We start from the raw sequence: 288,358 nt of genomic DNA, 5'->3' as shown, positions 1-288,358 counted from the left end.
CAAAACCACAATGAGGTATCACCTCACTCTAGTCAGAATGGCCATCATCAAGAGTCTCCAAATAATAAATGCTGGAGAGGGCATGGAGAAAAGAGAGCCCTCCTACACTATTGGTGGAAATGTAAATTGGTATAGCCACTATGGAGAATAGTAGAAAGGTCCCTTGAAAAACTAAAAACAGAGTCACCATATGATCCTGCAACTCTACTCCTGGGCATATAGCCAGAGAAAACTAAACTATAATTTGAAAACATACATGCACCCCAACGTTCATTGCAACACTATTTACAATAACCAAGATGTGGAAGCAACCTAAATGTCTATCAACAGATGAATGGATAAAGAAGATGTGGTACATATATACAGTGGAATAATACTCAGCCATGAAAAGGAATGAAATAATACCATTTGCAGCAACATGGATGAACCTAGAGATTATCATACTAAGTGAAATAAGTCAGAGACCAATTCACATAATGGGGTCATGTAGGAGAATGCCCCACCAGATTCTTATATGGAATCTTGGGGAAAAAAATGAATTTATTTACAAAACAGAAATAGACCTGCAAACATAGAAAACAAACTTATGATTACCAGAGGGGAATGGGGAGTGGGGGAAGGGATAAATTAGGAGGTTGGGGTTAACATATACACACTATTGTTATATATAAAATAGATAACCAACAAGGACCTACTATATAGCACAAGGAGCTATACTTAGTATTTTGTAATAACCTATAAGGAAAAAGAATCTGAAAAAGAATGTGTGTGTGTATATACACATATATATACATGTTGCTGTTGTTGTTGTTGTTGTTTAGTCACTAAGCTGTGTCTGACTATGTGAGGCCCCATGGATTTTATGTAACCTCTCAGGCTCCTCTGTCCATGGGATTTCCCAGGCAAGAATATTGGAGTGGGTTGCCATTTCTCTCTCCTGGGGATCTTTCCAACCCAGGGATTGAACCCATGTCTTCTGCATCGTGGGCAGATTTTTTACCATTTTACCACTGAACTACCTCAGATTTCCCCATATACATGCATATATACACATATTTATGACTATATACACACACACACACACACACACACACACACATATGAATCAGTGTGCGGTACACCTGAACATAAGACAACACTGTAAATGAACTATGCTTACTTATGTTGAACACACATACACACAGAGTGGACCTAGAGCATTTGAACCAAAAACTACCAGACTCCAGCAACACTGTCTTAGGTTCATGCAGCTTCCAACAGCACAGTCTGTCTGCATCTTGTTTAAAGAGGCCACTTAGATGTCACAACAATTCTTAATTCAAAGGCATCAGGATAAGTCATTTCACTTTTCCACACAGGGTGAGCTGCAAACGATATATGCATAGCTGTGTAGGAGTAAAGGAACGGAAGAAAATCATTTACATTTGTTGTCCAATACTTCCGAATTCAGTTTCATATGCCAAGTTCTTATGGTAAGCACAGCCTATACTACTTCAGCCAAATCAGAACACTGTAACTCTCCAACTCAATCAGGAAGTCAGAATTTCATCAGCATTGTGAAAAATCATTGTATAATTGTAAATTACAACTGTAATCAACCCTGTGGCCCCTGAGCCGTCTTCATCACTACGCTGTGAACCAAAAGGCTTCAGGGTGAATGGATCTGCAGGAGGCAAGCTGCCAGCCATAGGACAAAAGGAACGGACTCATTCACAGAGAATAGAGGGAAGCAATGTTCATGGAAAAGAAGGAGGCTTGTTACCCAGCAGTAGGGTTCTAGAAGCATTAGTATTCTCTAACTAGTTTGTTTTAAAATAGGGAAAAGAGGAAATCTCCTGGCAGTCTAGAAGTTAGGACTCCATGCTCTCACCGCCGAGGGCCTGAGTTCGATCCTTGGTTGTGGAACTAAGACTCTGAAAGTCACACAGTTAAAAAAAAAAATAAAGAAAAACAAAGTTGGAAACATCTCTTTGATTCCAGTGCCTAAATATGAAAGTGATACATCCCCACAGTTGTTATTTTTTAAAGTTCAATCATCAAAAGGATATAACAGGAATTGGGTTCAAAACATTTTACAACTGCAAGAAGGGTGCAGACCCATCAGAACAGATTCCAGTCACTGTACAGAGGAGGGTCCACTGAAGAGCAGGCTGGATGTACAAAAGAAGAGTCTGAATATCCAGCACCCCAGAATCCCACATGCATACCCCACAGGAAACCCCTGTCCATTTCTTAGGACTTGTTCCAGAAATGTTTCATGCCTCTATGAGCATATCTGTGTGCCTCTTTGTTGATGTTCAAGTCGCTAAGTTGTGTCTGACTCTTTGCAACCCAACAGACTGCAGCACGCCAGGCTTCCCTGTCCTTCACTATGTCCAGAGTTTGCTCAAATTCATGTCCACTGAGTCAAGTGTCATTCAATGGATGAGAAAGCTGACTGGGATGGTGGCCATGGTTAGAGGTGAATCCAGAGATGACTAGTCCAACTCATGCATTTCATTGGGGAGAAAATCAAAACTGGAAAGGAGAAAGTGAGCTCCAAAGTCAGATAGGTCAGTGGCAGAAGGAAGAATGGCCCCGACTCCTCTGAAAGGCCCTGGCTATCAGTGGAGCAATAAACTGAACATAAGGTCTTAGCATCTGAGCTAAGAGAACGGATGGGAAACATACCCTGAGAAGTGACTGTCTCTGATACCTGTATAATGTGGGACAGTGAAGTGTGTCTCAGGGTCCCGCTGGGGCCTGATTGACAGGAAACCCAGGTCCTGTTTTCATGGGTGTTGCTAGGCCCCTTAGGAACACCAGGGAAGAAGACTTTGGAGCACGTTGCTTGGGCCTGATTGAAGTGGTCTCATGGAAGGATGAAGGAAGACATTCAGGATTCCCTAAGAAGGTAGATCATTCACCTGTGATGGTGGGTTCTGGTCAGGGGAAGGAAAGGAACAGTGAAAGGAATTCAAGGCAAATGAAGGATTCAAAGGCAGAGAACAAAGCTGTGTAAGACAAGGATGCAAGGAGAGTTTCAGCAAAGGCTAGAGGAAGTGATCACAGATTTAGAAAAAGGAAAAGAGCCATGGAGTCCTGGAAGCCAAGAGAGCCAAGTTCCTGGAAGGAATAAGGAGACAGCTAGGACAGTTGCTGCAGGGGTTCAAGGCAGGAGAAGACTTTAAAATAACCAGGGGCTCACAGTGTATAGTTAAAATATGGCCCATTGTGGTGACATGACAAACAAGGGATGAAGTCACAATGGCCACATTGCCCTAGTGGGCATCCTGTTTTTTTTTCCCTTCAGGCGAGATCCTGTTTTTCCCCTGCTGGTGCCAATTTCTCAAGACTATGTGACCACCCGACCATGAGACCCCTTTGACTATGTGACCACAAGACCCCAGTTGCAGGTTAAAGATGAACTAAGGCCCCCTCCCTTCAGGGCACAATTTCCCATCGATAGCGTGCAAGAAGGGTTGGCTGTAAAGGGAGGGCACTGGTTTTTCTCTAAAGCCAGTCACTTTCTTTCTTCCTATAATAAATCTTTTCTCTGCCTGAATGCCCAGATCACTCTCTTTTTCTCCGCACTCACCTTACAGAGGGGACATCCCTGGTGGTTCAGTGGCTAAGACTCTACATTCCCAATGCAGGAGAGCTAGGTTCAATCCCTGGTCAGAGAACCAGATCCTACATGTGTGTGTGTGTGTGCACGCGTGCTCAGTCACTCAGTCGTGTCCAACTTTTTGCGACCCCATGGCCTGTAGCCACCAGGCTCCTCTGTCCATGGAATTCTCCAGGCAAGAATACTGGAGTAGGTTGCCATTCCTTCCTCCAGGGGATCTTCCTGACCCAGGGATCAAACCCGTATCTCCTGCATTGCAGGCAGACTCTTTATTGTCTGAGCCACAGGGAAGCCCTAGATCCTACATGCTGCAACAAAAATTGAAGATCATGTGTGTTGCAACGAAGACCTGGGGCAGTCAAATAAATAAATTAAAATAACTGTTGGATGTGACAGTCTAGAAGCCACTGGTGACCTGCCTGAAAGTCACTTCAGTAAAGCAGTGACAGCATAATCCAGATTGCAGTGATTCCAGAGGGAATGGGAAGTGAGAAAACAGGGCCGTTGAGTGCAGACATGTCGGTGACTGGCAGACTGGTCGGAAAGGGGAAGGTGGGGACGTGGCCTCTGGGGGAACCTAGGAGCAGGGCTCAGAGGACCTTCGCTCCACTTCTGCCTCTGCACAGGCAGTTTACTCATGCTCAAGGCCAGAAGAGAGAGAAAGCGGGAGTCCAGCGTCCTATACCAGCCTCAGCAGAATCATGGTTCCCTAGGGATTTGTATAAATTATCCATAGTGACAGAACTCTGTGCTCATCCTGTTTGCAAGACCTATGCATGAAGTATGATAATAACAACAGTCACCATTTACCGAGAGCTTATTTATGCAGAGCTAAGAGCTTTACATAAATTACCTCGTTTAATCCTCACAACAACTCGGTGAGGTAGGCCTTATTATGTTCTCCAGTTTGAAAATGATGAAACCTGAGATGCGCAGAGCTTCATCAACCTGCTACAGGGCATCCAGCCAGTAAATGGCAGCGTCAGGATTCAAACCCAGGTCTGCCCTCTCCCAGCAGTGCTCTGAACCATGAAGCCGGGGTCCCTCATGCCGGACTCCGGGAATCACAGGCATCAGTCTCACCTGGGAGCATTTGAAACATGCAAATCCCCAGGTTCCACAGAAGATCTATTGACTCCAAATCTATGAAAGTGGAGCCTAGAATCTGCGCTTCTGTCTAGCTCCCCCACACGACTCTCATGCTCACATAAGTCTTCTTTAAAAAAAAAAAAAAAAAAGATCTGTTTATTTATTTATTTTTTTTTTTTTGGTTGCACTGGGTTTTCATTGCTGCACTTAGGCTTTCTCTAGTTGCAGCGAGTGGGGGCTACTCTCTTGGTTTGGAACACAGACTCGAGGGTGCATGGGCTTCAGTAGTTGTGGCACCCAGACTTAGCTGCCTAGAGGCACGTGGAATCTTCCCGGACCAGGGATCCAACCCGTGTCTTCTGCATTGACTGGCTGATTCTTTAACCACTGAACCACCAAGGAAGCCCAGAAATCTTATGTGAAGAATTACATCTCCTTCCTAGTCAAGGTGCCTATCATTGGTCGTCATCCACATTGGGATTTACAATCTTCCTCAAGTATAAAGACACCCTGGACTGCTTGTTTGAGATAAAACAAGTTCTCAGGCCTTAATATGAGCCTATTGAATGAGGATTTCCAGGGAGAGGAGTGTGGCCATCTGTGTATTTAGCAAGTTTCCCAGGCAATTCGTTTGTTCTGTTATTTGCAGCTGAAAGTATTATAAGCACCACCCTGGACTCTAAATTAGGTTCTAACACTTAATCATGCTATGATTCCTCTTCCTTGGTTGTAAAATGGGCAGAAGTAGGCCCACCTGGTAGAGTTGTGGTAATGATGAGAAACTGTACCAATTAAGATTAGATTTACCTATTTATAACATAAACAAAGTAATAATGGCTTATACAAAATGAGTTTATCTTCCTCTCAGGTTGAAGTTGGAGCTAAGAAATCCAGAACTGGTATGAGGTCTCTAATCATCAGGGACACAGACTCTTGCTGTCTGTCTTCTGGTATGCCGTGTCATTATTAACATATTGCCTCTTGGCACAAAATGGCTGCTAAGGCTACAGTCATTTTGTCTATAGTCCCTGAAAGAAGGAAGGGGAAAAGGGATGCACCTGCTAGTCAAGTCAGATACCCTTAAGACACATTTCTGCCAGGTCTTCATAACATTCCTGTTTATGCTGCATGACCAGGAGTCTTGCAATATTGTTACAGAGTCACACCTAGTTGCAAGGAAGGCTAGGAACTAAAATCCTTTCATTCAGAATCAGGACTTTGCCATCCCCAAATAAATCAGGCTTCTGCTATATGAAAAGAAAGATTAACAAAAACTGGCTGTCACAAAAAATGTTCTTTCTGCTGCAGGGAGCTGAAGACACCAGCTCCTGTGCTTTGAAATCCATTGGCCATGCTTCCCAAGGGCTGCCCCAACCCATGGCTGAGTTCAATGGCGTACAAAGTCAGACCCAGTCCTGGGACAAGGGACTGCTTTATTGGCTAACTTTGACTCAAGGAGGCCCTACAGCTTTGCCGAACCTTTGTTAGGCTGAATCTTCCTGAAACTGCAGGGCAGTCTGGGACACTTGCCCCACCTTCTCTTCTTCACTTGGGGTCTGATGGCCCTTCTGGCCTTCTCTAGCTCCCACCCAGGTGCTCCTTCCAGTAAAACCCTTGCACAGTTAACTCCAGCTTGGTGTCTGCTTCTTGATGGACCTGGACTAACAAAATTAGCAAGGCAATTCTCAGGCTGTCGCATAGATTTAAATAATGCATGTAGCAGCTGCATAACTCGGGGATGAGCATGTAGTAGGCCCTCAATAAATAATGGCTGTGTGGTGATAATGCTGGTCTAGGCGGAGAAGGGTGAAGAAGTGGGGGAGGAGGAAGAGGAGAACTGCTGCTGCTGCTAAGGCGCTTCAGTCGTGTCCGACCCTGTGAGACCCCATAGGCGGCAGCCGGGAGCTAATTATGGAGAAAGGAGGGTTTACAAATTGGCGGGACAAGAATCTGAAGCAAATTACTCTGCTTCAATCTTCTCCACCCCCAGAAAATTTCTATTATAGTACAATCTGGTTAAAATCAGCACCAAACAGACTTCCCTGGTGGCTCAGTGGTTAAGGATCTGCCTTACAATTGGGGGACACAAGTTCAATCCCTGGTCCAGAAAGACCCCACATGCCATGGGGCAACTAAGCCCATGCATCACCACTACTGGTCCCACAAGCTCTAGGGCCCGCGCTCCACCAAAAGAGAAGCTACCACAATGAAAAGCCTGTGCACCACAACTGGAGAGGAGCGTTGGCTCACCGAAACTAGAGAAAGACCTTGACCAGCAACAAAGACCCAGCACAGCCACAAAAAAAGATGGTCAGCACCAAAGTCAGTGTGAAAGGGACAAAACAGACCCTAGATAGTGGTCATCTTAGGGGGACTGAACTGTTATTACTGAGCATCTGCCAATTCAAGTCATTTTTCTACAAAAAAGAAAGGGCGGGGGGGGGGGGTGGAGAGAAACAGGGCAGGCCCTAAAACAAAATTATACAAAATAAACCCAATGCCCTGGGCAACTCTGGTTCTCACAGAAAAATTGTGACCAGAATAACCTAAGAGGTCATTTTTCTTATAATGACCTAAGAGGGCTTCCCAGGTGGTGCTAGTGGTAAAGAACCTGCTTGCCAATGCAGTAGACAAGAGACAAGGGTTCAATCCCTGGGTTGAAGAGACCCCCCCCCCCCCCGGAAGAGGGCATGGCAACCCACTCCAGTATTTTTACCTGGAGAATCTTATGGACAGAGGAGCCTGGGGGGCTACAGTCCATAAGGTCGCAAAGAGTCAGATACAACTGAAGCAGCTTGGCAAAGCACAGCACAAGGATCTAGGAACACTATTCCAGTGAGAAAGTTTTCAGCATAAAAGTTAAAGCACATGCAAGTCTCTACAAAAATAATAAAGAATTTCAAGGCGATAAGATAGTGAGGAGGGACGTCCCCAGAGGTCCAGCGGTTAAGAATCTGCCTGCCAATGCAGAGGACACAGGTTCAATTCCTGGGCCGGCAAGATTCCACATGCCGCAGAGCAAACTATGGCTGTGGACCACTACTACTAAGTCTGAGTTCTAGAGCCCTGGAGCTGCAAAAAGAGAAGCAGCAATGAGAAGCCTGTGCACCACAGGCTAGAATATGCACCACAACTAGAAAGCCACCCCCACCCCCGACAACTGGAGAAAAGCCCTCGAACAGCAATGAAGACCCTGCGCAGCCAAAAATAAAACTAATTAATTAAAAACAAGTGGGGGGAAAAAAAAAAGACAGGGAAAGCACAATGAGGGGGAAAGGTGGATGTAACCTGTATAGGACACAAAAGTTCCAGAGACCTTAATCAACATTGTAAACTCGGCACATGGTAGAACCTCAGTTAATGATGGTTGCCAGGATAACTGAATGGCTCACCCAAGGTTATAGTTCATCATTCATTCATACATTGAAGAAAGATGTGTAGAAATCCTACCATGTGCCAGGCCCTGTGCTAGGCCCTGAGAGTGCCACAGTGAACCGGACAGTTGAGGCCCTTGTCTTTACCATCCTCTTGCAGGGAAATCTCCTTTGTAGACATTTTATGTGAGTCCTTCTACCTCTGTCTTTCCACAAACACAGCTTGAATTGGTGCCCATGTCTATCAGATTTGAAGCCTATTCATTTCTCCTAAAATATTTTCATTGTCTCTGAAACCAAGCTGAACCACCCATGTAAAATGATCCATGATGCCACCCTGGGTTTCCATTAAATAACTCTGCATTAGTTATCTACTGCTGTGTAACCAGTTAACTCCCCAAATTAGCAACTTAAAATAACATTAATTTTCTCACAGAGCTAAGGACTGACTTAGCTTGCTGATCTGACTCTCCCCAAACTCCACCCAAATCCCAGTGGGGGAGAGGGAGTGTGTGCAAATTCCACAGTTTGAAAATACAAAGGCACACAGAAGTAAATTCACTCTGTCCTGGAAACCCAGTGTTTGAACCCCAGAGAACTAACTGCCTGTCCTCAACCCTACTTCAGCATCACACCGTAGGCCTGCAAAGAAGGACATCACAGAAGCATTAGGGGAACCACTGACCGAAACCACCTGCCCTGGCCAGGCACCACTGTAGCAACTTGCATGAGTTATAATACAACAAGAGGTCCTCATAAGGAATACGGAACTAGCTACCATCAACCAGAAGAATTCAGGAAAGGGCAAAAGGAGAGAGGAGCTGTCAGTCCTAATGTCCTACCAACCTCCCAGAATCCTTCTCACTGGAATCCATCTTGGCTAAGTGGTACAGGCACCATCAGAAAGGACCATGAGTCAGATGATTGGCCAGAGACAACCCAAAACTAACCCTGTCACCATAAAACCTGAAACTTCGAGTCACACGGCAGAGCAGTTCTGGGCTCCCTTAACCTGGTGCTCTCCACCCGGCGTCCCTTCCCAATAAAGTGTCTTGCTTTGTCATTACATGTGTCTCCTTGGACAATTCATTTCCGAGTGTTAGACAAGAGCCCACTCTTGGGACCTGGAAGGGGGTTCCCTTTCCTGCAACAGAAACAGCTCCAGTTAAGTCGTAAGTGTTTGTTCCACAGTTAATCGGTGTCTTCTATACTTTAGTCAGTGTCTTCTCTTCTATAACCACTATATTTTTCTCATGTAAAATTCGGAATTTTATTACCACACATGTTTCCCTCTTTACTTTGGCTGTGGGGAAGCTCAGAGTCAACCTCATAAACCTCAGCTGGCATCCACCTCCTTGAGCTAATGTCACCCTGAAGTTATCGCTTCTACTTATTCTATATCCCCTCCAATCTTCATTTTACTCTTTTGTGTATTTTGTGCTTTTATAATTGCTCTCAAAGCTTTTGTGAATTGGAGTATAAATACATAAAATTAAAAGTTTGTGTCTAAAGGCTGATTACTTGCACACATGTGCCATCTAGTGGCAAGAATGATAACTGTCAGATCAGAAACCTCCCTGTTTTTTCAGGGAAGTGCGAAGGGCTGCCAGGAGGGATGGGAGAAGATGGAGACTAGAGCCATTCTCTGTGCTTTGTCAGGGAAGTGAGACCGCTGGGGAGTAAAGAGACTCCAGGCAGGGTAAAAGGAGCAGGTGATTCACTGGCTGGTATCCGACACGGTTTACTTGAATATGAAGAAGCCAAAAAATTGCGAAGATCCAGCAAATGAGTAAGGCATTGGAAGGTGGAAGGGTTAAGTGAAAGGGGTTAGAAAAACTAAACCATGATAAAAATACTGATTCAGGCAGAAGATCACTTGAAAGGTACTTAATGTGAGTTGACCGCAAACGTGACCAGCCATTTTTTAAGCATTCACATTAACCACAGGAAGAAGCTTAGAGTCTACAATGTTTTCATTTTACTCAGGAGAAAACTGGGGCCCAGAGACCCTGAACACCTTGTCCAGTCATACAGCTTTTCACTGACAGCTCCAGCATGACTCCAAACCTAGTCCTCTTTCTCCAGAATGACATTGCCCTTAATCATATGTAGCAGGTGCTCATTTGGGCTTTTATTTTGCACACAGGGTCTCAAAATAGAAAATCAGATTCTCACCCCAAATTCTGGATCCAGCATGTTTCCAAGGAATTATTACTCACTGGTTTTGCAGCGGCCCCTTGACACACCCACAAAGGGTCAGGATGGAAGAGGTGGTTTATGAAACACTGGTGTCACTAACCTCCACTGGATGCCAAAGCCCATTAGTCCGCGATGATGGTGAGGGATCCTAGAAGCCAATTGCAGTAGCTGAGAGAGCTCCAGTCTGGGGAAGAGAAGATAGGTTCATCCATCCACAGTGTTGACCAGCATCTGCTCTGGGCAGGATGCTGAAGTGGCAAGATTGCAAAGCACCAGCCATATCTGGATGCCATATACATTCCATCTGTCTGTACCCTATGTGTGTTCTTGCACATGGCTCGAGCTGCTGACAAAGGAATAGCATAGTTACAGCTAAGGATCTGGAGAGCCCCATGAAGACTTAGCCCACTGAGGCTGAACTGTTTTTGAAACAGCCTAGAGTCAAGGCCCACCTGGGAAAACTAGAACTACTGTCTGAGCAGAATTTGAGACACTATTTTATCAGACAGGGCCTATACAGAAGAATTTAATCATCACAGAGAGTTCTACCAGACAGCACCAGCCCTCTCCTGGATTTTCTGCATCTTGCCAGTTCTTCCAGGCCCTTCAGATACAGACATAAGCAGAGAGTGATATGAGTCACTTGTTTCTGGAAGGGGCAGAACCCCACTGGCTGTGCCATACCTTATATTGCAGAGGTACAAATGACCCACCAGAGATAGACGGCACTTAAGAAGTCAACTCCTTAAACTTTTCAGAAGTCTATACCAGTTTAAGGTACCAGAATAGGGGCATGAAGGAAGTATTAGGGGCCCTCAACTGTTTGTTTTTTTTTAATGTGAACCACTTTTCAAGTCTTTATTGAATTTGTTACAATAGTACTTCTGCTTTATATTTTTGGGTGTTTTCTTTTTTGTTTGGGTTTTTTCTTTGGGGGGGTGTCGGGGTGGGGGGGACTTCTTGTTTTGTTTTGGCCGTGAGGCATCTCAGCTCCCCAGACCAGGGATTGAACCCACACCCCCTACATTAGAAGGTGACGTGTTAACCACTGGACCACCAGGGAAGTCCCCTGGCCTCAACTATTAAGGTCAGAAAGATGTAGGTTCCATTCCTCTCAGGTTTGAGACAAGAATCAGAATTAGTTCCAACTGTACTGAGTTCTTACTACACTACAGAACTCAGCTGTGTAGTCTGGTCAACAACCTTTCTCCGCCACACCCTCAGTTTTCCCTTCCAATAAGATGAGAACAGTACCCCAGCAAGCTGGGCGGCAGGAACATCCTCCAAAGCACAAACAAGAAGGCTAGAGGAGGGTCGTGGTCGCCCAGAACAGGGGCAGCTATCCGCTGAGGAAAGTGGGAAACCCCGCGGGCGCCCCCTGAGGGTGAAAAGTCATAGCCCGCGGCAAGTCCCAACATAAAATAGATCCCCCACACTCCGGACGCCATGACTCTTTGCACCACTTAAAAGTGTCCGATGAGAAGCAAGAGTTGGGGAAATAATGTAGGGCCGTCATCATGTTTCTTTTGAAACAGCGCCCCCAGCTTCTCAGATCTCTCAAAGATTTGCTCGATCGAAACCTAAGCTTGGAAAACTCTCAGGACTACACTGTAGAAGGGACATTCCCGCTGGGGATAACCCGGAGGTAGAGGCATTGACGCTCGGGCGCGGCGCCGCCGGGAGGTGGGGCAGGGCAGGTGTGGAAGGCCCACCTGGTCCCTCCGCTTCCCTCTAGAATTTCCACCGCACCCGCGACCCCCGAGGGCCGGGGAGGCTCGAGCTCCCGCAAGTTGAACTTGGAGGGGCTCGACTTCGAGTTACTGCACTTCCCAGGGGCCTCTGTGTAAAGAGGGCGGCCCGGCGGCGGCTCGCTGCCCCCGCCTCCACAGCGCGGGATATTTTCTTTCACACCCGGAGGTCTCGCCCTCCCGGGGCAGAGCCTGCCGAGGCGCCCCCCAAGGACAGAGAGCGAGCTCGGTACCTCACCTCCCCTCCCTCCCCCCGCCGTAGGAATATAGCAGAAAGAAATCAGCGTCGCAAGACCCTCTGGGAAACGTAGTTTCCAAAATATTTCTGGGAAACAGTCGGAGGGAGGCCGCGAGGATTTGGCAGCCAACTAGCGCCGGGCTTGGGGCTTGTCACGTGGCCCGCGTGGTCAGCTGCTCTGGAGTCTGGGCGGGGCTGCGGGAGGGGGCGTCGCGAGCTGTGGGCCGAGCTGCTGCGGCCGTCTGGACTTCGGGACTGGCGTCCTCAGCACTCCCCGAGCCGTCCCTGCTGGCCAATGACAGCGCTCATTTGCATATATTTGAACTTGGCTCTAGGGGACCTTGCAGTGTTCATCTCCTATCTTGGCCACTGCAGCTGCCAAACTGAGACAGTGGAGTTGCTGCTTCAAAGCTTTTCTGAATAAAGCATTCATCAGTGATTGGATGATGAATCAGTTATCGCCTCATCTTTTCTACGCGCTGTTCTCATTCGGCCACTTTTGTCTTCACCCATGACCTTGTCTCCTTGGAAACTTAAGTCGCAGGACCCGTCTCTTTCTCATTATCGGGCCCCCTCCCATTTCATTTCTTTCCCTACCCAGCTTAGATCCTGCCCTACTGTTGCGTGCTTCTGTAACAACCCCAGACCGTCAGTTAATACAATCGCCCGCTTTGGGTTTGCTAGGTGCTCCTGGAGTAGGGAAAAGATACATTACTAACTTAACAGGTTGGTGCCACTGGAATCAAGATCTCAGACGTCATCCAGGGCCTAAACCTCGTGCATCGGGACCGCGCCGGGAGGCCAGAAAAAACAGAGGCCGATAATTTGCTGCTGAAACCTCTGGTGGGAGTACAAGGTTTTAGAACGTCTAGCTCTGTTGCATCCACCTCGTGTTTGTCCTATTACAATCTGAGAATGAACTGTAGAGCAAAGCAACATATTAGTGATGAGAATATTCTAGAATAGTGCGTTGGTGAAAAAGAAGACACTAAAAGTCTCCAGCAAATGTTAAGTAACATAAGAAATGAAATGAGAAATGGCAGGAAAGCGTGACCAAGACGCTAAGTTGGTATAAATCAGAAATTTTAAATGAACCCAGAGAGCAAGACAAAGTTCTTTAGAAACCATTATGATGGAAAGAGATTGCATGTTTCTGATGGAAAAGCAGGCATTGGCCCTGTTTTTGCCAGCCTTCCAGAAAGATTAAAAGATTATACCCAAAAATACTCCCTTGAGAAGTGGCAGGTGTAAGAGGATCCTCAAAATCTGTAATTGGGCTTCAAAAATACAAATTTTAAAAAAGGAGTTTTTTTCCTGAGGGGAAGGGAGATCCAAAGCAGGTATGTTTGGACTTATTAGAGGCCCCTACCGTGTTGTTTCTTAGAGGCAGAATCCCAAGTAGCCTGGGTCCCTGCTGGCACAAAGGCCATTAAGCAGGCTTTGAAGCCCCAGGTGAAGACCACACACAGCCTGAAACTTCTCAGGACCTGTGCTACCAAAGCTATGGAGAGGAGATGTGGTTTGGTTTTGTTCTCTTACAATGATTACGTTTTATTAATTTGTATCTTTCCATTCCTCTATGGCATATGGTCCATTTGTTATATAAAAAAAAAATCCGTGAAATACTTAAAACCCTTTCTAGTGTTTTCACATACTACATGATAATTTGATTAAGAAGAGCAGCAAACTTGTCAGTTAACTGGAAAGGATATTGCTTTGAAAGCAACACAATGTATTACACATCTATATATCAACCTTGCCACTTGATTCTAAATTTAAAGACTTGCTGTTTACCAACAGGATATTACAAGTACATTTACATGTGTCTCTGGGGGAAATGCCTGCAGAAAATAACCACGTATTTATATGCAAGGCAAATATCCGGAACCAAACAAAACAATTTGTAGAATCCCAGGCTGGACATTAATATTTTAGGGGTAAAGCACAAGTTCTCCAATGAACAAGGAAACCTACACAGTGTGGAGTAAGAAATCATGTAGGTATCAATTTTCTTAAAGGTAAAGCAACACATCTCAGACTGTCTGTTCAGGAGCGATTTGGTTGGTTGGTTGATTGGTTGTTTTCAATTCATTATACACCAATACTTTTCTAAGTAAGAGTTTATTTCTAGAAAAAAAAAGAAATTATAATGAATTATAAAATACAAAACACTTTTTAAATGGTTAGAATCAGCATACATAAAATCACCTTCAAATTGCTATAAAAGTCTCCAAACACTCAGACTCAATTCTGTATTTCATTCATGGAATACCAGATAATCAACCCACCTTGTCCAAGGACTATATTTTTATATAGCACTGAGATAAAGCATCTAAAATGGAGATCTTTCAAAAGTAAATCACTCCCTGGCTCAAAATCTCATTGTGTTCATAGTACTGACTTTTATTGTCAATATATGAATATACCACATTTTATTTACCCACTGTCCTGTTGACAGACATTTGGATTGCTTCCTACTTTTCATTAGTACAAAACAATGCTGCAATGAACATTCTTGTAAATGTTTCCTCATGCACAAGTCCAAGAACCTAGGGTATGTACTCATGCCATTCTATGTGATTCATTTACCCATGAGTGAAACTGCTGGGTTGAAGAATGTATGGGTTTTCACTTTTAGATATTGCCTGCTTGGTCTCCAAAGTACCTGTACCAATTTACACTTAACTTCAGCAGTGTGGAAGAGTTCTCAATTCTCCGTTTTACCACAAACATTCAAAATTGTCAGACTTTTTAATTTTCTCAAACTGCTGGATATGAAATGGTACTTCATTATGGTCTAGTTTGCATTTCCCTAGTTAATAATGAGATTGAACATCTTCTCATACATTTATTAGCCATTTTGGCTTCTTATTCTCTGATTTATCTCTTTATCTTTTGCTCATTTTTCTATTGAGTGCTTTTAATTTTTGATTTATAAGTTATTTATATCAATATAGTCTGGATTTGGTCAATGATGTATGTTACAAATATTTTTTCCCCATTTGCAGTTTGTTCTTTCATTTTTTAGTGGTGTCTTTTGATATTTGGGCATTTTTAATTTTAATGATGTTGACTTTATCAGTTTTTTTCTTTATGGATTGTGCTTTTTGTCATTTATTAAAGCTTTGCTCTAAACAGAGTAAGACATGCTCTCATATTTTCATCTAAAAGTTTTCTTCCTTCATTCTTGAATTCCTTTTGGATTTTTGTATTTGGTCCAAGAAAGAGTTTCAGTTTAATTTTATTATATTCTGCCAGTATGAGTAACGAATTACTCATCATCAGTTTTGGAAAAATCTGTCCTTTCTCCACTACTCTGCAATGCCACTTTGTCAAAGATATCAGACGTTCATCTGTGGCTGTGTTTCTACGCTCTGTATTCTGTTCCAGTGGCGTAGCTATCTAACCCTGTTCCAATGTTAACAATGTCTTAATTACCATACTTTATAATAAGTTTTGTTGTGAGCTAGGATGAGTCCTCCATCCTCTTCGTCTTTCTCGTGCGTGTCTTACATGTTTTTGTACATTAACATTTTCATTTTAGAATCAACTTGTTGAGTTGCCAAAGAACCATGTCAGGATTTTTATCGTAATTGCGATAAAATTGGGGAACTGACATCTTCATGACCCTTACATTTTTCTGTACGTGTTCATAATGCTTTTCTCTTTATTTAGGTCATCTTTAAGATTTTTCTTTTTTAAAATAATTCTTCATGAAGACTAAGCATCTTTTGTTAGATTTATTGAAAAGTACCTTACCACTTCTTAATGCCATAAATAACATCTTTTAAAAAATCATATTTTCTAACTCATTGTGTCTGAACTATAGGAAACAATTGAGTCACTTTGCCAAACTCTCATATTATTTCTAATAATCTGTTTGTAAATTATCTTGTCTTTTTCTATGTAGACAATCAGTATTCTTGCTTGGAGAATTCCAGGGACAGAGGAGCCTGGCTGGCTACAGTCTATGGGGTTGCAAAGAGTCGGACACAACTGAGTGACTAACACACACACACAGTGTAGACAATCACATAACCTTTCTCTTTATTTAGGTCATCTTTCTTTTTAAAAAATCTTCATAAAGGCTTTAAACAACTTTGGTTAGATTTATTGAAAAGTACCTTACCATTTCTTCATGCCATAAATAACACCTTTTTTAAAATTATATTTTCCACCTCTTTGTATCTGAACTATAGGAAAACAATTGAATCATTTTGCCAAGCTCATGTTATTTCTAATATTCTGTTTGTAAATTGTCTTGTCTTTTTCTATGTAAACAGTCATATAACCTGTGAATGATCGAGTGGGAATGATGTGCAGCAGACTGAATATCCACATCCCAGTCCCCTAAACCTGTGAATGTGTTACCTGACATGACAAAATAGGCTTTGTAGATGTCATAAAATTAAGGGTCTTGAGATGGAGAGGTTTCTCTGGATTATCCTGGATGGGCCCAATGGAGTCACAAGGGTCCTTTTAAGAGGCAGATGGAAGTGTAATACACAGTGAAGGCTATGTGATGACAGAGGCAGAGGGAGATGGTGTGATGATGGAAGCAAAGTGATATGCTTTGTTGATGGCAGAAGGGGCCACAAGACAAGGAATGTGGACCTCTTTAGAAGCTGGAAGAGGCAAGAACACAGATCCTTCCCCTAGAGCCTTTTCAATTCAGTTCAGCTCAGTCACTTAGTCGTGTCCCATGGGAAAAAAAATAAAACCAAGCATTAGGGCCTTTTCCAGTGAATCAGTTGTTCGCATCAGGTAGCCAAAGTATTGGAGTTTCAGCTTCAGAATCAGTCCTTCCAATGAATATTTGGGACTGATTTCCTTTAGGATAGACTGGTTTGTTCTCCTTGCTGTCCAAGGGACTCTCAAGAGTCTTCTCCAACACCACAGTTCAAAAGCATCAATTCTCCAGTGCTCAACTTTCTTTATAGGCCAACTCTCACATCCATACATGACTACTAGAAAAACCATAGCCTTGACTAGATGGACCTTTGTTGGCAAAGTAATGCCTCTGCTTTTTAATTGCTGTCTAGGATGGTCATAGCTTTTCTTCCAAGGAGTAAACGTCTTTAAATTTCATGACTGCAGTCACCATCTGCAGTGATTTTGGAGCCCAGAAAAATAAAGTCTCTCACTGTTTTCATTGTTTCCCCATCTATTTGCCATGAAGTGATGGGACCAGATGCCATGATCTTAGTTTTCTTAATGTTGAGCTTTAAGCGAACTTTTTCACTACCCTCTTTCACTTTCATCAAGAGGCTCTTCAGTTCTTCTTCACTTTCTGCCATAAGTGTGGTGTCATCTGCATATCTGAGGTTATTGACATTTCTCCCAGACATCTTAATTCCAGCTTGTGCTTCATCCAGCCTGGCATTTCACTTGATGTACCCTGCATGTAAGTTAAATAAGCAGGGTGAAATTACACAGACTTGATGTAATCCTTTCCCAGTTGGAACCAGTCCTTTGCTTCATATCCAGTTCTAACTGTTGCTTCTTGATCTGCATACAGATTTCTCAGGAGGCAGGTCAGGTGGTCTGTTATTCCCATCTCTTGAAGAATTTTCCACAGTTTGTTGTGATCCACATTGTCAAAGGCTTTGGCATAGTCAATAAAGCAGAAATAGATGTTTTTCTGGAACTCTCTTGCTTTTTTGATGATCTGACAGATGTTGGCAATTTGGTCTCTGGTTCCTCTACCTTTTCTAAATCCAGCTTGAATACCTGGAAGTTCACAGTTCACGTACTGTTGAAGCCTTGCTTGGAGAATTTTGAGCATTGCTTTGCTAGCGGGTGAGATGAGTGCAATTGTGCAGTAGTTTGAACATTCTTTGGCATTGCCTTTCTTTGGGATTGGAATGAAAACTGACCTTTTCCAGTCTTGTGGCCACTGCTGAGTTTTCCAAATTTGCTAGCATGTTGAGTGCAACACTTAAACAGCATCATCTTTTAGGATTTGATTAGAATTAGAGCCTCTAGAACACGTTAATCCCATCAGACTAATTTCATACTTCCAGAAATGTAAGAGAATAAATGTGTATTGTATTGTTTTGGGAGCCATACTGCACTGCTTGTGGGATTTTAGTTTCCCAGGCAGCAATTGAACCCTTGCTCTCAGCAGTGAGGGCATGGAGTCCTATCCACTGGACTGTCAGGGAATTCCCAAATTCGTGTTGTTTTAAACCACTAAATTTGTGGTAATTCGTTCTAGCAGCAATAAGAAACTAACCCAGGATGCATGGAAGGTATATTTTTTTGAGACCTGTCTTGTCTGAACTTGCCTTAATTCTTCTCTCAAATTTGAGAGTTTGGCTCCAGAATTCTAGACTGGAATCCTGTTCCCTTAGAACAAGGTTTTTTCCCTAGGATATAAATTATATAAATCTTTATATCATTTCTTTCAACTATCTTACTGTCCTGACCAGACTGTCCAAATATGATGTTGAATAGAAAGATTTTAGAGGATACGCTTGTTATCTTCCTGATGTTTTTTTTAAGATTATATGCTGATTTTTTTCGAATTGAAATGTATTTGACATATAGCATTGTGTAAGTTTCAGATGTATACCATGTTGAGCTTCCCTGGTGGCCCAGACAGTAGAAACGTCTGCTTGCAATTCGGGAGACCCAGGTTCAATCCCTGGGTGGGGAAGATCCCCTGGAGAAGGAAATGGCAACCCACTCCAGTACTCTTGCCTGGAAAATTCCATGGATGGAGGAAGCTCGTAGGCTACAATCCATGGGGTCACAAAGAGTCAGACACGACTGAGTGACTTCACTTTCATGTTGATTTGATTATCTGTCACTGTCCTGATTTTCAAGGGAATGTGTCTAATACTTCAACACTTAAGTATTCTATAGGCTATAAATTATCAGTAGAAAGTTTTCATCAAGTTAAGACATTTTTTCCTTCTCCTAGCAGGGATCTTCCCTGGTAGCTCAGCTAGTAAAGAACTTGCCTGCAATACAGGAGACCCTGGTTTGATTCCTGGGTTGGGAAGATCCCCTGGGGAAGGGAATGGCTACTGAATGATTTCACTAATTGGTTAAGATTATTTTTAGCATAAATGGGTGCTGAATTTTATAAAAAATCTTTCTGTGCCTATTAAAATAATCATGTAGATTTTTCTCCTTTAAGCTATTATTGTGATGATTTATAGTGATATTTTTTACAAGTTGAACAAGCTTTGCATTAATGAGGTAAAAACCAGCTTGCTTCTCCACCTTTCACGTTGCTAAATACTAATGAAACTTCCATCTATGTTCACGATCAACTGGCTGTAAATTCCTGTGTTCTACTATCCTAGTCTGGTTCAGGTTCAGGGTTTGACAGCCTCACAAAATGAGTTGGGAGGTGTTCTCTCCCTTGCTATTTTGGTTGATTCTTTTCGAAAATAAGCATTTACTTACAACTACTGAAGGTACAGATTTGATCCTCTTAAATTCCACACACTCTTACCCACAACCATACTTTCACTGCCCTCATTCTTCTTATACAGCTGTGCTGTAATTTTTGGTTCCATCAATATTCAGCATGTTCAGGATTATATAAATTTTATATACTCATGAGCTACATTGTATGTTATAGTTACATTTCCTTTCCTGCACAGCCTTTGATTTTCCCTGGGGTAAATAAATGGAATCTTGGTTGGTTGGTTGGTTGGTTGACTGGCTGGTTTGAGCTTAGTTTTCTGTGTGCCAATCAGTAATTCTTCTTGAAACTGTTGCACAGAACTCAATCTCATCTCCATTCACTTAAATATTAGGCAATGGTTAGTTTTATGTTTTTCATGGAGAAATCTCTCCTGGAGCTTTCTTGTTCTCCTGCTCCAAACTGGATTGTGCAGTGCCTGCTTCCTGCTGTTTGGGGGAATTTCCTTCAACTAGCATCATTTTTATTCCTTTTGTCTCTTTTATGTTTTGGAATCCCTGTATCCTGGTTTCCATGGTTCCCTCTTTCTTGATTTACCGGCTCATTTTTGGTGGAGCACGATTCTCTCATTTTGAGAAGGGATGCAGAGAAGATAAATTTTTTGAGGCCTGGCTTGTTTGAGTTTGTCTTAATTCTGCTCTCCCATTTGCTACTTTATTGGGCCTCGAATTCTAGATAGGAATCTTGTTCCTTTAGAATCTAGGTTTCTTGTCCTCTAATTTCAGTCTTGCCAGTGAAACGACCAACACCTTTCTGATTCTCAGTTTTTGAGTATGAATTGTTTCTCCTCCCTTATTGCTTTTATGATATTCTCTTTATCACTGATGTTCTGAAATTTCATAAAGATGTACTTTGGCATAGGGTTTTTTTTCCCCCTCGTTGCCCTGGACTCTAAGCTCATACCCCTAGTTCAGGGAAATTTTCTTATAGTGTTTGTGTGTGTGACATAGAGACAGACAGAGATGAACCCACCACCCAATTTAGGAAATAGGATATTATCAATACCTAGAACTTCCCTATGCACTTTTTTCTGACCCCATATTCTGCCTTCTGGGGCCATGCCACATGCACTCACCGTCCATCAACCACATAACCACCCTCATAACTTTTCTCCTAATTTCCTTGCTTCTCTTTATGGTTTTACTATTCATTGTTGTTGTTCAGTCACTCATTCGTGTCCGACTCTTTGCAACCCCATGGACCACAGCATGCCAGGCTTCCCTGTCCTTCACCATTATTACTATTCATTACGTGTAGCTAAACTATACTTTGTTTACTTCTGCTTGCTTCTGAACATCATAGAAATGGCATCACAGGGACTTCTCTGATGGTCTAGTGGTAAAGAATCTGCCTTCCAGTGCAGGGGATGTGGGTTCGATCCCTTTCAGGAAACTAAGCCCCTTGAAGCAACTAGAGAAAGCCTACATGCCACAACAAGGATGCAGCGCAGCCAAAAGTAAGAAATAAATGTCATCACACACAGAAATGGCATTCTTCTGTGGCTTGAATCTCCTTCCACATTGTTCCTAGGAGTCATCTATGCATGTAGCTAGAGTTTATTAACGTTGCATTATAGTGCAGCATTCTGTTGTATGGAGATACTAAAATTTATTTATCTATTCTGCCAAGGACAGGCATTAAGTCCTAATGTGGTCATTTCTTTCCTCATTTCTTTCTCTTATTTCCTCTCTTCTCTGAAACTTCAGTCAGTCAATTGTCGAATCTTCTTGGCTGAGCCTGAAATCTTCTTACCTCTTGTCTCCTGTTGCTGTTTCTTTGTAGTTTTCTTCCACTCTGAGAATGTCTCAAATTATACTCTAAATCATCTATTGACTTGTTTTATTTCTGCTATCATGTTTTGAGTTTCTCAAAGCTCTTATTATCTGGATGTGCCTTTTCATCGTTCACTGTTCTATTTTCGTAATTTTCATAGACACAAACAGGGAAGGGGAAATTTCCCCCTTTCTCCTCTTGAGTTCTTTTGGCTCCTCTAATAGTTAAATTGACATGAGACAGATTAACAGGAGAAAAAAAAATTAATAATTGAAAACAGAGGTCTCATAGACCTCTGATTGACCTTTAGTCCCTCTCGTAGACCTTTGGTCCCAACAAGGGACCAAGGCAAACTGTGAAGACCTCACAAATCAGAGGGGCTTGTGCTTTTTAAGGTAACAGGCTAAAGAATAAGTAACAAAGTGTGTTTATAGCTTTCTTAGCCTTGAATACCTTAATTCTGGTGATAAGGATGCTTTCTTTCCTTCTTGTATAGAAAGGGTACTTTCACATGGAAAATTTATTTCCTGCATTCACAAGGAAAAAGAAAGTCAGACTGGATTTTATATATATATATATATATATATATATATATATATAATTTTCTTACCAGCTGTTTCTCAAGGAACCTTAATTCAAAATAATAAGTATGCCATGAAGGCCTATTTTGGGGCAGCCTTCCCTGGGCCCCAACGGAAACAAGGTTTAGGATGTTCTTGCAATTTTCTTTGGCTTGCTGCATTACCTCTTTTCCCCTAGGATACTTAGTTGGGTAACTGATGGATTTATATCTCTATATTTTGTATTAGGAACTCCCCTTTCAGGACTTTCCTGGCAGTCCAGTGGCTAAGACACTGCACTGTCAATGCAGGGGGCCTGGGTTCAATCCCTGGTCAGGAAATTAGATCCTGCATGCTGTAACTAAGACCCAGGGCAGCCAAATATACGTACAAACATAAGTTATACATACAATTTCCTCTCATGTCAAGGAATGCTTAGCTGTAGGCTCTGACATAACAGTCAAGGCACCAAAATGCTCATTTTGAGTCCTGGGTGCATGGATGGGGCTTGTCTGCAGGGGGGCTTCACAGTGTCTGCAGGGTGATCAGGTGGGGATGCAGCTGTTTCACGGAGGGAAACACCAAATACCAGGAGGTCATTTCTCTTGACCTAGTCAACTTCCCTAGAGAGAAATCTTCCAATCTTCCTCCCAGAGGATATAAGCTGGTCTACCATCGTTCTGGCTGCCAGGCCAGTAACATGAGTGAGGCATTTGCCTCTTCCAGGTGGACGTTCACTTAATGCCCATTTTCAGTACAGTCCCCTGTTCTCAGCTGTGTTTGGTGTCTCTGAATCCAGAGCCTCTTGGTTTGACCTCCCCACCATCTTCCACTGCAGGGGAGGCAGTCGTCTGGGAGTGGAGGTCTCCGGGGGGTCTCACCACCCCTCAAACAAGAGGCACAGCCGAGAACACCTCCTATTTTCTGTCCCACTCATCTCCATCTTCAGGGATACTCCAGTTGGGGTCCTGCAACAAAAAATCCACCTGCTGCTTCTTATTCTGCTGACCTCCCTTCTCAGTTTAAATTTCAGCCTTTCAACTCTTCTAAATCAATTACCACTAACTTTTTTACAGATTCCAAAATTTTCTTGGCATCTGTCCTCTGTTCCTGCCTCCTCTCCTTTTCTCTTTGTCCTTGTGGATGTTTGCGTCTTCTGTTGTAATGTCTCTGTCATTTTGAGACTCTGGGGACAAGGTGGAAATAAATGTACGTGCTTTCAGCGTCACCACCCCTATGACACAGAGGTGTTGGGGTGTGGAAGTTACCGGAGGGGAGGAGCAGAGGAAACTGCAGGAAGTCTGCAGGGCCTTGCTTGGATGTCTGCAGCAGGCTTGGGTTTCAGAGCCTCCCTGAGGCTGGCCAGATGCCTGACATGGTATCCAGTTCTGTGATGAGCAGAGAGGAGTTCTCTGCGTGTGTGTTCAGACCAGTGACACTTGTGGGAAGAGCAACAGAGGAAGGTGCTGTTAATGAAGAGAGAGAGTCAGGCTCTGCTGGAACAAGCAAAAGTCTACTGGAAAATCCTCGATGGCCAAGATCCAGCTGCATCTCACCCACCCCACACTGTCCTCCCCCTGTTAGGAGAGTTAATCCCAGGGGAGGCAACATCGGAACATTGGATGTTCTTGAGAAACCATTCAGAGTTGCAGAGGTCACCAGTTGCCTCTCAGATTCAGGGGACTGGGTGAAGGGAGGTTAATGTGGCTGATTCCAACCCCTGAGGGTGACTTCATGAAGTGGGGAAAACAGCAGATTTCTCATCCTCTGTCAGAGGGCCATCACCACATGCCAGGACTTGGATAACAACAATACCAAGTATCTTGCTGCCATCCTTGGGAAGATTGCCACAGACAGAAGAGCTGTGTCTCAAACACAAGGCTAGCTTGCCCCTGACATCTAGCAAACCAAAGTCAGGTGGGGCATATCTGAAAGAGCATGGAGCCCTAGCCACCTCTGCAGCCAGGGCTCTGTGACCTGGGTGGGAACTTTATTCCCTCATCTAGAAGGGGAGCCGAGTAGTTTCATGTGATGGTTCTGAGGGGCTGATCCCAGGACTTGGTGTGAATGCTCATCCTTCCTTTCTGACCATGAGCACCCTGAAGTCTTCCTGAGAAACTACCGTGTACCTGAGAGTGGCCAGAAAATGGGAAAAGGAAATATGCTCCGGGTTATTTTCAACACCACCAAGCAAGTCTGCAACTCTCAGCAGACACTGACTGGGTGTCCCACAGCGGAATTCTCACACTGTCTGCCTAGACATAGCAACAGATCTCATAGACTAAGGATTCAGTCCCTCAAGACTGCCCCCAATTCAGAGGTAAGTTCAGGTTGTGACGTCTGCTTCTGGCCGACCAGTTGAAGAACAGCTCTCAAAGCTCAGGGAAACATTACTTACATTTACCCGTTTATTAAAAAGAATATCATAGGGACCTCCCTGGTGGTCCAGTGGTTAGGGGTCCTTACTTCCATTTCAGAGGGCGTTGATTCCATTCTTGGTAAGGGAACTAATATCCCACATGCCTCAAGAGATAGTCAAAAATAAATAAATAAAAATAAAAAGGATATGACAAAGGATACAGATGAGCAGCCCGATGAAGGGTTCCATGGGATGATGTCAGGAAGAGTTCTGAGCTCAAGAGCTTCTATTCCCGTGGGTTTAGGGTGCACTGCCCTCCCTGCAGTGAAATGTTCACCAGCTCATCAAATCTTGTCTGAGAGTTTTTATGAAACTTATTCTGCAGCCCCCAACCCCTTCCCTTAAATTGGGGGATGGAGATAAAAGTTCCAATCCTATAAATCACCTGGTCTTTCTTTTTTTCAGTATTTATTCATTTGGCTACGTCGTGTCTTGGTTGTGTCATGCAGGATCTTCTTTGTGGTGGGCACTTCTCTCTAGTTGCAGTGCGCCAGTTTAGTTGCTCAGCAACATGTGGGATCCTAGTCCCCCGACGAGGGGTCAAGCCTGCATTGGAGGGTGGACTCTCAACCTCTGGACCACCAGGGCAGTACCCACTTGGTCTTTCTAGTGACCAGCCCCCTCCTGAGGTTGTGCAGGGACCCTCTCTCTAAGTCACCTCATTGAAGTAAACTCAGATGTAAATAGAAAGGGCTTGTGAATAACAAAAGATACTCCCCATCACCCAGCAAGGTATAGGGGTTTTAGGAGCTCAGCGCCAGGAACCAGGGATGGAAACCAAATACATTTCTCATCATGTCACACATGCTGACATCACATCCTCAGTGACAGATACTTCTGCTTTCTAAGGGGTGGCGTGGCTCCTACCAGTGAGGACATTATCCTCCATGAGGCAGCCTTTCCCTCTCAGTGATGGGGAAGGGAGGGGAAGAGAAAGTTTAAGGGCAGATACTGTTGGTGCCATGCCCAAAGCCTCCAGGACCCCTGGACTGCTTGCATGCAAATTAGGTCTCCTTGAGACATCACTCCCAGCAGCCTGCCCCTGCATCTGTTGGTAGACAGCCCAGGAACACGTGTCCCTCTAGGGAGTGTGTGTTAGTTGCTCAGTCGTGTCCGACATTTTACAATCCCATGAACTGTAGCCCGCCAGCCTCCTCTATCCATGGAGTTCTCCAGGCAAGACGCAAGAATACTGGAGTGAGTAGCCATTTCTTTCTCCAGGGGATCTTCGCAATTCAGGGATTGAACCGGGGTCTCCTGCAGTAGGCAAATTCTTTACTGTCTGAACCACCAGGGAAACCCATGTCCCCCTAGGACTGATGCCAAATCTGGCCTCTCTACCCTGACACCAACTTAAATCTCAGAGACACAGTTTTAGGTGAAGTAGAAAAGAACAGCTTTATTGCTTTGCCAGGCAAAGGGGGCTAATGCCCTCATACCTATGTGTCCCACCCACGGTGTGGGGCATGAGGAGTTTTAAAGTCAAGGGGTCGGGTTGCTGATGAGGATTAGGGCGTGTGCAGGGCCTACATTCCTTCGATCTAGAGACCTTCCAGCATCAGGAAGTCTCGAGATCTGTGGTTCTCAAGGTTATTGATCTGTGACCCTCTCTCTGGAACATCTTTCATTTGGTAGGGGTTTTAGTTTGGCAGAAGAGAGTTCAAAGATACTATGTCTATCCCTTAAGAGGGGACCAGGGCTCTGCCCCAAGACTGCACTGTTTCATTTTAAAATTTTTATTTATTTATTTTTGGCTGCGCTGGATCTTCATTGCTGCATGCAGGCTTTCTCTAGTTGAGCTGGGGCTACTCTTCATTGCAGTGCAGCTCTAGAGCATTCTGGGTCAGTACTTGAGATGCGTAGGTTGCCCCACAAAATGTGGGCTCTTCCGGGACCTGGGATCAAACCCATGTCCCCTGCATTGTCAGGAGGATTCTTAACCACCGGACCACCAGGGAAGTCCTACACCGTTGTTTCTTCACTGCTCCTCCCTTGTCTCTGCATCCCCTCCTTTCCCTGATTAGCAATGGTTTGAACCTGCACTTTGGAACTCAGCAAAGGAGACACAGAAAGGCTTTTGTGCCCAGGAGCCCTACAGGGCCCACAGGGTCCTGCTGAGTTTCAGGACTAGCAAACAAGCAACTTAACAAATGACTGAAAACAGGGCATATAGCCCTCCAGCTCTCTTGCTCCTTTGTGGGGGCAACTTTAAGGTGTCTCCAGTGTTCCCATGAGAGACTGCACCAGAGCTGCCCATCTTAGGACGCTGCTGGCTCCCATGTGTTTCCTTAGCCTCCTTTCTTTCCAATTCTCACTTCCCTACTCACCACCCAACAACCAGTTTTTGGTTTTTTTTTTCCTGGGAACACTTCTTAAATAAATAATTTTTATATGAATCCTCTTCTAGTCTCGGTTTCTGGAAACTCAATCTAAGACAGCCTCATCTTTCAGAGTCCTTGCTTGTGCTTTGCTACTACTAACTGGAAAGAGCGGTCAGCCTTTTGTTTATAAAGCACAATAAGATGGCTGCAGGCGTGAAAGCTAGACCCTGAGATGAGGAAAGGGTGGAGACTTAAATTGTTTCTTCAGATCAAAGGGAGAAGAATTGGGCTTCTGAAGGGAAACTGGAGGGGGCTAAGAAGAGGCAGAAGCTGGAAGTTTGAGGCAGAGAAGGTTTTGAGCAGTAAAAAAAAGTCTCTTATTGCACAAAACCTTCAATAAGGACTGCTACTCACTCAGACACTGGGTAGGCACGGGGTGTTTGGGGTAAGGCTGCTTGGAATGCGATGCTTCAGTGCAGACCAGAAGGTCAGGATGAGAAGGCAAGACAGTCCTGAAAATGAGTTTGTTCAGTGGAAGCAGGAATTCTGAGCCAGAGAAGACTAGAGAAAACATAATCCGCCACACGTGCAGCCCACACATACACATACACACACACACACACACACACACACACACACACACACACACACACACACACACACACACACACACACACACACCAGTCCACCAAAAGGTGGAGAGAAATAAGATTCCTCCTCTGAGATCTGAGTTATACGTGAAAGGACAAACTTGAAATAAATGAATGGTAAGTTCTAAAATCATCCCAAATATACAAAGGCAGCGAGAGCATTATAGCAGCATCTGCCAATTAAAATCAATAAGTTGACCCCCACAACAAACAGGAGTTCATGGAAGGTGGAGGAGGCAATGCCATCCAAACCCACAGTGAGGGTCTTACAACACGGCACCCCCACCCCTTATGATCTGAGCTCCTTCCCTAGAACCCCAACCCAAGACAGAGCCAGGCAGCCCTCCTCCTTCCTCTGCCCCTCTCGCCCAGGGGCTCAGCTGCCGGCTGGCAGCACTGCCTCTCCCCTGCCTCCCTCTCCTCCACCCTGCTGCCAGCTTCCCTCCCTTCGCGCCAGGGTCTCAGTTGTGGGTGTCCTAGAGTGAACAAGATCTAATGTGGTCAGGGAGCTGGGGACCCGCCTTTCAATCCACTCCCATCTCTGACTCTTAAACCCCTTTAAAGTCTTTACTCCACAAACATTTATTCACCACATGCCACTCACCAGGAATTGCTATCTTTATTCTGTCTCCACCCCTGTTTCTGTTTCTTTTTTTTTTTCTCTCTCTCTCGGACTCCATCTCTGCCTCTTTTTCAATTCCTTTCCCCTCTTTCTCTCTCCACTTTTCTCCCTTTTCCTTTCTCTCCCCCTCCTCCCTGTTCTGGTCTGTTTGAATTAAACTGGCCTATATCTCTGAAGACAGATAATATAGCAAATTAGACGGTGCCCACAGTAAAGAATCTGCCTGCAATGTGGGAGAATCATTGACCAGGTTCAATCCCTGGGTCAGGAAGATCTCCTAGAAATGGAAATGTCAACCCACTCCAATATTCTTGCCTGGAGAACTCCTTGGACAGAGGAGCCTGGTGGATTGCAGTCCATGGGATCACAAAGAGTCGGACACAACTGAGTGACTAACACTTTCACTTTCATAGTTTGTGCAGTTTGTGCTAGCAAATCTTTTACTTTCTATTAGAAACAACCATGTACTGAGTGTGATTTTAGATTTTTATCTATGTCTCTGAGTAGTTCCTTCAAAAGTGCTCTCTAGAGTATTTTCAAGTCAAAGGGTATAGTTATTTTTAAGATTTGTGATATAATTGGAAAATTGCTTTTTCAGCAATATTGCACATGTAATCGGATTTCCTTAACCTCATACCAACTTCAGATTTAAGATAAGATCACACATGTTTCTCCAGGGTCTCTGAGGACTCTCATATTCTGGAATATCTCTGTAGATTGGTTGGTTTGTAAAGGACATGCTTAATCCTCTTAATCACACATAGATATTTTTTTCTTGATTTGTTCAATACGCATTTATATTAAGCATGTGCCAAGTGCTAGTAATGACCTTGAACTAGACTTTGGTGGTTTAAAGCTTTGCCAAAATTATAGGTGACTCCTTCCTTCAGACTAGACTTAATTCTGGCCTTTGGTATTGTAAAAATCAGCAATGGGAATTTTCTCACAATATGAGACAGAGTGATCCAAGATCATTTGACCACCCATTATTTCCCTACCCAGACTCTCACCCACATTGACTTCAGACTCTCTTGGCTGAGACTTATTTTTTCAAATAGCTTTGGATGTCCTATATTTTAATCGCTGCTTGCTATAGACTGAATGTGTCCCTCCCCAGATGCATTTGTTGAAGCCCAATCCCCAATGCGATGGTATGAGGAGTTGGGGGTTTTGGGGGTGGCTCTGTCAGGAAGGTGGAGTCCTTATCAATGCGACTGGTGCCCTTATGAAAGAGACCCCACAGTATTCCCCAGGATCCAGTGGTGAGGACTCCGCACTCCCTCTGCAAAGGGCCTGGGTTCAATCCCTGGTTGGGGAACTTAGGTCCCACAAGCTGTGCAGCATGGCCAAAGTAAATAAATAATAAGTGAATAACTAAATAAATGTAAAAGAGACCCCAGAGAGTTCCCTCAACCCTTCCTCCCTGTGAGGACATAATGAAAAGAAAGTCATCTATGAACCTGGAAACAGGCCCTCACTGAACACCAAATCTGCGAAGTGCCTTGATCTTGGACTTCCCAGCCTTCTGGACTGTGAGAAATAAATTCATGGTGTTTGTGAGCCACGTCCTCTATGGCAGTTTCTTTTCGCAGCCTGCACAGAGTAAGGCTCTGCTTCAAAGAATGGAGGTGGGGCTTGCCTGGTGACTCGGTGGTAAAGAATCCACCTACGGATGCAGGAGACATAAATTCAATCCCTAATCCAGGAAGACAGCACACGCCTCGGAGCCATTAAGCCCGTGCACCACAGCTATTGAGCCATCGCTCTAGAGCCCGGGAGCTACTAACTACTGAGCCCTAGTGCTGCAGCTACGGCACCCTCATGCCCTACAGGGCTCCCCAGCAAAAGAAGCCACTGTGATGGGAAGCCCAAGCACCGCAACTGGACGGTAGCCCCCGAAAGCTGCAAGTAGAGCAAAGCCCTCGCAGCAACCAAGACCCAGCACAGCCAAAAATGATAAATAAATGCATTTTTTTTTTTTAAAGAAGAAGGAAGGTGTTTCAACTCCTTTTATTTCCTCTCTTAGGGCAGAATGCATGGGCCATGATTTCATAGGTTTATTCTTTTCTTTTATTCAAAGCAGGTTTAATGGTTGGCCTCTCTCTGCTATCCAATGGGTACATGAAAATACCAAACATTGCGTATTCAACTTGTTGCAGTACATGCTCACAGATTCACAGATCTTGGTACAACTTGCTCATTAAATACAATTTTTAGCTATTAGGTGAGTGTCAAGGGGTGTTTTCAGGTCCTCAAATGCAAGTTTGACTGAAGGTCTCCCAGAACATTTAGATGCATTTAGAAACTTACCAATACAGTTACCATTCATTTAGAAGATTAGCAGTGCGTGTTAAGCAGATAATCACAACGTGTGTGTGTATGTTCAATTGCTCAGTTGTGTCTGACTCTTTTGTGACCCCCTGGACTGTAGCCCATCTGGTTCCGCTGTCCATGGAATTTTCCAGGCAAGAATACCAGAGTGGGTTGCCATTTCCACCCAAGGGGATGGATCCAATTGGATCTTCCCAACCCAGGGGTCGAACCCGAGTCTCTCACGTCTCCCACCTTGGCAGGCAGATTCTTTACCACTGCACCATCTGGAAAGCTCCAATAATCACAATACAGCATAATAAAGGCTTTTCCAAAGTTGTACTATAGGGGACATAGGATTTGAGAGCATACTTAGAGGGTAAGTCCAAAATACAACAAGCAAGGGCAAAAGACCTCATTAACTGTGTAGCAGTCAACTACTGCTGCATAACAAACACTGCAATAATCTCAGGGTCAAACAACAATACATAGAGCATTTGTAAATTTCTCATGCAGATGACTGGAAGTTTGCTGGGCATTGATCTTGATTTTGTCTGGGCTTACATGGGCTTCGCGCCAATCTATGGATTTGATTTGTCTCTTCCATGCATTTTGGCCCTCCTTCACTAGTGGTTACCTGGTTATCATGGCAAAATAGAGGCATTCAAGAGACTAAGCTGAACATGAAAGCACATTTTAAGCCTCTGCTCACACCACTATTATCCCATTGGCCAAAGTAGGTCATATGGCAAAGCTGACAATAGAAGTGCAAGGAAATAGATTCCTCCTCTGGTGATGTGGTGAGAAGCAATGAATATTTGCTGAATAATCACCCACCACAAGTGGGATCTTATAGAACCAAAGGATGTTTTTCTAGGGAAAACTAACAGGAAAAAGTATTCTAAAGAGAGCAACATCAGGAAAAGCAGGGAGACACAAGGATGTGTGAGACAGTTGGGAAATTGTGGGTGTTTTGACAGACAGAAGCCCAAGACACTTGTGTGAGATGTTGGGTATGTGTAGGAAGCTGAATCGGGAGGAGCAGACAGGAGCCAATATTTCAGGGTTGGAGGAAACCTAAAAGATCTGGATAGACTGGGGCAAAATATTGAGGCCAACCCTCCATTTTGGATTTTCAGGGGCTCCTGTCCTGCCTCCTAAACTCTCTGTTTCCAGATTATATGCAAAGCAATTACATAGATACCACCATACGTTCTGCTATCTTTAACCAGATTCTTTATTAAAAATTTTTTTAGTATTTATTTATTTAAATTGCTGTGCCAGGCCTTAGTTGCAGTACATGGGATCTTCGATCTTTGTTGCTACATGTGAAATCTTTAGTTACAGCATGTGGAATCTTTAGTTGTGGCATTTCAACTCTTAGCTGCAGCACATGGGATCTAGTTCCCAGACCAAGAATCAAACCCAGACCCCTGCATAGTCTTAGGGAGTCTTGGGAGTGCAGAGTCTTAGGCACTGGACCACCAAGGAAGTCCCTACTGAGTTTTCTTACATCAACTCAAAACGTAACCTATCACAACCTTTTTAATGGCTGCAGTGTATTTTATTGTATGACTATATCATCATTTATCCAATCTTTTTAATTTTTACTGCTAGAAATAATACTCTGAAGAATATCCTTTTAAATATTTTTCTACCTACTGGTCTAGTTATTTGTCTAAGCATAAATTGCCAGAAGTGGAATAGTTTGTTCAAATACATACTGACTTACACTTTTCATACATATTGCCAAATTGCATGCCAGAATGTTGTATCAATATGCATTTCTATCAGTGATGTCTGAAAGTGGCTTTTCCCCACACACTTGATGTCATTGGGTAATATACACATTGCTAGTGTGAAAAATTTTATCTAATTGTTATTGTAATGAAACAGTAGCTTTTTTTGTGACTTTGTGAATTTTTTTTAATTAATTAATTAATTTAATTTGACTGCTCCAGGCCTTAGTTGCAGCATGTGGGATCTAGTTCCCAGGGTTTAGACTCAGGAGCATGGAGTCTTAGCCCCTGATCCACCCTGAAAGTCCCTGAAAAATAATACATTGTGAACTGAAATTCTCCTAGCAGGGCCATCAGCAAATGTTAAAGTAGACACAGATATTTTAGGAGGATTGATTATTAAAGATAGAAACAGAAATTAATAAATTAGAAAGCAAAAAATGTAGACAATAAATAAAATGAAGAGCTTGTTCTTTAAAAAAGGAGGAGGTTAAACAGAAGAGGAAAATTTTAAAGTATCAAGCAAGGGGAAAAAATAAGAGGTAAAACACAATGCCAAGTATAAGGAATAGGGTCTTTATCTCCACATATAAATAACTAAAAATTATTAGAAAATTTTATGTTAATATACCTAAAAATTCATCTGAAGTGATTTTCCTTGAAAATGTTAAGTTCTTGAAATTGATTCTAAAGAAGCAAAACGCACTGATAAAATGGAAAAAGTTGCAAATAATCTACACCCACCAGCAACAGCATCCCAGATGGTTTTATGAATGAGTTCTAGGAAATCTTATTTTGAAATATCATTTCTATGTTATTTTAACTACATTCTTAAACTAGCATAGGAAAAGATGTAATTTATAATACAAAAAAATGCAGTGTGTTTTATAATACAAAAGTCTAATGAGGCATTTATAGACTTGAAAGTCTTAAATAAAATATTTGTAAGTTATACCCAGCAGTATATGTGCACCAGGATCATGTAGTGTTTATTCCAGGAAGAATGATTTGTTCAGCATTAAATAGTGTGTGTTGGATCAAGCATTCTGTAATACATCAGATGGTGAAAGAAAAAGAGCATATGATCATCACAATATATGCCAAAAATACATTAATTAAAATGTGACATCTATTTCAGATAATGATGAAAATGACAGTAATGACAACAATGACAACAATGATGGTAAATACCTTAGTAAGAAAGAAAAGGAGAGCCAAGGATACTGTTTTAAAATCAGAAGCCATAGCAGCAATCTTAATAGCAAAATATTAAACATATTTCCATTAAATGAGATGCTCACTATTATTGCTGCTAGTCAAAATGTTTTTGAAGTCTCAGAACAATGCCATTACTTAAGAAAAAGAAATCAGTTCAGTTCAGTCGCTCAGTGGTGTCCATCTCTTTGTGACCCCATGCACTGCAGCACGCCAGGCTTCCCTGTCCATCACCAACTCCTGGAGCTTGCTCAAACTTATGTTCATCAAGTCGGTGATGCCATCCAACCATCTCATCCTCTGTCATCCCCTTCTCCTCCTGCCTTCAATCTTTCCCAGCACCAGGGTCTTTGCCAATGAGTCAGCTCTTCGCATCAGGTGGCCAAAGTACTGCAGTTTCAGCTTCAGCATCAGTCCTTCCAATAAATTTTCAAGACTAATTTCCTTTAGGACTGACAGGTTGAATCTCCTTGCAGTCCAAGAGATTCTCAAGAGTCTTTTCCAACACAGTTCAAAAGCATCAATTCTTCAGTGCTCAGCTTTCTTTATAGTCCAATTCTCACATCCATACATGACTACTGGAAAAACCATAGCTTTGACTAGGAGGAACTTTGTTGGCAAAGTAGTGTCTCTGCTTTTTAATATGCTGTCTAGGTTGGTCATAGCTTTTCTCCCAAGGAGCAAGCATCTTTTAATTTCATGAAAAAAATTTTTTTAATCAGTTTTAAAACATTTTTTAAGAAATTAATTTAAAGAAATTTAAACTTTAAAAAAGAAAAAGAAATAAAAAGATCAGTATTTAAATAATAGTAAATTACCTTTATATCCAGACTGTACTCTTTTCTTTCTAGGAAATTCATGAAAACCAACTGAAAATATTATTGAAACTAATAACAGAAGTCAATAAAGTGCTTCAGTAAAGAAACACACACAGAAAAGAAATACATGGAGAAATTTATGACTTTCTTCTATACTACCAATAACCAGCGAGTAAATGGAATGAAAAAAAATCTATTCATAATTGCAATAATAATTGTAGAATACTTGTACCTAAGACTATGACCAAAAGTATATGGTTTACGTGAGAAAAATGATAAAATATTTCTAAAGGAAAAAAAACTAAAAAGGTTTGAGATACCACATTTCATTATAAAATGATACTAACTTTCACTGAATTACTTTATGAGGATCCAGTGACCATTCTTTGAGGTTTTGAGTGTGAAGATCTTCTTAAAAACTTTTTATTCTTCCATCCCAGAGCCAGTTCAAATTGTGCTAAAAGCTGTTAATTGTGCTTACCCCTTTCCTCTACTGACTGTTTCTTATAAGAGGTCTTGATGCCTTTATGTCTGCTGGGATGGGAGAATGAGTTTTCTGGAAACACTCTGGTCTATAGATCTGTGTCTAAGAAGAGAACGAAGAAGAATTGGACAGGGTTTGGGAAAGAGTTTTTGGAAGAATCCACAATCAAAGGAGTTCAAGGCTATGATTCAGTAATAGATGATGCTGACAGTGATGTGGCAAGACTGTTTCCCTTCTCATCAAAGCTTGGCACCTCCTGAGGCCAAGATAGCGCAGGTGGCGAAACAGATTCTGAATATATTTTGAAGATATAGTTGATAGGATTTGCTGACAAATTGAACATAGGGTGAGAGAAAAAGAGATGGATCCAAGATGACTCCAAGATTTTTGGCCTGAGCCATTGGAAGCATGGAGTTGCTGTTTCCTAACATGGCAGAAGCTATAGGATGAGCAAGACTCGAAGAGGTCTGAAATTTGATTTTGGACATGTTATATCTGAGATGCTACTGGATAACTAAAAGAGGATATCAAGCAGGTAGCTATTTACATAAGCCAAGAGTTCTTGGGAGAATCCAGGGTTGGAAATATAAATCTAGGGGTGTTTAGAGTCGTGAGAGGGATGCCCAGGTGTCTCAGTTGTCAAGAACCCACCTGCCATTGCAGGAGATTCGGGTTCAATCCCTGGGTCAGGGAGATCTCCAGGAGTAGGAAACGGCAACCCACTCCAGTACTCTTGCCTTGCCTGGTTAATCCCATGGACAGAGGAGCCTGGTGGGCTACAGTCCTTGCGGTCACAAAAGAATTGAACACAACTTAGTAACTAAACAATCACAGAGCCGTGAGAGTGGATGAGGTCACCAGAAAGTAAATGGAGATAAAGAAAAGGATCCAGGACTGAGTCTGGAAAAGTCCAACATTTAGACTGGGGAGAGGATGAAGAAGCAATAGAGAAGATTTGAAGTAGATGGGAAACTATTAATAGAAGAATGCAGCGTCATGGAAGGTAAGCACAGGAAGTGTTTCCAGGAGCAGAGAATCGTCAGCTGTGCCAAACACTGCAGGTTGATTGTATTAGTCCCAGAAGAACCAGCTGCTGTGACAGAGATATTTCCCAGATCTCAGTGGTATAGGCAATATGTTTATTTCTCGCTCATGTATAGTATTTTCAGCAGCAGAGGGGAAGGATAAAAGGAAAAGAGAAGCGGTTCTCTGCTCCATGATGATAATCAGGGTCCCGTGCTGATGGATTCTGAGTCATCTTCAACATGTGGTTTTCATGGTCAGTTAGGGTGTGATGTCAGCCAGTGAATGGGGGTGGGAGATGAGGATGGCACATGGGAAGTAAATTGGTAAGAGTCTGGTGGGAACAGAGGGCACTTTCAAGTTGGGTAACTGGGGGAAAATGTAACAAAGAGATTATGTATAAAGATGTGAGCAGGGGCAGGAATACTGTTACGGGATTCCTGTAACTCTGATACGGTTGGTCATGGGAGCTATTACCACCCAGGTCTGACGAGACAGGAGAAATTAACGGTCAGTGGAAATGGGGGAGAGAAAGAACTATGTGGGGAAAGATGATGGACTGAAGCTTTGGTAGAGGAAAGCAGCCAACCCAACCCCATGGGAGGGAGCCAGGGGAACAAATACTCTGACCTCACTCTCCTCCTGCCCTCCTGTCTCCTCGAGGTATCTTCCATTGACTCAACCCAACCAGAAACCAGAAGGCTCATTGATAAAGTCCCTAGTGGTTAGGCTCCCAAGGCACATAACAGCGTGGAGAATGGTGAGGCATGGATCTGGAGGAGTAAATATCCCGCACAAGATGTTTCTATGAGTCAGGCTTGGAAGTCACATAACTTCCTCCCACTCATCTTCCATTGGCTGGAACCGAGTCATATGGTCCCATGTAACCACCAAGAAGTTTAGGAAATATGGTCCCACTGGTGCCTAGGAGGAAGAAAGAGAGATTTGGTGACCTGATAATCTGTCTCTAACTCATGGTCAAGTAAGATGATAACCATCCATTGACCATCGGATTTAACAACATAGAGGCCATTGGTGATTACTATAGTCCAGTCTTGGAGTGGTGGGTGTGAAAGCCTAAGTGGAGTGGATCTAAGAGAGAGTTGGAGGAGTAAGCACAGCAGTTATTAGCAACAACAACAACTTTCAATAAGTTCTGTTGTACAGGGAAGCAAAGCAATAAGATGATAGCTAGAAGCATTGTGGGATCAAGAGAGTTTTGCTTTATTATTTTTTTGCCATGCCAAGCATCTTGCAGGATCTCAGTTCTCTGACCAGAGATTGAATCTTGGCCTTGGCAGTGACAGTGCCAAATCCTAACTACTAGTTGTTGTTATTATTTAGTCGCTAAGTCTTTTCTGACTCTTTTGCAATCCCACATACTGTAGCCCACTAGGCTCCTCTGTGCATGGGATTTTCCAGGCAAGAAAACTTGAGTGGGTTTCTTTTTCTTTCTTCAGGGGATCTTCCTGACCCAGGAATCGAACCCACATCTCTTGCATTGCAGGTGAGTTCTTTACTGCTGTGGAGAAGGAAATGGCAACCCACTCCAGTTCTCTTGCCTGGAAAAATCCCATGGACTGAGGAGCCTGGTAGGCTACAGTCCATGGGGTCACAAAGAGTTGGACACGACTGAGCGACTTCACTTCTTTACTGCTGAGCCCCTGGGGAAGCCCCCTAATCACTAGACTGCCAGGGAACTCCCTTGCTTTGTTTTTTTACAATGAAGAACTAAAAGCATATTTTTATGCTGATAGGAGTTTTCCAGTAGAGAAAAAAAAAAATGTGTTGCAGGAAGCAGAGGCTAAATGGCTGTAGTGATGTCCTTGAGTAAGCAAGCAAGGATGGGGGCCAGTGATAAGGCAAAGGTTGGCCTTGGAAGGAACACAAGCAGTTCATCTCCAGTGACAGTGATATATGGACAAAGTCCAGGTGGGGAGTAAAAGTGTGCTTGTTGAAGTTCCTTTTCCAATCACTTGTATGGTCTCAACGAAATAAAAGGCAAGATTAGGGCACATCCTTGGTGGTCCAGTGGCTAAGACTTCGCTTCCAGTACAGGGCGCCCAGGTTCCATCCCCGGTTAGGGAACTAGATCCCACATGCAACAACTAAGACCCGGGTCTGCCAAGTAAATAAATAAATAAAAATTTTTTAAAAGAAGTAAAATTATTACAGTCTGATGAGAGTGAGTCTGGAGGATGAACTGTCAGGGGCTTGAGCAGAAACAAGACAGGACGACACAGTCACCTAAGAGGATGTGAGACATTATTTCAGAAGTTAATCGTCCCAGTGGACATGGTCCACTGTCTCTAAGATATTCTACTCTGAGCCCATGCCTAGGTGAAGGCGTCTGGCCCACTCTATCTGTAGAGCTCTGCTTGCCCTAATGCAGTGTAAGAACTAGATGATACGAATAGCACATTTCGAGCACTTACAAGTTCCAAGCTCTGCTCTAATCACTGCGCATCTGTTTAACCATCATAAGTACATAACATGGGTACTACTGTTATCAATCCCATCTTATAAGGGCACAAATTAAGGAATACAAAATGTGAAGTAAAGTGAAAGTGTTTAACGCTCAGTCTCGTGTCCGACTCTTTGCAACCCCATGGACTGTAGCCTGCCAGACTCCTCTGTCCGTGAGATTTCCCAGGCAAGAATACTGGAGTGGGTAGCCATTCCCTTCTCCAGGGGATCTTTCTGACCAACAGATGCCCAAACTGAATTCAATCTCAGGCCATCTGCCTTCAGGTCTCTTGCTCTTGACCTTCTACATGTAGATCTATACATACTGGCAGTGTCAGAGACTGGTAAACACTAGAGGTGGCTGGGCTTGAGTGGAGAAAATGAAATTTTACAATTAAAAAAATAGATATAAATTTGGCTGTACTGACTCTTAGTTGCAACATTTATGATCTAGTTCCCCAACCAGGGATGGAACCGGGGACCCCTGCATGGGGAGCATGGAATTGTAACCATTGGACCACCAGGGAAGTCCCAAGAGGAGTAAATGAAACTTTAAAAGGTCAAGGGGCTGGGGCTTGTAGGTGGGGATGAGATGCTCTGCATAGGAGGGAGTTTCTGGGGACTTGCTGTGAGAGATGATTGACCAGGTGATGACTCAGAAAGCCTAGGAGCAAAAGGCAGAGCCAATATCAGGAGGGCAGGGACGAGCCGAATAGATTGAAAGAGACCCTCCCACCTCCCTCATCGTGTGTCATCGCTGCATCTATCAGCATATAATGCTGGACAGGGAGGCCTGGCACGCTGCAGTCCATGGGGTCGCCAAGAGTCGGACTCAACTTAGCGACTGAACAACAGTCCCATGGTTTCCATGTGTCTATCACTGGCTGAGAATCTGTTCTGTCTCCATGGTAGGGAGGCATGGTGCTGTGGTGGTAACCGTAATGACAATACTGTGGGAAAAACAGCTCCCAGTCAATGAACACTTCATCAACAACAATGAACTTCGTGAAGAACTTAATCAATGAAAGATTCATCAATCCAAGGAAAAGGGGATATGTGTATGCATACAGCTGACTCACTTTACTGTACAGCAGAAACATAACGTTGCAAAGCAACTATACTTCAATACAAATAAATAAATTCATCCATGAGTGAAGAGGCTTCCCGAGTAGCTCAGTGGTAAAGAATCCACCTGTCAATGCAGGAGACCTGGGTTCGATCCCTGGGTTGGGAAGATCCCCTGGAGGAGGCAATGGCAACCTACTCCAGTATTCTGGCCTGTAAAACCCCACGGACAGAGGAGCCTGGCAGGCTACAGTCCATGGGGTCACAGAGAGTTGGAAACAACTTAGTGATGAAACGACAACAACAAATAAATGAAGAACTAAGTATTTTTTCTTTTTTATTTTATCATTCGGTGCTTATAATACCACTGTGAAGTACACACCACTCTTCCCATTTTCAGATGAGGAAAGTGAGGCTCGGAGAGGTTGTATCCCTTGTCCAAGCTCACACAGGTAGAGAGTGGCAGAGCTGGGATTTCAATCCCTGCCTGTTAGAGTCAGAAGCCTATACTTGCTACATGGTACCATCTGCCTCTCTATTTGGGGGATGAAAAACCAGGAACCCTACAGGGCCTCAGGGGGGCAGGGCTCCTGTGTGAAAGGGACTCCCTTTAATGAAGGCAATTGAGAAACAAGCCTCCTCTTTATTTGCCTGTAACAGGGGCTCAGCAAAGCTAATTATCTTCCTGTGAACCAGTTAACTATTCAATTTTCTCCATTTGGATAATTCATTATCAGAGTCAAATGCAGGATCCAGCTAATTTTAGAAAGATGCAGCTGTAGGGTCAGCTGGGGAACAAGCCCAGCTGAGAAAGAAGGAAAAGCAGGCACCAGGCTCCGCTTTGAAGGGAGAGAGGGAGGCTTGAGGGGCCCCACGGCCGGCTGGAATAGAGCAAAGGCTGAGGCGAGTGGGCTGGGATTCTCCCAGCAGCAGAAAGCAGGGAAGTCAGGGAGGGTCTGGAGCCCCAGGACCGCAAAGCTGCAATCAAGGCTGCCAGCACCTACTCAAGTAGAGATGGGGCACTTCAACCACTAGCTGCTTTAACTGTCTCCTCCCTCACTTTTAGGGAACCGAGGGCATCAGTCATCCCTTCATCCTTACAGTTTCACTGGGAGTCAGCTTATGAAGATGTCAGGCCACAGGAAGAGAGAGACATTGGGTCCTGCCTCTGACTATCCACATGGGTCAACATTGCTAACATTTATCAAAAGTCAATCCTGTCTCATACCGAGGAAGTTACATGCTGTCATTTCCTGGGCTATAGATGGGAAAGCTGAGGCTCGGACAGGTAATGTCACTTGCTCAAAATCTCAGAATTATGGCAGAAGTTGGGATTTAAGCTTAATGCCCAACTTCATGCTCTCATTGTCTTTTTTTTTTTTTTTTTAACATACTCTTTATCATTTTTTCCCCAAGAATCTTTCTGCTTATAGGTTATTACAAAGTATTGAGTATGGTTCCCTGTGCTATATAGTAGGTCCTTGTTGGTTATCTATTTTATATGTAATAGTGTGTACATGTTAACTTCAAATTCCTAATTTCTCTCCCTGCCTTTCCCCTTTGGTAACCATAAATTTGGGTTTCTCAGGTGCCTCACTGTTAAAGGTTTGGCTGCTAATGAATGAGACGCAAAAGACAAGGGTTTGATCCCTGAGTCAGGAAGATCCCCTGGAGGAGGAAATGGCAACCCACTCCATTATTCTTGCCTGTAACATCCCATGGACAGAGGAGCCTGGAGGGCCACGGTCCATGGGGTCGCAAAGAATCGGACACACCTGAGTGCCTGAGCATAGCACAGCAACCATAAGTTTATTTTCCATGTCTGTGGGTATATTTCTGTTTTGCATTGATACATAAGTTCATTTGTACCCTTTTTTTTTTTTTAAAGATGTCACAAATAAGCGGTATCATGATATTTGTCATTGTCTGTCTGGCTTACTTCACTTAGTGTGATAACCTCTCTATGTCCCGCCATGTTGCTGCAATGGCGTTATTCCATTCTTTTTATGGCTGAGTAGTATTCCATTTTGTACATGTACCACATCTTCTTTATCCATTTATCTGTTGGTGGACATTTAGGTGGCTTCCGGTCTTGGCTGTTGTAAACAGTACTGCTGTGAACATAAGGGTGCATATATATTTTTAAATTATGGTTTTGTCCAGATAAATGCCCAGGAGTGTGATTGCTGCATCATGTAAAATTTGGAAAACTCATCAGTGGCCACAGGACTGGAAAAGGTCAGTTTTCATTCCAATTCCAAAGAAAGGCAATGCCAAAGAATGTTCAAAGTGAAGTGAAGTGAAGTGAAAGTCGCTCACTCACGTCTGACTCTTTGTGGCCCCGTTGACTATACAGTCCATGGAATTCTCTAGACCAGAATACTGGAGTGGGTAGCCTTTCCCTTCTCCAGGGGATTTTCCCAACCTGCGGTTCGAACTGAGGTCTCCCTCATTGTAGGCAGATTCTTTACCAGCTGAACCACAAGGGAAGCAATGTTCAAACATTTGAAAGAATGTTCAAACTACTGTACAATTGCATTCATCTCACACGCTAGTAAAGTAATGCTCAAAATTCTCCAAGCCAGGCTTCAACAGTACATGAACCGAGAACTTCCAGATGTTCAAGCTGGATTTAGAAAAGACAGAGGAACCAGAGATCAAATTGCCAACATCTGTTGGATCATAGAAAAAGCAAGAGACTTCCAGAAAAACATCTGCTCTATTGACTATGCCAAAGCCTTTGACTCTGTGGATCACAACAAACTGTGGAAAATTCTTCAAGAGGTGGGAGTACCAGGCCACCTTACCTTTCTCCTGACAAACATATATGTGGGTCAAGAAGCAACAATAAGAACCAGACATGGAACAACGGACTGGTTCCAAACTGGGAAAGGAGTACGTCAAGGCTGTATATAGTCACCCTGTTTATTTTACTTCCATGCAGAGTACATCATGCAAAATGCTGGGCTGGATGAAGCACAAGCTGGAATCAAGATTTATGGGAGAAATACCAATAACCTCAGATATGCCGATGACACCACCCTTATGGCAGAAAGTAAAGAGGAACTGAAGAGCCTCTTGATAAAAGTGAAAGAGGAAAGTAGAAAAGCTGGCTTAAAACTCAACATTCAAAAAACAAAGAACATGGCATTTGGTCCCATCACTTCTTGGCAAATAAATGGGGAAACAATGGAAACAGTGACAGACTTTATTTTCTTGGGCTCCAAAATCACTGCAGATGGTGGCTGCAGCCAGGAAATTAAAAGACACTTGCTCCTTGAAAGAAAAATTATCACCAGCCTAGACAACATATTAAAAAGCAGAGACACTACTTTGCCAACAAAGGTCCGTCTAGTCAAAGTTATGGCTTTTCCAGTAGTCATGTATGGACGTGAGAGTTGGACTATAAAGAAAGCTGAGCGCCAAAGAATTGATGCTTTTGAACTATGGTGTTGGAAAAGACTCTTGAGAGTCCCCTGAACTGCAAGGAGATCCAACCAGTCCATCCTAAAGGAGACCAGTCCTGAGTGTTCATTGGAAGGACTGATGCTGAAGCTGAAACTCCAATACTTTGGCCACCTGATGTGAAGAACTGACTCATTTGAAAAGACCCTGATGCTGGGAGAGATTGAAGGCAGGAGGAGAAGGGGACGACAGAGGATCAGATGGTTGGATGGCATCACCGACTCAATGGACATGAGTTTGAGCAAGCTCCAGGAGTTGGCAGTGGACAGGGAAGCCTGGCATGCTGCAGTCCATGGGTTAACAAAGAATAGGATAGGACTGAGTGATTGAAATGAACTGACTGATGGTAGTTCTATTGTAGTTTTGTTTTTTGTTTTTTGTTTTTTGTTTTTTTTTTGGAACCTCCGTACTATTTTCTATTCTGGCTGAAGCAATTTACATACCCATGTATAGTGTGGAAGAATAACCTTCTCTCCATACCCTCTCCTCTCCAGCATTTGTTATTTGTAGACGGTTTGATGATGGCCATTCTGACCAGTGTGAGGTGATACCTCATTGTAGTTTTGATAAGAAATTCTGTAATAATTAGCACTTAAAGCCACACGCTATGGTTGCAATTTCTAGAAGCAGCAGGGTAAAGAAAGGGGGTGTTGGGACTTCCCTGGTGATCCAGTGGTTAAGAATCCGCCTTGAAGGGCAGGGAACTCAAATTCAGTCCCTGGTCAGGGAAATAAGATCCCACATGCCTCAGAGCAACTAAGCTCATGTGCTGCTTTTACTGAGCCCATACACTCTGGAGCCCACATGCCACAACTAGAATCTCTGTGCCACAACTGGTGGAGCCCACATACCCTGGAGCCCATGTGCTGCAAATAGAGAGTCCTAGCGTTGTAACAAAGGAGCCCGCATGCCGCAACTAAGACCCAATGCAGCCAAATAAATAAATACACAGTTTTTTTAAGAAAAAAAAAAGAATGGGGGTGTTCGGGCAGCAAGATTTGGAGGGGCACTTGGTTCAGTAAATAAAGTGAACTGATCAAGGATATTCAAACCCTTAGCAAGCTCCTCAGGGGAAAGAGGAACATTCCTTCTGTCTGCAAAAAGCAAAGGGTCTACAATTTTTGCCACTATCTATTCCCATGTGCTTTGGGATCATCAAGAGAGATCAGAAAAAACCTGGTGAGTCTGTCTCCTGGGCCAGTTGCTGGGGGCCAGGGTTGGGGTGGGAGTATACTGATGATAGTTTTACTGAGCACTATGCCAACAAGTATGATAATCACTTTTTTCAAGGTTTAACTTATTTAATCCTCACAATGCTCCTTGAGGCAGTCATTCATATCATTGTCATTGTAGATAGAGAAACTGAAACACCAAACACAGTTCCTCACCCTTGGGAGAGGAAGCCGAATTCAAAATCTGAGGAGTTTTACTACACAGCCTCCCTCTGGCCAACTGGGCCCTGGCAGAGGGTCAGAGGGCTTCCCTGGTGGCTCAGATGGTTAAAAAAATCCTTCTGCAATGCAGGAGACCTGGGTTTGATCCCTGGGTGAGTAAGATCCCCTGAAGAAGGAAATGACAATCCACTCCAGTATTCTTGCCTGGAAAATTCCATGAACAGAGAAGCCTGGCAGGCTACAGACCGTGGGGTTGCAGAGAGTTGGACACGACTGAGCAACTAACACTAGAGGCTCAGAAGGAGAGCAGGTAGGAAGACCACCCAAACCATGGAGAGCTCCCCGAGGCCCTGTGCTTGAATATAGCCAGGTTCCTGAGGCTGGTTCTTTGTGACTCCTGACCACCACCAATGTCCTCCCTTTGTGGAGAGCTCTGATTTCTTGCAGAGAGAAATTCTCCTTGGGCCAACGCAGAGGGCCCAGATGCTCTGACTTGATTCAACTTCCTGAAAAGCCCTTTGGAGTGGAGTCCTGAGCCAGACACGTTCATCCTCGGGGTTCTGGAAACCCATCCTCTGAGATGTCAGAGTTTTTTCCAGGGTGAGCAGACAGAGAATTGCTCCCCACCTCAGCCCAACAGTCATTTCCCCTGTCCAGCCCTGCCCTTTCCACATCTGCCACCACTTCCCACATCCCATTACTATGGGAAAGCCAAGCCCCTCTGTCTCAGCTTCTCCATTTTTACCTCTGCCAACCCTGCAAAAGCCCAGGGCCAAAACTGGATCTGCCCAAATTAGGTCTTCCACCTTTTGCCAGCCCTGATGGGAGTTTCCAAGTTCAAAGCCAAGCTCCCCAGCCCAAGCTGTCGGCCCAGAGCCCCAGCAGGTGCAGTCTAGTTGCTAAGCAACATCTTTGGAGCTCTGTGTTTTCCTGTCACATGACTATTGTTGCTAAGGAAACAAGTCCTCTGGCATCCCGGGACACAGCAAGGCTTAGGCAGCGGTGTGTTACCTGAGGTCTAACAAAAACCTTCCTGTCCCTGGCTCCTGATGAGTTGTGAATCCCTAAACTGCTCTAGGGGACTATCAGATTGATCCTGTCTTTTCCTCAGGCATTGACTTATCAGAGGGAGTACCTAAGCTGGAGTCTTGGGCACTCACTGGGCACTCATAGCATCCAGTTCTTTGGGATGGTCAGTAGCAAGAATGGCTTCCAGGAGATGTACTAATATGCCAGGGTTCAGAAGACGATCTTGCAGTCCCAGTTCTCCCACTTCTATCTATAGATTCTGCTGTAGGGGCAGAATGAAAATGATTTGGATTGGAGAGTGGGAAAATAGGAGAGGCGATGGAGAAGAAGGCTATAGCAGGGTCTCAGTAATACAATGGCAAGAGAGCCAGACAGGGGTCTGCTCCCAGTACCAGCCCCCACACCTAAAGCTCAAACAGCAGGAAGATGGATGCCACATTGAGGATGTCACAGTCTTCCTGAGGGCTTGCTCCCTGGATTCTCCAGTCCAGACTTCCTGGGGTTCCCTAGGCAGGAGTGGCCCCAAAATGAGGTAGAAATGGGGAAGTCTCTCTAAAAGACAAAATGATATAGAGGTGGACAATAAGAAAGGAAATATGAGGGAGTTCCCTGGCAGTCCAGTGAAGGTTTCACACTTCTAATGAAGGGGGCACGAGTTTGAGCCTTGGCCGGCGAACTAAGATTCCCACATGCTGCGAGGCACAGTCAAAAAAATAAATAAATAAACTTTAAAAATAAATAAATACAATTCATCCATTAAAAATTTTTTTCTAAAAAAAGTAAAAAGAAAGAAACGAAATAGAGAATTGGGGTATCAATGAGGAGTTGCAACAATTGAATAGCATATAGAAATTAGAAAAAAGAACAGAGAGAACAAATGGGAGGAGATTATTCAATCAATAGTAGAAAAATGTTGAAAATAATTGAAATATCCCCAAAAATATGAGTTTCCAGATACAAAGATTCTAAGGAATAGATCCAAACCAAACACTGCAAATATTTCTATCTCCAAGTCACATCTTTGAGGAATATCAGATCACTGGTGACAGAAGATCCTAAAAGCTTCTAGAGAATTAAAACAATTTTCCTAGAAAATATCAAAATCATAACAACATCAGACTTCACAAGTAGAAGATGGAATACCACACAGTCATATCTTCTAAATGTCCAAGGAAAATGAGTTCACCCTTTCCATGAGAGCTGCTTTCATTTCCAAGACTTCCTTTTTAAAAAATATTTATTTATTTGGCTTTGCCAGATCTCAGTTGAGGCATGTGGGATCTTTCAGTTGCAGCATATGGGATCAAATTCTCCGATGAAGGATCGAATTCAGCCCCCTGCTTTGGAACACAGAATCTTAGCCACTGGATCACCAGGGAATTTCCAAGACTTCTTTGTTTATGTGATTGATACCCCCCTCTTTTTTTTAAGAGAAAGGGAGATCTTCTCTTCTCCAACTTTGTAAAAACAGCTTTATTTATTTATGGCTGTGCTGGGTCCTTCATTGCTGTGCCGGTTTTTCTCTAGTTGCGGGGAGTGGGGGCTACTCTCTAGTTGCAGTGTGTGGGCTTCACGCACGGCCTCTCTCGCAGACCACGGTCTAGAGTACAGGCTCGGTAGTTGTGGAGCACTGGCTTTAGTTGCTCCAAGGCACGTGGGATCTTCCCGCATCGGGGATCAAACCCACATCTCCTGCGTTGGCAGGTGGGTTCTTTGCCTCTGAGCCACTAGGGGAGACTTGATCCCGCTTTTATAACACCCTGTTCGTTTTTCATGGATGCACCATCTAATCTTATCTCCTGTCTATTGTCTTGAATTCCTTCAAATTGAACCTATTTGGGTCTCTACCTTTCACACTGGAGTTTTCCTCAAATGTTTGGTGATATTTAATGGGTTGTTTGGAAGACTGGATTAAGCTTAGAAGTTTAGGTTGCCTGATCATACATAAGAGGAAAGCACCAAAAAACTAACCAGCAGCTCTTTGCACTTGGCATGGACGTGTGGTTTGAGAATTGCATGGTGAGGTGATCCCCCAGGATCCATTTGCTAGATCCTTCTTAGGCTGGGCAGATTCCCCAGAGAGACCAGTTGGCCACACTCCTGCCTTGAGGATGTGATCTGGCATTCTAGCAACTTTGAGAGGAGAAATGCGTGGGGGTTTTCACATTCAGTCTTCAGTTTCCACATTCAGAAAATGGTGTTTTCAGCAGAGGACACCCCTCGCCTCAATTGTACCTGGCACCCCCAAATCTAGAAGCCCAATTTTACCTTCTTCAAAAAATAATATGCTGAGGAAGAAAACCAGGAATTTTAGACTTTAATCTTGCTGGTTTTGGTTCTTTTTTTAAAAAAAAATATTAATTTATTTGGCTGTGCTGGGTCTCCGTTGAGGCATGTGAGATCTCGATCTTCATTGCGGCATGTAGGATCTTTTTTTATTAATAGGTGAGACATTTAGAGATCTAGTTGCCTGACCAAGAATCAAACCTGCTCCCCCTGCATTGGGAGCTTGGAGTCTTAACCACTGGACTGTGGGGAAGTCCTTTAATCAGTCTTCAAGGTTTAGCCCCATCGGGCGGTGCTACCAATCCCTGAGCCTTTTCTTTGGTGCAGGGGGAGGGGTGGGGGAGGTTCTACTGTAAAAGCAGGTTGCATTTCTTGGCTTTTCCCACAGCCAGTTTAGGATCAGGTTTCTGGGTCTCCTAAATAAGCCCCCATTCATTCATGTGCTTTCCAGCTTCTAAAATTTTATTCCTGCATGGGGAGATTCGTCTTTGAAGATGTAAACCTCTTTAAAACCCCCGCAGTATTATGTGAATGGGGAACAAGGTTTGTTATCAGTTGCACTAGTTCAGTCTGCCACCTTGCACCCAAAGTCTTGAATAATAACCGGAACTAAAACGAGCATCGCCTGGATTCGAATGTTAGCTTTAGCATCCTCACCGTAGTGTATACTGGCTACTTAACCATAGGCAAGTTTCAGAAACTGTCTCGGTTGTCTTTTCTGTAAAATGGGGATGATAATGGTACTGAGACAGGCCTGGGACCTGGGACCCTTTGCTGCAGCATTGCAGAACCTGCACCTGGACAAGTCTCTCTGAGCTACAAAATACAAACTGTAAGGGACTAAGGGGTCACGTGCATGGCTGCAGTTGGGGCAAATTATGAGCAAAAAAGATACAAAATGATAAAAAAAAAAAAACCCAACTACCACTTCTGAAGACTCAAGAGCCAAAAGAGAGTGTCAGGAGCAGAAGCAGGGTGCTCTGCATGTCCCCTCCACACACCACCACCATAAAGGTGGGCAAAATACCTAAGCCACCCCTCTGGCCGGATCCCTGGACACATCCCTGCCTTCACCTCAGATAAAGAACTGAGGGAGTGAGCAAGGAAACCTGCTACTTGTTTTTGCAAAAGTCTTGCCTGAATTTTTTGTCTGGCATCTGGTCAATATCTATGGATTGGAGAAGGCCAAGAGCCCTGGCTGCTAACAGTATATACTTCCTTTGAATGTTGTGAGCTCTTAGACCAGTGCCTAGCACATAGGCAACCATTCTATCAGAGATGATGAGAGGATGGTGGTGGTGATGACCCAGTTTACCACGTGGCAGCCCCTGTGGCAAAGGCAGTGAGTCTGGGGAAGCCAAGATGAACATTTCATTTCACTTTTTCCAGTCCCAAACTGGTGTGACTAGTTTTCCCACTCTAATCTATACCATGTAAATACAGTATGTGCCCTAGGTAAACTCCAAGCAGGTGGAAGTTCTCCTTGTGCAAATATGACTGGTGACTGGTAAAAATGTAAACAGAGTATTCAAATAAACTGGAGGCTAGCATTGCAGGGCAGTTGTTTTCAAACATGGTTGAATCTCTTCTGTTTAAGTACAATGGCCACAGGCATCATTTCCCAAATGACTTACTCACGCATTTATTTCTGAGAGAGCATCCAAGTCTTGTAGTCTGGTACTTGTTTCACCGGGCAAATGACACCATCTGGACAAGGGAAACAGCATATGCTTGGGGGCACTGTCCCCTTCTTACCCCAGTGGCTTAAGCAAAGTCTCCTCCCCCTTCCAAGAGCTTTCTTCATGTTTTCCTTGGTCGGCTTGGCTTTCATCTTTCAAGCTCTGCTCTCTTTATCCTGCTGAGCAGGCAGCAAAACCTGCAGGTTCTGTGATCCTGCTGCTCAGCTTTAAAAAAAAAAAGAAAAAAGAAAAACAAAACAAAACACCAAAAAAAAAAAAAGCTACTCTGTTGCAATTTGTGAACTTCCCCTCCTGGAAGGCATGAGCCATCAGGTTTTGTGAAAGCCTCTGCTGCAAGGCCTTGAAATTGATGAGGAAAAGATGGAAGAGAGAAAGAAAGAAAGAGACAGAGGGAAAGAGGCATGGAGAGAGGGAGAGAAAGGAGAGAGGTAGGCGGGAAAGCAAGAAGAGGGGAGAGAGACGGGGAGGGTATCCCCCACCCCCAGCTCGCAATCTGAACCCTGCTTTTAGAAACAAGGCTTTTCTATCATGAATGCCAGGCAAGTGTTTTCCACTGAAGATTCACTACCGAGCTGAAGATGACTAGACATATTTTTTAAAAGATAGCAACTGGGCTAGTCTTGGAAGATGCAGCTATTCATGCTATCAGCGTCATCATGCCCTGTTTGGAGTGTTCTTCAACCAGTAACCTGTATTTGGATGGTTCTTCCTCCTAGCTTCAAACACAAAACCTCCCCTTCCAGGCAAGAATCTCAGACCAGGTCATTCAGGGGCCCAGGCGTGTCTCACATACGTTCACAAGTCTGGGCGGTTACCCTGAGACATCTGCAGATGTATTCTTTGGTTCCAGCCACCCTCCAGTTGGGGCACCTACATCTCTGGACAATGCTCTCTTCCTCCAGACTTGGTCACATGGGGAGGCCAAGGGGCTCTGTCCTTGGGACCAACAGAAGACCAGCAGCTGGGCTGTGACTGGGGACAGAGCTGCACAAAGTCTCTGGGTTAGCACCTCTTTTAGTTTTCCCGTTTACATTCTGTTTTCAGTTCAGTCTCTCTCTCCCTCCCAAGTCCAACTTAAAATTCAGATATGATACTTATTGGGCACAAATCTAAGTGGAACCCCCGTCTCTGAGCTCAGAATTGCCTGGGATGAAGGCCTCACTCACTAGGTCTTGTTCTCTGGCTCCCTTTTTGTTTAGGGTGAACTTTCTCCCACAAAGCCCCTGATAGCCCAATGCCAATAGACATCTGGTTGGCAAGCTCATCAGTTCTACAGAGACAAAACCAGACAGGTTACACCCCATATGTGGACACAGCTTAGACTAGGCTGGCGACCCTGCTGCCCTCTTGACACTTGTAAATCTTTCCCAGTCTCTGGCATGAGCCTCTGCCTTCCTTCAATGGTTCTGTCTTAAAGAGTGAAGATATGATTCTTCCATTAAACCTTTTCGGAGCTTGGCTTCCAGTAACAAGGATTTGACATGCTGAATAATTCTGTCCTAATGAGCTCTCAAGCACAAACAAAAACTGTTCTCACATACCCCAGCAACAAAGTAAGTAAGTGTATTGCTGCCCTATGCTTTGACCTCTGATCTGGGAATCTATTCCCCAACCCCTCAGTCTCGCCCCCCCACCCCCTGCCAAATTGATTGGTTTGAGGATTCCCCAGTCAGACCCCAAGTTACATGGAAGCAGGCAGCTGTCTTTGACCTCACAGGTGGAAGCAAGTCCATATGGATCATCTGATCCCTGAGCCCATGTCTCCAGCCGCAGTCAGGTCTTCCTCAGATTGGCCTTCACTTTGGTTCTTGGTCAGCTTCTTAAGGGCTTCCCATGTGGCTCTAGTGGTAAAGAACCCGCAGGTTTGATCCCTGGCTCAGGAAGATCCCCTGGAGGAGGGCATGGCAACCCACTTCTGTATTCTTGCCTGGAGAATCCCATGGACAGAGGGACCTGGCAGGCTAGAGCCCATAGGGTCACAAAGAGCTGGACATGACTGAAGTGACTTAGCAGACTCACTAAGAGCCTAGAGAAGGGAACACTCCAGTTTACTTTTGGGAGCATTTCCACTTACTCTTTATTTTTACTGTGGAGCCATGATGCAAACAGCACCGCTTTCCACTCTCTCTGTCTCTTTTTTTGGGGGGTGGGGGGTGCCTCACTGTGAGGCATCTAGGATCTTAGTTACCCAACCAGGGGTCAAACCTGTTCCCTCTGCAGTGGAAGATTGGAGTCTTAACCACTGGGCCACCAGGGAAGTCCCTTCACCTGCTCTCTTTGGTGGGGAAGAGAAATTCCCTGCCTACATTGCACTTGGCGTTGAGGTCCTGCTCTGCCTGGACCATCATAAGCCGTTGTTATTTAGTCACTCAGTTGTGTCCCACTCTTTGAGACCCCATGGACTGTAGCCTGCCAGGCTCCTCAGTCCACTGAATTTTCCAGGAAAGAAAACTGGAGTGGGTTTCCCTTTCCTTCTCCAGGGATCTTCCCAACCCAGGGATCAAACCCATGTCTCCTCTCAGCAGGCAGATTCTTTACCACTGAGCCGCCAGAGAAGCCCAATCAAAATGCTTGCCCAATGCTAAGTGGACCCTTGCCCCTCCTACCTGGATTTTGAATCTGGAACAGAATGGTGTTGCTCAGTTGCTAAGTCGTGTCCGACTCTTTGCAACTCCATGGACTGCAGTACGCCAGGCTTCCCTATCCTTCACTATCTTCCTGAGTTTGCTCAAACTTGTCCATTGAGTCAGTGATGCCATCCAATCATCCCATCCTCTATTTTTCCCTTCTCTTCCTGCCCTCAATCTTTTCCAGTATCAGGGTCTTTTCCAATGAGTCGGCTCTTCACATCAGGTGGACAAAGTATTGGAGCTTCAGTTTTAGTATCAGTCCTTCCCGTTAATATTCAGGGTCAATTTCCTTTAGGACTGACTGGTTTGATCTCCTTGAAGTCCAAGGGACATTCAGGAGTCTTCTCCAGCGAAACAATTTGAAAGCATCAGTTCTTCGGCACTCAGTCTTCTTTATGGTCCAGCTCTCATATCTGTACATGACTACTGGAAAAACCATAGCTTTCCCTATACAGACCTTTGTCAGCAAACTGATGTCTCTTCTTGGAGCAGAATGAGTCAAGGACACAAGTGATTTCTATGTAGTAGAGATACTCCAAGCAAACTTCCTAAAGAGACTGCTAATTCTGGCTCCCTAGATTCTGGAGCTAACCTTATTCCTGATCTTTCTAAAAGTTGACTATTCAGCTTTCCTTACAATCCCGTGATTTTTCCTATAGTCTGCGAGTATGTCTCTTTCACCCCTAAATTAGCCCGAGTCTGTATCTGTTGCTTGCCACTCCGAGCCTTCCCTGATTTCACGGGGATGGTCCATTCTCCAACACCCTCTGCCACCTGGGTTCATTTCAGAGCCAGGAACGTTCCGGCTCACCACTCACCACATGCCCACAGTTCCCAGGCAAACTGAAGGTTCGGATTGATTGTTACCATCTTTCAGAAAGTGGCCATCTTCAGTTTAAAAAACAAAGTTTTCATCTGTGATCCCTCTGCACTGATGTTACTCATATCGGACGGAGCTTAACAAGGAAAAGAGATCACTCTAAGTATTTAAACGAGAGGGAATTTGGGGCTTCCCTGGTGGTTCAGTAGTTAAGAATCCCGCCTGCCAATGCAGGGGACACAGGTTTGGTCTCTGGTCCCACATGCCTTGAAGCAAACTGAGCCCGTGTGCCCTAAAGCCCCTGCTCTGCCACGAGAGGAGCCGCTGCAATGAGAAGCCTGTGCACCACAGCTAGAGACAGCCCGAGCATAGCAACGATGACCTAGCATAGTCAAAAATAAATAAATAATTTTATAAAATGAAGAGGAGGAAATTCAAGGCAGAGATTTGGTTATGTAAGTGATGGGGGCACTGATAAGCTAACCTGAGGATGGTGAAGTGACTCAGAGCCTAACATGCCCAGGGAGTCACTGCTACACCTAGGATGGAGGGACGAAGAAGACAGCCACTCCTGAGAGCGCCTCCCACGACAGGGCGGGGGGAGAAACACCCTGGGTATTCCTTTCCTCTGGTTCGCCAGTCTTCTGCCAGCGCCTCCCGACTGTCACCCAGCTGACAGAGCAGCCTGGGAAAGGAAACTCCAGGCTCAGCCCCGCTGTGACAGAGCAAAGTAAGAGGGAGACAGTGATGCGGTCTGAGAGCAAGCCGACCTTGGACAGCACATGCTTCATTATTTCAGTGACTTTTTTGAGAGTATGATTTAATTTCCAATTGAAATGAATTTAGCATTTAAGTAGCATTTAATAAGTGTTTGTCAAGGTTCAAAACGCAAGCCTTATTTTCATTCCTTAAGTACAGATCTTATCACACCAATAAAAGTAGAAAAGTGTTCTCTACTGGCAGCAGCTCTGTCTCTTGATCACGGGCTCAACGTAATTAACAAACCCCTTCCTTTCTTTCCTGTTCTCTTTGAACCCACCACCACCACCAAGAGCAGTTTCTGGTGCGGCATCCTCACACCTCCAGACCCCAAAGAAGCCAACGACCAGGGCAGTTACTATTTGGCAGCTTAGTAACACAAATGATTCAGTTCCTCCCCCACCCTCCTGCCTTCTCCTGGCTGATTTCCCCGGCTGCCAACTACAAGGCAGGGCTGGCCTCACATCAGAGGACAGAGAAATGGGAGTGACCACAGCCCAGTGACAAAACAGGGCTTTCTTTTCTTACATCAGGAGTTGTTAAAATGTGTATGAGTAAACATTTGGTTAAGCGATTTATTTTTGTTTAACAATTTTTAAATCTAAGAGCAGCACAAGCATGCGATCTGAGCCCTCCGTTTTATCAGTCTGTGTTGTATTACAACGAGGCTCCAGCTTTCTGTCCAAGCTTACATAACTCGGAGAAAGAAGTTGTGCTGCAGTGTTTGGGCTCAGTCTCCCAATAAAAGCCAGCTGCCCATCCTCTCTGCATCTGTAAGAGAATGGTGAGCCACGGAATGAGAGAGGGAAGAGAAGACATCAGGACCAAGCACAGAGTAAGCCCTCAACATTTATTTAAGCATACATAAATGTTTAATGGCAGAGTCAAGGGCAGACACAATGCTGGGGTCTGAGATGTAGAACTTCCCAGGGTTTCTGTCCTGGGCTCACGTGTGGCAGCCGGAACAAACACTAGCCCTGCTCTCCAAACGAATTGCTACATCTCCACCTGTAGTCCATCTGGCTGTAGGAGTGCTTTCCCAGGGACCTCTGTTGTAATGAACTTCCCAAGGGAGGTCACCACCTAGAAATCCCGTAGACACCTAAAACAACATGCTGACTCATGAAGCTGTTCATCTCCACCCCAGTCTTTCTTATCTTAGGGAATGGTACCCCTGCCATTCCTGTGTCTAAGTTAGAAGCAAGGATATCATCCTGGATAACTTGTTCCCCCTACCAGCATTATTATACCCCTACCAGCATCTAATGTATTCTATCTCCCAAACATTGCCTGAATCTGACTACTTCTCTCCATCACTATAGATCAGAATACCTGTTATTTCATATTTCGACTCAATGTCACCTTTTAATTGATGATCTGGCTACATTTTCATACAGTGGTTATTCATTCATTCATTGCACAATTGTTTAATGAGCACCTACTGTGTGTTAGGTGTTGGCGATATGTGTGTGCATGCTCAGTTCGCTGTTATGTCCGACTCTTTGCAACCCCATGGGCTGTAGCCCACCAGACTCCTCTGTCCTTGAGATTTTCCAGGCACGAATACTAGAGTGGGTTGCCATTTCCTTCTCCAGGGGATTTTGCTGACCCAGGGATCAAACCCGTGTCTCCTGCGTCTCCTGCACTGTCAGGTGGATTATTTTCCACTGAACCACTGGTGACGCCGTTGGTGATACAGTGGTAAGCAAAACAGAGTCCTTATCCTTATGGAACTAACATCCTTATAGGAGTCAGCTGCCTTTCCTAAAGCATGAATATCATCACATCTGCCCCCTCAACTTCAAATATATCAATGGCATCCCATTGCCATCAGCATAAAATCCAAATTCTCTACTATGCTCTTCTTCTGTAACTCATCTCATTCCCCCCAACTCCTTTGCTTATCTTCCCAGTCATGTGGGATGAATTTCAGTGACTTAAATGCACCAAGTCTAGGGACCTTGCTGGTAGTCCATTGGTTAAGATTTCACCTTCCAAATGCAGGGCTTCCCTGATAGCTCAGTTGGTAAAGAATCTGCCTGCAATGCAGGAACCCCGGTTCGATTTTTGGGTCGGGAAGATCCTCTGGAGAAGGGATAGGCTACCCACTCCAGTATTCTTGGGCTTCCCTTGTAACTCAGCTGGTAAAGAATCCACCTGCAATGCAGGAGACCTGGGTCCCTTCAAATGCAGGAGGTACAGGTTCGATCCCTGATCAGGGAGCTTGGCCAAAAAAACAAAACATAGAACAGAGACAATATTGTAACAAATTCAATGAAGATTTTTAAAATGGTCTGCATCAAAAAGAATCTTTAAAAAGATCACACCAAGCTTTTACATATCTTGGAAGATCTCTCCCCGCTTCTCTTTGCCTTGCTAATAGTTACTCACTGCTCAGGCCTCAGCTTAGAGCTCTCTTGGTCAGTGTTAAGTTAGGTTGGTGATGATGGAATTTGGAGAAGGTGAAGGATTCTTTGAGACTTGATGCCCATCCTGTCCCAACCACTTCTGCTCATTCTTTCTCTCCAAGTCTTTAAAAGAAATATGCACCCAGAGAACAAGACCAGGTAAATGTGCAATATTGTGTACGTTTTTCTGAGGTTCTGGCCTCTTGTGCTGGATTGACCAATGTGGAGGGTTTCTTTGATCTGAGCTAGAGGGAAACCAAACTGATCTCAGAAGGGTACATTCAACTTTGGAGCATCTGAACACCCATTATAAGAAGTCAGAGCCTAGCATATTGGAGGAATTTGTCTAGAGGCATCAGCTGTGGCAGAAATGACCTAACTGAACTGTCTCTGGAGTAGGATGCTAGCTTGCTTTTCTGTGGCCAGTTTTCAAGCCCTTTTTGTCAGTTTTATGATCTACTTCCAATAAATCACTTTCTCTCTTTAGGATTACCATGTCAACAGAAATAATCTATAAATAAATTGGGCTGGAAAAGTTTTAGTTGAGTCAAACTGGAGACTAGAGCCCAGGAGACTCAGACTCAAGAAGGGCTTCAATTGTGTTTCTCCAGACTCCACAATGAAAGCAGCTTATACCGGCGAAACCTGCAATGTCACGTACAGTTGTTGGTCAAGAATTAGAATGGAAGGGTCTTCCCTGATGGTCCAGTGGTTAAGAATCTACCCACCAATGCAAGGGATGCAGGTCTGATCCTTGGTCCAGGAAGATTCCACGTGCCCTGGGGTAGCTAAGCTGGTGCGCCCACAACTGCTGAGCCCATGCTCCACAACAAGAGAAACCACTAAAATGAGAAGCCTGCACACCACAACACAGAGTGGCCCCCGACCGCTGCAACTAGAGAAAGTTTGCACACAGCAGTGAAGATCCAGCATAGCCATAAACAAACAAATAAAATTTTTTTTAAAGAATTAGGATTAGAACTGGCAAGTAAGGATGCTTGTTAAGCAAGAATTGGTTGGGAACCAAAATGATTATATAGTTACGAAGGGGGAAGACTTGGAGACCTGAAGTTGGAGCTGGTAGCTGCCAGGAGACATTGTTTTGAGAATGACTGGTGGTGTCCTTGAGCTTGATACAGGTCAGAAAACTCTAGTGCTTGGTGATGCAGGAGTGTGCCTGAGATCACATCCACAGTGGCCACCCAGTTCCATTTTGGATGCCTGAACTGTGGCCATTTTTATTTTTAAATGCCTTCTTTAATAGTTAAAGCAGATGTACAATGCATATTTGACAAGCCATAAGACAGGCTGTTCAAGTCATCGTGAAGTTCAAGCCAAATCACATATAAGCCAGAATGACTTCCCCATACCTCATATGGGAAAATGTCTTCCATCAACTGGATGTGGTTTCTATTGTTGCAAACCAGAAACCCTGAATGGTTTCATATCCTTTCTATCTTATCCCCACCATGGAGTCAATTCCCACTCCCCACCCCAATGGTACAAAATGGCAACCCCCCCCCCAAAAAAAGAAAATAGCAACCCCAAGGGTGAATATACTGAGCAGGATAATTGCCCAGCAGGTCTTGACTTACCCACCCACCCCAGGCTTTCACCGATGGGTTGGAAACACAGATTTTAAATGGAAACAAATCCAGGCCATTTATCTTCTCAGCCACCTCAGAGGATCAGAGGTAGTATTTCAAAAAAAGAGCTAATTATAAAGGAGGAAGATTCACCCTTGGCCCTGTGGCCCAGTTAGTATCCTGGCCTATGGCCCATGCATATTGGCATGCCTCCTATTTGGAGGCAAAGCCAGGGAGAGAGAGAGGAGCTGGACCTCTCCCTGGACTCCAGTAGTTGTGGATGAACAGAAAATGTTTGTTGTCTTTCCAGACATTCCACGGTTCCATGATAAATGGGCACCACTGCTCCCTGCCTTTGTTACTTCACCATGCTCGTGATCTATCGCCTTTCTGTCTCCATCTCCATCTCCTGGCTTCTCCTTCTGGTGCATATTGATTTTTCTTACCCCTACTATTTGCTCTCACTGTGTCATTGCTTCTCTCCAGGCTCTTTCTGCCTACCCCACAGCCTCTTCTGCCTGGAGACGTTGCTGCCTCATGGCTTCTGCCGGCCATGCTGCTACTTAAGTTGATCTCTCAGATCCAAACTTCCCCAAGGAGAGTGTGATTAGATCTGTGATCCCTATTCACCCAGAGAGTCCTGCACAAGTCCTATGGCTTGTGGCCACTTTGCTCATAAAGACTAAAGAAATGTCCAACACGCAGAGATCATGGATTTCGTTCTAATCCAGTATTTCAGACTCAATGTGCACAAACCTAAGCCTGTCATCTTCACTCCCAGATCTGCTCTTTCTCCTGTGCTCCTGAACACAGTGAATGTTCTTCTGTAGAGATGTGGTCTTCAAAATGAAGTCCTCGCCTACACCTTACCTCTCCAGCATCATGTCTCTCTGCTCCGTCTGTCCCACAGCCATCCGAACTTCTCATGTGCTGTGCTGTCCTTAGTTGCTCAGTTGTGTCCAACTCTTTGAGACCCCCGTGGACTATAGCTCGCCAGGCTCCTCTGTCCATGGGATTCTCTGGGCAAGAATACTGGAGGGGGTTAGCTATGCCCTTCTCCAGGAGATCTTCCCAACCCAGGAATCGAACCGGTGTCTCCTGCATTGCAGGCGGGTTCTTTACCAGCTGAACTACCTGGGAAGCCCGAACTTCTCATACGTAATTTTTAATATGAAATCAGCTCTTGCCACCCTCTAACCAACGCTTTCCTTTTAACCACACTCCACACAAGGGGTTTGTTTGGGTTTCTCCATTTTAACTGGTATTTCCCTTTCTCCACACAAGAGCCCAGTCTGGAGTGTTCAAACATCTCCATCTGCTGAACCACAAACCCTTCAGGGCAAGAATGATGATTTAGTGACCTTTGGAGCTGATCTGGAGAGGATGCCAGCAGCTAAAGGCCAACTTGGCAGTGACCCTCAAAGATTCTTCTCTTAGAGTTCAGTGTACCTGACCACCACCCCCATCCCCTGGTTAAACAGCTCGTCTTGAAGAGGTGTGGAAAAATGAGGGTCCTGGAGATGGCCGAGTAGGATCGCACGGTCCTTTCCTTGTGCCGGAGAAGACTCAGGTGTGAACGTGTTTGCAGGCTCAGTCCCAAGAGCACCTCTCTCTGTAGAGAGGCAACAGTCAAGAGGACGCAGTTACAATCTAGCTGGTCCTTTGCCTGACCTGCCTGGGGCAGTGGGGCTGTCTGGCTGCTCTAAGCACCTCTCTGTGGAATGAGCGAATTTTCTCTCGCTCTGATGATTTCACTTGTGATGTTGCAGGACTTCTGGCTCAGGAGTGACTCAGCTGATTTGCCTTCTGACATGCTTCAAGTGGAGTAGGAGGGGGGAAGAATGGTAGGGGATCAAGTTGCAACCAAAGTTTGAGTCTTATGATCATGAAGAGGCCTGGACTCACACCCATAAGACTGTGGAGAAGGCCTAAAGGGTTAGGGTCTGGTCCTGAATTTAACCCCAGGGAGGACAGCTGGGCCTGGGGAACTCTGCCGGCTCAGGAAGGATTTAAAGGGCTGCAGGGTTCACGGGAGAGCCCAGATTCTAGGACTCTCCCAACGAGCCGCCAGACTTAGTGGTGGGAGTCCAGATGATAGGTAATACCAAACAAGAGGTATATCAAGGTTGAGAAAGAAAGCAGTCTTCCTGAAAGTTGGGAGAAGGAGGTAAATTATTTAAAGAAACAAATCAGAGTGAGATCTATTATCAGGTACAGAAACAGTGGGACGTCCCTGGTCATTCAGTCATCAAGACTGCGCGTCAAACGCAGGGGGCCCAGGTTTCATCCCTGGTCCGGGAAATAAGATTTCACATGCTGGGCAGCATGGCCAAAAAAAAAAAAAAAAAAGCCTCTCCTCTGAAAACAGAAGCCAGCCCCATGAGTCTAGGCACAGGCTGGGTGGGGAGGATAGACCTCAGAAGATCCATCCTCCATTTATCACTCTGTGCTGGGCGCTAGGGGCGCAGAGATGAGTGATGCCCTGAGGGGAGTGGGGGGAATCCCTGTTTGAGTTTAGTGTTGAACACAGACACAGTAAAACTTGGTCAGGGCTAGGGCAGAGGTAGCACCAGGCCTGCAGAGCACAGAAGATGAGGCTTTGACTCTGCCTTTTTGGAAAGAGGGACTGGGTCCTTCCTCTTGGGGGGACTTGGGGGTCCCTTATAGTAGAGGGGAAGGTCTGAGGGTCCTTTACAGTAGAGGTGAGTTGGTAATTAAAGGATGTAAGAGCGATTACTAGGTGGAAAAGTGAGGCACAGAGGTATGTTACAGCAAAGCCTGCTTGGGGCCCTGCCAATACTGAGATGAGGCTGATGCGCTGGGTGCCTATGAAAATTAGCAGCAAATGCTGCAGATGTGGATGGAGGAAGAGGAAAGGGATGTACTCCTGGTTATCTTACCTACTAATAAGGGCTTCCTAGGTGACCCAGCAATAATGAATCTGCCTGCCAATGCAGGACACACAGTTTTGATCCCTGGGTTGGGAAGATCCCCAGGAGAATGAAATGGCTACCCACTCCAGTATTTTTGCTTAGGAGATCCCAGGGACAGAGGAGCCTGGTGGGCTACAGTCCATGGAGTCACAAAAGAGTTGGATACAACTTAGCAGCTAAACAACAACAAAAAGAAGACCTACAAATAAATACATCACAACCCTAGCATCTGACACGATCAAATTACAACTCTTTCTCTTAAGGAGGGAAGATGAATGTTAGCTTTCTCCTCATTAGTATGAGTTCCTTTTTTCCTTTAAATGTAGCAGGCTCATTGGCCTGGCCTCAAGGCAGAAGGGAAACTGAGGCAAGAGGGGGAGGAATTGCAACTCAGAATGCACTCAGGTGTGCCAAACTCAAACCCAAACTCAAATTGTGCTGAAACAAGGATGCTATGATAGTTAGCCTACCCACCACTTCTGCTGGTTCAGGAATGGGCTGGGGCCCTGGGTGTTGTAGCAGGGTAGAGATTAGGTGATGGTCAGAAATGCCGGGAGCCTCCCAGGAGGGCACTTGCATGACTGAGGAGGAGGAGTACAGCTTTCGGGTCAGGATTCAGGTAGACTTTGCTAGCTGTGTGTCCTTGGGCAAGTGACCCAGCCTCTCTGAGCCGCCAGCTATGAGATGCAGATTACAGCACCTGTATCCTAGGATTGTTTTGAGGATAAATGAGATAATTTTATGTGAAAGAATCTGGCACACAATGGATGTTTGGTTAAAGGGGATTCTCTTCTGCTTTTTCCTCATGATTTTATTCAATGTGTATAAAGGGTTAATTCCTGAAAATATATATATATAAAATATATAAAGAGTTTTTTTAATCAATAAGAGAAAAAACACCTCAATAGAAAAACAGGCAAAAGATAGAAGCAATTAGTAGAATACATTTTAATGGCTATTGATCATATATAAATATAATATCAGAGATATACAAATATACATCTACATATACATATGTACTTCATTAACAAAAAGGCGGCAGGGGATGAGATGTTTAGATAGCTTACCAGCTCAATGGATGTGAATTCGAGTAAACTCCAAGAGATAGTGAAGGACAGGAAAGCCTGGCATACTGCAGTTCATGGGGTTGCACAGAGTCGGACAAAACTTAGCAACTGAACAACAAGAAGACAAGTTAAAACAATAATAAAATATCAACTTGACGAAATTATAAAACATTTACTCATAAGCACAGTGTGTTTTCCTTCACAATTTATAAATGATTTGTATTCTTTTTCTGTGAACTACCTATTCATATATTTGCCTGTTTTAGTGATGCGGTGTTGCTCTTTTCCTTATTGATTCATAAGAACACTTTATATTGGTTAGATTTTAGCCTTTCCCTTCTCCAGGGGATCTTCCCAATCCAGGTAACCATATGTGTTAGCCATACGTGTTAACAAATATTTTTCCAGTTTATCATTTGTCTTTTGACTTCATTTCTGGTATTTTCATTGTACAGAAGTTTAAAATTTTTTTATGCGCTCCAAATCACCAGTGAATGTTTATCTTTTTGGCTTGACAAGAGGATAAAGTTTCACAATACCCAGCAAAGGAAAGGCTCTCCCTAACATGAAATTGCTGGCTTGGGCTAGCATGGATTGAGATTACTTGTATAGCGCTTCCTAGCCTCTCTCCTAGTCACTGACTATAAATGTTTCTTATGATGTAATCTTCTTATGAAGACTTGGCTTTCCATGTAAGTGTGAGCCCGGGAGGACCTAGTCCCCTCAAAAAGCTGTTTCTTTCATTGAAAATTAATTGTCTATGATCTGGTTTATACATTGGTCTAAAGAGTTTGGTTATTGTGAGTCTGAACTAGAGGTGAAGCTGTTCTCCGTACTGACAAATTAGGTTCTTGAGCTGTACATCTGAGAATCAGAGTCCAATTTAAGTTAATTCATCCAGAACTTTTTGAGAAAGGTCAGTCTTACCATGTTTTCTTGGAGATAATCCCCAACATTTCCAGTGCTATGCAAATACCTTTCTTAATAATAGGTAACTTTCTTAATCGTAGGAGGCAAATCTGCCAGAAACCCTATAACTAATAATAAATAATAATCACACTTAGCTCCTTATTAAGCACTTTTGAGCTGCCTGGCACTGTTCTTGGCACATTTAATGGACTAGTTAATAGCCAGAACATTTCTATCATATCAACAATATTAGTTTCTAATTTACAGATGAAGAAAATAGGACCTAGAGAAATGGAGTAACTTGACCAATGTTTCAGTTCAGTTCAGTTCCGTCGCTCAGTCGTGTCCGACTCTTTGCGACCCCATGAATCGCAGCACGCCAGGCCTCCCTGTCCATCACAAACTCCCGGAGTTTACTCAAACTCATCCCCATCAAGTCGGTGATGCCATCCAGCCATTTCATCCTCTGTTATCCCCTTCTCTTCCTGCCCCCAATCCCTCCAAGCATCAGGGTCTTTTCCAAGACTAGAGATTTCTTCAAGAAAATTAGAGATACCAAGGGAACATTTCATGCAAAAATGGGCTCAATAAAGGACAGAAATGGTATGGACCTAACAGAAGCAGAAGATATTAAGAAGAGGTGGCAAGAATACACAGAAGAACTGTACAAAAAAGATCTTCATGACCCAGATAATCACAATGGTGTGATCACTCACCTAGAGCCAGACATCCTGGAATGTGAAGTGGGCCTTAGAAAGCATCACTACGAACAAAGCTAGTGGAGGTGATGGAATTCCAGTTGAGCTATTTCAAATCCTGAAAGATGATGCTGTGAAAGTGCTGCACTCAATATGCCAACAAATTTGGAAAACTCGACAGTGGCCACAGGACTGGAAAAGGTCCGTTTTCATTCCAATCCCTAAGAAAGGCAATCCCAAAGAATACTCAAACCACCGCACAATTGCACTCATCTCACATGCTAGTAAAGTAATGCTCAAAATTCTCCAACCCAGACTTCAGCAATACGTGAACCATGAACTTCCAGATGTTCAAGCTGGTTTTAGAAAAGGCAGAGGAACCAGAGATCAAATTGCCAATGTCTGCTGGATCATCGAAAAAGCAAGAGAGTTCCAGAAAAACATCATTTCTGCTTTATTGACTATGCCAAAGTCTTTGACTGTGTGGATCACAATAAACTGTGGAAAATTCTGAAGGAGATGCGAATACCAGACCACCTGACCTGCCTCTTGAGAAACCTGTATGAAGGTCAGGAAGCAACAGTTAGAACTGGACTTGGAACAACAGACTGGCTCCAAATAGGAAAAGGAGTACGTCAAGGCTGTATATTGTCACCCTGCTTATTTAACTTATATGCAGAGGACATCATGAGAAACGCTTGGCTGGAAGAAGCACAAGCGAGAATCAAGATTGCCGGGAGAAATATCAATAACCTCAGATATGCAGATGACACCACCCTTGTGGCAGAAAGTGAAGAGGAACTAAAGAGCCTCTTGATGAAAGTGAAAGAGGAGAGTGAAAAAGTTGGCTTAAAGCTCAACATTCAGAAAACTAAGATCATGGCATCTGGTCCCATCACCTCATGGGAAAGAGATGGGGAGACAGTGGAAACAGTGGCTGACTTTATTTTGGGGGTCTCTAAAATCACTGCAGATGGTGACTGCAGCCATGAAATTAAAAGACGCTTACTCCTTGGAAGGAAAGTTATGACCAACCTAGATAGCATATTAAAAAGCAGAGACATTACTTTGCCAACAAAGGTCTGTCTGGTCAAGGCTATGGTTTTTTCAGTGGTCATGTATGGATGTGAGAGTTGAACTGTGAAGAAAGTTGAGCACCGAAAAATTGATGCTTTTGAACTATGGTGTTGGAGAAGACTCTTGCGAGTCCCTTGGACTGAAAGGAGATCCAACCAGTCCATCCTGAAGGAGATCAGTCCTGGGTGTTCATTGGAAGGACTGATGCTGAAGCTGAAACTCCAATACTTTGGCCACCTCATGGGAAGAGCTGACTCATTGGAAAAGACCAAAGTTTACTAAGTCAAAAAGTGGTCCTGTCAGGATTTGAACCCTGGACCATCTGCTTTCCTCTGTGCTTATGTTGGTTGTAGTTGATTACGACCCTGTCTTGAATTCTCCCTTTAGCTTGAAATTGAAAAGTAAAAGTCGTTCAGTCGTGTCCGACTCTTTGAGACCTCATGGACTATACAGTTCATGGAATTCTCCAGGCCAGTATACTGGGGTGGGTAGCCTTTCCATTCTCCAGGGGATCTTCCCAACCCAGGGATAGAACCCAGGTCTCCTGCATTGCAGGAGGACTCTTTACCTGCTGAGCCACACGAGAAGCCCAAGAATACTAAGGTGTGTGGCCTATCCCTTCTCTAGGGGATCTTCCCGACCCAGGAATCGAACCAGGGTCTCATGCACTGCAGGCAGATTCTTTACCAACTGAACTATCAGGGAAGCAGCTTAGGGATCTTTACTATAATCTATAGTCTATATTTACTATAATCTTTACTATATTCAAAAAACAAACTGATAACTCCTTCCCCACTAATTTCTTACTTTCCTTCTGATTTTCAAGTCTCCAGCACTAAATCACATATGTGGGCACCTTGGGAGTAACACACAGGGACTATCAGCAAAATTATTCTTTTTAAAAAAAATATTTATTTATTTGGCTGCACCGGGTCTTAGTTGCGGCATGTGGGATCTTTAGTTGTGGCATGTAGGATCTAGTTCCCCAACCAGGGATCAAACCCAGACCACCCTGAATTGGGAGTATGGAATCTTAGCCACTGGCCCACTAGGAAGAGGGGACAGAGGGTGTTCTCAGTAGTGCCAAACTCTTTGTGACCCCGTGGACTGTAGCCTGCCAAGTTCCTTGGTCCGTAGATTTTTTTCCAGGCAAGAATACTGGAGCGGGTTGCCATTTCCTACTCTAGGGGATCTTCCCCAGCTAGGAATCGAACCCCCATCTCCTACATCTCCTGCATTGGCAGGAGTACTCTTTTACCTCTGAGCCACCTGAGAAGAACCAGCAGGAAAGTCCCTGCAAAATCCTTCTTCCCAGAAAATGTGGGCTTCCATTCTTCCACTAGCTTTGTGGCTGCTGTGTCAGATTTAAAATACAGAGTTTCTTGTGCATTGCCTCTGAGCCAGAAGACGTATCAAAAGGCTGACACATTCCATATGAGATCTTAGGCCTTAAGGAAAGTGTCTGTCCCTTACTGTTTTCCAAAGTACTGCTTTAGCTCTTTATTTTCTGAATGTGAATAAAGACCTTTATTTACCAGCTTCAGATGGTTTTTAGTAATGCTCAAACAACTAAAATTGACCAGTCTATAATTGAGTTGAGTTATTTGGAAGATATAAAAATACTTGGCAATTTTGTTTTATGTAGTGCTATTTTTATGAAGGCTAGACAACATTTTGTAGACAGAAACGTGGAAAATAGAAAAGGAGAGCACATTGTACTGTGGGAAGAAACAAGAGAGAAAAAGCTGGGGAAAAAAGAAGGGAAATTAATAATTGATCATCACTTACAGTTGCCAGTCATTGTGCTAGATGCTCCATTTATATTGTCTTATTTAACCTCCACAACCACCCCAGGACACAGATTCATTGCATCCATTCTGTGGATTAGGAAATAGGCTCAGAAAGGTTAAGTAACTTGTCCAGTTCATGCAGCATGGGAGTTCGAGGGCCCTGGACACAGCAAGGAAGCAAAGACGACAAAATTCAAACTGAAGCCTAGCAGATACCTGAAAAGATCAAAGTGCAACTAATAAGAGGTGAAGTAAGGGATGAACAGAGGTTATTCTAGTCACTAGAAGAGGTATGGCTTCTGCCTCTGCCAGCCTAAAGCAGGGCAGGGGCCAATGGCTGGAACTGTTGCTGATGGAGGTCGAGATGGAAGATGGCTAGAGGGTCTCATCAAGTCAGAGAGGCTGCTGTTTCCAGGAAAACTGAGTGAGGAGGACCTGAGTTAAGGCCTCTGTGTTGGACCTGGCACAGAGAAAGGGGCCCTATTCCTCTCTAGGACTTGAGAAGTCCTCAAGAAGACTTGAACTCAGTGTGTGACTTCTCTTTTGGAGGAACATTCTTTGTCAAAATCTTCCATCAGGAAAGCAGACATGGGATTTCCCTGATGGTCTAGTGGTTAAGAATCCGCTTTCCAACGCAGGGGGCTTGAGTTCATCCCTGGCCAGGGAACTAAAATCCTACATGCCACGAGGCAACTAAGTCCATGCCACAACTACTGAGCTCACACCTGCTCTAGAGACTGTGCTCTGCAATTAAGAGAAGCCTGCAGGCCACAACTAGAGAAGCTTGCATGCCACAACCAGAGAAAGCCCATGAATTGCAATGAAGACCCAACACAGCCAAAATGACTTTGTCACCATGGTATCAGTAATGCTTCAGCAAACCAACAAGATCTTCTCTGGTCATATGATTAAGAATGATGCAAGAAGGTTTCAGACCATTCAAAAAGGTACTTACTAAAAAAAGCCCCACATTTTCTATGTGCCAGGCATGACTTAAGAGATGGAGATAAAATGGTTAAGTCCAAATACCATTTGATCCTTGCCCTTTGGAACTGCAGTTTAGTGGAGGAGATAGATACTAATCACATGATCATACAAATAAATGTAAAATTAAAATTTTATAAGTACTCCAAAGGAAGGATACGCAATACTATAAGAGCTTATAATCAGTAAGGCATCCTCGAGAAAGCAATGCTTGTACTGTGATGAAAGGAATGAGTAGGAGTTAATTACCTGAAGAAAAAATGTGTGTGCTTGTGCTAAGTCACTTCAGTCGTGTCCAACACTACAAATTTATGGACCTAGCCCACCAGGCTTCTCTGTCCATGGGGATTCCCCAGGCAAGAATACTGAAGTGGGTTGCCCTGCCCTCCTCCAGGGCTCAAAACCACATCTCTTACAACTCCTGTGTTGGTAGGCAGGTTCTTTACCACTGCGCTATCTGGGAAGCCCCAAAAGAAAACTATTAAGAATATTACATTCCAAATGGAAAATCAATTCCAAGCCATCAAGTGCAAAAGTCTCTTGTTTTAAATGGTTCATCCTGAAGATGGAGGGTTAGGGCAAGATCAGGACTTTGTACACTTTTTACAGGCTATCTAGATTGCTCCTCTTCCAGCTGGAAACTTTGCTAATGGCCACAAAGTCCACATTTCAGGTCGATGATAGTGCTTCTGTCTTTAAGCATAAGATGCTTTCAATTTATGCATGCATCCCACACACAGGTACTCACCCATCCTATCAGATCTCCAACCAAGCATCTATTCATTTATCACCCATTCGTATATCCATTTAATCACCCATCATACTGATCATGAGTCCATGCATCTACCCATTCACCAGACAACCATCCATCTATCCAAGTATCTACACACCCACCCACATTTTGTCTTGCCATTTATTTGTATATCCACTGTCTGTTCACCCACCCACCCATCTATTCTCCATTCATTTTCCCATGTGTCCATCAATTCATTTATCCATTCATGTAGCCATATATTTATTTATCTCTCTGTAACATAATAAATATGTTTGATCTCTACCCCTGATTCCTGACACAGAGCTCCTAAATCCCTTGGAATTTCCTGGATGATTGAAAAATATTTTGTTCTCATAAGGCAATCCTGAATAGCTTCAGAATGGGGCTTCTTACCAGGAAGATCAAGCCATGGTTAGAAGCTTGGACCTTTCAGCCCGACCCTCCATCCTCTGGGGAGTAGAGAAGGACTGGAGATTGAGTTAATCAATCATGCCTATGTGCTAAGTTGCTTCATTCATGTCCAACTCTTTGCAATCCTGTGGACTGTAGCCTGCCAGGCTCCTCTGTCCAGGGGATTGTACAGGCAAGAATACTGGAGTGGGTTGCCATGCCCTCCTCCAGGGTATCTTCCTGACTCAAGGATAGAATCTGTGTCACTGGCATCTTCTGCATTGACAGGCAGATTATTTACCACTGAGCCACGTGGGAAGCCCAATCAATCATACCTACAGTGATGAAAGTTTCATAAACATCCCTAAGGTATGGGGTTCAGAGAGGTTCCAAGTTGGTGAATGTACCTGTGTTCTGGGAGGGTGGCACACCCAAAACTTGACCTGGACAGAAAATCCTGTGCTTAGGAGCCTTCTAAACCTTCCCCTACATACCTCTTCATTTGGTTGTTCATTTTATCCTTTACAATATCCTCATAATAAACAGGTAAACAGAATGAAAGCATTTCCCTGAGTTCTGTGATCCTTTATAGCCAATTATCAAACCTGAGGAGAGAGTCTTGGGAAATCATGATTTGTAGCCAAGTTGGGTAAAAGTGTGAGTAACCTGGTTCCCCTCTATTTGTGATTAGCATTGAAGGTGAGGGGAGCAGTCTTGTGGGGATGAATCTTTAACCTGTGGGGGATCCAAGCAGTTAGTGTCAGAACTGCTTAATGTGAGGGGAAAACCCACATGCTTGATGTCAGAAGTGTTATGAACGGAGAGACAAGTTTCCTTTTATCCTCTTCTCCAACCAACCAACCAACCATTTATTCATGTATGTATTCACTGACGGCTCAGACTATAAAGAATCTGCTTGCAATGCAAAAGACTCGGATTCGATCCCGGGTTGGGAAGATCCCTTGGAGAAGAGAATTGCTATCCACTCCAGTATTCTTGCCTGGAGAATTCCATGGACAGAGGAGCCTGGTGGGCTACAGTCCATGGAGTTGCAAAGAGTCAGACATGACTGAGCACCTAACACTATGCATTCACCCACCCTACCATCCATCCATTCATCCACCCATCTATCTGTATACTCATCCATTTCTATTGGTGCTGTGACAAACCACCACAGAGTTAGTGGCTTAAAACAACACAGAAGGATTTCTCTGGTGGTCCAGTGGCTAAGACTCAGTGCTCCCAATGCAAGGGACTCTAGGTTCGATCCCTGGTCAGGGAACTAAATCTTATATGCTGCAATGAAGATTCCACATGCCACAACTAAGACCTGGTGCAGCCAAATAAATAGATATTTAAAACAATAATAGCAACACAGATTGATTATTTTATAGTTTTAGAGTTCAGCAGTCCAAAATGGGTCTTAAGGGGTTAAAATAAAAATGTGGGTTGGAACTTCCCTGGAAGTCCAGGGGTTAAGACTCTGTGCTTGCGATGCAGTGGGCACGGGTTCCACCCTGCTCAGGGTACTAAGATCCCACATGTTTCATGGTCCAGCCAAAGAAAAATGTGGGTAAAATAGCAATACTTCTGGAGGCCCTAGGGAAGAATGTGTTTCCTTGCCTTTTCCAGCTCCTAAAGACCACCTGCATTCCTGGTCTTGTGTCTCCTTCCTTAAACTTTAAAACCAGAAGCCTACCATCTTCAAATCTCTAACTCCGTCCCTTCTGCCTTCTTCTAAGGGTACTTGTGATTACATTGGGCCAACCCAGATAATCAAGGATAATCTCTCCATCTCAAGGTCAGTTGATTAGTAAGCTTAATTCCCCTTTGCCATGTAATCTAACATATTCACAAATTCAGGAATGTTAAAATATCTTTGGGAGAGCCATCATTTTGCCTACTACATAATCTGTTCACTTATGCATTCATTTATCCATCTGTTCACTAGCCCATCTTTGTGTTCATCCACCAATCCATCAGTTTGGTTACCCATTCAATCATCTAGTATCTATGCAGCCACATGCCTACCTATCTAACTATTCATCCATCCATCGTACATTTATTTATCCATTTATCCAACTAAATCACTCACTTGCCCACCACCCATTCATCTGTCATATCAGTCATCCATCCTAATTTCATTATATCCATTTATCCCTTCAACCATCCATTCCTCCACCGATCACTCATGCATCATTTTTTTATTTTATCATGCTCTGCTTTACTGTGCTTCACAGATATTTCATTTTTTCATGATCATTTCATGATCATTTTAACTATCCAGCCACCCATCTAATCATTCATGAACTACCCCTATCTACTATCTACACTGTCTTTTCAAATTAATTAAATATTACCCTTCCAAGACTACATACACTCACACACACACACACACACACACACACACACACACACACACAAACACCATGTTTGAACCTACTTACCAAAACAGACCATCCTACCTGAATCTTTGCCATTTGCTCTCAACCACTCACTTTTTTCTGATCCTAACTCCCAGTGACTTGGAGCCCCGGCTCCTAATCCTGACTCAGTTTTGCCTGTCTTTCGTACTTGCTCAATGTCAATGGGTCTTCCAGGAATTTTACTTCGTTTACAGAGCCTTGCCTGTGTTGACTCTGATCTGCCCTTGTCCTTGTTATGCCCAGAAGGAGTAAAGAAAGTAAGTGGTCTTGCAATATGTGAGCCTTTGTGCAGGGAAGGCATTGGATCAAATCTGTGTTTCAGTGTCTTCTCTGCTGCGCTCCCCTGTGATTCCAATGAGAAGGTCTGGATGAAACCTACACTCCTCACCATCTAGATTGATTTTTTCACCCTAGGGGAGCAAGACAAATAGTATTGAAAATATTTATGGTGTAATGGTTATAAAAGTGTTTTGAAAAAAAAAAAAAGGCTATTTAAAAATTTCAAGAATTGTCATTATATAAGGAAAAACTAAATAAATTTGGCTAGTTTTACATTTTAATATTTATTTTTAAAATAATTTTTGACATGTACACACTGTTCTATTTATTTATTTATATTTAATTTACTTAATTTATGGCTCTCCTGGGTCTTCATTGCTGCATGCATATTTTCTCTAGTTGCAGAGAGCTGGGGCTACTCTCTAGCTTCTGTATGTGGGCTTCTCATTAAAGTGTCTTCTTGTTGCAGCACAGGCTATGGGCATACAGGCTTCAGTAGTTGCAGCAAGGCTCAGCAGTTGTGACTTGCTGGGTCTAGGGCACATGGGCTTCACTGGTTGTGGCACAGGGGCTCAGCAGTTATAGTTCATGGGCTCTAGAACATGGGTTCAATAGTTGTGGTGCATGGGTCTAGTTGTTCCAAGGCAGGTGGGATCTTCTCGGACCCCTGGGTCCGAGACACTGGGATCAAACCTGTGTCCCCTGCACTGGCAGGCCATTCTTATCCACTGCACCATCAGGAAAGTCCTGGCTAACTTTATTTTTAATGTTTTGCTTTCTGCCCAGACTTTTGCCCCATAAATACTAGTAATACATTGAGAAAGCTTATGCTACTGAAGCAAAAGCATTAATAGCGATGATAACTATAAATCATCACTCCTTCACCAACACCATCATGATTTATAGTTGTCAGAACTGGTAATGGTCTTTGCACCTCAAGTGGAACCATAGATAAGGTACCCCAGTGCTCAGCTAAAATGCCACCCCTGCTCTGCTGCTCAGGACAGCATATCAGAATACAAATGAGTATGAATGACATTATTATAAGAATATATGCTCCCATTTATTTATTTTTTAAAAGGTAAATCATTTAGATTGTGTTCCTTTATGTATGAGCAGTGACAGATTACTTGCCATATACTGCATAACTGGCCATGTCAAGACATGACACTGAGAACCAGGGCTAAATGAATGCTAGATTCCTGTATAGTTTTAAGGTCAACAGTCCATCATGGGTACATGTTTAAACTGGAATGAAATTATCTGAGCAAGTCTTGGTAGCCCAGCTCTTCTTGTGCAAATGTTATTTACTTGTTGGGTAAGCAGAAGGCAGAAGACCAGGTACTTCTTCATGGAACTCAACAGTAGCTCTTTATTTATTTATTTTTTTTTTAAATATTATTTTATTAGTTGGAGGCCAATCACGTCACAACATTTCAGTGGGTTTTGTCATACATTGACATGAATCAGCCATATAGTTACACGTAATCCCCATCCCGATCCCCCCTCCCACCTCCCTCTCCACCCGACTCCTCAGGGTCCTCCCAGTGCACCAGGCCCGAGCACTTGACTCATACATCCCACCTGGGCTGGTGGTCTGTTTTACCATAGATAATATACATGCTGTTCTTTCAAAACATCCCACCCTCACGTTCTCCCCCAGAGTTCAAAAGTCTGTTCTGTACTTCTGTGTCTCTTTTTCTGTTTTGCATATAGGGTTATCGCTACCATCTATCTAAACAGTAGCTCTTTAGAGGACAATTTTTTACACTTCTTCAAAACTGTTCAAGAAAATTTAATGAAAAATGTGCTGCTATTCAAAAGAGTATTTCAGAAATGCATGAAGAGAGGCAGTGTCCTGACAATTCTCTATGACTGATGGGCAGTCTGGTCTGGGAAGATGTCACACCCCAGCAGCTGGAAGAGTCTATGGCCCTAACTCAAAAGACTTTGGAGGCACTAACATTGCAACAACATGAGGACGCTGGTTTATAAATATGAGCTCTGGTCATCGCTAAGACACATGCAAATTATACATAATGGGTTTATACTCGATGTCTTGTGTAGAAAATGCTATACCTGGAATCTTCAGCAATGATTCTTGGTTTTATGCCAAAGCTCTTTCAGATGCTGCATCTCACTTGACCCTGATGACACCTTGAGAGACTGCCTAGACAGAGCATTATCCCCATTTTACAGATGAAATGACTACCTCATTGTGGTCACTGTCAAAGTCAAAATCTGGAGTTGGCAAACAGGTTTCACACTGCAAATCCTTCCTACTTTGGTGCTTGTCAAGTCACTTCAGTAATGTTTGACTCTTTGTGACCCTACGGACCGCAGCCTGCCAGGCTCCTCTGTCCATGGGATTCTCCAGGCAAGAATACTGGAGTGGGTTGCCATGTTCTTCTCCAGGGGAATCTTCCCAATCCAGGGATCAAACCCTTGACTCTTATGTCTCCTGCATTGGCAAGTGAGTTCTTTACCACTAGAACCACTTGGGAAGCCCATCCTTCTTCCTACTTTGCCCTACCAAGTAGTGGGGACAGTATAACAGTTTGAATTCTTGCATGTGGGATCATTGAAGGACATCTTGGAGGATGTCTACCATGCAACATGGAAACTAATTAATTTTAAAAAACTGTAGTGCTTTATTCCCAGGGAGAAAATAGCAATTTGTTTATTGTCAGTTTGCAAATAGTCCTCTCTCTAAATTAGTAATGCTTATGGTAGAATTTTGTACATACGGGAAAGGATTCCGAAGCAACCTGAGGCTTGGTAAAAAGCTTCAACTTGAGCATGTTTTTATGGTTAAAATGGTCTAACTGTCACTGCAGGAAAGTACACTGCTGAGCGAGAATGAAGGATTTATGGAACTATTTCAGGGTAGGGTGACCAGTGTTTTCAAAAATCCTACCCAAGAACATTTGAGGTGTGACTTTCTATAAATCATGGTTATTGAAAGTGAGCACAGTCATTTATATGTATAGACTCAGATTAAAAAAAGTAAATATAGTAGCAGTGTCATACCTGGGTGAAAGAGCTCTACAGCACTTTAAGAGTTAAATCAGCCCTATTAATACGTGAGGGACGGAGGCCATATGTCAGCAGAAGTCACTCGAAAAGACAGAGAGTCCCTCAGGCCAAAAGCAAGAAGGACAGAGACTGACTTGGGTCGAATCAATAGAATTAATATGTTTCAAAAAAACAAGTCAACAGAACGGGGAAGGTCTATACAGAACTTAGGAAAATGGGGGTCAGAGGAAGGGATGTAATTAACAATTAGTTGAGCAGTTACCATGTGCTGAGTAGTTTGTATGAATAATTTAATTCATGCATGCATGTGTTCTCAAGTCGCTTCAGTCGTGTCGGACTCTTTGTGAACCCACGGACTGTAGCCCGCTAGGCTCCTCTGTCCGTGGGATTTTCTAGGCAAGTATACTGGAGTGGGTTGCCATGCCGTCCTCCAGGGAATCTTCCCAACCCAGGGATCAAACCCAGGTCTCCTATATTGGCAGGTAGATTCTTCACCACTGAGCCACTGGGGGAAGCCGTTTAATTTATACAACCTATTATTTATACAACAACCCTATAATCGAAATTAAGAAACTCTAAGTAATTTTCCTAAGGTCACCAGTGGTAGAGCTGGAGTTGGAATCAGATCTTTTGGTCTCCAAATCCTGTGGACTTAACTATTCTTATCCAGCTTCGTCCTGGGGAAAGTGCTTTTGTCAGGCCAGGACACTGCCACTGGCTATACATTTTTTTTTTTAATATTTACTTTTATTTATTTACTTGGTTGGACTGGGTCTTAGTTGCAGCATGTGAAACTGTTAGTTGCAGCATGTGGGATCTAGTTCTCCAACCAGAGATGGAACCTGGGCCCCCTGCATGGGGAGTGTGGCATCTTAGCCACTGGGCCCCCAGGGAAGTACCTATATGTGTATGTGGTGTATGCTTAGTCGCTCAGGTGTTGACTCTGTACAGTCTTTTAATTCTTCTTTGGTTATTACATCCACACACCATGGGTCACTGGCATTTTCTCAGTGGTAGATCATAGGCACATGATTTTGAGCTGTAAGGAAGAACAGAGCTGATGCTGCCCACTCTCCTCCCTTAATAGATGATATCTGTGAGTTTATTTTTGCAAACTGCCACGAACCCCTCTCCACCAGCTCTGGGGAATAAGAGCCATGATTTAGCAGGGGAATTCCATTTTTGGCAATTGGTGAGAGTGACTCTAAAGAGATGCTGTTGATTTTCTTAGGTGGTTTGTTGTATTCGCCATGGTCTAATCAGAAAACAAAACATTCTGAGAGGTTATGAGGACTTACATCAGAGGACAAAGAGGTCTGGGACCAGCATTGCTTATACATTGGCTTAGAATTTTTGCAAGGGCAGCACTATTGGAAATAAGTGTATGGCCTCATAAGATATTACTTTGAAGGACAAAATTCACTGGGAGTCATCATCCTGGTAGACTGTGTGTGTTAGTCGCCCAGTTTTGTCCAACTCTTCGTGACCTCATGGACTGTAGTTAGGCTAGGCTCCTCTGTCCATGGGATTCTCCAGGCAAGAATACTGGAGTGGGTTGCCATGCCCTCCTCCAGGAGATCTTCCAGACCCAGGGGTCAAACCTTGGTCTTCTGCATTGCAGGCATATTCTTTACCGTCTAAGCTACCAGGGAAGCCTGATGGTATACTTTAGATCTCAGCTGATGGGCAGCTTTACTGACCTCCTTAGTCAAGGCACATCCTTCCAGCCTGGGCTCTCATGGCACCACATGCCCTTTCTTTGTGGCACTTACTACTGCTGCTATGTTTTACATTTGTTTGCACGATTAGCTGACTAACAACTGTCTGCAGACTCCACAAAGGCTGAGTTTTTGCTGCATTTTAAAAAATTAATTTTATTATTTATTTATGTTTGGCTATGCTAGGTCTTTGTTGCGGTCTGTGGGTTTTCTCTAGCTGTGGCAAGAGGGGGCTACACTTCATTGGGGTGCACGGGCTTCTCATTGGCTTCTCCTATTGTGGAGCTGTGGCCCTAGCACACACAGGCTCAGCAGTTGAAGTGCTGGGTCTATGTCGCCTTGCGTGGGCTTTCTTTAGTTGCAGCGAGAAGGGGCTAGCTACTCTTCGTTGGGGTGCTCAGGCTTCTCACTGCAGTGGCTTCTCCTGTTGCAGCTTGTGAGTTCTAGAGCATGGACTCACTCATTGTGGTACAGGGGCTTAGCTGCTCTGAGGCATGTGAGATCCTCCCGGACCAGGAATCAAACCTGTGTCCCCTGCACTGGCAGGACGATTCTGAAACACTGGACCATCGGGGAAGGCCCTGTGCTGCATTTTATTCACCCCTGTATCCCCGGGACCCATGTACAGCGCTTGTCAGTTGCAGGCCATCAGTGAACGTCTTTTCAATGTATGCGTTCAGTCGTAAGCATCGATCTCCTTAGATATCTACCCAAGATAAATGAAAACATATGTCCGCACAAACACTTGTAGGTAATGTTCATAGCAGTGTTATTCATAATAGCTCCAAAATGGAAACCATCCAGATATCCATTAGTTCGTGAGTGGGTAAGTAAAAGATGGCATATCCGTACAAAGGAAGACTCTGCAGTGATAAAAAGGAAGAAACTGACAATATATTCTACAACATGGATGAAGCACAAAGACATTGTGTTAAGAGAAATAAGCCAGACACAAATGACAGCCTAGTGCACTATTCCATAAATATGAAATTCTAGAAAAGGCATGACTGTAGAGACGAAAGCAGATCAATGGTTGCCTGGGCCTGGGAGTGGGAGTGGGGAGTGACTGCAAACAGGAAGAAGGGAACTCCTGGAGGTGACGGAAATGTTCTAAAACTGGATTGTGGTAAAGGTTGCACAACTGTATACATTTACTAAAAATCATTAAACCGTACCCCTACAGTAGGTGAGTTATATGGTATGAGAATTATCCTGAATAAAGCTGTTACAAATGTTTAAAAACAGTCTCCTTATTTAGTCATTTTATCTTAACTTATGTTCTGGGAATATTATTTCTTCAGGACACTGTGTCAGAGACTGCTAATTGAGTCAACTGTTTAATGACAGAACCTCAATTTTTTATTAAACTATAGCTGATTTACAACATTGTGTTTGTTTCAGATGTACAGAAAAGGGATGCAGTCATATATATACATATATATATATATATATGTATATATATATATATACTTTTCAGATTCTTTTCCATTATAGATTATTATAATACATTGAATATGGTCCCATGTACTGTATGGCAGGTCCTTGTTGTTTATCTATTTTATATATAGTAGTGTGTATCTGTTCGTTCCATACTGCTAATGTATCCCACTCCCACTCCCCTTTTCCTCTTTGGTTTGTTTTCTATGTCTGTGAGTCTATTCCTGTTTTGTAAATAAGTTCTTTTGTGATATGTTTTAGATTCCACATAAGTGATATGACATGATGTTTGTCTTTCTCTGTCTGACTTACTTCAGTTAGTATGATCATCTCCAGGTCCATCAATGTTGTTACAAATGACAATATTTTGTTCTTTTTTTTTAATGGCTGAGTAATATTCTGTCATATATATAGTGCACATCTTTTTTATCCATTCATCTGTTGATGGACATTTAAGGACCTCGATTTTTAACTTGACATGTGGCCAAGTGAATTAAAAAAAAAATACCATGTTTCCCAGCCTCTTCTGCAGCTTGGTGTGACCATGTGACTGAGTTTTGGCCAATGAGATGTAAGCATAAGTGATGTGTAGTGTTTCCAGGAAGGCTGTTTAAGGGCCATGACTCAGCTTTAATTTTTTCCAATCTGTCTTTCCTTTTTCCATCCAAAAAAAAAAAAAAAAAAACCACCACGGACTGGTGTTCCAGAAGCTAGGACCATGAAGTTACCTGAGGAATGAAAGCTAAAGATGGTGGAGCAAAAATGCTGAATCCTGGGTTGCTGATGACACCATAGAACTCCAGGCCTCTCTTGAAATGGCTGCTTCCTAGATTTCTTATAAGAAAGACAAAAATAGGGACTTCCCTGCTGGCCCGGTGGTTAAGACTCTGAGCTCCCAATGCAGGGGGCCCAGGTTAGATCCCTGGTCAGGGAACTAGATCCCACATGCTGCAACTAAGACCTGGTGCAGCCCAATAAATGAATAAATATTAAAAATTAAAAAAAAAGAAAGAAAGAAAGACAAAAATAAGCTTCAATCTTTAAAAAACAAACAAACATTTATTTATTTGGGTGCCCTGGGTCTTAATTGGGGCATGTGAATTCTTGGTTGAGGCATGTGGGATCTAGTTCCCTGACCAGGGATCAAACCCATGTCCCCTGCATTGGGAATACGGAGTCTTAGCCCCTGGACTGGCAGGGAAGTCCGCTCCACTGAATAGTTTTGCATCTGGCCAGCAGATGAGGATAGAAGAGTTTGGAGGTTCACATAGGAAGTTTTAGAGGATGCTTAGAAATGAGATATACTTTTATTACTTCTATCCTGATTCCATTAGAGCTCAGTCACAAGGACCTATCTGATTACTAAACAATGTAGTTTTGCTGTGAGCCTAAGAGGAAAATGCACTGGGCTGGGGAAAGCAGCCATTTCACAAATATATAAGCAAGAACAATAGAGAAGCTCACCATCTAGAGGACTTCCCTGATGGTCCAGTGGTTAAGAATCCACATGCCAATGCAGGGGACATGGGTTCGATCCCTGGTTTGGGAAGATTTCACATGCTGCAGAGCAACCAAGCCCGCAGGCCACAACGACTGAGCCAATGAGCTGCAACCACTGAAGCTCCTGCACCTCGAGCCTGTGCCCCTCGACGAGAGAAGCCACCACACTGAGAAGCCCTCGTGCGGCAACTAGAGAGTAGTCTGCGTGCAGCAACGAAGACCCAGCGCAGCCAAAAATAAATAAACACAATTTTTAAAAAAGAAGCTCACAGTCTAAAAACAGACAAGTGAACGGAGGCAGAAAGACAAGAGAGAATGTGGTCAGGCAGGATGCAGCTTGTGTTTGTGGAGCTGCTGTCACAAAGTTCCAAAACTGTCGGAAGCCCTCATGCAGCTCCCCTTCAGAGCTCCTCAGGCTTGCTTTCTCTGTAAACAAGGAACATGCATCACTGGTGTCACCCCGGCATCAGAACTCCAGGGCCTCTTAGGGCAGTCTGTCCCTGCCAGCTTCTGTAGCATCCAGCTCTGCAAGGGCTACACCTGACTCCACGTAACTGTACCCCAATCATTCTTTGCCCCGTGGTTCTGCTGCACACTCCTTGACACCGGGTTTCGGGGCCAACCCAGAACCCCTCTTGGCACCTAAGCACGAACAACCGGAGTGCATAAGAAATCATTCAAGATGAACAGGTAGATAAGTTTCCTTCCATTCCACCTCCCACAGGCTGTACCGAGTCTCATTTTATATGGCTTCTGAGAGGACGATCCCTTGAGTGGGAGCCATCAGCAGCACTTAGAGGAGGAGATGGACAATTATCCTGGCACTGGCTCTTCCCTTTTCCCTGCCTTCCTCTTTTTGCCTCTCATTCCTGCCCTACAGAGTCAGGCTCTGCATTCTGGAAAACCCAGGCTAAGACGTCCCCATGGATGGATACAGCCAGAAGACACTTAGCTGTCTAGGCTTCCTCGCCAGCCTCTGGATACTGCGGAAGTGTTTTAAGGGTCTGATTCCATTCACCTTTCTCAGTTTTACAGACCAGATTCTTCAAAGGTCAGGACTGCTGCTTCTCCTGAGTACACCGACCAGATCTTTCCTTTGCTTGTACCTGTACCATTCATTTGTGAATCAATCATGCACTCCTATTGATTTCTTGTTTAGTGGTACAACATTTGTGTCTTTGCCTGTGTTTAAGTTCTTACGTGCTACTGACTCTTCTCAAGTTTAAGAAGAGGAATTACTGACACATCTACCTCCCCCCTTCTTCTCCCTCCCACACCTCCCAATACTGTCCGTGCTTCTATTGCTTAGGCACATACACTCTCTTCCCTCTTCCTGGAGTCCCATTCCTCCCCCACCTCATTTATGCTGTCATCATTTGTGGGCAAGAGATTTGAGTGAGTGAAAGGAGGACTGCTTGACTCCCATGTTGGACTCACAAACTCTGCCTTTAATACAGTTCTGCTCCCAGCCCCTTCTCAGAAGTTAAAGTTCAGAGACCCAAGTCCCATGAGCAGTTTTAAACCCTTGATCCTGGAGTCAGACTGGAGAGGCTGTGGCTACCAGCTGCCTGGTCCTGCTTCAGCCCCTGCAGCAGCTGGTTCAGAGGGGCAAGTCCACTGTCCAGCTGGGCAGGACTGGAGCTCTTCAGGATCTATGCGTCAACCTTCCCCTTGTCCTCAGCTAGACTATAAGCTCCCTGAAGACACAGATATCATCTGCTTCATTTAATGCTGTCTTTCGTGTCTAGAACAATACCTGGAACATAGCTGGTGCTCAATAAATAGTTAAGGAAGGAAGAAAGAGAGGGGAGGAGGGAAGGACCATGATACATCGTGGCCAGTCTTGAGTCAAATGAGAGACATGTGCACAGGTGAGGTCAACAGGTGGCAGGGGGGCTGCTATCTGTATTTTCAAACTGATGAAATCTCTGGGTCTGCCAAGAAGTTGAAGAATTGGTCCTCAAAAGAGAGTTGGGGCCACAGGCTGAAATCCATAGGAATGCTGGGGTTTCAAAGACACTAAAAATATCCTCTCTCTGGGGGTGCAGTAAGACTCCTCTAAATCATTACAAAGTCAAACCGTGTTCATCCTGAATGTATCAGACAAACGGCTCTTGGAATCATTGGGACTCAGATCATTCCTACTTTAAATAAGGTGAAATAAGCCTCTACAGTCAGAATCCAACCTTGTTGTGGTTTTTTTTGTGGCTGCTAAGGAAACACCTGTGATGGAAGCAAACGGGGTAAAGTGGTGAGGTGACTTGCATCTGGGAAGCGGCAGTAATGGGATGGAATACAGAGTAATCAGCCTGACAGGGCCAACTTCCCAATCCTCTCTGCCTCCGTCTATTTTCTTCCCAGCACTTATCCCTACCTCTCCCCTGGTATTTACTTACTGTCCTTCTTTCTCCTTAGCATGTCCATCCCACCAGAGCAAGGCCATTGTCTTACTAACCCCTGTATCTCCTGTCTCAGATCAATGTCTGGCATTTAGTGGGCATTCAAAAATTAACTACTAACGAATGAATGGAAGAATATGAAAACAATTAGTTGAATCCCTGCCATATGCTGGGCCCTGTCCTTGAGGATGCTACAAGGATAGTGAGGGAGACAGGGCTGAAAATAAACCTGCCATAGCTCGACCCCTGATTTTAGAAAGGTGCATATCCAAGGCATTGCAAGACTCCCCCGAAGCGGAAACCTCCCGGGGTGTGCGGGGCGGGGGCGGGGAGGGGGGTGGTCCTTGGGAAGAAGCCCGTGTGCCAGGAGTGCCAGGGAGCCAGGGGTACTGGCAGGGATGCGGCTGGAGACAGAGCTCCAGGCTCCTTTACTCTTCGCCTGGCTCCTCGGCATTTTTTCCTGACCTACGGAACCTCGGCTCCAGAGGAATCTCTCTGTCGCGCGGGACCCCAGTCACATCATCTCCCGGCCCCGGAGACGCCAGACCCGGGTGTTCCAGTTGTCCTGCCCAATACCTCAGAGACCTCCACCTGCGGGAGGAAACCCCTCCCCGGCCCCGCCGGAGCGCGCTCCAGGTCCCCGCCCCCTGCCAGCCGTCTGCGGCGGGCAGCACCCCGCCCCGCCCTCTCGGCCCGCAGGACCCCGGCCCCGCCCCGCCCCCGTAGCCCCGCCGCTCCGTCCCGGGGGGCGGGGCCGCGCGCCGCGGCGTCTCCGAGGCGGGGGGGCGCGAGGCAGGGGGCGGGGCGGCCCCCAGCGCCGGCCAATCAGCGCCGCTATCACATCCATGCAAATACGAGCACAATGGAGCGAGCCCATCACTCGCCCCTGCAAGCAAGCTTGAAATGGGCTTCTGCCTGAGCGGCAGCCGGGCTGACCAATGACTCTGTATTTTGGGCCGGCGAAGCCCAATGGCATGGCAGGGAAGGCGGGCCCGAGCCGGGTTAGGGTGTCCTTGCAGGGTGTCTGAGCTAAACTTCACCAAATAATAGCTGTTTGTATTTTGGCTGCTGCAGGAGCCATTTTAGGTAAGTTCTTCTCTTAAACTTTTTATTTTCCTCCCCGGCCTCGGCGGGCCGGCCTTTTCCGCTGGCCCCCAGCCCCGCCCCGCCGGCCAGGCTGGGGTGCCCCTATGAATGAAGCCAGGATGAGGGGCTGCGGCGGCGCCGCCGAGGCCCGGCCGGGGTCCGAGCTGGGGCCGGCGGCGGGCGGCCTGGCGGAGGGCAGGCGGCGGCCTGAGGCCTGAGGCTAGGGGCCGGCCTCCGCCTGCGCTCCGCTCCGGGCTCGCGCTCAGGCCGCGCTCCGGCCGGGTGGCCGTCCTTGGGAGTGCGCCGCTGCGGGCCGCGCGGAGGGGCGGGGGTCCGGGCAGCCCCCCGGCCGCGGGCCAGGCGGGCGGAGGCGGGGCGTGCGAAGGGCTCCCCCATTCCCCCCGCCCCCCGCCTCCTCGGAACCCGGCCGAGGAGGGACCCCGGTCGTGCCGCGGCGGGGCAGGGGTGACCGCTATTCTCCCCCGCCGCCCCCGCGGAGAAGTTGCTCTATTGGCGTCCTGCGTCTGTTTGCAGGGGTGGAGGAGGGTGGGCTGGTGCCAGGCTGCTGCTCCGGGAGGGGGCGGGGGCCCCCGGCGCGTCCCCGGAGCGCGCACCCCCTCCGCCCCCTTCTTACGCACTAGCGCGCACTCGCCCCGAGAATTGGAACCCTGGAGGTGTCCAGAAGCCCCGCAGCCAAGTTTTGTGCATTATTAGATTGCATGTTGGAGCGTAAAGGGAAAAAAAAAAAAAAAGGAATCTCTTCCTTTCAGGGTATTTCTTTCCTTGGCTGTTGAGAAGTAACGGAGTCTGTTGCGCCCAAATTTCCAGGGACGTGCCTGTCAGATGTGCGGAGGGTTGGCAGCTACTTGGTTTTTAAAAAGACGCTATTAGGAAATCCCCTCACTAGTGAGATAATTGAAATTTGAGTTTGTTTGCAGCTTCAGTTTTATTTGATCCGATTAAAAATGCATAAGCAGACACTTATATTTGTGTACGGAAAGTGTTCTAGTTCCAGTTATGACTGCTGTGACTGTGGTTTCGGTAGTGTGTGATCTAATAAGGCACTGTAATTCGATTTTGAACCTGTAGGCCCGTATTCTCCAAATGAGGGTTTATGGACCATTAGTAGTCTGGCCAAGGTTTCTAGTGAATCCTTAAACATCTCCAGGCATCTTTGGAGCTGTGTATGCGCCTTATTTCCCACCCCCTCTGCACTGCTCCTTTCTGGCGTGGCAGATCCATGAACAGAGAAGATACCCATTTAAACATTTTTACAATTTTTAGAGTGTCTGCAGTATTGCCTGAAATTCGATTTTTGTTTCTCAACTGGCTTATAGGAATACCATCCCAGTAGGCTCTACATTTAGATGTACTTTGAGGGGATACGCTTGGGACCCTTAGAAAAGTCCAGACAGGGACTACTGTTGTGTTCCCGAGACTAATTACGAGCTGTCTTTCTTGCTGGGAATTTGTCCCCATCAGCTGCATAGCACAGGAGAATTTGCCGGTATTCCAAATGGGAAGATCAAGCTGGCAACCTCAGGGAGATAGTTTTTCTAAACTTTGTGGTTCTCTGGGAAAAGAGAGAAGGTTTGAGATCCATGTGTGATAGAAATGATTAGGCGTGAATCAGCAAGTGAAAGGATGTATGCCAACCAGAACAGGTGGTTTCATATAAGCCATGCATGACTGTAACCAGAGGCCTGGGAAAATGTGGAGTGGTGAAATGATTAATTTTGGACTTCTTTCTGTCCCAGGGCAGAATTCCTAGATGAATTAAGATGAATTATTTAAGCTTTTTTTTTTTTTTTAATTAATAGGTTATTAAAAACCTTTACAACTCCCTCCCCCCCTTCTTTTTTTTGGCTAACTTTGAAATCTCCCTTACCAGATTAGGATACTGTTCTTGGCTATAGTCTGGCCTTGGGCAAAGTAAACCTAGATCTGTTGTGAAATGAGTTGTGTCTCCTTGTGCTACCACAGTCTGCCTGGAGTCACATTTTTTTTTTTTAATTTATTTATCTTTGGCTGCCCACTGGGTCTTCGTTGCTGTGTGTGGGCTCTCTCCAGTTGCAGCCAGTGGGGGCTGCTCTCTAGTTGCGTTTGATGGACTTCCCATTGCAGTGGCTTCTCCTACTGCAGTTGTGGCGTGGGGGCCCCTCGGCATGTGGGATCTTCCCAGACCAGGGGTCGAACCCTTGTCCTCTGCACTGGCATGTGGATATCTCAACCTCTGAACCACTAGGGAAGTCCGAGTCACATCTTTCATACTGCAATTATTTTTTTGCTTTTTACATTTAGTTGTTATCACATTGTAAAGTCTTGGAATAGGATCAGCTTTCCCGCAACTTTTTAAGATGCTGTGGCTTTCCCATCATTTTTATAATTTATTATCAGTATAGTCGGAAGTTCTTTGAACTCATCAGTGTATTACTTTCAGACAAATCAAGTGAAACATTGAATGGCCAGTTGAAAGTGAAGTGAGAGCCACAAGTAACAAGTAACATTACTGCATTTCTGGAAGATCCTTTGGCAGTTCATTTTTTGTATTTATTGATTTACTTATAGCTATTACAAGTACCAAAGAAAATCTGAAGCAAAATCTTATATCTTTAGAAACCGCTGTCTCATTTGTAAGTTGTTTTGCCATTATATTATAGAAAACCTATCAGGAACAGCAGACCCTGAGGCTCCCGTGTCTTGGAGCTGAATGATTTAGAGAAGTTGCCAAGAAGTTTTCAAGTTTTCTTGGATGTATAACTTTGCCCCAAGCAGAGTTTGTGGTTACGTCTTCCTGTGTTAAGCCATGAGGGAACAGGCTTGTGACTTATGTTTTTCAACTTTCACTGGAAGACTTTGTAATAAAATCCATGGAGTCACACATGGATTCATGTTCTGAACCCTTTTGAACAGGTTTTAGGATTTGAGGATTCTACCTGCATAAATATCTTTGGTACTATGACACAATGACAGTATCTAAATCAATTGAGAAGACTGTGTTCTCACCCTCTTCTCTCATCCTCCCCAGTATAGCAAGGTTTGAAATTTGTTTTTTAAATTGAAGTATAGTTGATTTACAATGATGTGTTAGTTTCAGGTGTACAAGCAAAGTGACTCAATTTTATACATATATGCTTCTACAGATTCAGTAATACATACATATATATACTCTTTCCAGATTCTTTTCTGTTATATATGAGTTATTCAGCATAGTTCCGTGTGCTATACAGTAGGTCCTTGTTGTTTTATTTATATGTAGTGATGTGTATTTGTTAATCCCAAACTCCTAATTTATCCCTCCCCCCACAATTGTTTTATTTTTAGTAAATATTTAGTAGTTCTGTTTATACTTCTATCCCTCACAGAAGCTTTAGTCAAATTTAGGTGAAAAGCAACAGTGGATCCCATGCAACTGCCTGCATTTCCCCCTACCAGGTTATTACTATACTGAAAACTCTGAAATACCTAAGAAACATCTAGAGCTTAGAGATCTTGTTTCCTAGAGAAAAGTTTTGTTTGCCATAGACTACGACACCCTTGTGACGGAAGCAAAAAGAACTAGCATTGAATGAATGAATACCTGGTCTGGGTCAGGCACTTAGCCAGGTGCTGGGACTGCAAGAGATGAGGGGAAAAAGACAAAACAAAACCCTGTTTTCTTAGCCAATCCAGGGGCTCCATGGACTGCAGCTCAGAGAAATGAAGTAACTGGTTCAAGGCCATGAAGCTGGTTCAGGTTAGAGCCAGAATTTGAACCCACATCATCTCCATCCAAAGCACACTTATCCTTTTTTTACCACCAGTACTCTCTAAAAAGATTTCTTAAAAAGCTGGAGTGTGCTGTCATGCTTTCGTGGATGGTGCTAGATTAACTAGCACACTTTGCTTGAGTTTTGTACACCCATCCCTTTTCACTTCTCCATTTTGAGAATTTGTCACTAAAAAGGCAAGTTGGAATACAGTGAGGGCTGTTCCCCCACCCCACCCCGCATTGTGCAAAAGAGGTCTTTCTAGGGCACTTTAGGAGTTCGGGGTTAGCCCAGTACAATAATAACCATGAAGTGCAGAAGGGGAATGCAGCTGATTTTTCCTTGCCAAAATGTTCTTCTCTTTGGTTTATTTCATGGAGGCCTTTGATACCCTTGTGAGAAATTCTGTTATTTCCATAAAAGTCCTGAAGGTGGTAAACTGGAGTTATTTTAAAGTATCTACCCCTTTTCCAACTTCTGAACCAAATTATTTGCATGAAATCTGGAGAAAAATGTTTGGTTTTGCTTGTGGTACCTGCATTACTTGGTTTTTCTAGTTGGTAATAGTGACTTTTCAATAGACTTCCATGGTGCTTTTATCCACTGACAGTTTCAGAAGAACTTAACATACCGATTAGTGTTTGAAAATTTCAGGAAAACAGGGAAGTAGAATTTTAAGTTAACTTCAGGACATGAATCCAGACATTTACAAAGTGACAGATGTATGCTTGAATTTTGTAAAAGAGTAAAGGAAGATTTCTATTTTTCTACTTTTCTGCTCCTTTATTAAAGATTCTTCTAGGAGTTTTTTTGTTGATCTAATTTTATGGATCAAATATAGTATTGGTAAAATTTTAATATATGTTTTGGATTTTCTTGTACACTATGTGACCAAAGCATTTTATTTGTGGAGTATCTACATTTTTAAATTCTAAGATTGCCTTTCCATAAAAGGTCAAGCTTCAGGTTAAATGAAGGTCTAACTTCCCAGGTGGTGCAGTGGTAAAGAATCTGCCTGCCAATGAGGGATATGCAAGAGACAAGGTTCAATCCCTGGGTCGGGAAGATGCCCTGGAGTAGGAAATGGCAACCCACTCCTGTATTCTTTCCTGGAGAATTCCATGGACAGAGGAGCCTGGCAGGTGCCAAGAGTTGGACATGACTGAGTGACTGAGCAGCTACTGTAACATTGACCTTTGGGTCCTACCTATTTAGGTTGATGCTTTCTATCCTTGGATTCATGGACATCAAGGGAGTGTTTAGCTCATCTGTAAACTCCCCAAAATAGTGTGTAAAATATCACTTGTGTGTGCATTTTTATGGGAAGCAAATCCGTTGGTTTTTATGATTCTCAAAGAGGTCTGTGACTCCCCCTTCGCTTCTCCTCTCCCTTATCTCTTCCCACCCAGGTGCAAAAATAATGTTAAGGATCATTGGTTTAGGTTATTACAAAGGAGTTGTTTTGTTTGAGCAAAATCTTTTGCCTAGAGGCTGACTTCTTTGGGTATTTTTTTGCACAATCTCAGTCTGGATCAGTTGACCTGGGCTTGGGGACGCCCTTCTGCATCCCTGAGGATGGCTTCTAGGCAAGGGTTACCCCCAGAATTCTTCCCTGTCTTGTAGTTGGGAAGCTGTCCCATGCCTTTGCCCATTGTCTGTGCAGCCTGATAGAGTGAAGGTTGCAGCAGGTGACAAGACAGTCTTGAGAGTCCAGGGCCTCTTGGTCTCAGCCATCTGCCTCTGCAGATGGGACTGGAGGGGGTGGCCATGGCAAAAGCTCCTGATATTTTCTTGCTTTGAATTTTACTTCTTATTCATTCTCTTAGTGCTTCATTCAATATGTTAGGAGGAAAAGGGTTTTCTTTCTGACCCTATAAGCAGAACAATTAGAAAGAATCTCCTCTCGTTTTTATATTCCCCAGACTTTTTAATGAGATATACCGTGTAACTATTCTGTTGATGTTGTTAATTTTAAGTGGAATTTTTCTTAAAATAAGGACTCGTTGAGATGTAACCTTATTTTATACAGAACATCATATATGTCAAGTTCTGTTGGACCAGATGTTATTATAGGAAAAAGGGTCACGTATTAAAAGATCTCAGAGCCTTATTTTACAACTTATTTAAGTAATAGTCAAATAGATTGGTAAAACAGAATGATTGAGCAGTCAGAAAATTCTCAGAGTAATCTCTAGGAAGTGTCCGAACTTGAAGTTATCCTGGAGATTTTCTCTTAGGAGTCTGTTTGTTGGGCCAGACTTGAAGTTGAGTAGGAGGAAAATCTGTTTGGTTTGATATACGAATGAGAAAAACACCTAAACTTTAGGTAGTTGGTGAGGGGCATTGAGTCCCAAAGAGGGATTCTGTTTGATGTGTTCCTTTCCTAAGAGTACAGAAGTGAAGAGATATACCTGGACTGGTCACTTTGGGTTTGGAGAAACCATCAGTATTCTTAAGAAGTCCTTTGAAGGATTGTGTCTGGTAAGGAAGGTCTCAAATCATCGATTTTATTTAGTGAAGAAATTTTATGGAGTTTAATGCAGAGACTAGTAATGTTCACTGTGTATCTTGGCTGACCAACTTTTGCAGTGTTAGCAATCTAAACTCAACCTTGGGTTAGCGTGAAAAAGTCAAGCCATCATCTTTGTTGACCATGTGACTGTTTTGGATCACATTATAAATGAAGACCTGTCAGATTGTTTCTCTGAGCAAACCCCATATATTACCATTTTAATGGAGGTGGAGAGTGATTTAATGGTGGAGGGTGGTTTCTGCTTCATGGAAATAACATTTATGCCTCAAGTTGTAAAAATACATTGAAGAAATGGTAGGGGATATGAAAGAGATCATTAGTGACCAGCTCCAGAAAGATAATCATGAAAACGTAAAATCAGCTCTTCTAGATCAGGGCTGCTCAAACTTAGTCTGGATCCTTGCAAGTCTGTGGACCGTTTGTTACCTGTCTGTGATGAGGTAAGTTCAAAACTTGTAAGAATTGACTGCTTTTATAACATTTTTTGGGCTTCCCTGGTGGCTCAGCGGTAAGGAATCTGCCTGCAGTGCAGGTTTGATTCCTGGGTTGGGAAGATCCCCCGGAGAGGGAAATGGCAACCCACTCCAGTATTCTTGCTTGGGAAATCCATGCACAGAGGAGCCTGGCAGGCTACAGACCATGGGGTTGCATAAGAGTCAGACATGACTTAGCGACTAAACAGCAGCAGTATTTTTTAAAAAAATGGCTTGTCTGTTGAATCTGATAATAAAAAATGTAAGTTTATGGCATGGTCCTTGTTTAAAATAATTTTTCCTGGTAATTAGCTTTTCTAGCATTTTATCAACGTGTTGGTTAAAGGTGGATTAAGAAGAAACACAAACTGATCCTTTATTATAGAATACTGTACTACTTGAGATGATGAGCACACCAGCGTCCTGCTGGAGCACTGTTAGAAATGTAGGTTTTTTGACCCCATCCCTGGTGGCGCAGACCATAAAGCTTCTCCCTGCAATGCAGGTTTGATCCCTGAGTTGGGAAAACCCCCTGGGAAAGCAAGTGACTCCCCACTGCAGTGTTCTTGGGGCTTCCCTGGTGGCTCAGATGGTAAAGAATCAGCCTGCAATGCAGGAGACCCGGGTTTGATCCTGGATTTTGAGGATCCCCTGGAGAAGGAAATGGCATCCCACTTCAGTATTCTTGCCTGGAGAATCCCATGAACAGAGGAGCCTGGAGGGCTCCAGTCCATGGGGTCACAGAGAGTCAGACTCAACCGAGCAACTAACACCTTCACTTTCAGAGCCCTGAGATAAACTCCTGGGTTAAGGACCCAGTAATGTGTGTTATAATGTGTTATAACGTGCTATCCTGATGATTTTGTGTACCTTTAAATGTGAGACATGTTGTCCTAGGTCAGCACTGTCAGTGGGACTTTGTGCTGTGATGGAAAACGTCCTGTATCTGTGCAGGCCCTACTAGTCACATGTGGCTTTTGAAGATCCTAAAAGGGGGCTGGTTTGACTGAGGAACAGAATTAAAAGTTCTATTTAAAATATTAGTTAGTTTGAGCTTAAATAGCCACATATGGCTGGTGGCCCTGGCATTTGACAGCACAGCTCTAGACCCTTTAACAACCTCCCCCCACTCCCTAACATTTGGGGGAAATAGTGGATTTTTTTCCCCTCTATTTGTTTAGAAAGGAAAATATAATATGGGGCAAGACTGTTCTTTAGCCTGAAATGAGACTAAACAAGTCATATAATAAAGTTTGACACTATTTTTTCCATTTATATTTACCTATTTATTTTTATCTAAAAGTTGATTTGCTGTTAAGAAAATAGTAGGATCAGAAAATAAATTTAGATCTGTAAGGTTTTGTAAACAGCAAGGTAGGTTTTCATGTGAGGCCTTATGACCTTTCATGTCTTTCAGAATGACTGCTGAAGCTTTTTTCTTTCTTACAAAGATTTATTACAGGCAGCTTTTAAGTGCAACGCTTAATTCTCAATATAAAACGCTGGTGTTGAGGGTTCTCATTACTTGAGACTAGTTAATGGAGATTTTTTCTATGTAAAGTATTTCTGGTTTACCAGCTTTCTTAGAGGATGGTTTTTCAGTTTATAAAGGTATAATCTTTGTCTTTAATAATATTCACCAAAGTTCCCTTGAAGGATTGAGCCTTATCTTCTGTCCTCTTCCAATATATTTAAAAGTTGATTGGTTAAAGGAAAGGATTTCTTTTACTCATTCAGGGTTTGTGTATGCTTCCCTGCCTCCAGCCCCATCTATTTATACTTCAAGTTTTAAATCCCTTAAAATCAAGGATAACATTGAGGCAAAATATGTTTATTGGTTAACATTCATTGCAGAATTGGAAAGCATTTTGTGATTGACAAGGTGGAAGGAAACATGGCTATAGAAGTAAGTGAAGGGACTTCCCTGGTGGTCCAGTGGCTAAGACTCTGTGCTCCTGTTGCAGGGGGCCCGGGTTCGATCCCTGGTCAGGGGACTAGATCCCATCTGCTGCAGCTAAAGATCCTGCATGCTGCAGTGAAAATCCAAAATCCCTAGTTCCATAGCTAAGACTTTAGACTAGTCTAGACTAGACTAGACTAGGCAGCCAAATAAGTTAAGTATTTTTTTAAAAAAGTAAATGAAGATTCTCAGGTAGATTTATAGCTTTTTAAAATGTTGTCTAGACATAATAAAATGTATCTTTCTAGGGATATTGTAATTTTCTTAAATTAATTTGCCAGGTTTTAGGTTTTCAAGCAGGAGATTGTTATTCATTCAGCAGTGACTCTTGAAGCATGAGAGACAGTAGGAGTGTTGCATACACTTTTTACACTCAGAGATATTAGACTCAGAAGGCTTCTTAAAGGTTGTAGGTAGGGCTGCAGGCAGAGCAGCGTTGCTGATGCAGCAGTGGCCCTTGCTTGGTTTATGGCATGAACATGAGTTTTCATTAAAAAGCAGCACTGTTTTCCCTTTAATTCTGTTGTGGGAGACAGTCTTACTCTCAGAGTGACTTGAGATTTCTGGTAGGTTGTCTGGGCATGGGCTTCTGTTCAGCTGAGACGTAAGTTACCACTGATTGGGAGAGCTTAACATTTTGTAACGTGCAGCTTTGAGATCTTTTGTTGGGTTTTCTCCAAAGGATTTCAAGTTCTTGATCCCTAGGCACATATTTGGATTACTGCTTTGGGGTCTTAAGGAATTGGAAAACCCAGTCTGTTGGAATTGAGATCTGGTAGCTGACAGATCCCAAGCCTTGAAGTTTCAGAGGTTCATTGCTTCAGATTTGTCTCCATCACCATTGCTGATTTGCAGAGCTATGACTGGAATGTTGTATGAGATGTTACTAAAAAAACTGATTTCATAAGCCGTGCTGAAACACCAGACTCCTCATTTACACATGATAGTCATACTCTGTCCATCGTTACCTGCTCTTCCTTCGACATTTCACGCTCGCAGGGCTCTCCCCAGGTGCTCTTGACTTTTCTTCCATTGTTCACTCTTAAACTAAAGCTTTCTTCCTACCATCATAGCTGTGATTATGGCAGTTATTTCTAGTTTAAAATTTAAGTGTTATCAAATCTTACATAATTCAGCGTCTTCACTGGATTCTTCTAAAGCAAAGCTTCTTTCTGGTTTCTCAGGATTGCAGAAGAGTAGAGTTGAAAGGGACTTCGAGGCCATCTAGTCAGTATTTTTCTTATGGATGATGAAGGGGCTTCCCAGGTGGCACTAGTGGTAAGGAATCCACCTGCCCGATGCAGAAGACCCAAGAGATGCAGGTTCGATCCCTAGGTTGGGAAGATCCTCTGGAGGAGGAAATGGCAACTCGCTACAGCATTCTTGCTTGGAAAATCCCATGGACAGAGGAGCCTGGCAGACTACAGTCCATGGGGCCACAAAGAGTTGGACACAACTCCAGCGACTGAACGCATATGGATGATGGAAGAGAGTCCCAGTCAGAAAATTTGTTAGGTCATAGAACTAGGTTACGGTCAAGTTAGGATTCAGTTCTCATTTCAGTAAATAGGACTCTTGCCTGAACTCTGATGGTTAGGGTCCTAAAAACGCACATAGGAGGAGTTCCCTTAAGAACTTGTGGAGAAAGGTGGGGAAGGAGTGCTCGGAGATTAGAAGTGAATTTTTCAAAGGCTGCATTATTTTTCTTATGTTCTCTAAAATAAAATAGAGATATTATCAATGAAATTTTACATGTCCTAAAGGAGTCAGAAAGACTGGTACTATTTTGGTAACTCTTGTTTACTATGTCTTGTTTGCTAGAAACATTCTGGCGTGTCCTTCCCTGATACCGTGCTAAAAGGCTTGTGGTACTATTTTGGTAACTCGTGTTTACTATTCTTTGCTTACTAGAAACTTTTTGGCATGTCCTTCCATTACATCCTGGTGAGATGCTTGTAAATTCACCTTTGCTTTATTGCAAATAACGTGTTTGAGAGGTGGTTCCCACATCTGCATATTCCTTCAGCTTTAGGCCTTAGGGTTCATAGAATAAGTTTTTCCCTGAGCCCTCAATAATCATGATAGTAGTAATAGCAGCTCTACCAATAGCAGGTCATTGGTGGCTTAGTGAACACCTGGCATGGTGTGAGGTTCCTTCATGGTTTGCTGGTTGTTAGGGCTGTCCTCCTGTTTCTTCTGGGTACGTGGTAGAATTGCACTCCATCACCTTGAAGTTCAGCGTGGCCACATGACTTGCTTTGGATACTGAAATTTGACTGGAAGTCATGTGAGACACTTCTAGGCAGATACTGCCTCCCCCCGCCCCCGGCCAAAGAAATCTGCAGTGGTTACACAGTATAAGCCAGTTAGCCCATACTTTAGACCACTGCATTTTTTAACAGGAATTTTAACTGCAGCATAACCAAGCGCATCCTGAAGAATATACATGGACTTCTTCTTCATCCTCCTGGCTAAGGGCTGATACTAGCCCATGTTACAGTTGAGGCAGCGGAGGTAAAGGAGTTAAGTTACTTGCGTGTAGTTGCAGAGCTAGTCACCTAGGCAGTTTGAGCCCGACATTCTTTTTATTTATTTTATTAATTTTTTTGTTGGCTGTGCTGGGTCTGGTTACTGCACAGGTTTTTCTCTCATTGCGGTGAGTGGGGGCTACCCTCTTGTTGCAGTGCGCTGGCTTCTCTTCTCGCGGAGCGCAGGCCCTGGAGCCTGCGAGCTTCAGTAGTTGCTGCACGAGGGCTCGGTACTTGGGGCCCTGGGGCTCTGGAGCCCAGGCTCAATAATGGGCTTAGTTGCTCTGTGGCCTGGGGGATCTTCCCCCATCAGGGATTGAACCCCTGTCTCCTGCATTGGCTGGCGGACTCTTTACCACTGAGCCAGCAGGGAAGCCCCCTTTAGTTTTTTTTAATATTTGCTTATTTATTTTTGGCTGCGCTGGGTCTTCGTTGCTGTGTGTGTGCTTTCTCTAGCTGTGGTGGCGAGTGGGGACTACCCTCTGGTTGTGGTGCTTAGGCTTCTCGTTGTGATGCTTTCTCTTGTTGCCGAGCACCGGCCCTTCCTGGAGCAGGAGCAAACGTGTGTCCCCTGCACCGGCAGGCAGATTCTTTACCGCTGGACCACCGGGGAGGTCCTGAGCCCGGCGTTCTTAAGCACTTAGGGTTTGCTGCCCTCCGTGTGCGGTGCCGTCCCGGTGCTGAAGGTGTCTAGAACGTGGGCTCTGCCTGCCCATGTTATCTGACATGATAACTTCATGTCAGAGCTCCTGCTTACCGCTCTGTCTCGTCCCTTCTTCCGGAGAGATGCTCCTGCCGGTCCCAGCGTTTACCCTTCCCAGTGTTGGGCTGCACACCCACCATTCCTCCTCTGTCATCTGTTCTCTGCTCTTATTGCCTTCTGAAATTCCGTCTTTCACGTGATGAGAATAGTTCCTTGCTGTAAATATCTTTGCATTTCTAATATCTTTGAAGCAACTTTCTCAGAAGGCCACATTTAGCTTATGAATAGGAGACTGCCCGCCAGTGATGATTAAAGTGCATGGCCTCTGCAGCCAGCCTCTGGGTTTGAATCCACGCTGTGCTACTCACTGTCCGTGCCTCAGTTTCCTCCTCTGTAAGGAGAGATACCTGTGTCTCATGGTTCTTTCGAGGATTAAATGAGTTAATTTATGTAATGCCTTGGAACAATACCTGGCGCACTGTAAGCATGATTTAAGCATTAGATATTATCATTTTATGAAGAATCAGGTATCCGAGGGCTAAGATGGAGATAAGTCACTACTGATTTTAATCTTTCTGAGATTAATATTAAAGATTTAATACCACCTTTAATTTTCCCTTTTGTTCAGTAGGAATTACTGAGCAACTTTATAAGCTCTGGGGAGGAAATGACCTAGAGCTTGCCCCTAAAGAATTTACAGTATAGAGGGGAGGTGAGATACATGTCTACATGTACAGCAGATACCTGTACACAGATATCTGTGCTGTTTTGAAGCAGCCCATAAAAAGTGGCCAAGACAGAAAGATAAAGGGCTTTGGAAATTCAGAAAAGGGAGGGATGGGGAGTCAGAGAAGGCTTTGAGTCAGACTGGGCATCTATTCGGGTAGGAAAGATGCAGGATTTGGATATGTGGAGACTGGGTGAGGAAGGGAGCCAATCTCTGCATGAAAGGAAAGATCAGACCCAGGGGCATAATAAATATATTCATTCATCCATTCAGCAAATGCGTGTTGAACCTTTACTTTGTGCTCAGCACGGATATAAGCCCTGGGGCTGCAGTGGTAAACAGAGTCAAGTTCCTGCTCTCGTGGAGCTTATGTTCTAGTCTTGTTTGAATATGCATAAGCATGATATATCAGGTAGCTGACTAAGAAGAAAAATAAAGCAGGATAAGGAGACAGAGAATAGATTTACATAACTAAGAAAAGCATGATTAATTTCTAAAGGTCAGGTTTTTGGGCCGGGGGGAGGGGGAATCTCTTGAGGAAACCCACTATGTTAGTTGCTCAGTTGTGTTCCACTCTGCGACACCATGAGCTGTAGCCCACCAGGCTCCTCTGTCCTTGGAATTCTCCAGGCAAGAGTACTGGAGTGGGTAGCCATTCCCTTCTCCAGGGGATCTTCCCAACCCAGGGGTCAAACCCAGGTTTACTGCATTGCAGGTGGATTCTTTACTGTCTGAGCCAGCAGGGAAGCACAAAGAATGCTGGAGTGCGTTGCACTTCCCTTCTCCAGGGGTTCTTCCCAACCCGGGGGTAGAACCTGGATCTCATGCCTTGCAGGCGGATTCTTGGTCACTGTCTGAGCCAGCAGAGAAGCCCAGGACAGAGCTCAATGGCTTTCCTCTGCCATCGGCTGTATCTGCTGTCTTCTGGGCTCCTAGTTCTCTGTCCCTTTCTCTGACAAAGAGCTGGACATTCTCCTTTCTGTGAGGTTGAGAATAGGCCCAGTGTCTTCATGGGGCCTTCCCCCTCTGTATTTGCTACAAGCACTCTCTTTCCCCGCTTCACTTCCGGAGTCAGAGTTTGCCTACTTGCCTACATAACTGACTTGTCTTTTCTCATGTTACTCCTTTATTCCACAAGCATGTGGTGCCTCAATACTTAGTAAACAGATATTGAACTTCCATTTTGTTTCAATCATTACTGGGCTTTAGGAACTTAAAGATAAATGCACTTGGCCTCTGTCCTTGAGGAACAGCACAGTCTTACTAGAGATAGAAATAAAAACTGCTACTTCCAACATTGTGATACATGTCAAATTAGAGCCATGTCCAGTTTTGTTAGAACTCCCCATGTACCCAGGGAAGCTGGTGAAGGCTTTTGAAAGGAAGGAAATTTTAAATTGGTTCCTGAAAATTGATTTGGAGTAAATAATCAGACTGGCACTGGTGTCTGATTTGAAGAAGCCTTTTATGCATAGGAAGTGTCCTCTGAGGGAACAGCCGGAGTCTGGTGGAGAGCTGTGGAGCTGGGCGGGAGGTCCGACTGGAGGAGTAGGTTGGAGACATTGAAAGGCTTTGGAGATCGCGGTAAGGAGTTTAGATTTGTATTTGTAGTGAGGAGCCATCAGAGACCTAAATGCAGGAGAGTGAATTGTATTCCATCCTTGGTAGAAGCGGTTGGTTTAAAATAGTGGCGCTCAAACATGACTGCATATTAGAATCGCCAGGAAAGCTTTAAAAGAGCCAGTGCCCAGTCTGCACACCGGAAAAGCGGATTTCCCTGGAAGAGGTACCCAGGCACTGGAATTTTGATCACTTCTCAGGTGATTCCATTGTGCATCCAGGTTAAGCGCCAGTGGTTGGGAGAGGCTTGACCAACCGGTTAATGAATGCGGGAGGCCATTAATGGCCTGGCTAGGAGATAAGCCTCTGAACTGCGGCATTGGGAGCAGGGATAAGGGAAGACAGAGTCAACCGTTGTTATTGTTCTTCAGTTTGCCCTATGTTTGTCTTCTCCAATAAAGTTGTGGCCCCATGAGTGCAAAGTCCAGTTGCTGTACTTTGAATTCCTCATAGAGAGCTGTGGGTAGCAGTTTCTCAATAAATATTTGCCATGGTTAATGTCAGTTTTCTTTTGTTCGGGTACCCATAGTTGAGTTCTTAGGACATTTTTATTTCAATTGCTTCTCTCCTTTTTGTCATTAAATAGAAATTCCTTTAGGAATGAGAATGGATGGAGATGAAACTTTTTGGTCAGTTTTACTTCCTCATAATTCTGATGAAAGATTTCAGAAGTTAAAACCCAGTGATTGAAACAATGTCTGCATATGGACTTGATTTATCTGTGCTGTTTCTCATTAGCCCAGATAATTAAATTTACCTTTAACTCTTGGTATTTGTATAAAACCAACTAGTATTAATATACCCTTTAAAACAAAGACTCTACATAGAGTACCTAGATTCTTAAAGTATTCCTAAGGTTTACCTTCCCCAACAGCACATGAAAGGTAAACCCCAAAAATAATCCCCAGATTCTGTTAATCTGTGTAGTGACTCAGGACTTTATTGCTGTTGTATAGAAACAGACATGGTTTGTGCATGTGAAATAATTCCTTTTTGCCAAATAAATTTATCTGTGTGTAGGGATAGTATTTTAAGTGTTGTGAAGCGTTTTCATGTCAAGCTTTCATAACTGTGTTCTAATGGAAGGGAGTTGGAACATAAGGAAATTAAGAACTTCTAAAATATTTGACAGCATTGATACCCCTTGCCACTTTGTATTTTGAAAAATAGCAAACCTGCAGAAAGGAAGTTAAGAGAATTGTACCTTAACACCCATGTCCCCTCTATCTGGATTCACCAATGATTAATGTTTTGCCAAGTTTGCTTTACATCTTTCTCCCTGTCTGTATGTGTGAAGTGTGAAAGTCGCTCAGTTGTGTCCGATTCTTTGCAACCCCTGGCCTGTAGCCCGCCAGGCTCCTCTGTCCATGGGATTCTCCAGGCAAGAATACGGGCTTCGGCTGCCGTTCCATTCTCCAGGGGATCTTCCCAACTTGGGAAACAAACCTGGGTCTCCTGCATTGCAGGCAGATTCTTTACCGTCTGAGGCACTAGGGAAGCTGTTTGTCTCGTTCTTTCTAAAGCCACACCCTTGGAGAGTTTCTTTCTTTCTTTTTTTTTTTTTCTTCAAGCTGAAGTTTTATTTAAAATGTAAAAGAAATAGTTCTTGAAATACTGATGAATAAAGTGAAAAGATAGAGTCTTGTCTTCCTACTAGTCAGCCAGCCTATCCAAGTACAGGTGTTTCTTGCAGATGTGGTGACACTTCACTCCTAGAGAAAGGGTGTATAACTATACTACCGTCAAATCACTGGGAATACTTGACATAAAACCAGTATGTCATCCATATTTAAATTTTACCGTTTTCTTGTTCTCTAGCTTTTTTATTTTTCCTGATCTACTATTCTGTCAAGGATCATGCATTGTACCTTTCAGTGTGGATTAGTGTGATCTGGTTAGTCACAGGGTTTCTGGAATGGGAATGAATACCCCCTTTAAAGGACATCATGGCCCTGCTTCCCATCCTTCTTACCTGTTCACCCCCTTCCATGGCCCCCGTCTCTGGCTGGGAATGGACCTTCTTAGACTGATGGCAGCATCCTGAAGTAGAACCTAGCATGCAGTGCCGACCTGCTTGTGCACATCGTCCTGATGCTTGGAGGGGCTTTGTCCTGTGAAAAGAGTTGCTGTCCATTTTAGGGTTAAAGCTGTTCAGCTCGCCCAGGTACCTAAGAGAATGAGATAGCACAGGGAACTATATTCAGTATCTTGTAATAACCTATAATGAAAAGAATCTGAAAAAGAATATATATATGTTTACACACACACACACACACACACACACACACATATATATATATAAAACTGAGTTACTTTGTACACCTGAAACTCACACAAGATTGTGAATTTCCTGTGCTTTAAAAAATGGTAAAAGAAATCACGAATGTGGTGGTGTTAATGAGACTTTGGGAAGAGCTTTGCATAGTTGTCTCTAAATCACCTGAAACATTAAGAGTTAGGAATTGTCTTCTGAGGACATTTCTTGAGGACCGCTGATTATGTAATGACCTTGTCTTTATATGGTTCATATTAATTAATAGTTTTAATTTTTTGAGAAAACTGTTAAGGACCTCCCTACCCCCCCCCTCCCCACTTTAAATATTCTAGTGGCCGTGGCCTTTTGCCCCCTCACCCTTCTTGCTTTACACTCCTTCCTGGGCAGACTTCTTTCTTGTTTTAGCTCTTGATGACCTGAAATCTTTTTGTTTCCATCCCCATTCTCTTTTGAGCTCCAGACCCTCGTTTCCAACCACATAACTCTTTGCAGCCTCACCTGCATGTTCCACATGCAAAACGGAACTTGCTGTCTTTCTTTGTAAACCTGAGCATTGATTTGAATATTGGGTGGGTGGGGGCGAGCAGGGCGTGGTATTTGACCAGGAGACTAAAAACACTAGGCTCAGATCCCTAACCAGCTCCTGCCCCCCAACACCTCTCCCTTCCCTAAGCCCTGTCCCCACATCACGCCCCCCCTCTCCCCAACGTACACACTTACTGGGAAGGAGGCAGCCAAAGGCAGAGCTTTGCTCATAGCATCATTTCCAGCTGAGTGTGGAGTCTTGGAAGTTCAGTTCAGTTCAGTCGTCTGTCGTTAGACTTTATGAAATGGTTCTCAATCTTTTTTTTTTTTTTTTTTTCGCCCCATTATCACTCCCCTAAGGAGTCTTTTTTGGACAGTTTTTTTTTTTTTTTTTTTTTTAGTATTATCCTCCCATCCATGAAGATTTAATACCACGAATATGTAGTGTAACTGTTTATGTACTGTGTCTACTTAATAACAAGTAAGGTATTTTAACCCCCAGGAACCAATTTTTGCCCCCTTGGGGAGGTACTGCCTCCTTGAGAATTCATGCTTTAAGCTAAGCTGGAGGCAGTCTGTAAAGTCTACAAACAGCACAAACCAAAGTGTCTGCTTGCCATCTCTCCTACCACAGAGAATTTACCTTAAGCTCACAGCTAATGGCTGAAACCAGAGTTTGGTCATCTTATTGGGACCGTGGCTCACGGTAATAACTCTTTACTGTGCCCAGTGTACACACAAATCTGTTATTCAGATGTTTTAATACTCAGTACTTACTCTTACTGCTTCTCATGTACTCTATTTTTACTCTGTATTCTTTTAAAAATAGTTTTATTGAGGTAATTTGCATACTGTAAAATTCACCTGTTTTCTATATATTTTTTTATTTTAAAAGACATGCTGGTTGAGACCCACTGGTTGGCAACAGCCTGGCACCCAGCCAGAAGAGCAGTGCCAAGGCCTCGCTGCTCTAGAGGCTACCCGTAGTCCACCAAAGAAGTGAGAAGGAAGTAGTGACAGGGTCCTACCCCTGAACCCCTGGTTCTCACTGTGGTCATGGGACTTTGTTTTAATAAATACCCTTGGACTTGAACAGACTGGTCATTTTACTCCTTGGTAGGAGATGAATGCTGGAGAGCTCATGGGTGGCTCAAACAGCAAAGAATTTCCCGCAGTGCAGGAGACCAGTATGCCGTCCCTGGGCTGGGACGATCCCCTGGAGAAAGGAATGGCTACCCACTCCAGTATTCTTGCCTGGAGAATTTCCTGGACAGAGGAGCCTGGTGGGCTATGGTCCATGGGATCACAAAGAGTCGGACATGACTGAATGACTAACACTTCACGGGGGACGGATGCAGGAGAGCTCATGGCAGGAGCCGTGAGCTTTTCAAACCCACAGGTGAAAACTGCTGTGGTGGCAGCCAGAGGGTTTGCCTCGCCAGGAAGGTGAAATGGGCATCTTCATTCTGTGATTCGTGGTGCCGCACACATACCCCTCCCCCCGCCAAAAGAAGGTGGGATTGGGACGTGGAGAGGGGAAGATTGGGTTTATCCATAAGAATATTGGAGAGAGCGACTGTAGCAATCTATGTATTTGATTAATTTGCTGTCATTAATCTCTTAAAAGGGGATAAAGCACTGAGGAAATGAAATAGGAAACTACTGCATTTTCATTAGGAAAACAGAAGAGGTCTAAAAAATGAGGTCTGTTGGGGTGCATGCGTGGTCAGAGGGAGGCCATGCCTGTAGCCAGAAGGAATCATCTGTGCGGACAGGAAATGAGTGATCGAAAGGTCTGGAGAGTAGATTTTGCCCCTGCTTCCCTTTTTGTTTTTTGGTCATACTGTGCAGCATGTGGGGATCTTAGTTCTCCCACCAAGGATTGAACCCGTGCATCCTGCATTGGAAGGCTGGAGTCTTAACCTCTGGACCAGCAAGGAAGTCCCTGCCCCTGCTTGCTTTTGACTCCAGAGCCAGGCAGGGCAGGAATATGGTAGGAGCAAAGAAAACTGACAAAGAAAAAGAAAAAGTACTTCCCTGATAGCTCAGCTGGTAAAGAATCTGCCTGCAATGCAATACAGGAGACCTCGGTACAATTCCTGGGTTGGAAAAATCCCCTGGAGAAGAGATAGGCTACCCACCCCAATATTCTTGGGCTTCCCTTGTGGCTCAGCTGGTAAAGAATCCACCTGCAATGCGGGAGACCTGGGTTGGATCCCTGGTTGGAAAGATCCCCTGGCGAAGGGAACGGCTGCCCACTCCAGTATTCTGGCCTGGAGAATTCCATGGCATAGATATTTAGGAGCTTCCTGATAACTCAGCTGGTAAAGAATCGCCTGCAATGCAGGAGACCCCGGTTCGATTCCTGGGTTGGGAAGATCCCCTGGAGAAGGGAAAGGCTACCCACTCCAGTATTCTGACCTGGAGAGTTCCATGGACTGAATAGTCCATGGGGGCGCAAAGAATCGGACATGACTCAGCAACTTTCACTTTCAAAGAAAACTGAGAGCAGCAGAATAATTAGAGCAAATATTCGTGGAGTGCTTAACTGTATGCTGGGAACTAAACATTGTATATTCTCACTTTATATATTTTATATTAATCATTTTGTATTTAATCTTTTAAAACTGTAAGGTGGTAGATTATTTTAGTGCCCGCCTCCCCAACTCCCCATGTTGCGATGAGGAAAACTGAGGGACAGGAAGAGAAGAGTCTTGGCCAGAGTCTCTCAGTTACTTGCTCTCACATGTAATGCAGGACACTGGGGACCCGGCCTTGACTGGGTGAACCTGCTGCCTCTGGGACCACGTCTGCTGTGCCAGCCTTCTGAGGGGTACCGCTTACCTGGCAGATCCCGGGATCATCATTTAAGTCACTTAGTCTCCAGGTTGCTACCCTGAAGTTCACTGTTAGAGGCTGGTGACCACAGCACTAAAAATAACATTGTCCTAGAGAATATTTATAGTTTTTTCACTCCCTCTTCTTGAGTACAGACTGTGCCTTATCTGGGAAATACCACTTATTTTAGGGCTCTTGAGTTGGGCATTTAAATGGTAGGGCTTGTTAAGTGGTAGTCATATTTCAAATTAGTTCTGCAGACATTTGCATGCTTCCTAAGTTCCATGTGATGTACCTGGTGCCAGGGTAACAAATGTTATCTCAAGTCTGGTAGGGGAAATAGACACGAGCAATATTTAAATTGCAGTGAAAAAAAAAAAAGTAGAACAGTCAAAGGAACATTAAGGCATATGGGAGATTAGGAAGAACTTCTCAGAAGACTTAACATTTGAGTTGGGTTTTGATGGATGAATAGAAGTTAGCCTGGTAGGTAAATAGTTGCAGAATAATTAAGTGAAAATTTCTAGAGAAGTGGACAGAGGTTTCCTTCTGATATTATTGCCAGTGTGTTTATAGGTTCTTAATGATATAGTGGAAAGAGCTTCCAGTTGTAAAATCTCCTTTTCCCCTAGTGTCCTGAAATGCCGTTTGGATCCTATACCTCAGCAGTAGGGCAACTGGACGCCCAGGGATTATGCTCTGGGCCAGGTATAGGAGGGAAAAAATGCTACCCATGTAACACCCACAGGTACACTGCAACTCTGGCCGTTTCCTACTTGTGTGAGGAAATGCGGGTATTCCTTGTAGCCTAGCTCCAAGCTAAGACTTTTCTTTGACCACACTGTGTGGCATGTGGGATCTTAGTTTCCTGACCAGGGATCGAACCCACACTCTCTGCGCTGGAAGTGTGGAGTCTTAACCACTGGACCACCAGGAAGTCCAGAGGTTGGGTTTTTGAAGTATAACGTGCATTCGGTGACGTGTGCAGATATCAGGGGTACTGCTCACTGGATTTTTATGTGTGTATATTCCTTTGTAGGGCTTCCCCTGTGGTTCACTGGGTAAAGCAATGCAGGAGCCACAGGTTTGATTCCTGGGTCAGGAAGATCCCCTGGAGAAGGGCATGGCACCCCATTCCAGTGTTCTTGCCTGGGTAAAGCAATGCAGGAGCCACAGGTTTGATTCCTGGGTCAGGAAGATCCCCTGGAGAAGGGCATGGCACCCCATTCCAGTGTTCTTGCCTGGGAAATCCCATGGACAGAGAAGCCTGGTGGGCTGCAGTCCATAGGGTTGCAAGGAGGCGGACATGACTAAAGCGACTGAGCACACACTCGCATACAGAATGTCTCGTTTTGTATCTGGTTTCTCTTACTCAGCTTTGTGATTGTGGGATTCATATGCCGAGAGCACTGATAGCCCATCATACTGTCAGGCAGAGATCCAGAATAATCACATGTGGCTTATGCCATTGAGAGTTGGTGTGAGTTCATGGTGGCCTTGGTTGATGCAGGTCGCATTTGCAGGTGCCACACACCAGGTGCTTTGCATGGGCCTGGCGAGCACAGCTGAGTGAGTTCTTCTATCAAGGAGCTTTCTGTCTAGTGAAGGAGATACACACACACACACATAATTACACATAATTAAAATGAAGATTTGGGCAACCTTTATGGTTTTTGCAATGACTTTTGAAAGACTTGCTTTATGGTTTTTGAAAGATTTTCTATTGGAGGTGAAATGTCTTCTCGTCAAAGGATTAGAATTTTTCCAGGTGGTCAAGTTCAAGTGTGGAGATGTGAAGCATCATGGTATCTTTGGAAACCTGTGTTAGTAAGAAGGCCAAAAATACTACTTTGGGAAGAAATTTTGAGGAAAACCTTAGTGTGCAAGTTTGCCTTCTTAGTTGGAGCTGTGGGTGGGAGATGACCACTCTAGTGACCAGTTGTAAATGCATCATGGAGAAGGCAGAGAATGGAAGTCAAATTTGGTAACTGCTGTAGCCAAAGAAAAACTCCCTGCAGTGCTTTCCTGTTGATGTTGTGGAAGATTTTTTTGAGGTTAGATAAAACTATGGAGATGCTTATTATGAATGTGTTTTTGTTTTTTTTTTTAATAATTTAGATGACTTGAGATGTCCTGTAAGCCATCAAAAATTTCCTAAGGGAGAATGGATTTTGATGTAGCATCTCTCCCTTAGTCATGCGATTCTGTAGCAAAAAGTATTTCCTGTTCTCTGTTTGCTGGCGCTACCATAACAAAATACCACGGACTGGGTGGCTTACCCAGAGATGTATTTTCTCCTAATTCTGGAGACTAGAAGTCCCAGGTCAGGGTGGCAGGGTTGGTTTCTCTTTGACTTGCAGTGCTCCTTCTCACCCTGTGCTCACCTAGTCTTCTCTCTGTGTTCTGTTTCCTGATCTCCCCCCTAAAAGCACACCTGCCATATTGGGTTAGGGCCCACCCCAGAGACCCCTATTTTAGCTTCTTTGCCTCTGTAAAGACTTGCTCTCCACATATGGTCACATTCTTAAGTACTGGGGATCAGGGCTTCAACCTGCAAGTTTTGGGGTGTGGGAGGACACAGTTCAGCTCATTTACACCCGTGTTTCAGAACCTGCCCTGCCATTGTTGGGCTGTGTGAGGGCTGTCACCTGAGAAATGCTGGGGTCAGACCGCTCCAAGACAAGCAGGGAGCTGTGAGGTAGGCCAGAGTCTGCTCTGACCCCTCTGGGGGCTGGGCTTGGTCTTAAAGCACCACCTCTGACTGCCTCATGACTTGTCTGTGCATACACAGACCTGTGAGTCTTGGGTGCTGTGTCTAAACTTAAGACTAGTCTTCTGTCAATTAATAGAGATTGAAAATAGCGACTAGGAATAAAAGAATCCAAACTGTAAAAGCCAGGTGAATGTCATGAGAAAAGTGATGTCATAGCTTTCATAACTCTTAATAATCTGTTCCAGTGTTGAGCAAACCATATCCCTCTCCTGCCATTTCACCGTTTTGATTAGCTGAAGTTAAACAGCCTTGGCATTCTCCTTATCAGAACATTTGACCAGCAAAGAGCTGTTCCTAAGTCAGATCACCTTAACCTTCCGCCTGCATGTGGGCGGAAAGTTGTTTTCTGTAGAAGGATTTTTAGTTTGAATTTTCTGTTGTGATGGCCACTGAGAGGGGATTTTTCTTTTAAGGATGTGCTTTTAGATAGTCATCTCCTAAGCTTGTTTCAGTGGTGACAGAGAAATCTTGTTGGGATGAATTTTGCAGGGGCTGCTTTTGTTTCAGTCCACATTGGGATTCTGTGGTGCACATGAGGCTTATAGGTACCTGGGAGCTGGAAATCTGGTTTTCAGTGAAATAGTGTGTATTTTTATGGTGTGTGTCCCAGAGTTGCTATGCTAAGACCCATTTTCAGAATTAGAACTTTGAAGCTTCTAGGCCGTGAAGAGAACTCACGCAGAGTTGAATGAGATGTGCTAGCTCACATCATATTGTGTGTATGTGCTCAGTCGTGTCTGACTCTTTGCAAGCCCGCTAGGCTCCTCTGTCCAAGGGATTTCCCAGGCAAGAATACTGGAGTGAGTTGCCATTTCCTCCTCCAGGGGATCTTTCTGACCCAGGGATCGAACCCACTTCTGCATCGCCAGGCAGATTCTTTACCACTGAGCCACCTGGGAAGCCATCACATCATATTAAACCCAGCCTAATGTGAAGCAGGGGATTTGAGAATGTCATGGCATGCCCAGGCGTGTTCATGTTGCATCCCTGTTACTGCCAACATAGTTCTGTTGCGTTTTCTATTCTTTCGCTTAGCTGTGGGCTGATTGACCATGAGTTTAATTTTTGCCAGTATGGTGTGGGTCACAGTGAGCATTTAAAAATCTTTGAACAGCCTTCAAAGGTATTGTGCATTGTGACTCTAATTTCTGCTTATATGAATATAATACTCATGTTCTCTTTGACTTGCTTGGCTGTTTACTGATGAATGAGGTTTTTTTTTTTTTAACAGACATTACTGAGTTACTGTTAATTCTTTTACAGGGAGTAAATTCATTGTTTAAAATGGGTCAGAGTTCCAAAGTATACCCAGAATTTTACTTACTTTTTGAAGAAACAAAACTCTTTCAAACCTGTTGAAAACAAAATTCAACTGAAGGAATTTTAAAGATCTTATTAACTTTATTAGATGATTCATTAATTGGGCAGCATCCCATCCAGCAAACAGAAGGGAGCTGTAAAGAGCCGTGTCAGATGAAAGATTTATACGCAGAAGGGAATGGGATGAAGAAGTTACTTGCAAAGCGTGGATTATTTGTGGCAAGGTCACCTTTCTTTAAGGGACTGCAGAAGTCTGTCAAGCAGATTACCTCACTAGTGCTGACCAGGTAACCCCAGATTGACTGGTTTAAGATTCCTCTCCTGGGAGAAGTTGAAACTGTAAATTAGGTATTAAGTTGCTATTTGGTGACCTGGGCTTAGCATAAGTGGCTCCATTTTGGTTGTGTCTTTCTTTAAAGAAAAAAACCTTTCTCTGTTTAGTCAACAATATTTCCTGTACCTTCAACAAATCAAATGTCTTAATTTTCCACATTTGTCTATTTTGTTTCCTACCATTTTGTTCTTCTGTACTCTTAGATTTGACTGTACTGACTTTTTTTTTTTGTCCGTGATTTTTTTTTTTCTCTTTTACAAACTAAGTAGGTGATGCTATTCTTGAAAAGTGTTTTTTAGCCACAAAGGTGCCAACAGTACTCATTTACTTTGGCTGTTGGGAGCCTGCGACTGTTGGACCCACAGCAGACTGATTTGAGATTCAGAGTAACGTGGTAGAGTGGTGTGTTTTATTGGAACCTTCCATCTTTAGAAATCCTTGAGCATTTGCTGCCATATTTTCTAGATACATCTCCTGACTTTTAAAGTCCCCTCACCCTTTTAAAATTAGAAGTATTTCAACAAAACAATTCAGATGATATCCTACCTCTTAAGAGGAGAGGGAGGAGATAGGGTCCATAGGTAACATTGCATTGGGGGGTGGATGCTCCCTGTGTTTTGTATCTCTGAGTCTTTGACCACAATTCTTCAGTTCTTTGCAATAGTATTTTACATTCATTCTCTTGCCATAACCTCACGGTGGATGGAACTGTGTCCCTGTCCCTTGATTTTGGGCTTGGCTCTCTGACTTGCTTTAGGTCAGGGGGACGTTAGTACACATGATGGGAGGAGGTCTGCACTGTGCTTGTACTGGTGGGCTTGTGTCCTTTCGTGCCTTTGTCGTCACTGTGAGAAGACCCCTGAGTCGCTGCAGCCTCTTCAGTTTGGGCCTCGGAGTGCGACCATAGAGCAGAGCCCCTGCAGCTTATCTGCAACTTAAAGCAGAGCCAACGCAGCTCAGACACCTGAGGGAAAATTAAATGCTTATGCCAGTGAGATTTTGTGGTTTGCTGTTGTACACATTATTGTGGCAATAGATGACTAATATGGTCATCCTGCTGCATCCAGGACAGGCAGGCTTTCTTGGGTGGTCTCTCTTCCTACCTGGCCACTTACAGGATTCTCAGTTGGCCACTCACCCTTTTCTTTCCACCCGGTGTTTTCCTCATTCTTCCTTATTGTTCTTCTCTACCTTATAGCTTCTACTTACTTGTATGTTATGTTCTCTCCCAACTTTTCCACGTCCAGAGCCCTTTATGACTCCTTTAGTTTCTCTTAAACTCATGACTTCTTAGCTCCCACTCGTGTTGCCTGTGCCTTATTCGACACCTTCCATTTCAGATTTCTGAGAGACAATCAACTTTGCCTGGCAGGTTTTTTTCCACTCCAGAAATGTCATGTCCTCACTTGTTGGCCTGTTTGGTCATTGACTAGTGTTAGGTTAGGGGCCCACCTCTGATCCAGTTCAATGTGTCAGGGATGTGTTGGGAAGAGGGACGTGTCTTGAAATACATGAGTGCCTAATATTGCCTTGTTTAATAGAGGCTGTGAATGTGTGGAAATTGCAGTGATAAGACAGGTCTCCTACACAAGGTTGTACATCATCTGGGGGGTTTAGTGACTATTGAAGCTTTTCCGTTTCTGGACTCATCACTTCTCCAGAGGGGAAGCTTTTAACTTGACTTTTGCAAGTTTAAAATGTTCTGAGGCTGCATTCTGGTTTTAAGTTTCTTAGTTCTAAGATAACCAACCTTACAGCATGAGCTCTCAGGATGAACCTCTTTCAAGGAAAAATGTGAGAGAAGAGACCATCTACTGGAAGGAATGCTACTTGGCAAAACCTTCCAAAGAGTTGAGAAGAAAATAAGTTGGCGTGTTCTAAAGTTCTAGGCTATTTAGGCAGCTCCATAGCTTTTCTGTATAGGGGAAGAGATTGATCAAATTAAAGCTGGTTTATAGCATTTAAAAGGTTGTGCTTTTAATTTCAATTTATCTCTTAAGTATTTATGTTTTAGGATACTCATAAATGGTACTTTAAAAATGTTAATTTACAGTTGTTCCTTGCTAGTATGTAGAAATACAGTTGGCTTTTGTATATCGATCTTATATCCTATGATCTTAGCAAACCAATCTACTGATTTTAGAAATGTTATTCTAGATTCTTTAGGATTTACTGTATTAATAGTTATGTTGAGTGCAAGTAAAGACAGTTGTATTTCTTCCTGTTTAATCTGTATGCTTTCTATTTCTTTTACTTGTCTTATTGCACTGGCTAGCACCCCAGTATGATGTTGATGTGATATGATGATAAGATTAGACACTCTTGCCTTGTTCTTGAGTTTAGGGGAAAATTATGCAGTCCCTTATGAATGGTAAGTTTTTCATCAGTGCTTTTTATCAGATTGAGGAAGTTTTCTTTTATTTCTAGTTTCTGGAGAGTTTTCATCACAAGTGAATGTTGGATTTTGTTAGATAGTTGTATCTGTTGAGATGATCATGTGGGTTTTTTCTTTAGTCTGTTGCTACTGTGAAATAGATTAATTGATTTTTGATGTTGAATGCCTCTTGCATACCTAGGGTAAATCCCACTTGGTCTTGATGTATTACCCTTTTCATATATTGCCATGTTCAATATGATAGTGTTCTGTTAAAGATTTTAGTGTCTTTGTTTTGATCTTTGTCTTAAATGTGTGGCTTCTTATATTGCTGTTGCAGGACTTGTCAGCTTTATGCTGGCCGACATTAGATTGAAGTGTTCCCTCTTCTGTTTTCATTAGTTTTATTGCTAAAACGTGCTGACTATCATCTGTTAAAACAGGGTTGCCCCAAACCTTCAATTTGTCAAAAATGTAGTGTCTGTAAAACACATAAAATGAAGTACAATAACTATTTGGTGAGATTCTCCACTGAAGCTACCTGGACCTGGAGTTTTCTTTGTTGAAAGGTTATTATCTACAAATTCACCATCTTTAATAGATGAAGGGCTGTTCAGGTTCTTTTGTTTAAGTGAGCTTGTCTAGTTTGTGTCTTTTGAGGAACTCATACATTCATCTAAGCTGTCCAAATTTAGAGGCACATTCTACCTTCACATAATATTATACTATTTCATATTTCACATGCAGTATAAGATGCTAACAATACAGTATGCTTCTAGTTTTTCCCTTCTATCCTATGTGATTATTGGTGTCATACATTTTCCTTTTAGATATTTTATAAATTCCACAATATACTGTTACTATTTTTGCTTTAGATTATTCTTTTGGAATAATTAATAATTTGTGGAAAAGAGTTTTTATACTTATATTTTGATAATTTATGGAACTATTTTGTGTGGATCCTCATTTTTTGTCTGGTTATCATATGCCTTTTACTTGAAGGAATTCTTTACCTTTTCTTGTAGGGCAGGTGTGCTGACATTGAATTACCTCATCTTTTGTTTGTCTGAAAAGCCATTATTTTGCCTCCATTTTTGAAAGATATTTTTGCTGACTAGAATTCTGGGTCATGAAGTCTTTCTTTCTTTCTTTCTTCCCGTTTTCAGTGGTTAAGAGGTGCCACACTGTTATCTTCTGGATTACAAGTAGTGTGCTGAATTTTTTCCCCCCCTCAGAAGGTAATGTCTTTTTTCTTCCAGCTGTGTTTTAGATTTTCTTTTTAACTTTGATTTTTTGAAATTAAACTGTGAAGTGTCCAGGTATGTGTTCTGTGTTGTATTTATTTGTTTACTTGTTTATATTCATTCTGTAGGGTTTTCTCAGCTTCTTAGATCTGTGGTTTGATGATTTTATTTTTGGAAAATCTCAAGCCATTTTTTTTCAATCGTTATTTCTGCCTGTTCCCCCTGCTCCAGTTACATGCCTGTGGTATCATTTGATCATATCTCACAGCTCTTGGATGTTCTGTCTGTTGTGTCCTCCCTACCCCCCACCCCTTTTGTGTTTCAGTTTAGGTGGTCTGTAGTGATCTGTCTTCAAATTCTTTGATTCCTTCCTTGATTTTTTTGAGTGTTTGGTGGGCTCATCAAAGGAACTTTTCATCTCTGATACCATTACAAAACATTTCTCTTTGGCTCTTTCTTACATGCTTTCTGTTGAAATTTGCCATCTATTCATGCATATGGTCTACTAAATTGATTAGCATGTTAGGCATTGGGTTTTTTTTTTTTTTTAATAGTTTTTAAAGTTTATTTATTTATTTATTGGCTGCTCCGGGTCTTCATTGCTGCACACGGGCTTTCTCTAGTTGTGGCGAGCAGGGGCTGCTCTTGAGTTGCCGTGAGAGGTCTTCTCATCACAGTGGCTTCTCTTGTGTGGAGTGTGGGCTCTAGAGTGAGTGGACTTCAGTAGTTTGGTGCATGGGCTTAGTTGCCCCTTGGCATGTGGAATCTCCCCACACGGGGGATCGAACCCATGTTCCCTGCATTGGCAGGTAAATTCTTAATCACTGTACCACATTATAACTGTCTTAAGCGTTGTTGTTTTAAATTCCCTATCTGGGTCATCTCTCAGTCTGATTGATTCTCTTTATAGCTTTGTCTCCATTTCACTCCCACTTTGCTTTTTTGTATACCTTGTAATTTTTGATCAACTGCTGGAGTTTGATCAACTGCTGGGCTTTGTTATATAAGTAGAAACTGAGTTGGACATTAAATATTGATAGTGAGATTACTGTTGCATTAGGGGTAGGTTTTAGGGGGGAGGAAAAATGTCACATTTGTGTATACAGAATATTCAGTACCTGTTATAGGCCTGGGAACATAATTTTCTTTGTTCAGTTGTAAAATTTTGCATTTCTCTAACTTGCTTTTCTTTTTTATAGCATTCCTAAGAGTCACCTTATCAGAACTTAACCCTTATAGTTGCTTTTTCCTTTCTTTCTGCTCCCACTGGACCCAAAACTCTTCCTTGGTTCTGTTGGCATGCACATCAGATACATTAGCAGATTTGGCTTCTCTCGCTGGACTAAAGTAGGTAGTGTCTTATTCATATATTTGGATCTCTGTGATCTTTTTTCTTATAATCTTGTAGCTGCATTTTGAAAGTGAAGTTACTCAGTCGTGTCCAGCTCTCTGTGACCCCATGGACTATAGCTTACCAGGCTTCTCCGTCCGTGGGATTTTCCAGGCAAGAGTACTGGAATGGGTTGCCATTTCCTTCTCCAGGGGATCTTCCCGACCCAGGGATCGAGCCCAGGTCTCCCGCATTGCAGGCAGTTGGTTTACCGTCTGAGCCCCCAGGGAAGCACACGCACACATCCCCAGTATTCTTGCCTGGGGCATCCCCGTGCGCAGAGGAGTCTGGTGGGCTGTATTCCCCGGGATTGCAGAGTTGGATACGACTGAGCGACTCAGCAGGGCACATGCATGTGTACACACACAGACACACACACACACACACACACACAGAGACACAGACACAGACACAGACACACACACACACACAGACACAGACACACACACACACACACACACACAGACACAGACACACACAGACACACACACACACAGAGACACAGACACACACACACACAGACACACACACACACACAGAGACACAGACACAGACACACACACACACACACACACACACACACACACACACGGGTGCACTGTGTTAGGTTGAGTCGAGATTATGAACTAATTTTTATTCCTTAGCCAAGACTCCACACTGCTGCTCCCCCTCGTGCCCGCCTCCAGTTAGTGGGAATATTGTCTCTGATTTTCCACAGTCAACTGTGATGTGTCTAAAAATGCACTGAGGTGAAAAGTGAGGTCGAGAATGGTTGAATTTATGAAAAGGTAGCTCTTTCTTTGTATTTTCTTTTCTCGTTTTATATGTGTATTTTGCCTCTGTACCTTGGCAGTGTGATTTTGAGAGGAAATAACTGTCTTCTGCTTCTCCTCTGGTGTCTTGTTAGTAGGCAGCACAATGATGAGCACACAGTAGATGCTCCACAAATCATTGAAAATTTCTGAGACTTAATGATGCTAATGAATTTTGGAGTGAGTTGCCAGTAGCTTTTCTTTTTCTGTTTATCCCAGAAGACTGAGTAATGGCGAGGATGGTATTATTCCATTCCTTACCTGCTCTGTTTTCTTTGGCAAGCTGCTTAACATCCTGTGTTTTGGTTTCTTTATCTATACAATGGGAATAATAACAGTACCTAACTCATAAGATTATTATGATGACTCAGAAAAATAATGTAGTAAATGTTGCTTGCTGCATTCTAGTTCCTCAGTTATTATTAACAGTGCATGTGAGAAGAGCAAGTTTTTAACAGTGAGGTTTTAGATGCTAAGGTCTTTCAGTAGGAAGGCGTTTACTATCTGAAAACCATCTATCTGAGGATGGATAAGTATAACTACTTCTGTATTAAATAAGGAAGTAACCTTTACTCAGAATATTAACAACAGAACGGGAACAGAGCTAATTAATTTCTACCTTGTTGGCAGTAATGCAGTGTTGGATGTTTGCTGTATTCCCAGGGGCATAGTGATCAATACAGAAATAGATTTCCCAGATCAGCCTTCCCTAGGACCAAAGGTACTTCATCTTACAGATCATTGTTAGTTACAGTTGACCCTTGAACAACATGGGTTTCAACCTCACAGGTCCACTTACATGCAAATTTTTTTTTTTTTTTTTTTTTTTACTGAATATGTACTACAGTACTACGATCCATGGGTGCAGAACCTTGGATATGGAAGGTCGACTGTAAAGTTATACATAATTTTCGACTGCACATGGAGCAGCAACACCCCTCACCCCCCACATTGTTCAGAGGTAAACTGCATGTTTTAAACCTATAGTCATCCTACCTCTAGGCATCATTTATTGTTGTTTATTTTTACAGTCTCTTCCTTTTTTACCACTGTTATTGACCAAATCATGTTCAATAGAGAAATAAAGCCCAGAGAGAATTATGGAAAGGAGCGATAGCCTGATGAGAGTTATTAAAAATTTTTGGCAGACAGCTGTTAGGAAAATATTGTGAAAACTGGTCAGGTGCAATTTTCTAGATTCACTGTTTTATTTAGCTAACAAGAAAGGGGATGGAACACACGGTTACGGGTAAAAGAGAATTCTCCTTTGCATAGCTATGGTGCTTATATTACTGAACCCCTTTATTAAATTAGTGGTTTTGATATTTGAACAGTACACTCTCCTCTCAATGCAGTGCACTACCATTATATGCAGAATAATGATAATTATTCATATACTTTTTTAAGTTTTGGAAGGTAATAGGTGATATATTTGACCTGCAAATCTGTGGCATAATCAAGTTTTAACTGCTGTGATACCAAATATAAGGTGATAATAGCATAGCATGAACTACGTTAGGAGCAATGGGAATGGATGAGGGATTGAAATGAGGGAAGTTTATTTAGCTTTTTTTTTTTAACAACAGCGGGATTTTTTATTATACTAGAGAGTATTTCTTCAGCTTGTACAAAAATATTTACTTTATATGAATGTTGGAAAAAACTGGAAAGCGCAGGTAAACTGCTGAAGACTTAGAAATAGAGACATGCTATTAAAAAACACATTATTTTGGTAGTCAGTTTCCTCAAATAACTTTTCTCAGGGTACAGAGGCGTGAAGAGTTCAGCTTGGTATCAGGACACCCCGTCTGCACCTTGGTAACGGTACATGGCCTGATGGAAAGCACACTCCAGAGGGATGCTGTAGCGAGGATTCCTGCTGACAAGTGAAAGCTGCCGGAGTCCCTCACATAGTCTTCAGAGGCCACTGCTGTCAGCTTTTTTCGTGTTTGTTTTACGTAAAGGCTTTCTGCAGTTTTTCATGCCTTGTGGATGGTGGCCAAACTTAGGTTTGGTTATGAATTCCTGTCTCTTCTTTCCCTTAACCTTAAAAAAGTTTTTATTATGGGAAACTTCAAACGTACACATAACTAGAGAGAATAGTACAGTGAATCCTCATGCCATTCTTGTTTTATGTGTCCCTTCTCACTTTCTTTTTGACCTAGAGTATTTTGAGGAAAGTCCTGACAGCCTGTCCTTTCACCTATAAATATTGTAGTGTGTGTATCTGTTGGATAGAAAAGTGCATTATCATACACATTAACACATTCCCTACAACCTAATTTCTTAATTTACCTGATTCTGTATCTCTTCCCTCGATTTTTCTCAAAAATGACTCTTTTACAATTAACTCTTTGAATCAGGTCCAGATAAGGTCCACCTAGTGCATTTGATTGGTGCATATTTTTAATTTCTTTTAATCTAAAATAAATCTCTTTTGTTGTTGTTGTAACTGTTATGCCATTTTTTTGTGGAAGAAACTAGGTTGATCCCTTTCCCCACATTATGGAGTTTGCTGACTGTATCTTTGTGTCATATGACATGTTACTCTTTTTCCATATTACCTGTAAGCTGGTAATTTAGATTTGGAGGCTTAACAGTTTTGGTAATCATTCAGATTTTTTTTATTGTTATTCATAGGTAGTAGACCGTGCTTCCTGTCCACGTTTGGAAAGCTGTTTGATTCCCCTACTGTGTATATTCTGAGTAGTTGATGGGGTCCTGTTGGCGTAGCCCTTTGTTGTCAAGCTGTGTTCCCCTACTTGGCCAATGGAAATCCATGGGCTGACTTCGGACAGCCTGCAGATTTCCAGTTCTGTCCACCTTTCACCTATGGTCCTAATTTAACCCTAACCGATGATTGTTGCCTGAATCATTTATTTCAATATTGTTAACACTTTAAGAAGACTGAGAGACTTGTAGAAAATGAAATGAAAAGTTTTGATTTAGGAACTTAAATTAGTAAATTGAGGTGTCTGAAAAATTTGTTTATGCAGAGTACTTTTTTTGGTCTGATTATGTTTAGTGAAAGAAGTGTTGTGTAGAAAGGAATGCTTAAAAGTTGTATGTTTTGGAAGTCCCTGGCGGTCCAATGGTTAGGACTCATTGCCTCCACTGAATGGTTGCTTGTTTTGTCTTAGTCTGTTAAGTTAATCTGTGTGGATCAGAAAATGACTAGATTCTCAAGAATCTGAACACTGTTGTAACAGTGTGATGTTTTAAACAGTTGGGTATCACTGATAGGGATGAGTTAATACAGAACTATGAGGAAGCATCCTCAGGTCATTCTTTCCTTTTTAGTAAGTTTCTCTTGAAGGAAAAAATGAATTTATTATTACCTTTCTGTATTTTAAAAAATCCAACTTAGTTAATCACCTGGAGAGCAGAGAGCTCAGTAAAATAGCAGATAATGTTACTGTTTTTGCAGGATTCTTTTCCCATAGTTTTTTTTTTCCCCCTCTTTCTCCCTTTCTCTCTTGGTGTGTGGTTTTTATATGTACTGGGTCATAGGGAATTTTAAGACATAGGATCCTTGGGAAAGGGTTTTTCAAAATCTGAGGTCAAATACCCTCATCTTAAAGTTGAAGAAGCAGAGTCAATTCCTTTGTTTCATTGGTGACTTTCCTGTATATCTGCTCTTGTTTGTTGCTGGGTGAGGTGGCTAGTTCCTCAGAGATACGATAAACCATAAAATGAGAGGGTTAAGTATGAGAAATGGTTGAATCTGGTGAAATATAAATTCAAGGTGAATATTGTATGGAGTGCATGCTAACACAGTTCTTGGCTGGAATTGAGTTAATAAAGACAAGCCACACGTGAGTTGTCCTCGTGTGACTGACTCAGTGCCAGTATGGGACCAAACTCTCCAGTGGGAGGGTGGCCCCTCACCTGGCCTTTGAAGGGGCGCCTTTGCCTGGGCACTGGTCCCCTGAGTGGGTGATGCCAGGCAGAGCAGTGGGGTTGGTCTCGCTTGCTGTGCATGATGTGAGCAGCACCAGCTGTGCTCTGGAGGAAAACGTGAGGTTTCCTTCAACAAAGTTAGTGATGTTTGTACAGATGTTTTTGGGTTTTTTTTACTGACCATCTTTTAAACTCTTTCTTGGTTCTTATACTTTTGAAGTTGTTTCTTCAGGGCTCACAAGAACAGTCACATAGATAAATAATAATTTTGTATCTTTCTTCCTAGGGGCTTCCCTGGTGACTCCGTGGTAGTGAAGGATCTACCTGCCAATGCAGGAGATGTGGGTTCAATTCCTGGGTCAGGAAGATCCCCTGGGGAAGGAAATGGCAACCCACTCCAGTATTCTTTTCTGGGAAATCCCATGCACAGAGGAGTCTGGCTGGGTACAATCCATGGGGTCAGTCAGGCACGATTTAGCTACTCAACAACAATCTTTCTTCCTAGTTTATACATCTCATAATTTTTCCATATAGTCTCTAGAATGTCCAGTGCAATACTTGATGGATAGTGTCATCATCTTTTTCCAGTCTTCTTAATAGGAGTGCCTTTAGCATTTCATCATGAGATTTGATTTGGTTTTGGATGGATGTTTATGAGGGTCAGTACTGCTCTAACTAGATAAAGTATCTTATTTCAGCTTTTGATTTTGCAAATTAAGGAAGAAGCAACATAGAAAGTTCAGGAGCAAGCTGAAAATATGTAGAGTATTAAATTATAACGTGAAAGTGAAAGTCGCTCAGTCGTGTCTGACTCTTTGCGACCCCGTGGATTATAGAGTCCATGGAATTCTCCAGGCCAGAATGCTGGAGGGGGTAGCCATTCCCTTCTCCAGGGTATCTTTCCAATCCAGGGGTTGAACCCAGGTCTCCTGCATTGTAGACTGACTCATCACCAGCTGAGCCACCAGGAAAGTCCATATAATGTTAAATGCATGGGAATATTTATCCTAGAGAAGAAAAAAACTGTGGGATAATTTCATTATCCTCAAGTGTAGGTAGGACCTGTGCTGGTAGATTAAATCTTCCAGATGATGTTGAATATGAGAGAATAGCCTAAGGCTCTCGGGATGCTGTGGGGTCAGAGCACCACCAGATGTCCCTACATACCTTTCCCTAGGCAAAGGCACTACACCCTTGAACCCAAAAGACAAGCTTGCTTCCTGCTGCAGTGCCCCCTCGAGCGCCCTCTGCTGACCGAGCTTGACATCACACTTTCTGTAAAGGGAAAATTCTTCGAGTCCAGTGCATTATCACAGAGCAGGTACTAAAGGGTGAGTTTGGAGTTGAGAGGCAATAAACTGATAACTGACACTGAAGCCAGATGCAAGAGTACATACTCTGTAATTCCACTTTTATAAGATACGGAAACCAGCAAAACTAATCTGTACTGTTGGAAGTCAAGCCAGTGGTTACCCTTGGAGAAAAGTCGTAGCGACCAAAAAGGAGTGTGGAGGGGGCTTTTTAAAAAAAAAAATGTTTGTTCGGCTGCTCCGTGTATTAGTTGCAGTATGCAGAGTCTAGTTCCCTGGCCAGAAATTGAACCCAGGCCCTCTGCATTGGGAGCGTGGAGTCTTAGCCACTGGATCACCAGGAAAGTACCTGGCTGAGGCTTTTGTAAGTGCCAAGAGTGTATTGTTTTTGTTAATCAATGCTGGTTACATGTGTGTTCCGTATGTGAAGTGTGTTCTGTATATGAAGCACTATACTTTTTTTAATGTATATTATACTTCAGTAAAAGTTAAGGGGGTGGTACGGTCTGATTTCAAAAGGATAAATTTAAAATTAAGATTCAGTCTCGAATGGGAGAAATACAAAATAATCCAGGGTATCTCAACCTTTTTTTATTTTTGAAAGCCTGTTTGAGGGCTGTTTAACTTAATGTCAAACAACAGTATCTAATTCATTCAGCAAAAAATATTAACTGGCAGACCACCTTTTTTTTTTCTTCTTTTTAAATTTGGGACCAGAGTGTTAATACTGAAGTCTTCTGTAGAGCAATATACTTCTCATGTTGTTGACCTTCTTCTTACCAAGTCTTAGAACAACAGCTTCTTACTTTTTTTTTTTTTAATGGCTTTTCAGATACCTCTTTGTTCTTAGTCCAAATATCATTGCTCTCCTCTGAGCGTTATCTTTGCTTTTATCTTTGTCATCACATTCCTTTCTTTCAAAGCAGGTAAATCACCAGATCCCTTTTGGCCTGACTAAATCTGGGGGTTCCCAGTGCAACTCTCATGTAAGGGTTAGTGGACGTGGAAACTATAGATCTTTGATTCAGGAATTCGTGGTTCAGGAGATGCTCAGTGTGTGGCTTTGCTACAAACAGAAGCTGGTCAGTGCTACAGTTTGTTTAGGAGTAGATAACTCTGGGTGCAAAATCCTAAGGAATTCACCAAGTTGGAAGTTGGCCTTGGATCCGAGAGATGGATATGGAATCTCTAGGGGGGTCATATTTCCCAGAAAGCATAGGTTGCTAGGAAAGGCTGACCTTATACTGTGGATAGGATTTAGGGTGAATTTTAAAGAAGAGTTGGCTGTGTAAAGCCCCGATGTTACTAAATAACAATAACAGGTTTTGTGTACAGAACTTGGTATCTCCACATTAGGTTATGGTTATGTTCATTCTTTGAATTGCTGGTGGCAACACTTTGGCCAGGCAGAGAGTTACCACAAACATACAACACAGCAGGCTGAAAACCAAGAATGATTGCCTTACAAAAATAGTTTCCTTGTATTTTTTAACCCTTAAGTCATTTGAGGGAAGAAACTAGTGTGGGTGGTGAAACTAGCCAGTGAGCCTTTCATTTATAAATTCAATCTGGAAGATCAAGAGTTTCCCGACTTGTATTATTTTGTTTGATTACTAGCCTGAGCTTATACTTTGTTGTTGTTTAATCCCTAGGTCGTGTCTGACTCTTTTGCTACCCCATGGACTGTAGCCCACCAGACTGCTCTGTCCATGGGATTTCCCAGGCAAGAATACTGGAGTGGGTTGCATTTCCTTCTCCAGGGGATCGTCCTGATCAGGGATTGAACTCGCATCTCCTGCATTGGCAAGCAGGTTCTCTACTGTTGCTTATACTACACGGATTGTATGGGTACTGACTATGTCACAGGCTCTGCCCTAGGCATCAGGGACTGATGCAGTCCCTTGACCCACTGGAGAGTTACTATTTTATATTCTTCTGTTTGAAGGTGACCTTTAGTATACTTGGCTGTGACATGCAACTTTGTCACTAACTCCTTTAGGATCTGTGGAGCCTTTAAAAACTGTTACTTGGATTTCACCTCCAGGCTAATGAGAGAGTTTCCCTACTTGTATTTATTTCATTTGCTTACTAGCCTCAGGTTATACTTTGTTGTTGTTTAGTCCCTAGGTCATGTTCGACTCTGTTGCGACCCCCATGGACTGTAGCCTGCCAGGCTACTCTGTCCATGGGATCTCCCAGGCAGGAATACTGGAGTGGGTTGCCATTTCCTTCTCCAGGGGATCTTCCCTACCCAGGGATCAAACTCCATGGGCAGGCGGATTCTCTACCATTGCTTATACTATGCCACCAACAAAGGGGCTTCATTTGCAAACATAGCGTCTTAAGGAAAGGGTGCAGGTGATGGAAGATATGATTCTCATTCTGCACATGTACTCCAGAGTGGCAGTTTGGACATTGCAGTCCTCCAAACCTGCTCGTCTGCATCTAGAACAGTCTTGAATCACATCCCTACGTCTGGTTCGCAGTGCTTATGCTGATGATGCATGGGAGCATTGGAATGGGTGGTATAAATACATGGTAGGAATATGAGCGGGAGATTATGCGTATTAAGGAGATAAATTTATATTTCAAAATGGTTGTCTTTTGATCTGTGAATGGATGCTATTTATCAGGTAAACTAACAGACCCCATCTGTGGTTCTCTCAACTCATCCTGGGCATGAATTCTGTCATCTACCAGACCAGTCCTCCTTAAATAGTACCACGTGCCAATCTGAAAACTTGCTTAGTTTTACTTCTGGTTGAGCGATAATCTAGGTATTAGAAGTCAGTACTTGTAACTATATGTTGTTTGCTCATATATTAATTTAAAGTAGGTGACTACATCTATACCAGTGATTAGGCAGATTAGATGGACCACACATAACATAGACAGTGTTAACAGCTTTTCGTCAGTTGGCTTACATTTGCCGCGGGTGGCCTCTTGAGTATTCTGCTTATTGCTTGCAGTTTCTGCTCTTAGCATCGTCGCACAACCAGATTTGGATCACCAGGGCGTTTTATTGGCAGGAGATTCTGGTTGCCAGCCACCCGCCTCACCCTTCAGCCAGTGCTTGTCAGAGCTTGCTTTTGCAAGGAGAGCTTTCTCCCTCATCAGTCTCATCAGGCAGTGCCTTGTTACATGTGTTCCCCCACAGCCTGGTTCTGCATTTATCACAATACTTTTCTTCTTTTTAGATTTCAGGGAAGGGGGAATTGAGGATGGGAGAGGATTAAGAACAATTTAATCTTTTAAAACTCCAGAGCTTTAAAAAAAATCCTCCTCAGATTCTGTTAAAGAAAAATTTTAGCCCCTAAAGAAATTGATGCTTTTGAACTGTGGTGTTGGAGAGGACTCTTGAGAGTCCCTTGGACTGCAAGGGGATCCAACAAGTCCATCCTAAAGGAAATCAGTCCTGGGTGTTAATATTGGAAAGACTGATGTTGAAGCTGAAACTCCAGTACTTTGGCTACCTGATGCGAAGAACTGACTCATTAGAAAAGACCCTGATGCTGGGAAAGATTGAGGGCAGGAGGAGAAGGGGACGACAGAGGATGAGATGGTTGGATGGCATCACCAACGCGATGGACATGGGTTTGAGTAAACTCCAGGAGTTGGTGATGGACAGGGAGGCCTGGCGTGCTGCAGTTCATGGGGTCGCAGAGTCGGACATGACTGAGCGACTGAACTGAACTGAACTGAAAGAAAGTGCAGGAGGTGCCAGAGTTGAGCAGCTTTTAGGAGGTGAAACGACTGGAATCCATCAGGGCGCAGCATTCTCCTGGGTTTGCGGCAGGTGGTTTAATGTATGATGCGGAAGTTCAGTTTCAGGGTTTCACCTTAAAACTGGAACAGAAGGAAATCTGTGTGAGATTCAGAATCCATTTTTTGTCTTGTTTCTAAACAATAGAAAAAAAGTCCACCTGGAAAAACCTTGGGTTTTTATTTTATTTGAACACAGCAGAGTTGTAGAAGTTGGGGAAAGAGCCTGTCTTTTTAGTACAAGGAATCCCACGAATTTATTTGATGTCTTCAGATTGTAGACTGGTTTGCACTTGGACTGGCTCTTCTGTTTCCTGTAGAATGGAGAGTGCTGAGCCTGGATGGCCATAAGTACGTGATTTTTCTTGTATTATTTACCCCAAAGTAAGAGCTCTGCTGAGTGTTGTCTGTGTTATGATTTTGCTAATGTATGTTTACTGTGTTTCCTGCTGTCTTGGATAGCCATCAGATAGAGTTTTTCCTTACTGTAAATTGCTTCAAAATCGTTGTGTTGAACAATTCAGGATTCAAATGGGAGGTTTTAGGAAAGTAGATAAAGAATTTAAACAATTACTTGGCAGTTATATCCCTAAAGATTTTTTAATCTCTGTTTATCTTATGAAATATTTGTATAAGTTATTTTTTTCCTTATATATAATATTATCTGAAGGGTCCATCTTACTTAAAATGTGCTTAAAAGGTCTTCTTGAATGATAGTTTTATCAAGCTGTTTTAATTGCTTCCTCTTCACCCCAAGGATGGATCACAACCAATTACTAAAGCCTGCTTTCTTTCTTTGTATTTTTCCTCTTGAATATAGTGATCTATAGGATATCTTTCTAATATCTGTCCACTCTCCAATAGAATATCTCCAGTCCTCACCTCCTGGTGACTCAGAAGGTAAAGAGTCTGCCTGCAATGTGGGAGACGCAGGTTTGATCCCTGGGTCGGGAACATCCCCTGAAGAAGGAAATGGCAACCCACTCCAGTCTTCTTGCCTGGAAGGTCCCATGGACAGAGGAGCCTGTTGGGCTCCAGTCCATGGGACCGCAAAGAGTCGGACACAGTGATTTCACTTCCCTTTCCTTGTGGGGAGGGCATGGCCTTACTGCATTTCCAGTCTCAGGTTTGCATGCCTCAGTTTCCCTTAGTCACTCCTTCAGTCCTTCTAACAACTGACAGCGATCCTCACCTCTTCCGCTATTTTCATCCAAGGCAGTTTGGCGTAGTGCTCAGAGGTCTGAATTGGAACCTGGCTAATCTAATCCTCATACTTTTGCATAATTGTGGCCTTTGGGTAGTTAGGCTACTGTGACCCTTAAGTTTCATTATCTTAAGATAGAAGGATTGCATTGCATGACCTTAAAGTTCTCTCCCTTCACTTTGCATATCTTTACTGTTGCTTCAAATTTAGCATGTCCAAAAGAGAACTCATCCATCTCCTCTCACAAAAGATAGTTTTTGTCCCTATTCTATAAATGAGAGACTAAGACTTAGGAAGACTGAATAAATTGTACAACTCATATTGCAGTTGTGTCCAGAACCTAGATATCTTCAAAAAGTGAAAGTGTAGTTGCTCAGTCGTGTACAACTCTTTACAACTCCTACCAGGCTCTTCTGTCCATGGAATTCTCTAGGCAATAATACTGGAGTGGATTGCCATGCCCTTCTCCAGGGGATCTTCCTGACCCAGGGATCAAACCTGGGTCTCCCACACTGCAGGCAGATTCTCTACCATTTGAGCTTCAAGGGAAACCCCTACAGGTATTATTCTTCCTCCACAAATGGCATTAAAAGTGCCACAAATCAAAAAGGTCTTGCGTTACTGGTGAAGTCTCTTGAGCCTGAATATGGAAAGTCATCTGTAAACACCCTGTCTTCTCACATAAGGTTATAGCTTGAATCTTTAGAGCTCTAAACTTTGAATGGGCTTGGCTGTTAAGAGATTGGTTTCTTCCGTCCTGTGTTCACAGATGAGATCATTCCTCATCTGGGTCAGTTGACATTGTAGTGTAGGGTCTGATGACAGAAAGGAAGGACAGTCAGGTTTTACTTTACAATGTGTTATTTGATAACCCTGGTAATGCCTGGTCACTTGCTTCTACTGCTATCCTTAATGGTGATTCTTATCAAGCAAATTGATTTTCATTACTAGATTAGGAGTTGACTTGATTGAAGAGATGAACTGGGATTTGAGTTGATTTTTCTCCTTTTGTATTATGAAAGTATGTCTCATTCATTATGAAGATCAGAGTGTTTGGCTTTGTAATCTCAGAGGTCCCATTCAGTTCTGATTTGGTGAATGCAGCATTGTTGAAATGTTGCTAGTCACTTCTAGAGAGCTTCCTTAGTTTATACCTTTATACCATCTAGAGGGCTTATTTATACCTTTATACCCCTTTACACCATTAGGGCTTCCCAGTGCTTACACCTTCATGCCACTGGGGCTTCCTAGCTGGCTCTAGTGGTAAAGAACCCGCCTGCCAATGCAGGAGAGGTAAGAGGCGTGGCTTTGATCCCTGGAGGAGGGCATGGCAAACCACTCCAGTATTCCTGCCTGGAGAATCCCAGACAGAGAAGCCTGGTGTGCTACAATCCAGAGGGTCCACAGAGTTGGACACGACTGAAATGACTTAGCACACTTAGCACATACCATCTAGATGGGCTTCCCTGGTGGCTCGGTGGTAAAGAATCTGCCTGCAACGTGGGAGACTCGGGTTCCATCCCTGGGTTGGGGAAGATCCCCTGGAGAAGGAAATGGCAACCCACGCTAGTGTTCTTACCTGGGAAGTCCCACAGACAGAGGAGCCTGGAGGGCTACAGTCCATGGGGTCACAAAAGAGTTGGACATGACTTAATGACTAAACAACAGCAACCATCTGTTATATACAACAGATTATAGTAAGGAATTATGGCAGTGGTAGACATTTGTTGAAGTCAATAGTAATGAGTTTAAAGCCTTGTTATTTTGTAGTTGACCAACAGGATGCCTCTCAAAATGGACATTTCTAATACTCTTGATCCAATAACAAGAGTTTTCTAGAAGATTATTGCTCTTACTGCTGATTATGCCTTCTCTCACAGACAAAGATTAAAGTCAGTACTCTTCATTTGCTTTTTGGCTTGCATCACCCACATAGAGGGTAACAGAGCTTTTAGTATAATGCATTGAGTGTTTAAAACAATTTTTGAGGGGCAAAACATCTTAAGTTAATATTGGAGGCGGTAGTTGTACTTTCAAGCCAGCAAAACGAAGAGCTATTCTCAGTTTGGAAGTTGTGGCAGTGCTAAGGCCTTCTCCCTAGTATTGTGGACAGATATTTCAAGTTAGGCATCTGCATTTTTGGAGAGAAGGTTCTTTTAGTCTGTGCCTGGTTTATTTCCCTTACATAGGTATGATCCTTCTTTTTTGACCCACCATTAATAAATCCTGTGTAATATTCACATATTCACTCATTCACAAAATACTGTCCTAGGAGTTAGATATATAGTAGTAGTCAAAGTAGATGGGGTCCCCGTCCTTGGGGTCCTCTTTTAACCTGGAGGGATGTGAATGCTTTTGACTTGTAGGCATGAGATGCCGTGTTCTTTCCAGCCTGTTGTGGAGAACATCACAGATCACCCCTTAGAGATTAGCTCTAGCCTAAACTGTTTGTGCGTGTGCAAGCTCAGTCGTATCAAGCTCTTTGCAACCCCATGGACGGTAGCCCACCAGGCTCCCCTGTCCATGGGTTTTCCCAGCGAGGATACTGGAGCGGATTGCCATTTCCTCCTACAGGAGATCTTCCCAACCCAGGGATCAAACTCACATCTCCTAGGTCTCCTGAATTGACAGATTAATTTCTTTACCATTGAGCCACCTGGAAAGCCCTATACTATACAAAAGATAAGAGAAGTAAATCTAATTTGTAAATTTTATATGTTCCCCCCCAAAAGATCTAATTTACAAATTCTCTATGTTTAAAAAAAACCTTTCAGGTATCAAAAAATTAATATATATGAATCAAAATCCTTTTTTTTTTTGTCTTGTCCTGTGCCATCTTTGGTGGAGAAAAAAAACTCATTCAGAGCCTTGACTATATAGAAAATACTTAAAAGTTGGTGCAGAAGCATTTTCTCACTCCAGGTTGAGTTTTCTGGTTGTATGGAAGTCTTCTACTAGATCATAGGATCTTTGAAAGGAAAGCGCCACTGTTTGTCATTTGAATGGCCTTCCATTCTGGGTTACTAGGAAAAAAAAAAAAGAATTATTGAATGGTAAACTTGTTAATTATTTTTAAAAAAGGGGGGGGGGGGAGAAGAAAGGTGGGGAAAGCTCCCAGAAAGCAGATACAGAGAGAGAAAAAAAATTTTTTTAATGAGAAAATTAGAGGTATAGCCCAGAAGGTCTATCATTCAAATACAATAATAGGAGTTTTATTACAAGAAAACAATAGGGAGGAAATTATGAGGAAATAATACAAGAGTATTTCTCAGAACTGAGACAGGAGTTTCTAGCATGTGAAAGAATTCACCAGGTGCCCAACCTCATGGATAAAAATAGCCCCAAGGTACATCATTGTGAAAAGATGCTCCCTTGGGCTAAAAGCTTTCTGTGAAGGAAGAGAGGTTTCAGATAAGGGATTAGCCATCTCAGCGGTTCAGATTCCTTAACAGGCGTTGGAAGGAACAGGACTGGGGTGAAATGTTCTTGAAATTCTGAGAAGGAGTCCATCTCCAGCTTGTGATTTGCTGCCCTCCAAGCCATCAAGGTGGACTGTGAGCATAGTCAGACACGAAGGTCTCGGAACTTACATTTCCTAGTGAGTGAGTGGACATTGTGATTCACCAGAATGAGAGCGTAAACCCTCAGAGAGAAGAAAGAAACTTGGGCGTCCACTCAAGGGCGACACAGAGAATGGGTCGCCAGGAGGATGGAGGTGAGAGGCCCCAGTAAGGGGAGGTGGCTTTGAAGCAGGCCGAAGAGAGCCCTGAGACCTCAGATAGAACGGTACAAGGGGTAGAAATGCACCTCGGTTGAGAGGAATCCTACTTTTAAAGTTTGGGGGGAGCATTTTCCGGTAAGTTAGTGACTCACAGAAAACAAAGCACATTTTTAAGTTTAAAGGTACTTACTGTCTTTAGGGGGAAAGATTACACGCAAAAGGAAAACTTTAGCACAGCATAGTTCATATCTTAGCTGTGAAACAAATATTGATTTAATAATAACTATACCAGGAAGATATAGTTCATCTTCTGTAGCAGGGGGGCTACGTGCTTTTGCCGTTTTTTTTTTTTTAAGTACAGACAAACCCATACGTTTGCATGTTGTCTGTGGCTGTTTTCATGCTGCAGTGGCAAAATTGAATAGTTGCCACAGAGACTGTGTGGTCTGCAAAACCTAAAATATTTATTGTCTGGTATTTTATAAAAATGTTTGCCAACTCCTGTTTTATAGGAAGAAGCTGATAGAATACTGTGTGAAATCATAAAAAGGTCTGATAGCAGTATTAGCATGTTTTTTAGCAATCTTATTTATTGATACTGACGTATAGTTGACCGACAATATTGTGTTAGTTTCAGCTGTGTGCTTCAAAATCAGGGGGCGTGATCCTTTCATCTTTTTTCTTCTTTCTCAGGATAGCTTTGGATATTCGGGGTCTTTTTTGGTTCCACACAAATTTTAGGAATATTTGTTCTATCTAGCTCTGTGAAAAATGCCATTGGTATTTTGATAGGGATTGCATTGACTCTGTCGGTTGCTTTGGGTAGTATGATCATTTTAACTGTATTAATTCTTCCAACCTGTGAGCACAGTGTATCTTTCCATCTATTTGTGTTGTTTCCAGTTTCTTTTATCAGTGTCTGATAGCCTTAAACTACAGGTCTTTCAGCTTCTTTGTTCAGCTTATTCCTAGGTATTTTACTCTTTTTTATGGGAGTTGCAAATGTTTTCTTAATTTCTTTTTCTGAGAGATCATTATTAGTGTATAGAAATGCTACAGATTTCTATTATTAATTTTATATCCCGCAACTTCACTGAACTCATTTACTAGTTCTGATGGGTTTTTGTTGGAGTCGATGGTGTTTTCTTTATAAAGCATCATGTCATCTTCAGATAGTGATGGTTTTACTTTCCAGTTTGGATGCCTTTTATTTCTTTTTCTAGTCTGATTGCCCGGGTTAGGACTTCCAATACTGTGTTGAATAAGAGTGGCGAGAGTGGGCATTCTTGTTTTGTTCATGATCTAAGAAGAAAAGCTCTTCACTGTTGAGGCTGGTATTAGCTGTGGGCTTGTCATTGCACTCAGTTGATCAGTCTTGTCTGGCTCTTTGTGACCCTTTGGACTGCATCCTGCCAGACTCCTCTGTCCATGGGATTTTTCAAGCAAGAATACTGGAGTGGATTGCCATTTACTCCTCCCCCAAGGGATCTCCTCGACTCAGGGATTGAACCCACATCTCTGTGTCTCCTGCGTTGCAGGTGGATTCTTTATCACTGAGCAATTGAGGAAGCTCCGTGGGTTGTCATATATGACCTTTATTATGTTGAGATATGTTCCCTCTGGGCCCACTTTGTTGAGAGTTTTTTTTATCATGAATGGATGTTGAATTTTGTCGAAAGCTTTTCCTGCATCTATTGAGATTACTCTAATGATTTTTATCCTTAATTTTGTAATCACTGTTTTTAAGAAATTTTTTGAAACATAGCAGAAGGAAGAGCTGTAGATCAAAAGATTACCTCTGGGAAGAGTGAGTCAGGAATGGGGAGGAGTAGAGTCAGGGGAATATTTTTTGTTTTAAGCTGCATTTATTGAATTCTTAAGCTAAGTACACATATTACTTTGAAAAAGCATGAATGATGAATGCTAAGAAATTTGATTGGACGTAAAAGAACAGTAAACAGGAAAGGAAAAAGAAAGGCCACCAGTTATGATAAAGAAGGTAGGAGCTCAAAGCCTTTTCTGTAAATATCACTTTCCCATTTATTCACTCCCTTACTCCACATGTAATCCTTTATGAGTCCAGATGTCGGGCACTGAGCCTGATGCTGCCGGACACAGTCCCCTCCTGGAGGGCGCGGAGGCACGGAGCTGATGGCACGGAGATGCGGGGAAAAGATGAAGCCATGGTGGTATAGCTGCTATGGCTTAGCGCTCCTCAGAGGCGCTTTTAGGGGCTTAGGGAAGTCAGGTAAAACATCCCGGAGAACATGACGCACAAGCGTTGAATTTTGAAGGATAAGAGAATGAAGTGGAAGGAGGCATAGCCTGAACTTCAGGTGTTCAGAACAGTTGGCTGAATGGTGGAAGGTAATGTCAGAGCAGCAGACATGGACTAGAGTCTGGATCTCTTATGCAGGGCTCTGTGCAGTGAAGAAGTTTTCTTTTCTGAAGACACTGCAGAGATAATGATCTGATTTGGCAAATACTTTAGGAAAACACACGCTTGGTGCAATGAGGGTAATGGTATGACGGTGGAAGGCACTTAAGAATAGAGACACTTAGGAGGCTGGATCAGGTGAAAAACACCCCCCACCCAAAGTGGACTGGAGAGGATCCTCAGGATTCAGGTGTGAGGAAGGAGTTAAGGGAAGGGGAAGGGGTTAAGGACAATTGGACTCTGGGCTGGGTGGCAGGCTGTGGGACTCTGACCTCCAGTGGGAGACATAGGAGCAGAGGCGGGTGTGTGTGTAAAGACGGCATTGAGTTTGGTTTTGGAAGAGTTGTGGGATTTGTGGGGTATCTGTGGAACCCCTGATTGGAACTGACCAGGATATGGATGGATAAGTCCACTTAGAAGTCAGGAGAACTTGGATTTGGGAAATGGCACCCCACTCCAGTATTCTTGCCTGGAGAATCCCATAAACAGAGAGGCCTGGCGGTCTACAGGCCATGGGGTCGCAGAGTCGAACATGGCTGAGTGACTGAGCACACACCTGGTTTGAGGTGAGGTTTTGGAGTTGAGTGGAGAAGTCAGAGCCCACGTGGAATTTATTAACACGTCATTGACTCTGTCCTGTTTTAGAGTGATGTGATTAACATTGCCACGTGAAGTTGTTAGAATGTTTAGCCATGGGGACACTGACGTTTTAAGAGTTGGGCCTTATAATGCGAGGAGCCTATGGAGGAAGCTAAGCTTTGGAAGCCTGCAGTCAGAAGGAAAGCTGGAGAGAACGGCTTCCAGGAAACCAGTGAGATGGGAGTTTTAAGAGGAGAAAATGGTCTGTAGCTACAGTGCTGCAAGAAACTCAGGATAACGCCTTAGACTTGTTAACTAGGGAGTCATTGCAGAGAGGAGCTTTAGGGAAGTAATACGGAAGGAAGTGATGATTCAGGTGTGGGACTTGTTAGTATGGTTACTGTTCTGAGATAGAGTTGAGTCTGTCTATCTGCAGAGAGAAGGAAGTGATTCTTCATGGAACACATGTTTACTGAGTCCCCGTTGTGAGCCCATTGCTTTTTCAGACTCAGGAAGTTTAGCGTGAACAAAACAGAGCTTCACTCATGTGTGTGCATCTCACAGATAATAAGTTCGTGATCAACTAGACGTAATACAACGTCAGGTGGTAACAAGTGCCAGGAATAAAAGCTAAATCAGGGTGAGAGAAGAGAGACTGGGGATAGGGGCTGGGGGGAATAGGGGGTTAAGGAAGACTTGGGTGGCAGGTGACATCTAAGGGGAAACCAGAATGAAACGAGGAAGGACTAGCTCCAAAGTGATCTAGAGGCTGAGCAGGAGAGGATGGACCCCAAGTACTGATGGAAGGATAGTTGTCCTCCGGAGAGGGGGGCCACCTTCCTTCCCCTACCCTTGAGGGACGCCCAGGACAAGTGACACCAAAGTCTGCCAGAAGGCTTATGTGCATCCCGTGTCCTGATACTCTCTGATTGCCATTGTCAGCCTTTTTGTAGGTGAGGAGACAAAGGCTGACCACACAGAGGAACTTGGAGATGGCGCTGGGGAACAATTGTTGAACTGGAGAGGGAAAAAGTAATATATTTCAGAATGTTGTTAATGAACCTGCACCCATTTTTCTTAGTATAAGCTTCGCTGTGAGTGTTAAGAAGAATGGGAATATTTATATTGTTTACTTTTTATAGTATTAACAGCTAACCTTCTTGTAAATACTGCTTTCATACACGAGCAGTGAAATGCATTGAGGAGTTCTCCCAGTTTTCATGTCATTCAGAAGTTACACACTTTTTAATTTTTATTGTTTTTTGGCTGCCCTGCAAGGCATGTGGAATCTAGGCCCCCAGCCAGAGAATGAACCCATGCCCTCCAGCAGTGGAAGCGTGAAGTCTCAACAACTGGGCCACCAGGGAAGCCCTAGCTATACACTTTTTTTTAATATACTTTTTAATACGCTCTCTCGACAAGTTTCCTGGTTTGTCCACACAGGAGTTTCAGAATATGTTTGTATTATGCTTCTAATTAAATTGTGGGGCTCTGAAATTACTGTTTTAATTTGCACTTTATTGAGCCTAAAGGATCTGTCTAATCACAACTTTTGGGTGATGTCAGCACAGCAGCAGAGGCTGTGAAACCATTTCCAGTGTTGTGCAGAAGTACCTGCTTTAGCATATATCTCATTTGCTATTCCTGCTGCATAAAATTTAGCCGCACAAAAAGATTAGGTAGTTTTCTGTTTTTTAAACACATGCCATCAAAGAGGTAAAAAGGTAGAGAAAATCTCAGAGAGAATGCCTAGTAAACTACTAGATGGTATTTGGAGAAATAAAAGTCAGTACATGCTTATTGAACACCAAATTGATGCTGTTGATGACAGATGCTATCTTGTGAAGTACCCACATGCTGGTGGGTGGCAATCTATCCAGGTACTAGAAATGATTTCACAATCACAACGCAAGGTTGGCCAAAAGCCTGCTTTCAGTGAATGAGAGCAATTCTTTCCTTGGCATGTGAGGTCTTAGTTCCCCGACCAGGGATCCAGCCTGCATCCCCTGCATTGGAAGGTGAAGTCTTAACCCCTGGACCACCAGGGAGGTCCCAGAAGCAGTTACTCTCATAGCAGCATCACTGGGATGCACTTGGATTTCACACACATTGTCTCTCTCAGAGAATGGAGTGGGTTTATCTGCACGGCGTGAAAATCCCTGAGGGTGCGGGTGGCAGTATCTCACATGTGAACACCTGGTGGTGAGATTTGGTTTAGAATCTTTTCACCAAGCTTTTCCTCCAAGCCTTCTCTCTGCTGAGGAACTACATTCAGGCCTTACTTGGGTCAGCCCCACACCTTCCCAGTCTTTCTAGCTTCTGCTCATCAGCCGCCTCTGATCTCCCCAGGCCCTGTGATGACCAGGACCCCGGGAACAGTGACCCTCTGCAGCACCTGAGCTCTGCTGTGACAGCGTTTCCACACTGTCTCCAGCCCCATCCCTGAGCTTCCTCTCAGCTTGATTTCCTTCTGGCTGATTGCCTCTGGGTGGATTCCTGAAAGCGGAACCGCTGCAGTCCATAGATCTAGGTGACGCGTTGCCTGAGTGCTTTCAGAAAGCTTTAGACGATGAACATGCCAACAGTGACGATCAGCTGGACCTGTTTTCCCCATATTGCAGGCAGCGCTCGGGCTCTGTTCATTTGCATGCTGGTTTGTGGACCTTAGTCAGAAGTTGTGTTTTTTGATGTCTCCACTGCATTATACTTGATTTTTTTTTTTATATATATATTAAAAGGTGATTTTTCTTGGCATTAGACTTTTTCTGCATTTTGTAAGCAATTGATTTCATTTTGTTGGGTAGAATTTTATTTGAGTTACATGTCTGGTTATTGATAATATCCCTTTTTATTAGCCAGAGTTTATTTCCCAGACTTCCTTCTTCATTTCAGAATTTTTGACAGTTTGTGATGGTTGAGAATGTTGGTTTTCTGGGGTCTTGATAACTCAAAGTTGAGAGATAAAGGAGATAGACTTTTGTGCTAACATAGTTGACCTAGAGTCGACTCCACTCTATTGAAGTCCAGAGGGTAAGATTCTCTGAACTGCCCTGGCTTCAGAGCCCTTATCTTGCCATTTCTCAGAAATTTATGGCTTTCTTGAGGTAAGTTCATTGTTTCGTCAAATGCTAGTCCTCACACTGATCCTTAAAAGCACTGTGTACTGACTTGGTTTCCCCTTTCCTGACGTGGCCGGTTCTTCTCTGCCGCCCTCTCTTCCCCTTGGTCTCGGGCCTGCCTGTGACCACTTTGCGCTTGTTGCTCCCGTGGATGCTGCGCTCTTTGCAAGCAGCAGTGTCCTGGTCACATGTTACGTTCCTTTGAATAGAAAATGCTTCTGACTCGTGGAGGAAAAGAAAACCCTAAATCAACAGACTTTAAACTGTAATTGTGGTTCCCACGGATGATTGAAATCCCAAGTCCTTCATTTTTCTCAGTTGCATCAAACACATCATGAGCCCACTTAGGGAGACTGCCTTGGTTTAATCTAAAAGTTCTCTTTGACGCCTGCACATACCGCCGTCACTTGCATGTGAGAAATAAGTATAACATAAGGATAATCGTGCGCCTCTGGGATGGGTTCCTAGCTCTATGGGATGTCCAGGAAATCAAGGTAAACAATGAATATGAAGTGATGTCTACATCCGGACTAGAACCGGAAGCCGAGTATATATACTATGATCTTTCCTTTGTTTGTCTATGGGGGAGGTGAGAGTGGGTGATTCAGGCAGCCCTACATTCTGGGTTTCCTAGAACAGAGATCCTTCTGTCCCCTGGATGCCCCAGAGCACTTCTAACCTCTCAAGCCACTTGCTGGGCTCTTGTCGCTGTGCTGCTCAAAAGTCATTTATGAGAAGCTCAGTGTCATCATGGGCTTTGTGGTTGGAGCCTGGGGATGGGACTTAAGTCCTGGGTATAATAAAATCATTAGGAAAAAATCATGGAATATTGAAATAGAATTTATTTTGTCAGTTTAAAATGCACAGGTTTGAAACATCAAGTAATGTAGGACAGCATATGATGAAATGCAAGAGTGCCCTGTCCTGTCTCATACCAGCTCCTCTCTCCTTCAGAAGAACCACTTTTAACTCTTTCAGCTCTTTCTCTTTTAAAAATATTTATTTATTTGTTTGGCTGCACTGGGTTTTAATTGTGGCACATGGAGTCTAGTTCCCTGACCAGGAATCGAACTCGGGGCCCCCTGCACTGGAAGCATGGAGTCTTAGCCTTTGGACCGCCAGGGAAGTCCTTTAACTCTCTTTTTTATTGTGCATATTTCTATTTCCAGATATATCAGTTATAGATACTATTTACTAATTTTCTCCCCCCCCCCCAAAATGAGGACTTTGCTTCTTCAAGTTCTAGTCCCTCTCCACCCCTCCATACCCCCCAAATATACTCATGGCATCATTTTCAGTTCCTCTTTGAGTTCCCTTTGTGACTTAATGTGCCAGCATTTTTTATAACTTGTTTTATCTACAAAGACAGTATCCTTTTGACTCTGCTGCATCTAGAGCCAAAGATGAGGGCTCGGGATAGGAGTAGGTAGGCTTAGGCTGGTGCACAGGGCTCTCAGGAGTGTCAGGCTGGAAGATTGCTAAGTGTAAATGTTCTGGGGATGTAATCTTCCATTCTCTGTTTTCCTTATGGGCCACAGCTAATCTTGAGATAATCTGAAATGTTTTATTGTGGATTTTAACATAATTTTTGCCCTTTTTTATGTTTTACAGAAATAAAATAATTGCCTTTAATAGATGATAATGAAAATACAGAAGAAAGAGAAGCAGGTAAGAGATTACCTATCTTTTAAGTGAGTGAATCCAGCTCACACTAGTGCTTTTTTTTTTTTTTTTTTTAAAACAAGAGGAGATGCTGGCTTTTCTGGCCTCTCTCTCAGCCTCTGGTGGTTACCCTGATTCCTGTGTTTTCCATTCTCCACATGGTAACTGAGAGCTCTGTCCTGAAGGACTTAATATATAGATTTATACTGTGCTCAGGTCAGCTCCATATAGGAATAAATGTAATGAAGACTGTAAATCAGAATATGACTCAAAATTAGCTATGTGAAAAAGAGATGTTTCCCCCCCCCCCCCGAACCCCCAGGAACAGCTTACCAAGTTTTTATAAAAAGTGCTCACTTCTTTATAGTTTACATATTTATTATTTTCAATGTTCAGTTAAACTAAAAGCAGTCTCTCAGAGGCCTCCTATTTATCACAACCTGTGGAAGTTTTCTCCTGCAGAAAATAGTGAACCTCTCAACTGTTTGGCGCCATTTGGTTTCCTGAAGGGGAGGGGAGTTGATAAAATGTTTGGCCCGTGTGACCCATCTTGCTAAGATCTCTTTTCCTCAGTTGGTATTATAGTTCTGTGTTTCAGGTGGTTTCCTATTCAGAGCAGCCCAGAGGCTTAAGCCAGTGAGGCCCAGGGAGGTGAGATGAGGGGACCGACCTCGATCTCCTGGAATTGGGCTGGTTTTCCTTGTACAGAATTGATGACAAGCTGGTAACCAGGGAGGTCTGAGTCTCTGCTCTTCAGCTGGAACCCATGCACGGAGGATGGGTGGAGCCAGCCCCTTTCCTGTCTGCTTCTGTGGAGCACTCAGTAGTGAAACACAGGGTGGTCTAGCGACATGGTTCCAAGGAAGACCCTCTGTTCTCTCTCCAGCAGCTAGGTCCTTGTGAAACCAAACTAACACAGCCTCTTCTAGGAAATAATTGACTCATCTGCTGCCTAAAGGCTGTCTACACTCCCAATTTCTTCCTGTCCTAGCTCTTTAGAGTCACAAGTTAGCAGACAAACACTGCAGAGCATGCAGTTCCATCTGCCAGAGTTTTCTGTTATGGATATACTCAGACAAGTGTGCAAAACTGTGTGTACAGGCTTCATGGCTACTTTGTTTTTAAGAGCAGAAATGGAAAAAAACTTATGTGTCCATCAAAAAGGGGACTACCAGAAGGCTTCATTTTACTGTGCTTTACAGATACTACTTTTTTTTTAATGGAAGGTTTGTAGCACCCCTGTGTTTAGCAAGTCTAACAGGGCCATTTTTCCAATAGCTTTTGCTCACTTCATGTCTCGGTGTCATGTTTTGGTAATTCTCTGAATATTTCAGACCTTTTCATTGTTATTTTATTTGTTATGGTAATCTGAGATCCGTGATCTTTGGTGTTGCTATTGTAATTGTTTTGGGGTGCCAGGAACTGCACCCATGTGAGACAGTGAACTTCATGGATAAATGTGTGTGTTCTCACTGCTCCACTGGCCGTTCCTCCACCATTCACCTTCTCTGGCTTCTGAGCCCAAGAAACAGCCGTTCCTTGAGACACAGTGATATGGAAATTAGGCCACTTAATAACCCTACAACGGCCTTCAGGTGTTCGGGTGAAAGGAAGAGTTGCTTGGCTTTCATTTTCAATCAAAAGCTAAAGGTGAATAAGTTTAGTGAAGAAGGGACATGGGAAGTAAAGACAGGCTAAAATCGAGGCCTCTTGTGGCTCACAGTTAGCCAAGTTGTGAATGTAAAGGAAAAGTTCTTGAAGGAAATTAAAGGTGCCACTCCAGTGAACACATGAATAATGAGAATGCATAGCAGGGTTATAGCTGATGTGGAAGAAGTTTTAGTGGTCTGGGTGGAAGGTCAAGCAAACCACAACATTCCCCTGAGTCAGAGCCTCATCCACAGCAAGGCCCTAACCCTCTTCAATTCTGTGAAGGCTGGTGGAGGTGAGGTAAGTGCCCAAGAAAAGTATAAAGCCAGCAGAGGTTGCCTCATGAGGTTTAAGGAGAGAAGCCGTCTCCATAACATAAGAATGGAAGGTGAAGCAGCAAGTGCTGATGAAAAGCTACAGCAAGTTATGCAGAAGATCTAGCTCGTGTGATCCGTGAAGGTGACTACGCTACACAACAGATTTTCAGTTTAGACAAAACAGCCTTCATTGGAAGAAGATGCCATTTAGGACTTTCATGGCTAGAGAGGAGAAATCAGTGCCTGTCTTCAAAGCTTCAAAAGACAGGCTGACTCTCTTGTTAGGGGCTAATGCAGCTGGTGACTTGAAGCTGAAGCCAGTGCTCATGTGCCATCCTGAAACTACTAGGGTCCTTAAAAATTGAGCTAGATCTACTCTGCCTGTAGTCTCTAAATGTAAATTACATAGCCTGGATGATAGCACATGTGTTTACAGCATAGTTTACTGTTGAGTCCTACTGCTCAGGAAAAAAATGACTGCTCATTGACAATGTCCGTGGTCACTCAAGAGCTCTGATGGAGTTGTACGGTGAGATTAATGGTGTTTTCATGTCTGCTAACACAGCATCCATTCTGCAGCCTTCGAATCAAGAAATAATTTGACTTTCAAATCTTAATATTTAGGACATGTATTTTGTAAGGCTGTAGCACTGCCATTGATAGTGATTCCTCTGATGGATCTGGACAAAGCAAATTGAAAGCCTTCTGGAAGGGATTCACCATTCTAAATACCGTGAAGAACACTTGTGATTCACAGGAAGAGGTCAAAATGTCAACATTAACAGGAGTTTAGGAGAAGTTGACTCCAACCCTCATGGGTGACTTTGAGGGGTTCAAGACTTTAGTGGAGGAAATAACTGTAACTGTGGTGGAGAACTAGAAGTGGAGCCTAAAGACGGGACTGAATTGCTGCAATCTCATGATAAAACTTAAACAAATGAGGAGTTGCTTCTTATGATGAGCAAAGAAAGTGGTTTCTTGAGATGGAAACTGCTCCTGGTGAAGATTTGATGATTGTTGAAATGGCAACAAAGGATTTAGAATATTGCACAAACTTAGTTGATAAAACAGGAGCAGGTCTTGAAGGATTGATTCCATTTTAAAAGTTGTACTGTGGGTAAAACACTGTCAGACATCACTGCATGCTACAGAAAACTGTTTGTGAAAGGAAGACTTAATCAACGTGGTAAGCTTCATTGTTGTCATTAATAAATTGCCACAACCACCCCAGCCTTCAGCAGCAGCATCCTGATCAGTCAGTAGCCATCAACCTCAAGGCAAGACCCTTTATCAGCAAAAAGAATATGACGTGCTGAAGGTTCAGATGACAGCATTTTTTTTTTTTTTGCAATAAAGTGTTTTCAAATTAAGGTATGTAGATTGCTCTTTTTTTAGAAATAATGCTATTGCACGTTATTTTAGTAGACTTCAGTATAGTGTAAACGTAACTTTTATATGCACTAGGAAACCAAAAACCCTGTGCGATTCACTTCACTATGATACTTGCTTTACATGGTGGTCTGGAACTGATCCTGCAGTATCTCTGAGATAGGCCTGGGTTTACATCATAGCCAGTACCAGTGGAATATTATGCTGCTGTTCCAAAGAACATATTACTTGAAGAGAACCCCAAACCCTCAAACTATTGTCATTTATGATACATGGGCAGATTTATAATTCTTAAAACAATCTGCATATTTAATTTTTTAAACACTATTTAAGGTAAGCTTTCATTTCAGTAAAAAACAGTTCAGTTCAGTCGCTCAGTCTTTGTGACCCCATGGACTGCAGCACACCAGGTTTCCCAGTCCATCACCAGCTCCTGGAGCTTGCTCAGCCTCATGTCTGTCAAGTCGGTGATGCCATCCAACCATCTCATCCTCTGTCATCCCCTTCTCCTCCTGTCTTCAATCTTTCCCAGCATCAGGGTCTTTTCCAGTGAGTCAGTTCTTCACATCAGGTGGCCAAAACAAACCAAAAAAAACATTCTTTATGAAAATTATTCCAACATGAATTTTCAAAGTCACATTAAGACCTTTGATATGTCAGCTGGCTATTATGTAGCCTCAGTGAGATGGGTTTTCATTTAGACCTCATAGTCAGTGTTGATGGATAGTGCAGGGTTCTTACTTAAAAAGTTAGGTGGGGTGGAGAATCAAGTTAATTAAGTGGAGCAGTTGCTGCCGCTTCTCTTCCAGGTACTGATGATAGGCTATACAGATGCCTGAACTGCAAGATGCTACCAAGCATGAAAATAAAAAAAAACCTTCCCGCCAAAGCAGTCCACAGGCTCGCAAACCGATCTTTGGACATACCTTAGCATAGCCTCACTTTTGTTACTGCCCTGATTCCTTTTGTGCTCTGAAACATGCTTGAGAGGTCAGAGCAAAGTGACTGTGTAGGAACACTGGCTGCCTGAGGTATGATAGGTGAAACCAGGATGATGGAGCCTGACGAAGGGGAGATTTAGAAGGATGTTGGAGACAAGAGGTAGCTGTAGCTGTCTGTCTGTCTGTGGATGAGTGTGGACACATGTGGAGAGTCCCAGGTGGGCAGGCTGTAGCTCCAGCTGAAGAAGACAGTCCTGAGAAGTTGAGCTGCTCATCTGTGGCCTGTGCCTTGAGGGCAGGTAAGCTCCCCGCCCCTGGAGAGGTGTCAAAGGCCAGGAGAGGGGAGCCTGGGCTAGATGGCCTCCGAGGTCCAGCCTCACTAGACTCCTAGGGTTTGCTGTGTATGGAGATTATCTGTTGGTACCAGAATAAAAGTATTTTAAGCAGATACAATTTTTAATTAAAACACATAATTATATATTACATGGTGGTTCTTTCAGCTCATGTTACTGATGTCACGCAGTCTGTCACTAGCTGAGACAGACACAGAGCAACTTTTTAAAAACAGAAATAAACTGCTGAGTTTTAAATTCTATGAATAAAGTGACGCTGAATCTGTTTACGTGTAGGAAACACTGGAATAAAGACGACCACGTTTCAACAGTGAATAGCATTGCCTCGTCTCCTTTCCTGACCAGAGGAGTCTGGGAAACTCTGGTAATGAGGCCTTGGGCCAACATCAAAGTGGCGACGAAAGATCTAGGATCTGTGACTTTTGGCAACTGTTGATATGGCTGCAGGGAATTGCCTTCCTCTATTTAACTGGGCTTCACTCGGGAAAACTAGCCCAAAGCTGGTGTTCTGAGTGTTATGAGAAGAGGCAGAAGTAACAGTAGTGAACTTCTTCCGCTGTTGATGCGGTTTATAGTCTTCTCGTCAACTCAGTGTCTGATGTCTTAGTTCATCCTTTTACCACTGATACAGTTTATGGTCTTCTCATCAACTCACTGTCTGATGTCTTAGTTAGTTCATCCTTTTACCACTGATACGGTTTTGGAGAAATTTTGCAAGTTTGGAGAAACTATATAATACTTAGTGACCAAGGATCAAAAGTGCTCATTTGCGGAGGGAAAAGGAAATACAGTACCCAGTGCTAACAAGATTCGTCCTTAGGATGGTGGTTGTAGGTCTTCTGGTAGCTACCAAGTGCATATTAGATTTTCTTTAACCCTTATCTTGGGGTCCTTCTGGGTAGTGTTGAAAAGTCCGAGGGGTTTTTTTGTTTGTTTTTTAAGTTTTTTTTAATCTTTAAATTTTTTAAATTTAATCTTCAACCTTCTGCTAGATTGATTCTTCATGTATTCTCCCATTCTTTTCTGGGAAACAAATGGATTTGTAAAGAGATGGATAGAAGAGGAAAGAGTTAACAGTTTTCTGGGGAAAGGTTGGGGAGATAACGGTGGTGCTGGGGAGTGGATGATGGAGATAAAGTAGAGATGCTTAGAGATTCTTGCTAATTCTGTTTCCAAGTTTGGTGTATCCAGAGCATGAGACAGCATCGTGAAGGAGTCAAGAGCAGTGGCTCTTAAAACCAAGCATCAAACCTGGTCTCAAATCTCAGCTCTGCTGCTCACTAGCTTGTGACTTGGGCGAGTTATTTAACTTCTCTGAGCTTCTCTAGAAAATGAAATTGTAGTTGGAACCGTAATGTACTTCCTCTTAGACCTGTTTTGAGACATACTCCGTTTGATAATACTCAGTCCTTAGTAAAATCAGGTATTATTATGATCTTTGCTAGCATCTATTTTATCCCTCAGATATAAAAACAGTGCTGAATACTCAAGAGTAGCTATGACTGAGATATAGGAAAAGCACCATTCCCTGTCCACACATGCAGTATTCCTGACTCTAGGCCCTGGTCTTTCTGGACTTTGGTACATGGCAGTGCTGTTGGCCAGAGTTCGCTGAAGTTCTGGGCTCAGAGGCCCTGGTAGCCCAAGCCTACAGTGAAATTCCAGGTGGGTCAGAAAGGAAGAGGAAGGAAATTAGTCTTATTTTTCTGTATTTGTTGACCTACTTGGTTTAGAAGATGCCACAAAAACATTCTAGAAGAGGCCTGCCCTAGCCTCGGATGAAGCAAACATCATTCCATTTTGACAGATTTAGAGAATTGAATCACTTTGAGCTTTTGGTTTGTCCATAAAGGCCATAGTTGTTTAGAAGTAAAACTCATAGTTTCTAGAAACAACACTTGTTAACAAACAGGCACTTATCAAATAATTTCCCCCTCTCTTACTCTTTTCCTGTTAGCATCTAAATTTGATAATCTGCCTGCTCCCCTGCCCCATTTTTGTTACTGCCTGGAATGACAAGGTTTAGGTTGACTTCGCCTAAAGATATATTTAGAGATGTCGACTTTCTAAGATTCCTGGAACATTGTAAGATAAAAACCCAACATCACCCTGTACCCTATTTTAATGTGGAAATAGAGGTGAGGACCAGGAATGACCAGGTTCAAGGACTTTGGGGTGGACAGGTTTTGTAGAAATGACATCACCAGATGTGTTGATCACTCTTCAGTTCTTAGCTTACTTGCTCCTCAGCAGCATTTGACACCTGTGATCATTCTGTCCTAAAAGGCACTCATCCTCAGGTTTCTGTGAAGCTACACTTTCTTGCCCTTTTCCCCCCTACATCACTGACCTGATGCTCCTTCTCACACGGTGTGTAGGTTCTTCTGCCTCTGGGAACCATAAGCATTAGTGTTCCTCAGGTTAGGTCCTGTTCCTTCTTCTCTCTTTACCCATTCTTACTGGACAGTCCAATGTACTCTTCTGGACATTTCCCTTGGAAAGTAGATCCAAGAGCCTCCTGGACACACAGGTTACCACCTTAGATCCCTGAAACTGAACTCTTCCCTTGGCGCTAACCGGCTGTGACTGTGGGAGAAGAGACAGGATGGAAGTGGCTGCTTTACTGCCCAGAGCACGGGACTCTTAGGTGCAGAAGGACTGGATATGCTGAATGCAGGGGGAAGACTCACGGAGCACAGAGGGGCACAACACACACACTCTCTCTCTCTGATACATACACACACACTCACTCACTCACCCTGCCTCTCTGATACTCTCGCTCCTCAGATGAATATACTGAATGCAGGGGGAAGACTCAAGGAGCACAGAGGGGTACACACACACACTCTCTCTCTCTGATACAGACACACACACTCACTCACTCACCCTGCCTCTCTGATACTCTCGCTCCTCAGATGAATATACTGAATGCAGGGGGAAGACTCAAGGAGCACAGAGGGGTACACACACACACTCTCTCTCTCTGATACAGACACACACACTCACTCACTCACCCTGCCTCTCTGATACTCTCGCTCCTCAGATGAATATGCTGAATGCAGGGGGAACACTCAACACAGAGGGGCACACACTCACGCACTGACACTCTCTCTCCTCAGATGAGTCTTGGTATCTCAGCACAAATCTTTGTGCTGAATGATGAGCATCCCAGTGCAACTGCAGTATCAAAAGGCAAGGCTCTGTGGGGTTTTCTGTCTTTATTGTATTCCACAGTCAGGTAACTATGAGAAATACTCTGTCAGATGAAAGAGAAGGCAAAAATAGACAATTCTAATTTTAATTGGGAAGTAGGTTTGCCACCTGAAATGTCCACAGACCCAACTTGTTAATAGGAGCAATTACTTCTTATTTTGTATTTTAATTTTTTTATTTGGACTTAAAAAAAAAAAGACAGGTCTCAAACTTAGTTAGCTTTTCTGCTTAATTTTATATTTAACTGATTTCTTTAGATTAAGTAAGTCTGCACATAGAGCATGGGCTTCCTTGGTGGCTCAGTGGTAAAGAATCCTACCTGCCAATGCAGGAGACGTGGGTTCGATCCCTGGGCGGGGAAGATATCCTGGAGAAGGAAATGGCAACCCACTCCAGTATTCTTGCCTGGGAAATGCCGTGGACGGAGGAGCCTGGTACGCCGCAGTCCATGGGGTTGCAAAAGAGTTGACTAAACAGCACCACATAGAACACTTTCTTCTCCCGGGGGAATGTGGGAGGCCCTGAAGCAGACTGACAGCAAGGCCCCACGGGCGCTCACTGCCGGGGTGAAGCCGGAGGAAGAGCTTCTGGGCGACGGGTGTGCGGAGGCCCGCCCAGCCCCAGGGCAGAGAGCACTGTGCCCTGATGACTTGGAGGAGCATGAATTGTCTGGCAAACAGTTTTTCCTGTTTATCATTCAAGTCTTTAAATTGTTTCTGCTAAACATCCATGTGAAAAGTTTGTCTATGACAAATACCGTGAAAGTATTATTCTCGGTATTGAAAATCTAGATGTCTATTTATTTTAAAAACAAAACAGCAAATTTGCACAGGCTCAAATGACTGTTAACATTTTATTTTCTTCTGTTCTTCTGTACACAGGTATTTTCATTTTTGCTTTCATGTACAATTTTGTAGACTTTTTTTCCTTTTTCTCAAATTGAAAATATTCATTTCATCCAATAACCACATGAGTTTTACTATAAGCCACAAAAATGTTGGGGAACACCACAAAGTCACTGTCTTACAAAGTTTACCTTCTAATCATGGGAAACAGTTAAAGACAAATAGGTAAATAACTTTGAGAAAGTTTTAGGGAAAAGAAGTGAAACTTGGCCACAGTCTTATCTCCCAGACATAGTGATGGTATGTGTCCTAAAATTTATTTTAAAAAGCTATTGTTGATGTTGCATTTTTTAAAAATGAGATTAGATTATATATATATATATATATATATATATATATTTTCCCCCCACATGTTGTGGACACTTTTTAAATGTCAGCTAGAACTTTGTTTAATAATGGCTATGTAGTGTTATTCTATGTGGATGTGCTATTAATTTAAGCATTTTCCTAAAGATTGACAAATAAGGTATTTATATTCTATTTATTTATTTGATTATGCTGCGTGGTTTGTGAGGTCTTGGTTCCCCTACCAGGGACTGAACCCAAGTGAAAGCGCTGAGCTCCTAACCACTGGACTACCAGAGAATTCCCTGTGTTTACTTTTAAATAGGATATTTGTTTTTACTCTATTAAAAATCAATTCTGTATCAGATGTTCTTACATATAAACTTTGGAGTTTCTAAATGTTTCCCTTAGTTTATGTTCTCAAAGAGAAATCACTCACTTAAAAGTATATCCATGATTAAAATTTTAGTATTTTTGCTACTCTCCCCCGCAAAAAGACTTTCAGTAGTCAACACTGGGGACTTCCTTGGTGGTCCAGTGGCTAAGACTCCATGCTTCCACTATAGGGAGCATGGGTTCAATCCCTGGTCAGGAAACTAAGATCCCATATGCTGTGTGTTGCAGCAAAAAAAAAAAGTTGATATTCCCGTTAGCAACATAAGAGAGGGCCCTTGTCAGTATATCCTTATATTGAATTTTTTTAAATGAGAGATAATTCACATTCTATAAATTCCATATTTAAAACATGCAATTCCGTGGTTTTAGTCTGTCCACAGGATTGTGTAAAGATCACCACTGTCTGATTCCAGAACATTTTCATCACCCCGAAAAGAACCTTATGCCTATTGCAGACACTACTTTTTTCTTTCCTCAACCCCTGGCAACCCCGTATACCTTCCTTTATGTCTCCATGGATTTGCCTGTGTTGGGCGTTTGATGTAAGTGGAATGAGACAATATATGGTCTTCTGTGCCTGGCCTCTTTGACTTAGCACAGTTTTTTCAGGGTCTCTCCATTTTGTAGCATGGATGATTTTCTTGGAGTCTGTTTTGATTTTCAAGAACTTGAGTGATTCTTAAGGGGAACAACCCAGGTTTGTCCTTGGACCTCTGTCTGGGAACCTGTTTATCTAGATTCATATCTTTTAAGTGCCTTTTCCAGGAATATTGTAGATTGACAATTTTGAGTCCAAGAAATATGTTTTATTACTATCAGCGTGGTTTAGGAGTTAACATTGATGCGTGTTTTATCCATCTCTCTCAGCTTCATCCTGGCATCCCTAGATGCGTGATTCTGGTTAAGCTGTCAGTGTAATATAAAATGTTACTGTTCCTGTGGTTGGTCATCTGCCGTCTGTCCCTTTTAAGGCCATTTTCAAAAGGGGTAATTTAGTGCCTTTCTTGGTGGAAGCTGAAACAGAGACGTCATTTATACTCTTTTGCCTCCCTACCCCCCTCCCTGCCCCCGCTGACCTTGAGATACATGGAAGAAATATTTTTTGTCTTATATTTTTAATCCTCAGAAGATATCTTTTCCAGGCTCCCAACAAGGTCTCTTGAAAATAAAAAACAAGCATTTCTGAGGGATTATTGACTTGCAAGATTATAATTTTATATTTTTGCTTACTAATACCTGCCTTTTGGGATACTTCCCCCTTTTAAACACTGGTTGATTGTGCTCATGTTTTGGGTTTCGCTTCTCCCTCCAGGATGTCCCAGCTGTGCCACTGCCTAGGAATATATCTTGACAAACTGACTTTTCTCTCTAAACCTCTTGACTTCCCTGGTGGCTCGGCGGTAAAGAATTAGTAAGAATTCGCCTGCCAGTGCGGGACCCAAGGGTTCAATTCCTGGGTTGGTAAGATCCCCTGGAGGAGGAAATGGCAACCCACTCCAGTATTCTTGCCTGCGAAATCCCATGGACAGAGGAGCCTGGAGGGTTATACTCCATGGGGTCACAAAAGAGTACGACACAGACTTGGCAACTAAAGAACAACTCTAAATCTCAAAGACAGATTATTTTCTCTGTAAATGGAGAGGTGGACTAGACAACTCTCTAGGATTCCCAGGAATGAGATTGCTAAGACATCAAGTAAGTACGTGTTTAGTTTTATAAAGAACCTGATCTTTTCCCAATGCAATTGAGTACACCATCACATTTAGGGTTTCTGACCAAGTGTAGTTAATGCTTGTCTGGTGGTCTGCTTCCCTGGGGTGTCGTAGAAACCAACATTAGCTTTTGGCCAGAGGGTTCCAATCCAGGCTCCTTTGGCCTTTAGTTGTATGGCCTTGGGCACATTACTTAGCATCAATTAGTAATCTTCCGTTTCCCTTTATACAAAATAGACATCGTTGTGCTAATAAGCCTTCAGGGTTGTTGAAAAAGATTGGAGATGTCATGAAACATGCTTTGCATAGTTCTGAGTATCTCCATTTGCTGTGTGTTCAGTAGCTCTGGCTGCTGTTTCTGTTACTGCCTAATGATTGAATACCTGGGTACCCCCACACCTGCCCGAGCTACCTGCTCAGCTTTCTGGAGAGCCCCCCAAAGAGAGACCTTAACGAGGTATGAACTGAGGAGAGGGTCTCACTTTGAGCTTCGGAGGACTGCCTTGGTAGCATTAGGCCTTCAGTGTGTTGTCTTTTAAAGCCTCTTTGAAGAAACACCTGTGTGTCTCTGCCTTTTTCAGCATGTCCACCCTTGCATGCTAAGCAAAAACTTGTTCCCTGAGGGCCGAGTGTCCCGGGCACAGAATTTAATAACATCTCAGGGATGGTAGAGTGCTCATAGGATCCCAGCCTTAACTGGGTCCGTTACCGTACCCTTGAGTTTGTTGCTCTCTTTTCTTTCTTTCTTTCTCTTCCTTTTCTTCTCTTTCTTCCTCCCTCCCTACTTTTTTTTTGTGTGTGTCTTTTTATTGTGGTAGAAAACACATAAGATTTACCATCTAAATCACTTCCTTACATTTGATTGATTTAAATTTCTTTTAAGTTTAGTTAGATTTTCCTAAACCCTCTTAAGTACTGAATCAGCAGTGGGGTAGTCACACTGGATTGTCCCCCTACCTCACCCCCTAAGTAGTGAGTCCTGCCAGAATGACCAGCTCCCTCTGGATTTAGGCTTGTTTATGACGCCGAGCTGTGTTTATGATAAAAGTCCAAAAAAATCCTCCTTTGCTTTCATCATCTTCTCCTGGGATTCTCAGTGTTGTGTTTGGGAATAGCAGGCTTTGAAAGGGAGCTGGGCAGAACGAGAGGGAAAGAAGCAGCTGGGCTTTGCACCCCGTCACTCCCAGGCTGGACCAGGAAGTCTGAGCAGAGACGGGGTGGCCAGGAGGCCAGAGGGAAGCCACAGCACCCGGCAGGCGTCCGCGCCCTGCGACACAGGCTGGGCCTCCCGTTAAGAGAGCAGGCGACTCCCAGACGGGGCGATGCTACGCCGTCACCCAGTGGTGACTGTGACCATCCTCCTAGAAAGCCTGCCTGTCTCTTCCAGGTCCTCCGTGTGTGATTTCATTTCCTGAGACTAGCACCCATTTTATTGTCAGATTACTGGCAACCTTAGTGTGGTTATGAAATGACAGATGTTCTCTGTGACACCACACCTGAAAATATGAGACATAACTTCTGCTTCGAAAGGGATGTTTCCTTAAAAGTGGTGTTAGGAGGCTGCACGTTTATTTGGCAATGCTCCAAATCAGCTTTGAAATGTCCTTTTTAGGGCTGCCTTCAGCACCTATGACACTTTCTATAGGCATCTGTTACAGTAGAGCATGCTCCCATATGGTTACTGACTTGTTTATAAGTGGCCAAAGGTTATCATTGGAAGGCTTCCCTGGTGGCTCAGCTAGTGAAGAATCTGCCTGCAATGCCTGGGTTCGATTCTTGGGTCTGGAAGATCCCCTGGAGAAGGGATGGGTTACCCACTCCACTCTTCTTGGGCTTTCCTTGTGGCTCAGCTGGTAAAGAATCCACCTGCAATGCTGGAGACCTGGGTTTGATCCTGGGTTGGGAAGATTGTCTGGAGAAGGGAAAGGCTACCCACTCCAATATTCTGGCCTGGAGAATTCCATGGACTGTACAGTCCGTGGGGTCACAAAGAGTCGGACATGACTGTGCAACTTTTACTTTCAAAAGTTATCTGGTGCTGAGTCTGGTGACAAAGTTAAGATGATCATACAGAACACTATTTTAAGTTAAAAAGAAAAGGTGCAGTCTTGAGTGACCAGATGTTCTTGTTTGAAAACCAAACCAGCTGAATGTTGATGCTGCTTGATGATACGTGAGATCGAAGATTGGGGGAAATAAATAAATCTCACACATTGAGCTTGACCCTACATCCTTATCACCCTGCTGACATCAGCTTTACCCAGGAGCACACTTGAACAGTAACTTTGTATATCGGCGTGATAAATGCCGCTCTGGATCAGAGCAGCATGCCCAGGATTCGTGTCTGCTAGTGACCTCTATGGCTTCCCTGGTGGCTCAGATGGTAAAGAATCTGCCTGCATTGCTGGAGGCCTGGGTTTGATCCCTGGGTTGGGAAGATCCCCTGTAGGAGGGCATGGCAACCCACTCCAGTAGTCTTACCTGGAGAATACCCATGGATGGAGGAGCCCGGCAGGTTACAGTCCACAGGGTCACAAAGAGTCGGCCACGGCTGAGCAACTAAGCATGGTGTCATCTTCAGCTGTTTTGTGGGAGGCCATTGCTGTTGCCGGTTCTAGACATGTAGCTGAAACAGGTGTTCCAGATTTCTGCACAAAACATGGAAAGCCTTCAGATCTTTGCATACACATTTCCTACATAATATGCTAACAACAACTTGGTCCACCAGGACCCTGCTCTACACAAGCAGAGGCAGATATTTTCAATAAAGCGTCCTGTTTGCTGCTCTATGCCTGTGGTTGAGCAGAGGAGGAACTGCCATGTTTTAGGCGCTCAGGAGATGCCGAATAGATCCATGCATTCACCGTTGACATCACTGTTTGTGTGAAGCTTGCAGTGGAAGAATAACCATGCTTGTCTCTCTCTCTTGCAGTTGTCAAGTCTAAAAGTTCCGAATCACTCCCCAATGTCTGATGCCTCTGTCAATTTTGACTACACATCCCCCTCCCCGTTTGACCACAGCACTGACCAGGAGGAGAAAATTGAAGATGTCGCCAGTCACTGTCCAGCCCAGAAGGACCTGTACGCCGTTGAAGAGGAGGCCGGGCCTCTTTTCCCCAGGAAAACGGCGTCCCATAATGGTATGGAGGACAGTGGTGGAGGAGGTACAGGCGTGAAGAAGAAACGTAAGAAAAAGGATCCAGGGGAGCAGGAAGGGGCAGCAAAGGGAAGCAAGGACAGGGAGCCCAAGCCAAAGAGGAAGCGCGAGCCCAGAGAGCTGAAGGAGCCCAGGAAGGCCAAGGAGCCCAGGAAGGCCAAGGAGCCCAGGGAGCCCAAGCAGAAGGACGGTGCCAAGAAGGCGCGGAAGCCCCGCGAGGCCTCGGGCCCCAGGGAGGCCAAAGAGAAGAGGGGCGGCCCCGACTCTGCGGCCAGGACGAAGTCCAGGAAGGCCAGGTGCGTCCCCTTCTTCCCGCCCCCGGCCCTGGGCTCTGCGTCCACGGCTTGGCTGGCCTTGGCCGGGCTCCAGCCCCTGGACAGAGCTTCCCCACTTTGAGCCAAAGTAAGCCACCTCCTCAGCTCCTGAGGAGAGGAAGATAGCCTTAATTAATATTGTTCCTGCCATTTCTTGCCATCCCCTGTGGATTAAGAAGAATTAAAGTATGTGAGCACACGCAGGGTGTCGGGGAAGGGGCGTCACAGGTGTGTATGGGGTGGACAGTGATTCAGGGAGCTGCAGCCGTGTAGACAGCAGAGGGGCAGCTGTCAGGGGTGAGGGGTGCACAGTCCCGGGGTGTGTGCTGGGGGTCCGGGAGAGCCAGGGCTGTGTGCAGAGCTCCAGACAGAAGGACTCCCTAGGCTGCGAGCTGTCAGTGCCGGCGCGTTCCTGGTCTGTGTCTCACTCGGCATCTAACGCGGTGCCTGACATGTCAGCAGGTGCTCAGGAAATGGTGAGTCAGGGAAACCAGAGGAGACAGACCACAGTGACCCGTGTAGAGACCTGTCTAGAAAAAAGAGGGCGTGGGGATGCTTTGGCTGCAGGAGGTGACCACGGGGGCCCTGGCTAGAGATCCTGTCAGGATCCAAACATACTCTTTATTCAGGGAGCTAAATATTTGTCATCGCTGTACAAAAGTGGGCTTCCCATGTGGCTCAGTGGTAAAGAATCCTCCTGCAGTGCAGGAGTCATGACTTCGATTTCTGGGTCGGGAAGATCCCCGGGAGGAGGGCATGGCAACCCATTCCAGTATTCTTGCCTGGAGAATCCCAGGGACAGAGGAGCCTGGCAGGCTGCAGTCCCTGGGGTCACAAAGAGTCGGACATGAATGAGCGACTGAGCACGCATGCATACAAATGTGATGTCTTTTGTTCTGTCTGTTTCTAAATTCTTGGTGGAAAATATTTAAACTCTCTGAGGTCATACAGAACTCCTCTGTATTTAAGGGGAATTTAAGTTCTAAGTGCCAAGGCAGAATATAGACTGGGAGCACCCATAAAAGGTGCAGAAATTGATTCAGTTGCTAACAGGATTTAAACTAATAGGGGCATCAGTCCTGTACAGGGTCAGGCATAGAGGAAGTAGTTTTAAAGAGAGAAAGCATTTTAGAATGCCTTGTACCACAACTCTGAATTTATTTTATGGTTCGGTTCATTTTCAGAAGGACAGTCTGTTGGGACCAGATGGGTAATTGTCTAATCCAAGTTAAAGCTGCCTTATAATATTCACTCCCTTCTGCCTGGCAGGGGATTTTACCTTTTGTTTATCACAGAGGCTTGGGTGGGATCCCAGGAATGTAGTTCACAGCAAATGGACATAAACTAACCTCCCCAGAAGGTCAAGAGAAGTCAGTAAAATCAGGAGTCTGACTAATGAGCAACTTGTGTGTGTGTGCAGTTATGTCTGACTCTTTGCGAGCTTGTGGACTGTGGCCCACCAGGCTCCTCTGTCCATGGGATTTCCCAGGCAAGAATACTAGAGTGGGTTGCCATTTCCTCCTCCAGAGAATCTTCCCAATCCCGGGATCAAACCTGAGTCTCCTGCATCTCCTGCATTGGCAGGTGGATTTTTTACCACTGAGCCACCTCAGAAGCCCATTGAACCACTTTCTCAGTGAACCTAGTGCACACAAGCTCATCTCTGATGTGGGTGGGGTGGCTTGTGGGGGGGGGGGGGGTGTCCGAGTTGAATTTCTATCTTTCGCCAGTAACTTCCAAATTGTTTTGGAGAAGCTGAAGTGGTTCTGCAGGGTAGCTGCATGTGAAGAGGGAGACTCAGACATGAGCTAGTCGTGTGACTGATTTCGTTATTACAGGAAACAACGAAGAATCCTCCAGGGTGATGTTTTAGAATAAAGGCCATCAGGGGAAAGTCTGAGAGCTCTAATAAGGAGTTTGGTTTGTGTCTAGAAGGCAAGAGAAAGTCAGAGGTATCTGGGCTCACTTTAGTTACTAGTCTCTGGTGCTTGTAATTTTATCAACTTCTTCTTAAAGGAATTCATGTTTACTTTATGTGAGACAAGGCAACAAGTATATAGACATTGTCATAGATTCTATTTGGGGCAATTGGAGGAGACATTTCACAAAGCAAGTTGTGTGGTAAGTCATAGCTGACTCTGTTTGACTCTTTGAACTGTAGTCTGCCAAGGCCCTTCTGTCCATGGGATTTCCCAGGCAGGAATACTGGAGTGTTGCCATTCCTCTAGTACTGGAGGAAGGTTGCCATTTCCTCCTCCAGGGAATCTTCCCGATCCAGGGATCAAAACTGCATCACCTACATCGCAGGAAGATTCTTTACCACTGAGCCATCAGGGAAGACAAAGCAAGGTTGGGTGTCAGATGTGTTCATAGCAGTGTTAAGGGAATTGATTTTTATCTAATGAAGCTGTATAAAATATACGTGAGTTGGATAAGTGCTTCTGAGTCTGCTGAGAAGACAGCAGATGCTATTGAGGTTTAGAAATCCAGGAGACACCCTCTGAGAAGACGCTGACAAATTGGGCTGGTTATCCCTTTAGGAATGTGCACAAGATCCATGAGGCTTTCCACCTCCCTTGGTGTGGGAGCAGTGAAAGATTGACCAGTAGATATCATGGAATTCCTCCATGTAGCCCAGGTCCAGTTCTGGACTGTTGAGCCTTTCTGTCCTTTTTATATTTATAAAGCTGCTTTGGCTCCTTTAACTTACGACACCACTCGTCAGCAGAGGCAGTTCTAGTTCTGAAAGGACATTAATTGATAAAAAAAAAAATGTGTTGATAATTAAGTCATATGTTTTGTGTTCTTTGATTTACTCTCTGGCAGATTGGCTTAAGTACATGTTTTGATTTGAGCCTTTATTGATTAGCCCCTGGATCGCACTCCGAGCTTACAGATGATTCAAGGGACATTTGGTTTGTTGGAGGAGCTTCACAGCTGATTTAAGGACTTCCGATCTTTTCTTCCTTTAGTCCATGTTGCCAGCTGTCGCCTGGCTTGTCTTTTCTGAAGCCCCACTGTTACCTCATTTTTTGTGTTTATAGTTGGCGGTGGTGGTCAATCTTCCCTCTCTCCATTCCAGATCAGCTGGGAACCCATCCACAGAGATGGAGATGGAGTTAGCAGCTCTATGACTGATAGGCCGTCTTGAAACACTTGCAATGGCTTGCGGCCAGAATCGGGCTTCTTGGTACACCCTCGGTCAAGTTCACCCACCAGCACTGCAGGCGCGGCCCTGCAGAGGGAGGACTGTGGGCCGTGGATGCTTTATTCATCCTCTCAGTCTCTCCAGTCCCGTAGGTCCCCATCAGAGAAGGTCAGGCAAGTGAGAGGAGTTATAAGAAGGGATAAAGTATGTTTCCAGTATCGTTCCCTTCTCAGGAACAGGGAAGCCTGAAGACTTGGGGACAGGGAAGTGGGATTCCCTCTAACAGGCGCACCTACTCAGACACTTCTGATTGTTCCCTCTGCTTCCAGCATAGAATCCAGGCTCCTTTGTCTGTTCCCCAAACCCTTTGGGGTCTGACTTCTCCTTGCCGCCTGGTCTCTGACAGCAGACCTTTCCAGCTAGATTGACCTCTTTAGGCCTTTATGAAATTTTTTTAAATTGTATTTATTTATTTTTGACTGCACTGGATCTTTACTGCCCTGCGCGCGAGCTTTCTCTGGTTTGGCGAGTGGGGGCTACTCCTTGTTGGGGTTTGGGGCGTCTCATTGCAGTGGCTTCAGTAGCTGCCGCATACCGGCTTGTAGTTGTGCTGCATGGGCTTCGTTACTCTGAGGCACGTGGAGTTTTCTCGGGCCAGGGATGGAGCCTGTGTCCCCTGCATTGGCAGGCAGATTCTTAACCACTGGACCACCAGGGAAGTCCTCATAGGCCCTTAAATGAGGTACATGGTTCCTTCCCCCTCTGGACCACTCTTCAACATTATGCCCTTGGTCCTCCTCTCAGTATCATCCCTCTCAATATCCCCAAGTCCTTCCCGTTCTTCAGCTCTGAGCTCACATCCCACCCAGTTCCTGCACAGAGTTCCCACACCTGGTGCTAGAGCATCCCATCCCACAGTTCTTGGGGCCTCACTGGCATCACAAATCAAGAGTTTTGGACCTTGAATAAAAGACATCTAGTGCAGCCCTGGCGCATTGCTGGCTAGGGATACAGAGACCCACAGAGAAGTGACTTGTTTGCAAGAGTGTGTCATAAATTCATACGTCCTGACTCCCAGTCCCGTACACTAACCTCTGCCGTAGGCTGTCTCTTAGTCATAACCCGGAATTTTCATAGATGTATGTGTCTCTTCAACAGAAGTGAAGTGCCCAAGGTCAGGACCACCACACTTTCTGTCTGAGGTTGTCAGTTCAGTGCAGTCGCTCAGTCATGTCCAACTCTTCTCGACCCCATAGGCCGCAGCATGCTAGGCCTACCTGCCCATCACCAACTCCCAGAGTTTACTCAGACTCATTTCCGTTGAGTCGATGATGCCATCCAACCATCTCATCCTCTGTCGTCCCCTTCTCCTTCTGCCCTCACTCTTTCCCAGCATCAGGGTCTTTTCCAGTGAGTCAGTTCTTCACATCAGGTGGCCAAGGTATTGGAATTTCGCCTTCGGCATCAGTCCTTCCAATGAATATTCAGGATTGATTTCCTTTAGGATGGACTGGTTGGATCTCCTTGCTGTCCAAGGGACTATGAAGAGTCTTCTCCAATACCACAGTTCAAAAGCATCAAATCTTCGGTGCTCAGCTTTCTTTATAGTCCAACTCTCATATCCATACATGACTACTGGACAAAGCATAGCTTTAACTGAACAGACCTTTGTTGGCAAAGTAGTGTCTCTGCTTTTTAATATGCTATCTAGGTTGGTCATAACTTTTCTTCCAAGGAATTAGCATCTTTTAATTTCATGGCTGCAGTCACCATCTGCAGTGATTTTGGAGCCCAAAAAAATAAAGTTTGTCACTGTTTCCACTGTTTCCCCATCTGTTTGCCATGAAGTGATGGGACCAGATGTCATGATCTTAGTTTTCTGAATGTTGAGTTTTAAACCAACTTTTTCACTCCTCTTTCACTTTCATCAAGAGGCTCTTTAGTTCTTCTTCGCTTTCTGCCATAAGGGTGCTGTCATCTGCATATCCGAGGTTATTGCTATTTCTCCCAGCAATCTTGATTTCAGCTTGTGCTTCATCCACCCCAGCGTTTCTCATGATGTACTCTGCATATAAGTTAAATAAAGCAGGGTGACAATATACAGCCTTGATTTTCTTTTTGTATATAATTTTTAAAATTAATTATTGGGCTGTACTGGGTCTTCGTTTCTGCACACAGGCTTTCTCTAGTTGTGACAAGCAGGGACTACTCTCTAGCTGCAGTACACAGCCGAGGTTGTCAGCAGAGGGGTCTGTCAGGTTGCTGGACACCTAGAAGGGCGTGTGTGTGTGTTTGTGTAGTTTATATATTATTTTAAAGTATTACATATATATATAATTGTTTTCTTAGAACAAATGGTTAGAGCTCTTCTCCCCAAAACAGGAGCCATATAAGTTACCATACAGTCACTCTCATTGTTAAATAACAGTAGGTAGTTATAATTAAATATTGTAATCCCATAAATTTTATTATTTTAGGAATGAAAACTTCGAAGTAATTTGTCCAAGACACCAAACTAATGAGCAGCACTGTCAGGATTTGGCACCAGGCTCCCCTGACCACAAAACCCACTTTATTCTTTGCAGCTTTGCGCCTCTTTTCGCCTTGCTAGGGAAGATTGCAGTGGATAGTAGTGGGGAGATCCCAGTGTCAGAGAAACTGATTTTTACTTGTAGGAAACGGCCCCTCTTCTTCAGAATTTCAGTTTGCACTTTCGATAGGATCCTCTCAGGGACAAAGATGACCCCAACCTTCTCCTGTTCTATTTCTCTTTGCATTTGAGGCAGCAGATAATTGAACACAGTTTTTCTCCTCAACAGATGATAGAGTCTAGCGAATTTTCCTTTTCAAGGATGATAATTAATAGTGACTAATACTCACTTATTGCTTAGTGGATAAAAACAACTCAGGCAGCATGAGCCTTTAAAAAAACAAAACCGACCCTCTCTTCCTTTACCTGCAAGCTACCTTGGAGCGTGAGCCTAGTTCACTCCTTTATTTTATAAAACTTAAGCAGGAAGCTCCTCCAGGAAGCTGATTTAGATTCTCTGTCATTTCCCTGACTCTGAAATTTAAATTTCACCAGTACAGTTTGCTTTTTTAAAATTATAGTACCTTTCCTAATGAGAACGGGGCCGCTGGCATGAGAAGACACACAGAGATACAAATACTCTTAGAAGCACACACACACACCTGTGCCTCTGTGGACACTCATGGCCCACACAGCTGCAGCGTGGGACTCAGAGATAGGCAGGTTTTCGGGGTCAGGAAATATTGATAAGGGCTTTGGGAAAATGCTTTGAGATTAGAAAAGCCAGCTCGTCAGGCAGGTCAGATTTTTACCAATTGAGAAAGAAATTTCTCACTGAGCAACATCACATGATGTAATGGATACTATCCTCAATGGTTTTTTTTTTGCATCAAACACTTCTGCGTGCCTATGAACTTTGTATTTTCTTTCTTGAAAACGGCCTTTAGTAAAAGTCAACTTCGTGGCATTAAAGCGCGGCTTGGTGAGCAGGAAAGACGAGCAGTTCCAGTGTGTACAAAGCTGTCGGGCCCTGCTCAGTATCCAGGGAAAATCTGAGGGGAAGGTTTGTGGCCCTTTGAGTTGCCCTTGCAAACCAGGAGCCGGGCCCTTTGACAGACAGGGAGGTCACATTTGTAATAGGGTCTTGAGTGTTGGTGTCCGTGTTGCTGGTTGAGGACAGAGCATATACGTTTTGGAATTTCCACACATATCAGAGCTGGGACTGGTTTATATTCTCTCTCAAAAGTCAAGAAATGAATCTGTATGCCGGTGTAAGTGAAGGGCTATGTGATATCTGCTAGGAATGAAAAAGCTGAAATGAATACTCTGACTAGTCCTAATTTCTGTGCTCAGCTTTTTACCCCCATTTGTTTGAATCTGTCAACCCACAGCAGATTTTTATCCCAAGTCCAATATCTTTGATAACATCCTGGGAGAAAGGTTTTACGTTTTCTGATTTTTTTTCTTTGATGCTTGCTTCGAAAAAGGTAAGCCCCAAACCTTCTGATTATATAACTGTTTGAGCTGTGAGTCAGCTAAGAACTGTGATGCAGGAGGAGTAATAAAATTCAACCAGGTCAGCTCTGCCTCACTGAAGGTCAATCACCTGCCTTTGTTTAGAGTGCAGATGTTATTGAGGCTGAACTTAGGTTCAAGAGAGTTCATTGACAGGATTCTTTTTGTTGGGAGACTTGTTTTTACATTCTGATCATTTTATTAGGACAGAGAAGACAAATATAAAGACATAAATGAGTTCTGAGTAGACACCCTCCGCTTAGAACCTACTGGGCTTTCTGTTAAGTAGGGAAGAAAACTAAATGATAATGTCAGAGACCCACCTCTGAAGCTCTGGACCAAGTCTCTGTTCCTGTCTTTTTAAGAGCTCCTGGAGTGCTTATTCTGTAATTCTTAGGATTTTCTTTTTATATATAATTTTTAGAATTAATTAATTGGGCTGCACTGGGTCTTCGTTTCTGCGCTCGGGCTTTCTCTAGTTGGGACGAGCAGGGACTGCTCTCCAGCTGCGGTGCACGGGCTTCTCACTGCGGTGGTTTCTCTTGTTGCAGAGCATGGGGCTCCAGGGTGTGTGGGCTCACTGGTTACAGCATGTGAGCTCAGATGTTGTGGGGCATGGGATTAGTGGCTCCACAGCACGTGACATCTTAGTTCCTGGACCAGGGATCGAACCCGTGTCCCCTGCATTGACAGGTGGATTCTTAACCACTGGACCACCAGAGAAGTCCCCTCAGAGCTTTCTGAATTAGGGTCTGGGGTATAGGAAACCTTTACTCGGTCCACAAGGAAACAGTTACTAAACAGTAATGCTAGATGAATACCTGCTCCTTTATTTATCCAGTATGTATGTATTACTTCCTGCGTACTTTGCTTCGCTAATGAGCGCTTCTGTTGGGAATTGGACAGTGGAGGAAGGAAGATGCCTCAGAGGTATCTCTGAGCCTTGCCATCGAGGAACTTTCACAAGTTAGAGAAACAGCCTTGCAGGTGTTCCCAAAACAGGCAAAAGTATAAACAAATGAAAGAACCTAATGTATAGAATAGCCGAAAGGATTTAGAGAATTAAGAGTATTTCAGGGAGTTCCCTGGTGACATGGTGGTTAGAATTCTATGCTTTCACGTCCGTGGCCTCGATTCAGTCCCCACTGAGGGAACTGGGATCCCACAAGCCAAAAAAAAAAGTGTTTCAGTTCTGGTCTAGGGAGTCCCTTGAAAGAGTACTGTGTTATTAAAGCAATTGAGCCAGTTATTAAAGGAATTAATAGATGAGAAAAGACTTAGAGCAATGTGATGTTTAAATAACCATTCTTTGGGGGATTTCCAGTTTTAAAATGGTAGATCAAGCATGCTGTTATTTTCCCTTTTCCACCAGATTTTCACTTAATGAAATGACAGGAAGAACAGAAGGGAATAAATTCTTCAAAGATGGGAGGTGTTATGAAGTTCCGGATGTGGGGGGCCCCTGGTCGAGTGTTGATGGGTGAATGCCGTGGAGGACGTCCCCAATCAGAGCACGTGCAGGAGCCGTGTCTGCAGCAGAGGTGGAAGTACTGCCCTCTCATGGTGGCCCCGGCAGCCCTGGAGAGGGGCCGGCACTGGAAGTGGCGGGTCGGGGACCATCTGCAGAGTGGCTGCGTGATCTGGCAGCTCCAGGCTGAAGTCAGACAGTTATTCTAAGGATGCTGAGCAGCTTGCGCTGGAAGCGGGTCTAGGCTTCAGTTGGGAAGACTGACGTCCACAGGAAGGGGGCACAGGAGCGCAGGCTTCTCTGCCGTTCCCTGCCCAAACCCCTGAAAGGGGGAGAGAGGGGCGGCCCCTTGTGTATGCAGAGTCCCAGGTCAGACCTCCCATTCAGGGGTGAGGCTTGCCGGAGAAAGTGACTTAACTCAGCTGCATGGAGCCTCACCGGCCCCTGTGTTATCCCCCTCTTCACGCTAAATATTAATCGGCCCCCAGAGATCCTCGGGCCATAAGGAGAAGCAGCAGAGCAGCAGGAAAAAGAGGAATGACCAGGATAGCTGCCCTCAGAAAAAAACAGTTCAAGGCAGAGAAGTCATAAAGATTTTAAATTGGTGTCCTCAGATCCAAGATGATCGATATCATGTCTGCAAAACAAGAAATGTGTAATCAGGAAAAAGGAATAGTCAGAAAAGAAGAAAGAACAAATAAAAATTTAAAACATGGTTGCCCACACTCATTCATCAAAAATTTTGAGCAGAGAAAGGAATAGGGGTGATATATAAGATCTAAGTTGATCAACTTTAGGATGTGTGTCGGAGAAGGCAATGGCACCCCACTCCAGTACTCTTGCCTGGAAAATCCCGTGGACGGACGAGCCCGGTAGGCTGCAGTCCATGGGGTTGCGAAGAGTCCGAGACGACTGAGCGACTTCACTTTCACTTTTCACTTTCATGCACTGGAGAAGGAAATGGCAACCCACTCCAGTGTTCTTGCTGGAGAATCCCAGGGATGGAGGAGCCTGGTGAGCTGCCGTCTATGGGGTCGCACAGTCGGACACGACAGGATGTGTGTAGCGGTTGCTTAATGTTGATGAATAAAGAACTAGAGGCAGGAATGTGTTTGGAGTGAGAGAGGTATCCGTCAGGAGCAGATCTCTGGCAAGTTGGATTTGGTGCAAGTAGGGATGGCTTGTATGTTTCATTTGAAGCCCTTCTATGTTAAAAAAAATTTGTTTTTCATTTGCTGTGATCACTTTTAATAAGTTTGTTAAAACTCTGCCTTGTCATCTTACAAGTATGTGATTTTTTAAAAAAATATTATTTATTTGGCTGCATCAGGTCTTAGTTGGGGCTTTTCAAGGTGGCACCCATTTTCTGCTTGCTGTGTTCAGGCTCCAGAGCGCTTGGTCTCTGTTAGTTTGCGGCATGCAGGCTTAGCTGCTCCACGGTATGTGGGATCCTAGTTCCTGAACCAGGGCTTGAACTCACATCCCCTGCATTGAAAGGCAGGTTCTTAACCACTGAACTACCAGGGAAGTCCCTGTAATGTTTTTGTTTCATTTTTTTTGGCTAGGATATCACAAACTTGCATGATCTTTTTTTTGATGATGCTAATGATGTGCTTAGAGGTTCTGAGAACGGGGAGATACGGTTCACATTATGTCTGCAGATGACTCCATCTACACCAAAACCATTAGTTTCGGGGGTGTGTTTTTCTTTTAACCAATATCTTGAAAATCTGTGCTTAAGTCAGCTCTGCGTGTATAGATGGAATGAATATGGGTGACAAGTAAAAGTTGGATTAAGTGTGCAAATGAGCTCTCTGGAGTAATGTCCAGGATTTCAGTACTGTCCTTCCTAGAAGAGGCTCCGAGGCTGTGGCAAGGCCCGGATTAGAAGCTTTTCTGGAGCATCGTTCCCTGAGCAGGGCAGTGGCTCCCAGGCTGGGCTCCCAGGTGCGTGCACATTTGTGGAAGCAGTGATTGGCCTCATGTGCTATTTTCAGTCCTCCTGAATTTGGGGATTATGGCAACTCACTGTGGAAGTAACTGATTGTTTCCTGCTAAAACTTCGATGAGCATTTTGCCAAGTTTAATGTTAAAATGAGGAGATGAATCATTTTGAAATAATGCAGTTTGTCAGGTAGATAAAAATTTTTCAATACCTGGAATCCATGGGGAAAGTTAATAAAAGACTCATAGCCATGAATCTCAGACAGTGTTCTGACACGCACCAAGACTTTTCTCCTAGTACTCAGATCCAGCACTTAGTTTTTAACTCTCAATTCAAGCAAAGAAAGCTGGAGGTAGGGAACTGGAGATGGAGCTGGGAGGAGAGTTTGAGGAAATCTGTCTTGTGATTAATACTATAATTTTCTACATGGAAGGCAAAAAGGGTACTTATTTTTCTTCTCTCTCTCTATTTTTTTTTTTTTTTACTTTTTAATTTGTATTGCAGTATAGCTGGTTAACAATGCTGTGGTAGTTTCAGATGAGTATCAAATAGATGTGTGCATTCTCCCGAGACCCACGTCCGCCCAGGCTGCCACATAACACCGAGCAGGGTTACACTTTGTTTATCCATTTTAAACATAGCAGTGTGCACATGTCCTTTCCAGACTCCCTAAACTATCCCTTCCCCTCAAAAAAGCGTACTTTTAATGGAAACTGTGGGAGTCAAGATGTATAAAATCTTGGCTGATGAGATTTAGCAGTAGACAGGAGTGAGAGTGTTTTGGGGCTGAGGGCTGCTATTGAACTGCTGTTGGTCATACCTGATCCTTGTCATGCATGGATGGTACAGTTTATATGTTGGGAGTTTCTTGCATGTCATAAATACATGATCGATGCTTTCTTTAAAGTGGATATATGGATATATGTTATAAAATCAAGTTGAGTTTTATTACTAAAAATAGGTATTTTGAGCCTCTAAAATCTTGTCTGCCATTTTTTTTCCCTGTAATGTAATTTGTTCTAACTCTGAAAGCTGGAAAAACAAGGATTATAAAAATTAGATTGCTTTGATGTGGCCTCAAGTGTCATTAAACGGTGAGAGTATTAGGCATTTGTATTATGAGAACCGCACTGGTTGCAAGTGACATAAACCCAACTCGAATTAACTTAAGAAAAAGAGTAACAAGTGGGTTCACTGGTTTAGGGAGTCAGAACCCGGGGCTCCAGTCAAGAACTCCACAGAAGTCTTTGTCCTCCATCCTTCCTGAGCCTCTTTGGATGTTGGCTCCATCTTTGACGACTGCCTTCCTTCTCCAGATTGAACTGTGCCTGCCCATAACTCTGGACTCATAGCTTAACAGACCTAGGACCTACGAGGAAAGAGATTATTCATTTCCTGCCCACTCCTGCCAGAAATTAGTCCTTTTTTTAAAGGAAGGAGTCCCACCTTTGGCCTTGCTAGGTCGTGTGTCTATCCCTGGACCAATCCCTGCGGTAGGAGTAGGACACCATAGCCCAGCCTGACTTTCTGCTTACTCTCATGGTTTGGGGGTCAGTATTGGTTATCAGCAAAAAGGTGCTGGGCAATCAGTGTCCACTTTAGCCATGGTATAGGTATATATAAGAGTAGTTTATGTATGTGTGTATAATTTATATGGTTTTTCTTCAACCATTGTGAGGATGAGTTGCAAATATCATGCTTTTTTATCCCTAAATGCTCCAGTGTATCTTTTCTAAGAGTAATGCCATTTTCATAACCATTTGTTGAGTTGCTGCTTTTGTTTCCGTACAGTCTATGGAGAGACACGCTTTTTTTTTCTTTTTTCTTTTGAGAGACACGCTTAAAATCATGCAAATATCCTGTGTCTCTTCAAGTTGTTCCCCCCCAGATTTAGCATTTCTTGATGGTTCTGGACTATACTTATCTTGACTATAGTGGTTACAAAATGATTTTCCAACTCCACCACTGCATCTACATTTGCTGTTTGGATTGTATAATAAGCAGGAGCTTTCCTTTCCCCCTCATTTATTCATTATTTGTCTGTCTACCATGGGTGCGGATTCTTATCATTTTCAACAGCTTATAATTCATTACTGACCTTAATTACTTTCATGCTCACATGGCCCCTGTCTTGACCAATGAGAGTTCTCCTAGCCGACTCCTGTGCCCTTTTGACATGCTGCCTTCGCTTTTTTGGCCACTCCCTTTACTTTAGACACAAGATGTTTCAGGATGATCTTATAACTTCCTTCTCTTGGAACCAGTCATTTTTGTGCAGAACTTTGGAATTCGAAACCAAAATCTGAGTGCTGTGCGTGCAGATTGCACTTGGAGCATCTTTGCTTATTGGCTTTCTCAGTTGTCAAAGCTAGGGGGAAATACACAAGACAAACACGTGTACATATATGTACTTGCACATGGGTACATATCTACATGCACACGAAATATACTCATAATGCATGTGTACACGTTTATATGCATGTGTTCATACAGATACTTATCTTAGAAAGCATGTGTCACAGTGAGGCCTCCAGTTCATCCCACAATCTCTTCCTTGCCTTACAACATTTCTTATTTACGTCTTCCTGGGTGAGAACCACAGCTGCTGACGTCAACACATTTACTAATTTGTTTAATCCTATTACCACAGCTAAAATGGCTTCAGAACTGCTTCCCTTACACGCCTACCAAAGAGAGTTCACTTTTTGTTTGCTGTTCTCCTCACTTCTCCCCTAAACTGAAAGTATATAGTCAGATACTATGTTTATAAATTAATGAGATTTTCTTTTTCCATCTGTTGTGTGTGGTTATGTTTTTTCATTTCATTTATTTCAACTTGTTTTCATTTCATTAAAAAAAAATTCTTTGTATATGTAACATGCTTCTAAAAGTCAAATCTATATAAAAAGATACCCCTTGCTTTATTTGGTTTATCCTCTTTGTGTCTCTCTTTGTAAAATAAGTAAATATATGCAAGGTTTCTTATTTTCTCTTTATTCTTTCATAAAAAGTAGCATGTTAGTATACTCTTGCACTTCACTTTTTTCACTTAACAATATATCTTAGAAATCATTCCATGGTAGTTTGTAGAATTCTTTCTTAATAGTTTTTACAGCTGCAAAGTACTCCTTTCTATGTATCTTCATTTATTCATCACTCAGGTTTGGACATTTAGGTTGTTTTTCGTTATTTTGAAATTATCAAACAGTGTTGAATAACCACATGCATATGTGTTTCCATATTGATGGAGGTATATCTTTAGAATATATTCCTATAAATGGAATTGTTAGATCAAAGGGTACACACATACATAATTTTGTTGCATATTATTTGACTATTATGTTTGAAGAACCTAGAACTCCAAGGAGAAAACAGTACATTCACGGTCCAAATCCATCTGTAGCAAAGTAGGGGTTAAAACTCGAGTGTAAGTTTTTCAAAACTCATTCCGAAGATGGGGAAAACACATTTCACCTAGTCTTCCTCCTGGAGGATGAATTCAGGCGGTATTTTCTTGATACCCTATTTGAAGTCCCATTATTAGCTCACAGGGAACCTTTTCTTCCTGATACTTGTCTTTATCAGAAGAGCTCCAGCAAAAAGTTTTGAAAATCAAAATTGATTCTTTTGTCAAAGATAACATTCAGAAAATCACTGTGAAGGTGTCTCAGATAGAGTATCTTCTTATGTATCCCCAAATAGGTAAGCAGGTATCCCTAGACTTGCTCCTGTTTTACTCATGTATGTTTAAGAAGGTGTTCCCTCCACCCGACCCCACACCCAGCCTCTGGTTAGGAAACCTGAGGTGCCCCAGGCTTGACTTTGGAGGGGCCTAACTGTAGCTTCTCCTTGACATCATTTAATGTGTGTCTGAAAACGTGGAAGGCAAACATATACACGTCTTATAGTAAGGTTTAGTATTTTGAGGAGGTTCTATTCCTTAATTCTGTTTACTTAAGCTTAATTTAGTTTTAAGCAGGATATTTTCACAATGAAGCACATGTTTCTAGCCCATCTATATAATGAATATTTAAAATGGAGATTAAACAGACGTAGATAAAATTTTCCAATATGAAGCTATATTTCGTAGAAAGATAAAATTGATTTCAAATGTTGGAAGGATTTAAGATTTTATAGAAGATTAAATGGGATTCCAAGCATGTGATTATTCTGGTGACTATATTACTATCTCTAAGTGTGTGTCCCAAAAATGAAGCACACACCTTCTTCTGTTGAGAGAATCAACTATGGAGTTGTGATTTTTTTTTTTTTTTGTATATCTGAGTTATTGAAGTGTTTTGTAACCAATGCTTTTGGTGATTATTTTGAAATTCCAAGAAGATTAAGAGAAATTTAAAAGTTTTTGCATTTGTTGAAAGGGAGACTGGGGATTTAAAAAGAAAAAAGGAGGCAGGAAACATGATACAATGTAAACAGCAAGGAGATTGTGAGTCAGCTGAGCTGAGCACCAGCCTCTGCTGGCGGCTGGCTTTGGGGCCTTTGTGCTTTTTAACCTGTTTGTACAACTGGAACATGAGGCCCACCTGTCCCGGTCCCCTCGCAGAATCGCGGTTGCTACAGTTATCCGAGACAGGAAAGACTTAAGTGCTTTGTAGAATATAAATTGCGATGTAATTTTCTTAGTGAGAAACCACCTAACATGAGATAAATATTCCAGTGAAAATTTAGCATCTTTTTTTTTTTTAATTTAGCATCTTTTAAAACTCTTTTCACCGGAGTCTTCTGTCCTGAAACTGGTAACAAGTAGACTTTCTCCCTTGATCCACACCCCCACCCCCCGAGTTTCATTTCCTCAGTTTGGATCAAAATAATCTCATAAAGAACTTTGCTGACAGGTAGGCACACCAGTCTTCAGCCTATGGAATCAAGGGTAAGAATGGGGTTTTGCCCACCTGATGAGTGATCCACACGTGAAAGGGTGAAGGGTGTTGGGACTTCACGGTCCCACCGTGACCCCACGGTTCACGCCGGGTGCTGTCCCACTGGATCTTCCGTCTCTGTCTCTGTCCCTGTCTTCCCCCACACCTTGCAGTACCTCGCCTGGTGGGAGGTACCAGTAATCGTGGCTCTTTCCTCATCTTCCACCTTCTGCCGAGACTTATTGGCACTACTTCTGCCAAGACTTTCTGGTTCTGCTTCTGTCGGATCTTTCACATCACTTACACCCTTGCGTTTTCACTGATCACATCTCGCTTGAGTCTTCTTTCTCCCTTGCCCGGTCTTGCCATCGTGCTCTTTTCATGCAAAATGAGTCTGAGCTCTTCAGCCTCACGTACCCCTGGGTTCTTTCCAGCTTCATCAGCGTAGTGCTTCTTTTCACTTGCCCTGTCATCCAGCCACACAGACTGTCTTTTACTAAAAGAGTCTAACACTCTTCCATTCCCCAAGAATGTCTTGGTGGTTACGCACGTGCCTGGTTTAAACACTTTCTCTTCCATTTACTAGTGTGTTACCCTGGAAATCTTAACCTCACTGTTTTTCTTGATAAAAATAGGATAATAATCCTATCTGCCTTAAATGGTTGCTTTGAAGAGTAAAGGAGATAATACATGTAGAAGTTTAGAGAACTGCGCCTGCATGTAGTAGGTGTTACATACAAATTAGCTGTAATTATTATTATTACTGTCTTCTATCAAAATTCTGTGTGTATCTTTGTTCAAGTGTGTTTTTCCCAAATCTCCCCAGTTGCATCCATCCATTAGCGCATCCATCTAACCAGTGAATATTTTATTGAATCTTTGGTATGCTTTAGGCATAAGACTTCTACTCGCTGTGAGGAATACAGAACTGAAGCGCATACTGCCCTGTGTCTGATGGGAGAGTGCAAAGAAGCGTAAACTGTTCCTCCATTCAGCACATGTTGATCAAGTCACTGCAGAGTATCCGAGGTTCTGTTTAGTTCTGAGCCTGGTGTCACGTGTAATGACCAACACTGGTGAAAGATCAAAGTTAGAATGCCTTAGGCAAAGCACAGTTGAGGTGCTTGAAAGAAAGTAAAAGTTCCTCAGTCATGTCCGACTCCTTGGGACCCCATGGACTTGGAACCCAGATCTCCTGCATTGCAGGCGGATTCTTTACCAACTGAGCCACAAGGCAAGCCATTGTGGTGCTTGGAAGTGTAGAAAAGGGATTTTATCAGCCAGGAGGAACCAAAAAGACTTACTAGAGGTGTTGCCATCTTAGCAGAGCCTTGCAGAGTGAATTTTGCCCATCCCCACTTCTCTCCAGGAGCATCCATCTCCTGCCATGGGTGATGTCTCTGGGTGATGGGAATTTTATCCCTGTGACCTCCTCAAGGGCTATGGCAGTGTTGTCTTCAGTTTTGAACTCCTAGCACTCATTCTGAGTCTTACATAGATGATTCTCAATAGATGGTGATGGCTTAGGGAAATGTTCCCACGTAATTTAAAGGGAGCTTGAAAGTGGATGATTCTCAATATCTGTGAAGCAATTCAGCTTCCTAGAGAAGATGTTTATTTGAAAGTGGAGCTTTTGGGGGGGCATGGAGGTGTTTGTATCATTTTGCTTCATATCAGATTAATCATATCTACAGTAGTTGTGATGGGGTGTAAAAAAAAAGTGAATTTTACATCAGCCCATGTAGATGTTTCTTCCCTTTTTTCTGCAAATTTCTGGCAGGAAACTCTTGTTGCTTTCCCATTAAAGCCTCTCCTGGCCCCAGAATTCCACAATGTACCTTTGTAACTTGAATCACATGAGAAATCTTAGCTTTAAGAACTGCCCAACAGTTTTAATTCTGAATTTCTCCTTGTAGCAAGGAGCAAGGACCAACCCCAGTGGAGAAAAAGAAGAAAGGAAAAAGGAAAAGTGAAACCGCAGTGGAGAGTTTAGAGCTGGATCAGGGCCTGCCGAACCCATCCCTGCGGAGCCCAGAGGAGTCCACTGAGTCTGCAGACAGCCAGGTACCGCTGTGCCGGGAGCCCGGGTGGGCACGGCGGCTGCGGGGCGGGGTCTCGCTGACGCTGATCCTGGTACTCCTCTCTCCCTGTCTGCAGCCCGCTTCCCTCACACCCAGACCTGGGCTGGGCTTTCTCTGCGCTAGTGGCTGACCACGAGGCTCTTTCTCTAGCATCCTGGTCCTTAGGCAAACAGTCTCCCAGCTGTTTAGTGGTGTTGGCTTCCTTCCAGGAGAGTCACATGTATCAGGCTGCAGTGAGAGGGAACGTGGAGAGGGGAAGTGTGATCCAAACTAGGTGAGGCTCCCAGGGCCTCCCTTGCCATGTAGGTGACGCATTGATGGCTCGGAGTGCTAATAAGCCAGTCTGCATGAGGACACGTTCATAATCCCAGATGCTGGGAAAGTCAGGGATGGACTCCTTGTGCCAAGATGGGAAGGAAAATTTGGCAAACACGGAATCAAGGAGTGGCCCACCCAAATGAGATTTCTGAAGACACGCCAAGGTGGCTACAAGACATTGGTAGGAGTTTTCTCTCTTGAGTTGAGGCAGCCTCTCTTGGACTTGAATTCTGATATTTCAAAGTGCTGTTTCCTCTGACAACCGTAGCAGTTTATCTGGGCTCTGCTCCCACAAGGGGGCCATTTAGGATAAGACCAACTCACTGTACTTTAAATCCTGTGATCTCCATTGTAGGAAGGTGTCAGCTACTAACGTCACAGTGATGAATGAGTCGTGGTGTCTGGGGTGTCAGATCCGAGACCCCCTTTCACTGCCTGTATACTCGGGTTAGTGGCTCCCAAGTCTCCTGACTGGCAGAGGAGCGAGTGCATCCGGTCCGTGAGGGTCGGCAGGTTGTTCAGTGTTTCTAGGATGGTGACCTGCACGTGAGACTGAGGGAGAGCCTTTTATGTGGAATTCCTCCTGTAAAATTGAATGTCATTGAGGTGACACAGTAAAGAAATGAACACAAGAGAGGCCCAGGATGTATCTTTTAGACGATAAGGGCTGCGGGTGGGGTGGGGGTGAGGTTTGGCTTTCCATTTTGTTTTGTAAGGTTTAAGTGTTAAAGACTTAGCTGGCTGAGTGGATAGTTCCCGGAAGTGTTTCTGCTGCTTGGATGTGATAGGTAGAGATGAACCATGTGTTTTTCTGCTTGAGGAAAGCCACTGGGTTGCTTTGCTGTAGACTGTTATCTCTCTTAAAGGTCATAAGCTATTTAATTATAGTCAAGTCCTTACATGGTGAGTCACGAATCTCATTTTGTCACACTCAAGACGTCAGCTTGCATTTCAAAGGGTGGTGTTAGGAGATTCTCAAAGTAATTCTGAATAAAATTGGTATTATTTAGTTGTTTGGAAGTACATGGCAAATCTGGTGAACTTGGAAAATTGAAAATAAACAAAAAAAAAACCTGGTAAGCATTGTCATAAACCTGGAGCTTCAGGCTATGCTTGAAAGGGACCTCAGAGATGATGAAGTTACTTCCCATCCCTGTTTCACTGGAATGGAAACTGATCCTAGAAAGGAGGGGAAAAGTACAAGCAGAGGTAATAAAACACATCTCCCTGGATCCTGAGACTACACCTTCTACTCTGGATCCAGGGGGTGTGGCTCCCTCTCCTCAAATGGGTCCCGTTTTGAGTGAATTTAGTTCTGAAAAGAGTTGTGTTTAGGGCGGATCCTTCTTGGGAAGTTGGAGAGAGCTCCTGTGAGTGTGAGCAAGTGTAGGATAGGCAAGGGTGTCCCTGTTCACACTTTTCCCTCCGACTCACTGAGCGTCTCTGGCGGGTGTGTTTGTCCTGCAGAAACGACGCTCAGGGCGGCAAGTGAAGCGCAGAAAATACAACGAGGACTTGGACTTCAAGGTGGTGGACGATGACGGGGAAACCATTGCTGTGCTCGGGGCCGGCCGGACGTCCGCCCTCTCAGCTTCTACCCTGGCCTGGCAGGCGGAGGTACGACCTTTAGACTGGACTGCCGGCCTCAGCCGGACAGTCACTTCGACTGCCTGATGGAGTTGTACTGTGGCTCTTTTTCAAAGCATAAGTTTGATCACTTTAACTGCAGTTTCTGTCCTTCAGGTGGCTTCCTGCTGAACTGAAAGTTCAGACTCTTGTCTGTGCCTAGCAGGTCCCTCTGTCATCATACTCTCCCGAATTCACCTAAGTTCGTTTTTCAGATACACGACTTTGCGCCATCTCTCTCATTACTCTTCAGCCAAAAGACTTGCCTCTTTTAAAGCCATGTATCAGCCATTCTTTCCCACCTACTGCCCTTTACCTGTGTGGTCCCTTTTGGTTGGAATGCTCTTTGCCACATGCCTCACATGACTCTTATTTGAAGTAGACCCTTGCCCCTGTCAATGATTCTTTTTTTTTTTTTTCAATTAATTATTATTTTTGTGACTGCACTGGGTCTTTAGTTGTGGCACACAGGATCTTTAGTTGAAGCCTGTGGGAGCTAGTTCTCTGACCAGGAATCAAACCTGGGCTTTCTGTGTTGGAATCACAGAGTCTTAACCACTGGACCACCAGGGAAATCCTCTAATGATTCTTTTTATTTCACTCCTGTTTCTTTCATAGCAGTTTTTACAATTTATAATTGTGTTCTGATTTCATTTTATTTGTCTCTCCCATTAGAATGTAGAAGTGTGATATGGAGTAAATAGCTACTCAGTGAACAGAATCACATAAAGCAGTCATTACAGTTGGGACTGGGGTTACAAAGGTGTGTGGCAAGTCCACAGCAGGGCCAGGTCCTAGGACACCAGGATGAGTATCGTGGCTTGGTCCCTGCCTCCAGGGAGTTTTATCTGGGAGGAGAGTATGGCTGTGCTGGTACTGTGAGTTAAGCGAGGTCTTGGAAGTATGTGCTGGATACAGCGACTGGAGGAGGAGGAGTAAACAGGAGAGGGAGGTCAGGGTTTTAGGAGAGGTGTTTCCAACGTGAACCACAGCCCTATAACCGCTGGTACCAGAGGTTGTGATATGACAGTTTAATGAGCATGGTCAGACGTTGGGGTTTGATTTGAGGAGTGATGGGAGATGATCCCGGGGTGGTAAGGAGAGCCACATTAGGTAAGGCCTTGGCCTTCTTCCCGTAGGTTGTACAAGGGGCCTGGGGCAGTGATGGTTTCAGGCAGAGAAGCAGGATGCCCATCTGTGCAGTTTAGGAATTTCCACTAGCAGCAGTGTCAGGGAAGACGAGGCCAGCATGTAGTCCTGGTACCCCCAGATGCTACCAAGGAAGAGGGGGTGGGGATACACGTTGAAAAGGAGGAGGTCTGAGCCAAGGAGCTTACAGAGGAGAACGCAGAAGCAAAAGAAGCAGCAGGCTGTGCACGTGGGATGCGCCTGACGGCCGGCAGCACATTTTGGGACACAGGCTGTCTGTCGTTATGGAGTCCCGGTTGCTGACTTGGCAGGATTCACGTTCTCCCTGTGCAGCAACAGCACAAATACCTGCCCTTCCTCCTGGAGCTGAGGATGCTTTTATCCGTGCCACCCACCTTGACTCCTGCATCAAGCATTTTCACGTAATTTCTCACAGCCTTTTGCTCTGTGTCTGCATAGAAAGTAGCTGGAACCAGGGACCCTTATGCCTATGTTAACAACCAGGAAACAAGCACAGAACAATCCAGATCACAGCATTACATAGCAGCAGTGGATCAGTGCTGAGCATGTAAGAACTGATTTTGTGTCTCTCTCTGGATCAGGGTTATCCAGCTAATGAATAGAACACCTAATAGTTGTAATAATTTGACATAGTGTATTGCAGTACTTTTCAAGCAAATAGTTAAAAGTAATCCTTGCAAGACTTCTTTGACATGATAGGATTATATTGCTTTATAGTTGGTTTCCTTGGACTTCCCTGTAGTCCAGTAGCTAAGACTTCATGCTCCCAATGCAGGGGGTGCAGGTTCGATCCCTGGTCAGGGAACTAAATCCCACATGCCGCAGCTAGAAGACCCACATTTTACAATGAAAAATGTTGTTGCAACTAAGACCCAATGTGGCCAAATAAATATTTACAGTGGGTTTCCCTTCCTTGGCGATTTTATGGTTGATTTGGTAGTTAAAACACTATACGGGATTTCATTTTCTCCTAGTAGCCATTTAGCCAAAGTTATTACCCATATTTCAATTGTTGTTCTGACTTCTACCCTAGTACCTAAAGGGCAGTGTTAGCTGATCAGACAGAAATATCTTGAGTTTTTATCTTAATGAAAGGTGCATTCAAGAAAGAGTTTATATGTGGTGAAACATAAGCTAGAATCTGAATCTGCATTAATTACACCTCAAAAATTGTGACTAAATTTAAAAAAGAAAGAGGCCCAAAATGTGGTTTTGGTGTTGATGTTCAGAAAAGGTAGCCATGTGGCTCTGGCCTCCACGCCACAGGACAGACCCGACCACCTTCTAGGGACTGAGTGACTGACCTGAGTCAGTGCTCCGTGGAGCCCTCTATTCGGGTCTGTCTTACATAATGGGCTCTCTGGGGAGGTCTGAACAAAGATTTCCCAGACTAACACAAAGCCCCAAAGTCAGAGATCTCATCTAGGATTCCAGGCAATCCTCAGAGTGTCCAGGGGCCCAGAAAACCAGTAGAAGAAGATGAGACTTTTTCTTCCATCCTTCTCCCGAGGCCCTTTGGAAGGGTGTCTGCCTGCTTGCTGGCTTTAACTTGGGGCAGAGGAGGGTGTGCAGTCAGCACCAAAAAGGTCCCACTGCCCCCCCCCCCCCGCCCCCTGCTTTCTTTGCGGCGTCTTATCGGCACGCTCAGCCCACTTGTGTGGCTCCTGGCCCCTGTCCCAGCCCCAAACTGCAGCCTCAGCAGTGCTCACCTAGTGGTGAATTGCTGCAAACATCTTTACGCGTGATTCATTCTAGCTCGGGCCTGGCAGACAGCAGAGACGCCTGCTTCGGAGTCTAGAGGACAGTCCCCTGGCTGGGGTATGGGATTAGGGGTGGAAGTATGTTCCCATCCTCCCTGTGACTCCCTGCTTTCTTATTCTTTGTCAAACTGATGGCAGGGCTTAGAACAGAGACAAACTTGCCCGCTTATGGCGTGTTTACAAGGTGTAGATTCTTACAAGGCGGTCTCAGTTTTTGCCTCCTGCAGTTGGTGTGGTTTGTGGGATTTTCGCCTGAGACAGAAGGACTTGAATTTGAACGAGGCGTCACCTCCCAGTGCTCTCCTGTGCCCTCTCTCGAGTCTTTGCAGACAGTCCCCTCCGCCTTGTCTGGTCTCCGCCTGCGCCTGGCAGGTGAGCGCAGTGGTCCCCTCGCCCGGGAAGCTCCCTGCTCCCCTCAGGCTGGAGGTGAGTGCCCCTCCTCCGTCTCCCTGGGCACTCCCGTGTGTTAGACTCTGCCACTGTCCTTTAAACACCTGCCAGTTTTTGTTTTCCCTTGTCGAAGCCTTGAACCATGTTCGGGTAGGGCTTGTAATCCTTTTCTTTTCCTTTTTTTTTTTCAACTTATCTCTCCAGCATGAAAGAGCTTCAGTAAAGTAAAATGTACATTAAACCCCAGGAAAAGTTAGAGAAAAGTATGGCACGTCCCTCCCCTGTTTTGTGGTGTATTCATCATTCCCGATGTACCCGGAACCCACAGCCTGTGACTGCACTGATGGGTCAGCGCCCTGCTCTGAATACCACTCCTGATTGTTCATGCCACCACACTGTAAACTTTTGCAAAAACAAGTGTCACTTTTTAGTTGATCATAATTTTCACTTAACATAGGTAGTACTTGACATTGGGTAGTAAGTAACATAGAGAGATGTACATTTCATGTATTTATATGTGTAAGTAATGAATGAATATGCTTAAAACATTATAGAAACAGGTATTATTCTTAACTCCTGGATTAGAAAGGTCTGTCTTTCTCTCTCAGGCTCTTGTTTCTTCCACGTCTTCACACTGGCCTGTTTTCCTGCTGGCATTCGCCTTCCTCTCACTCCAGCCCTGACCACCGTGGGCAGGCCCCGGGGCAGAGTGGCTGCAGCTCTGCGGCAGCCCGGGTGATTCAGGACTTAGGCTGCCGTCCCACTCTGCCCAGGAGGATGGTTTTCATTCTTTCCGTTTCTTCGTTGGCCACACCACCGGTTCCCACCCTGAGTCTTTCCTCCGAGTGTCTGCTATCTTTGTTTCCTCTTGGGTGCTGCTGGCCACCAGTCCTGCTGAGGCTTTAGTGTTCAAACAGCTGCAGTTTGCACCTTTGTTACTCCGTGCCCCAGTCCTCTGTCCTTCTCGCTCCATTACTAGGCTCATTTCCCCACAATACCAGGGCAGTTTTTGGCTTTTCTCAGTGTCCCGCTCAAGAATCTAAGGTGATTTTGCCTCTTAACTCCTGTTTTAGATCAAAATTCCTGCCTGATTTTCTTCTAAGGAATGTAGCCGCATTCTATTCTCATTTATCCCCACTCCCGGTTCTGTGTAATTTTTTTTTCTATTAAGACTGTGTTCCTTGTATCCCAAATAGGCATCCTGTTTCCCCTATACTGGTCCTTTCATCCCATGGGTATGTTTCAGCTTTCCTTCCTGTTTGCAGTCCTCTTATGACCCGGCATCCTTTAGGGCCCAATGGAAAACACACTATTTGAAATTCAAACTGTTCATGCTTTCTGCTCTCTTGCTGGACTTAGGGTTACTGTTGCACTGATTAGGATTTACCCCTGGCACATTTCTAAGAAAAATATGTTTTATTTTATTTCCACTGAGAGCTAAGCCCCTGAGACTGGGCACCTTTTTGAATGCAACTTTGGACCTTCCATGGCATTTGGTAAATACTTAATGTTTTGAAAAGTGGGTTGCATCTCACTAGAGGCTCTCCTTATTCTAGCTAAATAGAGTGAATCAGGTGGTTGGTTGAGGTTGGGAGTGATGTAAGTTGAAACTTTTTTCCCTAAGGGAAAAAATTAATTTCATGAGTTTCTGACATGAAATTGAATGAATTAAAATGGTCTTCTTTGAAGGATAATTTGAGAAAATTCCAAGAAGTTGAGAACAGATGGCTGTTATGGAAGTGTGTGCGGCAAGCAGATTTAGTTTATATCTGTGTGTATCTGTATACACTGAGTGTTTATACACACATGATCATGCTTATGCACGGTCTCTGTTTAGGAAAAAGAAATCCTGATTTTCCAGTCTTCTTCCTACTTTGATGTGTATTTTTGGTAACACTAGCCTCTTTTTTCCCTTTTATTAGGATAGAGTAAAAAAAATCTGTTGTAAAATTTTGATAATAACTTGATTTTTTTTTAAATTTTAGTGTTATCCTCTATTCTTTAGTGCCAAAAAGCAAACTGAAGTTTTATTTCATATTCCTTAATTTTTACTTAAAAATTTTCTATAACAAAGAATGCCTTAAGCCCTCCATCCTTTTAACCCTCAGAGTAAAGTTCTGAGCTTCCTTCATCCACACGTTAATGTTTCTGTGGATTGGGTCTTGCTTAAAAACATCTTGCCATCAGAAGCCATCTTTTTCTGCTCTTCATGGTTGGTAAGAATAAGAGACTATTTGAAGGGACTGCCCTGGTGGTCCAGTGGTTAAGAATCCACTTGCCAATGCAGAGGGCATGGATTTGATCCCTGGTCCGGGAATTAGAATTCCACATGCCATCGGGCAACTAAGCCCATGGGCCATAATTTCTGAGCCCACTCGCTCTAGAGTGCATGCTCTGCAACAAGAGAAGCCACTGCAACGAGAAGCCATCACACCACAACCAGAGAGTAGCCCCTGGTCACCACAACTAGAAAAAGCCCATGCACTGCAACTAAGAGCCAGTGCAGCCCCCTCCCCTCAAATATATAATCAAATAAATAAAATTCTTTTAAAGAGAGAGAGCCCATTTGAAGTCACCTGCTGGTGAGGAGAGACCATGGTTCTTGCAGCACGGGTGCACGCGTGTGAAGGCTTGCTTGCTAATCTGGTTCGTACAGACTTGGAAGTAGGTAGGAAAGCAGTGATGAAAGTCTAAGGCTAATAGACATCTAGCTTGTTTCCAAAGCCTCTTCTGATTTGGCCAGCTTCTCTGGCTATGTGTGCCCGTAGCACTTGCTCTATACTTCTGTTCCCATGTTGCATTGTAAAATCTTTTAACATGATTTATTCAGAAATATTTATTGAGTGCCTACTACTATTGAGTAACAAGGACTGTTCTGAGTGCTGGAGATAACATCAGGGAACAAAAGAGCCGGAAGTTCCCACCCTTGTGGAGGGAGCCTATAGCAAAGTGAGAGGAGCCTGTGGCATGCACACAGCCCATCTCCTCCTCCAGACGTTTGCCAGATTTTCAGCCTACGTGGGGTGTCAAGCCAAAGGGCTAAGCTCAGAACTTCCAAAGGGTAGAAATAACTCAGGAGAGGCTGGTTATCAACCTGGAAATAGTAAAAGTGTGTAGTGTGTCCATGGTGGTAAGTGCTATGGAAAAAAAAACATCAGAATAGGAGTGTTAGGAAATTCAAGAATGAAGGTTGCAGTTTTAGATAGGGTGATCAGTGTTGGCCTCACAAAGGTAATATATGAGCCAAGAACTGAAGGAAGTAAAGGAGTGAAGGAGTCGTGTGGGAAGAAGAACATTTCAGGCAGACAGAATAGCAGAGTCCTGAAGGTGGAAACGTGCCTGGTGTGTATGAGGGACAGACAAGGAGACCTGAAAGATGACAGAGGAGATGAGAGGCTGGGTACGCATTCTGTGGGCTTCTGAAGACCTTTGGGAGACTTTCGGTTTTACTCCCAAGTTGAAAAAAAAATATTTTAAGCAGTTTAAGCAAAAGAATGACTTAAATGAAGGGGCCATTCCGAACTTTGTGTTGAGAATAGACTAGTAGGACAGGAGTGGTAACAAAGTGACTACTTAAGAGATGATTGGGAATAATCTGGGTGAGAGATGAAGGTGGTTTAGACCAGGGTAGAAGCTGTGGAGGTGGTGAGAAATGGCTGGGTTCTGAACGTACTTCGAAGGTAAGCTCAACAGGATCTCTTGGCTGATGAAATAGGAGCTGATGAGATATGGAGCAAAAAGAGAGGAGTTGAGAATTACAGGATTTTTGGGTTGAACATCCAGAGGGATAGAGTTCTTTTTAATTCAATTGTAAGAAAGCTGTAGTTTGAAGGGGTATGGTTGGGGGCTTGGGGGGTATGGTTGGGGGACTAGGAGTTTGGTTTGGGGACATCTGAAGTGTGAAATATTTCTGAGATAGGTAGTGATGACAAATAACAGCTAGATAAAGGAGTTTGTAATTATGGGGTTCTAAGCTGGATTAAATAAATATAGCAGTCCGGACAACATGCACACCTGCATGTTAAGTTGCTTTAGTCGTGTCTGACTCGTTGCGACCATATGGACTGTAGTCCATCAGGCTCCTCTGTCCATGGGATTCTCTAGGCAAGAACACTGGAGGGGATTGCCATGCCTTCCTCCAGGAGATCTTCCTGACCGAGGGATCGAACCTGCATCTCTTGCATCTTCTACATTGACAGGTGAATTCTTTATCACTAGCACCACCTGGGAAGCCCAGGATAAATAAATACGGCAGGCAAGACACATATAGTCAGTATTTAAAACCATGAGACTGGATGGGATCACCTAGAGAATAGATAGATAGATAGAAAAGAAAGCCCCAAGTCTAGGCCCTAGGGAACTGCAGAAATAAGAGTTAGTGTTGGAGGATTCTATTTTCAGGTAAGAAATAGTCAGGCATGGCAGACCAACACTCGCTGCAAGGGGGAAGAGAAAGGTAACTTGCAAAGAACATATTTTTAAAGGCATCAGCTAGTTGTGGAAGCAGTAAAAATGAGATGCAGTAAAATTCCAGACAGAGAAGAGCTATTCCTAGATGAGCTGATTATTGCTGACTATTTCCTTCTCTGGAAGCATTCTGTAATTCTAGGCAGGGGCTGAGCACCAGGCTGGGCCCAAACAGAGACCTACTCTGGGTTGACGAGAAACTGTCTGACCCTGCTGGTGATTGATTATGCAGGGCTGATGAAATGATTGGAAACTAGAGGAATCCCCAAAGCAAGGAGCCTTCCCCAGGAGACGTTTGCTGAATTCTGGGGTAATGCAAGAAGTTGGTGGCTGAACCAGAAGGCAGATTGAAATCTCACAGTCTTGCGTTACTTAGGAGATAAAATCTCACTGAAAGGATGGGTCTACTGTAAAACAAAACTGACTCTCCTTAAGAGAGATTGTTAACCTGTTTGGGATTGGAAAACTCAGGGCTGAGGAGTAAAAAGACCTGCCGAGCTTACAGTCAGGTGACTTTGGGCATTTGTTCTCAAGGAATAGATTAAACAAGAGATGGACTGAGTCTTAACAAAACGGTGACCCAGTCCTGACCCAGCAGAGCCTGATTGGACTAGACCAGTGGGACCCATTCCTTCTCCCTGTTCATCGAGGAGAAAATAGGAAGCATTTGGAGCTGCTGTGATTCTTTTGTTCACAATATTCACCATACAATAAAGAATTATTAGACATTGAAAGGGCTGGGAAATTGACTAAAAATCAAGAATTTTAATGGAAGCAAACCCCAAATGATCCAGATAATGAAGTTAGCAGGAAAAAAAGTTTAAATTACTATGATTAATGAGTTAAAGAGAATAGAGGAAAAGATGGACAAAATAAGTTTTAAAGTAAAGAATTCCAACAGAGAATTGAAGGTATAAAGAGAATCAGATCAACACTGTAAAACTGAAAATTTGTAAAATTCAAAGCACAATAGGTAAGTTTAAAAGCAGATTAGATATAATAGAAGATAAGATTAGTGACTTTGAAGACAGATCAGTAGAAAATGTCTAAACTGACATACAGAAAAATGAATGGAAAGAGCAGAGCAAAACATAAATGCATAGAGCGAGCACTGGGATGCAGTGAAGAGGTCTGATGCTCTGATTAGCGTCCTAGACGTGGAAAAGGAAAGGTCAGTCACTTAGTCATGTCCAACTTGCAAATATAAAGAACTCTTGACAATAAAAAAAAAGACAATTTTTAAAATAGGCAAATAACTTGAATAGAAACCTCATAGGGCCAATAAGCATATGAAAAGATACTCAGCACTTTTTAATTATCAGGGAATTGTGAATGAAGGAGGGGATGTGAGAGTTGAACTGTAAAGAAAGCTGAGTGCTAAAGAATTGATGCTTTTGAACTGTGGTGTTGGAGAAGATTCTTGAGAGTCCCTTGGACAGCAAGGAGACCCAACCAGTCCATCCTGAAGGAGATCAGTCCTGGGTGTTCATTGGAAGGACTGATGTTGAAGCTGAAACTTCCAATACTTTGGCCACCTGATGCAAAGAGCTGATTCATTGGAAAAGACCCTGATGCTGGGAAAGATTGGGGGCAGGAGGAGAAGGGGACAACAGGATGAGATGGTTGGATGGCATCACCGACTCACTGAACATGAATTTGGGTAAACTCTGGGAGTTGGTGATGGACAGGGAGGCCTGACAAGCTGCAGTCCATGGGGTCGCAAAGAGTTGAACATAACTGAGTACACATCTATTGGAATGGCTGAAGTTTTCAATACTCATGATATCAAGTCAGTTAGAACTCCCATGCACTGCTGCTGGATGTAAAAATGGTTGCTACTACTTTGGAAAAAGTTCTGACAGTATCCCTCAAAATAAAACATATAACCAACCTCATAACCTAGCAATTGCATTCCTGTGTATATATCCAAGGTAAGCGAATGCATTTATTTGAACATTGAAAGCAACCCAAATATTCCTTAGCAACAGCATGGATAAATGAGTGGTGGGTAAATAAATAATTTATACAGTAAAATACTGCAGAGTGATACAGGAGAATGAACCACATGCTAGATGATTCCATTTGCATGAAACTTATTAATAGGCAAAACTAATCAATATGGTGGTAGAAGTCTGAAGAGTGGTTATGTCTAGAAGGAGGCGTGAGGATCTTCCAAAAATGTTGAAAATTTAATATAACTTTATCTCAGGGGGACTTCACTGTGTATGTGTACATGTAAAACGTCGATAATTGTATGCTTAAGACCTCTGCGTGCTGTATACCTTAGTCACTTACAGCATTATGTGGGCGTGCCTGGCCATTCCTTGATGAAGACTATAGCGCGTTTATGTCTGTAAGACCAGTATGTAAACTCAAAAGACACGCAGTACATAACGGGTTGGCGGGGGGGGTGGATTTAGGAAAGAAATGAAGTTGTAAGGAAGGAAGTTGGGTCATTAATCTAGTTTCCTTTAACCCGGCCTCTTTTCCTTTGCTTGCTGTCCACTTGTCATAGCCTGAGCTCTGTTTGTTGGCTGCAAGATTGGAGTTGTGATTTTACTGCTCAGGAAAGGACATCTAGTTTGGGCCCTTCACTGGTAGCCATCTGGACAAGAGAAGTTAAGTCCAGGTATATGGAAAAAGAGGGAGGCTTTAACTATATGATATAGATCAAGAATAACCCTTTATCTTTCCTTTGTATTCCATCTGTCTTCCCTGTTATTTAGCATTCAACCAATATTCATTGATCACCCACTGTTGTCTGGCTTTCTCAAGGTATCTAGCTACACCAGTCAGTAAAACAAATAAGGATCCCTGCCATTACAGGCTAGCGTAATGGGAGAAGACAGCAACCCACTGTGAACTGTCGCCTCCTCCTTTTCTTATGCGTAAGAATCAAGCAGTGCAAATATACTTAGAGGAAACCAAGCTGAGTCTGTATCCAGCCTCAGTTCACTGATCTTCCGGTTGAGCAGTGGGAAAAGACTTGTCGTTTTGGATTAACTTCACAATGCCATGTGTCCAGGGGGACATAATGAATATGCGTAGCCTTTGGGAGCATCTGTCAGCGCCTGCTGATTTCCATACTTCTCTTCCACCATCTGCCCTACTCGTCATTTTTTACTATCAATTTTCTGGGAAAAGCTTGATTTAAGTTCTTAGAAAATATGTTTTCTATAACGGCAGAACTTTGGGTTAGCTGAGCCCTAGAATGGGTAGACTGAAGGCAATGATATACAGCACAAATCATCCTCTTGGAAAGTTCTGAGAAGGAACCCAGCTAGTTATTCTGAGAGTTAGGGTTGTGGTGTGTGTTCTTTTCATACACTGTTCTAAGTCTCATATTGTGATAAGTGTCAGATCTGGAAAAGTCACATAGTGCAGTTGAAACCACTGAAATTGCTCAACTAAAATCTTAGGAAAAACATTTAACAGGAGTGTTCTGACCCAGTGTATCCTTTTGTAAGTTTATTGTTTATTTTTATTTTTTAATTTCTATTGTTTAATTTTATTTATCTTTAGTTGTAGCATGTGAATTCTTTTTTTTTTTTTTTTTTTAAGCATGTGAATTCTTATCTGCTGCATGTGGGATCTAGTTCCCAGTGAGAAAAAAAAAGTGAAAGTCACTCAGTCATATCCAACTCTTTGCCATCCCATGGACTGTAGCCCACGAGGCTTCTCTGTCCGTGGAATTCTTCAGGCCAGAATACTGGAGTTGGTCCCATTCCCATCTCCAGGGGATCTTCCTGACTCAGGGATTGAACCTGGGTCTCCCACATTGCAGACATATTCTTTACCATCTGAACCACCAGGGAAGCCCTAGTTCCCAGACCAGGGATCAAACCTGGGTCCCCTGCTTTGGGATTACACTCTTAGCCATTGGACTACCATAGAAGTCCCAAGTTTGTTGTTTTTTTTTAATGCAAATTTTTTTTTTTTGGCAACATTTTTTAAATCAAGTATCCTTTGTAGAAAGAGATTTCATGGAGATTAGAAAATGTTGATGTGTATCAAGGGTAGAAAGGAAAGAATTAAATTGTTTCCAGTTGGGATTTGTAGTCAAAGGATGATCAGTAAAACAGAAAGCCATTTCCAGGTACAGAGGAGAACAGCGGTACCATTTAGTAGAGAATAGTTATGCCTTACATTTGCCTAACGCTTACTGTCCAAAAAATGTTTTCACATGCCATCTTATCCTTCCAGTAACCTAGTGAGATATGTATTTTTAGTTCTTATTTTAATAGATTTGAAACTAAGGGGTGTGAATTGACTTGCCCAAAGTCAACAGCTGGAAGGTGTGAGAATTGGAGCACTCTGCTTCTGAAGTCCCCGGACTCTTTTATATTACGCCTTTCCGAAAATTTTATGCAGTAACATGTAAGCAGTTTGGGCAGAGAAGGGAGGTCCCAGGACCAATTTTAGTGATGGTAAAGGCAGATCTGAAGTCAAGAATCTGCAAAGCAGAGTAGCTTCCCTGCTCACATGGGAGGGGAAGGAGGGAGGGTTGTGCACAGAGGTTAGGCTGTGTACCATCTTTGGATCACTCTGAGCTGACAGGATGGAGCCTCTTTACTCAAAGGTGAACCTTTGGACCAAGTAGTATCTATTGTAGCATTTCTTGTAGAATTATTTCATGGCTTCTGTGGTGCCAGTAATACACTTTCTGTCTCTCTCACCTCTGTCTTCAGGAGCCTCCAGAAGATGACGCAAACATCATTGAGAAGATCCTGGCCTCTAAGACTGTCCAGGAGGTTGGTGGCTGATGTTTTTGGCTTGTATGTCTAAGAGGTCTCTGGAGTGATCCTTCTCAGCTGGACCGAGAGCTAGGCAAGAGTGTCGTTGGGCTAGTTGACACTTAGGTTTGTTAAGCTAGTTGACACCTCCATAGAAGATTTTAGGACATGAAATTCTTCAATATTTGAGTATGACCCAAATTGATGTTTTTCTTCCCTGTGATCCTAGCAGTAGGTATTGACCTCTTAGTTGCCATAGCTCACTGAAAGTCATCAAGGAGCCAAGAAGAAGAGATGGGAAAAGACTCCCAGTGCAAACACCTTTTCCTTTCGATGTCTTCAGAGCTGTCATAGGGAACTTCTAGAGAAAATGCCTTGTGTAAAGGAGCATGAGAACATAGTGTCAGGGAGAGCATGGTTTCATTTTTACCTCGAGTATTTATGAAAGAAGATTTCCTCACTTTGAGAGTGAACGCCTCTGGGGTGTGTGGGCAACGAGGAGGAGGGGGCGGGGCTCGGGGGTGGGTGTGGAGACACCGGAAATGCATGTTCTCACTTTCGCAGCAGCTCTCAGAGCCCTGGGCCAGTTTGATTTTTTCATCTGAGTGTTCTCCCAGCCGAGATCTCGGAATGACACCAGGAGGAATTTTTTTTTTAATGTTGTAGCTTAGCTATGTGTTCAGCCTTTAGAAAGTCTGCTCCATAATGGCCCAGAAAAACGGCCTGGCAAAATGCAAATGTCCTCTAGAAATATGTTCTAAACCAAGAAGGAACGCTTGATTTACCTTTTTCGTTTGGTACATAAGAGTGGTCCTCAGGGATCTAGGCTGATAACAGCTTGCTTTGGGTTGCAGGTCCACCCGGGAGAACCCCCATTCGACCTGGAGCTGTTCTACGTCAAGTATAGAAATTTGTACGTCTGTTTAATGTATTCTTTGTATTTGGATTTTATATGAATAAAACGTCTTTCCTTCATCCCATCATTATCTTCTATATTTTCCAAGAATGGCCCCTAAGGTGTGACTCACAGACCTCAATGGGCACAAGTTCACCTTAGGGGGCAGTGCTCAACTTGACGTATAGAGTCACCTGGAGAACTTTTTAAAAGTACTGAAGTCCTTGCTGCCCTCGAGGCCAGTTGACTCCTACTCTGGGCATAGTTCCCAAGGGTTGACGTGTTTTAAAAAATCCCTATGTAGTTCCTTTTTGCACACAGTGTGGAGAATCACAGTCCTATAGCCTATACTTTTCTGCTCTCTTGCATTTTCCTTTTTTTCTTGGCTATGTGCCCACTTCCACTAGTGTGCATGAATGCTAGCCTCCCTATACCTGCCCTGCCTCCACTGTGAGCCAGTTTCTCTAGGAGCCACAGAGTGACCAGTTGCTTGGAATTGCTGCCTTGTCCGTGTTCAGTTTTTGTCCTGAAGGGCAAGGCCCTTCTAAGTCCAGTCTCCAGCACTTCCACAGCAAGCCACTCCACTGCTGCTATGTTAGATGGTCACCCTGGTTACTGAAACTTTAAAGTCTGATTATTTGCCAGTTCTACACTCGTCTCACAATCTGTGTGTCTTTGGATAGTTCCTACTTACACTGTAAATGGGCCACAATGGAAGAACTCGAAAAGGACCCTCGCATCGCACAGAAGATCAAGCGATTTAGGAATAAACAAGCCCAGATGAAGCACATTTTTACTGAGGTGAAGCGTTATACTTATTAATTTGATCACTGCTTTTCTTGCAGTATTAGATCCCAGGTTTAAATTTCTTTAAGTCGAAGTCCCGTGCAGATCTATTGCTCAGGCATGCCCTGATTTGAGACGCGAGTTGTCCAGATTTAATTCAAAGAAAATGGAATAAGGCTCAAACCTTACAACTGATAAGAATCTAAGAATCTGCATCTCGGTTACATTCTATGGCAAAAGGAATGTCTGCACAGTTTTTTCATTTCCTTCCTCCCCCTCCCCAATAGGGCAGTTCCTAGAAGACTTAATGTTTGGGTGTAAAATAGAAACAAAGCCAAAATGTTAGAAAATAAGTAAATAAATATATCAACTTGGGAATTTCTAAGTGTAGTACCTACAGTAAGAGGAAGGATTGATGGATTTGGATATCAGAGCATCTTTAGTGTCTATAAATTGGAAAATACCACAAATAAATCTTAAAGTTAAGTACATATGTACATATATGTATTTCCTAATTGTGTACATGCATACATACATACAACTGGGCTTCCCTGGTGGCTCAGACGGTAAAGAATCTGCCTGCAATGCAGGAGACCTGGCTTTGATCCCTGGGTCAGGAAGATCCCCTGGAGAAGGGAATGGCAACACACTCCAGTATTCTTGCCTGGGAAATCCCATGGACAAAGAAACCCAATGGGCTACAGTAGTCCGTGGGGTCACAGAGAGTCAGATGTGACTAGCACTTTGACTTTGGACTTCCCAGGTGGCACTAGTAGTTAAGAACTCCCCTGCCAGTGCAGGAGGCATTAGAAATGCGGGTTCAATCCCTGGGTAAGGAAGATCCCCTGGAGGAGGGCATGGCAACCCACTCCAGTACTCTTGCCTGGAGAATTCCATGGACAGAGGAGCCTGGCAGGCTACGGTCCATAGGGTCACAAAGAGTCGGACATGACTGAAGCAACTTTACACGCATCTACATACAAGGCACCCATTCTTATCCAATATGGAAACCTTATTTATATTTGCATAGACACAGACATGATACACACTCCTATACATATGACAAATAGCTGTAATGATAAAAAAAATGCTCTTATAATTCAAAAAGAAAGATACATAAAGACACAGACAAAAAAGAGATGCATGGATCCAGGGAAGTGGGATGAATTGGGAGGTTGAGATTGACGTACAAATCCTGCAGTATATTAACTAGGTAACTAATGAGACCCTGTGGGCACAGGGAGCTCTACTCAGGGCTCTGTGGTGACCTAACTGAGAAGGAAATCCCAAAGAAGAGGGGATTTATGTATATGTGTAGCTGGTTCACTTTGCTGTACAGTAGAAACTAAAAATTGTAAAGCAACCATATTCCAATAAAAATTAAGAAAAAAAGAAAAGTATAAAATCCTAAATAGAAAAAAATGGACAGATTATTGGGGAATTCAAGAAAGGGGGAAATTATTTACTAATCATACAAAAAAAGTAATTTCACTAGCAGCCAAAGAAATGCAAATTAAGATGGGAATCTTCTAGTTTTCACTTACTAAATGTTGGAAGGTTTTAGAAGTAAGTATTGTCCACTGCTGGTGAAGGTATATGGAAGAGACCCTCTTGTCGTCACGGCTTGGGAGCGTAACTTAGGATGCCCTCTCAGGAGAGTAAGTAGGTTGACGACAGATGTCAAATGCCTCAATATTTGCATAGCCCTTGTCCCAGCAGTTCTAATTCCATCATTTATTTTAAGGAATCTATCAGATCTTGGAGCAAAGACTTAGCAATGATAAACAGTTTATGTTGGTGAATAATTGAAAACAAGCATAATGTTAGGTAATAAATGCTGTTAAATTATAATACGTTCCACAGAGTGTAGTACTGCGCAACTAGTAAAAGTGATACGGAGGACAGTTATTAATGTCAATAGGAAGGGGCTTAATGTTGTAAACTCTTGCTAATTGAAAACGTCAGTCTCCTGTAGCATAAGAGAGTTCCGTTTTAGGGGTGGTGGTGGTTCAGTCACTCAGCTGTGTCCAACTCTGGGAACCCATGGACTGCAGCACGCCAGGCCTCTCTGTCCCTCACCATCTCTTGGAGCTTGCTCAAACTCATGTCCATTGAATCAGTGATGCCATCCAACCATCTCATCCTCTGTCGTCCCCTTCTCCTCCTGCCTTCAGTCTTTCCCAGCATTGGGGGTGAGAGTTGGGGGGGGTGGTGTGCAGGGGAAAAGAATCACCATAATAATGCATAGAAAATGTCTGAGTTTATGTGAAAACACTGACCTAATATTCTCTATTCAGTAGGATCGTGGTGATTTCTATTTTCTTTAACATGTAATTTTTCAATTTTATATGGATAACTTACAAAGAAAAAACCATAAATTATTTTTTAAATGTAGTCACAAATACGCGACCTTTAGAGTGCACTCAGATGCCATCAAATCATAGCAAACTGCCACACATAACTTACCAGTTCATTGTTCACATGGTGCTCCTTTTCCCCACAAATGCCAAAAACCTATTTTAGGACGGTGTCAGTAAGTGTTCTTTTTGTCCCAATATGGAGTCTTTTCTCTTTAGCCTCAACATTTGGCCCCAAGCCTCTCCAGGCTCGTTGTAAAGCCTGTGAGAACTGTTTTTTATGGCTTCATTCCTCTGATAGAGCATCAGGGGAAGGAAGGGCTGGAATTGGAGAAGCCAACCTGGAGCCCTGTTGGACGCACTCCCTGGGTTCCCAGAATATCGCATTCACACCTCTATTTTAGCAAGGATTTGCAGCGTAGCGACCTGTTTACATGTCTGGGTCTGCCATTCTGAGCCCTGCAAGGCAGACAGGGCCTCGCCTTCCCTTCTCTCCAGGACACCAGGCGCGGGCTGCGTGCTCAGTCACCACGTGGCTGTGCCCGGGCCGGTGAGGAGGGTTGCCTGACGCCACTCCTGCTCAGGCCCTGTGGCACTTCCTGTCTCCCCGGGCGGACTGAAGTCCAGACTCCTCAATGCAGTCTACGAGGCCCCATGAGTCTAGTTTCTGATTTATGCCCAAGGGAATGATTTTTTTTTCCCCCTTGGTTGGGTATTGAGAGAGAAAACTGTTAGGATGTGTAGAAATACTGTAGTGGGAGTCCCTGGTGAGAAGGGACAGTTATGGGAGGAGATTGGAGGCCACTCAGAGGAAGGAAAATTGTGAAGTAGTTGCTGTAACGCTGTCTTTGGTCTTGACCTGGTCGACAGTTTTACTCATAACTTGCATAAATGATGGTCTTGTAAATAATAGCCTAGTTCTGAATAGAGCTTCTTCATACACATTACTTCCACCCGCTTTATTTGAGGTAGCCAGGGGTACATGTGAAGGAGAGTCAGGCTAGAAGGCTGAGCATTTCCCACGCCCCACGGACTGGAGGCCTGTTAGCCCCTGACTCCTTAGCACCAGACCCAGCGCTGGGAGAATGAATGCCAGAATCCAAGTTCAGGTTCACCTGGACAGGCAAGGATGAATTAAATCATGTAAATGGCTTGATAAGTAATGGCTCACATTGGTACTGTAAAGATCTGTACAGCTTTAGAGTGGGGAAGATGACCGGATCGCAGCTCAAGGGACAAAGTTTACTGTGAACCAAGAGCTGGTGGTCGGTGGTAAACAGTCTGCCCGCCAAATGCAGGAGACCTCGAGTTCGATCCCTGGGTTGGGAGGATCTCTTAGAGAAGGAAATTGCAACCCACTCCAGTATTCTTGCCTAGGAAATCCTGTGGACAGAAAAGCCTGGTGGGCCACAGTCCATGGGGTCACAAAAGAGTCGGACGTGGCTGAGCGGCTGAACAACAACGGCAAGAGTAGGGTGGGGCTTAAAAAGTGCCAGTAATCCTAGATGGCGCCCCGTTTGCCCTGCTCTTTTCTTTCCTGAGGATTACGCTGACCTGGGTACCGGGGTTCAGGGAGAGACTTTGTAAAGCCTGAGGGCAGCTGGGCGAGGACTGTTAACAGTGGGCAGAGGCACGTCTGAGTGATCGAGGGCAAAGGTGGGCAGGGGAGGCCCAGTGCTGGTGCCACCCAACACCCACACCCACAGGTGTCCACGCACCGCTGAATGTCCTTGGGCCAACTGAATAGCTCCTCTGGACTCAGCATCCTTTGTTTTTGTAAATCAGAAATCCTCGTAGCATCACCCTCAGAATACCTGGGAGGATTTAATGACACAGTGTGGATGAAAGTGCTTAGCACGGTGTCTGGCCCACGGTCACTGCTCCACAAGGGTTAGCTCTCTGCATCACAGAGGGATCTGGAAGCATGGCATCCGAAGAACATTGAACACCTGAGGTTGGGAGGTATTCAGATAGGGAGAAGAGAATCACTGGGTTACCACTGCTGTAGAGGAAGCAGTTCACTCCAGTGAGGCACAGTTCTAGGAGGAAAATTAGGCGGTAATTTGATAGTGATAATGATAAAGATTGTGATGCTACTACTGAACAGGCAGAGGTAAAGCTGTCTTGGCAGTGGGTCAAGTCTCAGAGGGCAATAAATTCCTGAACATAGGAGTAATTGTATCCGAGGGTGGATTTGCCAGGGTTGCTGTAAGAAGTGTTCCTGTGTAGATTGGAAGAAGAAACTATACAGCTCCTTAAGTGCCTTCTAGCTTAAGGGGCAGTGAGTACACCTCTACAGTTCAGGAGGAGGGCTTCTGGGCAAGAAAGACCTGGGTAAGCGTTCTGGTCCACGTGGCTTTGCAACCCTGGCCACCGGACATATTTAACCTCTCTGAGTCAGTTCTCTTATCTCTAAAGTTTTTACAGCACTTACTCCATAAAGTAGTTTAGAGGCTTACTTGAAAGCACTGGACACACATTAAATATTTCTAAATCTTGTTTATTACTGTTCTTATAAGTACACTTTGGGCAGGGAAGCATGGTCTGTTTAACAAGAAACAAGTCCTAAGAGTACAGCTCAATGAACTTTTACAAAATAAACACTCCTATCTAACCACCACCTAGATCAAGGAATAGAACATTATCAGTATCCCCAGAAGCTCCCCTCGTGCATCCATCCAGGGTTAACTGTTATTGGTGTGAAGAAGAAAAAGAAACTGACATTCTGGGTTTCCATGGGTTATCTCTGGAAATCCTCTGTGCTGATTTTTGCTCAGTACTTAATAACCCTGGAGGAGGGCACGACAACCCATTCCAGTGTTCTTGCCTGGAGAATGCCAGGGACAGAGATACCTGACAGGCTGTAGTCCAAAGAGTCGGACACGACTGAGTAACTTAGCATGCACGCACTGAAATGACCAACAGGAAATCCTTCCCTGGCCCTGGTGCAACCTGTAAGGTGTGGTCGTGCCTTTAAATGTAGTCCTGAAGAGCAGGATTTGGGGACTGTGAGAAAAGTTGGTGAGTTGATTTATTTAAGCAAACCTCCCTTTTTTGGTTGTTTTTCTAATTTATTGGAATATAATTGCTTTACAGTGTTCTGTTAGTAAGACAGCCACTTCACTAAGTAGTGCTTGGGAAACTGGGCAGCTTTATATAAAAGGATGAAATTAGATTACTTTCTAATGCCATACACAAAAATAAATTCAGAATAGATTAAAGACCTCAATATAAGGCCAGAAAATACAAAACTCTTAGAGGACAACTTAGAACAGTCTTTGACGTAAATTACACCTAGATCCTCTTTGACCCACCTCCTAGAGTCATGGAAATAAAAATAAGCAAATGGGGCCTAATTAAACTCAAGCAGACCTTTTCTTTCTGCGTTCCCTGATAGAGCCCATGGCGGTGGGCGGCGGGAGGGGAGGGGGTCACTTAAAATATTGGATGCTGGGTTGGCAAGAAGGGAGTCACTCCTTAGCTCTTCTTTCCTGTTTGCCTTAGCCTGACGAAGACTTGTTCAACCCAGACTATGTGGAGGTTGATCGCATCTTAGAGGTGGCCCACACCAAGGATGCAGAAACCGGAGAGGTGGGTATTTCTCAGTTTTAACTCTTCTAAAATGTCTTCCTTGCTTGTCTCGTGTTTTGCCAACACATGGCCTCTGTTTTAATGGCCTTTGTGTGCTGTATCATAGGGAGGGTTTCCTAGGTCGTCAGTGTAGGATCCATTCCTCTAACGTAGTAGAAAGAATGCAAGCTCCTCTCCCGTTTGCCCCCAGGAAGTGACGCATTACCTGGTGAAGTGGTGCTCACTGCCTTACGAAGAGAGCACATGGGAACTGGAGGAGGACGTGGATCCTGCCAAAGTTAAGGAATTTGAATCTCTGCAAGTGCTCCCCGAAATCAAGCACGTGGTAACGTACACCTGTCACTATCTGGTGCCTCTTGTAATGCGATGATCCTGGGTGTCCCCCAGGTGGTTCTCCTGAGTGGTTTCTGCGGCATCTTACTGTTGGTCGTGCGCATTGAAACCGGGGTTCAGAGTATGTTTCTCCCCACATCACACTTTACTGGCACTGGGTCAGCTTCAGGTCTGGGCTCTAGTTTGATGGATGTGACATTTAAGAAGCTTGGTCATGAGCTTTGTCTTCTTGGTGTATGGCTGTCACGTGGGGTCAGGAAGATAGAAGGTGCAAGAAATGCTTGGCTTGGGAAAGAAGCTCCATAGGTTGTTGGTATCTTTTTTTGTTTCCTATTTCTTATCTCTTTCTCCATCGGTGATCTCTTTTCTTTGGTTTTATCCTTCACTTTTACTAAGAATGTTCTTAAAGGGAAGAAATTGTCCTTTATCAAAAGATCCCTAGGACTTGGCAGAGAAAACAAATAAGTTTTCCATATGTGTTGAATTGGTTAGTTTTTCTGATTCTGGTTTATTACCACCAAGCTGCAGAAATGTCCCAGGGTACCTAGTAATTAAAAGGAGGCAGAATTGGGATAGAGCTCAGTTAAGGTGTAACTAACTTGGGAAGAGAATCAGAGATGTTAAAGAATATGGCTATAGACTGGAATGATCAGTTTCTGGTTTTTTTTCCTAAGTCACTTCTTTTTTTTTTGCCTCACTGTATGGTGTGCAAGGTCTTAGTTCCCTGACCAGGGATCAAATCTGTGCCCCCTGGAGTGGAGGGTACAGAGTCCTAACTACTAGGCCTCCAGGAAATCCCACCCCCCCAAAAAAAAAAAATCACATTTTTATATGAAAAACTGTTACCTGTTACCTAGTCCTTATTGTTGTTTTTATATCACTTGTCTTGATAACTAGGACATTCTGTCCCTAAAAACTTTTTGGTTAAAAGTTGGTTGCTTGTAGGTAAAATAACAGAGTTTTGGGAGAGCAAGACATGAGTGTCAGTAACCACTGTGCAAAGAGAGTAGCAGTCATTTACTAGTTAAGACCCACCTTTGAGACTCCAAATATCGATTCTCTTTTAAATTTAACAATACTGAAGGTTTTGGAGCCCTGGGGTAGGTGCTTGCCTGTCGTCTGTGATACCACTGAGGAGCCAGCCAGACTAGGCGTCAGAAACCTCTAGCCGATTTCAAGTCTCATCCTTAGATTGCTGAGATTTCTGGGCAGTAGGCGACATAAAGCTAAAACCTGGAGAAAGTGGGCAGACCCAGAGGAGGGGCTGGATGAGGGTGTGAGGCCTCTGTGTCTAGAGTGCTACCAAGGCAGCAAAGTAGAAACCTGCAGTGAGAGTCTGTTCTACAGTTTTTGTGGTGCTAAAAGTGAGCCTCTTCCGTCGCTAGAGATGAGGAACATTCCAGAAAGTCTCCCAATAGTGTGGGGTAGAGTGCCATTAAAATGAGTTACATGAACTTAAGGGAGCCAGGCTGAATGATTCCTAGGGGTTAATGTAATTTCTTTAAGGGAACAGAACAAGACAGTTCATATGAGAATATCTTGGTTTAAAAGCTTTCTCTTTAAAATTAATTTTTGACATAATAAATTATTTTCCCTTATATTTGTAAAAGCTCCTGTACCTATGTGCTGATAGTAGTATTCCACAGAGTTCTGTTTCAAGGAGCTTGGCCTAACGACAGCTATCGTAATTTTGTAGGTTAAGTTGTGGTATGTAAGTTTCTGAAAGACCACACTTTCAGTAGTCTGAACAGATTAAACCATTATATTTACCTCCAAATATCAGTGATACAATATGATTGGGGATATTTTATTAAATCTCACATGCAAATGGCTTAGTTTTAGATAATAACATATTTTAGGACTAAACTTTCTGTAATACCCCAAAGTAAAACTCCCAAAGACTAAAGTTGCTGTGAGAAAAGCTGCAGTCTCAAAGTTCTCTATGTAACTACAGGCATAGCTAAGAATTTTTTTATTTTTGAGACCTCAAAAGTGTCAGCCTAGGGGCTCAATTTGTCTAGAAGCAAAATAATCAAGTCTATGTCCAAATAATATAAAACCTAAATAAACAAAATTTTTAGATGGGCAGACTTAATACCTAAAATTTAAAAATTTCTCCAAATTAGAAATTCCAATAGAATTTTAAGGGAATTTGATACTGATTCTACAGTTACACAGAATACTAAGTTAAAAAATAGCCAAGACATTTTTGAAAAACAATTCCCCATCATTTGTAGAGCTGTAGTAATTCAAAAGTGTGATTTTACTGCAGTAAGAGACAGCTTGGTGGAACAGAATGAAGACTTTGGATATAGCTCCCTGGATATATTAGAACTTAATATATGATAAAAAATGGCATTTCACATCAACAGAGATCAGTTACATTTAGAAATTGGTGTTTCATATTGAAAAGTAAAGCAATAAGATTGCTCTTATGTTTATGGTGAATTTAAGAAATTTATAGTTTCGATTATATAGGCTTTTAGCTTTAGAAACTCATCAACAAAATATTTGACCCACTGTACTTTCCTGAGCTGATACCACTGGGACAAATAACAAAAAATTTTATCTATAGAAAACTAAAAACCTTTGTACTGGCTTGTAGGGAAATTAATATGTAAATGGGAGTGATTTCTAAGAGTCTCAGTAAAGCAATATAACACTAAGATTTTAGGTGAATCTGTTTCTCTTCTTCATTAATTGCTTGCAAATTTTATAGAGGTGTTCTTAGTGTAATCTGCTGAAATCTAGAACATACAGGGCCTGCTCGTCAGTCAGAAGATAGCAACTGCAGTTTGCGGGTAGCTCTAGGACAGCGTTGTGAGATTCACCACCTTCCCCCTCACCCCGCTGCATCCCTCTCCATCCCGTGCTCCTGAAACATTGCTCTGTGTATCCTGTGTTCTCTGCCCTCCCTCCCCTAGGAGCGACCCGCTTCAGACTCCTGGCAGAAACTGGAGAAGTCGCGAGAGTATAAGAACAGTAACCAGCTCCGGGAGTACCAGCTGGAGGGGATGAACTGGCTTCTTTTTAACTGGTATAACAGGTGTGGAACCAGAACCAGTCCTGTCTTCAGGGCTGATCTTTCTACCAAACGTTTGTGCCAGGAAGGAGATGGTGGGCTTAGCCTGCATAGAGGGGCACTAGCAGAGTGGTGGAGTGCAATGGAGCCATCAGTTTAGTGGGTGATCTTTGTACATCAGGCGTACCAGGACTTCTGTTTTTCATGTCAGATTTGGTTTGGTTTGGTTTCTCCAACCAGAGAAGAATGATCTTTAGATGTCATCAACATTGTTCTTTTTTTCCTCTGTCAGTCTAACCAGAAGGTTGGGCTCAACCTAGATGAAACAAAACCCCAAAGATCCTTTAAAACTATGTTTTTATCTCCCAAGTCTTTAGCACAAATTGGCTCTAAAGGAGAATGAATCTGGATTCTAGTCCCAGCTCCACTATCTGTGAGCCATGGATGGCCTCGACTTGTCGTTTTCAACTCTGCGCTTTAGTCCCTATCAGAATCTAGATGAAGCAGATGACATCTGAGAAAGATGGGTTAAGATTTTATTAACATTCTAGGGTGCCCCCCCAGCATTGATTTTAAAGGCCACATGGAGTGGAACACATACCAAGCCGGCACTCTGGAGACCTGTGTTCCAACCTTGTCTTTGTCACTCACAGTGGGACTCAGGGCATAATGCACTGAAACACAACAGGTCTGGGGTTGCCCACCTGTGCAAGGATGAGCGAGACTGGACAGGGGCCACACCTGCAGAGATGACTGCTGTGTGCAGTCCGTGATTCTGGGTCACCAAAGAGACCATCGTTTTCACTCTGACACAGAAGTTAGGATGGGGATTAAAAGTCTGTCCTTTGATAACACAGGTGATAGACAATGAGAATCATGTAACTTCTGTTTCTATTTTTGCCTTCGCTTCCACGAAGTTTGTCAGGTAGAGAAACTGGCGTAGGTTTGAGGCATTTTATAATTTTCTCCTTGCAGCACTATTATTTTAATTTTTAGTATTTTTAGTTTCCATTTGAATGGACACGTCTCGTGTATTTTCTCACAAGTTGCAATAGTTCATTTCTGGAAGTAGGCAGGGTATAAATAACAATGGAAACTTGCCTCAGTTGCATCTCTGGAAAATGCTGATAAAACCTCCACTGATGACCTTACAGGTCAAGGTACGCTTCTGTAGTATCTTTTTCGTTGTGACCCACCTCCCCCTCTTTCCGATGTTGACGATGAATGGTCTGTTTCTTACTCTGCAGAAAAAACTGCATTTTGGCCGATGAGATGGGCCTAGGGAAAACCATCCAGTCCATCACGTTCCTTTCAGAAATATTCCTCAGGGGCATCCACGGCCCTTTCCTCATCATCGCCCCACTCTCCACCATCACCAACTGGGAGCGGGAGTTCCGGACGTGGACGGAAATGAATGCCATCGTGTACCACGGCAGCCAGATCAGCAGGCAGATGATCCAGCAGTACGAGATGGTGTACAGAGATGCACAGGTGAGCCCTCCACCCGTCGCAGATATCCGCCGACAGCTCGCCATTGTGATTCACAACAGCCTCTCTACCCCTTGTCTTTCAGGGTTTAATACCCTGCGTGGAATTACTGTTGACTTACTCTGCAGTCACATACTCATTGAGGCAGATGTCTCACTCCTCCCTGGTAACTTCATCTGTGATAAAACACAGAACTGTAGGGCACGCTTTCCACACTGACATACACCAGAGGCTCATTTTTAGGACACCGAAAGCTTGGCTTCTTGCTCGGCTTACCAAGTTGCTTTTACATGCAGAAAATTTTATCTGGATTATGATGTGCTCAGTGAAGAAAGTGAGCAGAGGGATTTGTGAACAAAGGAAGGATCCTCAGTCAGGGAGTTTGGAGAGAGAGGAGGTTAACGGATTTGAGGTTAAAGGATAAAGAGAAAACAAATAGTTAAAAGCACAAGAGGATTTTGTAAGACGTTTTTGTTAAGTATAAGCACTTTGCTCAGTATCCTTGTAGGCTTGTCCTGAGCATTGGTTTTCATAAAGAAGGTAAAAATTAAATGAATGCAGTCACAGGAGAGGCAGGGCTCATAGCACAGTTTTCACAGACAGCAGGAGACACCCAGGAGAAATTTAAGATGTGTTCTAATGTGACTCAGCTCTGCTTTTTAAATGTGGTGGTAGCAGTTAAGACAAACAGGAAGACAAACGTGTGTCCTGCGTGGTAGCACTTGTCCCAGGTGAATTAGGATCGTGACGGTGAATCTGTTCTAGAACCCAAGTTACAAGGTGAAATTAATTCTGCTGAAAACTAGCAAAGAGAGCTTTCTTTGAGCATTCAAGCTCTGCGTGGTTTAGACTGCCTGCTGGCTAGGAACATGTGGATCAACACCCATCAGCTTTCCTCAGTCACGGCAAGTAATGAACAAAAAGCTTCCTTGCTTGGCCTTCCATGCTCTGTCCCGTTTGTGTGGGGGTACATGCTATCTTGCTCTTGTTTCTTTGAATTAACAGGCTCTCTCTCTCTTGTCTAAACAGCTGGTTTGATTCTCCTTTCTCTTCTCAAAGAGGAAGATTGTGCTTATTGGCCTCTCACCTAGGTCCGACCGTCTATCTTGTCACCTTCTCCAATCCAGCTTGTAACCCGGTAGCCGAATTCTCCAGCCACCTGTAAAGCTCTGCCTTTGCTTGTCTCATCCTCAGGGAAACCCCCTGTCAGGCGTCTTCAAGTTCCATGTTGTCATTACAACATTTGAGATGATCCTGGCAGACTGCCCAGAGCTGAAGAAGATTCACTGGAGCTGTGTGATCATCGATGAAGCCCACAGGTTGAAGAACAGGAACTGCAAGCTTCTGGAGGGCCTGAAGCTCATGGCCCTGGTGAGAGTTGGCGTGCTCTTCCTGTAAACACAGGCCCCTCCTGTTCACGGTGGAGGAAGTGTTCTTTAGCCATCTGCATGCAGCTTGCTTGTGCACGGTCTGTTTACCCTAGATTTTCTTCTTGCCCTTTGTAGCTCCGATGGTACCGGAGTCAAATTTTTTTTTTTTATTATGAACCGGATCAGCAATTTGACCTTTGCCACAGATTGACTCCCAGAGGGACCCAGGGGCATCTTAAATACCATGGCATTTGTGACCTGGAAATGTAAGTTGTTTTGGCTTGTTTCCAGGTCCCTGAATGATCTGGTACCAAAGATGATAGCCTTGAACATTACTGCCTTGGCGCAGTGCCCAGTCTGTGGCTAGCAAGCCCTCCAGAATGTGAATGAATGAATGGGTACTTGAATTAACATGGAATTGCTGCTGGACTCAGGGATGTGAAAGGAAGGTTGATCTGTTTATGTTGTCACTCGATGTTGTCATAAAAGCAAAAACAGAATTGCCCCCAAGTTGAGCCCAGGAGGCCCTGTCGTCACTTTCCCACCCAAACCTGCTGTCTTGGCGGCTCAGACCTGTTCCCCATGCTGTGAATCTGTGCAGGAGCATAAGGTGTTGCTCACGGGGACGCCCTTGCAGAATTCGGTGGAGGAGCTCTTCAGTCTGCTCAACTTCCTGGAGCCATCACAGTTCCCTTCAGAGACTGCTTTCTTGGAGGAGTTTGGAGATCTGAAGACAGAGGAACAGGTAAATAGGGGCCCGAAGGATTGGAGGAGACAAGGTGATCGCTACCTTCACCATCAAGGGAAAAACGAAGTCACCGTGGGGACAGGAGTTAGCCAGTTCTCACATCCCTGGTAAAATGAGCATTGCCTTCTTTATTTAATTTATGTGGAGGAGGATCAACTGATCATTAGCAGTTTCTATCCAAACAGTAAATGAATCAGCATCCAAAATGCCTAATCTCCAGCCTCTTGCTTTCCCTAATCTCATGTATAAATAACCTCAGTGATTCTGTTCATCGTCTGCCCTCAGGGCCATGCTTCCCGCCGCCTCTGCTTCCTCCATCCTTCGCCCTTCCTCCTCCTCCACCGGCAGCATGTTTCCAGGCTCATTTTATTGAGTACAGCCAAATACACAGATAGTGAGGAACAGAAGGCAGGCGCACATGAGGGTAGTTGGTAAGTCCAGTTTTGTCCATATCAACTCAGTTTCCCGTTTTCAAAGATGTGGTCCTGAGTCTAGCTCACTGGACTCAAAGCTGTTCCAAAACAAACCAACTTTAATTAATACCTATCTACAGTGGGTAGGAATCTCGACTGGACATTATAGAAATCAGGCAAACAAGCCTAAGGGTCACAAGAGGAGCAGTGAACAGAGCTGAGGACTTTAAAGGCGAGAAAGGTCGCATCTGTTTAGGGCTTAGGAACAACTGCATGGAGCGAGTACAATTTGAGAATAAGCTTTAAAGGGTGGCTCAAACTTCCCTGGTAGCTTAGATGGTGATGCGTCTGCCTGCAATGTGGGAAACCCAGGTTCGATCCCTGGGTCGGGAAGATCCCCTGGAGAAGGAAATGGCAACCCACTCCAGTGTTCTTGCCTGAAAAATCCCATGGACCGAGGCTCCTGGTAGGCTACAGTCCATGGGGTCGCAAAGAGTCGGACACGACTGAGCAACTTCACTTTGACTTTTCAGGTTTTCATTAGGCAGAGAGAGAGGTGGTAATGACTGCTTTGCATGGGGGAAAAAAGCAACCAGCAGCAGCCATGGAATTTATTCAGTGGTAGGGGTCATCTGGCTCAACTGGGGATGAACTGTGGAATATGAAGCCGGAGGAGTTTAGTATTATATTGTGGGAACATCTTGAAAGACAGGTTGAAGGATTTGGTGGGCATTAGAGAAGCAACACAAGGCTTTGATCACAGGAACGACACAATTAGTTCTGCTAAATTAGCCTAGCAATCGCGCGAGAGTGGGTTGGGACAGAGAATTTGGGAATGGAGAAGGTTTGGGAATTTCACTAACAGATGTCAAGAGTACACGCTGTGGTTCCAATCTGTTTGTTTCTACTTCCGAGACGAGTCAGACTTTGAGAGCTGTGAGTAATCAAACTTCATTCCCCTTCTCGACGTTTGCAGTGTCTGTTGCTCTTTGCAAAGCCAACTCCAGCCCTGTCTCCATTTTTGGACCATTAGAAATGCTTCCTCTTCTCCCATTGCACTTATTTTGTGGTATGCATTTTCTCTTCTTCCTAGACAATGACCTCCTTGAGGACAAGGCCCACATCTCCTCCCAAGTTGTGTTTGTTGTATTGACCAGCACAATGTCTGGCATATAGTATACTCTAAATGATTCAAGGTACGAACCAAGTGAAGGGCAAACGCTGAACCCAGCATGTGGCAGACTTGGCATTTGTCCCTGTCTTTTAACAAGTCCCTAGATGTGTCTTTCCTCTTTGGGTTCTTACATAGTAATTCCTTATCCCTGTGGGGGATTATATACCTAAATTCTGTGGTTGCTAAAGTGAAGCGTTCATTAAATGGATTAGATGGAAGATTGGGGTTTGTTAGGAAAAAGCCACAAAAATGGCCTCAAATATCTATATATCTTAAATCCCAGTAAATAGAAGTTTTAGAAAGCATCTGGTTACAAAGTAAAGCCTATTCCTTGTTGTTTAAAACCTGTTCCAGTAACTTCTTTAAATCAAACTCTCTAGAAATCACTTTATTTCAGCAGGAAGTATTGGTACAACCCACAGCTTATTTGTGCAGAATCTACCCTTTTGAAATTTTTGAACAGCTCTTTATAACTTGATCTTTTGCACTTTCCTCTTACTTTCCCACCAGCATTAATCTTACTGGTCTCAGGTTTTAGCTCAGGGTTAACTCAGGTACTTTGACTTTGAATCCTGTCTCTGCCCTCTTCTTGGGAGAGTGAGCAAGTCATCCTGCCAGTGCAGTCAAGCACATAGAGATCTGCTGCCCAGGCCTGGGCTGTTAGGGCAAGAACACACAAATCACAGCAAAGAAGACTATCAGGCTCAAAGTGCCCCTGAGACAACAGCTTGCCTGATGGAGCGGGAGGTGTCACCTTACCGCATTCCCTGTATATGCCACTACCCCCAAACTTGTTGGATGCTTTTATTTAGATATGGGAGGAATCCATTTCCAGATTGCCTCTGCTTTTTTTTTTTTTAATTGAGACGTAAATGACATACAACACTGTATTAGTTTCTGATGTGTTTTGTAACAATTCAATGTGTGTAGTAAAGTGATACAGTAGTATGTAGCAAAGTGATCACAGCAATAAATCTAGTTGCCTCCCCATACATATGTAAATTTTATTCTAGTGATGAGAAGTCTTAAGATTTAGCAACTTTCAAATATACAATATGGTATTACTAACTGTAGTCACTTTGCTGTCTGTTACATCCCCGGAACTTACTCCTTTTATAACTGGCAGTGTGTACCTTTTGACCACCTTCATCCATTTGACCCACCCCCAGATTCCCTCTGCTGCTTACTCTGTTCTTTCAGCATATACATCTTCCCCTTGTAATATATCACTTGTGCCTCCTAACATGGCTGAAAATATTCCTCAGGCAATTGCTCCATACAAGTGCATGTCAGAGAGAGAGGTTTGTTTTCTCCATCCTGGAGAAGAGGTCCTGTCTTTTTGTATCTCTCTCCCTTTATATCTTATAAGGTTCCCACATGAGTTCTCAGTAATTGCTTGCGAATCAAAACCAGATCCCTATTTTCCTTTCAGTCCTCCTGTAAGCTCCTCCTGTTCAGGCATCAGGCTTGACCTTACATTTAATTTAGTCAGCTGCCACAGTTCTATGATGAGATGCTCAAGAGACTGTAGCAAAGGTTGGAATTAACCCCAGTAACCATTACTGAATGGGGATCCAGGCAGGTAAACAGGTCTCATTTCCCTGACCAGGTGAAGAAACTGCAGTCTCTCCTCAAACCTATGATGCTTCGGCGGCTGAAAGATGATGTGGAAAAGAACCTCGCTCCCAAGCAAGAGACGATCATCGAAGTAGAGCTGACCAATATCCAGAAAAAGTACTACCGTGCCATCCTGGAGAAGAACTTTTCCTTCCTAACCAAGGGGGCCAACCAGCACAACATGCCCAATCTCATCAACACCATGATGGAGCTGAGGAAGTGCTGCAACCACCCCTACCTGATCAACGGTGAGCAGGGGACACGGGGAGGCCTTTCCATCTTACATATCAAGTTCCCATGAAATACTAGGGTGTGAATTCTGACCTTTTACTGAGTATTAAACTGAGGTTCAAATAGGTCAGTGGATCTACATCAGTGATCTGACCAGTGAGTACACAGAGCCCCGTTTTGAACCAGTTCTCTGCCCATCAGAAGACAGATCACGAGTCTACCTGCTGTCCTTTGTGGGCCTGCAGTGTGGCCCACACTTCCCACTTGGGAGATCTCTTACTTTGTTGAAAAAGTGATCATGGCACAGTGAGATTAAAACTCTCTGCAGATTAATTAGCAATTAACTGTACTGTATAGAGAACATGTTGGAAGCTTTTTTTTTTTTTTTTAATAAAACTTTCTGCTGAAATTTTAAATCCAAACATGGCTTGCCAATGACTAGTGTTTATGTCCAAGAGGTATGTCTTTTTGTCCACTTTTAAAATTTTTCTTTATTTAGGCTGTGCTTTGTTGCAGCACACAGACTTTCTCTAGTTCGGGTACTCGGGGTCTTCTCTTATTGTGGACGTGGGCTCAGTAGTTGCATCACGTGGGCCTGCCTAGTTGCGGTGTGCGAGCTTAGTTGCCCAACAACATGTGGGGCCAGGGGTCAAACCCACGTCCCCTACACTGGACGGTGGATTCTCAGCCACTGGATCACCAGGGAAGTTCCTTTTTGTCAACTTTATGTGAAGGTTTATTTACTTGCCTGCGTCAGCTTGGTATTTCACATCCTTTCTCTAGCTGGTCAGCCTCCCAGGAGAGCAAGTCACCTGCGTTCTCTGCAGGACAGGCATGCCCCGACCGTAGAGCCCTCGGTTGAGGGCACGGACCAGGGACGCCTACACCGCACTGCCTCTCCGGGCTGTTGGTTTGGGACTTAAGAGTTCATTCCATTTCTTCTAGGCTCTGTCAAACAGAAAGTCGCCTTTGCCCATAGAGTTTGTTCAAAAAATACTTTTGTTGCATCCTTTTTCAGGGGCAGAGGAGAAAATTCTGGAAGACTTCCGAAAAACCCACAGCCCCGATGCCCCGGACTTTCAGCTGCAGGCCATGATCCAGGCCGCAGGGAAGCTGGTGCTGATTGATAAACTGCTCCCTAAGCTGATCGCTGGTGGCCACAAAGTGCTCATCTTCTCACAGATGGTGCGCTGTCTCGACATCCTGGAGGATTATCTCATCCAGAGAAGGTGAGCCTCGTGTCAAAGCTGGGCATCAGGTGCTACAGGCAGTTCCTTTTCTTTGATGCCTTTTTGCTTCATTCAGAAATTATGTTTTAACAACAAAAAAGCATTAGAAAATAGAGAAAAGGAACCTTCTCTTAAAAGATCGGCTGACATTCAGAGTTGAATCTTAGGACCAGGTTTAAGTGTCTTGAGAGTGAATTTCCTTTGATAGGAGACCTTGCTTTGCTTAAAAAATAAACTTTGCATATTTATTTATATTCTCTTAAGAAACAGTTCACATAGCGTTACAGAAGGCTAAGAAAATAATATATTTACTCCCCCCAACCTCACTCCCGTCCCGTGATGAGAAAAATAAACCCTGGAAAGCATCACTATATCAAGTTGCTAAAAGAGCACAAGCTGACAGTTGAACTTAGGGATGCTTTATGTTTTTTCTCAGCAAACCCTCTAAGGTTTTATGATACACTAGCTGTGGCATCCCAGTTTATTTTCTTGTTTGTATTCCTGTAATTCCTTGAACCTAGGTTCCATTACTCATGCAGGTGAAAAGCCTGGGGTATCATGTGGGTTGCTTGGGCTCTGTGAGGGTACTACATTTGTTACATTACACCATACCAATCCATTTCCAGTATTGGGATCCACCAACAATCTGAAGATGGCAAATGGATTTTTAAAATTTATTCTTAATGTTAAAAGACTTCTCAAGATCTTAGAAACTATTAGCTAAGGCATTGGTAGGTTTAGAGTCCGTCTTTGTTTTTATGTAGTCCTCATGGCAAATCCCAGTTGTATTACATGTTCTGATCTTTGAAGATCTGTTTCTCCTTATAACATAGGAGAATTTATAGGGAAAGTATTAAAGGAAACGACCAACTTAACTATGGGTTATGCTCACATTTAACATTACATAAATAATTCTCTGAAATCAGATTAGGCACTAAAAGAATTTCTCAGGCTGCTGTAGTGGAGATCTTTATGTAAAGAATTCTTGAGACTTGCATTATTTTTTTTCTTTGAGGAATATATCAAAACTAGAAAGCAGTTTTGTATTTAATAATTCACTCTAGATGAATTGCCAGAATAGTTGCTTCTTATATAATTATCTTATCAAAATATATACAACTACTAGTTTGAAGATGTTTTAAAGAGATTCCCCCCAAATGAATAACAGTATAATTAACAGACTTTTGCCAAGTACGGATGTTTTTATTTAGCTCCTTTATCACTTAATGCTCATTTTGTTTTAAAATTACCTAAGTATTATAGTTGCTCTTGAAAATAGTGACACTTTTTAATACCATCCCCAGCTCAAAACTCCATTCATACTTGGGCATTTATCTTCTTAGTCTTTTTTCTTTGTGCCTACATATATTTAGTTTTGTTGTTGATTTGCTTGAATTGGGATCATATGCTACATTCTGCTTTGTAACTCACCTTTTTATTTGATATAGAGTTTTTTGCTTTACATTTCTACAACATAGTTTTGTTGATTTGATTGATATTCTCTTATTTAGGTTGTTTCCAATTTTTCAACATTTTTAGGAACTCTGAATATCATTTTGTGGTCACTGTGAATGTTGCCAGTTATTTCTTTGGGATAAATTCTGATGTACATTTTTAAAAGCATTGAATACATATTTCCAAAACACCCTCTAGAAAGACACTTTTATCTCCCTTTTCTTGGTGTCTGAGAATGCTCTTTTCTTCCTCATACTCTCAATCAATCCTGTTTTTGCCTTTTAGTCTCTGCTAATTCAATAAGCCAAAATTATGGTCTCCTGTTCTAATCTGTGCTTATTATTATGAATGAGAGTGAATATATTTTATGTTTAGTAGCTGTTTATATTTCTTTTCTGTGCATTGCTTATTCATGTTCTCCCATTTTCTGTTACTCTTTGCCTTTTTGTTTATTAATTTATAAGAATTGCTTGTTAAGAATATGGTGCAAATGCTTCCCCAGTGTTGCTTTTGACTTTTTCTTTATGGCTGTGGGTTTTTGTTTATTTATTTTATTCTCAGAAATTTTAAATTTTATAATAAATCTCCCAGTCTTGCAACAGCTTTAAATAAACTTAAGTGCTTATTTATGCTTAAATTAATATATTTAAAAACACTTCCCCCACCTCTCAGCTGTATCATATAAACAGTCTGAAGTTTTTTTCTTTTCATTTTTTTATGGTTTTTTCTTTTCACTATTTTGTGGTTTTTTCATCCCAACTCTGTACCCAGCAGGGACTTCTGGCCTTAATACCACCATTACTTTTCTCTTCTTAATTTAGTTCTTTGTTTTCATCAAAGTTATACATGCACATAATTTGACAAGGCAAATTATTCTTTTAGACATAAGAAAAATAGCATTTCCTGATACCACCACATACCCCCAGCTTCCCCCCACCTGAAGCTTTTAAACTCCTTATGCGCTTTCTTTTGGTGTTTATAGCTGTAGCTCTAAACAATGTTGTAATTTCTTTTTTTTTTTTTTTTTTCAGTTTTAAATATTGTCTGTTCTCATTATGGAAGATGAATATTTCCTTTCTTTCACTGCCCCTCATAATTACCACCTCTGTGCCTACTGTCCTCCCATCTTCCCAACCTGCCATGCAATACTTTGGGTTGAATTAATATTTAGGGTTTGTCACAACTTATGTAAATAATGTGTTACAGCTCAGCCACATAGTATGCTGCTTACCGTTTCTTTCTTGCATGATTTTTATTTTTCCTGAAGCTGTAAATTGTTTTTTTAATTCAGTGTGAAGTTTTAAATATATGCATTATAATTCAGCTCCAGGATTTACTGTGGCCATCTGAATCTCTGTTATATGCAGCCACATCAGCTTCCTGTCTGAGCCATCTCTCCCGGGACCTTTAGTCTCTTCCTCTCCACCCAGTTACTCCTCCGCCTGGTGCTCAGTCACCATCTGTGATCTCCCTTCCTTCAGCACGCTGACAGCTTTCTTTTCCTTTCCTCTTGAATCTAACCTTACTGGTGGATCCTGTGTACCTCTTCTGAGAGCTTCTGCGAAGGGCTGAATGATAGGTGGGTTTTGAGACTTTGCCAGAATGTTTACTCCCCCCGTTGAGCAATTGTTTGGCTGAGTTGGAGACAGTAGATTAGAAATAATTTTCCCACAGAGTTTTGAAGGTGTTAGTCCATTGTCTTCTAGTTTCCAGGATTGTCTAGAAGTTCAAAGCCTTTCCAGTTCTTGGTCTGTATATGTGACATGATTTTTTCTGTTCAGCAGCTTTGATCTGTCCTCTGTCCCCGTGCTATGACATTTGACAGTGAATTGGGTTTTGTATGGCATCTGTTGAACTGGATGTATTGTAGGTCTTTGCCATGGCAGATTATACTCTGTCAATTCTAGGGGGTGTTTTCTTGCATTTTATCTTTCATTACTTCTTTCTGGCCTGCTTTCAATTTGTGGAACTTTTGCTATTCATATGTCAGACCTTCTGGACTGATCACCTAATTTTCTGTTTTCTCTACTTTTCCATCTCATTTTATTTCGCTGTACCTCTGGTTTTGTTGTTCAGTCACTCAGGCGTACCTGACTCTTTGTGACCCCATGGACTGCAGCACGCCAGGCTTCCCTGTCCTTCACCATCTCCTTCTGGTAGAATACCTTTAATTTCTGAGTTTTCTTCTATAATTTTTCAGTTTTTATAGCACTCATCTGGTTATTGCATAGGCTCGGTGTCTTGTCTTTCTGAGATTAATGATGATAGATTTTTATTTTTCATTCTTCCTACAGTGTCTGTTTCCTCAAGTCAAATTTTTTTCTTTTTGTTTGTTGATGTCTCTGTCTTTCATATTAGAATTCTGGGTTGGCTTTTTTTTTCTCCCTCTTTTCAGCGCTTTGAAGAACTATTCCATTGTGTTCTCACCCCCATGGTTTCTGATGAGTTTTGCATTCATTTAAGTAGCTGTTCCCCCTTATATACTGTGTTTTTTCACTCTACTAAGATTTTATTTTCAATTTTCAGTTTGTGGCAGCTTGACTATAATGTATGGATTTCATCCTGTGCAGAGTTCACTGACCTCCTTAAATCCATAAACAGATCTTTCACCAAATTTAGGAAAATTTTGGTCAGTATTTCTTTGATTTCTTTTTTTTTTTTTTTTCCTTTTGCACTATTTTTATGTTTCTCTGTGAGATTCCAATTACCTGTGTATTTGACCCTTAAGTCCCTAGGCTCTGTTCTTTTTTTTTTTCTTTTTCTAGTCCTTTTTCTCTCTCTCCTTTTGTTTTGAATTGTCTGTCTTCAAGTTCACTGACTCTTTTTGTCTGTCTTTTCCATCATGCTCATTATGCCATTGCTTTCTTTATATTAGAGATTGTATTTTAGTTCTGAGATTTCCATTTGTTTCTTAGTGTGATGTTTTGTTTCTCTGCTCTCATTTCCTATCTTTACACTCATCATGTACATGGTCTTCACTGAGCATGATTATAAGAGCTGCTTTAAAGTTCTTGTCTGAGCATCAGAACATCTCAGGTTTGACATCTGTTGTCTGTTCCTTTGAGAATGGGTCGCGTTTCCCCTGGACATTGTGAACATTTTTGTTATGGAGATACGGGATTCTGTTACATTGCTGTGAGGTGTTGATGGTTTCTATTTGGAGGCAGTTAAGTAGGTGAGTCTCAAAGTGCAAAGGCTGTTGGCGTCTGGCAGGTCTAGTCTCAGCTCAGACTGCTTTCAGCTTGCCCCAAGCGTGTGTGCATCAGAGGTCAGCCAGACCCTTAGGCAGAGTTTATACCCAGAGTTTAGGGTTTGCCATCTCTGTCCCTTCTGGAGGTCCCCTCTCACCCGCTGGCAGTCCTAGCTGCCCCAGACTGCTTTCCTTGGTGCCTCTGGCCAGAAAGACAGTAGCTTCTCATCAAGATTTGTAGCTGTCCTGCACCTTTGCCATAACTCCTGCTTCCCCCATGGCCAAAACAACAGATTCCTGTTGTTTCCCCAAATGTGCTTGCTTTCCTTAACTCTCAGGTAGGTTTTTCTGTTTACTTGTTTTGTTTCTGTATTTTGCCAGGATCTCGCGGTTGTTTACTGGAGGTTTGGTGTGTTAGGAACTTGCCCCTGCACAGCAGAAGCAAAGCCTCTGTGTTTCAGGTCAGAGGCTTTCCTCAGATGTCTGGTTTGACTGCCAGATGGTAGGCAGCATCCAGAGATTAGAAGCTCTGGGCATGTGGGCCAGCGTGTTGGCTACCTTACTGTCCATCTGTAAACACTGTCCATCTAGCTGGACCGTTTCATCCAGGAGCCTCCAGGGTCAGTGCTTTGGGATGCTTTTCTTCCTCTCTCCTGCCCAAAGGGTGGGAACTTAGTTGGACTTGGAGCTGACTTGTGGGGAAGGGATGGAGAGAGGTAGGGAAGTCTCAATATCTCCTTCTTTCCTTCCTCCCTTTTTCAGTATAACACCTCTGCCTTTTACTGGGTGGTATTTCCTAGGTAGAGAAAGCTGCAGATCTTTTTTCACTCTCAAGGCTGAGGTGGGTGATCTGTAGGCTAGTAGATACTTCAGCAAATATTCAACTAGTTAGTTCTCTTATGTTTAGACTCTTTGTATCCCCACTTTCAGGGGTACCTAGTGCCACCAATGCCTGATCCCTTTGGATATTCTACCAGGTTGAATTAGGTTATTTCTCACCTAGGATTCTGCTTTCTTTGAATCAGTTATCACTTGATTTCATTTTCCAACTTCCAGAATTTATTTGTAGCTTCTTGTGTTCTATTTGTAGGTTTATTTGGGGGAGAGTATTATTATGCATTAAAAAAAATCCCTGTACTTATCATTTTAGACATTTGAGGAGGTAAAAGAGTTAAATGTGTATGTTAATTCACAATCTTTAATTGAATTTCTTTGATTTATTTTTTTTACATTTCAGTCTTCAGTTCTTCTACAGTTTTGGTAAATGATATTAATGGGGTGGGGTCTAATTTAATTTATTTCCAAAGATGTCTGATTTTCTATTTACTAAGTAGTGCATCTTTTCCTCATTTATATAAGACACTATCCATAAAACACTGAGATATTATATATGTTGGGTGTAATATGTAACCTTTCTATTCTTTTGATCAGTATTTCTATTGCTTTGCAATATTATTATTTGCAATATTAATATTTGCAAATTAATATTTTTAATATTATTGCAGATTGACTTCAGGCTTATTCTTTTTTAATGTATTTACTACTCCAGTTCTGACTACCAAAAAGATTATACATTTACATATCTGTATTTGTCAATGTATAGCTATATCCATTTGTTGAGATTTTGATCAGCTCTTACACATGTTGTAGGGTAGGACTGACATCTTTGCATCATTGGAGAACATGATATTCACTGCAGTCACTCAGGTCTTTGTATACACCGTTGATTCGGTAAATGTTTATAAGGAACCAGCCTTGTGCTGGGACCTCTGTAGGTGTTAGGGACTTGGTGACCAAACCAACATGACCCCTAGTGTCATGTTGCCAAGTCCCACATATTTCTATTTAGATTAGTTGTAAGAATTTTATATGTTTATGGCAGTCATGAATGGTTGTGTTTTGTTTTTATTTTTTTTTCCCCCAGTCTTTATTTTTTCCAGCTGGGTTATTGCTGGGAGACGAGATTGTTCATTTCCCTTCAGGCCTTCTGAGGTCAGCATTTCCTGTTGTGCCAAAAACGTGTCTTTTCCCCCGTCCCTCCCTCCCAAGCACACAGAGGTTTTCCAGAGTGCCACCTGCTTCTCGTTGATGTTTGACAGTGACTCAGAATTACCGTTTGATGAACCACATCAACTCCTAGGGATTTCATTCAGAATGCAGTTGACACAGAGGGTTAACTGCTATACCAGTGTTTGGTGTGGAAAATTTTATAATGTCTATAATTTCCTCATTCAGACTTACTAGCCCTCAAGATTTTCTTTGTTCCTGAGCCTCGTCACCATGCCAGCTGTCAGCGTGGTTTTGTTCCTGTTTAATTCTCTGCCATACTCGTACGGGATGCAGGCAAGAGTCAAAGGATCTGGCTCAGAAGTCAGGGGAGTGAGGACCGATTTAATTGAACCCTCAAATCACTGAATTTTTACTGCAGTTTTGTGTTCTTTGAGCACACTCCCTCAAAACCGAGTAAGTGATAGAAATGAGAAGTAATGTTCCACTCATCCTGGACAATTTCTAAAGCTATGTTCTATCCTCTCTGGCCAAAACACTATCTAATTTTGTGGGAATTTTTTCCCCTAGGTGATTGCCGAGCCATATCATCACTGTTTATTGGTTTCTCCACCTCCTTGATACAGTGCTCGTTCCCTGCCTCACTCACATCCTCGGGCATCTGGCTCCTGTCTGATGCTTTAGGGGTGTCTTGTCAAAGAACATCGAGTCCTCTGTGCCTGCAGCACTAATTGTTCACACGTGTGACGGTGGGGCGCTGGCAGCCATTGTTTAATTGAATCTCAGCCCTGCCTTCTGACTCCGAGTACTGTGCTTCTTCCACTGCCCAGTACATCACATACGCAGCCACACGTAGGAGCAGCTCGGTGCAGGTCCTCAGGGCATCGGTTCACAGAGTCAGTTCCATGTCTGAGCTTCTGTTCTCACCTTCTGACAGAGTTAACTGGTTTCCAGAGTCACTGCTTTATCTTTAATTTTCTCTTCTAAGTTTTTAGGGAAATTTTTCTGCTGCATTGACACGTAGGGTACATTACGAAAGCCATATAGCAAACTGACTAAGAGGGTGGACTCTGAGTCAGCTGGATCTCACTTACCGGCTAGGTGGCTGAGCAAGTTATTTCATTTGTGAGGGTCATTTTGTCTTTTGGGGTGTCTTTTGGAGGTTTTTTGTTTGTTTTTGATGTTTTCTCAAATGTAAAATGGGAAACTACCTCATGGGATTATTATAAGAAGTGAATATAAAGATGCATAGAATGCATGTATCACAGCGCCTGGCACCGAGCTTGACACTTCAGAGCTTGCTGTGAATATTGTTGCTGTGGCTGTTGTAAATAACGATGATAATATATCTAATTGCTTCATAGTTATGTAGAATTCAACTTATGACCCTTAGCTTTTAGCATAAGACAGAATCTCCTTAGTCTACCTTCATGACAATCCTGTACTGTGTTTTATTTATTTGCTTCTATTGCCTCATGTATTATTCTTAAATTAATTGCATTAAAAAAGAAGAAAGGAAAAATCTGCACCTGCAATTCCAGATGGGGGTGCACTATAGCTTTGTGAAAGGAAGGCAGTTTTTTTGGACTTGGCTCTTTGCCTTGTACATTTCCCTTCTGAGCCTGAGTTGGTCTGGTTTCTCTCCCTGTATTTCCTTGGGTGATTTCTCATGTGGATTTTCCTCTTCCCGGGTGGCTCAGATGGTAAAGATTCTGCCAACAATGCAGGACACCCAGGTCCGATCCCTGGGTTGGGAAGATCCCCTGGAGAAGGAAATGGCTACCCACTCCAGTATTTTTGTCTGGAGAATCCTGTGGACAGAGGAGCCTGGCAGGCTATAGTCCATGGGGGTCACAGGGTCAGATATGACTGGGTGACTGACATTTCACTTTCAAAGAAGGCAGGGTTATATCGCCAAATTTAGTTATCTAGAGCCACCCCCCTAGAGGATCTATCCTTAGTCTCTTACTAGTCATTTATCTCAATTTTTAGCAATCCAGTTTCCCAGATGCTGGGCTACTGAGATTTTCATCAGCATTCATGTTCTTGGCTATGGTGGAGTCTCGGGTATCTTGATTCTTTTCTCACTTGGTTCCTATTACTTATATTTTACCAACCAGTTCTTATTTGTTGGTCAAACTTGGGCCCAGGGTAGCATCCTCATATTATATAATTTGTCCATTGTCAAGGGGTAAATAAGAAAAGATAAGACTCAGCAGCTACTCAGATTGGCACTGTTTTAATTCTATGGTAATTGCATGATCTCCATCCTAAAGATACCTTCTGTGTTTTTTGAAGGTAGTTCTAGGCTCCCAAAGCAATACTTCCTTACCTTCTCCTACACAATCTGTCCACCTTTGTTTCTTAACTTTCCACACAGGTATATGTCTTCTTAATAACTTTCACTTTTACTTCCTCACTTTTATTTTCCTCTAAAAATTTTTCTGGCTTCTTTCCAACCTGACTTAACTCAGAAACCTTTCTTGCGATTTCTCCCTATGTGCTTGGCAGCATACTGCCCAGAAGACCTTGGTTTCAGCTATAAACTTGGAGGCATTGCTTTCTGCTGCTAGAGCCTCAAGGAACTGTTAGGATAGAAATGACCAACCAAGATGTTACAAGACGGCCTGTCCGTACGGTCTTCGTCCCATCGTCAGTCCATCCAAAAGCAGATAGAGCCTGATTCGAACTCTGATTCCATGCTCATGCTCAACTAAAAGATGGTTGAGGCTTTTATTTTTCTTTCCTGGTCTTATGATTAGATTCAGTGCAAGAAATTTGGGAAACACGGAGAGTAAATTTGCCCAAGCAGTGGGGATTGATATTTTGTTTACAGCTCCTCTAGTCCTCCGTAGTCTGTGGCTGGTTTTTTGTTTTGGTTTGGTTTCTGTTTCTTTTGAGAGGGGGGACATTTTTGCAGCGTGGTTTCAGGTGTCTGCCCTGCTGCATACAGAGAGGGGGGGATTCCTTCTAGACTGCTGACACTGGGTCCATATGTAGAAGTGAGGGGTGTAAGGCCGTTAGTCACCAGCTTCCTGCGTTGTTGCCTGTTCTCCACTGAAGTCATGATTAACGCCTGGGCTTTCGTTCGTTTGGGTCCCCTCAGATACACCTATGAGCGAATTGATGGGCGAGTACGGGGAAACCTGCGCCAGGCAGCCATCGACCGGTTCTGTAAGCCAGACTCAGACCGCTTTGTCTTTCTTCTGTGCACCCGAGCGGGAGGCCTGGGGATCAATCTCACAGCTGCCGATACCTGCATCATATTTGATTCAGACTGGAACCCACAAAATGACTTGCAGGTAACCATAGGATGATTGCTGTTTGCCTTAGCTGTCCCTGAATCTAAGAACCTCACGACAGGGCCTGGCTTGGCTACAGAGAGAGTCTGCCGTGCTCCATGCTACTGCTACAGCATTGCCCGGATGGCAGGCTCAGGGCCTCGGTCAGGGGGTACAACTAAGGAAGAAGTAAATGTCGAGCCTTCCCACTAATCAGAGTGGTTTTTTTGTTTTACGATAAATCAAATGGTATTTCACAGTGGTAGCCTCCAAAATGTAGATTAGAACTACTCTTCATTGTTATTATCAGACATATAAAGAAAGATACTAAGCTTGAGTAATTTTCTAATTCTTGACATATGGATTGCTTCTGGCATTTTCACTCACTTCGGTTGTGAGGTAGCTGTATGTCGTTTACAGTACATGAAGATGACTCAGAGGTGTGGGAACGTTCCCTAGTGTGGCTGGGGTGACTGAAGCATCCTCATCAGTTCCTTTGCTCCCCACTTAATGTAGCACATTAGAGTTCAGTGTGTGCCAGTTAAGTATGAGTCCCCTACATACGAATGAGCTCATTTCCAAGAGTGCGTTTTTAAGTCCCATTTGTTCGTAAGTCCAACAAAGTAACCACAGGTACCCAGCAAACACATTCAGCTTTATAGTACTGTGGTGCAATAGGTTTGTAATAATTTTTCACACAAATAATAGCTAATAAAAACAAACAAGCACAAAAAATACAGGAAATATTTTTAATCTTATAGCGCAGTGCCTTGAAGAGTACAGTAGTACAGTACAACAACTGGCTTACAGGGGTTGGCATCGAGCAAACAGGCAAGAAGAATTATTGACTGGAGGCGGCAGAGGAGGTGGGAGATGGTGGAGCTGAAGGGTCATCAGCAATAGGAGATGGAGGTCGAGCTGCAGTTTCACTCACGCCTGACGTTGCTGGCACAGATTCTGGTTCCTTGCTGGAGCCAGATGCATGTTCGCATCTTTGAAAGTTCACCACCTGAAGGTTCATCTCTAGGTGACTTAACTGTATTTGCAGATTAAATTTGTTAGTTTTAACCAGACTGAATAATGTTTGGTTTTAAAAAAATGACTGGCTTTAAAAGACGATTGCAAGGATTGGAGTTAATGCATTTTAAAAGCAAATGTAGACAAACAAGAAAACGACAGAGCTGATCCTTCTGGTTCAGAATTTCTTATCAACCCTGTTTGAAAGTGAAAAAAAAAAACTGACATTTTAACCAGATGGCACAGTAAGTCAGTCCAGAAGATTCTGACTTGTCAAGAAGACCATTTTAGATCCTAGAGTTACATCCATTACCATTAACGACACGCTTCATCCCACGTGTGTATTGGCTCCTGGGATATCTGCTGATACGCAAGAGTGTGAGACCAGCGTGTGGTTCCCTGGTCACATCGCACACGCAGTCCCCCCACTGAGTGGCGCTGAGTGTGTGGTGGGGAGAGCGGTAGGACCTCAGAGCCTTTTTCATGATGCTGATAGGAGTGACTGATAAGAGAAGTTTGAAGGCTGCTGTTTCACAAAACTGAGGTGGTGCCCTAGGGGGTGCTGCCAGGGAAGGGATGCTAAGGTGATGGGTATCTGGCTGCTTCCCTACCCACCGCGTCACACAGAGTCACTCTGCTCTGTCTTTTTCATTTAACGAGTTTCCAAATAACATTTTATTGGAAGAAAGCAGTCTCCTAGTTGAAACAGCAGTGAGCTAAATTATCATGTTGGTGACAACTGGATAAAACTCAGGGGAAAGAAATCATCGTAAAACAAATTTTGTGTCACATTGTTCAGCATCCAACTTGAAAAATCAGTGGCTGTGACCAGCTCACCATCAGGCCTTTCTGCTGGTGATTGGATATTTGGGTCCAGGATGAGTTGCTGAACTTTCCTGGCAGGTCCAGTGATTACAACTTTGTGCTTTCAACGCAGGGGGCGCAAGTTCCATCCCTGGTAGAGAAACACCAGGTAGACCACCAAAAAAAAAAAACAAGAGTTGCTAGATATAATGAATAACCAATTTTTAAAGGAGTTAACATACTCAACACCACAGTGCTAATAATCAGTAGAAACTAGCATTTGACAAGGTCAGCAGCAGGAACCTAATAGGGGGCGGGAGACTACTGCCTGCAGGCTAGCTGCCTGTTTTTAAAAATAGTTTTATTGGAATATAACCACACCCATTTGTGTCTGTATTATCTCTGGTTGCTTTCATGTTACAGTGGCAGAGTTGAGTATTGCAACAGGGCCCTTGTAGCCCAAAGCATCTGAAATATTTACTCTTATAGAAGATGTTTGCCAACCCTGAAGCAGATGGTTCCTTAAGTCGTAAGTTCTCAACAGCTGTGAAGTTCTGTGCTCCTTCACAGCGCTCACCTGACGATGAAGCTCAGTACCTGGGCCAGTGATGGGTGGCCATTTGGAGGCTCTGTTAGCTGGGCATGCCTGAAGGACTTTCAGAAGGAAAATTAGAAGCATTGGACTGGCATTTAGAGATCGGTCACGGCCAGAGGCATCGAGACATTGATGGTGCAGTGCCAAGAAATGGAATGAGCGAGAGTGAGAATGTCTAGACCTGAAGGAGGTGGATCAGTCACCTCTGAGGTGATGGATGTGTCTAGTCAGATGGGGTGGGCAGGGCTTTCAGGGAGAAAGGTCTAGAGAGAAGGGAGCAGCTTCGGAATGTCTGTTGTTAGTGTCCACTGCTGGGGGAGTTGCAAGAGACGAGTCAAGGAATTAGTGGGGATGTCCAGACTGAAGTTGGACTGTGTGAGGGTTTTGTATGCTGAGTCATCTTCTGAACTTCCTCTAACACTCAGCCTCGGTGGAGAAACAAAGATCATGAGCGCTCAGGTGATTCAGGCAGGCACTTGTCCAAGATCATGCAAAATCTGATCATGAATGACGGTGTCAATGAACAGCCCCAGGTCCACGTTAGAGTTAGAATTCCTCAACTTGTGGTCTCCCAGACTGGCTGCCTCTGGGATTATTTTTATTTACAGTTTTGTAACCAAGGGGGAACTCTCCTTTATTTTTGAGACATCTGATCAGACGAGGTAGAAATGAAAGAATTGGGATGCATAGAGTAATTTTAGGGCAGGGGACTGGGTCTGTGGTTATTGGTGGGCTATTCTGAGTTGCCCCCCAGAGATGGAGCAGGGTGTTCTAGGCTTGCCTGGCGTGGGGAGGGGAGTATGAGGTCTGAGACAATCCCCCCAAAAACCAATGCGCATTCAGCACAGTCTCCCCAGCATTTACACTTCACACACGTGCTGGGAATGTGATATAGAAGACAAAGTCTGGAGACTGGGGTGCCGAGACCAGCGTGTGGTTCACAGGACTGCAGATAAATCAGCTGTGAACATCAGTGAAATGCATTCCTGTCCCTAACAGAGCAGAAGACTCAACCTGACCGTTCCCTGATACTGAGCTTGCTAGCCAGTTAGGTCACATTAACACAGTCGTTCACACATATGCCTGTATTCTGATATTTTATGTATATGAGTGAAAGCTTTCAGTCATCTGTAGTTCTTCATGGTTACTGAAGAGCCACAATTCCTATCCTGATTGAAGATGATCGTATTCTTCTTGGAAAATAGGTGTGGCATAGAACATTCCTCTACGAGTCAATTGGAGCACGTTCTACCTGATAAAAACGTCAGGACCATGAAAAGAGAGTCTGAATTATGAACATGGTCCTACCTTCTATGCTAGTGAAGTTTTAGCATAGCCCCAGAGGTCAAGTTCAAATGGTGAACTTGAGTGTTCACTGTGGTCTCAAACAGCACGGACAGATCTGGTGTGATCCATGCTTGTCCGGAGTCGGGGTAGCGTGGGGAGGCAGGGACTGTGCTAAGACATTGCTTCTCGACTGATCCTAGGCAGACCCCCTCTGAGCCTCGACAAGGAAACCGACCAGGGTGGGGGGAGCGAGGGTTGGGCTCAGCTGAAGTCAACCCGAGTCCCCGAGGCAGGGCTGCAGACAAGCCAGCATCCACGGCCGGGAAACAGAGCTGCATTGTCTGAAAACTCAACCCAAGTCAGAGAGCCTTTTCTGGTGCTTTTTCGTTAATGATTATTGAAAGTTCATTCATTCAGCCTTCTGATCTTTTTGCTGGGGCTTTCTGTGCTTTGGGGATTAAACTGGAGAAATATATATGTTTTAGGACTTGCTGGAGAAATATATATGTTTCAAAAAGCCAGCACCACTCCAGCTCTGAGGGCACGTGCCACCCTTGCAGACGCCTCACGGTAACAGTGGTAAGGTGACCCAAGTCCCGTCCTTCTTGTGGATAAGGCCCCGAAAGGGGGAACTCAGGAAGCCTGGGTGCAGGCATCCTGGCCGAGAGCACAAGCACAGGTGATGTGGCCTCTGCAGAGGGTTTGGAAGGGAGGAGGGAACCCAGCCAGAGGAGTGGGGAGCTGACACTCTGCTCTGAGAGGGGAGAGGGTCTGGTCCCCGTGGCCGTTGCCTCTGCTGGCACCACCTCTTGATACTGACCGTGTGCATGCCCGTGACTCGGAGGACTAAACTCCATCGAGTTTACTTTTCTTTGCTAGAAGAAAGGAAGACTTTGTGACTGCTCCGTTATGTGGCCCAGGCGCTCAGTGACCGTCTGTTGAATGCTGGGATGTGCTAGAAAGTCCGAGGCATGTTTAAAGTGCCAAAGACACAGCAGTGAGCAAGACCCATGGTGTGTGCTCTCTTGGAGCCTTCGTCTTAGTGGGGGAAGCAGACAGTAAACAGGGAAGAATAAGTCATCTAGTCGCAGACAGCAATACACAGAAACAACACAGGATAAGAGGACGGGAATGGTGGGGTTGGGTGCCCTGGTTTAGAGGGTAGCCTAGGAAGCCTTCTTCAAGAGGGTGACATCTTAGGGGAGCCATCCGAATGGTGGGAGTGGGAATCTTAGGTTAGAAAATCAGTAGGAAGAATGTTCCAGACAGAGGGAACAAGATGTGTGGCCACTGAGAGTTGGGGGAGCACTGGCGGCGCCTGACACAGGTGGAGGTGCTCACGGTAGGGCGTGGGTCCCCGGTAAAGTGAGTCCAGCTCCTGCAAGGCCTTTCCTGCCCCACTCCTCAGTGCAGTCTCCGTCTTACTCCCTGCTCCTCTTCTCTGCTGCCCCAAAGCTCCCTTTTCCCAGGCCTTCGCTCGCCTTTCCTTCCTTCCTGTCCTCAGCCAGCTCTCGCCTGACCTAGGGACACGTTCAGGAGCACTCCACCCCAGATCAGGCCCTGGCGAAGCAGAAGCGCGCAGGGCTTTGGAACCACACAGTGGAACACAGCATGGTGAGCAGAGATACCTGCGCTCTTCTGCAGAGACGTATCCATTGTCAGAGAGAACATGCCTTTCCCCGAGGAGTAAGTCTGGAGCTGGAAATTGCAGATTCCAAAGTAGGCCTGCAGAGAAGATGGCTGAAGGGAGGCAGCTTCCTGGGGCCCTGGTTCATACTGCACTGAGAGCCCCTGAGTCCTCCTCTGATGAGTAGGTGGCCCATGGACACAGACAACAGAAGTACCAAGAGAAGTGTCAAACCACTGGATTTGAGATATAATACTTGTGTGTAGAACAAAAACTGGCAGAGTATCCCAGCATGCTCACAGTGCTTGAGTTAGAGGGCACTCTGGGAAATTCTTTTAACCTCTCTGATGATGTAAATTTTCTTTAAGGTACAAGTAGTATTTTAAAGTATTTTTTAAAACTTGCCTTTTAAAATGTCATAGAGCTAATCATTTGAAGTAGTATAAGGGTCAAGAGAGGAATGAACAGCATGCCTGGTTCTTCATACCAACCTTTGAATTTTCATGTGATTGTAGAGACATGATATAAGGTTTTAGACTTGGACCTAACCACCATGAATTGAGGGCCGGAAGCAGTTGGAAATCTGAGACTCCCTCTGTCTTGCCATCACAGTCATTGGGATCTGTACCCATTTAAAATTTTTCTGAACATGACTACTTGTATCTCGTATGTTTCTCAGAGTCTCTTGTATTAAAAAGAAGAGAACCACATACGAGCTCTCAAATCATGCGGAGAGCACCGGAGCCCTGATTTCCCCTGGATGGAGGTTGTGGGGTGAAGGGGTTGCACCACTACCTGGGACAGGGGCCCTGACTCCAGCAGAGGTTCTGTGTTTATACCTTTGCTAATGTGTTTCGTTTGGACTTCATCTCAGTTGCTGGCTTAGTTCTGAATGTTTCTCTCTCTTCCACGTTTTTTGTGTGTGTGAGTTCTGATAAGAAAAATAAAGGAGTATATGAGATTGGATTGTGAAATAACGATCTCTTAAATGGGACAGAACTCACCCTGTTATCTTCAGTAAGTCATCTTGGTAGAGCCTCTGTCTCCTCGTACCATTCAGCTACTTGTGACTGCGCCCCCTGCCCACCCCCACCCCCCCTACCCCCCAGCAGAGGTGTGCTTTTCTCAATTGGCAAGGAGTCCAAAGATAGATATCCCACGACTAGTCAGGTGGCTTCATGCTGACTGGAGAGTCCCGGGTTCCTCTGTCTCGTTGCTCCACCAGCCTCCGTGAGTGTGGTTTACACACTCTTGGTTCCAGGATGGACATTTCCAACCCCGGCTAGGGAAAATAAGGAAGGCAGACATGATGCTTTTTTCAGAAGAGCAGAACTTTTCCAACTAGTCCGGGTTGACTGATGTTACATGTCCTTGTCCAGAACCATATGACCTGGCCAACTCTAGGAGGCTGGAAATGGTTTCAGCTAAAGACATGGCTGCCCTTATGTAAGAGTCAGGATGCTGGTAGCAAGGACCAATGGGAATGTTGATTCTAAGAAGGTCATAAATTGGTGATGTCTGCAGCTCTGTTAGACCTTTGCTCAGAACATTTCTGAAACTCCCCCTTGTAATTTTCCCTCAACACCAGATGAACCAAAAAGTAAGAAAATCAATTTCAGTATTTAATGACCTCATATTGTTGTTTACTCTGTCAGTCGTGTCCAACTCTTTGTGACCCTATGGACTGTAACCCGCCAGGCTCCTTTGTCCATGGAATTCTCCAGGCAAGATGCTGGAGAGGATTGCCATCTCCTCCTCCAAAGGATCTTCCCAACCCAGGGATTGAACCTGCATCTCCTGCTTTGGCAGGAACCACGTATTACTACTGCTTTATAGTCTCCATAATCCATAAAAGCACATTACTTACCTTGATCGTGTCCTTTATTTACCAGGGCTGGCCATCAGATCCCTCCTAATAATAAAGATTTACTAGCACTAAAGACAGTAAAAGAAGGTGTGGCAGTTAATTGTAAAAGCCAAAAATTAAACAACTTAGCTGCCCATCCGTAGGAGACTTATTGACTAAGATAATTTATTCAGCTCTGATAAAAGAATGAGAAGTATCTCTACACACTGCTTTGGAGTCATCTCCTGAAGATATTGTTGGCTTAAAAAAAAATAAGTTGGAAAAAGTATGTATAGTATGCCAGCCTTTATCTAAAAAGGCTGGATGTCTATCTATCTGTCATGCCTCCCCCGCCATGGAAAGGTAAACAAAAACCTTCATTTTAAATGATTATCTATTGGGGGAGGGGGTCAGGGTGAGGAAACAGAGAAGTGATAGATAGAAACTAGTTTTTCTGAAAATGCCTTTTTGTATATTCAACTTTGGAACCATGCTAAATATAGCATTGTAAAACAAAATCTCTTAAAAACTTTTTATTCTGAAGTCATTTTAAATAAAAAGCACAAGATAGTGCAGTGTTCTAAGATCCTTTGCCTGGCTTCCCTTAATGTCATCATTTTGTATAACCATACACGTCTCCCAGGTGGCTTCAGTGGTAAAGAATCCGCGTGCCAAGCAGGAGATGCAGGTTTGATCCTGGGGTTGGGAAGATCCCCTGGAGAAGGAAATGGCAGCCCACTCCAGCATTCTTACCTGGGAAATCCCATGGACAGAGGAGCCTGACAGTCTACAATCATGGAGTAGCAAAGAATCAGACTCAACTGAGTGACTAAGCACACAGCACGCATAACCATAGTGTAATTATTAAAACCAGGAAATTAGCATCGGTACAGTACTCTGATCTATACACCCTATTCAGACTCCTTCATTTTTCTGCAAATGTTCCTTTTTCTGGTCTGGGATCCAGTTCAGGATCTCAGGTTTCCTTTATAAGTTACAACTCCTTAGCCGCCTGTAATCTGTGACAGCTCCTGTCTTTCTTCATCTTTCATGACCTTGACACTTTTGAAGGCTACTGACCAGCTGTTTTGTAGAATTGTTTCTCACTTTGGGTTTGCCTGGTGTTTCTCTCATGATCAGATTTGAGGTTATGCATTTTTGGCATGAATATCATAGAAGTGATGTGATGTCCTTCTCGGGGGGTACGTAATGTCGATACGTATGTCTTACTACTCATGATTGTTAAGCTTGGTTACTTGGTTGAGGTGGTGTCTGCCAGTTTTCTCCACAGTAAAGTTACTATTTTTACCTTGAAACAAAGTCAGTTTCTTGGGAGGAGATATTTTGAGATGCTATAAATACTCAGTTTTCTTATCATACTTTTGCCTATTAATTTTAGCATCCACCAGTGGTTCTTGCCTTCAGTAATTAATACCATGGTGTGTTTGGCTAATGGTAATTTCTATTTTAGTCATTCCTTCTGCAGTCAGAATTGGACTTTTAACTATAAAGAACAGCTGTTGTTTGTCGCCCACATCGGTATGGATTCCTGAATATTTATTTTATCTTACAGGTTAGAATCCATTACTCTCATTAATTTGCTGTTTGGATTTGGTCTTTTGGGAGACCCTTCAGGTTGGCTCCTATCCTTTAGACATGGTCCCGTCAGTTTGTGGGGCTTCCCTCATAGCTCAGTTGGTAAAGAATCTGCCTGCAATGCAGGAGACTCGGGTTCAATCCCTGGGTCTGAAACATCCACTGGAGAAGGAAATGGCAACCCACTCCAGTATTCTTGCCTGGTGAATCCCATGAACAGAGGAGCCTGGTGAGCTACAGTCCATGGGGTCACAAGAGTCAGACACAACTGAATGACTAAACCACCACCAGCACTGTCAGTTTGTGGGTACTTCCCTACTTCCTGGCACCATGAGACGTTCAGGTTCAGGTTATGTTTTCCCCGCCACATCCACAGAACTGACTTTCTCAAAGACTCCCTGCTTCCTGTTTAGTTGAGAACGGCTTATAGAAATCAAGGTCTGGCTTGCAAGTGTGCCCACTGCTACTGGACGGAGGAGCCTGGCAGGCTACACTCCATGGGGTCGCAAAGAGTCAGACACGACTGAGCGACTTCACTCACTTCGTACTTTAATCACTGGAGAAGGAAATGGCAACCCACTCCAGTGTTCTTGCCTGGAGAATCCCGTGGACAGAGGAACCTGGTGGGCCATGGTCCATGGGGTCGCAGAGAGTCGGACACGACTGAAGTGACTGAGTACGCCCTGCTACTGGCATGTTACTGCTTCTAGACTCCCCAGGCAGGCAGAGGAAACAGGTGTGTGTACCAACACAAGCACATGTACCACACACCTGTATTCCTTCTGTATTTGTTCATCTGTCGTGAGATTTCTGATTCCAGTCCCAACACCATAGGATTCCTTGTAGCCTTCTGCAGTCTTCCATATTTGTAATTCCTTTCTCTGGCTGTGAGAAGCCTGGTCTCATTATCATAATACAATACATTTACTCATTTGTTCAGTCTTAGTATATGCATAGATCAAGTAGTTTCAGAATCACTAATCCATATTCTATGAAAGCTTCCCCAGTGACTCAGCAGTAAGAGTATGCCTGCAATGCAGGAGATGCCCTGGAGACACAGATTCAATGCCTGTATCAGGAAGATCCCCTGGAGAAGGAAATGACAGCCCACTCCAGTATCCTACCCTGGGGAAATCCCATGGACAGAGGAGCCGGGAGGACTACAGTCCATGCATGAGGTCACAAAAGAGACACGACTTAGCGACTAAACAATAGCAGTGTCAGACTAAAGTGTTTTGGTTTTTTTTTTAATTATGTCTTATTGGAGTCTAGGTGCTTCTCAATGTTGTGTTAGATTCTCCTGTACAGCGGAGTAAATCGGCTGTACATAGACACATATCCCCTCTTTTTGGGATTTCCTTCCCATTGGACCAAAGCGTTTTTTAGGTCATTAGTCTTAAAGTATGTTATCAAAATACCATTTTCCAAAGTTACTTGGTTTAATTTTTTCTTTCCAACATGGTTAATGTAGAGACACTATCCTTATTTCTTGATCCTGAGAACTAAACTGTGGTTATATAAGAGACCATCCTTGCACTTAAGAAATGCACACTAAAGCACCCGGGACAGCTTACTCTCAAATGCTTCAGACAGAGTGGCCTGTGTGTGTGCACACGTGTGTTTATGACTTTGTGTGTACTCAAAGGGACAGTAGAGAGGGCAGAAATGATACAGTAAGTGAGGCAAAATGGTGAATCTGGATAAAGGGCATGTTGGAGTTGTAAACTGAAATTATATCGCAATGAAGGTATTAAAAAATTAAATACAAACATTCGAAGTAGTCTCTCTCTTGGGGTTATGCTGCCCACATCATATACAGCTAGATTCAACTGTTTGGTTTTGCTTTTGCTATTTAGGGTTTCATTTCTCCCCACATTAATCCATGAGGTCGCAAAGAGTCAGACACGACTTAATGACTAAACAGCGACAACTCCATATTCAGATTTTATCATTTCTTTCAATATCCTTTCTAGCTATTAGGTTGGCCAAAATTTTGTTCAGGGTTTTTTTGTTTTGTTTTGTTTTTGCACAACTGCATGAACGTTTTGGCCAACTCAGTGTTCCTCCCCCAGGATCCAAACCGGGATCACCCATTACAGTTAGTTCTCGTATCTCTTCATTCTCCGTTACTGGATCAATTGCTTGATGTTTCTTATTCTCCCACCACATTTATGTCTTTGACGAGTGCAGGCTGTATGTTTTTTTAGATGGTCCCTTGTTCTGTGTTTGCATTTCCTCAGGACTGGGCTCGGGTTCAGTGACACCTCTTGGTGATAGGTCGTTCTCAGGGTGTCACGGCTACAGAAACATGACATTCATTTGTTGATAATAAGCACTTTGAGCTCAGTTAGTAGTGTCTGCTGGATTTCTCCACTATGAAGTTGCTCATTTCCCTCTAAAATCCATAAGGAATTTTGGAGAAATGCTTTGAGAGTATATAAATATACTGTTCCTCATCAAAGTTTCACCCAGTGGCTTTAGTTTCCATTGATCCTTTTTGCCTGGATCAGTCATCACTGAAATGGTTGCAAAGTGGTGATTTTCTAACAATCATTTTACATTTGTTAGTGATTCTAATCCATGGAAGAGTCTTCCTCTTTCTCCCATTAGTTTATTTATGTCAGTATGTACTCATGGGTTCTTTTTCTGTTCAGTGGGTTATATTCCATCATTGTATTTATTTTGATGTTGAGTTAGTCCTAGACCCAGCCAGTGGAAGCCTCTTCAAGTTTCAGGTATTATTTTGATATGTCTCCATCATCCTTTGAATTCTCCCTCACATTCTGGCATAGTGATCTGTTTCAGACTAACTCCCTGGCCCTAGAATTAATCACTTCTCTGACAGGCCTTGTTCTTCTTATGGAGAATGGAATTTAGAAACCAAGATCTGAGAGTTAGTTATGTTCTTTGCTACTAGGATGCCACTGTGTCTAGGCCCTCTCAGTGGACAGAGCCAGAATACACACACACAAAGGTAATCCAGATATGCATATATACATACAGTGCCTTCATAGCCTATGTTTGTGTATATACATGCATGTGTCTACCTAAACATGTAAACATAAATACACATTCATGTCTGTTTCTATATCTGTATAGGTGTGGTTGTGTACACACACGTGCACACCTAACCATGACAATACTGATAACCTCCAAATCCAGTCTGATATCACAGAGAGTTTTTCTAGTTTTTCTTCTTTCCATATTTGTAATTTCCTTTTTCAACAGTGAAAAGCCTGATTCCTCTTACCCTCAGTATATTCACTAAGTCGCTCTCAACCCTAAATTACACAAAAAGTATTCTAGAATTACCGATCCTGACACTGTTAAAAAAAAAAAAACAAAACCCTATCTGCAAGTGTGTGTATTAAACACTGCAGTTTGACTGTACATACTTAATGAGATATGGCCTAGGGTGGCAGGGCAATAAGTCTTACGTAGTTTTCAATAGCTATGTTTTTGGGGTATGGGATCATAATGATGCTGTTTTTCTGGTATTTTATATATTGTGGGATGAATCAAATGGGTAATAATATTGGCATGGTTGAGAACTGAACTTCTCAACGTGGTTAAAAAGAGGTACAGATGTGTGGTTAAGGAAGTTAAAATCCCATAGTCCCAAGTTGGAATTATAAGTTATCAGTATGATTTCATGATGTGTTTGGTCTTATATGTGCACACGATCATACACGCTGCACACACACAAACACTTGTACTTTTGCCCACTGAGTAGACCCAGGACCAATGTCCAAGTTAGTGGCAGTGAGCATCCAGACCACGTCTCACTGCCACTAACCAGTGAAGGAGGCTCTTGGGACTCCTTGGAAAGATAGCTGAATCTGGGTTTAGGCAAGAAATATGCAGTGGGAGTGTGGAATATGTTATCATACCAGAGAGCAAGGGAGCTGTCAGAGACTGCTCGTCTTTGACGTAACATATGAACATAAGTGAAGACATATCCGTATCTTTTTCTTTACACACAGCATACCCCAACTGTGAGTTTATGCTGATACCTCCAAATATAATACCAGAATTTTTTCTAGTCTTCCTCAGAAAGCCAGGAGCCAACAAAGAGGTTCCCACAGGCCATATTTGAACAGCATTAAGAATAATAACAGCAGTAAGTGCAGTAAAAAACCAAATAGCACACGTATTATTTAAAGGCATACTTTCATTGTATTACTTAAAAAACTAATTACAAAGATCTTCATTAGTCACCTCTGGAGGGTGTTCCTTTGGAAACTGATTAAATATGAAGAGAAAGAGCCAGACATTTAGCTTGTCTCTCCTTTCTGAACTGTACATCAGGGTCACCAAAAAATCAGAGAGGGGAATTGTAACCCCTAATGATATCATGAGTCTAGGCAGTGATCATCAGCTTCGAAAGAAAGACAAACCAGACATCATATACCTTTTGATGGAAATTTATACACCACCTGTGAAATACACTTGCCAAGAGTAACATCTTAACCTCATTAAGTCTCAAGGTATAACTCCAGTTTGGAGGAAGTAAAGGGAACAGAGGAATCTATTCAATAATGCAATCAAAGTATTGCAGGTGACAGAATACAGATTGTGAGGAACTACAGGGGAGATGTTTGGTCTCTTCAGCAAAGAAATTGCATTTTAAAAAAGGAGAAAATACAGGCAGGGAGTATCTGTAGATTAAAAGAGACTTGAAATATGAAATATATTCAACCAATTACAATACATGGGCTTCATTTGAATCTTGATCCAAACAAGTGAACTTAAAAATATATATATGAGATAAGCAGGGAAATAGGAACACTGGCTAGATAGTACTCAATACTGATTTTCTGAAGTATAGCCATGGTAATATATCTTACAAGAGTCCTTGTATTTAGAAATATGTATTGGAATATGTGAAGATGAAATGATATCCATAATAATCTTACAGGATCAAGGCATAGCAGAGATGTGAAATAAGAATGACCACAAGAGGTCCTTATACTTTTCTCTGCTTTTGTCTATGTGTGAAAATTTCTGTGGTAAAATGAAAAAGTCTTAACAAGTGGGGCTGCTGGCTCTGAATGGGACATTTCCCCAGGGAGCAGGGCAGCCTCCTGGGACCGAGTGCCTGCACGCAGACTGCAGGCTGGGGAGGGAGGAAGCCAGGTCCCTCTCGGCACTGTATTCCAGCACACACGGGGGTCACCCCATAAATAACGAGGTGAAAGGAGCGCTCTGGAAGGGATGGCCGGCACTGGGGTGAGTTCTGCTCCAGAATCAGTCCCATGACCCCCACCTCTGAGAGCCAGCCACTCACACCCTGTGGAACGTAAGCATCATTTCCCCATCCCTCGGGTCCTCACCATCCGTCTGGTGACTGACGCGTGTGTCCCTCCTTCCTCCCCAGGCTCAGGCCCGGTGTCACCGGATAGGCCAGAGTAAAGCCGTGAAGGTGTATCGCCTCATCACGCGGAACTCCTACGAGCGGGAAATGTTCGACAAGGCCAGCCTGAAGCTGGGCCTGGACAAGGCCGTCCTTCAGGACATCAACCGGAAAGGCAGCACGAATGGCGTGAGTATGCCGGGACTGCTCTTAGGCCTAGAGGGGGGTTGTCATGCAGCCGAGACCCCCGCACCCCCACCTGCCAGAAACCTTCGCTCCTACAGCTGTTTTAAGGTTCTCTTTCACTAAATTGAGTCAGGCCACACATCTTTGGGGGCTTTTCGGGTGGCATGGTAGTAAAGAATCCGCCTGCCAATGCAGAACATGCAAGAAACACGGGTTCAATCCCCGGGTTGGGAAGATCACCTGGAGAAGGAAATGGCAGCCCACTCCAGTATTCTTGCCTGGAGAGTTCCATGGAGAGAGGAGCCTGGTGGGCTACCTGACGGGGTCACAAAGAGTCGGACACGACTGAGCACAAGCACACACGCACAGACATCTCTGATGGTTAGTCCCTGGAAGAGAGGGTTACTGAGGGTGAGTCTTCATCTTATAGATGGATAAGGGAATCCATCGGAGCAGTTAGGTGGTAGGATTGCCCAACATTTGGTAACATTTTAGTAAATAAACTTTTTTTTTTTTTTAATTTATATTTGTATTTTTAATTGGAGGATGACTGCTTTACAATGCTGTGTTGGTTTCTGCTTTGTGTGTAACAACGTGAATCAACTATATGTATACATATATGCCCTCCCCATTGAGCATTTAACATTTAACATCCCCATTTAACGTTGCCCTTTGGAAATGAGTCAATCTTAACCCTCTCGGCTCTATAAATTATGTACTGTCACCATGCTTTATCTGATACTGCAAACTTGGAGCTCCCTGAAGGTCTGCTATTCCATACCCAGCACCCCTAAGAGTACTTGACATATTAAAGACGTTCAATGCATCATGGTCAGTGAAGAAATGAATGAATAAATTATCAATCAGCTTGAAACATGGCAGTGAATAGAATCTTTTTTCCTGCCTCTGGAGGGGATAAAAGTTGCTGCTAAGATTCTTGAATTGCAATAAAGTCCAGGCAAACAAAGCAGAATATCTCTCCTTAATCTCTGGCCCTCCTAAGTGAGCTGTCCTTTCATCCAGATGTTCTGTATCCTCTTAGCTATGCATACGCTGTTAAGTATAATACTTCATGGTACAGCGCTGGGAGTCATGGAATTCCCTCCTGTGACTGATATAAAGAGAACCAGATTCTTAATTAGAACCAGGAAAGGGTGTTTTGAACTCCCATTTCCTGTTTTCAGCAAGCAATTGAGCAGATCACACTTGGCATTGGATCCTCTCTCTAGTTAAGAAATGACATCATTTCCAATACTATTGTTTTTATTTAATAATGAATAAATCATTATTCTCTAGCTCAGTTTGGTCCATCTGGAGGTTTTTAAAGATACAGACTCAAACTAAAATATAAAATAAACCTTAAACATATTCTCTTTGGTGGTGCCTAGTTTTAACAGTTTGTGACATTTGATAATAACCAACATCCTGAGGAATGTTAGGGCCGTTGGGTCCTGGGCTGGGTTTTATTCCAGGGCTCCCTGTAGGGGATTGTCTGCCCGCCCTCCCCATCATTCTCCTGCATATCTTTATCTGGGTTTTCATTTTCTAAAATTTGTTGTCCGTGTCTTTATTCTTCTGACATGCAAAATGAGTGGAGGAACTGGGTGCTGAGTCCTGAAGGTCAGACTTGACACTGTTTTCCTCCTGAGCATTTCCCACTTTGTGAGTAGCCTTTGGTGACCCATCCAGGTACAGCAGCTCTCAAAGATGGAGGTAGAGGACTTGCTCCGGAAAGGTGCCTATGGCGCCTTGATGGATGAAGAGGACGAAGGCTCCAAGTTCTGTGAAGAAGACATAGACCAGATCCTGCAGAGGAGGACGCATACCATCACCATCCAGTCTGAGGGGAAAGGATCCACTTTCGCCAAGGTATAGGGCCTTCTCTGCAACGTCCGCGTGGGGTGAGGGGGGCAGTGACAAGGAAAGTCTTTATTCTTTGACCCTTATCGGCCAGACTCCTACTTTTCTAAATGCAGAGTGTTGAGATTTTCTGGCTATATGCCTCTTCTGTGTGCCACTCTGAAGATGCAGGTTCTTAGAAGGGGTTTGAATGATGGGTCAGAAGCTATAAAAGAACTCACCCCTTCAAATCCTTGGCTGATCTTCAGTGGGCAGGGAGGACACTTGGGTTTGCAATTTGCACTCCTCATTATGCACAGAGATTGCTCCAAAATCTTCAGTTGGTCATCTCAGTTCCCTTGTAGGGTACTCCCAGGTCAATGTCAGAGAGTTGAAATTTCAGTGAACACTCTATTCCTCAAACTCAAGCAAGTATTCTGTTCATTTCATGAGACTTAAGAGAGTATCCAAGATTCCCAGCTTCTGGCCTAGGTGCCTCTTTCCTCTGCCCTTCAGGTCACTGGGTTTAGAATTCAACTTAACCAAACCACTTATAGATCCCTCTGGGGTTCCCTCGCCACAGGCTCTCTGAGCTTCGTAACCTGTCTGTAAATCACCGGTCTGGTGACTTACGGAGGGAGGGGTTTTCCAAGGATGTTTTGCACTTAAGAGGCATAACTCATTTCTGCAGACCTCATACTGCCCAGCCAGGGCCTGTCCCAGCTTGGACACTTGGGACCTGGTGAACTGAAAGAGAAACCATGTCCAGGGAAGTTGTAAGAATCAACCCTTTCATGGGCAGCTGGACATATGCTTGCCATTGCCTCCCACGGGCTTGTCCTCCTGCTTCTGAGTTTAAGTTACAAAAAATGATCCTGTAGGTTGAAATTGTAATTTCCTCGCCCAATGTTTGAAATAAAATTTAAAAAGAATAGCTTTACAATATTGTAGTGGTTTTTGCCATACATTGACATGAATATTGTAAAGTAATTAGCCTCCAGCTAATAAAAATAAATGAAAAAAAAAAAGAATAGCTTTGAGATTTTCACTTAACATTTTGGCAGCTCTGTTAGAGGTTTTGATTTTGAATGCAGATGGAGCATATACTTGTGTCTCTGGTGCATTGGAGATCACAGGGTGTTTATTGACTGTGTTCAAATATGGTTTATTGGTTCTTTCTTCTTTACAGGCTAGCTTTGTGGCTTCAGGGAACAGAACGGATATTTCCTTAGATGACCCAAACTTTTGGCAGAAGTGGGCTAAAATAGCTGAACTGGACACTGAAGCAAAGAGTGAGAAGGTACAGCATTGAGAATATTTTATTTCATTGAACATTTCACAGATATCTCATAGGGCCATAAACTCCTACCAGCTCAAACCATGATTCACTCCTGAGCTTTAGTTCTTTAATGAGATGCTACATGTAATCTACTTAAAACATGCTTGCCACATAGAGCTTGAGAAATGTTAACTGTATTTAAAATGACCTAATGGGTACCTGGGAAATTCTGTTAAAACTGAAATTTCCAGTTTTAGTAAAAATTCACTTAGAATTGGAACTAACCAAACAGATCAAGATCAGCCCTGTGACCCAAGTCAATATCCTGTCCTTGGCATGTGACTGTTTTCCTCTATTTTAGCACTTCCTATGCAAGGAATTTTACCTCTGACAAACATTAGTGGAAAAAAGCATGAGGTGGAAAAGTGTATTAGATTCCTCTCCATTCTTTCCGTATCTTGAGTGTTTCTATTTCTGAACATGAGGAAGAGAATGGCCTTGGAATAAAACCAAGGTTTGAATACTGGCTCTGCCATCGACTGGCTGTGTGTCTTTGGGCAAGGTACTTGACCTCACTGAGAAAGTGAATAAAAGAGAGACATGTGAACAAAGGAGGTGGTGGCACCCAGTTTGCAGAGTTGGAGGTAACACAGTGAAGGCAGCTGCTTCCAGCCCATTGTGAGGCTCCCAGAAGTGTTAGCTGCCCTCCCTCCATTTCTGACCCCATCACCTCCCTTAGAATTTAGCAGATCACTGTCTGCCTGTCTCCTCGGTTGAGTGTTGAACTCTCTGGGGCTCACAGACCCAGCAGACAGTCCCTGCTTTACACCCTGCTGATTCAGTAACCAGCATCCAACCTTGCCAGTTCTTTTGTAGGATCACCAGAGGTTACTTAGTCTGACCTCTTCTAACAGGAGGATTCTGCCGTCCCCTAGTAACCTCTTTCTAGTGTTGTCCAGTGTCACAGTCAGGAAGTGACTCAGTGTGCAGGACAGTGGGCAAGAGGGGGAAGAAAAGGCCTTGCCCTCAGACAGTCAGAAGCAGTTGGAGCATCCAGGCGGGAGGTAAGATGCAGGGACGACATTCAGGCCACATAGAAGAGTGTGCAGGGGCTTATGCGAGCTTCGGGAAGAGGTCTAGGAGGAAGGGGTGAGAGGCATGAAATGATGGAGACCAGAGAAGTGGTCATGATTGTGGCTGAGGGAGCCACCGAATGGGTGCGTTTCTCTCTCCCATGAAAGACAGAATGTTAGTGGCGCCAGTGGAAGGCACAAAATGAGGCAGCACTAATATGTGTTCGTCTTCAGAAAGTTGCCTAGCAGATGGAATTCTCCGACTCCTGTCTCTAGAGCCGCCTCCGCGCGCTGGGCAGGACAGCCAGGGTGCCCCAGGCAGCCACTCCAGCGCTGGGGGGCCTCGCCCTTGTTAGAAAGACTGCACAACCAGCAGATGGTGGCGGCCAGCCCTGGAGGGAGGCGGGGGGGACAGGCCAGCTTCAGCAAGACCCCGAGCGTCCCCTCTGCTTGCCGTGGACCCGGCAGGTGTGCTGGAAAGGGCCCTTCCTGCTGGCGGACGAGACGGGGTGTGGTTCTTGCCCGTCTGTGTTCTGAGGGGCGGCCGCAGGGTCCGCCATGATGGCGGAGGGAGACCGGGGCCTCTCTCCCCAGCAGTCCCCTCTGCCTCCAGGAGAGCCTGGTGCTCGACCGCCCGCGCGTTCGGAAGCAGACCAAACACTACAACTCTTTCGAGGAGGACGAGCTCATGGAGTTTTCAGAGCTGGACAGTGACTCTGACGAGAGGCCCACAAGGTCCCGGCGCCTCAATGACAAGACCAGGCGCTACCTCCGGGCCGAATGCTTCCGGGTGGAGAAGAACCTGCTCATCTTCGGGTGGGTGTTGGCTTCGCCTCTTCGCCCTCGTCGTTTTCCCCTCTTCTGTTCTGTCGAGATGTGTCCAGCGGGTCTCTCCCCTCCCCTCTGGGGTCTGGGCGGAGGGAGGGTCTGTTAGAGGAAGAGAGAACTGAGCTTTCTGCCCGAGGGCCCCTCAGTCAGTGCGCTCTGCCGCCGTGTTAGGGACGTGCCGTGATTCTCGTGTGTTTGTCACAGCAGATCTCTGGGACTCATTTGCTGCCTGGTACTGATTTCCGGCCTTTCCCCCCAAGGACGTGCAGGAATCAGTGCAGCAGATGTTAGCGTTACCGCATGATGCGTGCCGGGCTCTGGCGCTGGTAGAAGCCGAGGGTTTAGCTGCTGGGAGCCCCTCATCGCTTTGCAGCACTGCAGCTGGACTCTGTCTTAATTCCAAATGTATTCCTCACTCCTCCAGATACGGTCACCCCTCCCTCCTTAGCATTCTAGGGGCCGTATGAAGCTCTCTGTGTCCAGTGTCCGGGTCCCCTCAGTGGCATTTGGTGGGCCGCAGTGTGCAGGCCTCCGAGGCTTTTCAGGAGACGAAGCCCTCAGGGAAGTTAATAGACCCCACTAGGAGTCGAGACGCACTCTTGGCTCCTGTGTGTCCCGCCGTGTCCAGGGCACGGCTGGCTCTTCCTCCCTCTAACGTCCTTCTGGGGGTCCACTCTCAGCTGGGGCCGCTGGAAGGACATCCTGACGCACGGGCGGTTCAAGTGGCATCTGAACGAGAAGGACATGGAGATGATCTGCCGGGCCCTGCTGGTATACTGCGTCAAGCACTACAAAGGGGATGAGAAGATCAAGAGCTTCATCTGGGAGCTGATCACGCCCACCAAAGACGGGCAGGCCCAGACACTCCAGAACCACTCAGGTGCGGGGCAGCGGGGTGTCCTTCCCTCCCTCTTCTGCGCTGGTCCACGTTGCTGTGCTTCGAGGACTTCTCTCTCTTCTCAGGTGTATTTCAGAATGCCACCGGTGGGAAAAGATGCTGGTTTTTGTTCATTTCCATTCTCCTTCCCACTCATCCATGTTACCTGGGATGTTTTAAGTGTGGCTGGATCCTCTTGAAGTTGCCCGCTCCTGCCCACTGCCCTCGGGGTCATAGCATCTCCTCCTGTGACCTGAGGACTCACAAAGCATGCTCTGCCCCAGTCCCACTTCTGTCTGTTTCCTGGGACTGCTCCTTCCCTGTGCTGAGCCGCAGCTCGCTCACCTTCTCATCTTCAGGTTCAGTGTTCCTTTTCCCCAGCTGGGTGGTGGGGTCCCCAAGGACACAGGTTCGGCTGCACCTTTCTTGATCCTACAGGGCACTTGGTAGATTCTTTCTAACTGACTGAATGGACCAGGGGCTCACCAAGTAGGGGGTTGGGTGCTCCCTCGCCATCCCTGACTGAGGAGCGGGGTCCTTTGTCCAGGGCCACCACGCGCAGCCCAGCTGCCCCCCTGCCGCCCTAGCCGCTTTGTTCCGACAACCACACTGAAGGCACCCTGGCTCACCTCCCTGCCTTTCTGACTCAGGCTTGTCCGCTCCGGTCCCCAGAGGGAGGAAGGGGAAGAAGACGAAGAACCAGCTGCTGCTCCCAGAGTTAAAGAACGCAGACTGGCTGGCCACCTGCAACCCCGAGGTGGTCTTACATGACGACGGCTACAAGAAGCACCTCAAACAGCACTGCAACAAGTGAGTGCCCCTCACCCCTGCTGGGAGGCCAGCGGGTGCCCCGGCCCACCATGCAGAGTCAGAAAGGCAGGCGGCTCTATGCTGGAAGCTGGGTCAGGGTTCATTCACACTGAAGCCTCTCTTTTTACCTTTTTGTTTTTTTTTCTGGAAAAAAATATTTATCTATTTAGCTGCACCAGGATCTTTGATCTTCATTGTGGACATGCGGGATATTTAGTTGCTTAGCTGTGGCATGTGGGATCTAGTTTCCCAACCAGGGATCAAAGTCAGGCCACAGGAGTCTTAGCCACTAAACCACCAGGAAAGTCCCCTCTCTGCCTCCTTTAACCATCTCTCTTCTCCGGAACCTGGCCTCTCTTACCAATGGAGTTCCTATAGAATCTTCTGACCTGACTCTCAAGATCCTCTGAGGACACTGGTGATTTCACTGCTTTCCCCTCCCTCCGTCCCCAAGGGCACGTTAGCAAGAATGGAGACTGGCCTTGGCGGCCACCACGCTCAGCTTACCATGCCGAGTTCTTCCTCTTCCCATTTGCTTTGACATCCGTGGCCGCCTGGTGTTTGATGGACAGGCATCTGAGATAGCATTCTTTGTATCCCAGGGCTAACAGCTGGGGTGGGGCAGGCAGAGATAAAGAAAACAAGTGATAGAAAATGAACCTGTCTTTGTGAAGTTTAGTTGAGAGTGACAGCACCAGCCACAAACAGTGACAGGTTTGCACGTGGATACACAGAAAGGAGGCTGGTGGGGACAAGGACTCCTTGATGGATGGGAGACCATGGAGCCTAACCTTGGACTAGGGTTAGGGCTCCTGAGGAGTCTGTTGTCAGTATTTATATTAAGCTGCCATGTTTCTTGAACAAGTCAGACATGATTGAAAAAATGGTATTTGGGGAGAAAAATAATCTGGTAACAATTTACAAGATGGAGTAGGTGCTTACCTGGAGCTGAATGGCCAACTCAGAGCTTTGTCATCATAAATGTTGATCATGATGACCTAGATTAGGATGCTGACTGTAGAACTGGGGAGAAAGTGTCAACTGTGAGAGGTGTGACTAGAGGAGAAAGCATCATGTGTGATGAGGGACATGAAAAGCTGGTAACTCCACGTTGTGAGCCTTGTGGGCTGGGAGAACAGTGGTGCTTGTCTCCATAACAGAATCGTTACATTCGTTAAATGATGAAGAGCAAAGCAGAGGACTACGGCTTTGCCTTATTAAGTTACAGCAGCAGCACTTGGCTGCCCCGTCCCCAGCTGCAGATGGGGATCTGGAGTGTTGGGAAGAGGCTGAGCTGGAGAGGTTGACATAGAACTTCCCCCACACCTGCACGGTCATCACAGATGCTAAGCAGAATTAATTGTAATCTCTGAGAAATCCTCAACATTTCTACCACCAGCCCCAACCATCTCCTGAGTGCAAGCCTTACTCCAGGAATCAAAGAATAAGACAGTAACGCAGTTCTCTGGGTTTAGAGAAACTGACTGCTGTGTATTCTTCTGAATCTGGTGGAGACCACTGTCCTCTTGGTTCTGGCTCAGTGAGACCTGGAGACTCAGAGCTAGTGGGGCCTTACAGCGCCCCCCACGCAGCCTGGGAGTTTTGTGGGCAGTGTCCCAACAGGGAGTCCTCCAGCCTCCACTCCAGTCTTCCTAGTGATGGGAGTTTACCTCTGTATTACCAGATGATCCTAAGTCATTGTCCTTCTGTGTATTGAATCTACAACCTGCCTCCTTGAATTGTCCACCCTTTGCTCTTGGATTCTGGTTCTCTCCTGAGCAGGCAGGATTGCTTCAGTATACCTGGCCTGTGAGCTTCTAGAATTACAGGCTCTTTCACTAGTAAGTTTACTGCCACCCCTGTATCAGATGAGCTCCCTGTGTGGCTCAGCAGTAAAGAATCCTCCTGTCAATGCAGAAAACCCACGTTCAGTTCCTGGATCAGGAAGATAGATGTCCTGGAGAAGGAAATGGCAACTCACTCCAGTACTCCTGCCAGGGAAGTCCCATGGATAGAGAAGCCTGGCGGGCTACAGTCCATGGGGTTATAAGAGTCTGACACGACTTAGTGACTAAACTACCACACCACCAATATCAGATGAGGGTCAAGACAGGCTCTTCAGTCAGGACTGCCTGGATTTGAATCCTGGCCCCATTACTTACCTGTAGGTGAATTATTTTAAAAATAAGGACAGTAGTTCCTTGTTGTTGTTGTTTGGTTGCTAAGTCATGTCTAACTCTTTGCAACCCCATAAACTGCAGCACACCAGGCCTCCCTGTCCTTCACTAACTACTGGAGTTTGTGCAGACTCATGTCCATTGAGTAGATGATGCCATCCAACCATCTCAGCCTCTGCCACCCCCTTCTCCTCCTGCCTTCAGTCTTTCCTAGCATCAGGGTCTTTTCCAGTGAGTCAGCTCTTCACATCAGGTGGCCAGAGTATTGGAGCTTCAGCTTCAACATCCTTCTAGTGAATGTTCAGGGTTGATTTCCTTCATAATAGTTCCTACCTCCTAGCATTGTTTGAGGATCAAGTGAGTTAAGACATGCTGGCACATAGTGAGTACTCAGACTACTGTTTGCTGTTGTTAGGAGCATGATAGTACTGAGAGTGCATGAAGTTGTTATCAGAAGAACTCCAAAAAGCTAAAAAACAGCTGCTTCAGATCTAAGCTCAAGAAGCAAGACAGTGATGATGTGTTCAGGGGTGGGTAAAGTGACCGGAAGGGAACACCAGTGGGGCCTTGTGGGGAGATGTTCTGTTTCCTGATCTGGATCCTGGATACACATGTGTGGTCAGTATGTGAAGATTCATCAAGCCGTGCTTGTGTGCAAAGCACACTTTCTGGAAGTAGATTTCATACTGAGAGAACTGTCATTTTTAGAAAAAGAGAAGAAAGAAAAGGCAGTACTGCGGTTTTGCTTGGCTAAAGTTAAGGGTGTTACAGGCTTCCCAGACGACACAGTGGTAAAGAACCCACCTGCCAATACAGGAGACACAGGAGACATGAGTTTGATCCCTGGGTGGGAAGATCCCCTGGAGAAGGAAATGGCAACCCACTCCAGTATTCTTACCTGGAGAATCCCATGGACACAGGAGCCTGGCGGGCTACAGTCCATGGAGTCGCAAAGAGTTGGACACGACTGAAGCGACTGAGCATGCAACAGGCACCTGTACAAGTGAAACTATTTGAAAACATCACTGTTTGACGTACCCCACTCATCACTGAACTAGGAAATAGGTTACGAGCCTCTTGGAAGGCAGCTCTGCCCTAGAGGTCTCATGGCCATGTGGTCGGGGTAAGTCATCTTAAGGCCCAGGGGAGCTGCTGTATTTCTACTCCCCTGACCCCCATGGCTCACAGGGTAACCTTAACAGATAACTGACAAGATAACCTTTTCGTGTGTGAAATGGGGATGACCACAGTAATGTCTGCCATTAATGTTCTCTTTTCCTAGTACTCACGACCTGGGAGCACCCAGAATTGCCCTGGGTCCCTGAGGGAATGGCACAAGCAGCTGATGGGTTCTGACATGTTTCTTTACCGTGTCGACCTTTCCTAGGGTCCTTCTGCGAGTCCGGATGCTCTACTACCTAAAAGCTGAAATACTGGGAGAAGCAGCCGATAAAGCATTTGAAGGAACTCCAGCCAGGTAAAATAGGTCATCCTTAATGCCCAGTGTGAAGGAATTGCTGTAAAGTACCTGTTGATGGAAATGGACAAACCCGCCTGTGTTTCATGAGGCCTGTGTTTGCTCCTTCCCAGGACCCAGTCCCTGGTAAAGCAGGCTGGTAGAGTGAGGAGGATTCAGCCAGGTCATCTGTGAGTGAAATAAAAGAAAAAGTGGTTGTTTAAAACAGCTTGTGGGCCTCTCTCATCTTCTGAGCTGACCCATGCTCTATCTGTGGAGAGTCTCCCTGAATAAACCTTTCTCTTTTAAAAAACAAACAAAAACAAAAATAATACGGCTCTTGGTAAGGTTCTTAATTGTTTCCCACCCACGCCACCACCCCCCCACCCCCCAGCCGCCCCGGTAGTGTTGTAAAATTGCTTTTAAAGCAGTCATTTCTCTGCCTTAACTGATCATTGTCAGATGGATATGAGTGACGTTGATGTTTGATGCAGCAGGTGTAGACTGAAAGCTTTACCCACTCTTGGCTTCAGTCCTCTTCCACCTTTGAGTGGTTCTCCTTTATTTACTCGTTAATAAAACTTAGTTGTGTTACTGATGCTTTGTCACCTGTTAGATGTGTCGTGCCTTAGTTTTGTAAGCTAGGGTTTCTGAAGCTGTAGAAGGCTGAGGTTTGGGGGAAGAGACTGCTGAGCCCCCGGCTGCCACTTGATCGGGCTGACAGATAGCCACAGTGTGTGAGTGGGATCCCAGACACCTCTTTCGCCATCCCTTCCCCCAGACCTGCAGTTTCCTCTGGCCCCATACAGGGCTAGTCTTCCCCCAGGACCGCGAGCGTTGGCATTTGAACTTTGTTTGCGATTCCCCAGGGCCGTGGTTCCTTCCCTCTATTTCTTCCCAATGGGCAGTGCTCATGGCCTTAGTGGTCACAGGAGCATGAAAGGAGGAGAGAGGTGAAGGGCAGTGACAGTCCTACCCTTGAGCGTTCTGTAATCAGGAGCAGCCAGCTTGTTGACTGTTACCATTGGCTACACATTGCATAGTTACCATGGGCATTTCTAGTGAGGATAGGGAGGTTGGGTGTTCCAGTAAAAAGGTCCAACTTGTGAGTCATGTAAAGGCAGCAGAATTGAACCTGATTGTTCATCTCCAGTGTTACCTGGCAGAAGTAATCTACCTGAGTTTACTTATTCCCCTGTCGCCTGCTTGCTTAGACCTGCAGATGGAGGGAAGTGGGTAGAACATGAAAAGACTTAAGTCCACTGCCCACCTTCTTCCTCCTTTTATCTGCTTTCCGCGGTGTTAGTTGTCACTGGTCCTATTCAGGTTAAACACCTTATGGTGGAGAGGTTGCCACGAGCAACGAAACACTGCTCACCCCAGAAGAGGTGCTCGGCGCGTGGCACCACACAGGCAGAGCAGTGGGCCAGGTGGGGAGAGTGGGGTCAGGGAGCCCCACCCCTGCAAGGGGCAGGCACCCCTGCGTCCCGAGAAGAACCTGATGGAAGAACCAGCTGGAGATGTTGCAGAGGAGGCGTTCCAGGCACCTGGGAGGTGGGAGGGAGGAGCCATCCAGGTGGATGTTCTCCCTCAAACCCCAAAGCCTTCCAAGAGTGAGGACGCTGTTCAGACATATAAAGCCAATTAGCTAAGGGTCCGTGTGAGCTCTCAGAAGGTGCACAGAAACTCATCATAGAGGGACCTATCCCTGCAGGTCTGCTCCCTGGGGTGAGCCACGTTCATCCCTTCAGCCAGAAGTTTGACCCAGCAGACTGTTGGCAGACCCTGGCCGGGACGTTCCTCCTGTTGTGGCATCTGTCCTCACGAACTCTACATGTCAGACTGGGATGCTTGGGCACATTTCAGCCTTTGATCATGTGTGAATTCAAACACTTGTGGGGGTGTTCTGCCTTTACCTAGCGGACATATTGATGGCTTTTGCTGTGGTTGTCAACTGAAGGTGCACATTAGAATCGCCTGATGTGTGTAGAGCCCCAGGCCCCACCCCAGACCGACTGGCAACAGGTTCTCCACAAGGTGCTTTCAGATTCTGCATCATTTGGTCTGAGTGGAGCCTGGACATCAAATACACCTGCTGAGTCACTCCCCGTGTTAACTGGATGCAGGGCCCTGGTTAGGACACCTGGGCCCCCAGCTGTCTGAATCCTCCCATTTTTGTTCCGTCAGCCTCTAAGCGTGCACCTAGGGATGTGGCTTAGCCTCGGGGCACCAGCCAGGAGCTCCTGTGTTGTGTTCTGTCCATGTGGAAGGCACTGTGAGTTCACGCCCTTCCTTCCACAGGGAGCTGGATGTGCCCCTGCCTGACATCGACTACGTGGAGATCCCGGTGGACTGGTGGGACGCCGAGGCCGACAAGTCCCTCCTGATTGGCGTGTTCAAACACGGTGTGTATGTCAGTGCATGTTTTCTCTTTGCTGAGAAATCCCATAGGCCTGTCGTGTGTCTCCCTTAGAAATTAGAGCCTCCTCTCTGTCCTCTGAGGAATTTGCCCAGATGAGTGTGTGAGTCTTGCAAATACAGTGAATGTGACTATCAGTGAGGCCCCTTGAAAGGGTGGCGTGTCTTCCTCACTAGTGTGTCTGCACATCAGGGACTGTCCCTCTCTTGTTCACTCTCACAGGCCCAGCATCCGGCCTGGTGTCTGTCACATGGCAAGCCCCAGGATTTCTGGAGTGAAGCAATAAATAAATGGGGAAAATGTTAGGTTTTACCATTTCACATGTATCCAGAATTTCAGCTTATCTACTTAATTCCTAGTACATAGCTTCTGCCCTATTTGGTATAAAAATTTAAGAATAGAAGATAGCATAGATATCTTTTTTTTTTTTAATATAGTAACCTAGAGACCAAAGGGAACTGAGAGAGGTTTTTTAAATAGCTTGGTAAAACTGACATAAATGGTGTTTTCTTCATCTCTGACTCTAAGTACCTGCCCTTGCTTTCAGCCAACTGTTTAAATGAATAAAGCAGGTCCCAGAAAATATTCACTGTAATGTACCTAATACACACCTTCCCTGCCCAGTGAACTAGCTGGCATTTTGAGCTGGTGAGCAGGGGTTAAAAGTGGGAAGAGGTAGATGTCCCTGGCCTTCACTGCCAGCTCTGTCACTTATAAATGTGTGACCTCGGGCAAGTCAGAAACTTCTCTGACCTGTTTCCTCACTTGGACACTGGAGAGAGGACAAGACAGCCCTCCTGGAGGGTTGTAGGAGGATTAACTGAGACAGGGCACGTGGGCAGCTTGAGCAGTGCTTCGAAAGTCACGGGTGCTGGGTGCTGTCCACCGCCACTGACCCCTCTGCCTCTGGAAGATGCACTTTCTTTCTCACACGCGCCCTATTGGTAGAATTCTTCAACGTTTGCAGGCCAGCCTGCAATATTTACATAACAATGATGCACATACCTATTTTAATGAGAAATTCCTTCAAAACATAGATTCTGGTGTTCGCAGGGAGGCCTGGTGTTGTGTCAGGATCATCAGCCATACTTTCCTGGTAAATTAATACTTCCCATCATTGTGTAATGACCCTCTGTATCCTACATTGTGCATTTGGCTTTAAAGACTTCGTATGTGATGAGCTTAGCAGGCGCACTGTGAAGATGGGGAAGACCTAGCCTCTGTACCCAGTGCTGGGGGACTGGTGGTAAGCCACACGTGGTGCTGACCGACTCATTTTTGGATGGGTCCAGACCCATGTAGTTGAACAGGGATGTTGGAATCAAACCTAGGCTGGGCTGGACAGAGGCCTGTGGTTGGCTCCATGGACCCATCCTCTTTGGTGTCTTGCGGAGTCCAAATCAGATTCCGCTCCTGGTGAGGTGTCATCCAGCAGACAGTCCATGGGCCTCAGCTTAGACCTGTCCTCACCTGGGTAACACACCTCATCACCCTACGTAACAGCCCTCTCTGCAGAATAATCCAACCCACATAGTGCGTCTTACCAGGTGACAGACTCTCAGATACCCAGCAGCCAGTGGACATGTGACATTTTCAGAGAGCCATGCTATCTGGTGTTTTATTTTTCAAGACTCCATCAGGAGTTCTCTCTGCCTCACCTCCTTGCCCTGGAGATACAAGTATGAGCCGTAAGGCTGCAGCCATTTTCTTTGTTAAGAAACATGCAGCTGTTCATTGTCCAAGGTTTCATGGCTCTTTTAGTCCACCCCAGACATAGTCTGCTATGACCCTGCCTAGATGAGAAGACTAAAGCCCCAGTTCCATCTCTGAGCTGACCACCGTGGAAGAATTGGCTGCGTCTTTGTTGGGGCTTCCGCTGACAGCAAGAAGGACTCTGCAGCAAATCTGTTCTGAACAATGCTCTTGACAGCTCTTGATCTCAGGAAGAAATGGCCACCGCCCCTCTGGGGCAGCCTGGACTTAAGAAATAGTCATCACACTGTGGGTTTTAGTATCCCTGTTCACATTCTTACAGAGGAACTTTGAGACTAAGTGGACAGGGGCAGGCAGCCTGTTGCTCGACTGTTTTTGTCTTTATGTTGCTATCACACACCTCCTACTACTCTTCAACAGTCAGGGTTTTCTAGGGAACTGAATCAGTCACCCTCGCCCATATCCAGCTCCGAAGCTGATTGAGAAAGAGAAGTGGAGAACCTGTCCAAACTTCATACCTAAGCACGAGAAGTCTGCAGAAGAGGAACCCACCTGGGTAGTAGGCACCTCTTTTCCTGGGGAACGGCAGGTGGAGATGGTGGCAGGCGCGTCCTCAAAATAGTAGGAAAGTCACGGACATTCCTGTCTTGGTGTGAGCTGAGGCAGAACAGGGGGAGAGGGTGAGAATGGTTCTTCCTACAGTGACTGTTGGAAGAGGATCCAGGCCTAACTGACACATCCAGGCAGTTGTTAATATTGAGTTTATACAATGTCAGGTGCTGTGTGAGGAACTGAATATATAATGCCAAAGCAGATACAGATTCTGTCCCTAGGAAGCCCTCAATCTCATGAGAGAGACTTAAAGTAATCACACTATCGCCCTGAGGAATGACTGAATAAAGAACATTAGGGACCTATTTCTCCCACCATATGCCTCAGGCAGGCAGCACCTGTCGTGAAGAAGGCAGAAGAGTCGCTTTGGATTAAAAGATGAAGTACCTGAAGCCCCTTAGAGAAAAAGTACCAGGTGCTGCCTGCATGTAAAGGCTAGACCAGCATCAGCAGTGATAGCGGAACAGAAACCAGTCTAGAAGGGAAATACCCGGCAAAGTAAAATCCAGTGTGTTTGATCAAGCCGGTTCTCATTTTCAGCACAGCATCTACCCTCACCTGAGATGGGCTCTCTGTACCTACTGCAGAGCTAGAAATGGACTTTGTTAGGAGCAGCAAGAAAAGGATGTTGATGATTGTATAGGAGTTCCCCCCAAATAGTTGATGTGACAACAGCTATGACCAAATATCCGGTCTCATTATAGGATTACATTAGTCAATAAAATAGCATTCTCAAGCATGGTGTTATCCAGTTAAAAGTGACATTGTTGAATTGTTTTGCCTGCCTTCTGGGGTCTCTCTTTCTGGATCAAAACTCCTCCATCTGTTTTTTACACTGGGGATACAGTGAGAAGTTGTTCTAAAGCCCTGGTCAGTGGGTTAGGATTCTATACTGAGTCTATGAACACAGAGGCAACGAGTCCTTTTTAATCCAGTCAACAATCCCAGTGATCCTGTTTATGTTTCATCCTTTGCATCATCCCTTTGCTCAGTTTCCTTTTCTAACACATGGGATAAATTTGGACAAAAGAAAATTATAGCCCATTCAGGGCTTCCCAGATGGTGTTAGTGGTAAAGAACCTGCCTGCTAATGCAGGTTAGACATAAGAGGCGAGGGTTTGATCTCTGGGTTGAGAAGATCTCCTGGAGGAGGGCATGGCAACCCATTCCAGTGTTCTTCCCAGAATCCTGTGGACAGCAAAGACTGGCGGACTGCAGTCCATGGGGTTGCACAGTCAGACATGACTGAAGCAACTTAACAAGCTTGCATGCAGGCAGGAGATGACAAGATAATAGGGTGTCCAGAGTTGGGGGGGGGGCGGGGAATGCAGTGAGGGGAAAAAATTGTGAAACCAGCTTGCCTAATCCTCTTACTGTCCAGAAGAAACAAGGGGGAATGGAATCTGTATTTTATGTGTCTTCAAAGACACATGGTACACCTCGGCTTTCATTTTCTCGGTCAAGGATTACACAAAGGAGTCCATTTAAGCTCAAGGATCTTCCCCCAACAGGGAGTCTTACAGGATCCGGTTATTCTTTAAGTATTTTTGGTTGGCTTGTTTTGCTTTTTTACTTAATACGGGAAACAAAATGCCTGTCTAGGGCACAAGGCAGATTTAATGAGTTCTGACGTGACCCCCGTCATGATCTTGTCGTTTCTTGCCACCCCCGATCAGGTTACGAGAGGTACAACGCCATGCGAGCCGACCCAGCACTTTGCTTCCTGGAGAAGGTGGGCATGCCGGATGAGAAGTCGCTTTCTGCAGAGCAGGGTGTCACGGACGGGGCCTCAGACGTCCCTGAAAGGTGAGAAGCTGCACAGAGCAAGCACACTGTGGCTTGTCGCACCACGAATCTCTGACCACAGGCGCCCAGCACTCTCCTAGTCTTCCTCACAGCCTGGCGTCTCCCTTTAGCCTGAACCGCCTTCCAGAATTGCTTCAGTTACATGCTACAACACCTCGGGCCTTTCTCTTGAATTCTGAACACTTTGATCCAAATACCCATTTCCATACTTCCTGGGTTCCCCAAGCTGCCCACCATCCTGCCCTGTTCCCTAACCAGCCTCGTCTGGCCAGAGGATTCTTGAGGAGTTCAGACCTCTCTTAACCTCTCATACTTGGCAGAATGTTAAGAAGAGGCACAGCAAGTTCAGGCTTCCTGACCTTGAAATGCCTGAGATGAAATACTGGCGTTTTCTAAGGATTGCACGGTCCATGAATAGCCACTGCTTGACGGCCACGGCATTCAGGTCTTGTCCATAGGTTGTGTGTAAAAAAGTATGGAGACGTCCCCTTTGTCTGAGTTTTATTTACTTTTGGCATAAGCCCAAATGTATGAATTCATAGGAGAACTAAATAAACAGCCAAAGCTGTGGTTTTCATATGTGTGTGTATGTGTGTGACTATTTGAAAGACATAGCATAGAATCTCTTGTTTTGCACTTGATGAGCTTTTGGCCTGATCTCCTCCCCCAAAGTTGTATTTTCTAGGGTCACGGGCAAGGCTGGACTCAAGGGTACACAATGCCTGCCCCCCTAACTATCTGCTAAGGCTGAGAAAAGGATGAAATGCATTTTTCCATCCACACTTAGCCCCTGACAAACACTCTAGCTAGCTATCATAACATTCTGTGCCCCCAAAGATAATAAGGATACATCCAGAGAAATGTTAACAAATGCCCAGAGGACCAGTGGTATTAATGTTGGGTTCATGGGCTTGGGAGAAACACCACCTGGGGGAGGTGCCTTAATGTGGCTGAAAGCTGGTTTCTCTGTGGGGAAGCTGTTTTTTCCTCTGGTCCAGGAGACGAAGGTAGGAGGCCCCTCCTGCCTCCAGGACCTGAGCGACGAAGAGCAGAATATTTGAGACAGGAATCCTTCAAAGTTGATTTTTCCAGGGATGATGAAAAACAAATAGGCATTGGCAGTAAGCAGTGGATTTAGAGGTGAGCTGCCAGTGGTCCGTCAGGCAGTGTCCTTCCCTGGAAGTGACCGCTGCCAAACATGAGCGATTCTGCACGGAGGCTTGCCCTGCCATGGGAGCTGGGGTCGGCCCATGAGGACTCTTGGTTTACACGCTGTCAGTGTCTAGAATCTGTTCTTTTATCAAAACCACATATTCAGCTAATTCTTGATAGGCAGTAATTAGCTTTTTTAAGATAGCGTCATTGTTGAAGAGCAGGCCTCTGAACTTTCCTGAGTAGATCATGAGGCTCTTGCTGAAGTCTCACTTGAGTGGTCATTGCTCGTAGAAGTTGTAACACTGGAGAAATCAAGATTCTGAGGCCTGTGGAGAAAGGAGTCTCTTTGGTCAGTGATCTAAGGGGGTTTTGTGCCAGCATCCTGGTTGCAGAATAGCTCCTAGGTGGTGTGTGATGTTTACTCTTTTTATTTATTTATTTTTTTTTTTTAAGAGGCAACACGGATAAAGAAGACAATACAGAAGACAAAGTAGATGGCCTCCAGAAACAAGTGGTGAGTCAAATGTGAGAAATCCCTATATATTGGGATTGGTATATTGGTCTTTGATTACAGTGCTGCAGTTGCATGGCATTTTCCCCAACATGTTTTTGTAAAAATTGTCAACTCACAAACTGCTTTGCAGTCTTACTCTAATGAAACTTTTGCTTTTGAGATAACTGTAGATTTTAGATGGAATCAGAAGATGCAATGCAGGGTGATCCCATGTACCTTCTATCCAGTTTCCCACCATGGGGATAATCTTTTCCAGCATCAGGGTCTTTTCCAGTGAGTCAGCTCTTTGCATAAGGTAGCCAAAGTATTAGAGCTTCAGCTTCAATGTCAGTCCTTCCAGTGAATTTCCCTCTCTGCATTACTTTAGCTATGCTCTATTTACTATAAATGGTAAAGTTTCTTGCTTTCATTTTCATTCAGAACAATGTATTTAAAAAATTTTTCCCCTGAGACTTTTCCTTGGGCCCATAGATGATTGATCAGATGTATATTATTTAATTTCTAAGCATTTGGAGATTTTCCTAATCTTTCTGTTTCTTTCTAGTTTGACTGAAACTACAATTATGGATTTATGTCTTTCTCCTTTCAGTCTTCTGTCAGTTTTTGTCTCATGTGTTTTGCAGTTCTGTTGTCTGGTGCATGCACATTTAGGATATGTCTTTTTGGTGGGTTGACTCTGCTGTCAATATAGAATGCCTCTCCTTGTCTGATAGTTTTCTTTTCTTCTTTTTTGGCTCTGAAGTATACTTTCTCTAATATTAAGATAGCTACTGCTGGTTTCCTTTGACTGATGTTTGCACGATTGTCAGTTTTCCCATTGTTTAACTTTTAACCTGCCTATTTGAAATGAGTTTCCTATAGACAGTGTTTAGTCAGGTTATGTATTTTAAGGCACCCTGTGTTACAGTTGATATAGCCAGCTATTTACATGTAATGTTGTTATTGATGCATTAAGGCTTAAGTCTGACATTTTTTTTTTTTCTCTGTGTTTTGATTCTCTAGTTTCTTTTTCCTTCTTTCCTCTGGTTTACTGGAAATTTTTTTCTGATCCTTTTTTGATTTATCTATTTTTAAGCTTCTTAGTGGTTATTTTAGATATTTTACTACATGTACATAATGTATCACAGTTCACTGGTATCATTTTACCAGTTCAGGTGAAGTATAGAATCCTTACTGGAGTTTATCCTTACTTCTAGTTTTTTCCCTTTATAATGGTCTTAAATATTTCTCCTACATACACTGAGAATAATGATAATGTAATTTTTGCTGCAACTATGAAATATAATTGAGAAAATTCAAAAGGATAAGGAACATCTACTGTTTTTACCCATACATTTACTTACTGTGTTCTTTCTTCTTCCTGATGTTCCAAGATTTCTTTTTTCTGTTGGAAGAAATTCCTTGAGCCATTCTTTTAGGATAGATCTGCTGGTGATGATTCTCTTAGTTTTCTTTCATCTGGGGATATCTTGATATCCTCTTCATTCCTGAAGAATATTTTCACTGGATATAGGATTCTGGGTAGACACTTTTTTTTCTTTCAGCTCTTGAAAATGTTTTGCCACCTCCTTCTGGCTTCCATGGTTTCTGATGAGAAGTCTTCTGTTACTTGAGTTGTTTTTCAATTAGTTAAGGTCTCTTTTCTGCTGCTTTTAAGGCTTTTCTCCTCATTTTTAGTTCTCAGAAGTTTAACTCTGAATTTTTTATATGTGGATTCTTTGAGTTTATCCTGTTGGTGTGTTTTCAGCTTCTCAAATCTGTGGATTTGCCAAATCCATGTCCTTTGCCAAATTTGGGGAGTTTTCGGTCATTATTTCTTGGAACCCTTCCTTCCGGAACTCTGATGACATGCATGTCAAGTCTTTTGTTACAGTTCCACTGGTCCCGGAGGCCCTGTTTTAATTGTCTTTAATCTGTTCCTCTCTGGTGGTCACACTGGGTACTTTATATTTTTCCCTCTTTGAGCTTGCTGATTCTTTCTTCTTTCTCCTCCCTTCTGCGGTTGAGCGTATCCACTGTGTTTTTGTTCAGTTTGGTTTCATCACTGTATTTTTCAAATCTAAAATTTCCCTTTGGTTCTTCTTTGGAGCTTTGTTTCTTTGCTGAGATCTCCTGGAGTGTGTTCAGAATTCCTCATTGATGACTGCTTTAAATGTTTATGTCAGGTAATACTTAAGATCTCTGTCATTTCAGCATTAGCATCTGTTGGCTGTCTTTCTTCATTCAGTTTGAGATCTTCCTGGTTCTTGGTATGATAAGTGATTTTTGACTGAAACCTGGACATTTGGGGTATTATATTATGAGACTTGGGATCTCATTTGAAACTTCTGTCGTGACTGACTGCCTCTGACACCTGCATCGCAGAGGATGGAGGCGGGGGCTGGGGGATGTGGGGTAGTGCACAGCGTGTATCACCTTTTGACTGCCTGGCTGTAGTGGAGGGTAATGTTCCTAGTCAGCCCCCAAAGATACCCGGGGGGATGGAAGTTCAGCTCTCCATGTGGTCTTTGCTGATACCATGGGTGGTCGGGGACCTCATTGCCAGCTGTCAGGGATGAAAATCCAAGCTCCCTACTTGACTTTTGACACCACCCAGCAGGGGAACCGCGCACCCTGGTGCAGCCTGGCAAAGGCAGGAGTCTAGCGTCCCCACCAGCCTTTGCTGGTGTGGCTGTGGTAAGCCTCTGTCTGCTCTTGTGTTGTTGGGCTGGAGTGTAGCACGTCGCGTCTTAACACTGTGTCCATTCCTAGCCTGCCTATTTCCTTGTCCTGGGCTGGAGAAAGCAGGGTTTTTTTGTCTGCACTCTCTTGTCATTTCCAGGTAGCCACCTTCTTTACCTCCAAATCTAAGGCATATAAGGCAAAAAAGAAAACCCAAGGAACTCACCACTGTGTCATTCCACGGGTCCCAAAGTCTCTAGTTGGTCTACCTTCTCTTCACCTTTCAGCGTTTTCTTAGGTGTGTTTTATATATAGTGTCCGGCAGCTTTAGTTGTACTTATAGTGAACAATAGGGAAATAATGCATCTTCCCAGACGTAGAAATCTGTATTGCACATTACAAATGAGCTTCTAGGACTTTGCATAAGCAGACCGAAACTTTATTAGAGCCCTAGCACTATTCAACCACATTTTCTCTGGCTTTGAGTGGAGAAAATAAATCTGTTAGGATTTTGTGGCCTCTGGTTACCAGAGGTTACTATAGCACTGTCCTCAACTGACTCTTATCCACATAATCTTTCCTCTTCTCCTGATCAGCAACCAAAAATTGTCGGTTCTCTTCTTTTGGTTCTAGTTGGAAGCATGGTATCTACTTTGGTTTCCATCAGTTCTGATTCCTATAACAGTAACAAAGACATAACTTTCCCAAAGTAAAGAAGAAAATTTATTTTTTGAAGATACATTTCCATATCTCCTCAAGATTTAAGAAGCAGTGGATTGAAGCATATCACCCTCAAGCTTCAGACTGTGGACCTGGCAGAAGGAAGCTGGCTTTGGTCTTGACTTAAAATCTGAGCTCTGCCATTCAGTTCCCTACCTTATACTGTTATTTCTTTTATCTGGAACGTGGGATGTGTTTTCCCATGGTGGTATTTAGTCACTGCGTCACGTCCTCCTCTTCTGAGACCCCATAGACTGTAGCCCACCAGACTTCTCTGTCCATGGGATTGTTCAGGCAAGAATAAGGAGTGGGTTGCCGTTTCCTCCTCCAGGAGATCTTCCTGACCGAGGGATCGAACTCATGTCTCCTGAAAGTCTCCTGCATTTTAGGCGGTAACTCAAGTATCAAAGAGATGGAAATAGTATCTTAAATTTTTCTGAATAGTACTCTCTCCAAAGAACTATTCCCACTTGTATCTATTGATCTTCACCTCAGCCGTGTGAAATAAGAGCTTCAGGTGTTAACTGCCCTCATTTGAAAGTTGAGGAGATTCACCCCCTTGGGAAAGTAAAGGACTTTACCAGATTCTCACAGATAGAAGAGTTCAGACTAGATACTGCATTAGACAGATTAGACAGTAGAATTCAGATTAGGATATTATGGCTTTTTTTTTTTTCCTGATCGAGTATTCTTTTCATAGTCAGAAGAGTTGTTGCTCAGTCTTGTCCAACTCATTGTGACTCCATGGACTGCAGCACTCCAGGTTTCCCTGTTTTTCTGTCTCCCCAAGCTTGCTCAAACTCATGTCTGTTGATTCAGTGATGCCATCCAACCATCTCATTTTCTGTCACCCCTTTCTCCTCCTGCCCTCAGTCTTTCCCAGCATCAGGGTCTTTTCCAGTGAGTCAGCTCTTCGCATCAGGTAGCCAAAGTACTGGAGCATCAGCTTCAGCAACAGTCCTTCCGTGAATATTCAGGGTTGATTTTTATTCTACCTGCAGGTATGCACCTCTTCTCCCAGCAACAGCCAGTGTGAAGAGGCAGGCCAGCTGCATGCCAGGCCCAGCTCTGAAGGCCACTCATAGTAAAATTCATGTGCCTAACTCCTGGGTCTTGTCCTCACTCTGCAGTGCTTCCTACAGCAGGTGCTCTCTGTAAAGGAGGGTGATGTTATGTGCCAAGTGACCTAGGAAAAAACTTCTGCAGGGAAACTTAATGCCTAACATGGTCAGATCCTACTGTAAGAAAACTTCAGTGAGGGGCTGAACAATGACTCTATTCTTAGGAGTTGAGAGTTTGAGAGGGTCTCTGAACTCAAATAGTGATGTTTGACTGTAGCTGGAGTACTTCCAGGCTTACCAAGCACGTTTCCCTTTCAGTTGGGTGTTACTCTTATCCCCATTCTAGACGGGGGGAAGATCAAATAGTTTTAATGAGCTGCAAGAAAAGTCATACTAGCCAAGAGCAATGTCTCTCCGCTCACGTCTTTTTCTAAATCCTGCAGTCTTTCCGTTGTAAAACCCTTGAATTTTCTGTTAATGACATTTGATGTGTGTCTACTTTCTACATGAAATGTATGAAGGTCGTAGGATGCTTGATTTTTCCACAAATGAAAACCGCTGTGGGATCTTCTTAACTGCCTTTCTGCATCGTGTTACCTCTACACAGAGAGCTCCTATGTTCTCCTCATAAACTCTTGTGTCCTTCAATCTGAAGCTCAAAAGTTACCTCTCAGATGTCTTCCTCCTGCCTGATTTGGGTCTGGCAGGGTTGGTGACTCTTTCTGATTTTCCCACTGTGTTTAGGAACACTTATCACATTGCATGTTGTTTTTGCTTAGTCGCTAAGTCGTGTCCAACTCTGCGATCCCGTGGACCATAGCCCACCAGGGTCCTCTGTCCATAGGATTTCCCAGGCAAGAATACTAGAGTGGGTTGCCATATGCGTCTCCAGGGGATCTTCCTGACCCAGTGATCGAACCGGGTCTCCTGCATTGACAGGCAGATTCTTTATTGCTGTGCTACCAGGGAAGAAGCCCTATCACACTGCATGGCTAGTATTTCTTAATATCTCTCATAACTGCCAGAACATGAGCTCTAGAGGGATAAGGACTCTATCTTTTTGCACTGTTGGAATGCCTGAACTGAGTACGGTTCCTGACAAACAAATGTGGGAAGGCCACTTGTGGCCTCTGCATTGGCCCTTGGGTTTTTTGTGAGTGCCAAGAGGAAGTTCCCTGGGCCTGCAGGTCTGGGCTGCCACCACTCCCACCCGCACCCCTACCCAGGCCAAAGTGGGGAAGCAGCGAGGCCTGGAGGAGCAGCTGCAAGCACAGGGATCCACTGTTCTCGAATCTGGAAACAGCCCTGCATCCATGCGGAGCTAAGATACTGGTAGAGAGCGACAGTGCATTTGATTCAGCCAGGTGTGTCTCCACCTACCCGAGGCCATACTTCTCAGTGGTTAGAGCTCCTTATCCCGGTTCAGGCCTTCCAGGATTGAATTCCATCTTCACCACTTATAATAACTATTTATAGTATTCGATAAGATTATCAACCTCCTATTCTGCAACTTCTCTGTGTCTAAAAAGGGTCATTTAGTTATTTTGAATGAATGAAAAACACATATGAAGTACTCAGTCTGATATCTTACCCACTTATTTACCTGGGTCTCCATAGACTTTAGTTGTTATTGCTGTTGTTTTCCACTGTGTCATGAAGCCGTCCTTAGAGGACACATTTTAGTTGAACGAAAGACATGCTGGATGGTCCCCCAGCAGTTGGGTCCATGTGTGGGTTGCTCCTCAGTCCCAGCTGCCATGTGTCAGGCATTTGCCTTGTGCCAGCATGTGGTTAAACAGTTCACATCATCAGCTTACCTGTGCCCCACAATCACCCTATAAAGTGCTGTCATCTCTATTTTGCAAATGAAATGAGCTTGACCACAGTCGCCCTATAAAGTACTATCGCCTCCATTTTGCAAACAAAGAAATAAGCTTGAGCGAGCTCCAAACAGCTTGCCCAAGATCAGAGAGCATTAGCCGGTCAGACTCCAGACACAGGCGGCTCGGGATGGAGAGACTGCAGGGTGGAACCAGTCCACTGCCTGCGCATGGACGGTCTTACGGGGACCCTGTACTTTGAAGTGATGGATTCACACTTCTTCCAAGATGAGTATTTCTTTCAGGTTGATTCACAGAGGCAGAAACCAGGAAATGTTCAGCCACAGACTTCAGAGGCAGGACTTCCCGTGTGCTTCCCGCAATCCCAGTAATAAACTGGCGATGTTGAAGATTATGGCATCTTTTTCGCTTTGGCTGCTGCTCATCCAGATCTTCTCCTTTCTGTCATTGCCAGAGAGGGGACCTACCATCAGGAGAGGGCAGGAGACAGAGAGGCACTTACTGATCCCAGAAGCTTTCCTGACTTGAGAGGGTTTGCCTGAGGCCAACAGAAAGCATTAGGGAGACTGGAAAGGAGGCCTGCGTGTCATGTGTGTCTGCCGCCTGCCGCGTGGAGCTACCTCTGTGGATTCGGGGTGTGGTGGTGCTCACACCAGCCACTTACATGGCATAAGGAACCCCCGACTAGAACCCAGCTAGAACATTTCTCAGTCTAGAAGTGTCTATAATTATAGCTTTCAGCATTCAAAGGGTCTTCATAGATACTGTGAGGATACTCAAAAATGTTCTCAGTGGCAGGAAAGGATGTAAGGCATGGCTGGTTGGGTTTTGCTTATAACTCCCTAAACAGTGGTAAAGGCTGTGATGGTACATTTAAGTGACACTTGAGAATGGTGCAGTCGAGGAGCCTGAGGCTTCCTCCCTTCACTGATGTCGTATGGCCAAAGGAGAGAGATTAAGCTAGTGTTCTCCAGCCCTAAGTATGTTTCACTCTCTGAGTCACATTTTCAGCCGGGACTCTTTTTTTGGACAGCTCAGTGGTTGTAGTGTAGGCCCTTCGCAGACTCCTGTGCTCAAAATCCAGCTCTGCCCTTTGGTATCCATGTGACCTTGGCAACTTACAGAACTTCCTAGAACTTGTTTTCTGCATCTGTAAAATGAGGATACTAATACTTTCTTTCTACCTGGGGAGGCAGTTCTGATGACTAAAGGAGAGAAGCCATGTAAAGGGTTTTGCACAGTGACACGTAGTTCTCGGTAACGTCAGCAGTTATCACTATACCAGCAAGAAAATGAACCCCTGCTCCTCTGCCTTCTCAAGGTTTTATCTTTCAGGTCCTTCCACGGTATTAAGGGCCCAGGAGAGAGGTTTGGATTTTAAATATCGTCAGTCGTCAGTATCTGTCCATCCCTTCTGACCCGAGGTTACGACTCTCCTGGGCTTTGGGTCCCAGTTTTCTGTAAAGGACCAGACAGTAAATATCTTAGGCCTGGGGGCCAGAAGAGTCTCCCATCACATCTCCTCCTTTGCCTCTTTCTTCTCCTCCTCCTCCCCTCTCCCTTCCTCCTCCTCCAATGTAAATCCCATTCTTAACTCGAGGGCCACACAAAAACCATCGACAGGCTGTGGATTGCTAAACCTTCTTCTGATCTGGCCCTGTGCTCGCTCATGGCGGCAGTCATGAATCCTGGGCTGATTCTCACCTATCGGTCAGGTCTTAAGATGCTCGTCGGAAGCACTGTATGTTAGGTGGGAAAAAATGGGTGAATTACGTGAAGGAGATTAAGCGGCATCAACTTCCATTTATAAAATAATGTCACGGGGGTGTGAATAGGGGGAACCTACCACATGGGGAACGTAGTCAGGAATATTGGAATAACTTTGTGTGGTGACAGATACACCCATGGTGGGGATCATTTCATAACATACAGAGATATCAAATCACTATGTTGTACACCTGAAACTAATATAATACTATTATGTTAAGTCCACTTTACTTCATTAAAAAAATAAATAAATAAATTTTTGTGTTAAAAACGGAGTCTAGTTGAAGACTAGCACTAGCTCTTTGCCCTTCCCCAAACTCCCACATGCCTTGTGTGTGAGGAGCCTTTGAAGTTCTTTTCCTGAGACCAGGCAAGCCTTTGGAGAGGAATCCATTAGAGCCAGCTTGACATATACTCTGACTTGGATAAGCTCCGTGCCTGTGATATCACTTCAGCTTCTGAGCTTCAGATTGCTATTTTAATTTTAAATTCCTGGAGTTTTGCACCATCAGGTCTCCCGTCTGGAGCAGTCGTGTTTTAGGAAAATAGTGTCGATTGCTGTAAAGTACATGCAGCATAATGAACATGAACGTGACACTTTCCCACAGCAAAAATCCAGCGACGCAGGCACATGTTTTATGAAATGACAGTATTAGATTGCAAGCGACGACTATAAAGCAAATATTTAAGTTCACAATTAAAATAGTGCATGTAAAATGTAGTTGCCAGGGAGAGCATGCCAGTTCATCATTCTTCAAGCTCATTCTCTCTACAGGCAGAATCATTCCACAGAATTCCAGGGGGAAAACAATGCTTATTTTAAATAAACTGCTTTCTGGCTCTTTGAAGACTGTGCATAAGTTAAGCTTTATTCATCAGGGACCGTCTTGATCTTTGAGGTGTTCCTGGGCAGGAGATGTTGCCTGTGCATCTTTACTCCTTCTGTATGGGGACTGGGTGTCTGAGCTGCAGTTTTGCTGATGACTCAACTTCATTTTTCCCTAGGAGAGTTCCAGTGACGGAGGTGATGGCCTTTTTGCTGAAAAGAAGGATGACACCCGGGCAGGTGAGACTGTGTCCTTCTGAAGGTAAAGAGAAATAAGATCTCCATTTGTAGTTATCCTGGAGTTCATGCGTAATTTTTTTTTAAATGCTGTTTTTTTAAGGAGGTTGTTTTTAAAAGCCACTAAAGTTGACCTTCACCAAACTCTGCTGGAGTCGCATATGGAGCTTTAATGTGACTCCGGCCAGCTTCCTCTGCCTGGCAGTGAAATGAAAGTCAGGATGGATTCTGAGGATGAAAAGAAATCATGATTTCATTGATTTTCTTTTTTTTCTCTTTTGAGAAAAGTTAGAAGTATTTGGTTTGTCCTTTTGATTATTTTTCTGAATCCAGACTTAATGCAGGCTTTGGTCCTTAGAAAGTCCAGCCACACAAAAACCCATAGTTCTAAATAGAGAAGGCTTCCCATACCTTAGAGCAAGACCCTTGAGTCCATTCTGCCCCCACAAACAGGCACACTTGTATCTGAGAGAGAACAGAGCCCACCACACCCAAAGCTGTTTCTGAAGTACCATTGTAGCCTTTCCAGCTGTGCCTTGCTCCCAAGCTGTTAGATATCAGCTGCTTCCATTAAGTTACAGAGTCCACTTTAGTTTTCTTTAAACTAAGGGAAACAGCAGCCACCACCAAAAAACCCAGTCTCCGTAGTCTTCTTAATGCTGTCTATAAATACTAATATCCTCACTGATGTTTGAAGCCCAGGATGGCTCCGACCCAGACAAATCGCCCTGGCCAGTTTCATCTGCACTCACTGCTCGTCTCCGACGCTTGGTCACCATTTACCAACGCTGTAACCGCAAGGAGCTCTGCCGACCTGAAGTCCTGGGACTAGGAAACCAGGGCTACTGGGTCCAGGAAGAGATGTTCCGGAGGTCCTCAGAGATGGAGCTCATCAACAAGGAAGCCCAAAAGAGGTAAAAGAGGGCATGCTGAGCTGCCCCCTGGGTCAAGGTGACCAGGGAAACACTGATAGCTGGAGGGCAGGTGTGTCTGATGTTCCCGTGTGGAGTCAAGCTGTCTCTAGAGGCCGTTAAATCCAACCTCAATGGTGGTGTCCTGCTGGCCCAGGAGTCCAATGAGATCTAGGACACCCTCTCTTCACAGTTCCCAGACTTGCATGAACAGGACCCCAGTCTCTGGGGATGTGATTTAAACATATGCATCAGGTCATATTCTTTTAGGAGCAAAATGAATAGCACGCATTGAAGTGGCCTTGTAGCCAACAGTCCTTATCAAGCCTTTGAGAGCAATGACTACCATGAAATGCCAGCCCTGAAGGAAGGAAGGAGGTACTTGCCCATCTAAGAATTAAGCTCAAAATGGCAGCCGAAGGTCAGCACAGACTGGGGATGAGGCCACGAGAACCGGTCAGTGAAGCTTACATTCTTTGAGTCAGTTCAGTCCAGTTGCTCAGTTGTGTCTGACTCTTTGCAGCCCCATGGACTGCAGCACACCAGGCTTCCCTGTCCATCACCTACCCCCGGAGCTTGCTCAGACTTATGTCCATCGAGTCCGTGATGCCATCCAACCGTCTCATCCTCTGTTGTCCCTTTCTTCTCCTGCCTTCAATCTTTCCCAACATCAGGGTCTTTTCTAACTAAATTGGCTCTTCGCATCATGTGAACAACATAATGGAGTTTCAGCTTCAGCATAAGTCCTTCCAATGAATATTCAGGACTGATTTCCTTTAGGATTGAGTTTCTATATATCCATCCTTTTACTGTAATGTCCAGTGAATTGAAATACCGCATAGTGAGTTCAGTTACTTCTCTATATTCATGGCTTTATGAAATTTGGTAATTCAAGGAGAAAAGTTCTCTCACTTGGCTCCAAACAGAGAACCAGAGCCCCCTCCCCCCTTATTCTCACTCCCCACTGACCCCTCACCCCACTCCTAGCTGAGACCCTCCGGAGGTAGCAAGTACCATGTACGAGAGCTCCTGGTAAAGACTGTTGTGGGAAATAATAACCCATTTCCCTTAAGTCATTATTTTAGTCCTGCAGGGTATAAAATCTAGAGAGCCTTTGTGTCATAGGAAAGATCACCCATCTACTTACGTTAAGACCAGGAAGAAAGCCTGTGTGAGATGAAAGTCAGGGAGTTGTGTGACCAGGGGAGACCCCCGCCTCTCTCCACACCAGCTTCTCCATCTGTAAAATGAAGGAAGTGAATTTAATGGTCCAAAAGATCCCTCCAGGATTCTATGATTCTAATAGAATCCTTGTATAATCCTCCAGGATTCTATGATTCTCTGTTGTCATGGGCAGAATATTTAAGGCTACAGAGTATTTTTTTTTTTTAATCTTTATCTCCCACAAGAGGAAATGAACTGGGTAATTTCTGAAACTGGTAAGTCAAAAGATAACAAGCATGCACACATGATTTGCAGGTGGCGGTAGGCTGATGGGCTGTTATTGTTATAAGTGACTCCTCCCAACTTAAATAAAAATAAACAATAAAATAGATACGCTCTGCCTGCTCTGTGAACCTCACAGACTCTCCAACTAGGCACTCAGCAAGTAGTTGTTTTAAGCTTTTTTCAACAAAAAGCCACAAAGGAAAACCGCTCCCTCTCCTTTCTGATTCTGTCTCTAGGTGGACGAGGAGGGAGCAAGCCGACTTCTACAGAACAGTGTCTTCCTTTGGTGTCGTTTACGATCAAGAGAAGAAAACTTTTGACTGGACGCAGTTTCGCGTCATTTCCCGTCTGGACAAGAAGTCGGACGAGAGCCTGGAGCACTATTTCTATAGCTTCGTGTCCATGTGCCGCAGCGTCTGTCGTCTGCCGGCCTGGAAGGATGGTGGTGAGGATGCTCTGTTACTCTCTCCCCAGGGGGAGGGAGAGGGTAAAAGCTTATTTTCAAAGTACAGAGTTGCTTTAGTTTTAGCTATAGACAGGCTGCATAGAGAATTCACATAAAAACAAGTGGGTTTTCCCAAACCCACACACTTCCAATTGAGCCCACCCTCATAAAATAAAATCTCTCTCCCAAAATGATGTAACTCCACCAAAAATTGAAATTCAGATTAAAATGCCACAGAACTGTTTTCTTTTTTCAGCCTCATAGAGATTTATCCTGCTGTGAGCTCTGCCCTTCACTTAGACTAAATCTTAAATGTTTTCTCGTGTGTTGACTTGTAGCCACGGAAAATATGGGCCTGTCATTTAAACTTCCTGTGCTCCAGTAGAGGCCCCCTCTGAGAAATTTCTTCCTAGTGGGAATTTGCGCCAGCTTTCCCCCTGGCCTCTCTTCAGTCTCGTTGTAATGGATTCACTCACTCTGGACCATAGTACTACATTCTAGGAAATGCGGAAACAAGCGTCGCGCCTGCTCAGTGTGGGTGGGTTCTGGGCTGTCAGACGGCAGCATGTTCCAACCCCCACCTTCTGCCCCCCTGGTGGCACAGTTGGGCAGTTTTCAGTAAAACCAGGGAGCTGCTTAGACTGTATCTCAGAGTCATGTGACAAGACCTAGACTGACATTCTGGTTCAGACACCTTGAGCAATTCAGCTTGTCCGAGCCTCTTTCCTCATCCTCACACAGATGCTGGTGTAGCTAAAGGTTTTGTGAGATCTAAACAGCATCCATAAAGTATCTAGTAAGAAGGCCCTTAGTACAGGCTTACTGATCAGGAAGTAATAGTTCCAGAACTGGAGTGTTCATGCTCTCCTTTTACCCTCAGCGGGTCTGTCCAAGTTTCATAAAATCTTTCCCTCCTGTTTTAGCTTTTCATCTTTGAGGGGCCACTAAGGCCCTGCCTTGCTCAGGGCCAGGTGGTCAAGCTGTGAGATCAAGGATGCAGGGGCTCAGGTGGGCTTAAGTGACGGGCTCTGTGTTCTCCCTCGCAGGCCCCCTGGATCCCAGCATCTACGTGGAGCCCATCACGGAAGAGCGGGCCGCGAGAACGCTGTACCGCATCGAGCTGCTGCGGAAGGTCCGGGAGCAGGTGCTCACGTGTCCTCAGCTGCACGAGCGCCTGCAGCTCTGCAGGCCCAGCCTGTACCTGCCCGTCTGGTGGGAGTGCGGGAAGCATGACCGCGACCTGCTGATCGGCGCCGCCAAGCACGGCCTGAGCCGCACCGACTACTACGTCATGACCGACCCCCAGCTGTCCTTCCTGGACGCCTACAGGAACTACGCCCAGCACAAAAGACCCGACCCCCAGGCCCCAGACAGTCTCTGTTGCCTCTACCAGACCAACTCCAAACTGTACGAGTCTCTGGCCTATACGCACATGAGCCGGACTTCCGCATCCCTTGAAAACGAACCCGAGAACCTCGTGAAAATCGAAGGTAGAGATGATCACCTTGGTCCGCCCAGGGGCAGCTTATCTGACATGACCTGTGAAAGCTTCATCTCTAAAACTCAGGATGTCCTTTCCCTCACCCATGACGAGAGTCTGCTGCCTGGGTCCTTGGAGAGCATGATGTATGGGAAGAAGGCGCTAAGCCAGGAGACAGGCCCTTTTCAGGGCAGCCCAGGTGCCAGTACTGAGTCCAGGCAAGACACCGCAGCCATTTCCGCAGGCAGAGATGGGGACTGCCAGCCCCGGGGCCATGAGGCAAAAATAGCCTCAGATTCCTCTTTTATGGAAACTTTAGAAGCAGGAGTAGCTCAGATGAACATTAAAAACGAGAAACACTTGTTGATGTCTCTTTCAAAGGAAGGGGAACTCGGCTGCAGCGAGGCTGGGCCGAGACCTGAAAGCATTGGGCAGCTGGGCTCCAACTGCTTCGCCTCCCCTTCTTTGGACCCAGGGAACGAGAGCGGGTTCGTCGACATGTGCAACCTGAGTGTCTGCGACTCCAGAAGAAACATGTCATCTGACCAGCAGCTAATCGACTTACTAGAAAGCAAAAGCTTAGAAAGCAAATTGGTTTTGGGTCCGAACCACAGCGACGAGGAGGACGACGAGGACGAAAACGAGGAGGAAAGCCTTGAGCTGGCCGCAGGCAGGCGGGAAAGGCTGGCAGCGTCGCCTCTCAGCGAGCCCACCACCCGCATGGCCGGGGAGCAGAGCCTGGCCGGCTTCCTCAAAGAGGAAGCCAAGAAACGGAGCACGGAGGCCAGAAGCCAGCCTCTTGGACCTCAGGGTCCTTTCCTTCCCGCAGCCTGTGAGTGTCACTGCAAACACGTGGAGAGGTGGGCGCGTGGCCTCGAGAAGGATGAGTTTGAAGTGGAGAAACCCCAGGCTTACCCCCCAGACCCCTTCATAAGTAAAGCCAATAATGTCACAATGAGGGGTGAGCCCACTGCTGTCCCACCCGAGCTGTTCCAAGTGAAGCAGGAACTTTTGAAGGAACCCTGGAAAGAGAGCATAGAAGGGAACCAAGATCTCCCTCTGTATCCTGAAGGGAGTGAGCTCAAGCCGGAAGACATGGATTATGAGAGTAAAGAGGAGTTCGATAAAGACAGGAACTGCCAGAGTCAAGGTACCATGTGTGGGACCTTGTGTCTTGGATGAACAAGTTCTCCCAGGCTGGGGAGGGCGAGTGCGTGGGGGCTGGTGAGAGTTCTACCGCTTCTGAAACTGATCTTTTACACCCACCGTATGTTTAGACGCGAAGGCTACAGGGCTTATTCTGAAAATGAGGCAGAGTAGCTTACATCTGATCATTCCAGAAAGCTAAGGATGACTGTAGCACCTTGGCTGCATCAGCTGCGTGGTCTAGGCAGGGGCTGTGTGCCGGTATACGTGAGATGCCGTATAGGACGTCGAGGGGAAAGAATTTGTTCTTCCACCAGGTAGGGTGCTGAAGCTGGGTGAAGTAGAACAGCCAGGGAACGCCAGGAACCTACAGTTTAACAGAAATGCGGGTCATTTTTCAGGAACTCCACAAAAATAACTGTGATCTTTAGTAAGGTTGGTCTTCCCAGGTAGCTCAGCTGGTAAAGAATCTGCCTGCAATGCAGGAGACCCAGGTTCGATTCCTGGGTCGGGAAGATCCCCTGGAGAAGGGTTAGGCTACCCACTCCAGTATTCTTGGGCTTCCCTGGTGGCTCAGCTCAGTAAAGAATCCACCTGCAATGCAGGAGACCTAGGTTCAATCCCTGAGTTGGGAAGATCCCCTGGAGAAGGGAAAGGCTACCCACTCCAGTATTCCGGCCTGGAGAATTCCGTGAACTGTATAGTCCATGGGATTGCAGAGTCTGACACTACTGAGCAATTTTCACTTAACTTAATTGTCAAAACCCTGTGTTGTAATGTCAGTGCATTGTATTGAGATTCCTTTGAGTAACTCAACAGAAATAAGAATAACCAAATTAGGGAACTTCCTTGGTGGTTCAGTGGCCAACACTCCATACTCTAGATGCATGGGGCTCTGGTTCAATCCCTGGTGAGGGAACTAGATCCCACATGCTGCAACTAAAGATCTCGAGTATCACAGCTAAGACCCAATGCAGTCAAATAAATAAATAGTTTTTTAAGTAAAAAAAAAAAATAATAACCAAATTCCATGGAACTCAACAAAAAGGCAAAGAGGTTTGATCTTTTGATATAGGGAAATCTTAGGTAAGGAAAGGATTTGAAAATGTTAAGAACCTAGGTGACCTGAGATTTGCATATGCTTTACGCAGATATGAATATAGTGATTAGAGATCCTGATCAACAACAAACGGTTTTTAACTTTTTCACAGTTGTTTTTATGTCTTCAAAACCAAGAGGGCATATTAGGGTGAACAAAAAGATAGTTCTTATTTATCCTTGTCAGAAAAAAAAACAAAAGAGTACCCTGTTGGTGGCTGGCCTGGTGCCAGGGCCCATGTGTTTTATTACACAGGGATTCAGGCGGGCCGGCCCCTCCCACATGGAACATTGACTTCTTCCAAAGCTGAGGTTCCGCAGGCCACACAGCCAGAGGCGAGCAGTGGGCGAGCAAAGCTTCATCTGTATTTTACAAGCGTCCCCACCCCCACCCCCATCGCTTGCATTAACATCCTCCACCCATCCCAACCGCCAGGTCACTAGAGAAATTGTCCTCCACGAAACTGGTCCCTGGCGCCAAAAATGTTGAGTACCGCTGCTCTAAAGTGGGAAAGAGAGAGCAGACCCTGCTCTGCTCCCCGGGCTTTCTGACTTCCTTTTTATTTCTGAGCTCCCACCTGTGGCTTCTGCCTTGTGATTGCTGACCCTCTTGGGAAGGGTTCTGAACCCAAGTTAAAGAGTGTCCACTAGCCAGGCTGAGGCCAGAGATGCTGGACCACAAGAAGCAGCATCACCCCTATGGCCTCAGCTGCCCCAAGAGGAGCCAGCCCTGACCTGCCCACCCTCCTCGCCCCAGGCCACAAAGGGTCCCTGCCACACGCGGGGGGCTGTATGTACACCTTGCTCTTTGAACTCTGTCATGGGGGAAATCACCAACTACTCAGTCCTGGGAACACAGGCAGTCCAGCAGCGATGGGTTAGAGGAGGTGCTCGGTCCTCTGCTGGCCGTGGGGCCGGGCTGTGCTGGGCTAGGAGGCAGCAGTGAACTTGATAAGCTCTGGTGAGCATCCCGCACGCTCAGCGGTGGGGAGTCCCTTGCACCAGTGCTTTAAAGGAGCGTTGACAGACCCCAGAAGGGTTCCTCCATACCCAGGGTGTAGGCTCGGTGGGGGCCAAGAGGGCCCTCCCTGTCTCTCAGCCTTGGACTCTGCGCCCAAAAGAGCAGTCTCTGGCCTAGCTGGGGGACCAGCCTCTTCTTTCCTGACTCCTTCTCACGCGGCGTTGTGTTCTTTTCTCAAAATTTAAAATCACCTTCTCTGCTTAAAACGTGGCAGGGATGCGCCCCCATTGGAACTAGAATAATTTGGATTTTCTGTCCCAGCCCATAAAGCTCAGCATGATGGTGATGGTCCTGCCCCCACCTCCACCACCACCCCTCTATCTTTGTGTATACTTGGCCCCCCACCTTGTTCCTCAGCAGGTCGTGGGCACCCTTCCCCCGCCGCTGCCTCTTCCTGGGTGGTCTCTCGTCTGAGAGGCCCCCTCTCCCAGCCTTCCTTTCTGCCAGCAGATTTTTTCCTCCTTCTTCCCTGTCAAGCCACCTTGTTTCTTTCCCTTTATGGTCCTCACCATGGTTTATAATTGAAACTGCTCGTTTATTGTTAGTGTTTTTTCCTGCTGCCTGCCCCTCGTGGAGCTGTTAAGAGCCTAGAAGGCCAGAGCCGCCACAGTCCTGTTTATCCTCGAATCCCCTGGCCTGGCGAGGTGCTGCTCCTGGGGAGGGGTCCCTGCGGCCCCCTGGGGGACTTGGTGCACAGTCAGCAGTGAGACCTCCACACTGCGGAGGGTGGACGCCCTGTCGTCTCGCTGCGGAAGAGGCCCACAGCTTTTCCTACACTCAGTTCGTCTCCTGTCAGCACTGTGAAGCGGATGATGGCTGAAGATCCATTTCACGGCTGATAATAAACGTTCATCACTGAAGGCCGAAAGAATGAGTCACATTTCCATTTCTTTCTGTCAATGATGTTGAATGTCCTAGGTGTCCTTTGCATCATTTTTTAGCATAAATCAGGTCTGTTTACCTTCGTTGTAAGTTTCAGGACTTTTCCTCCTCCCTCATTAATCTCAGCCTCTTGCCATGTTCTATTTCCCACACCGTCCCTGCCACTGCATCAAAGCACAGTGTTCACTTCCCTCTCACCCGCACCAAGTGGGGAAGCCTTTGCGGTCATCCAGTGTTGTTTGGTTACCGAGGCAGACTCTTATCAGATGACCCGCTTGGATAGCCTTGGAGCAGGATGTGGCTTTATGGCTTAACTGATAGAGTGCTTCTGGAAATAGAAGACATGGTAATTAATCAGTTTAAAATAAATAAGCATACAGTAGGCCAGTGTTCTAAGAATAAGAGGGACTTCCCTGGCAGTCCAGTGGTTAAGACTCCACTCTTTCAATTCAGGGGGTGGGGGGCGTGGGTCGGATCCCTGGTTGGGAAACTCAGGTCCCCCATCCAGTGTGGCCAAAAAAAAAAAAAGCTCAGATGTCCTGATCTTTCAGATCACTCCAATCTTCCAACTACCTGTCTCATTTTTCTTTAAAAAAAAACACCTCTCTTCCCAGATTATCCAGGGAAGTACTCTGAGGAGGAGAGCAAGAGCTCGACCTCGGGCATCGCGGGAGACCTCGGGGACGACCTGCAAGAGGCGCGGGCTCCCACCATTGCTCAGCTGCTCCAGGAGAAAACGCTCTATTCATTCTCCGAGTGGCCAAAGGTACCTCCCGGAGCTTGCATGCCCCACTCAGAGCATCTTCAGCTTTTGAATCCTTTATATTAAACCTTTTAGAATCTTTCTGAGTCACCAATTCAGACAAATGTTTAATATCTTAAAAGATATTCGTTACATGACTTTAAAGGTATCAGGACCACAATTAGACCGTAAGACCAAAGTGTTCAGCACATCTTCGTTATTTACAGTACTGCAGCTTTTCATCTTCATTGTCCAGACTGCGCCATTTCTCCCATCCAAGTACTAACCAGGCCTGACCCTGCTTAGCTTCCGAGATCAGACGAGATCGGGCGCGTTCAGGGTGGTATGGCCGTAGACCAGACTGCGCCATTTCTTTTAAGACTCAAAAAGTGATTCTAATCAACTCCTCCTGGTTAGAAAAAAAGCCGCTTGATTTCAAAGGACTTTGTAAACTTGGATAACTTAGTACTTCCTCCTCAGAGCTTGTGTGCTTTCTTATAGGATCGCGTGATAATCAACCGCCTAGATAACATCTGTCACGTGGTGTTAAAGGGGAAGTGGCCCTCCAGCCAGCAGTATGAGCCCGCGGGCGCACTGCCCACCCCGTTGTTAACCGGCAGCGCTGGTCCCCGAAGCGGCGTCTCGGAGCCAGAGGCATCGGAGCACGGCTTCAGCAGTGGTGCAGCGTTGGTGGCCCAGATGCAGAAGGTGAGCCCCTGAGAATGCTGTGTCTGACCTTGAAACAAAGGAGGAGACACTTTGCACATCTTGATCGAGTGATTCATTCAAATCTTGGAGCGGGGAAGTGCGTGGTGAAAGTGGGTTTGCAGCTCAGTGGGAGTGGTGTGCTGGTTTGTGGGCGATGGGGGCAGGAAGGGGCATACCTCTGGGGTGGGGAGGCAGATGGGCACTTGAGGACAAGGTAAGTTCTCGACCAGCTTAGTGGCAGGAGTGGATCCAAAGAAATGGAGGGAGTTAACAGACATGGCTTGATGACAGAGGACTGTATGAGGAAAGGGAGGGGTGAATACATGAGGACTGGGAATGGTAGGTAGCAGCCAACAGAAATGAAGGAAGTCAGACACTTCCCTGGTGGTCCAGCGGTTAGGAATCTGCCTTGTAAAGCAGAGGATTCAGGTTTGATCTCTGGCCAAGGCATTAAGATCCCACATACTGCAGAGCAACTAAACCCAAGTTCCATGGCTGGCGAGCCCGTGTGCCACAAAAAAGATCCTGAGAGCCTCAGCTAAGACCCGACACAACCAAATACATAAATTTTTAAAATATTTTTTTTAAAAGAAATGGGGGATGTCAACAGTGGAATGAGTTTTATTTGAGGTTTGTAAATGCAAGTGAAAACTCAAGGACTCAAGTTTAAGGTAGGTAGTTATCACACTAGCTCTTAGCTGCACATTGATCTCCACTGTGACCTTGAGAAGCTCCAGGTTCTGGTTGGATTGGTCCAGGGTGCAGACTTGGTATTGGCTTTATTTTTTTTTTATTTTTTAACTGCCCAGTTGATTCTGATGTACAGCTGAGGTAGAGATTCCCTAAACTATGGCCTTGGCAATTGCAAGTGTAGTTTGTGGACTGGGAGCTTTCACAGCACCTGGGAACTTGTTAGAAATGCAGAAGCCCAGGCCCACTGAAGTGGAATCTGCATTTTAACAAGCTATCCAGGTGAGTAGATACTGAAGTTTGAGAAGGCTTGAGTTGAAAGAAGTTCCAAGAAGGTGATTACTAGTCCCAAGGAAATTGGGGCGGAGACAGAGCCGGCATTGAGCCACAGAGGTGGCATTCAGACCTCTTTTGCCACATCTGTGTGTTTGCAGGAGAGCTTCTTGGCTCCAGTTTTCACAAAGGATGAACAGAAGCACAGGCGTCCTTACGAGTTCGAGGTAGAGAGAGACCCGAAGACGCGGAACCTGGAGCAGTTCCCGGCCCCCCACGGGCACCCCCCCATCGTCCTCAACGGCTGGCATGGAGAGTCAGCCATAGACCTCTCCTGCCCGTCGGAGGGGTCCCCGGGGGCCACATCCCCTTTCCCAGTGGGCGCCAGCACCCCCAAGATCGGGGCTATCGGTTCACTGCAAGGAGCCCTTGGCATGGACTTGTCGGGCATCCTGCAAGCTGGCCTGATCCACCCAGTGACTGGACAGATTGTCAACGGGAGCCTCAGGAGAGACGACGCTGCCTCCAGGAGGCGGAGAGGAAGGCGGAAACATGTTGACGGAGGGGTGGACCTCATCTTCCTGAAGGAGCAAACCCTGCAGGCGGGCGTCTTGGTGGGTATATGAGGTGCACATTTGACCTCTGTACACTGAGCAGTAGACCCTTCTTCCTCAGACACAACAGCTTTTGATTTATGGATCTTTTTCCCTGTTTCAGCTGTCCTGCTTGTTCCCTCTTGTCATCAGTTGTCCTCAGTCTTTTCTAGAAATAGATATTAGTCCATCGAGGGCTCTTAACCTGCCTGCACCCTGAAGACAGAGTCAGGAGGTCTCCCCATTTCACAGAGAAACAGCCCAGCCTCCAGGGCCTCGGAGCCCCTGGGGATCAAACGAGTGAAGCAGGAGTAGGGCTGGGTCTGCAGCAGTGGGCTTTCCAGGAGCAGGGACTTGGGGGTCAGGACATCCTGAACTTCAGTCCTAGCCCGGCTGCTGTTTGACCTGCTGGGTAACCTTGGGCTCATCATCGAGCCCTGCTCTGCCCCTCTCTAAACTGGGGGCCGCAGCTTCTACCACTGAGGGTCACTGCGAGGTTTTGCTGAGGTCACATAGAAATCCTTGTCAGAAACAGAAAAGTGCCCAAGAGATCCCCTCTGACTCTGCTTACTGTGTCAGAGCCCACTGACTTCTCTCTTTGTGTTTTGATTTGTCCCATTTGTTGGACTTCCGGCTCTGAAGCAGGAACCGGCATTTCTTGCTTTCTTACTACTTTAAAAGGAATGATAGTGACGAGTGTTGAGTGCCTCTGGCAGGCACTGCGTTGAGGGTTTTACATGATTGCCCTGTATGATGTCCACAGCAACACTGTGAAGGTGTGGTTACTGTTCCCGTTTTGGAAATGAGCTGAGACTTAAAAGCATTGAATGATTTGCCTAAGATATACAGGTAGTAAGTGGCAAACCAGGGAACCAAACCAGTGACTTGGTCCTCTACAGCCAGGGAGCTCTGCTGTATTGTTCGGTAGATGTCTTTCTCTTTGATTTTCTCTATTATTTGGGAAGCTGAAATGCCAGGTACTTTCCCTTCCCAGTTCCCCAGTGTCTTTAAGAAGGTGGTCTTGTTTTTCAGCGGCACAAAGCCGTAGTTTTCCCTGTCGTGATCATAGAATTCCAGTGGAGTACGTGAAGTATTTTTTTCTTGGCTTCAGAGTATTTTGAAGATCTTATCATGGAGACATTTAGCACTGATATATGTTATTAGTAGACCCCATACAGGCACTGGGGACACGGGCGGGTACATATGCAGAGGGAGAACCAGGTGAGTCGATTGCAGGGTGGCACTCTCTGTTACATGAAAAGCTGTGACGAGTGCCATGGGGGAGCAGAGTGCAGTGACCAGTGTCACGGGGACCGTCCATGCTGGTGATGAAGATGGCAGGAGGGAGCCTGAGCAGGTGGGATGGCACAGAGGTCACCACGGAGCCAGGTGGGGAGGCGAGCAGTCGGATGGAGGGGTCTCCTGCCACGTCAGGAACTCGTGGCAGGGATCGGCGGTTGGGCACGGGCAGTCCTGTTCTGGTGGGAAGAGTCCTTTAAGAAACCAGTTTTCATTCTGTCACGGTGAAGGGCACATCCTCGTCTTCCCTCCATCCAGGAAGTCCATGAAGACCCAGGACAGGCTCCCCTGAGCACCCCACACCCTCCCGAAGGGCCGGTGCCCGCCACGTCGACCCCGGAGCCGACCCCGGCCGCCAGCAGCCCGGCCGAGAAAGCCATTCCCAGTAAGAGCCTGCTGGACTGGCTGCGGCAGCAGGCCGACTGCTCCCTCGAGGTCCCAGGCTTCAGCGCGGTGAGCGTGCGTCCCCTCTGACACGGAGACGCAGAGGGGTCCCAGGAGGGCTGGGGAGCCCAAGGGAGGTCTGTGTCCTCCGAGAACATCACTGGAAAGTGGGAGCGGGCGAGTTTAAATTCTGGTTACGTCTTCTGGTAGCAGAAATCCCAGCCCACATCAGAACACCAGGCCAGAAGGTCGACATGTGTGACCTCTTCCCAGGACAGCGAGCCTCCGCTCGGCCCTCCCTTCCCCGCGAGTCACCACATTTGTGAGCTCACAGGGCATTCTTTAGGTTGCGTAAGCACTGCTCCCCTTCACAGAAATGCTCCCGGCATTCTTCTCAAGTCACCGCGTCTCCACTCAGGTGACGGGTTAGTTTCAGTCCCTGCCCAGGGGCTGCTCATCAAGCCCTCTTACTCCTCTGCTCTCGGTCCTTCAGAGCAGGCGTCCAGAGGAGAGGGCGCCCCAGCACCAACACCCCACCACCACCCCGCTGTGCTGGCTACCTCTTGTTAGCAAGGGGAGGTGCTCGAAAGCTCGCAGGAACGAGGAGGATGCATTCACAGACACACACCCTCCAGAGACACACAGCCCGCCAGGCTGGGAGCAGCGCAGAGAGAGCCTAAGAAAACGGTTCAGAGAGGCAGGGGCAGCGGTGAAGCAGTGCCCTGGGAGCCTGGAGGGCCAGCGGGCCCCCCACGGGAGGCCCACCTTGCAGCTTCACTGCAGGCACGCCGTGGCTTCAAGGAGAGCACCTCGGTGGGGCCCTGCGGCTATTCGTGCAGCGCTGACCCAACAGGTCCTGTGCAGAGGGCCGTGAGTGAGGAAACAGCAAAGCACAACCATCTGAGCAGCACCACCCGCATCAGGAGACCCTGTGGCCAGAGCATTCTGTAACGTTCGTTTCCATTTACCTCCTAGAATTTTTCAGACAAACCAAAGCAGAGGAGGCCACGCTGTAAGGAGCCTGGAACGTTAGACGTCACCTCCCTGAGTGGGGAAGAGAGGGTTCCTGCTGTCCCCAAGGAGCCAGGCCTGAGGGTAAGGAACAGGACATCCCAGTGGAGCCCGGCCCCGCAGACCCGGAGAGGACACTTCAACTGGGAAGGGGCAGCCAGGCGGCCTTAGCAGAAGGACCAGGGTCCGCCCAGGGGCCTGATGAGCAGGGACAGCTGGTGCTGGGGTGTTCTCACCAGCAGCATGTCTTCCGTGGTCATTTGTTTTCAACCTTTCCCTCCAAAACTTCGGAGTTAAGTTTTGTACTGAAACAACTTCCAAGGCTCGATTCCCCCCATTTTGGAGAGTTCAGGGAAAATAACTTTTAAGTCTTATCAGAAGTCTGTTATCCAGTGTTTTAACAAAACTTTTTTGGAAATTTTCATTTTCCAGCCTTAAGTTTTTCCGGCTACCATTTAAGACACCCCCTCCTTGTCCGTCCTCGCTGGCAATGAGAAACAGCTGACTCCACACACTGCCCTTTTCCTATTATAGAATCATGAGCCTGGAAGAGACTTCAAAGGCATCTGCAGATACTTGCACTCGAACGAATCCGAGTTAATTATAGCTTACAGATGAGTACAAATTTGGACTAGAAGACTCGTAACCTCTAGGGGGCGGTAGTATTTCAACCTGAAAGTGCGTTAAGCTTGGGCAGACCATACTCAAACATGCTTCTCAAAGTGAGTTCTGCCCAAATAGGGTGCTTCTGAGGGTCCTCTGGGGCTCTGCCCTCACAGGTTGTCCTCTGAGCTCAAGGGTGCTCCTGAACACCTTCCTTTGGTGCTCCGTCATCTATAGCTCTCCTCCTCTGAGGGATTTCCAGGATACCATTTCTGTGTTTAGTTCCCAGAGACCACCCACCCTAGTCATTTCCTCCTTGTTAATGTTGTTAGGAAGCGCGTTTATGATTTGGTGGCCCCGAGGGTCACTCCACTAGCAGCTCGACAAACGACTGCCTACTGGCCAGGCCGATCCCACGTCCTTCCTCTCACTGTTTCTCCAACCCCGCCCTCGAGCTCTCCTTTTGTCATGAGAGACCACCCCCAGCTCTCGCTTGGTGGGGTCTCCGAGCTCTTGGTTGAAAGACATGGCTCCCCCCTTGACCTCCTCATTTCTTTCTTCACACCTCAGTTTCTCGGACGTTCTTTGGGAGTTAACGTTCATCACAGCCCAGCCGACGCCCATCTCCTGCCAGAACACTCATTTCCGAGCTGTCCTCACAAGCCAGCCTCCTGCCAGAGATGCGCTTTCCCTCCTTTGTTAAGTAAACACAGGCCCCGCCTTGGGGTCCCCTGCCTGCAGTAAGGCCTGGACTGGAGGCAGGGTTCGCCTGGCCCTCGGGGCTGCTCGGCGGACCCCACTGGGGCCGGAGCCTCTGGGTGTGTGACACTCCTTGTCCGTCCCTTAGAGACCTTCCCGTTTCTTCTAGAAATATCCAAATCCCGCAAAGAGCCTCTCCCTGCCTCCAGCCCCTCCTGCCTTGTGTGTGCTGGGGCTCGGCTGCCAGCTCCACCAACCACGCCACGCAGGTGGACTCAGCTTTAAGAATGCCCGCCGGGCACATAGCGGTCGCTTATTATTACATGTGTGTACGCACACATATGCCTCATATATTTCACATGCATTTCACATGCCTCATATATTTCACCTACCCGTATGCAGTGGGTGGGGTGGTTTTGCTAGTTTCTTCCTGAGCCATTTGACAGTAAATTGCAGAGACTATGTGCTTGCTGAGTGTGCTGAGTCACTTCATTTGAGTCTGACTCTTTGCGACCCCCGTGGACCGTAGCCCCCCAGGCTCCTCTGTCCATGGGGTTTCCCAGGCAGGAATACTGGAGTGGGTTGCCATTTCCTCCTCCAGGGGATCTTCCCGACCCAGGGATCAAACTCTCATCTCCTGAATTGCAGGCGAATTCTTTACCCACTGAGCCACCTGGGAAGCCCTGTGAGATGACATGTCACCCCAAAATAAACACTTAGCGTGTGTCTCCTGGGAACGTGTTGGTCCCATGTATCTGTCACCACTACCTCTCATGACAGTTACATGTCGTAGCTCGCCCATATTCAGATTTCCCCAGCTCTCCCAGAAGCGTCTTTCCAAGCTAGATTTTGTGTTTTGTTTTTAGAATTTTTAAACCAGGATCCACCTGCTGCATCTGGGGGTAAGGTTTCTCACCACTCAGGGCATGTTAGCTGAATTGACTCACCTTCCTGGGAAGAGCGAGGCAGCTTTGGCCATCACCTCCTCCTTTGTCTTTACCCAGGACTTGAGTGTTAGAGCCAGGACACACAGGCTGTGGGGTAAACGCTGCCTTGTGTTGGTTTAGAGCGATGTCTCAAGGGCACATACGCGTGCCATCATCGGGAGGAGCAGACCCGTCGCCTGGCGTCTGCCCCTCGGAGTCTCCCCTCGCCTTGCCCTCCCCCCAGCCTCCCCTGGAAGAGGAAGCAGGCCTGTTCCCAGGGTATAATTACCAGGAGGGAGAGCTGCCAAAGCCCGGCTTGGCCGCCGTGTGTGGTCCCCACTCTGCTGGGAGGGGCACGTGCCCCGGGTGGGCAGCCACGGGCCGGCCAGGGGCGGGATGACACGCCCACCCGTAGGAAGAGGTGGAGCCCCTTTCCTCTGCCCTCCCGCTGCGCGCTCTGCAGGGGGATGAAGCCCTGTTCTCACCCCAGGGCCTTCCTGCTGCTGCTCCCCCGTCTAAAGGGCGCAGGCGGCCAGCCTGGCCACCTGGGCAGTTTCCCTGTCCTGAGAGAGCCCAGCGTGGTGTGCTCCAGAGGTTTCCAGCGAGGGTGGGGACATCCTGACGCCTGATGAGTGTGGCTTGAACTTGGGGGACCGGGCCACAGGGCCCACAGGTCCTGCAGGGTGCGGGCTGCCCAAAGTCATCTCTCCAGCGCCCAGTGGCCTCATGGCGTGTTACCAGAGTCCTGCTGTGTAGATAGGTAGCAGATTGTTCAAAAGAAGCTGGAGGCCTCACTCAGCAAGCTCGGGGTTTCTTTTCTTCCGACAGACTTGTGAGACGGCTCAGGCCCTCCTGCTGAGGGTGATGGGGACAGGGAGGGTGGGGGCATTTGAGGGCACGAAAGGAGAAGGTGCACCTGGGCCTTTCCCCTGGCTCTCTGCTGCGGCTGGGTAACAGGGAGGAAGGCTCGGGAGGCCTCGTGGCCGAGTGCTGGTCCCCGTGGCTGGGCCCTGGGTTCCAGAGGGAGGCGATCTGTGCTAATGGGCTCCAGAGAGAGTGGTGAGAAACACTTCTTTCAGTCCGGCCCCAGCCCTGGCATCCGACCCTCTTGCTTTAGAAGCGGGAACCAGGCAGAACTGCTCCCCCAGGCCTCATTCCCACGGCTGGTTCACGCATGCAGGGGGCCAGCCCCGCACCGGAGCAGACAGGTGGGCCATCCCATGGCCGGGCCGCAGCTGCCCCATCCTTCAGGACAGGCCGGCTCATGGGTGCAGGGGGCTGGCCCCACGCAGGAGCAGACAGGTGGATCGCGGGGTCTGGGCCCTCTGTCACGGCCTAGCTGCGCTCCAGGGCACATCCCGCCCCTCCTCAGTTGGTGAGGAAGAAAGGGGACTGAACTGACGGCTCCAGAGGTCTCTTCCTCGTCTGCTTTTGCTGGCTGAGAGGTTTTCTCCTCACATGAAGGTGACCGTCATAGAGCTCTTTGCCCATGACAACTTGATTTTTCTATGATATTCTTAGGGAAATTGAAGGACAAATACATGACCTCAGGAATAACATTATTTCCGGGGACCTGGGAACATTTGAGTGCACTTTTTTCACACGTGTGTGAATCCCTGAACTCCTTGTGAAACGGCTGTGACGATAGTGCCGACTGGTAGGGTGGGTGTGATTTGAGAGCAGGCACGTGGAGCCGGGTGCACACGGCCCGACACGGGGCAGTAGCCCTGCTTGGCTCCTGTCATCGCCGCCCACTTCGTCTGCCCCTCCGACGGCCAGTGTCCCTCTGCTGAGACCCCCCCTCCCCACCACTCCCATTTCGGAGCTGCCACAGGCGTGTGCTCGCTGAGAGCTTGACCCCCCCCCAGCCTGTGCCCGTGGCCGCCGTTGAGCAGAGACGTGGCATCTCCTAAGGATCCAACTTGGGCACCCTTGTTCTTTCTCACCCACAGCCGGGGGCGCCTGCAGGTCAGAGCGGAGCTTCAGGTCTTCCTGCTCCCAAACCCCATCCTCCGGCTCAGCTCTGGCTTCAGTTAAAACCCTTCCTGCGTCAGGAGGGAGGCGATCGTGGGGGGGTCTAGCCAAGGGGGTCACAGCCACAGGTCTTGACCACTGGCTTCAGCTGCACACACACTAAGATCAGATGAAGCCGGGAAGTCAAGCGCGGCCCTGCGCAGGGACAACATGCAAACTCATGAAGTCCTTTCTTGTTGGTTTTATATTTTACACGTGAAACTGCTATCATGTTGGTTATCCCTCAGTAAAAACACTCTGGGCTAAGACCTGAGGTCCCTGGCTGGCCCCAGCTCCCGGGTCTCCAACAGCCTCTCCGCAGGGCCCTGGGCGTGAGCGTGTCGGAAGCTGCTCAGCGCTTTCAGGCTGTCCGCCTCAAACAGAAGGTCCTTGGTGCGCAGAGCTGTGCAGCTCCTGGTGGGCGGGCAGGCAGGAAAGACCACCGCAGAGCCCCGAGCTGCTCCCCCCTGCCATCCATCGCCTGAAGCACCTCATGTCTCTCTGTCCTTTTTCAGGGGTTTCTCCCAGAAAACAAGTTCAATCACACCCTACCCGAGCCCGTTCTCCGAGACACGGGCCCCCGCCGCAGGGGCAGGCGGCCACGGAGCGAGCTGCTGAAGACCCCGGCCCTAGTGGCAGACACCCCCTCTGGGATGGGGCCGCTGTTCATGAACGGCCTGATTGCCGGGATGGACCTGGTCGGGTTGCAGAACATGAGAAACGTACCGGGCATCCCCCTCACGGGGCTGGTGGGGTTCCCGGCCGGCTTCGCGGCGATGCCCCCAGGCGAGGAGGTCAAGAGCACGCTGAGCATGCTGCCCATGGTGCTGCCTGGCATGGCCGCCGTGCCCCAGATGTTCGGGGTCGGGGGGCTCCTCAACGCCCCCATGGCCACCACCTGCGCCTCGGCCGTGCCAGCGCCCCTGTCAAGCACAACCAAGGGCGGCGCATCGGCGGCCGAAAAGACTGCGGAAGACCAGCCCGGCAGCCACGACGTCAAAACGGACCCGTCGGCCGAAGACAAGCCCGGCCCTAGCCCCTTTTCCTCTGACCAGCCCGAGCCCGCAATAACTACGAGCAGCCCCGTGGCGTTTAACCCGTTCCTCATCCCAGGCGTTTCCCCCGGACTCATCTACCCTTCCATGTTCCTCTCCCCTGGCATGGGCATGGCGCTGCCGGCCATGCAGCAGGCCAGACACTCCGAAGCAGCAGGTCTGGAGAGCCAGAGGAGGAAGCGGAAGAAGACCAAGGGGGACGCCCCGAACCCCAACCCAGAGCCTGTGCCTGGGCCAGAGAGGGAACCAGGCAGCGAACAGAGCTGCCCAGAACCCAGGGCTCCTGCACCCCCCGATAGAGAACATGCGGCACAGGCCCGGGACGGGGGCCCCCAGGACTCTCTCGGTGACACCAATTAGAACTTTTTCATCGAAGAAAATGATTGTGACTTGTAAGTTTCTTATCCCATAAAGGTTTGTTACTTCCCCTCACTTCACCGTCATAAGAACCTGTGTTTCCATGAGTACTATTACCTCCCTGATTTCCTGTCTGAGAACTATGGTAACAGATGTTAATAGTCAGTCACAGGGTCTTGCCACGTCATCAGCTCCGTGTCGTTGACCTAGTATAGGAGGTGCAGAACCCCGCACTCCGTTATCCAGTCGTCCATTCCAGCGATCGTAGTTAGTGCAGACGTGGGGACACACCCTGCCCCCTTCTCTTCCAAGTTTCCCACTTATTCGAAGAGGAAAGAAAAAAAAAATGGCAAAAGAAAGCCAGCTAGGGACTGACCAGTGCAGGGCCGAGGCAGAGAGCAGCTCTTTTTTTCCGTGAGCTGTGCCGAATGGGAAGAAGGGTAACAGGGAACCAAAAAAAAAAAGCACAGAGAAAGGAAATGCTGGTGCGTATTTTTTAGTTAAAATATTTCCCAGTTTTATCACGATTACTAAACGAGTAGGTTAGGCAGAAGTATCTAACTAATGGTTGAAACCACACATATCCGTTTCTTTCTAAAACAGAAACCATACTGGTAGTAACACGACTTCCCCCCACTCTGGGTTTTCAGGCAACCTGCAACAAGAAGGCATAGTGACCAGGCATCATTTCTACACACGCACGCGTCCCTCTCCTCCCAGGTTAAAAGGGGATTCCCAGTACGAACAAGCTGGACACACCGCGGGCTGTTGCCGACAGTGGGGTGGGATGGGGAGCACGACTGCCCACGGCCTAAAGCACATGACCAGCTCTGCCCCTACTCAGGCCTCTCAGGAACCCCTCTGGCCCCTGCTGGAGCCTCCTGGACTCTTATTTTGTGATTCCCTTCACCAGGACCCAGGCTCTTTCTGGAGCCTGCAAGAAAAGTCCCCCAACACTCTTTGACACTAGCCAGGGGTTCGAGGTTGTCAAACCTACGTGCGTTCCACCTCTTAATAAAGAGTGCAACTGTGAGTTTTTTTCCTTCTCTCCGGATTTTTCAGTTTATATTTTACAGTCGGACCCAGATCTCAGATCATCAAGTTAGTGAAGACTGTGTTGGCAAGCTTAACATTCCCCCTTCTTCCTCAGCTGCCCGGCTCTCCGGGCAGCCCACCCCCACCCTGCCTTCCTTCACCCCCCCACCACGCGGTCCTTCCCTTCTGATGGCCTCACTCTCCATCCACAGTTCACACTCTGAGACTTGAAAGAAGCTCGTGGCTCAGTCCCCTGCGGGCCACAGGATTGTGCAGGACCGTTGGAAATGTTGGAAGCGTTACTAGTACCGGTTTCACATTTTGTTGTCAACAACTTACTGTATTTTTTTTTTACTTGTTCTGTAACAGTTTTGCTATAATTTATCAGAAGGTCCAAAAGTTCGACATAACTATTTCAGTTTGCATTATTTATTTATGATGCTTTTGTCATTGTCTTTTATACATTTGGGATTATAAATTATGTAAATGTTAAAATGAGCATCTCAAAGAAGTCTGTTAAATCATGACCGGAAAAAAAAAAAAAAAGCTTTATTTTTAAAAAGTGGAGTCCCAGTTTTAATGAATCAGTTATAAATCAGAAATTCTGTAAACCGATTCCATAAGAAGAAAGGATCCAGTAATTGAACCGATTCTATTTAATGACATCTGTTGCATAGGTGGTCTCTAATGCTGACAACAGATTTCTTAGAAATGCTGCTCTCTCTATTTAACTAACATTTTGTTCAGTTTTGCCTCCAGTGGAAGCAGAAAGGGTTTTTTCAGCTGTTAAATCCTAAAAATCAATATAATTTATTTATGTAAAAGAAAAATCACTCAATTGATATATTTTTGAACCTTTTAAGTACTAATTTTCTTTTTATCAAGTAGGAAAAAAAATGTATTTGCCCTAAATCCTTAAAATACAAATGCTATAAAAATTCATGTATCTTGAAAGCCTTACTGCAAATGAGTATTATAGACGCCCAGCAGAGCCTGGGTTTTCTTTTCTGTCGTTGTTGTTGTTTTGTATGAAAAGGCTGCTTTCCCCAGGTTCCACTTAGAACCTCCAGTAGGTCACAGGGTTCAGTATGGATTTGATTTAACAACCCACCAGCATGCTAAAAATCCCTTGTTATATCTTATCGAACCTGTATGTTAACTCTCCGGGTGTTTAGGCTTCTCTTTGACTGCTATTGTGTCCCTGTTTGCAAAATGAAAATGACACTCTGTGGATTATTTGCTCTGTAAGGCATAAGTGCTTCTTATGATTATTTTGACGTTTCCAAGAGCAAAAGCCAAATTTAAAACTCTCTTCAACAAACTTGAGCCTTTTCATCTAATTCCATGTCACTCACAGCCATAACTTTTCCTTGATCATTCTTCACCCCATGTCTTACATAATAAATTGTCTGTGGTCTCGATCCTGGATTTAAAAAAACAAAAAAGTTTAAAAGTCAAGTTTGTATTTGAGGACTTCAGTGGCACTCGGCTGTCTCCTGCTGCCCGGGCATGTTATGAAGGCATCGCATGCACACAGCAGTCCACTGTCTCCTAGGTGCCCATGCCGGGCACCATGTTGGGGGCTTGGTAAATACTTGCTCATGAGGGTTGGCCTGCCTTCTCTCTTGAGCTCCCAGAACACCTGGTTAAGACAGACGCAGTAGAAGGGGACGCAGCACAGCACCTGCTCCCCAGACTCGGGGCCTGAGCGCCCACAGCTGATGCCTGCACTCTCTTAAGCCCTATGCCAGAGGCCCCCCACCCCCTTCAGGTAACACACCTGGGGCTTCATGGAACAGGTGGGGGGGACCTCTGTGGGTTGGAAGCGGCCCCCGAACACCCAAGTGCCTCCTGTGTCTGAAGTGAAGAACTTTGTGATCCCTCGCTTTGGGAAGCATGGCTTCTGAAGCCCCAGAAGGGCTGTGTCCGAAGTTACCAACCAGGCTGGCAGAGATGTCCGGAGTCTGCAAGGAGGCAGAGAGCAGGAGCCCCGCCGGCCTCACCCTTGGCTGGCTCCCTGCCTAGTTTCAATAGATGGTAGATAAACAGCCTGAAGCCTGGGTGGGCCATGCTTCCAGAAGCCCTTACAGACTTCTGCTACAAGTAAATATGTATTGCCGGCTTTGTAGATCTCTAGACTTGGGTAGCACTTCTGGGTAGAATGATAGGTTGTGAAGGTCAAGGTTTCACCCTCGACCTCCAAGCCTACCCCAGTAGATTCTACCTCCTTTATGAGGTTGGGTGAACACACCTAGTCACGTACAGTGGGCTAGTGTTTTGTGTGTGTTTGCATAAGTGACCTCAAAGCGTGACCTCGTTTGTCTTCAGAGCATCTTGGTTGCCACGTAGAGGATCCTGACATCCGGTTGGCCTTATGAAAGCCAGCAGAGAGGCTACAAACCTGTCCCATCCTAGAGAACAGAGCTGGGACAGACACCACCCCCAGTCCCACCAGCCTGAGGTCAGGACACTCCAGCCTTTGTGATGCTAGTCTGGGACCAAACCCCCCCCCACCACCACCACCAAACGCAGAGACCAGCTCTAATGGAATTACACGTGGAAGAGCTGGCACCAGGAAAAAGGAAACAGTTGTGTCACACCCTCCGGAAAACTTTATGCTCGATTTATTTACATCTTAAAACTGTTTCTTGCAAGAATGACTGTTCATTTGCCTGCTGTAGAAACCACAGGAACTCTTAGGTCGGCAATGGGGTTCACCCAACCCAGTGACTCGAACCTTGGTTCTAGACTGTGGCTTCTCCAAACCCAGTCTCAGGGACAGGAGTGTGCGGGCAGGTGTTCAGGATACGTGACTTGTGCTGCCAAGTGGCCGGCCTTGTGACCACTCTCGTAACCCACGGGCAGCAGGGTGTCTGGGGGATAAGACAGGAAATAAAAGGGGTGGGTTAACTACTGGCTCCTACAAGGAAGTCCCTCCCTGTGATGGATTTGGAAATGACTGAAGTCGGCGCTGTGGAGCCCATCCTGGTGTCTGAGCTCTGGCTCAACCCTCACCCAAGGCCAAGAGGACGAAGGGAAGAACTAGGATGGGAGGCAGGAAGCGGGGAGTAGAGGCGCTGGGAGAGCTGCGGCTCCCCTGGGGAGACAGGAACAGCATGCCCACCTTCTCGAAACTTCAGTTTCCTCATCTGAGGCTTCAGTAGAACAAGATGAGGAATTAAATAATTACAACCTGAACCAGTAGGGTTGTTGATGGGGTTGATTGAAATGATTGAGGTCAAGTGCTTGCAACTGCTTGTGATGTTCGAGTCATGTGTCCCTACTTCTTTTAATAGCTGGCGAGGTGAGGATTGCCAGTCCTGGAAGGATGAGGTAGTTAAATCAGGGGTACAGCAGGGGAATCAAGGGGGAGGAAGATATCGCTCCAAACCCTGAGGCAAGTACAAAGTGGATCTGGGATTGGACTCAAAGCGGGGCAGAAAAGGGGGTTTTGTTTCTTTTTTTGTGTGTGTAAGTTTTTTTTTTTTAATGTGGACTTTTACAAAATCTTTATTGAATTTGTTACAATATTGTTTTTGTCTTATGTTTTGGCTTTTTGGCCTCCAGGCATATAGAATCTTAGCTCCCCAGCCAGGGAATTGAACCCATACCTCCTACATTAGAAGGCAAAGTCTTAACCACTGGACTGCCAAGGAAGTCCCAGGAAATGGGGGTTCTCACTGACTGTCCCTGTGACCCTACCTGCAGGAGAGAAAGGATTTTTCCATGCAAGTCTATTGGTCAGAGTGAACTAAAGGGTTGAGGAGATAGTGGGGCTGGGGGACAGGGCAGCTCCCAGGTCTGTGATGCCTCCATCAGGGTAGGGTTGCCAGATTCAGGCAGAAAAAGACCCCCAGTTATGTTTTAATTTCAGATAAACCTAATGAAGTGAAGTGTCAGTCGCTCAGTCGTGTCTGACTCTTTGCTACCCCATGGACTATAGCCCATCAGGCTCCACTCTCCATGGAATTCTCCAGGCAGGAATACTGGAATGGGTAGCCATTTCCTTCTCCAGGGGATCTTCCCGACCCAGGGATTGAACGTGGATCTCCTGCATTGCAGGCAGATTCTTTACCGTCTGAGCCAAGTTAGTGAAAATGAAAGTGACTCAGTCATGTCCAACTCTTTGCAACCCCATGCCATGGACTATACAGTCCATGGAATTCTCCAGGCCAGAATACTGGAGTGTGTAGCCTTTCTCTTGTGCAGGGGATCTTCCCAACTCAGGGATCAAACCCTGGTTTCCTGCATTGCAGTTGGATTCTTTACCAGCTGAGCCATCAGGGAAGCCCAAGAATACTGGAGTGGGTAGCCTATCCCTTCTCCAGGGGATCTTCCTGACCCAGGAATCAAACCGGGGTCTCCTGCATTGCAGGAAGATTCTTTACTAGCTGAGCTACCAAGGAAGCCCCAAATTAAGCTACAATGTTTTTGGTTTATCTAGATTTCAAACCCCAGCATCCTGTTGTCTCTGGTCCCTTAATGTAACAACGCACACTTACTAGGGACTTCCTTGAGTAGGGCTTGATCTTTATGTCCATATTCCCAATCCACAATAACTCTGAGGTTCTCCCTGTCTTACAGAGGAGAGAACTGAGGTCCAGAGAGGCTAAGGGACACCCAGTCACCCAGCTGACAAATGCCAAGGCTGGGATTTGAGGGCCTAGAGAGACTGGTGATTCCAGAGTTGTAAATTGACCAATAATGGAGTCAGGGTGGACCCCTGAGGCCTGGAGCAAGCCACCCCTCAGGTGCAGCTTTGTAAGATAGCAGTAAATGGATGATGAACCAGGACAGAGGGACGTGCTGTCCCCATGCTGCCGCGGCCAGTCCTGGGGCCAGAGGAGCAGGTCCACCCGGAGAAGAAGGCATTTCCCTTCTGTCCTGCTCCCCAAGCCTGGGGACAATCTTGGCGTCTAATGCTCGGACTCCCAGCCTGAGTCCAAGAGGAAGCATCCAGGCTTAGAAGGCAGAAAAGAAGGGTGTGGCGGGAGGTTGTGTAACAGCTCAGCTAGAAGGGCCAGTGGGCAGGAGAGAGTTCTGAGGCTGAGAGGAGAGGGGCAACTTGAATATTCTATTTCTTTTTTTTCAGCAGAGTGGCTCGTGGGATCTTAGTTCCCCAGCCATGCTCTCGGCAGTGACAGCACAGAGTCCTAACCATTGGTCTGCCAGGGAATTCCCAAACTGTGTTTTGGTGGGAGTGGTGGGGGCAGGGGGCAGCTGAGAGGCCTGCAAACAGCTGATCATCTGCCAGACCCTCACTTCAGCCCAAGGACCCGGAAGCAGGACCTGAAACTGAGAGAGCTTTGATCTGACTTGTAATATGAAAACTGCTCGCCTCTCGCCCTCGGGTGCCATGGATTGCCCACTGCCGCGCCGGGTGCTGCCCGTCTCACCCACCAGGCCCCCGTGACCAGCACGGGCCAGCCCCACATCCATGAACAGTCCCCAGCACTGCCTCCGGTGCCCACTCTGCAGCCCCCTGTGCCAGGCCTCGACTCCCGTGATCTCATCCCAGACATGTTCCCTGGACGAGGACGAGGCCCAGGTGGCTGTCACCTCCTTCAGTGGCGCTGGGAACGAGGGGAAAGACAAGGATCGAGGGGTGCATCTGATTCCAAAACCGCAGGTCCCACAGTCTTCCTAGAGCACACAGCCCATCGCCCGGTTTTAAATAGCCCACAAGCCAAGAATGGGCTTTTATGTTTTTTTGATAATGGAAAAGTCGAAAGAATAGTATTTCATGATCTGTGAAAATCACACCAAATTCAAATTTCAGAGACCATGAAGCAAGCTCCATTACAGCACAGCACCGCTCCTCTTTGTGTCTCCTGGCGCTGCCTGCACCCCACAGCAGAGGGCTCCAGTGGTTGTCCCAGAGCCACACGGCTTGTAGAGCTGAAAATAGTTGCTATCTGGCCCTTTGCAGAAAAGTTTGCAGACCTCTGTTGTAGAGCAGCTATTGTATTCGCAGATTCAGGGCAAAAACTAAGCTACTTAAAATATTGTACATTAATTCATACATAGTTTCGCATAAATAGGAACCAGATGCCGGGATAGAAGGGTGACGTTGACTTCTGAGATAAATCAGACCTCAAAGAAGTGCTGGACTTTGGGCTTGTCTATAGGTTCCGCCTCCAGGCCCCCAGGGCATCCTTTCGTTTCAAAGTCAGAACCCCATGTCCTGCCCTCTCCTTCACACCACTTCCCGTCTGGGGCAAAGAGGAAGGGAGCCAGTGGATAGATTTGAAGCTGGCAGAGAAGAGACAATTTTTAGAGAAAGGACCCAAAAAAGGGCCAGTGGTGGTGGTTAAGTCACTAAGTCATGTCTGATCGTTGTGACACCGTAGACACTAGCCTGCCAGGCTCCTCTGTCCATGGGATTCTCTCTTGCCCAGAGAGAGATGGGCAAGAGAGAATTCTCTCTAGGCAAGAAAGAATCCCATGGAGTGGGCTGCCATTTCTTTCTCCAGGGGATCTTCCTGATCCAGGAATCAAACCCAGGCCTTCTGCAGTGCAGACAGATTCTTTACTGACTGAGCTACGAGGGAGACAAAACAGGGCCGGAAGAGGAGCGTTTGGAAGGACAGGCAGACAGACACACAAGACAAGTTAAAGACATGGAGGCATAACTGCCATGCCTTAGGGAGGGGCCTTCAAGACTTTTGGCTTATGGGCTGGCTACCAGCAAGGTGGGTGGAAGACAGGCCTGATGGATGAGCCAACCTGGGTCCTGGTCCCACTTGGGGCCCAGACAGCAGGAAGGCCTGAGGTGTGGAGAGCTGAGTGCACAACAGCAGTGGCTGGGAGCCCCCCGGTGGGTGCGCTGGCCCAGGCTGACTGGCAGCCACATCCTGGGAGCCAAGCTCAGAGGAAACAGGAAAGAGCAGCTGGGACCACGTCTGTGCAGGGACAAGGGCATTCCCATCACACGCCCTCCATACTGTGACTGAGGCCAGCTGGCACCGCTCACTGGGCCCCAACCCATGTGCAACTCAACACTTGTGCAACCGAGAGATGGTGAACCGGCCTCCCAAAGGCCCTGAGCTGTAGCATACTGCCTGCAGACTTCCGCTGGGCACCAGGCTGGGCTGGGCTCCGGGACAAGATCAGAGCAGACTGCACCCTGCTGCTGGGGACCTGAGTCTGGTTGGGGACAGGGCTGACCCCCAGAACTGCTGAACCTGCTGGTCTTTGCCCTCACCTTAGTTAGCACCGGGCCAATAGACGTGAGACACTGAATGGATTCCAGTCTCCTGCTGGCCAGAGTGGATCGTGTGTGGGGAGCAGCTACTGTGGAGCAGACATGGGTGATGAGGGTGGGGTGGGACCCGGGAGGGAAGAAGTGCTGCGGTTTTCAGAGGAGGAAGATGCGAGGTTCAGCAAACAGCTTCCTAGTAACTTTGACATCAACACTCGATGGCAAAATTGTGTAGAAGGGAGTTTAAAGCTGTGCCAAGGGTTTACGTAAAACACATCAAGCCACACTCCATCCTTTTAGGGGAATGACTGTTGGGCAAAGAGAGCTGTGCCAAGTATTTTTCATGGTGATGGACAAAATGGAGAGCGGTGGGCAATTATCCAAACCTGAACGACCATACCTAAAGGGAACTAAGAAACAGGTATATGTCCCTCTGGGGAGGTGTCAGTGACTTATGGGCCCTTTTCAAAAATATTTGTTTATTTGGGGCTTCCCAGGTGACTCAGTGGTAAAGAATCCACCAGCCAAGCAGGAGAGGCAATTTTGATCCCTGGGTTGGGAAGATTCCCTGGAAAAGGAAATGGCAACCCACTCCAGTATTCTTGCCTGGGGGACATCCCATGGACAGAGGAGCTTGGCAGGCTACAGTCCATGGGGTCACTAAAGAGCTGGACACGACTCAGCAACTAAACAAATTACTTATTTATCTGGCTACCTTGGGTCTTAGCTGCAGCATGTGGGATCTTCATTACCTCAGTTCAGTTCAGTTCAGTCGCTCAGTCGTGTCCGACTCTTTGCGACCCCACGGACTGCAGCTTGTCAGGCCTCCCTGTCCATCACCAACTTCCGGAGTTTACTCAAACCCATGTCCATTGAGTCAGTGATGCCATCCAACCATCTCATCCTCTGTCGTCCCCTTCTCCTCCTGCCCTCAATCTTTCCCAGCATCAGGGTCTTTTCCAATGAATCAGCTCTTTGCATCAGGTGGCCGAAGTATTGGAGTTTCAGCTTCAGCATCAGTCCTTCCAATGAACACCCAGGACTGATCTCCTTTAGGATGGACTGGTTGGATCTCCTTGCAGTTTAAGGGACTCTCAAGAGTCTTCTCCAACACCACAGTTCAAAAGCATCAATTCTTCAGCACTCAGCTTTCTTTATAGTCCAACTCTCACATCCATACATGACCACTGGAGAAACCATAGCCTTGACTGGACGGACCTTTGTTGCCTCATGTGGGCTCTTTCCCTGCGGCACACGGACTCTGGTAGTGCTTGGGTCACTAGTTTCAGCCACGCTGCTGGCGAGTTAAGTCGGGGAGGAAAGCAGGATAAGGGAAGGGTCCAGACTGAGGCGGGGAGGGAGGAGGCTGGGAGGGGGGCAGGCTGTGATAGAGGGGGGCGAGGTGTTAAGCCTCCTTCATGGCTCTGACTGAGAGGACAGACCGGGAGGACTAGGCCCCGCTCCCCCGCCCCACCCCCCCCCATCCCCGCCTCAGCTCTGATCTAGGCGTTTCTATTCACAGATCCCCAAATGTTCCAGGCCGGCCAAAAGCCAGGGGGATTGCCAGAGTCCTGGTGAATGCCTTCGGGGAGTCTGGGGGGATGTGCAGGCTTGTCGGGTGGATTATAGAGGTCTGAGGAAAGCCCGCAGCCCCAGTCCCCTGGCCCACATCTGGGAGACCCTCCAACTCTCACCAGAGTGCCTGGTCAGATCTCCCCATCAGGAAGCAAGCATTTGTCCATAAGGAGTGGTCTTCTTCTCCTATTCCCAAGGCTTATGGCGCGTCTGAGAGCCGGGGCCAGAGGCGGGGTGGGGGGCGGTGGTTGGAGGGTTTGGGGGGATGGGCGGTGAGCCCCTGCTAGCGGAGCCCCTGGGGACATTTCCTTCCCCTCCCTGGTCCAGTTGGAGGCAGTTAGCATCCTCTTCAGGGAGGGGATGGAGAGGCACTCCCCTCCCATGGACTGGGGTCCAAGAGGGTTAAGATCCCCCTCCAGCACCACTCTCAACACAACCCAGCATCCCAAACGGGCCCAAGGAGCAGCTGTGTTCTGCTGCCCGACCCCTGACCCCACTGGCCCAGCTACCCCAGACCTCGGAAGGAGCAGGTGTTAAGAGGTTAAGCATCCATCCAAAGTGGACCTGTCTTGGACAGGGGACAGGGGTTCAGTTCCTGGTCCGGGAAGATTCCACATGCCACGGAGCACCAAAAGCCCGGTCTCAGCAACCACTGAGCCAGCGCTCTGGAGCCCATGGGCTGCAACTACGGAAGCCCGAGCGCCTACAGCCCGTGCGGCAACAAGAGAAACCAGGGCAAGGAGAAGCCCACACCCCGCAGCCAAGCACAGCGCCGGCGCGTCTCAACCGCAGAAAGTCAGCACGCAGCACCGAGGACCCAGCACAGTCAAAAATAAATAAATAAAAAACATTAAAAAAAAAAAAAAAAAACAACCCAAGGTGGCCCTGTCTCTGCCCGATCGACTGTGGGGGCACCAGGTTCTTCAAATCTGGCCTCGTGGTTCTTGGTTCTCGGGTATTCCTGGTACCCTGAGGGTCCTCTCTGTTTCATATTAAGCCCGTCAGCTGGTCTGTGCTCATTCCTCAGGGATGAGATATGACAATGAGCAGGAAAAGAAGAAAGAAAGCAGAGTCTCCACCTGGCTTCTGAGTTTCAAAAGCAGCCCTTGGTCTGGACACGACATGCAGGTAGGAGCAAAGCCTCCCAGTACCACGCCCCCGCTCCCCCAGAGGAAGAGGAGGGGGTGGTTGGCGGGGACCGGAGGGGACTGGGCTGAAGGAGCCCACCTGTCTGATCCCCACCCGGGAGCTCCTGGAGCCCAGTCTGCCCCTCTGACCTCTGGGCTCCTCCCTGGGGGGCTGAGGGCCTGCCCTTCCCCGCCTCCCCACCTGCGGCACCCGTGTCAGCCACTGCCACACGCCTCATGGACAGACAGCCGGGGGGCTGCCCTCTGTGCCCCGGGCTTCCCTCAGGGTCAGGTCTTCTTGCCCCAGGGAACAGCCCTCCTTCCAGCACCCAGGACACCCGCCGGAGGGCATGCCGTTACAGGCTGGGGCCCGGGTGTTGGTGGGGGGCAGAGTAGGGTGGTACGCCCCCCACTGTGGATGAGGGGGCTGGGAGAAAGGGTCCCACAGTCTGAGTCAGGTGGGTGCTCGGTGGACCCTGCCCTGGGATGTGGGCGCTGCTCTCAGCATCCCTGAGTGCTCTGAGGGCCTGGGAGCCCCCCTGCAAGGCGGCCAGAGGGAGGGAACAGCACCCATCCCCCGAAGGTGGGCAGACTTGGGGTTTGTCCACAGGAGGGTCGCCTGGGGCAGCAGGATGCCTGGAATTGACGCGGTTTCTGAACGGTCTGGGGCACCACTCTGGGTCTCTCTTTCCCCATGCTCGGTGGGGTTCCTGGGGTCCTCGCCAGCTCTGCTACCATGAGATGCTGTGTCTCCCCCTCCCGGGGACCAAAGGGTCCTCAGACGAAGCTCAGCCTCAGGACTCAGGGGCCCCCTCCCTGGCTGAAGCTCAGCTGACTGATGCTTTCATTTCCGCTTGGCACGGGGGATCCTGAGCCCCCTCGGCAGGGTCCCCACTTTCCTGTCAGACTATTCCCTACGAGCCTTTGTATAAAGAGTTCGGCTGGGATCCAGGGAACTTTGGGAAAGTATGTATGGCCTAAGCCAAGCTGTACTAACCTGTCTTCCTCCCGAGCTGAAAGGGGCCAGGTTGTTCCCAGACAAATGCAGAGGTGGGGGTGGGGGCGGGGGGACATAGGAAGGAAGCTTGTACACACACCACACACAGCAGAGTAGAAGCCGGGGTGGGGTACAGGTGCCGAGGCTTGGCCAGAGGGGGGGGCCTGCTACCGGGTGGCTGGTGTAGACAAGAAACACACAGGCGCACCCGAAAGAGCCTGGGTACCAACTCAGTTATGCAACAACGTGGGCATGCAAACACGGACAGATGTGTGTTGTATACACAGAAATACACACAGGCACGTATACAGAGGCTGCAGAGATGTGCTCAAACGTGTTCATACACACGGACCCGCACAAACACACATGCACATGCCTCCACACACAAAGCATTCAGATCCAGATGCGCCAGGCCAAACCCAGGAGGCAGAGAGAGGGTCTGACCACCCAGAGGACCCAGCTTCCTAAGACTCAGTACATATGCGTGCATGCGCGCACACACACACATACACACACACACCCCCTGGGAGGAAAGCACTTCCTTCATAGGAGCTTTCGGATTCAGGGGACACGCAATCGAGACCTCGTGCTGGGAAAGAAAGCGCCTTTGTGTGCTGGGGTGGGGGGGGCGGAGATGCGAGAGCAGCTGCAGTTCCTCCAGGATAAGGGCCAGGCCCATTCCGTTCCTCCCCTGCCCTGGGGGAGGAAGGTCACGCAGGGCCAGGGATGCAGGCGGGAGTGGGGGCGCCCGCCAGCCCTGCACCAACCCTGGGGCGTTGTCTCTGGCAGGCTGCCCAGAACCCAGAAAGTCACACTGACCCCCAGCCCTGGTCTGGCCCCGGCCCCGGTCTGGCCCCGGCCCCAGAAGGTCCCCATGGCCCTGCCCCCAGGCTTGCTTCAACCCTGATCCAGACCGAAACCTGCCTCTGGCTAGGGCACCATACCTGGCTTGTGCCTACAGCCTTGCCTTTTTTTTTTTTTTTAATTTTAACAAAGTGATAAAAGGTCAGTCTCTTGAATTAGAAAGATGTGAGCTTGAATCCCGGCTCTGTCACCTATCAGCAGGGTGACTTTGAGACGAGCCTAATTTTTTTTGAGCCCATATTTGAGTTCCCTTACAGTGCTCAGAAAGTGAAAGTGTTAGTCACTCAGTTGTGTCCGACCCTTTGTGACCCCACGGACTGTAGCCCACCAGGCTCCTCTCTCCATGCAATTCTCCAGGCAAGAATGCTAGAGTGGGTAGCCATATCCTTCTCCAGGGGATCTTCCTGATCCAGGAATCGAACCGGGGTCTCCCACATTGCAGGCACCAGGGAAGACCCGCTGCTCAGAGCCAGGAGGCAAATCGTCTTATCGACCCCTTGGAGCTCGGCAGCTTCTTGGTGTGTTTTATCACCGGGCTGGGTCGATTGGGCTGGATGAGCATCATGCCCACACCCCTTGCCTCTAAGCTCCCTCCTCCCTTCACCCTCCTGCCCTTGTGATTGTTACCTTCACCTGCATGTCCCCTGGGGAGTCCTCTTTGAGCCTCCTCCTCACACTCTGGAGGTGCCACCCCCTCCTCTCTGCTCTGTGGCCCCAGGCCCAGCCCTCCCCCCACTCCCTCCGAGTTGGGTCCTCTGCAGGCTCAGCCTCCAGCAAAAAAAGCCCCGGTATTCTAACTCAAGAGGACTCAGCCAAGGGATACCCACCAGAGATGACCTCCGCGGCCCCTCCAGTCACTCAGTCAGCAAGTACTTATCGAAGGTCTTCTGTGCGCCAGATGCTCTTTCAGATGCTGGACATTCAGCAGTGAACAAACAGACAGAAACCTCTGCCCTTGTGGGCTCGCATCCCAGTACTGTTACCATAGTAACAGGCCTTGAGCATCACTCGGTTCTCCCACATCTGTCCCGAGAGTTGGAAGCATCCCGAGGGCACAGACAGCACCTCCCTCCGGGGTCTCCATGAAGCTTGGGCCTGTCACTAGCATAGCTCTTTCTCTCCCCTCGAGCCCTGCTCCCCCGAGGCCATGGGTACCACAGGGTGTGCCTGGCACAGAGCTCGTATGAGGCCACGATTGTCAGACTCAGCAGTGGCTTTCGGTAGTTCAGGCGCGTTCAGCTACCACTGTTGTTTGGTGTGTTTCTCTGTTTTGCTCTAACTGAAACTTAGTGCTTCTCTTTCAATGTATTTTCATTGAATGTTATGTAATTGCATATCATTACATAATAGTAAAAAAAAACTTGTGTTCCTATTGTTCATAAAATTGTCCTGTTTTAGGAAATAGCTTACCCAGAAGCTTGACTACCTAGAGTGGGGCGCGTCAGGTCAAGCTCTGCGGTACGATTCATCTGTTCAAGTAACATTAGTTGAATATCTGTCCCCATGGCAGACGCCGTGAGTGGGAATGGGAGCCCAGGGAGACCCCTGTTTAGAGAGGCCTGTTTTCTAGCAGGGGGACCAGGACAGGTAAGCAGAAAAGTGCAGTTAGGAGAATGGAATGATGGGCTTGTGCTGAGGGAGCCTGGGTGGATCAAAATGACTTTTTTAGAACCCGAGACACTGGACTGAGCCCTCATGAAATAGTTGGGTGTATTTTTCTGGTAGAAATGAGAGAGGGGTGAGCCAGACAGAGGGACCAACATTTGCAAAAGTCATATACCGGAAAAGCGTCTGATGTGTGTGAGGCAATGGGGAAATGTTAATGTGCAGGCGGGGCGGGTGTGTATCAGGCTGGGCTGGAGAAGAAGCTGGCACCAGACAGGACTGTGGATGCCAGGGAGAGCGGGGAACCCCTGCCACATGGAGGGCGCCCAACCTGGCCCTGGAGTTGCCCCAGAGCACTCTCCCCGCTCCTATTGGAACTCTGGCTCAGCTTCGCGGCCCCCACCTCCAACCTGCCCTAGGAAACTCTAGTTTCACTGTGGTCAGATTCCCTCTATTCTTGGCTTAGATTAAAAAAAAAAAAAAATTTATGGGCAGGAATTTTGTAAAAGCTCTTTATATATATTGACATTCTTGATTCTTTGTTACGTAGCTATCTTGTCTATTTTTTTTTTTTTTTTTGGCAATTTGACCTTTATTTGATTCTGTTTTGAAAAAATTCTTACGTATTTTTGTTGTCCAGTTCACTAATCTGTTCCTTTGACGTTGTCTTAGAAAATTATTGCCTGCCCTAAAATTGTATATGGATTAGGATTCTTTCATGGTTTAACTTCCAACATTTAAATCTTTAAGCCATCTGAGGTTTATTTTGGTGTAAGGTAGGAATCTAACTTTATTTTTTCCAAATTGTGAGCCAGTTGTCCAGTCCCGTTTCGTGAGTAATCCATCATTTCTGCACTGGTTTGTTTATTTTGTTAAAAATTCATTTCCCCTCTTCTCAATTTTTAAAGTCACACTTAACGATCTAAAAGCTGGGAATTTTTTTTTTCAATTGTAAAACAGGAGGAGGAAGAGGAGGCCGAGGAGTCCAAATATCATAGGAACATATGACATAGAAGATGAGTGCCTTCCCCTGGGCTCAACGGCTTGCTATATGTCATTTTATTATTAGTTTTATAACACTTATTAGATTTCCTTTTAGTACAAAGGAGAAAACCCAAGAGGAATAAAAATCTCTAGATAACATATATTGACACAAAATTATGTTGACGTTTAAAAAAAAAAGGGACTTGCCTGGTGGCTCAGTGGTTGCAACTCTGTGCTTGCACTGCCAGGGGTGTGGGTTCACTCCTTCGTCGGGGAATTAGAATCCTGCATGCTGAGTGGTACAGCCAAAAAAAAATTAAATTTAATAAATTAAATAAGAAGAATACATATTAATACAGAAGGTTGGAAAAGTCAAGCAATTCTGAAAGACACAAAATGAAAAATTGGAGAATTCCCTGCTGATCCAGGGGTTAGGCCTCTGAGCTCTCACTGCCAAGGGTCCAGGTTCTCTGTCTGGTCTAAGAACTAAGATCTGTAAGCCTTACAACACAGCCAAAAAAAGAAAGAAAAAAATCAATACTTCTCTCACTCACTATCCACCTACTTCAAGTCCCTTGCCCCAAAGGTAAGCAGCTACGTTTCCTCTTTGCTTTAGTTTGCAATGCGCTTCTTTTCCACATTCCAGTTCATTTGTGGATGAGTCTGTTTCTGGACTTTTCCCCTGCCGTTTATCTCTTTGCTCTTCTGGGGCTGGTACCATACCGTTTAGGGCTTTGCAGGTGGCTCAGTGGGTAAAGAATCCACCTGCAATGCAGGAGACACAGGAGATGTGGGTTCCACCCCTGGATCAGGAAGATCCCCTGGAAGAGAGCATGGTGACCCACTCCAGTATTCTTGCCTGGAGAAGCCCATGGATGGAGGAGCCTGGCGGGCTACTGTCCATAGGATCGCAAAGAGTCAGACACAACTGAAGCAACCTAGCATACAGGCACGCACTGTAATGTTTAAGGTATTAGAGTTTTACCATATGTTTTAACAGCTAGGTGGGTAAGACCTCCCTTATTGATCTCCACATGCAGGAATGTCATGGCTGTCTTGCCTGTTGGGGCTGCTCTAACAAAGTACCATAGATGGGACAGCTTAGACAGCAGACATTTACCTCTCATGGGTCTGGAGGCTGGAAGTCTGAGATCAGGGTGGTAGCAAAATCAGGTTCTAATGAGGACCCTCTTCCCGGTGGCAGTCTGCCAACTTCTCATTGTGTCCTCACAATGCAGAAAAGGGGAAAAGGGTCTTGTGAGGGTGCTAATCCCGTTCATGAGGGCTTTGACCTCTGTTCCAATCACCTCCCAAAGTCCCCGCCACCTCCTACCATTACACTAGGTAGGATTTCAACACATAAATTTTAGGATGCTGCTGCTACTGCTAAGTCGCTTCAGTCGTGTCCAATTCTGTGCAACCCCATAGACGGCAGCCCACCAGGCTCCGCCGTCCCTGGGATTTTCCAGGCAAGAACATTGGAGTAGGTTGCCATTTCCTTCTCCAAAGCATGAAAGTGAAAAGTGAAAGTGAATTGCTCAGTCATGTCCGATTCTTCGTGACCCCATGGACTGCAGCCTACCAGGCTCCTCCGTCCATGGGATTTTCCAGGCAACAATACTGGAGTGGGTTGCCATTGCCTTCTCCGGAATTTTAGGAAGAGGGGGACACAAACATTCAATCCATAGCAATAGCTATTCTACACTCATTTTCCATGTCAACTTTGTATTGTAAGCCCCCCA

The 288,358-nt window shown here is 45.0% G+C and overlaps 1 protein-coding gene and 1 non-coding gene across 8 annotated transcripts; both read left to right on the top strand.

Moving 5' to 3' along the window:
• Window positions 1–81,649: 81,649 nt before the first annotated feature.
• Window positions 81,650–273,685, top strand: CHD6 (chromodomain helicase DNA binding protein 6). 7 transcript variants are annotated; one of them, XM_065922023.1, is made up of 39 exons: window positions 81,714–81,739; window positions 112,765–112,878; window positions 121,164–121,240; window positions 133,561–133,617; window positions 147,705–148,225; window positions 165,646–165,793; window positions 167,596–167,745; window positions 180,230–180,292; window positions 181,129–181,187; window positions 181,853–181,970; window positions 187,817–187,903; window positions 188,094–188,228; window positions 191,161–191,282; window positions 192,506–192,749; window positions 193,941–194,117; window positions 194,718–194,861; window positions 198,061–198,316; window positions 199,318–199,528; window positions 209,287–209,482; window positions 223,611–223,775; window positions 225,462–225,641; window positions 226,801–226,911; window positions 228,577–228,779; window positions 229,472–229,671; window positions 230,319–230,478; window positions 234,043–234,132; window positions 236,413–236,516; window positions 240,532–240,661; window positions 242,270–242,330; window positions 251,386–251,446; window positions 252,141–252,357; window positions 254,040–254,248; window positions 255,295–256,878; window positions 260,490–260,641; window positions 261,119–261,325; window positions 262,450–262,902; window positions 264,439–264,633; window positions 265,540–265,659; window positions 270,332–273,685. In XM_065922023.1, the coding sequence occupies exons 4-39, from the start codon at window positions 133,585–133,587 to the stop codon at window positions 271,229–271,231; spliced, it is 8,166 nt and encodes a 2,721-aa protein (XP_065778095.1). In that variant the 5' UTR covers window positions 81,714–81,739; window positions 112,765–112,878; window positions 121,164–121,240; window positions 133,561–133,584; the 3' UTR covers window positions 271,232–273,685. The 7 variants fall into 7 exon arrangements, with proteins under 7 accessions (XP_065778093.1, XP_065778096.1, XP_065778094.1 ...); XM_065922024.1 differs by lacking the exon at window positions 112,765–112,878 and having other exon boundaries at window positions 81,694–81,739; XM_065922022.1 differs by lacking the exon at window positions 121,164–121,240 and having other exon boundaries at window positions 81,713–81,739.
• Window positions 257,318–257,389, top strand: TRNAC-GCA (transfer RNA cysteine (anticodon GCA)). Its single transcript has one exon. It is a non-coding gene; the product is annotated as a tRNA-Cys (tRNA).
• Window positions 273,686–288,358: the final 14,673 nt, after the last annotated feature.

Source organism: Muntiacus reevesi, chromosome 2 (genome assembly GCF_963930625.1).
Source record: "Muntiacus reevesi chromosome 2, mMunRee1.1, whole genome shotgun sequence".
NCBI lineage: Eukaryota > Metazoa > Chordata > Mammalia > Artiodactyla > Cervidae > Muntiacus > Muntiacus reevesi.
The sequence above is the reverse complement of the archived record's forward strand: the minus strand, read 5'-3'. Positions and strand labels throughout refer to the sequence as shown.

Coding starts and splice junctions, on each gene's coding strand:
- CHD6 (XM_065922021.1), top strand. CDS start 133,585: ATGATAATGAAAATACAGAAGAAAGAGAAGCAG. Junction 187,904..188,093: donor AGGATGCAGAAACCGGAGAG/GTGGGTATTTCT, acceptor GTTTGCCCCCAG/GAAGTGACGCATTACCTGGT. Junction 251,447..252,140: donor GAAGGATGACACCCGGGCAG/GTGAGACTGTGT, acceptor TGATGTTTGAAG/CCCAGGATGGCTCCGACCCA.